General features: G+C 55.3%; 1 protein-coding gene across 17 annotated transcripts; it reads left to right on the top strand.

Moving 5' to 3' along the window:
* Positions 1-46423: 46423 nt before the first annotated feature.
* On the top strand, positions 46424-231854 carry RAP1GAP (RAP1 GTPase activating protein). 17 transcript variants are annotated; one of them, XM_073316424.1, is made up of 26 exons: positions 81684-81825; positions 98756-98791; positions 145836-145914; positions 173732-173767; positions 175959-176006; positions 178007-178189; positions 179720-179905; positions 182862-182965; positions 183111-183189; positions 183692-183745; positions 185703-185786; positions 186723-186823; positions 187060-187189; positions 187722-187877; positions 188969-189040; positions 189506-189592; positions 190117-190257; positions 194514-194645; positions 198523-198600; positions 201293-201402; positions 202099-202212; positions 224852-224972; positions 225284-225383; positions 226726-226829; positions 227866-227912; positions 229008-229074. In XM_073316424.1, exons 1-25 carry the CDS (start codon positions 81782-81784, stop codon positions 227872-227874), a joined length of 2388 nt encoding a protein of 795 aa, XP_073172525.1. In that variant the 5' UTR covers positions 81684-81781; the 3' UTR covers positions 227875-227912; positions 229008-229074. The 17 variants fall into 17 exon arrangements, with proteins under 17 accessions (XP_073172520.1, XP_073172530.1, XP_073172516.1 ...); XM_073316423.1 differs by having other exon boundaries at positions 228941-229027; XM_073316419.1 differs by lacking the exons at positions 81684-81825; positions 227866-227912 and adding an exon at positions 46424-46580 and having other exon boundaries at positions 229008-231854.
* Positions 231855-283271: the final 51417 nt, after the last annotated feature.

Below are 283271 nucleotides of genomic sequence, written 5' to 3'. Positions count from 1 at the left end.
ACTGGGCCTGGTACCAGAAGCTCGCTCTGAGGTCGGGATGGAGGATTCAATACCCACCCCCAAACTTCCCTCTCCAGTGGCTGCCAAGCCCTCAGTGCCTCCACCAGCGGCCAGGGCCGCCTCCCCTTCCCCAGACAAGGCAGTTGCGGGACCTTCCAGGGCCAGCCCCCTGATGACTTTAAAGAACAGCAAGCCCTTCTCAGGCGGATGGCCGAGAACTTGGGGCTGGAAGTGCAGGAGATGGCGGAGCATGAAGACACCCTTTTCAATGTCCTCTCAGCCTCTGTGCCCGCCCATATCACCCTACCTGTTCATGATGGGGTTCTCAAGATTGCTAAGGCTCTGTGGCAGACCCCTTCCTCCAGCCTACCCACCTCAAAACTGGCCAAGAAAAAGTACTTTGTGCCAGCCAAAGGTTTTGAATACCTGTATACTCACACGGGCTCGCTGGTGGGGTCGACGGCCAATGAGAAGGACAAGCAGGTTCCCACCACCTCAACCCCCAGAACAAAGAAGTCAAGAAACTTGATTTATTTGGCAGAAAAATTTATTCAATAGCCAGCCTACAATTCCAGATGGCAACCATCAGGCGGTGCTGGGTCGATACAGTTTTGAGAAAAGCCTCCAGAAGTTCCAGGACTCCCTTCCTCGGGGTCAGGCTCAGGAGTTTGGCACCCTGGTGGAGGAAGGGACCGTGGCAGCCAGATGCTTCCTGCAAAGGGCATGGGACGCAGTGGACTTGGTGGCGAGGGTGGTCGCATCGGTGGTGTCATGCGACGCGGCTCCTGGCTCTAGACAGCAGGCCTCTCCCAGGAGTTGCAGGCCTCAATTCAGGACCTCCCGTGTGATGGAGCTGGGCTGTTCTCAGATCAGAGAGATGCCAGGCTGCACGGGTTGAAGGACACTAAGGGTATCCTTCGCTTGTTGGGCTCGCACACCCTGCAGTCTGCTAGAAAGCCATTCTGGCCTCCACCACCGTTGAGGCCTTGGAAGCCCACCAGGGATCTGCAAGGAGAAGGGACGTGGGGTTTAGCCATCGCCAGCCTTCCTCCTCTCACTCACCAACCCAGCCTGGACCCACTAAGCACTCGGGAGGCCAAAAGCTATTGTTTTGAGGGTGCGCTTGAGAGCAACACCCCAGTCAGCCAGCCAGACCCTTTTCTCAACCACCTTTCTCCCTACTGCTCGGCTTGGTAATGGGTTACCTCAGACCGCTGGGTCCTGGACATAGTAGCTCGGGGCTATACCCTGAAGTTTGTGGATACCCCTCCTTTCCATCCCCCTGTTTCCCTGTCCCTTTTCAGGGACCCCTCTCAAAAGCCCTGGTTCAGGAGGTTGGCAAGCTCCTGCAGCTGGGGGCTGTAGAGTCATTTCCTCGGAACATGGAAGGCAGAGGCTTCTATTCCAGATGCTTCCTAATCCTGAAGGCCAAGGGGGGTCTCAGACTCATCCTGGACCTGCATGGCCTCAAAATGTTCTCAAGAAGTTGAAGTCCCATATGGTCTCCCTGGCCTCCATTATCCCCTCCCTGAATCCAGGGGACTGGTACGCACTCTCGGCTTAAAGGACGCTTGTTTCCATATTCCCAGGACCCAGACGATTCTTGCGTTTCATAGTGGCCAGGTGCCACTTCCAATTCATGGTGCTACCCTTTGCCCTGTCCTCGGCCCCTAGGGTGTTGACAAAATGCGTGGCTCCAGTAGCGGTTTACCTCGGATGTCAGGGGATCCAGCTCTTTCCATATCTCGATGACTGACTCATCAAGGGCAAGTCTCTGGAACAGGTGCAAAGAAGCCTCAATCGGGTGACCTCCACCTGCAACCACCTGGGCCTGTTAATAAACACAGAAAAGTCCACGTTAACGCCAGTCCAGCGCATAGAGTTTATTGAAGCAGTTCTTGATTCCATGTGAGCCAGGGCCTTCTTTCCGGAAGCATGTTTTCATGCCATGGTGGATCTCATTGCCCACGTGAGGAGCCATCCAGTCACCACAGCCAACACTTACCTTAAGCTGATGGGCCACATGGCAGCAACAGTCTACGTTCCTAGCAGGCACACCCTAGACCGAGCAGTTCTCTCGTCCTTGAACTGGTGGCTAGACCCCAAGTCAGTGCTGAAGCAAATTCTCTTTGTGTCCCCATTACTATCACTCACCTTGGTCTTGGATGCATCAGATCTGGGCTGGGGAGCCCACCTGGGTGAGCTCAGCACCCAGGGTCGCTGGATGCAGCACGACTTAACTCTTCATATCAACGCCAGGGAGCTCACGGTGGTGCGCCTGGCCTGTCAGGTGTTCTTGCCCCACCTGAAAGGCAAGGTGATACAGGTCCTCACGGACAACACAGCCACGATGTATTAAATCAAGAGGCAGGGTGGTGCCAGGTCCTCAGCCCTGTGTCAAGATGCGCTGAGCCTCTGGAACCTTTGTGTGCAGAATGCCATCCACCTGATGGCCGCTCACCTACCTGGGACATCCTGGCAGGTCACCTCAGCAGGACCTTCTCCTCTCGCTGTGAGTGGTCCCTCCATCCGGAGGTGGTTAACTTGATCTTCCGATGGTGGGGGACTCCCCAGGTAGACCTGTTCGCATCCAGGCAGAACAGGAAGTGTCACATGTTCTGCTCCCTATATGGGAGGGACAAGGGTTCCCTGTTGGACACCTTCCTGATCCCTTGGTTGGGAGCACTGATGTATGCCTTTCCACCAGTGCCACTTATCCATAGAGTCCTGCTAAAGGTGAAGCAAGACAGAGCGTGGGTCATTCTCATTGCCCTGGCATGGTCTCACCAGCACTGGTTCGGTGTGCTGCTGAGTCTGTCGGTGGCTGACCCACTGCAGTTACCTCTCTATCCGGATCTGCTATCCCAGAACCATGGCAATTTGCTGCACCCAAACCTAATGTCACTGCACTTGACAGTGTAGCTGCTCCGTGGCTAAGCAGGGACGAGTAAGAGTGCTCCACGGCGGTCCAACAGGTCCAGCTGGGCAGCAGGAAGCCTTCAACCAGGGCTACCTATGTGGCCAAGTGGAAGCACTTCCCATGTTGGACCTTGGACAAAAGGGTTCATCCTGAGGAGGCCTCATTGCAGGACATCCTGGACTATTTGCTGCATCTAAAGCTCCATGACTTGTCCCTGTCTTCAGTCAAGGTGCACCTGGTGGCCATTTCTGTGTTCCACCCTCCGCTTCAGGACAGGTCTGTCTTTGCCTATCCCATTATGGTGCAATTCCCAAAAGGTCTAGTGCAGTGGTTTTCAAACTTTTTTTCTGGCAACCCAGTTGAAGAAAATTCTTGATGCCCACGACCCAACAAAGCTGGGGATGAGGGGTTTGGGATGTGGGAGGGGACTCTGGGCTGGGGCAGGGGGTTGGGGCTTGGGAAGAGGGTCAGGGCTCTGGGGTGGGGCCAAGGATGAGTGGTTTGGGGTGCAGGAAGGGGTTCTGGGTTTGGGGGAGGCACAGGGTTGGGGCAGGGGATTGGGGTGTGGGGTTGGGGCATGGGCTTAACTTGGGCAGCTCCTGGTCAGTGGCACAGTGGGGGTGCTAATCGGCCAGCAGCAGGTTCAGCTCCTAGGCGGAAGGGTGCCGCTCTCACCTGCAGGCACCGCCCCCGCCCCAGCTCCCATTGGCCCAGTTCCCGGCCAATGGGAGAGCGGAGCCAGTGCTCGGGGTGGGGGCAACATGTGGAGCCCTGTGACCCTCCCTACTGCCTAGGAGCTGGACCTGCTGCTGGCCACTTCCAGGGCACAGTGTGGTATCAGAACAGGTAGGGACTAGCCTGCCTTAGCCGGGTAGCACTGCCGAGGGGACTTTTAATGGTCCCGTCGGTGCTGCTGACCAGAGCCACTGCCACCCAGTGCCTTCCATTCCGTGACCCAGTACTGGGTTGCGACCCGCAGTCTGAAAACCACTGGCCTAAAGTGCCTGTACTTGCACGTCCGAGACCCTGTTCCCCCATGGGACCCGGTGCGGTTGAAGCTCATGGGCCCTCCTTTTGAACCTCTAGCTTCCTGCTCCTTTCCTGGAAGGTGTGCTCTTGGTCGCTATAACGTCAACATGCCAGGTGTCCAAGATCAGGGTGCTCATGTTGGTGCTGCTCTGTATGGTCTTCTACAAGGACGAGGTCCAGCTCTGCCTGCATCTGGCTTCTCTGCCCAAAGTTGTGTCCCAGCTCCACACGGGCCAAGACATCTACTTACTGGTCCTCTGACCAAAGCCTTGCACGTCAGATGCGGAGCACAGGTTGTATACGCTGGACATCAGACGGGCACTGGCCTTCTACATCGATAGAACGCGGCCGTTCCATAAACCAACTCCATTGTTCGCTGCTGTCACAGACAGGATGAAAGGTTGATTGGTTTCCATGTTTCCATATTCCCAGGACACAGATGGTTCTTTCGTTTCATAGTGGCCAGGTGCCACTTCCAATTCATGGCGCTACCCTTTGGAATCCAAGATGAAATTCTCCGGGCTGGGGCCTGCATCCACCACTGCTACGAGCTGGCGAAAGTGCCCCCACCAGCAATTGAGATGGCTTATTCGACTAGGGCGTAGGCATCTTCAGAAGCCTTCCTGGCACAGATGCTGATCCAAGAGATCTATCGAGCCGTCACCTGGTTGTCTGTCCACACGTTCGCGTCGCGCTACACACTGACCCAGCAGGTGCGAGACGATGCTGGCTTTGGTAGAGCTTTACTACAAGCCGCACAGCTGTGAACCACCTCAGGGATACTGCTTGTGAGTCCTCTAGAATGGAACGACATGAGCAAGCGCTCGAAGAAGAAAACACAGTTACCTACCTTTCGTAACTGTTCTTCTTTGATTGCTCATGTGCATTCCACAATAAATGTGCATGCTCGCCACGTGCACCAGTGTGAGAAGTTTTTTTCCCCTAGCAGTACACGTAGGGGAGTGCCCCAGCAGCCCTTGGAGTGGCACCTCCATGGCACGGTATAAGGGGCACTGTGCGCTCCCCCCACCCTCAGTTCCTTCTTCCTGCCAGTGAAGGTGCGTTGGGACTGTTCTGCTCCAGCTGGGCTGCAGCTTCCCTCTTGGACTCTGTTAGTTCATAGTTAGTAGTACCTGTAGTTAGAGTTAGTTAAGTGCACCCAGGTCGGGGCGTGCCCCGGGCTTTAAGTTATGCGACACTTGCAAGTGGCCGATGCCCGTGAGTGATCCGCACATGGACTGTTTATGCTGTCTGGGAGAAACCCATCTCAGCGATAGCTGCAAGATTTGCAGATCCTTTAAACCTTTGACCAAGGAGGAGCGGGACATTAGGCTCCAAACCATTTTGATGGCATTGGCCCTGACCCCAACACTGCTGCACTTCTCCGAGTCAGTACCAAGCACCACAGCATCGGTGTAGGGCAACCTAACAGTGCCCTCTACCAGCCGGCACCGTTCCCCGTCCCCAGGACACTCTAAAAAGGCGAAGAAGAGGTCTTCACCGAGGCACCAGAGCAAGACTGGGGGAGAGACTAGACCCATGTTGGGCAGCTCTCGGTCCCCATCAGCCTTGCGGCCTCCGACTCAAGTTCAGCAGAGTAGCCTGGCCCACTCCGAGCCGACCTCCCCGGACGTTTGGGTGCCCTCCACGCTGGAGGCCCTGCAGGTGGCCCGGGACGTTATGTCTCTGCCGGTACCAGGGGCACTGTAGTCATCAACTCCCCAGTCCAGAGGCAAGCCGCCACTAGGATCTCATGCTCAAATAAATTGGTTAGTCTCTGAGGTGCCGCAAGTACTCCTTTTCTTTTTGCGAATACAGACTAACACGGCTGTTACTCTGAAACTAGGATCTCTGCAGTTGCCACCTGGACGGTACCGTTCACGGTCAAGAGAAGGTTCCTGGTATCGTTCGCTGCTCAGTGACCGTTCCGTGCACAGTCCACTCTGGTCCCTGTTGACCTCCACCAGGCTGTCTGGCTGGGTTCCGACTGACAGGGGCCCCAGGGACTGCTCTGCCGCGATGGTCCGTAGACTTCGTGAGGGGAGTGGGCCCCGTCAAGACCAGGACAGATGGCACTAGAGGTCCTTGTCTCCGAGAAGCTACCATAGCCCTTCGTGGTACGGGCATCGACCGTTCCCATTCTTTGTCTCACTTGAGTTCCCTGCCGCGGCACCACTCCTGCAGCCCCAGGCATCGATCGCTGGCACCTCGCCGTCGTGGATCTACCCATCAGAGCCAATTGCGGAGCAGCTGCTACCGGTAGTACTCCTGCTCCTCCACACCAGGATCACGGTCTCATGGTCGGCACCGCTCCCAACACCACCTCTCATCCCAGTCCCGAGATAGCAGTAGATCGTATGCCAGCATGGCCTCCCTTCACAGTCGTCAGCTGATGGGCCAGGCTAATCAGGCTGAGCAGCCTACTCCACTGGTGCCACAGCAGGTGCAGTGGCATCCGGCTCCTTGGCCAGCACCATGGTACCAATGGGCCCCATGGCCCCCAAAGCAGCCCCCGGTGCTGGCTCACTTGGTGGTGGGAGCCTCGGAGAGACTGTCAGTCTCCCTTTCTCAGCCTCCCAGAAAGGAGTCGATGGAGCGTTCATCCCAGCGTTCCCCCATCACACCCAGAGGGGGACTGAGTGGTGGGACTTGCAGCACCGGTGGAGACGCAGAGTACCTCACCCCCATCCTCATCCTCCCCTGATGAGGCGATCACAGCCCCTCCTCCATCTGTCCCTCAGGAGGACTCTAAAACCCACCAAGAGTTGTTGAAAAGTGTGGCATCAAGCTTCAAGCCAAGGAGGTGGAGGAACCCTTGGACTCCTTCTTCAATGTTCTCTCGGCTTTGGCACCGGCCAGGGTGACTCTCCCACTCTATGAAGGGGTGGGAAAGATCTCAAATGCCTTGTGGCAAACCCCGGCTTCCTTGCCCCCCATCTCTAAGAGGGCAGAACCAAGGGGCATGAATACTTGTATGCCCACCCTGCCCCTAACTCCCTAGTGGTTGAGCTGGTCAACAATAGGGAGAGGCAAGGCCAACCAGCCCCTACTCCTAAAAATAAGGACTCGAAGAGACTAGCTGTATTCAGTAGAAAGGTTTATTTGACCTCGAGTTTCCAACTGAGGGTGGTGAACCACCAAGCCCTGCTGGGTAGATACGAGTTCAATTTGTGGGGCTCTCTGCCCAAATTTGAGGACTCCCTCCAAGAGTGTGACAGAAAAGAGTTCAACACTCTGGAGGAGGAGGGTACAGCTGCCACCAGGGCAGCCCTTCAGGCAGCTTCGGATGCCGCAGACATGGCCGCGCGGTCCATGGCCTCCGCGGTGTCCATGAGAAGGGCGTTGTGGCTCCTGCTGTCTGGGTTGTCCAGCGAGGCGCAGACCTCCTTACAGGACCCTCGGCCTCTATGTCCCGGCCCTGGCCAGGACCAAGTTTAAACTGCAGCAGGCTCCCACCCAGGCCACCCACTCTAGATATGAGCAGCTGACCTTGGACCGATGGGTCCTCAACACCCTCTCCAGGGGCCACACCCTCCAGTTTCTCTCTACCCCACCTACCCATCCTCCGTCCCCCTCCCTCCTGGGGGACCCCTCTCACGAGGCCCTGCTCGAGCCGGAGGTGAGGCAGCTCCTTGGCCTAGGATCGGTGGAAGTGGTGCCAGCTGTTTATCCTTCTGTGACGTTAATGACTTGAACTGGGACCGTATAGATCATTGTTGCAACCAAGGTCCTGTAGTGGCACCAAATCTTATATAAACGCGGTCAAATGAGGTGTCTAAGACAAGGTTATGGTTTGCTGGTTATGATTATGCTGTCTATCTGTGTGTATCATTTTTGTAGTTGAAGTTATGAATATTGGCTCTATACTGTCTGTAGTTCAAACTTGTGCTATGCTTCTAGGTGACACCCCAGACAAGTTGGTGTCAGCTCTGCCTAGCCTGCTTGATGGCCCATTAAGGACCATCAGCGATACAAGTGACCCGTTGAGAGAAGGCAGACACGCCTGGGGACTCAGCAAGGTGTGCAGGGACCTGCCTAGGGACAGAACTCTGAGGTGTTTCCAGGCCATGGGATGGACAGCATGTCTTTGGGACACAGAAAGAGACCATGTGGCAAGAGACTATAAAAAGCTGCTGCAGCTCCTCCATCTGGTCTTCAATCCTGCTTCTTACCGCTGGAGGGACTTTGCTACACTGAAGCTTTGAACCAAGGACTGAAAGACCCATCCCAGCTGGGGATGTTCTCCAGAGACTTGATTTGAACCTGCAGTTTGTTCTATCACTGCTGCAAGCCTGAACCAAGAACTTTGCCATCGCTGTGTGTCATTGATTCCATTGAACCAATTCCAGCTCTCGTCTCTATCCTTTTCCTTTTATGAATAAACCTTTAGATTTTAGATTCTAAAGGATTGGCAGCAGCGTGATTGGTGGGTAAGATCTGATTTGTATATTGACCTGGGTCTGGGGCTTGGTCCTTTGGGATCGAGAGAACCTTTTTTCTTTTACTGTGGTATTGGTTTTCATAGCCATTTGTATCCATAACGAGGGGCACTGGTGGAGATACTGGGAAATTGGAGTGTCTAAGGGAATTGCTCGTGTGACTTGTGGTTAGCCAGTGGGGTAAAACCAAAGTCTTCTCTGTTTGTCTGGTTTAGTTTGCCTTAGAGATGGAGAAACACCAGCCTTAGGCTGTAACTACCCTGCTTTAAGCAATTTGTCTTGAATTGGCACTCTCATTTGGGTTCCACCAGAACCAGCATCGTTACACCTTCCCTCCCTCCACCCCTACCTTTCTGATTCACTGCTCGCTACTTTCCATGAGTGAGGAACAAGGCCAGAAGCTATGCAATGCAATGAGACCTTCCTTAACTGGTCATTTTCTTAGGTGTCTTCTCTCCTCATTCCACCCATCCTGAGAAATGACCAGGAGACTTGGACATAGAATTGTTTTAAGAGTAACTAATCCAGATGTTGTCTTAATGCTAATAATGGGCTGCTGGAGTGTTCCTACAGCTTTGGAATAACTCTTCTGGGGCATGAGTGGAAGGGTGGGCTTAGTCTTGGAGCTTCTAGCAAGAACTTTGGACTCTGAGTTCCAGAGGCTGGGGTCAGTGACCCATCAGTGCTGAATGATGAGAGAAGTTGCTAACAGAATATTATCAGGTGAGACATTTATTGTTCAGTGACTTGAGGCATTAGACAGGTTTCAGAGAGGTAGCCATGTTAGTCTCTTTCAGCAAAAATAACAAGGAGTCCCTGTGACACCTTAGAGACTAACAAATTTATTTGGGCATGTCAAGGTTCCTTCCCCACTCTGAACTCTAGGGTACAGATGTGGAGACCTGCATGAAAGATCCCCTAAGTTTATTCTTACCAGCTTAGGTTAAATGCTGCCACCACCAAAGTGTTACACAAAGAACAGGGGAAGTGCCCACTTGGAAACGTCTCCTCCCCAAAATATCCCCCCAAGCACTACACCCCTTTTCCTGGCCAGGAGGGATTTAAAGGAGTTTACCCTTCCCTTTATATTTATGACAGGGCATAGGCTTTCATGGGCTAGAACACACTTAATCAGATGCATGGAGTGAAAATACAGGAGCAGGTATAAATACGTGAAAGGATGGGGATTGCTTCACAATAAACCCCCATCCTTTCATGTATTTATACCTGTTCCTGTATTTTCACTCCATGCATCTGATGAAGTGGGTTCTAGCCCATGAAAGCTTATGCCCAAATAAATTTTGTTAGTCTCTGTGGAAGTACAACATTGTATAAGGGGACATGCTGGATACATTGTATATGAGAGGGCATGCCAAAACATGTTACAAAGTATCTGAGGGAGCACACGTAGGGACAGTTAGCTTTTGAATGGAGAAGCAATTAAGATAGAGCCAGCATGTCTAAGAAGCAGGCATCAGAATGGAAGGTGTGAAGGGCAATTAGTTAAGTTAACTGGAAGCTGTTAAAGGAGATTGTTAAGGGTGGCAGGTAATTGAAGATACGTGACTGGTCTCAGGGATCTCGAAGGGTGGTGACTAAAATCTTTTTCTTCTTTTGTCTGTAACTTCTCTGTAACTTGTTCTCCAGCAAGCTGTATAAATTAAGAGACACAAGCCCCACTTGGGGGGCCCACTTCTAAATGTATTAGCAGAGCAGCTTTGCTAATAAAACAGAGTGGCCTGATAAATTGTGAGTCTGAGTCAAACTTTGACAATTTGGAGGTTCCACCGAGATGGCAAGCGGCTTCACTGAGGCTGTGTGATCCCTGACTGCCTTGCAGGATGATCGTGGCAACCGGCGCCTGGACGCTTAGTCCAAGCGATCCTCCACAAGACAGAAAGGTACACAGCAGCAGCGCATTCTAGGCCATTGAACTTGTTGGTTCCCACTCTGTTCGGGTAGGGGTCTTTGGATCCAGCTTCTGGAATCAGACATCTCAGGTAATTTTTATTTTTGTGCTTTAACCGGTTTGAGGACTGTCTTGTCTTTGTGTCTATCCGTCTTCCCCGTGGTGTGTGTGTGAATCTGGGAGCCATCTCTGCCTGGAGACTGGCTGACCAAGGGGTCCCTGTCCGCACGGTCTGAATAAGTGGAATCTGCACAGCTGCAGCCGCACCACACCTTGGGTATAACCCCTGGTGTGAAAGCAAGGGCAGTTGAGGCAGTAGCTTGTGGGCTCCTTTCTGTGTGTTGCACCAGGTACCGCTCTGCTGAGCCTGAATTTCCTTCTTGTGTGAGTGCTGTGTGAAGTCCTCCTGGATGGGTAATCAGAAGTCTAAGGTAGAACAGTTCCCGAAGGGAACTCCAGCTTATTTTATGTATTTTAGGAGGGGTCTGGACTCTTGTAGGTTTCTTGAAAAATGGTCCAAATTAGCTCTACAGAACCCCAAATTACAGTGGCCACCGTTAGGTTCTTGGGACAAGGATCGAGTGGACGCTTTAAAAAGCAAACTCGTCCTCCCAAAAACCAAATTGGAGAGAGGAGAAGTAGACTGCTTCATGCAGTGGTGGGAAGAGGCAAATCGTAGATGGACTGAGTCAAAACTCACCTCTCTTAAAAATTCTATCAAAAAACTAACAGTTCAATTGGATGCAGTCTCTCCCACCCCTAGTCCAAGTGCTCCCCTTTGCCCAGTCCTGTGCAATGATCTGGATCAAACCCGACCCCCACCATACTCCTGCGCAAATAAGAAATCAGAAAAGGAAAAATCTTCAGTGACTACAGATAATGAAAGTGAAGAAGATACCCTCATTGACCTTGCAGCTCTGCAAAATATTATGAAGAAATCCAAAGCAGACTGCAAAGATTCTCTTGACATCTCTTCTTGGAAAAGAGAACCTGATGGGAGGTTAATGAGAGACTCTGATCAAACTGTTGTGGCACCCTTACGAGTCCTTAAGATGGGAGAAAGTGAGTCCATATGGGATTATAAGCCCTGGACTCGTATGGAACTTATCTATAGTTAAAAGTTTTCCCAAACCACAGGAAAACTGTCAAATTTGCTGAGGAGTTTCTGTTAATCTGTGAAACCTATGAACCCTCTGAGGCAGGTCTCCTCCAACTGTGTAAATTGTTAGCTCCTGCCAGTTATTATGAAAAATGGTTGGCTGCCGCAGACTGGCCAGCTGAGGCACGCCACTCAACCATAAAAAGTACTGGCCCAGATTCGGCATACAGAGACCGGAGTATGGCTCTTTGGAAGCGCCTGCATCAAGTCATTCCCTAAGTGTGGTCTCCTAAAACAAACTGGACAGCAATACGTTGCTGTAAGCAAGGGCAAGGAGAAAGCCCAGGCGACTATAGGTCCCGGCTAACTGATATTTTCCTACAACATTCAGGAATACAAGAGCCCGATGTAAATGGGCAGGGGGCCTTGGCACATGCATTTGTTGATGGTCTTCTCCCTGCCACAGGCAGCATGTTAAAACGAATAAGTGTGGGATGGGAGACTGAAACCATGGACAAATTGCTGGCAGTAGCAGAGCATTGCCACCGCACTTTAAAAGGAAAGGAGGAACAGTCCTCCCAAAAGTTAATGGCTCTGCAGATACAGCATTATTCAGGACTAAGCAGACCACACTGGGGACAGGGATGGCGTTGCGGAAGGGACTGGATTAACTGGGGTTTGTAACTACTGTAAACAGCCTGGACACTGGAAAAAAAAAAGTGTCCAAGACGACCTAATAATTGTATGGGAAATCAAGTGAACACCTCGCTGGTTCCTCCAGCTGATCCCCAACCCTATTTTTCACCCCAACAATGACGGGATGCTGGGGAACCTCACAAAGTTTTAGCTCCCTTATTACCTCTGTCCCCTACTGGAGAATGTGTCCTGACTGTAAATGATCTCTCTCTCCCTTTCCTTCTTGATACTGGAGCTTCTCTTTCTACAATCCGCACCACTGACTTGCCTGAGGTTCCCCGATCTGGAAAATCTGTGTCTGCTGTTGGCATTACAGGGATCCCTACCTCTTTTCCCCCTCTCAAAACCTTTGTCTGTTCAGGTCGGTCCCCTCTCTGAGGAGCATGCGTTCCTCCTCTCTGATTCCACCCCTGCAAACCTTCTGGGACGGGACTTGCTATGCAAACTTGGCTGTTCTATTTACTGCTCCCCAGATGGTGTCTATCTGCAAATCCCTCAGTCTTCCTTATGTGATTCTGTAGCCTCCCTGCTGTCTGAAACTTCCCTCTCCACTCCGGTCCCTTGCTGTCCGTTAACTCCGTCCCTAGAGCACCTAATCTCTCAGGTTCCTTCCTCCCTATGGCCATCTCACCCATCTGAAGTGGGCCGATTAAATACTGACCCAGTTCGGATTACTGTAGACAATTCCAAACCTCTGCCTCGCCTGTCTCAGTATCTGTACTGGGTCCAGTTTTGGGCCCCACACTTCAAGAAGGATGTGGATAAATTGGAGAGAGTCTAGCGAAGGGCAACAAAAATGATTAGGGGACTGGAACACATGACTTATGAGGAGAGGCTGAGGGAGCTGGGATTGTTTAGCCTGCAGAAGACAAGAATGAGGGGGGATTTGATAGCTGCTTTCAACTACCTGAAAGGGGGTTCCAAAGAGGATGGCTCTAGACTGTTCTCAATGGTAGCAGATGACAGAACGAGGAGTAATGGTCTCAAGTTGCAGTGGGGGAGGTTCAGGTTGGATATTAGGAAAAACTTTTTCACTAGGAGGGTGGTGAAACACTGGAATGCGTTACCTAGGGAGGTGGTAGAATCTCCTTCCTTAGAGGTTTTTAAGGTCAGGCTTGACAAAGCCCTGGCTGGGATGATTTAACTGGGAATTGGTCCTGCTTCGAGCAGGGGGTTGGACTAGATGACCTTCTGGGGTCCCTTCCAACCCTGATATTCTATGATTCTATGATCCTTTGAATCCTGAGGCAGAGGCTGGGATTGCTCCAGTTATATCTGCATTAAAAGAACAAGGAATTATTGTCCCTTGTTCCAGCCCCTGTAACACCCCTATCCTCCCAGTTCAAAAGGCTGATGGCAAATTGTGGCAATTTGTTCAAGACTTTTGAGCTATTAACCGTATTGTCATACCTTCTTTTCCAGTGGTTCCTAACCCTGCTACAATACTAGCGTCTATTCCTCCAAATACAACCCACTTTACTGTTGTAGGTTTGTGCTCCGCTTTCTTCTCTGTCCCAGTTCACTCTGAATCCCAGTATCTCTTTGCCTTCTCCTACAAGGGTCAGCAATATACATGGACTACCCTTCCCCAGGGGTATACAGAGAGTCCATCCTATTTTTCTCAAGCCCTAGCCAGGGATCTCGCTGATCTGGTTTTCCCATCAGGATCCACACTGATCCAATATGTGGACAACTTACTCCTGTGTTCCCCCCTCTGTCTGCCTCAGAAACTGATTCACTAACACTTCTCACAGCTTTAGCGAACAAGGGTCATAAGGCTTCTTGCACAAAATTGCGGCTCTGCCAAACCTCTGTCACATACCTAGGCTTCCTTCTCTCCCAGGGCTCCCGTACACTCTCTCCAGCCCGGGTACAAGCCATCCTTAGCTTTCCCCAGCCTTGCTCTCCACGCCAGGTCAGAAAATTCTTAGGCATGACAGGGTTCTGTAGGCAATGGATTCCCCAATATGCTTCTCTGGCTAAACCACTCCAAGAACTCACTCGATCCTCTTTACCTAACCCCATGCCATGGCCACTTGAAGCAAATGCTGCTTTCATCTCTCTTAAGCAGAATTTAGCCTCTGCCCCTGCCTTAGGGTTACCTAACTATGACAAGCCTTTTACCCTTTTCTGTCACGAACAATCTGCTTGTGCCCTCGGGGTTCTTACTCAGGAGCACGGTGACAGAAATCGCCCGGTGGCTTATTTTTCTGCAACCTTGGACCCTGTAGCCCAGGGTTTACCCCTTTGCCTACGTGCTGAAGCTGCTGCAGCGTGCCTGGTCGAGATGTCTGAGTCCCTGGTCCTCCGCTCTCCTCTCACTCTCATGGTTCCCCATTCTGTGGAAACTCTCCTTCTGCAACGCAACACTGCTCACCTCTCCTCTGCTCGCCTCACTAGGTATGAACTTTTGCTGCTTTCAACCTCACATATCACTATTAAGCGCTGCTCCCGGTTAAACCCTGTTACCCTCCTTCCTTTGCCTGGTGATGGTGAACCCCATGACTGCCTTGCAACTGTCTCCGCTATCACTGTCCTGTGCCCCGACCTTTCAGATGTACCTCTCTCTAACTCTGACCTGGTATTATTTACTGATGGGTCCTGTTATAGAAATGACCAAGGCCACCTTCTTGCAGGGTACGCTGTGGTCTCTCTCTCTGAGACCATAGAAGCTGCGCCCTTACCCTCTGTGACCTCTGCCCAGGTGGCTGAACTGATTGCTCTAACCCATGCCTGCTTTCTAGCCGAGGGGCTCTCTGCCACTATTTTTACTGATTCTCGGTATGCCTTTGGGGTTGTGCATGACTTTGGCACCCTCTGGCAGGCTCGAGGTTTTCTTTCCTCTACTGGTACCCCTATCAAGGATGGCCCCTACATTGCCGCCCTCCTGTATGCAGTTTTACTACCGTCTGCCTTGGCAATTGTTAAGTGTATTGGCCACTCAGCAGCAGAGACCGAGGTGGCAAAAGGCAATGCACTTGCTGCTGCTGCTGCAAAACATGCCGCCACTATAAAACCTTCACCAGAAGCGTTTCTTGGTCCTCTCTCTGTCTCTGTAACGCCACCATCCCTGTCTCATCTCGCTCAGCTCCAGGATTCTGCCCCAGAAACAGAGAAAGACTCCTGTAGTGCTTTGGGTTGCTCTTTGCATTCTGATTCCCTTTGGCGATCGTCCACCGGTACCTTTGTAGCCCCCCTCTCACTCTACCCATCTCTAGCCGCCCTGCTACATGGTGTTTCACATGTCGGCGAGGAGGGGATGGTCTCTGCTATGAGTAAGGCGGGGTGGTGGGCTCCCCATTTCAGCTCCTTTACAACCCGCCACTGTGCCGCTTGTGTTACTTGTCAAAGCCACAATGTAGGCAAATCTGTAAAAGTAACACAAGGGTTCTGGGGTTTGCCTCAAGCACCTTTGCTACACTGGCAACTTGATTTTGTACAAATGCCAAAGTGTCAGAAATATGAATTCATTTTAGTTATAATATGTCTGTTTTCGGGTTGGATTGAAGCCTTTCCCTGTCGCAAAGCTGATTCATTGTCTGTTGCAAAATGTCTGTTAAACCACATTATCCCTACCAAGGGAATTCCTGCCACTTTGTCTAGTGACCGGGGAACACATTCTACTGGAAAAATTGTTCAACATCTAAACCAGGTATTACATGTCACCCACCTGTTGCACTGCCCTTACCATACACAGAGAGCAGGGGCAGTGGAAAGGCGAAATGGTGTGCTTAAAAATAAGCTGGCAAAAATCTGTAGTTCCGCAGGGTTAAACTGGCCAGCTGCTTTACCACTGGCCCTTATGGAAATTCGGTCATCCCCATCCCAGAGACACAAATTGAGTCCATTTGAAATCATCATGGGACGCCCTATGCGAACAATGGCTACTATTACCCCAGCCCCAGACCTAAACCCAACTCACAGCACGCTCCTCCAGTACTGCAAAGGGTTAATGCAAGCTGTGAGCTCCTTCCATTGGCAGGTGCGAGCAGCTTGGCAGAGGGAACCCACCTCTGCTGCCTGTCACACCCCTGAGCCTGGTGAGTGGGTCTGCCTGCGGCACCACCTTCGGAAGCACGCCTTGGAACCCCGGTGGAAGGGTCCATACCAGGTACTGCTCACCACCCAGACAGCAGTGAAATCATCCGGCATCGCTGCACGGATCCACGCCTCACAGTGTAAGCCAGCACCACCTCACGGGGACCAAGCACCTCTGCAAGACCACACAGAACCAGCTTCAACCCCAGAAGACAAAGAGGAACAGCCTGCAATACCTTACAATCTGCGCTCTCGTAAGGGTTGCCAGAAGCAGAGGGTAAGCAGGCAGCAGGACCCCACAAACAAGAAGCAGTAGTGAGCCTAGCACCTGCTGCCTGGTGGACGTAAAACTGTGACTGCGGTTCCCTCGAAAGGGGTTGTCGGAACCAGAAAGGGTCCTGCTTCCAACATGTGTCCTTTGAGAAGCTTAATCCTCAGCTCCTGTGTCCTGAGGGTCTGGGGAATCCAGAGTGACAGTGACAATTCTTTCATCCAACAACAGGTGCAGATAGAAATATTCAGGATCTGGGCTAATTGCTGGGTCTGCAGCCACATCCCAGCTCACTCACAAGCTAGTATCCCTACCATGGCAATCCTTTTGAATTCCTCAGAGCTTGCTGGAGAACCCTATCCACTTGAAAGGACATGGAAGGAAAAATGACACTTGGGGGCTGGGAAAAACATATGTTCCTAAACTTATAAGTGTGGTGAAAGGAAAGGGCCACTGGTGCTGGGCGTGTAATGGGACAGGGCTGAATCTAGGGAGGAGCCGCTGTCTCCAATACATCGTGTCCTGTGGTGTATGGGACTATTCAAACAAGGTTGGAGAATGGCGAACCGGGTATGGAAAGAAACTTCCTCTCAACCTGGGACCAAACCAAAGATTCAATCTCTTGCTCCCCCTACAGCCTCCCTGAGAAAAACAGCACCATCTACAAATGTCATGTGAATGCTACCTCTTCTCCCAGTGAAAATCATCCTGTGCCCTTTGGGGGATACTATTTCTCCTTCGTAAATTCTTACATGTCAAAGGGTCGCAGTCAACCCTTCCCAGCTTTAATGGGACATCATTGGGTTTGTGGGGAAAATGCTTACACTGTTTTACCAGCAAATTGGTCAGGTATCTGTTATCCTGCTCAGCTTTTCCCACAATTCCAGGTGCTTCAATCCCTCCCACGAAATTGCCTCTGTAATTCCAGGCGAAAAAGGAGGGAATTGCCAGATGCTAAATGGTATGTGGATAACATAAGCCCCCTAACTTGGGAAGAAGCTGTTGGCATTTCTTTAGTCCCAGTGGGGGGGGTAATCCACCATGCAAAAAGGCTTTTAAGGTTACAAGCGGTGGTTGAGATCATGGCCAATGAAACAGGAGAGAGTTTAAAAGCTCTAGCCAAAGAAGCAGGAGCGGTCCAACAAGTGGCCCTCCAAAACCGTCAGGCATTAGATATACTGGCAGCCAAAGGAGGGACCTGTGTTCTAATCGGAACAGAATGCTGTGAATACATACCTGATAATACTAATGAGGTAATAAATCGTGCTAGCCATCTGGAGCAAATTGCATACCTTCCCCACGAAGAACCAAGTTCCTTGTGGAAATGGATAAGTAACTTATTCAATTTCTCTAGTCTGGGAACCTAGTTGTTTCAAGGAATCCTGACTATCCTATTTGGAATTCTAATAATCTTGGTGTGTTTTCAATTGATTTCTTGTTGTATCCAAAACTGCACAAGACACACCATCCATCAGGTTACCCCTAACCAGAGTGCTAATCTAATGTTGTTAAATGTCACCAGTGAAAGTAATGAAAAAGAACGATTGATGTATGGAATCCAGTAAGTCATTGGTCATGGGCGTAGCCTTGACCAAAAGGGGGGATTGTGGAAGTATAACGTTGTATAAGTATAACGTTGTATAAGGGGACATGCTGGATACATTGTATATGAGAGGGCATGCCAAAACATGTTACAAAGTATCTGAGGGAGCACACGTAGGGACAGTTAGCTTTTGAATGGAGAAGCAATTAAGATAGAGCCAGCATGTCTAAGAAGCAGGCATCAGAATGGAAGGTGTGAAGGGCAATTAGTTAAGTTAACTGGAAGCTGTTAAAGGAGATTGTTAAGGGTGGCAGGTAATTGAAGATACGTGACTGGTCTCAGGGATCTCGAAGGGTGGTGACTAAAAATCTTTTTCTTCTTTTGTCTGTAACTTCTCTGTAACTTGTTCTCCAGCAAGCTGTATAAATTAAGAGACACAAGCCCCACTTGGGGGGCCCACTTCTAAATGTATTAGCAGAGCAGCTTTGCTAATAAAACAGAGTGGCCTGATAAATTGTGAATCTGAGTCAAACTTTGACATCTCTAAGGTGCCACAAGGACTCCTCATTATTTTTGATGTTAAATTAGGGGACACTATTGCAGTTAGATGGGTATTCCTACATGCTTATTTTGAGGGTGTTGTAGGGCCATGGGGCTGATGCTGATAGAGACTTTCACATCACTCCTCTCCCCTCATCAACCCATGGAACGGGACCTGTCTCACCTGGGGAACTGCTTCTCTTATCTCACTGAAAGTGTCTTCGGGCACAGTAAAGACATTGCTGCAGTCCTGAGTTTCCTCTCGGGCTGATCTGACAAAGGGCTTAGCTGCCCCTTGGATCATTGTTAAGGCTAAGATTTTCTCATGGTTATGTTTAGTAAAAGTCACGGACAGGTCATAGGTAAAAAAGGAAAATTCACAGAAGCCATGATCTGTCTGTGACTTTTGCTGCTGCTGGCCCATGGTTCCCCACTCTGGGAGCTGTGGGGTTCCCCCTCTTCCCACGGCAGCTGGAAGCTGCAGGGGGGCTCCCCTGCACCCACAGTGGCTGGGGGCTGATGGGTGACCATATTTCCCAAAGAGAAAAGAGGACACCCCCAGCCACTCGCCCAAGGCACCCTTTCCTCACATCCCCATGCGAGGCTGTCACCCGTCACTGGAACCCTGCGGAGGTCTCCATGAGGAGGCTGTTGCCTGTCGCTGGAACCCTCCTGGGTCCCCTCTGGCTGCCAGCTCCAGTCCCTGGGCCCCTCGGGCTGAAACAGAGAATGTCATGGAGGTCTCTGGACGTCTGGGATTCCAGATTCTGTGACTTCCATGACATGAACATAGCCTTCCTCATCATCATCAAGCTGTGCAAAGGGTTGTGCTGCTCCTGTGTTCCACCCCCTGGTTCTGTGCAAAGAGCTTGGGGGGTCCGCCCACTCTCAGGTATGAAGCTTTGTCTTCAGCCACTTTGCAAATGTAGGAAAACATGGAGGTACACACGGGCGTGTGCGCACACACGCTCACACACATGCACGTGTGTGTGCGCACCCAGACACCCCCCACACACCCCCACTGTGACTGATTCAGACCAGAAGAATATAAGAGAGTGCTGGAAGGCAGGTATATCCGCCTTCAGAACGAGCATGCCCTTGTTCCCTGGATAGCCGAACAAAGGCTGCTCCAGGCCAATTGAAGCACCTGATGCCAATTAACCAGTTAAAGCCATTAGGCTAATGGGGACAGCTGGAACCAATCAAGATCCCACTTATACTGTTTAAAAACTGTCCTTCCAGGGCCCTCCAGGAGCCTGAGGTGAAAGGAGCTGGAGGTGAGGAAGCATTGCTGAATCCTGAACTAAGGGTGAAGCTAGGAACGGGACCACGGGGAAAGCGGCGTCAGTGGTGAAGGGAAATCCACCACCAGCTGCTACCATTAGTGTCCCTGGGCTGGAACCCGGAGTAGAGGGTGGGCCTGGGTTCTTCCCCGCCCCATGCTCTGCAGAGATCCCCTGGAGAAGGGAAGCAGGACTCGGTCCAGTCAGGAGGCCGAAATGTGCCTTCTGAGCTCTAGGGAGCAACAGAGACTGGGGGGTGTTTCCCCTTCCCAGCTCCCACACTGGCCAGTGAGGCAAGTCGCTCCATAGGCTGTGGCTCTTGCCGCTACGCTGAGAAAGGGAAGTCACATTGGGGCCTTACCGAGTTTCTGAGGCCCCTGAAACCGCTCACATGCGCCGGACCCACCAATGCAGGCTTGAGACTTTGTCACGTCACACGTGTGCTCTCACACACACACACACGCTAACTCACATGTGCTCACTCACGTGCTCACCCATGCACACACACCCTACACATGTATGTGCAGACACCTCACACTTGTTGGGAACACTGGGGCATGGCCACTAGGTAACTCGAGGGGATGGAAGACCACGAGTGTCGATAAAGCCCCCTCGCACTAGGCCCCGGTGTCCTTGGCCCCCCTCCTGCCTGGAGGCACTCGCAGCAGCTCTGCGTGCTAGGCCCAGGTGTCCTTGGCCCCTCCGCCTGGAGGCACTCACAGCAGTTATGCTGAGAATCTGCAACAGTATGTTGCAGAGTCAGACTGCCTGAAACTAAGCAAGGCCAAACAGGGGAGATATGGAAGAACAATGCTGAATAAAGCAGCTTTATGTATAGTTTAACAAATGATACAGAGAATCAGGGAACTAGCTGGGAACTGGATTGGCTGGCTATATGGATACTTGAAGCAGCTTGCTATTGGATAAGTATGCTGGGAAAAAGGATGTATAAAAGCCTGTGTAATTTCCTGCTCTGTTGTACAGGATTTGAGATTCAAATCTCCCTGTACCTTTTTGAAGCTTCAAATAAACTTTTCTGCTTCTCCACCCCGTTGTGATTATTGGGTGTAGCACACCGGGTAACAAACCAACTCAAGCTGTTGTTCAGCCTCTCGGCCCTGGGTACCGGCAACAGCTTTTGGCGTCCCTGGGTGGGCGACGAGGCTGCAATTTAGCCTTGCCCGGACCCCTCCTGGAGGTCGAGGATTGCGGCGAGAACCGACGCCCAGCGCGCACCGGTGAGTTCATCGGGGGCCTCGGAGGAGACGCGATTTGATCGACCCCAGAGGGCACAACGGTGCAACGCACTCATATAGTGGAGAAGCTGTTGTGGACGGCGGTGAAGAACCGGTCCCTTAGACGTGGGGGAGCAGCAGCTGCAGGACAGCGGTGAAGAACCGGTCCCTTAAATAAGGTAGGAACCTTTTAAAATCCGGATTATATGCTCTGTTGGAACCTGGGGACGCCCAGAGTTACCCTGTAGGTATGGGACAGGGACAGAGCTCAGAGGTTAGGGCACGGTGTACGCCCCTAGAGTGCATTCTAACAAACTGGAAGGTATTTGGTGCGGATCCGATGACTAAGAGCCAATTAAAACGATTCTGTACAGTTGACTGGCCTCAATATCAACTAAAGGACCAGGAGTGGTGGCCACCAGGAGGGTCAATTAATTACAACACGATCCTTCAGTTACTCCTGTTCTGTCAAAGAACAAGGAAATGGAATGAACATATGTATGCGCATTTGTTTCTGACTTTATGTACTCGACCAGATATTTTACAGTGCTGTAATCTGACTCCAACTGGTTCGGTAGCAGCTAATGTTAGTCCCCAGACCCCCACCCCCACTGTAATGGCAGAGCCGGTGTCCCCTTCGGCCCCTACACCCACACCTTGTAAGTCCCCAATGGTTGGCCTATACCCCTTAATCACTGAAACTAAAGTCGCCCGGTCTGGATCAGACAGGCGTCCTGCCACAACTATGCAGGTTTATACTCATGTGCCCTTTAATCCTGTGGATTTGGCTGCTTTCAAAGCACAGGCAGGAGAGTTTTCCACCAACCCAAGCAGGTTTATATCAGTCTTTAAGGGGTGCCTCAGCAGTCACAAGCCGGACTGGGATGATTGTAACGTCCTCCTGCAAACCCTATTGTCTGAGGTTGAAAGACAACAGGTTGCGTCCAAGGCAAGAGAGGCGGCACAGAGACGGTACGACCGGAATCATATTAATGTCCCTGACCCAGATGCACAAGTCCCCCGAGCAGACCCCAGGTGGGATCCAAATGATCATGGGGATATGATCCGCCTTACCTCCTATAAGGAGTTGCTTTTGCATGGACTCCGTCACTCGGCTGTCCGACATAATAATTGGGCAAAGCCATATGAAGTAATGCAGAATTTAAAAAAAAGCCCAGGGGCCTTTCTACAGCGTATTCGGGACACCATTCGACAGAACACTAATGCAGACCCCAATAATCAGGCAACTAAGTCAATTATTAAGGGAATTTTTACAAGCAGAGCAGCCCCTGATATTAAAAGAAAGTTACAGAAAAAGGAGGATTTAATGGGTATGACCATGGCACAAATTTTAGAGACTGCAAACCGAGCTTATAATCTAAAAAAACCAAACAAACAAAAAAGCAAGTAAAATTAATAGTAACAGCGGTACAGGCCGGCACTAAGAGAAGTGGCTGGGGAGGAAGGGGCCGTGGACGCGACCGTCCGGGCCTGCAGGAGAGACGACTGGGTCGCAACCAGTGTGCCCTGTGTCAACAGGAGGAACACTGGAAAAATGAGTGCCCAAAGAGAAAAGAAAAGGGGGGTGCCCCTATAATGGCAATGGTGAAGCAGAAATAGGGGTGTCAGGGGAGACGGACCACCCTATCCCCAGAACCCCGAGTAAAGATGCGGGTGGGAAGCTCAGAAATAGATTTTTTAGTGGACTCTGAAGCGGCCCGAACTGCCGTAAATCAGCCTCTTCAGTTGCCAGTAGCAGATTCCCTTACTGTGGTGGGAGCCACAGGCAGGGACACCAAGTGCCCAGTGTATGCCCCAGCGGAATGTGCTTTGGGAGACAGGACTATATCTCACAAGCTGGTATACCTCCCTGAGTGTCCAACACCTCTGCTGGGACGGGATCTACTTTGTCGCCTCGGTGCCACCCTGCATTTTACTGAGGACAAAATAACCCTTACCTTACCCCCTGAGAATGCCTGAATCATGACCCTTGCAGTTGAGCCCTCAGCCATGCAAGCCCCAGAATGGAGTCCCTGGGAAGACCAGGTGTACCCCCTTGTGTGGGCATCAGGGATTCCAGGAAAGGCCACCCACCAGACCCCTATTACTATTCAGCACATACCAGGGAAAGGCCCAGTGCAAGTAAAACAGTATCCCATCAAGAGGGAAGCCAAAAAAGGTTTACAGGAAACTATAAATCGATTCCTAATGTATGGTATTCTCCGGGAATGTCAGTCAGCCTGGAACACTTCCATTCTACCTGTACAGAAGCCTGATGGCACGTATCGGCTGGTACAGGACCTAAGGGCAGTCAATGAACGGGTTAAGACTCTGCACCCTCTTGTCCCTAACCCGTACACCTTATTGGCTTCTATAGGGGGACAGTATACCCATTTTTCAGTCCTTGATCTAAAAGATGCTTTCTTTACCATCCCAGTTGCCACCCCATCACAGGAAATCTTCTCCTTCGAGTGGGAGGACCAAAAAAGGGTTAAAAAGCAACTTTGCTGGACAGTGTTGGCCCAGGGATTTAAAAACTCTCCCACCCTTTTTGGCCAGGCTCTGGCCAGGGACCTACAGGAGTGGGATAATGAGGAGGCTCTCCTTCTGCAGTATGTAAATAATTTGTTAATTGCCACTGTGGGCCAAAAACCCTGCCTTAAAGCCACCGTGAGCCTCCTGAATTTTATTGGACTCCGGGAATATCGTGTAGCACGAAGTAAGGCTCAAATTGCCCTCCCAGAGGTACGGTACCTCAGGGTTTCACATACGGCAAGGGAAGCGTCAGCTTTCAAGTAAAAAAAAGGAAGCTATCTGTCAAGTTCCTACCCCAAGTAACCATAAGCGGCTCAGGGCATTTCTGGGTATGGCAGGCTTTTGCAGGATATGGATCCCAAAGTTTGGACTGTGGGCTAAACCCCTGTACAACTGTGTAAAAGAAGCAAATCATGACCCCTTCTATTGGACCCCAGAGGCTGACAGGGCATTTAAAATCCTGAAAAGAAAATTGATGGAAGCCCCGGCTCTGGGCCTGCCAGATCTCTCTAAGCCGTTTCAGTTGTATGTACATGAACGAAGGGGGGTGGCCCTAGGAGTGCTTACACAGCTGTTAGGAGCATGGAAGCGTCCTGTGGCTTATTTTTCTAAGCAATTGGATCAGGTTGCAAAGGGTTGGCCGGCATGTTTACGGGCGGTCGCAGCTACTGCCCTATTGCTTGAGGAAGCCGAGAAGCTAACATTGGGAGGGGTTATGCAAATCTATACTCCCCATATGGTCCGAGCCTTATTGGATGCAAAGGGAGGGCTTTGGCTCACCCAGGCTCGGATTGCTCGGTACCAGGCTAAGCTGTTAGAGAACTCTGAAGTCACCCTACAGCCTTGCCCCTCCCTTAACCCAGCCACTCTCTTGCCAGAAACAAAGAAACAAAAACATGACTGTTTAAAGATCATAGATGCCCAGTACTCCAGCCGTCCGGATTTAAAGGATGCACCCGTCCCAAATGCAGATTATGAGTGGTACACTGATGGTAGCAGTACTGTAATAGATGGGCAAAGGAGGGCGGGTTATGCTGTTGTGACCCTCCATGACACTGTGGAAGCTGAAGGTTTGCCTGCTGGGACCTCTGCCCAGCTTGCCGAACTAATAGCCCTGACCCGTGCACTTGAACTGTCAAAAGGAAAGCGGGTCAACATTTTTACTGATTCAAAGTATGCTTTTGGTGTGCTGCATGCTCATGCTGGCCTATGGAAGCAAAGGGGAATGCTGACAGCCCAAGGCTCCCCAGTCAAGTACGGGCCCCAAATCCTCTGGCTCCTAGAAGGCGTACAACTCCCCTCGGAAGTGGCGGTGGTACACTGTAAAGTCCATCAAAGGGAGGATCAAGATGTGGCCAGAGGTAACGCCCGGGCAGATAGAGAGGCTAAGCATGCTGCCACCCTGCCATCCCCTCAGGCTGAGAACGCCCATATGCATGCCCTTATCCCATCAGTAGGGGAGCTTCCAACCCCTCAGTACTCTGGGGAGGAGAGACAGCTAACCGACAAACTCAGTCTCCGGGAAAAGGAGGGATGGCTCCATTCCCCAGAAGGGAAGGTCCTCTTACCAAAGGGCCTCATCCGGCCAGTGCTGCAGAAACTACATCAAACCACTCATGCTGGCAGGGAAGCACTTATCCAGCTAATGGGAAAATACTTTATCACTTCCGGACTCCGACCCCTGGCTGCCCAGGTACAAGCGGACTGCTTAGTCTGCCAAAAGAATAACCCCCGACCGGGACATCCTGTGCCACCAGCTGCCCTAGAACCCACTCCGGGCCCCGGACAAGTGTGGCAAATAGACTTTACTGAGTTTCCCCGGACCCCAGGGTTCAAACATCTCCTTGTCATAGTGGATCGGTTCAGCAGATGGCCAGAAGCCTTCCCATGCCGTAACTGCACTGCCAGGACAGTGACCCTCAAGTTTGTTAAGGAGATCGTTCCTCGCTTTGGACTCCCCCTGTGGATGGAATCTGACAACGGGACACACTTCACGTCAAAAATCATCCAAAGCATCTCACATGCCTTACAAATCCCCTGGAACTCCATACGCCCTGGAGACCGCAAGCCAGTGGGGTAGTGGAGCGGACCAATCAGACCCTTAAACGGCATCTCTCAAAAGTGTGCCAAGAAGCCTCACTGCGATGGCCTGATGCTTTGCCCCTCGTCCTACTCCGTATCCGCGTTCTCCCAAAGGGTAGATTAGGGCTCAGTCCCTTTAAAATTATGTTTGGAAGGGCATGGCCTATGAATGGCACCCCGGTTCTGTCAGGGGAATGGGAGTTGGGTAATGTTTTTTTGTCACAGTATATGTGTTCCCTGTCTGCTGTTCTCTTGTCTCTTCACAGGTATACCAAGAATTCCCAGCCTCTCCCCTTGGACTCTCCCATTCACTCCTTACAGCCCGGTGACTCTGTGCTTGTTCGCACCTGAAAAAACAAGCCTCTCCAAAAAAAGTAAAAAGGACCCTATACCGTCCTGCTAATTTCCCATACAGCAGCTCAGGACGTTTTCCCTCCAAAACAGGCTGGCTTTGAACTATCTCTTGGCATCCCAAGGAGGGGTTTGTGCCCTCATCGGGCCCCAATATTATGTATATGTAAATAATAGCAGTTATAAAATCTATAAAAAGGTGGTACAGGCTAAGGCCCATGCCCGAGCCGGAGCACAGGTTGCCTATACTGCCCCAGAAAACAGTTGGTTGCAAACCTTGTTTTCAGGCTGGGGTTTGTCGTCTTGGCTTGGTGGTTTATTTAGCCTGCTATTGAAATTTCTCTTTCCTGTACTGCTTGTATTACTGGTATTATGCTGTGCGGTATCATGTGTCAGGGCCCTTTTGCAAAAGTTAATAAGTCATTCTCTTCAGGGCTATCACAAAGTGCTTATGCAAAATTATATTGTAAAAAAATAAGTAGCCCAAGTAAGAAAACTCAAAGCCAAGGCTGTTGAGTGTTCTCAAAGGGGGGAGTTGTTGGGAACACTGGGGCATGGCCACTAGGTAACTCGAGGGGATGGAAGACCACGAGTGTCGATGAAGCCCCCACGCACTAGGCCCCGGTGTCCTTGCCCCCCCCCCCCCTGCCTGGAGGCACTCGCAGCAGCTCTGCGTGCTAGGCCCAAGTGTCCTTGGCCCCTCCGCCTGGAGGCACACACAGCAGTTATGCTGAGGATCTGCAACAGTATGTTGCAGAGTCAGACTGCCTGAAACTAAGCAAGGCCAAACAGGGGAGATATGGAAGAACAATGCTGAATAAAGCAGCTTTATGTATAGTTTAACAAATGATACAGAGAATCAGGGAACTAGCTGGGAACTGGATTGGCTGGCTATATGGATACTTGAAGCAGCTTGCTATTGGATAAGTATGCTGGGAAAAAGGATGTATAAAAGCCTGTGTAATTTCCTGCTCTGTTGTACAGGATTTGAGATTCAAATCTCCCTGTACCTTTTTGAAGCTTCAAATAAACTTTTCTGCTTCTCCACCCCGTTGTGATTATTGGGTGTAGCACACCGGGTAACGAACCAACTCAAGCTGTTGTTCAGCCTCTCGGCACTGGGTGCCGGCAACACACTCACGCACACACATGCTCACACAGGCTAACTGAGGCACACAGAGGTTTCGGCCAATGGCCTTAGAGAGTGTTCATGACTGGCCTGAGGACACACAGGAAGGCAGGGATGTGGCTAGACCTGGTTGTCCTGGTTCAGAGCCTGTAGCCAGACACACTGGTTTCTTGGGGCTTACGTGACCCCCCCAAAAGGGTAGGGAGGTTTTCTGCTGAATCAGGCCTTCATTTCTGAAACCCAGGCATGTTGGGACTAAAATGGGTTTAAATTGAGGCTGACCCTTTCTATAGTTTGCAGCCCCCCTCCCTCATTGCCCAGGAAAGTATGAGCCATTCACCATGGAGGAAACTCCCAAACACCCCGTCTCCTGGATGGTTTACTTTGATCTGCAAGGCTAATCCTTGTTGTAATCCATTGAGCACATTACAGCAATGTAGAATTTAAAGGGGGAGATGGAACTGAATCTAAACTGTATTATTCTGTTTAGAGCAATGGTTCTCAAACTTTAGCAACCCGATGACCTCCATTTTGATTTAAAAATTTTCACAGACACTCAAGCTCCCTGTTCAGCCCAAGGCCCCACCCCACCTCTTCCCACCCCCGCTTTAGACCCAACAAACTCAGGATGATCTAGGGAACACATTAGCACAGTCCACATGTTATTTTCATGACAGGCAGCAAAGAACAAGCTTGTTCACTAAAGTGGCACAACAGGGGTAGTTTGTGGGCTTGAAAATGGACCCAAATCCAATGATGCAAAATTTCACATCTTTCATTTCCTCTGCCGCAGTAGCTGCTGACAGCACAATGTTTATCAGATGAGCAGGACAGGTAGTACGTAGCAGCTCCGGTTTCTGATTGAGTTTCATCTCCCAGGCATACTTATCAAGTAGGAAGCAGCATCTGTGTTGGTTGTGGTCACATTTTCCCAAGTTAGCTGGAACATCTCAAAAATGTCCATTTTTGCTGCATTGACAAAATGGCTGTCAGCAGAGGGGATGAATGTCAAGTCAGCACAAAACAATGTGGGTTTATTCACTTTGAAATAAAGGACAAGAATCGTATGGTCCAAAGCATCAGCAGACTCATCAAGAATCAGACTAGACACCACATTTCCATCACCTCATTCCATCAGTTTAAACACTAAAGCATCGTCATTTTCTTTCGGATACTTATGAGTGAGGTTGTCTGCGTTAGGAAGGGTTTTGTCTGCTGGACAGTATAGTTGCACAAAGTCACCAATAGGCCCCTCTGCAATTAACTGTGTGTGACAGGTTACAGATCTTCCATACACAGGCTGGAAGACTCCTTCAGCCTGGGACTTCCTCCCCAGTTCAGTCTTTGTCCTCCAGATGTGGTTCCAGGTATTGAGTTGTGGAGGGAGGGAGGCTAAGTGATGATGTCACTTCCCCTCCTTTATAGTTTCTTCCAGCTTGCTGGAAAGACCCTTTGCTTTGACGTCAGTCAAGCAGTCTCCATTGGCTACGTGCTGTCTCTGATTTGGCCATGGGAACAGCAGCAGTTGTCTATCTCAAGCTGAGTCAGACAGATACTCAGCATGGACTACAGCAGTGCCCTCAGTAGATGGAGCCATTGATGGGAACATTTTGTTGATGCCAATGGGAACATTTTGTTCCTTGCGCCGGCTTCAGGGCCCTGTTCACCCGTGGGGCCAGCTTCTGGGCTGATGCATTGTGCTCTACAGTCAGGTCCTCTCCTGGCTAACTCTGCCATGTGCTGGAAGTGCGGGAGGGGTTCTGCACCCCATCCTCATCTCTTGCGTGGGTTCCACGGGCTGTGATACAGCTGAGCTGCGACTGGAACAAACAGCTTCACTCTCCAAGCTCCTGTGGCTGTCGATTACGTAGGAGAAACAAGGGAGTTTGGAGGAGGGAGCGAAGGGAGGAGGAAAGGAGGCCGTGGAGGAGACATACAGCCATGTAATGCTGCTTCTGCCAGCGTCCAGCCCAGGGCGTCTGATAGACCCACAGTCTCTGCAAGCCTGATTCACAGGGGTGCTGAGCTGCCTCTCTCAAGCAGAGTCAGATACCCGCCATAGACTACAGCAGTGCCCTCCAGTAGGCAGAGCCACTGATGGGCATGTAGACACCAGTGGGTGCTTAGCACCCCCAGACAATCAGGCTTTGGAGTTTTAGCTGCCAAACTGACTGCTCCAGCCTATAGACAACGTGTCCTTCCCTCACCACTCATATCCCAAAGCTCCCTGCTGTGTTTGCTGGCTCCGGCTGGGCATGGCTGGGAGGGTAGCTGGGCATGGGGCAGGGTGTGGGCATGGCTGGCTGGGAATCCCTGACAGCTACAGCAAAAGTTATAAACTGGCATATTGGGAGGGTAACAGGCTTGCCCCTGCCAGACAAGGCTGAGCCTCTCTTTGTCTAGTCAAGTTTCTGCTCTCGGACTGCAGGTGCCTGTTCTCTGGCGAGGACCTCGCTGGTGAGCAAACACAACCTGAGGCGAGGCCTGCCTTACCCAGTGCCCTGGGGAAGCTGAGGTGGTGGTGTGACATTGCACCCCATAATGCTTTATAATGCTTATGAATGTAAATATGACATAAATGGAATATGCTTTATGCTACATATGCCATGTAACACCTCTTTGCAAAGGTTATGTTCTACTGAATGTATTCATCCTATTTGTATGCATGTTTCATTTTTATATCTAAAGTTATGGCTCTATGCTTGTATTTAAAGTGTTTGCTGTAGGAAGCACCTAAGAGAAATCTGGTCAACATAGTGTGAAGAGGTTATTCAAGTAATTGGGAGTTCTTGGCTAACAATGGACCTTGATGGACACCAATCCACATCTGAGCTTTCCTGGGAACATTCAAACTAGCATGTTACAGAGGAGCTGCCGTGTTAGTCTGTAGCCGCAAAAAGAAAGGAGTACTTGTGGCACCTTAGAGACTAACCAATTTATTTGAGCATGAGCTTTCGTGAGCTACAGCTCACTTCATCGGATGCATACCGTGGAAACTGCAGCAGACTTTATATACACACAGTCCTCCTTTTCTTTTTGCGAATACAGACTAACACGGCTGCTACTCTGAAACCTGTCATAAATTTTTTAGTTTCTAAGGTGCCACAAGTTCTCAAACTAGCATGTGGACAATGGCATCGGCCTGTAAAGAACTGAGTCATGCATGGACATGTGACTTACCCATGTGACTCCAAAACTCCATCTTGTAGCTGGGAACAGGGGGAGAGAGGGGTGTCCACCCACAAGAGAGAGACTATATAAGCCCCAGGGAAACCCTTTCATTTTGTCTTCAACTGGCTCAAGTGATAGCCTCTCCACCCCAAAGGATACCTGAAAGAAACTGGAACAAAGGACAGTAACTACAGGGCTGTGAGTGATTGCTGGACCCAGACTAGAAGGAGGCTAGTCTATCAAAGAAGCTTATTGGAACATCTCTGAGGGTGAGATTTACCTGCATTTAGTTTCCTACTGTATTAGGATAGACTTGTGTGTTTTATTTTATTTTGTTTGGTAGTTTACTTTGTTCTGTCTGTTATTACTTGGAACCACTTAAATCCCACTTTTTGTATTTAATAAAATCACTTTTTACTTCTTAATTAACCCAGTAAGTATTCATACTTGGGGGCGCAGGAGGAAAACAGCTGTGCCTATATCTCTATCAGTGTTATAGAGGGCAAACAATTTACGAATTTACTGCGTATAAGCTTTATGCAGGGTAAAATGGATTTATTTGGGGTTTGGACCCCATTGGGAGCTGGGTATCTGGGTGCTGGAGACAGGAGCACTTCTTAAGCTGTTTTCAGTTAAGCCTGCAGCTTGTGGTGGACGTGGTTCAGACGTGGATCTGTGTTTGCAGCAGGCAAGTATGTCTGGCTCAAACAAGACAAGGTACTGAGGTCCCAAGCTGGCAGGGAAAACGGGCTCAGAGGTAGTCTAGGCGCATCCAGTGGCAGTCCCAAAGGAGTTTCTGTGATCCAACCCATCACAGGTGGTACCAAGCCACAGCTCCCATGGGACTGGAGCAGGACCAGTGAAGGGACGCTTGGAGGATGGCTGCTTGCTGCTCCCAGGTGTGAGTGGGGCTGGCTGGGCGGTGCAGCCAAGGGCCTGTTCTCTCTGAGATATTCCCACCAGCTGAAGAAGGCCCTGGACTCTAGCTGCAGATACATTCCATTAAGGGCGACGAGCCTTCCCAAAAGTGGGGGGGGGGGGGCTGGGGGCCCCCACCCCTGAGGCCCTGCCCCTGGGCAAGCTGGAAGCCAGAGCAGGGCTGGGGAGCCCACCCGTGGTGGTGGGGCCAAAAGCAGCCCCATGCCCATATCCCCTGCCCAGCCCAGGCTAGGCACAGGTGGAAGGTCCATGTGGCTCCCCATAGTTGCTTGCGCAGCTCTCCCTGACCCAACTCCAGCCGGGGGGCCCTTGGAGCTGCAGCCCAGCCATGATAAGAGCCGTGCAGGCAGCAGTGGGGAGTTGCAGCAGACCCTCCACCTGTCCGTGGTGCGACAGGTCCCCCTGCCCAGGGCAGGTGGAGGGTCCATACCATGGCTGCCCGCACGGCACTTACCATGTCAGGCTGCAGCTCTGAGGCCCTGCCCCCCGGCTGGAGCCAGGTCAGGGAGAGCTGCACGGGCAGCTGTGCGGAGCTGCCGTGGGGTCACGGACCCTCCACCTGCCCTGGCCCAGGCTAGGGTTGTCCTGGATTCTCCAGGAATTAAAGATTTATCTTTAATTAAAGGTTGTCATGTGATCAACCCTCCAGGAATACGTTCAACCAAAACTGGCAACCCTACCTGTCAGCCCCCTGCACTGCGGGCAGATGGAGGGTCCGTGCACACAGCTCCCACAACTGTCCGGGCTCCCCGGCCGGGCTCCACGCTGGCCTGCCCAGGGGGTGGGGCCTTGGGGGGAAGAGGAAGGGAAGGGGGCAGGGTCTGCCCTGGCGAAAAGTAGATGGGTGAAGCCTCCTGGCCCCGCTGTTCTGCACCACTGCATTCCACTGCTGTGTTTGCCAATCTCTCGGCTTTCCCTTCCTGTGGTTGGGATGCCATCTTGGAGCACTTGGGAGTGGGGCAGGGGGAGGATACCTGGCCAGAGAGGGAAGCTTTAGTTTCCCCTGGTCTAGTTATTGGTCAGTTACTAGAGTTCCCTTCCTCTTCCCCCCCATTGCCATCACTCACCTCCTGGCAGAAGCACCATGCTGCACCCCAGCTAGGCCCAGGGCCTGCTGTGCCAGGCGAAGCACAGGCAGACCTAGACAGGCCTTGGCTTCGCCAGCTGGCATGGTAGCAGACTGGACACAAATGGGGGTGGTGCCTCCAAGCCTCTTTAGAGGCATGGCTGGCATGTTCCTAAATATTTCTGCGAGCTGCTTCGGCTGGCCAGCCCCTCCCTCCCTGCACCCTTCAGGTGCGTGGCTTCTCCCTCCACGTTCCCGAGCTCTGAGCCTCTCTCCCAGGGCTCCTAATCACAATCGTCAAAGCAGTGGAGCGCCAGGGGACTTGCCCAGGGCTCTGCTGGTTCCTGAGCGTAGCGCTCGAGTCAGCAGTTTTGGGCCTCCTCTGACCCTCCTCTGCTTCAGCCTGTCACTCGTCAGTTGCTCCCCCACTGCCAGCCAAGTCCCGGCAGCTTCTCTTCTCGCCAGGCAGCTCGTCAGTGAGAAATGACAAGCGAGTGACAGGCTGGCGCAGCACGAGCTCCCGCCCTGTGGCTCCCCCGCACGCCCGCCTTGGGGGCTGCTTGGCAGGGGCACGTGCCTGGCTCCAGCGTGGGTTCAGCACGCTCATGCTGTATCAGCCACATTAACCCTGCCCTGGCCTTGCTGCTCAGCTCCTCCCGGGCTCGGAGGCCATGGCTATGCTGCCCTGAAAGCTGGGACCTGCCCCAGGCTAGTAAAGCACAGTACCTGCCGCCCACCCACTCTTTTGGCAGCTCAGTCATGGCCAGAGACTCCTTTGTGTGAGCTGCTGAGGTCCCTTCCAGCCCTGATAGTCCATGATTCCACTATTCTGTACTTTCTGTTTCATTGTCCCATCTGCCCACTCAGATTACGTGGGAACACGCTGTTCACAGTGAGTGGTGCCAGGCAGGTGGCTCCAGGAGCTGAAGGCCTCTGCTCACCCAGAATGGGCACTGTGTGGGGGGCAGCAGGACAAGCCCAAGGTCACACAGCAAGTCAGTGGCAGAGACAGAATAGAATCCAAATCCCCAGTCCCAGCCTGATCTGCCTCTCTGCATAGGGCACTATGGTGGTGGGGGGCAATCCCTGCCAATGGCAGTGTGGGGGGTGGCCACTCTCCACTTGGGGCTGGACCGAGACCCACCAACTCAGCTGCCATTGGCTACCAAAGAACGACTGTCCCTGCAGCCCACTGCAGTGTTCTCCCACTGGTTTTTGAAAGTTATAATTCTTGACGTCTGATTTGTGTCCATTTATTCTTTTACGTAGAGACTGTCCAGTTTGACCAATGTACATGGCAGAGGGGCATTGCTGGCACATGATGGCATCTATCACATTGGTAGATGTGCAGGTGAACGAGCCTCTGATAGTGTGGCTGATGTGATTAGGCTCTTTGATGGTGTCCCCTGAATAGATATGTGGACACAGTTGGCAACGGGCTTTGTTGCAAGGATAGGTTCCTGGGTTAGTGGTTCTGTTGTGTGGTTGCTGGTGAGTATTTGCTTCAGGTTGGGTGGCTGTCTGTAAGCAAGGACTGGCCTGTCTCCCAAGATCTGTGAGAGTGATGCGTTATCCTTCAGGATAGGTTGTAGATCCTTGATGATGAGCTGGAGAGGTTTTAGTTGGAGGCTGAAGGTGACGGCTAGTGGCGTTCTGTTATTTTCTTTGTTGGGCCTGTCCTATAGTAGGTGACTTCTGGATACTCTTCTGGCTCTGTCAATCTGTTTCTTCACTTCAGCAGGTGGGTATTGTAGTTGTAAGAATGCTTGATAGAGATCTTGTAGGTGTTTGTCTCTGTCTGAGGGGTTGGAGCAAATGCTCCACAGCTCGGCATCCATGAGGGACGTGCCATTCCCCTGCATTGCTGGGACATCACATGGGTCATAGCCGGGCCTTAGAGCTGTGAGTGTGGCTGTCACAGGATGGGGTGAGCCTGCCTGCAGCCAGGAGGTTGCTACAGTCAAGTGGCCATGAGAGGGTTACCAGGTTATCCAGAGTATTATGGGATGGAGCCAGGTTCCACCCTCACCTTTGGTGAAAAAACGTTGTGAGTTCCCAGACTTGTGCAAAAGGCCACCGGGCTCTGCTAGAGCTGGTGGGAATGGGCCCCAAAGCTGGGTGTGGGTGGAACCCTGGGTTTGAACCAGCTGGGTTGTTCCAGGAGGGGGCATCTGCTTCCTGCGGGAAACGTTGATTTCTTGTAGAAAAAACCAGCGCCCCCAAACTGGAAACCTTTGGGTCTGAAATGGTGCTGCAATGCCTGCTGGGAGGTGGAGCTTGCATGACTCATGGCCCCCTTCACCTCTATGACATGGGCTCCCCGGTAGGACTCTGTCTCCCATGATGCACCACAGCTGAGCAACTGCACCAAAGTGCACCATGGGAGCTGTAGTCCAGCCGGGGAGCCCAACCCATAGAGGAGAACGGGAGCATGAGGCACCAGAAGTTTAGCGGAACACAAAGCCACCGGGCCAAAGGGTGCAAACGCTGCCTGGACAGAATGGGACTGTTCCGCACCCCTTGGCCCTGGTGTAACTGGCACCCCAGGAGCAGGGCGGCTGTGGACTGGGGCCGAGAGCCTTACTGGCGAGCGTTCAAAGCAGCTGACTGAATGAGCTGGGCTCTGGGCCGTGCACGGTGGGGGTGGGTCCAGATCAGAGTCCCAGAGCTCTGGCCGTGGCGGGGCGGTGCCACACCGGTGATGCCCAAGGGAGCGTCACTGTAGATGAGGCCCTGTGTGCCCAGGGAACACGGGCTGTGCCCTGCCTGGCCCTGGTGCCTACGGCAGGGAGCGAGGCCCCGCTCTGCGGGTGCTTCACATGCACCCAGTGCAGAGACAGCCCCACCCCGCAGCCAGCCCGAGGGGCGAGTGACGCGGCTCAGAGCAGGGCGCTCGGCAGAGGGGCATGGTGCAGCCCCATGGTGCAGGGCTCGTGGCTTGTGCTCTGTGATTCCTTGCTGCCTCCCGCAGAGCCCCTAGCCCAGCACCAGAGCTGCCCGCTGCTTGGTGGGATAATTAGCTCCCATGCCCTGAGCACGGCTGCCCTTAGCATCAAGGGCTTTAGCCGGTTGTGGCATTGGGCTGGGGCACCCCCCTACCCATGGGGTGGCGAGAGCAGCAGGAAGCAGCGATCCCCACTCACACCAAGGTGCTGAGCCTGTTCACACTCCCCGCGGCTGGGCTGGTTGGGCATCAGACCAACGATCCATCTAGCCCAGGATCCTGCCTTTCAACAACATCTTCGCTGCTGGCAGGGAGCTCCTGCTTTCGAGCAACTCGCTGGACCGCAGTGTCCAGACAGAGGTGCCTGCTGGCATCAGACCTCCCCACCCCTCCCCAGTGAGTGCATGAAGCAGCCCCTCCCCTGCCTCTCCAGGGCCGGAGACTCACCCCCGCCAGCTGGAGAAGGACACAGCTGGAATGAGCTGGCTGGTTGTCCCCTCCCACGACTGCTCTCCCAGAATCACCATGGGCTGGGCCAGGGCAGAGAGGCTGGCAGGCTCCAGGCACCACGCCACCTTCAGAACTGGGTGGACCAAGGGCCGGTTTAGGCGGACACAAGTAGCTGTGGTTCCCCCAGAGTTGGTGAGTCACATGTGGGTGAGAGTCATGTGTGGAGTGTGAACAGCAAGACCGGGCACCATGTGCCAACTTTGCCCTTGGTGGGGTGGACGGTCATGGGCACAGCGAGAGGGTGGGAGCCAGGAAAGCTCCTAATGGAGGGGGAGATAAAGCAGCCCTGTCTGAGCTGCACTCCTGTTAACCCCCAGGCTGAGCAGCCCTCCCCATCAAAGGCTGACTTGACCCCATCCCCTATCCCTTGTCCATGCTCCTCCCACAGGAGGCAGGGCCGGGAGAGGCGGTGCTGGGCCTGGCAAGCGCTCGGTGCAGAGGCTGGAGTAGCTCATTACTCACAACACCTAGCACTGGTGTGGGGGGAGCAGCTGGCCAAGTGAAGGTGAAAGCTCCCGGCCGGCCAGTGGTGCATGAAATGCCATGTCAGGGTCTGGGGATGAGGGGCTCAGGGGGCTGTGTGGGGGGATGAGCTGTGAGCTGCTCTCCCCAGTGCTGCACTGCTGGGAGAAGGGCAGGGGGAGGGGAGGAGGCTAAAGAGCCTCCCTGCCAGCTCTGGGGGCGCCCGCTCCGTGACGCTCTGTGCCTCAGGGGAACACCCAGCACCCCCATGTTCATCCTTGTAAAATGATTACGTGGTGTCCAATGCAAAGTGTGTCATGTCGGCTGTCTTCGGCAGGCTCATGATGCCCTGAGCATGGTTCTTACAGTGAGGTTACAGGTTGTAATTTCATATATGTAGTTATGGAGCAGCTGTGTTAGCTTTAGCTCCCCCAGAGGGGCTGGTGGGGGGCAGGGGGCTCCATCTCCCCACCCTCCATCTTCTCCTCCTCGATACCTGAGTCCAGAGAGTTTCCAGCCATTTCGGATGCTGCCCCATGAGCCCTGCAACCAGGGCAGCTCCTGAGGCTTCTGGAACAAAGCAGGGGATGGGGGTGGGAGTGAGCCCTCAGGAGAGACCCCAGCTGGGGGATGGCGGGGGTCTGTCTCCAGCTGGCTGCAATTAGGCAGCTCCTTTGCTGATTGGGGTCATTCTCTGATTGTGGGATGAGGCAGCTGGTGCCCATTGTCTGCCCAGGTGCCTGGGAGCGATGAAAGGAGCTGCGCACAATAGCAGCTCCCGGAAGTTGTGGGGGCCGGGGCTGGGATTGGGGCGGGATGCAGATGAGCTGCTGCTTGCTCTAAACATGCAGTTAGGGTTTAAGGAGCCTCCCCAATCCAAGATCCCAGTTCCTGATGTCAGACCAGGCCTTGGAGAGGGGGCTGTTAGTCGGGGGGGGGGGAGCCTGAGGAAGGCAGCCGCTGTGTGGGGAGCCCAGGGCCGGGCGCAGGGGCTGCGGGTCGGGATCGAGGGGCACCGGCAGAGCTGGGTGTGGGGAGCCCAGGGCCGGGAGCAGGGGCTGCGGGTCGGGATCGAGGGGCACCGGCAGAGGTGGGTGTGGGGAGCCCAGGGCCGGGCGCAGGGGCTGCGGGTCGGGATCGAGGGGCACCGGCAGAGCTGGGTGTGGGGAGCCCAGGGCCGGGCGCAGGGGCTGCGGGTCGGGATCGAGGGCACCGGCAGAGGTGGGTGTGGGGAGCCCAGGGCCGGGCGCAGGGGCTGCGGGTCGGGATCGAGGGGCACCGGCAGAGCTGGGTGTGGGGAGCCCAGGGCCGGGCGCAGGGCCTGCGGGTCGAGATCGAGGGCACCGGCAGAGCTGGGTGTGGGGAGCCCAGGGCCGGGCGCAGGGGCTGTGGGTCGGGATCGAGGGGCACCGGCAGAGGTGGGTGTGGGGAGCCCAGGGCCGGGCGCAGGGGCTGCGGGTCGGGATCGAGGGCACCGGCAGAGGTGGGTGTGGGGAGCCCAGGGCCGGGCGCAGGGGCTGCGGGTCGGGATCGAGGGGCACCGGCAGAGCCCTGAGAGGGACCCAGGCCTGAGGCAGATGAATTACCTGAGGAATTACCAAAGAGGAAAATGCTGCTCTTGTGCAGGCAGCGGGAGTCGAGAACCCAGCCCTGCAGTAGCCTGGCAGGGCAGCAGCAGCCGGGCCCCTGTCCCTCAGTGACTTGCTGGCCCTGGCTGGTTTGGTTCCTGCCACCCTCTCCTGCCCCAGCTGGGCAGCGTCCAGTTTCAGCCGCTTCCCCACCTCCTGTCATCCTGCTCCCTGACCCACTGTCACGGGGGTCACTCACCGCTGGGGCACCTTGTTGTGGCCATGTCTGGGGATTAGCTCCTTTCCATTCTGATGACTCCTCCCCTCGTCCCGCACCCCCGACAATTGCTAACACTGCGACCCCCTGGCTCTCTCAGGCTTGTTGTGCTGCTTCTCTGTGATTCAGCCTTCTGCCAGGTCATTATACAGTCCCCCGTGGCTGGTGGGAGACCTGGCTCTGCCCACTGCTCTGGGTTCCAGCCCAGAGACCCTATGCACAGGTTCCCAGACCCTGTCTCTATCTCTAGCCTTCTTGCCATTTCCCTCTTGATCGTCTGGCCCCACTTCTGGGTTTAGGGATCTGAACCCACTCCTCCCAGGGAGTGACTGCAGACAACGTCCCTTGCAACCCCCTTCTTCCTCTTTATTTCCAGGTCACTTCATGGCCCAGCACGCGAGACCAAGACCGCCAGCCATCACAGTTTTCATATACGCAAAAATCTGTATCCTCTTACTCAGTCCTGCATCCTTGAACAAGCCCAGGGATGCGTTTTTACTGCTACCCCACTTCCCCGGTCCTCAGACAATGCTCTGTTGCCTTGAGGCATCTCAGTTCTTCATAAAGAACCTTTCTTTCTGTGTCATTCTCCCTGCATTGCCCCAGCAGCTGCTCAGCTGTTTCTTGGCCTTTGCACGTGTCACACAACCCCTCTTTGTGCTTGTTTAGTCAATGTGAATTCCCATTCCAGTCACTGTGACCCGGTAGCCCTCTAAATATAGTGACTTCCCCTCTTCTATCATAGTATTCAGCATGCCATTATCTTCATGCTGAGGGCATCGTTCATTTCTCTTTGGCCCATGGCTCTTGCTATTCCTTCTTAAGTTCTCTTTTAACCAAACTTCTGGAGTCCTGTTTACTCAGACGGGTCTCTGTATCAGCCGCCTCCTTTGGAAGGCATTTTTTGCTGTTTTATCTGCCATCTCATTGCCTGGAATCCCAACGTGTACTGGAATCCACGCGAGGACTGTATGGACACCTAGTGGGACTAGCTCCGTAGCTAGGACAATATTCCATTGACAAAGCCAACCCTGCATTCCGAGGCTCCTTGTCCGACCCTCAGTGTATGCGATAAAGCGTCAGATAGGACAGCTGTCAGAGCTAGCTGTGCTACTCTTAGCCGGGTCAGTGCCAACCACGTGCCCATCAATTTGGCCAACATAATGACCACACAATTGGATAGTCTCCAAATTCAGGGCTACAAAAAGCTGTTCTCACTCTACCTGCATGGCCGTCTCTAGAGCCGTCAGTAAAGACCTGGCAACACTGACCCCAATTGCCATGTCCAAACTGCAAAACCACAGTCATCACATTTGATGGTCCTGCCCTTCCCTTTGTTTGATCTCACAATTCCAAATCCACAGCCGGAGGGCAGCCATTGAGCTATGGCTTGATTGCCCAGGACTAAAGATTTTACTTTCTTCGAGTTCTTCCTTTTCACCCAAGTCTTTTACCACCTTTTGACCCTGTTAGCAGGCGGGTGTTTCTACAGCCCAGTTACTTCTTGTCTCCTTAATTCCCAACAGTCTTTGTATATTTGTTTAGTGCTCATCCTGTTCTGTTACCCTCCGCCCAGATGGTCACCTCTAAGTTTCACCCTTAGCTGTACAGGCATTTCCCCAGCTGCTCCCTGCAGCACACGACGGAGTGGGCATACTCGCACCGCATGTCAGCTGAGAACCTGGGCTGGGCTTGGGTCTCATTTTGTAAGTGTTGATCTAGAAGCTGAATGAAAGGCTTGGCTTGGCACCCCTAATCTACAGCTGGTCTTATTAGTGCCCTCCACAGCATCCGCAGCATGTTCTCACCTGCACCCGGCTGTTCCCAGCAATACCTTAAAGCAGATTCACCCCGTCTTCACACTGAGTCTTGATATTCTCCATACATAACTCCAAGGAATGTACCCCGGTGAGCTGCTTGCATTCTTCCAGCACAGAGAGAATCATAGAATCATAGAATATCAGGGTTGGAAGGGACCCCAGAAGGTCATCTAGTCCAACCCCCTGCTCAAAGCAGGACCAATTCCCAGTTAAATCATCCCAGCCAGGGCTTTGTCAAGCCTGACCTTAAAAACCTCTAAGGAAGGAGATTCTACCACCTCCCTAGGTAACGCATTCCAGTGTTTCACCACCCTCTTAGTGAAAAAGTTTTTCCTAATATCCAATCTAAACCTCCCCCACTGCAACTTGAGACCATTACTCCTCGTTCTGTCATCTGCTACCATTGAGAACAGTCTAGAGCCATCCTCTTTGGAACCCCCTTTCAGGTAGTTGAAAGCAGCTATCAAATCCCCCCTCATTCTTCTCTTCTGCAGGCTAAACAATCCCAGCTCCCTCAGCCTCTCCTCATAACTCATGTGTTCCAGTCCCCTAATCATTTTTGTTGCCCTTCGCTGGACTCTCTCCAATTTATCCACATCCTTCTTGAAGTGTGGGGCCCAAAACTGGACACAGTACTCCAGATGAGGCCTCACCAATGTCGAATAGAGGGGAACGATCACGTCCCTCGATCTGCTCGCTATGCCCCTACTTATACATCCCAAAATGCCATTGGCCTTCTTGGCAACAAGGGCACACTGCTGACTCATATCCAGCTTCTCGTCCACTGTCACCCCTAGGTCCTTTTCTGCAGAACTGCTGCCTAGCCATTCGGTCCCTAGTCTGTAGCTGTGCATTGGGTTCTTCCGTCCTAAGTGCAGGACCCTGCACTTATCCTTATTGAACCTTATTGAACCTCATCAGATTCAGAAGTTCCATTCTGAACTCATCAGAGTTCAGAGTTCATCAGTCTGAACTCATCATCGGAACTCATCAGAAGTTCCATTCTGCCCCAAGCCTCCTTTTGCTGAATAGCATTTCCTTTGTTTTAGCGAGCGAGAACTCAAATCCCCAAATATCTCCCCATTCTGAGACCCCCTGAGCACCTCACTGCTTCTCTCCACAGCGATCTCATCTCTTCTGTGATATACCCGATAGCGCAGCCGTCCGCAAACAGGGTAATACCGGTTCCTGTCTGTGTTCTGTCAGGGAGATCGCTAATTACGCTGTTAGAGAGCTGGGCCGATAACACTCCCGAGGGCAATGCCATTCGTAAGGACATGTGTAAACAGTCAACAAAGCTGCCCCCAACCCTCACTCCTAGGTGCCGGAATGACAGGTGTGCGGGGGGCTCGGTTTCCATCATATCCAGGGGTTACAGTTTGATCCTATGGCTCTCAGCACCCTACTATGCACATTGTTCCAGCACTCCTGCCCTCACTTGCTTGGTTCTGTCACTTTGAATGTCTCTTATCCACCAGAACATTCTTCCTCTTATTCCAGCTGTAGCCAGTTTATAGAGCAAGCCTTCCCTCCACAGCATGTCAGATGCTTTTTCAGGGTCCAAAAAGACAGCTGTCAGAAACTCTCTGTTCCTCCTGTTTCTGTTTCTAATCTTATAACGTGATCAGCTCTGCATCACCCTTTCCTGAACCCACTCTGTACACAGTTGATAATTTCATTTTTTTCCAAACCTCTCATTTTGCATCCTTTCCACACATGATTTGAGGGCAATAGATCTTTCTGCATCAAGTCTTGTGCATAATTTGCTAGGTTTTCCTGGCAGTAAAACCACTGCTTGCTTCCATTCTGCCCGTAGTATTCCTTTCCCCCGTATATTCTATAATTTCAATAAAATTCTTAAACTCCCTCCTGGCAGGTGTTTAAGCCTTGCATTGCACATGCTCTCTTTGCCTGGGGCTGCGTTTTTACTCTTGGCAGTAGCTTTTCTGAGTTCCTGGATGCTGACATATTAATCCAGTGTGTCATCTTCCTAGTCTACCCAGCCGTGCTAGAGTCCACCATTTTCTTCAGCAAACATTCTTTTCCCCCATCTATTCCCCTCACAAAACGTTTTACTTTGATTTGTATCACTACGAACTGTTTGGAACTCTTTTGTTAAAATGTCCCCTTTTCCTAGCTTACAACTTTCAACTTTATCATTTCCCATAAGACCAAGGATAAATCTGATTTTATTCATTCTTTCACTTATTCAGTCTTTTAATTTGTGTATACAGCTTTGAAACCTTGGGATCTTTGTCATTCCTGATCATGTTTTCTCCAGCTCTCCCTTTTTGCCTTTTTCATAATTCTTTGTGCCACTGCTTTATCTCTGTTGTAGTCCATAAAGTACTTGCTATTCATTGTACTTTTTGTTTGGTTGTATGTGTGTATGTTTGCCTTCTTGCTTTCTTTGCTGCTTTACAGTCTTCATTGCACCAGGGATTTCTGAGTTTGTGGCATTCGATGGCTGGCTGCTGCTACAACTCCCTTTATTATATTATCATGAAATGCCTCTGGATTATCACTTATACAATTGGTACTTAGAGACTCAGGACACTTACTCTTTAAGAGTCCCCAGTTTGCTTTTCTAAAGCTCCTGGTTGGAATTCCTTCAGTGTTTTCAACATTACCTTGGCCGTGATATGCAATTAGCACAGGGAAGTGATCACTTCCCATTCTATCTTCTGTATAGATTTCCAAGGTGCGTTTACTTACTGTACTGCTTGTTGCAATTCCCAGATCTAAATATGCAAAGGTTCCATCCTCCAAATTAACCATAGCAGGTGCTCTAGGATCGAGCAACAAACTGTTCTGGGCATTTGACATTTTAACCAGCTTCCCCATCATTCATTATGGCGATTAAGGTCTGCACTAATAATATACGGGCCTTTGAGAGCCTTAACTAACTCTTCCACTTCAACATTGTCAAGGATTTATATCAGGTGTACACGGTGCAGGTTCACAGAAAGGTGCCATTATTCTGCAGAGGAATCGCAACAGGTATGTACTTAAAATATAAATGCTGTTCATCTCAATCTGCAGATCCCTGCCCTTGGCATTTCTTGGCCAAATCCGATTACATCGGATCCTGGAATGCTAAGAAATGTTTCCTATATGTATATCACATCAGGTTTGTGTATGTAATATCAGACGTTTCCTGTATGTGTATCACATCAAAACCAGCTTTCTTTAATTCCTAGCCCCATGTGACTACACTAAGTGTAATTACAGCAAAAAGCCAGTAGAACCATGTTGTTTAAACCACACTGCTGTCATTGCAGAATGCCGTCTTCCAAGAGATTGCCTACATGCAAATACTTTTCTGCCACTTTTGTTATGGTCATTCTCTCAGACTTCTTCCCTGTCTGTAAATGCAATTAATCACTTCCGTCATAAATGCTACAAATGCCTCTGTCCCTACAAGCAGCGCCTCCGTCTAGTCCCCCAGTATCCGCTTTCCGGCCCTGCACGAGGGTGGTTGTACCAGCAGCTTTCTCCCCTCACTGGCATGTTCCGCCTTCTCCACGCTCAGCTGTGAATATCTTTTGGTAGCTTCTTCGTAAGATACGGTTCAGGTCATTTAAATTTTCTGTATCTCTCTGGTTTGGCAGACTCTTTGTCTGCTGCACTGTGCGCATCCCCCAATTGCTGCATTTCAGTTCTGCTCCTTCCTTGCAAACAGTTCTCAGACGAGTGCTCTCCACAGTTCCCCCACCTCATCCTCCCCCCCCAGACAGCTGCCACATGCCCAAACCCGGGACACTTACAACATCTCAAAGGGGCCAGGATAGATGGTTTAACTAAGAAGAGTTGACACCCTCTATTAACCCCTGTGGTACCATTGTACCTTCAAATGTTACTCGGGCTGCTGTGGATGCTTTTTGTTCTCCCCTCTCCTGCTAATCAGCCATTTAACAAACAGCACTTGGTCTTCACCTGGACCCCTTTTAATTTCAGCCTCAGACATGTCTAGGGGAATCCCTGACATTACCCCTCTTGCGTCTGTCATGAAAAGGTAGTTGGCAAATTACTTTTATTTTCCCTAAAACTGTTGTTTAAAGAACTTTGTCAGCCTGTTCTTATGTCTCCTAGTAATAAATCTCCACTTGCATTCTGAGTATATCCCCTGCTTCACTGAACCCCTGCCACTGGTTTCAAGGGAATAACAGCTTCAGCGAGGGATTGGATAATTACCGATCCTTTCCCTTACTCCCTAGCCAGCCCTGCCTGCTCCTTCATCAGACAGAGATTTCTAGTGTGTGCTTCTTCTTCTTCATCTGCAGCCGTTCCTCATCCCTTGGAACTTGTCACTGTAACGTCCAGCCAGTATTTCCAGCAGCCCGAGGCACCTGATTTCCAGGCCCAGCTCTCAGCCTCTCCCAGCGCCAGCCCCCTTCTGGTCTCAGCCTCCTCCCTTTCCACAGGCCCAACCTACTTATTTCTTCATCTTCCACAGGGCTTCCTTGAGCCCGGGCTCTCCTCTAGGTTAACTGACTAGCTGCCTTGTGAGAACATCATCCACAACCCATCCCCCATGCCCGGCCTAGGACCCTGCCTCCTGCATCAGCCTCCCCAAGCCCTTGTGCTCCATGGGGCACACTGAGCTGCTCCCTGAACCATCCTGCTTCTCGCCCCCATGAGCTGGCCCAGTGCTTGGCCTTTCCCAGCTCCTGTTTCTCCAAATCCTTGGGGCTCTCAGGCCACTTGTGTCTGCGGGGCCTTGTCTCAAGTTCCCCCGCTCACCCCAGTGCCCTTTGGGGAAGGGTGGGGTCCATGTCTCCATAACAGCCTTGCGGGAAAATGCCTTCCCCCCCCCCCGGGGGGGAGGCTGTTGCTAGTCGCTGGAACCCTACTGGCCCCCTGCACTGTGGAATGCTGCCTCTCCCCTCCCCGCCCCCCTGCATGGGGCTGGCATCTCCACTCCCCCCATGTTCCTCTACACCATGCCACACTTTTTTGACAAAAGTGGGCATTTGTCCCATTTGCTCCTGCCAACTGATCAGGTCGGACGGCTGGGACAGTGCTGAAAAAGGGACTGTCCTGGCCCAAACAGGACGTCTGGTCACCTTACCCATGCTGGACACAAAAAGCCATGGGCCCTGGGCCGCTTGCACTAGTTAGGGTGGGTCCTGCTCAGGGCATGGATGGAGGACCTGCAAGGGAAACCCAGCCCCTGCAGGATGGCACTTGGTTTTCCCATGGGGGCCTCCCCCCACCCGGTCATGGCTGACCCCAGGGCCCCAGAGGGTTCCTCAGGTACAGGCCGGCCCCTTTCACTTTCTCCCACCTGCCTTTGAAATGGCTGGTGCAAGGCTGAGTCATCACAGGGTGTCACTATGCAACTTGTAGGCAGCTTCAGAGCACCTGGCCTGGGAGGCCCTGGGCACACCTGCTCTGGAGTCCTCAGCAATGCAGACAGCTCACTCCCCATGGCTCTGCTGCTGCCCCTCGATCCCGCTCTGCAGCCCCCCGCTGTCCCAATGCTAGGCTTCCCCCAGCTCTGCTGCTGCCCCTCAGTCCTGACCCGCAGTCTCCTCCTCTCCCAGTCTGTCCACATGCTGTTTTTCAAGGGTATCCCCTACAATTAGCCATTCCTTTCTTACCCCCTTGCTGGAAGGCTAGACCCCTCTGAGCAGTCCCCTAAGCACCCTGTTGCTCTTCTCGATGCCCCCCCATCTCGATGCCCCCCCCCCCACTGCCATCTCTGCCCCGCTCTGACTGCCATCTCAATGCCCCGCCCCCGCCCCCACTGCCATCTCTGCCCTGCCCCCATCTCGATGCCCCACCCCCTGCCGTCTCGATGCCCCGCCCCCCATCTTGATGCCCTCCCCCACTGCCGTTTGGATGCCCTGCCCCATTGCCATCTTCATGCCCCACTCCCACCGCCATCTCTGCCCCGCCCCCCCTCAGTGCCACCCCCCCCACTCCCTGGCACCCAGGGCAGCCTGCAGCTCCCGTCTCTGCCCCCAGCTCCCGTCTCTGCCCCCAGCAGGCCCCAGAGCGGAGCTTTCGCCCAATGCGGAGCCTCACTGAGGCCGACGGCTCCTGCCCCGCCCGGATCCCTCGGGGCGGGTGGGGGGCTGGAGCCCGCCCTGCGCAGAGCTGCCCCGTGGGGCCAGAGCCCCGGGTTCACAGCCGGCTGCTCCCCCCGCCCCGCGCCCCGCCCCCGCGCCCCGCCGGCGCCCCCCGCCCCGCCGGCGCCCCGCGCCCGCTCCCTGCCCCGGCCGGACCCCAGGGCACCTCCGGCCCCGGCAGCCCCTGCTTCCCCGACCCGCGGGGCCGCCTGTCTCCCGGGGAGCCGGGCACGTCGGGTCGGGGCGCTGCGCCCCGCGCGGGGGACCCGGCCCCGGCCCCTGCTTTGGGGAGGGGCCCCGGGCCTGGGCCTTATGCCTCATCCACCGACGGGCTCCGCGGGCGGCAGCCTGGTGCGCGCCGGCCCCGCTCCAACCCGCGCCCCGCAGCGCCCCGCGCCCGCCCCGCAGCGCCGTGCACGGAGCCGCCCGGGCCGCGCGCCGGGCTGGGCGGGTCACGTGACGCGCCGGGCTCTGCCTCGCTCGGCTCAGAGCCGCAGCGGCTGCGCTGGGGAGCGCTCGGCTCGGCTCGGCTCGGCCCGGCCCGGCCCGGCTCGGCTCGGCCCGGCTCGGATCCTCCCCGGCCCCGCCGCTGCTGACACCCCGCTTGGCATCGCCGGCTGCGCTCCCGGGAGCCCCCCGCCCCTGCTGCGGTAAGAGACCCCGGCCCCTCCCGCCGGCTGCTCGCAGGGACCGAGGGAGCCCGGACGCCTGGGTCCCTTCCTGGGCTCTTCCAACCCCCGGCTTCGGGCAAGTTGCGTCTGCTCCCCGTGCCTCAGTTTCCCGTCTCTGCCCACACGGACAGTGCGGCTCGCCCGCTGGGCTGGCGCGCCCCGAGATGCGGGCGGAGATGGGCAGAGGCCGGGGCTTGGGCTTGGGGGTGTTCGCCGGCTCCGTTCCCTGGGCCGTGGGTGGATCTGCCTGAACCTGCCCCCCTCCCTCGCTCTCCATAGCCAGTCCCCGCACAGCTGAGAGCCGGAGGCCCGTGTCACCACCCCCTGAGCAATGGGCAGGGGGAGCGAAGAGGCCCCCGGGGTGTCCCACCCACTGTAGCCCGGGCTGCGGCTCGGAAGGGGCTTGCCGCGGGTGCTGGCAGGTTGGCACCAGCTGCTCCTCCAGCCACGATGCAGGTAGGCTCCTGCTGGCGCTGCCTGCCCCAAGGTCCTGGCTCACCGGGGGTCTCGGGCAGGTGCCCGTCTCACTGCGGGGCTCCGTCTGCCTTAGCAGGGTGAGCTCTGGGGCTGGGAGAGCGGCCCTGCTTCCTGGGTGCCTCGCTCCAGCTAGACAGGGCAGGGTGCTGCAGGACTCCTGGCAGCCCAGCCCAGGCCAGCCTCCATGGGCTGGTGGGGTGCGAAGACACAGGAAGCTCTGCGTGCAGTCCATCGCCCAGAGCGGTGCTGCAGCACCCCTGAGTGAGCACCCGTCAGGCTTTGCTGGTCCTGAGTAGCCAGCTGGGCCCCACTAGGCCGGGCACGCACTGTTGCAAGTGATGCCAGGCCACCATTGGCACAGGCAGGATGCGGGTCTTTAGCGTGGGCACATGCAGCTCGCACAGGGCCCCCATGGCTGGTACCTTGACTACTGGTCTTTCCGCCAGGACGCGGGTCCCAGACTGAGCATCTGCTGAGCCCCAGGGGGACCCATACAGAGCCAGCAGGGTAATAACGCTCGGGACATCCTGCTGGGCTCGGGCGAGTCCCAGACCTGTGGTCTGTTCACTCATTGGTGGCTCTGGATCCGCTGGAGCGAGAATTCCCCAAAACGCTTCACCCCAGGGAAGCTCTGTGGCTGCAGACCTGGGCAGGACTCAAACCAGTGTCTAGGGGTGGAAGGATTTGCTTCCCCTCTGGTTCCATGAGCCGGCCAGGAGCCACCTCCTCCCTGCACTCCAAGCACAGCAAATGCCCAGTGAAATCCAGGCTGCTGGAGATCGGAGCACTTGGCTTCCCACTGTGTGTCAGGCCCGGGCTGGCTTCCCTGGTCCAGCCCCAGCGGTGCCTGCTGAAGTGCACGCAGCTTTCCTGGGCTGGTGTAGCTGGGCTTGGCGGGGGGAGCGTGACTGCGGAGAGACCTTTCCAGGGTGCGAGAATGGCCTTTCCTTGCCCTCCGGAGGCTGCAGTGTGCCCAGCTGGGCTCCCACAGCTGGCAACAGTTAAGGGGGGATGTGGCACATAGACCCAGTGGGGAAGGGAGCGTTTGAAACCTCCTTGTCTCTGCGTGGTGCAGCTCCTTGGAGGGTGGGTGTGCTGGGTTTCCAACCTGATCGTGACCGGCTCCGTGGGCTAGTTACCGCCAGGAGGAGCCAGAGCATTAGCACAGCTGGCATCTGCCAGGTGAAGCAGGGAGGAAGAAGCTGCCAGCCATTCCCTTCCCAATCTGCATCCAGAGTCATTCCCACTTGTGTGAGGGTAACACTGCTCTCCCAGCCAGGGGGAGCTCCAGGCTGCTGCCCCGTTCCCTGAGGATCTCAAAGCACTTGGCCCAAGTGGGTTGATATTTTCAATCCCTGTTGACACGGGGGGAAAGTGACTTGTCCTGGGCATTCAGGGAATCGATGTCAGAGCCGGGAATAGAACCCAGGTGTCCTGGATCCTGGCCTGCAGCTCAGCATGGCATTTCTGTGCTAACCGTGGGGTTTGACGATGGAAGGTGCTGGGGGCACAAGACCTCCTGTGAAGGTGGGAGCCTGGCTTTTCGCTTGTGTCAGGCAATACCCACTGGCAGGCTAGGGGACTGCTGGGGTCGGGAGGTGCCGCATTGCACAAACCACCTGGGGCGGGGGTCTCAGCCTGTTCTGGGCTGCACCCCCCCCCCCCGCACCAGGATGAGACCTACTGCTCTAGGTGCTTTATGGGCGCTGGTGGCAGAGATGGGACTGGGCAGCATCAGGGAGGATGGTGCTAAATGGGCTGGTTCGGTTAGGTCAGCCTCTGGCCAGCATGTGCTGTTGCATGGGGTCGGGAGTGAGGGGCGCTGGCAGAGCCGGGGGGGCTGGCCGAGCAGGGGGCTGCGGGTCGGGAGTGAGGGGCGCTGGCAGAGCTGGGGGGGGGGGGGGGGGGGCTGGCCGAGCAGGCGGCTGAGGGTCAGGAGTGAGGGGCGCTGGCAGAGCTGGGGAGGGCTGGCCGAGCAGGGGGCTGCGGGTCGGGAGTGAGGGGCGCTGGCAGAGCCGGGGGGGGGGGGGCTGGCCGAGCAGGGGGCTGCGGGTCGGGAGTGAGGGGCGCTGGCAGAGCCTGGTGGGGGGGCTGGCCGAGCAGGGGGCTGCGGGTCGGGAGTGAGGGGCGCTGGCAGAGCCGGGGGGGGGGGGGCTGGCCGAGCAGGGGGGCTGCGGGTCGGGAGTGAGGGGCGCTGGCAGAGCCGGGGGGGGGGCTGGCCGAGCAGGGGGCTGCGGGTCGGGAGTGAGGGGCGCTGGCAGAGCCGGGGGGGGGGGGCTGGCCGAGCAGGGGGCTGCGGGTCGGGAGTGAGGGGCGCTGGCAGAGCTGTGGTGAGACTTTCCTCGGGCTGCTGCTGAACATGCCCTTCCCCCCCACTGTTGACCGTGTTTCTCGTGGCCCCCCGAGAGGCGCACGCCGGGGTCATGCAGCGATCGACCAGCGCAGCCTGGCTCCATCTAATCCACTCGCTCAGCCCAGCTGTGGGCACACGCACCCCCAGCCCTGCCCACACACAGCACCCAGTGCCCGCCCACGCCGCCCGCCCACGCCGCCCGCACGGAGCCCGGCCTGCCAGCGCGTGTGTGCACGGGCACGCACACACCAGTGCCCGCCACCCCTCGCACGCTGACTCTCTTCTGTCAACTCCTCCCTCCCACAGTCCCATCGTTGGCACTAGCGTCTCGTCTCGCACGCCGAGCCGAAGCCATGGGAGGCTGCTGCGGGGTCTCCCCTTGCCGCGGGGCTGTTCCCTGCTGGCTGTCTCGGTGATTGCTTGGCACTGTGCCCCTCTGCCCCTCTTGCTGGGTTGCTTTGCATTAACTTGCTACGTTGGCACCTCCCCCCCAACGTTTCAAGTCTTGGGGGGCCTTCGCCCCTCGGCGCCTGTCTCTCCCGTCTCTCAGTGACCAGCGGGGAGGCCCTGTCAGTGCCCGCTCCGTACAAACCCGCTGCTCTTTGCCTCCCCCTCGGCCGCTGCGGGGCCCGCTGCATGGACGGCTTCTTGGGAACCCTGCCTCCCTGCTGCTTGCCAGAGCCCTCAGGCCTTGCTGGTTTCCTGCCCCCAGGCTCCCCGACCCGAGTTTTCTTGTGGAGCTGGTGTGGTCTGCGGCGTGGCCCTTTGTTTGTGCAGCTGCAGCTCCGCGGCTGGCCCCGCTCTGGAGGGAATGTGTAACGAGCATGGCGGGCGGGGGGTTGCTTGGATGGTGGGGGGCAGCACTCAGCAGCCTGCTGCTCGCCTCTGGTTTACATCTTCTCTTCTAACACTTACGCTTCAGGGTTTCGATTGTCCACCGGCAGGGGTCAGGAAGGAATCCCCCCCCGGGTATATTCTGGCAGGGTTTTTTTTTTCAATCTCCGTCCTCTGAAGTGTCAGGCCTAGAGATGGGACGCTGGGCGAGGTGGGCTAAGGCTCTGAGGTGGCACCATGCATTCCCTCTCTCAGGGGCTTGGCCGGTTTTGTCATGCGCCCAGGGCCTACTGGGTCAGCCTGGGTGCTGGTGGGAGGGGATTGGCAGGGACCTTGGGGGAGTTTTGCCTTCCTCTGCAGCCTGTGGGTCCCTTGGTCCCCCCTGTTCCCTGCCTGTGGCTCTGATCCCCGGGCTGCCGTGGGCTGGGAGGCCGTGGGGGCTCTGTGTGCGGGGCTGGGGCTGGGCAGTGCTCGGCAGAGATGAGCCAGTTGCTCTGACCCAGAGATGGGCCTGTTCTCGCTGCAGGCAGGGCCAGGCCAGTCGCTCTGTAACCAGGACGAGCAGCTGCCTGCACAGCCAGATGAAGGGGGAGCTGCAGGGTGGGCGAGGTGCCTTTGATCTCCCTCCCCGGAGAGATCTCCCCGTTTGTTTCCCAAGGCCACGCTCACACCCCACCCCAGGGACGGTGCACGGGCGTCTGCTGCCACCCCACCAGCGCTGCCAGGCACGGGGGCAGGGCCAGGTGTTTGAGGCTGGAGCGTCTCTCTCTCTTCAGCCTCCATCTGTCCCCTGCTGCTCTCCGTGGGCTAGACCCACGCCTGGCGTGGAGCTGCGCTGCAGCCGGCTCGTGGCACCGGGCGGGGCAGGGGTCCGGCGCCGTCTCTCTGCAGCCCAGAGCCGGGGTGTCCCAAGTGCTGCGTACCAGCCACTCCCACTGAGAGGCTCGGGGCCGGATGCCCAGCTGCTCCGCGCCAGCGTCTGGGGCCGATTTGCTGAAGGAGCCGCTCTCGCTGTGCCGAGCTCTCGGGAGGATCTGCCCCTAGGGGCAGCCAGACCCAAACCCCAGCTCATCCCCTCCCTCCCCCCCACCCAGGCCTGGGGCCCATCTCCAGAGAGCTCAGGGACTGGCCCGAAGCCACTGGGATGGCTCTTGGGCACCTGGGAAGCCCTGGGTCTGGAGAAGCCTGGGCTGGTGGTCCTGGGGGGTGTCAGGGTGGGGCTGGAGGGAAGGTGGGGTCGGTCCCCGTGCTGAGCTGGGATAGTGGTTTGCTGGGTGTGCAGGTGCCTAGAGGGAGGTGTGTGTGTTTGTACGTACAGGGGCTGTGTGCGTGTGTACCGGGTGGGTGTGTACCGGGTGGGTGTGTACCGGGTGCGTGTGTACCGGGTGCGTGTGTACCGGGTGCGTGTGTACCGGGTGCGTGTGTACCGGGTGGGTGTGTACCGGGTGCGGGTGTACCGGGTGCGGGTGTACCGGGTGCGGGTGTACCGGGTGGGTGTGTACCGGGTGTACCGGGTGGGTGTGTACCGGGTGCGTGTGTACGGGGTGCGTGTGTACCGGGTGCGTGTGTACCGGGTGCGTGTGTACCGGGTGGGTGTGTACCGGGTGTACCGGGTGCGTGTGTACCGGGTGGGTGTGTACCGGGTGCGTGTGTACTGGGTGGGTGTGTACCGGGTGTACCGGGTGGGTGTGTACTGGGTGTACCGGGTGCGTGTGTACCGGGTGGGTGTGTACCGGGTGTACCGGGTGGGTGTGTACTGGGTGTACCGGGTGGGTGTGTACCGGGTGGGTGTGTACCGGGTGCGTGTGTACCGGGTGCGTGTGTATGCCCATGTGGCGAGTGGGTCGGTGGGGCCATGCCGTCAGCTCTCGCTGGCTCTTGTGGGGTTTTATGGGGAATCTCACAGTTTAGGGGGTTTGTCTTCAAGCCCCAGCTCCAGGAGTCAGGTGCTGGGGCGAGAATCTCGCTTTAGTTCTTAATAAACGTTCCTGGTGCTCCGCAGCTCGAAAGCAGCGTGCGACGGGGGGCTCAGGAGGCCCCTGCCGGGCTCCTCCGGGAGACAGGGTGGCGGGAATGAAGAGAGGTTTTAAACCTCGCGATTTGAAGCCAATTCTGGATTTTTTGGAGATCTTGTCACGTGCGTTTTGTGTGCTGGGGCTGGCAGTGCTGTGGGGGGTGGCAGATCAGCGGGGAGAGGGGTGCGTTTGGGGGAGGGGTGTGTGCGCAGGTTGTATGTAGTGGTGTTGTCTCCCCGGTAATTTACACTCGCACTGGGGGAGTGTGGTGGGGTAGGGGCCATTTATAAGCTCAGAGGGCTGTGCTCAGGGGCGGGGGGCCCTGGGGGCACGTGCAGGGCTGTGCTCTGGGGGGGGCCCTGGGGGCACATGCAGGGCTGTGCTCTGGGGGGGGCCCTGGGGGCACGTGCAGGGCTGTGCTCGGGGGGGGGGCCCTGGGGGCACGTGCAGGGCTGTGCTCGGGGGGGGGGGCCCTGGGGACACGTGCAGGGCTGTGCTCGGGGGGGGGCCCTGGGGGCACGTGCAGGGCTGTGCTCGGGGGGGGGGGGGCCCTGGGGACACGTGCAGGGCTGTGCTCGGGGGGGGGCCCTGGGGGCACAGGCAGGGCTGTGCTCGGGGGGGGAGCCCTGGGGGCACGTGCAGGGCTGTGCTCGGGGGGGGGGGGCCCTGGGGACACGTGCAGGGCTGTGCTCGGGGGGGGGGGGGCCCTGGGGACACGTGCAGGGCTGTGCTCGGGGGGGGGCCCTGGGGGCACAGGCAGGGCTGTGCTCGGGGGGGGAGCCCTGGGGGCACGTGCAGGGCTGTGCTCGGGGGGGGGGGCCCTGGGGACACGTGCAGGGCTGTGCTCGGGGGGGGGGCCCTGGGGACACGTGCAGGGCTGTGCTCGGTGGGGGGGCCCTGGGGGCACAGGCAGGGCTGTGCTATCTTTCAGTTTAATATTCTGCCTTCATCCAAGCCTGGTCGCGGGGGGCGCTCTGGGTTCATGTCGCACCCCCTCTGCCAGAAGGGCAGGAGCTGAGCTCCGTAAGTGCCCTGCTGCCCCCCTGGCAGGGCCGCGGGGCCTGTCGGTGCAAACAGGAAATGGGGGACACTGGGGGAAGGAGCTTTTAATGCTCGTAACAATCCTGTTTCCTCCCCACCAGGCGCTGCCCCTGCCCGGCCCCGCTCTGCTGGAGCTGGGGTGAGTTAACTCCAGGTGGAGGGCAGGACAAGATGGTGCCTTGCCTCGGGGTTGGGGTTAAGGCTGGAGGACCCTTTCGTGGACGTGGGTAGGAGAGGCCTGGTGACACTCAGTGTCAGTGCACGGCAGCCTCTCGTCTGGACGGAGATGCCCGAAGGTCTGTGCAGAGCGGGCCTGGCTGGCGGCTGCCCGGGCACTTGGCTGAATCTCTTGGAGCAGGTACTCATGGCACAGTGGCGTCAAATCTCATTCTGTGCCACCCACTCCTGGCACCGCCCAGCCCTGCAGCAGGCCACCCTGCCAGAGCCGATGACACAGTGGTGCGTGCCTGCCTGGCATGGCCGCGTACCTCCTGGGCTCTCTCTGGGTGACTCACTCTCCTCTCGGCACTGCTGCTGTGTCAGATTCACCCACGCTGCGCTCGCTGAGCTGCTGCACGGCCCTGCCCACGCCCCACAGCGCTGGCTCAGGGCCCCAAGGGCCCCCCTCTGCCAGCTCTGAACCCTCAGATGGGGCATCAGAACATGTGACCTCCCCCCAAGGCAGCGCTGGTGGGGGTCGGGGCATGGCCGGTTTGGGGGAGCCACCTGCCCCGATTGAGCTGGGTCCTTCTGATCAAACCGAATTCAGCCCAACCAGCACTGGGCGAAAAGCCAGGTTTTCCTTCCGTCCACATTACCTGCCCTCCCCGGCGGGTTCCATACAGTGCAGGGATAACGCAAATGAGCCCAACTGGCCCCCAGCTGAGCGCTGGGCATGGACTGTGCTCGATGGCGCAGCCAGGGAGCGGGGCAGGCTGGGGGCAGTGCCTGAGCACAGACCCCTGTGTCCAAATGTCTGTGGGGCTGCTTCCCCCCGGATTCCCTCTCGGGAGCGCTTGCACGGGCAGGGTTTGGTCACAAGGATGCGGCGGGTTTGCACAAGGGCTTGCACTGGGCACTTGGGAGCCCCGTGGGATGGAGCAGTGGGAGAGGGCGGTGTGGGGCGGGGGCGGGGGGGTTACATGCTGGGCGGTCAGAGGAGGAGCGGCTGGGATAGTACCAGCTAGTTTCCTGGGTGTGGCGCTGCAGGAGTGTGGGAGGAGGGGGCAGTTCTGGTGCTGGGTCTCTGCCGTGTGCGCGGGTCTGGTTGGGCAGCGGCTCCCAAGCATGAGCCAGGCTGCTGGCCTGGCCCTGGGCCTAGCGAGCCGGGCAGGCTGGCAAGGGACCTCCTGACTGCCGTGGTGCTGCCTGTGATCGTGTTAGGTCTTGCGCATCTTCTTGACTCACGTGCAGTGGATTTGCTGGAATGGCTGCTGAATGGAAGCCCCCTGGTTACACCCCTGGTGCCTGAGCCGGCTTGGCTAATGCTGGACTCACCCCTACCTGAGCCATCGGGCCTGCAGCGGGTTAGGCCACGTTCCCAGGAATCCCCATCCGTAGGAACAGGGGGTCTGTCTGCAAGACATGAGGGCACCTCGGACCCTAACGCTGCAAACATGGGACTGCCTGGGGAGTCCTCACAAGGGTCCTGCTGGCAAAGGACCTCCAAGATCAGCTCCGAGTCCATTGCAAAGAAAACCCCTTCATAGCCCTGGCTGCTTGGGCCAAACCTCTCCAGGGTGTCAAGCCCCTGGAGACATGGGCTCCCTTGGGGATAAATCGGGCCCAGTATGTCTTACCCACTGCAGCCTGAAACCAGCTCGCCCGATGTGAGCGTCCTTTGCTGGCCTGACTCCCTTCCCAGGGCGACGCTCCGGGCTGCTGCCCTTGGCTGGGATCCCTCCTGCTGCAGTGACTGACACGTGCAAAGCCCTTTGCAGCCACAGAGGAGCTGAGAGCAACTGCAGCAAACAGCTTGTTTCAGAGTCAGGGATCCTCTTCCCCTGGGCCAGGAGCCCAAGGAGGACACTGGAGAGACGCCCGCTGAGTGGAGCGCTGGCTCCGGCAGGTCTAGGCGGGAGTGGGGGCTGCCAGGCAGTCATACCCATCTAGCAGGGAAGATCACTCAGTGCCCACTGTGACGAAGTGGGACTGTTCTTAATGTTTCTTCTGAATAGTGTGGGGGTGCCTCAGTTTCCCCTAGGCAGTTCTTAAGTATCTAGGTGGTGGGATAAGGGTGTATGATTGTTGCAGAGCCCTAGAAGGCAGGTGTGTGCAGGGGTCTGGACACAGAGAATGGCCGACATCCAGTTTCCTTGCCACTGATGGCCTGGGCCCTTCCCCCCTGCGAGGTGAGAGCTAAAGGGTTGGAGAACAAAGGAATCAGGTGCCCTCCTGGCCCGGGAAAGGGACAAAGCCCAGAGGAGGAGGGGCTGGAGAGAGTTTCAGTTTGGGGCTGGCTGGGACATGGAGTGAAGGGCAGACGTGGTTGTCTGGCTCACTGCCCCCCCAAAATGGACCCAGCTGAGGGGTCCTGTTCTCTGCACCTACAAGCTCTGTTTTAGACCATGTTCCTGTTGTCTAATAAATCTTCTGTTTTACTGGCTGGCTGAGAGTCACGTCTGACTGCGGAGTTGGGGGGCAGGACCCTCTGGCTTCCCCAGAACTCCGCCTGAGCGGACTCGCTGGGGGGAAGCACACGGAGGGGCAGAGGATGCTGAATGCTCCGAGGTCAGACCCAGGAAGGTGGAAGCTGTGTGAGCTGTGTGTCCTGCAGACAGGCTGCTCTCAGAAAGGAGACTTCCCCAGAGTCCTGCCTGGCTTCGCAGGGAGCAGTTCCAGAGCATCGCCCGGGGACTCAGTGATAACTGGTGGCAGAGGTGGGATGTACAGCACCCCACGGATGGCGCTTCCTGCAGTAAGTGACCGAGGAGCAGTAAAACGAAGGGGGATTGACGAGGACCAGGCGTGCTGAAGGCCCAGAGAGGAGCGGTTTTGGGGGGCGGTTAACCCCTGGGAGTGTGTGACCAGCGAGAAGGACTGTGCAGTAATGGGGTCCCCCTGGGGACTGCGGTGAGCAGTCTCAGGGATGGAGCCTGTGGCTTGGCCCTGGGAGAGAGAAGGAGTTTTGCAGTAATAGGGTCCCCCTGGGGATCGCAGCGAGCGGTCCCAGGGGCGGAGGAGTCTGCAGCTCGACCCTGGCAAAGAGGTGGTGACCTCGAGAAGGGCTGGCACTCTAGGGGTTCTCCCTGGAAACCGTGGGGAGCTGAGAGCACACGGCCCTGTGAGTCCACAACACCTTGGGAAGAGCGGAGTGACGGCCTGTCACCATCTCCTTAAGAAGGCCATTGTAACCCTGTGCAGAAAGAGAGGGTTGAGCGTTGGAAAGTTCACCAAAGCACAGTTAATCGTGCAGCTGGAGGAGGATGACCGCTCTAAGGAACTGATTCCTGACCCCCAATGGGGCTATAGCAGGATCTGGGAGCAGCTGGAGTGGTAGCCAGGCATCCCCAAGACTCCTGTCCCCGACCAGACGGGGGTCTTCACGATCGGGTTCCCCATCGGGGGATCGGAGATGGACGGGATTGGAGCTGAGTCCGAGGGAGCAAGAGGACTGTGAGAGACAGCGAGAGCCCGAGAAAGAGCTGCAGAAGCAGCAGCAGCATGAACTGGCGGTGGGGGAGCGGAGAGGCCTAGGGGACCTCCCCGGGGTGAGTGGGGATAGACCCCGGGGGACCAGATCCACAGGGAACCTCGAGACTAAATTGCCCCTGGTTAAGGGGGGGGGCATGTGGATGCCACCTCACTGCCTTTGAGCAGGCTGGAGATTTGAACCAGGGGGACCCTGCGGAAAAGCCCCAGTGTCTAGCTCCCTTGTGGAGTCCCAAGGCCGTAGACTCCGTCAGCCAGATGGGTGGGGAGGTGGACAGGCTCCCACTCCTGACCCCAACTTCTATGTCTGTGTGGAGTCTCCTGGGGTCGAGCCCCTCGGGCCCCCAGTGGGAGCGGAAGGGGATGGTCAATGGGGAGACATTCCTGGGGTGGCGAGATCCTGGGACAGAGAGAACTGTTGTCAGGCTCTGGATGGTGCAGCCTCAGATGCTGAGGGGCTGGGTGAGCTGGGTGAGGGTCCCAGGGACGAAGCCCCTCGCCCTGCCTATGGCCCAGATCCCTGTGCAGACCCAGGGGGGGTCGGGCTGGCTGGTTGTTGGGGTTCTCCAGGATATCAGCTGCAAGACCCTATTGTGGGGTGACTGTGTCTCTTTGGGACAGGATCCAGGCCCTGCTCCTGTAACGGCCGAGGGTTTGAATTTGAATCCAGGGAACCAATCGGCGGAGAGGGAAATGGTCAGTGAAAATGCAGATGACCTGGCTGGCAGGGGGGAGGAGCAGCTAGGCTCAGGATATCTGCCTGCCTGTAACCAGACCCCTGGGGCTGGGTGGGACAGAGAGATGCTCCCCGCCCCCCTTGCACACCGGAGAGGGGGCTCAGGCTGGCTCTGATGCCGTGAGGAAAGCAGCGAGCTCGCTGCCTACCCCCATTGGGACAGCAAGGGCAGCGCTGAGCACAGTGGGAGCTGAGACCCCAGCTGAGTGGGGGGAGACACAGGCAGGGCAGGGGATCTGTGGGGAGTGGCAAGGTGCTCAGTAAGGAGAGTCTGGATGAGCCTAGGCAGCCTTGTGAGCTGACGGCTGTGTCTAGTCAGCAGGGTGGGAAGGCGAGGAGACTGGAAGATGAGTGTCCCTGGACCTTACCTGTTAGCTGGGTGGAGAATTGGGACAGTGAAGGAAATGGGTCTCTGTCTGTCAGGGGTATTGACTTGCCTGTGGAGGGAGCTACCCTGAACTCCAAGCAGTTGTCTGTGACCAGCCTTGTGTGCTGGGACCAGGGGAATGAGATCCCAAGCTGTGTGTCTGGGAAAGGAGAAAGTGTGTCCGGCTCTTCTTTGTCTGTGGAGCAGACAGAAGGGGCCTTTCAGCTCGTGATGGTTGAGGGTCGTGCAGTTGTCTCAGAGCTGGTTCTGGATTCAGTTAAAGCCCAGGAAGGGAAGGGTCCTAAGTTTGTGTCTGCTCAGGAGAATGGCCCTGTAACTAGGTCGCATCCAGTTAGGGTCTATGTAAAATCCCAGAGACCCGACAATTCTGGTGCTTGTATTTTGCCTGTTGCTAGTGTGTTGTTGGGAAAGGGTGAAGCAACTCTGTGTAATCAGGGTGAGATCCTAGCTGGGGCACAAGGAGAGCATGAAGGTGATGTGATTGTGTTACCTACTGAGGGTGTGGAAACCTGTAGCAAGAAGGAAAAGATTCCTGAACTTGCGTGTGGCAAAGGGAAGGAGAATGCTTCTGACCTTTTATCTAGGAAGTCTGTAAGTTTGCCTGAAAGGGGATTGTGTTGGAATCCGCCGGATGGGCCAGAGGTAATTCTGGATGTAAGGGAGACCCAGAAAGAGTCTGTTGTTGCTCAGGAAAGTGTTCCTCTAGAGCAAGCCCTAGGTAAAGAGGGTAAGGGCAGAATTTCTGTGAGGGGTAAATGGTTGCATATGTAACCCTTCTGCCCGTCAGAGTTGGCAGCAACAAGGGCCGGGTTCAATATCTAGGGGATCCATTCCAATAACACAATGCAAACCGGCTCGAGCCCCCACCCAGTGACCTGGGACAAATCTATACCACCCCCGCTGGGCGCCTCCAAGAGGCAATCCTTCCCCTCTCCCAAGCACAGAGTCTGAGTGTAGCAAAAGCCTTTTAATAACAGACAGAAACAATGCGGCATTATGTTGGGGAAACACCACCAACCGGATTCATAACACAACCCATGAGCGAAAACCCATCCCAAGGAAATTGGGGCATGTCCTTTCCCTTGGGTTCTTGAGTCCAGCAACCCGAAATCACTCAAAGTCCCAAAAGTCCAATGGCCCAAAAGTCTCTGTCAGGGCAGCCCCAGAGTTCAAAAGTTTATCTGCAGCGTTTTACCTCCCAACCTGGGTGGAAATGGGGGGAGGGAGGGAGGGGAAGAGGTAAGGGGCACCTTACATGATCTGAAGCTGACTGCCCCACAGCTCCATAGGGCTCCGCTCTACTCCGCTCCACTCCACCAGCCGGTCCACGAACTGCTCCGCTCAGCTCCGCCTCCCACAAGCAGCTTCCGCTGCCCCATGAACTGCTCCACCAGCCAGTCCACAAGCCGCTCCAGCCGTCCCACAAACGGCTCCACAATGTATCTTCAGGCTCCCCCGCGACTTCACACAACACTCACTGATTTCAGCTCTTAGTCAGTTTTTAGCTCTTTTGTGATTTCAGCTTGTAGCAGGGGAGCCTCAGTGCTGGTGCACCATTGGCCCCAAGTGAATTCAGCTCAGCAGCCTGTAACTAGACTCCTAATGGAGCCAACATTAGCTCTGATATTCCACACTGGAGACAGGAGGCAGTGCAATCAGCATGTAAGACCCTCACCAAGGGGTCCATACCATCAAGTATAAATACCTGTCCCCAGCCTCTCTCAATTCACAGAGTTTTGGAACCCATGTCCCTTGCCTAGCGAGTGCTACTTAGTTGATGGCGAGTCCCTCCATCATAACAAAAGGCCAAGTACAGTTCCACTGTCCTTGATTCCCATAATCAGGGTAATAACAATTTATTCTTCCTGCCCCAATAACAGAGACACTGGGGATCCCACAGCAGCCAAAGTGAGCATTTGGGCAGCTATGGCCTCGTTCTAGGCGGGGTGGGTGTGCCTATGCAAATGAGATCAGCCCCAGAAGTTCTTTTCCACCACTTGCCGCACCTCACCACCAGATGTCAGGGTGGAGCTCATCCTGACTCTGCTTACATATAAAAAAGCCCTCGGGAAAGGAATCATAGAATATCAGGGTTGGAAGGGACCCCTGAAGGTCATCTAGTCCAACCCCCTGCTCGAAGCAGGACCAATTCCCAGTTAAATCATCCCAGCCAGGGCTTTGTCAAGCCTGACCTTAAAAATATCTAAGGAAGGAGATTCTACCACCTCCCTAGGTAACGCATTCCAGTGTTTCACCACCCTCCTAGTGAAAAAGTTTTTCCTAATATCCCATCTAAACCTCCCCCACTGCAACTTGAGACCATTACTCCTCGTTCTGTCATCTGCTACCATTGAGAACAGTCTAGAGCCATCCTCTTTGGAACCCCCTTTCAGGTAGTTGAAAGCAGCTATCAAATCCCCCCTCATTCTTGTCTTCTGCAGGCTAAACAATCCCAGCTCCCTCAGCCTCTCCTCATAAGTCATGTGTTCCAGTCCCCTAATCATTTTTGTTGCCCTTCGCTAGACTCTCTCCAATTTATCCACATCCTTCTTGTAGTGTGGGGCCCAAAACTGGACACAGTACTCCAGATGAGGCCTCACCAATGTCGAATAGAAGGGAACGATCACGTCCCTCGATCTGCTCGCTATGCCCCTACTTATACATCCCAAAATGCCATTGGCCTTCTTGGCAACAAGGGCACACTGCTGACTCATATATCCAGCTTCTCGTCCACTGTCACCCCTAGGTCCTTTTCCGCAGAACTGCTGCCTAGCCATTCGGTCTCTAGTCTGTAGCGGTACAAGGGATTCTTCCATCCTAAGTGCAGGACCCTGCACTTATCCTTATTGAACCTCATCAGATTTCTTTTGGCCCAATCCTCCAATTTGTCTAGGTCCTTCTGTATCCTATCCCTCCCCTCCAGCGTATCTACCACTCCTCCCAGTTTAGTATCATCCGCAAATTTGCTGAGAGTGCAATCCACACCATCCTCCAGATCATTTATGAAGATATTGAACAAAACTTGGCCCCAGGACCGACCCTTGGGGCACTCCTCTTGACACCGGCTGCCAACTAGACATGGAGCCATTGATCACTACCCGTTGAGCCCGACAATCTAGCCAGCTTTCTACCCACCTTATAGTGCATTCATCCAGCCCATACTTCCTTAACTTGCTGACAAGAATACTGTGGGAGACCGTGTCAAAAGCTTTGCTAAAGTCAAGAAACAATACATCCACTGCTTTCCCTTCATCCACAGAACCAGTAATCTCCTCATAAAAGGCGATTAGATTAGTCAGGCATGACCTTCCCTTGGTGAATCCATGCTGGCTGTTCCTGATCACTTTCCTCTCATACAAGTGCTTCAGGATTGATTCTTTGAGGACCTGCTCCATGATTTTTCCAGGGACTGAGGTGAGGCTGACTGGTCTGTAGTTCCCAGGATCCTCCTTCTTCTCTTTTTTAAAGATTGGCCCTACATTAGCCTTTTTCCAGTCATCCGGGACTTCCCCGGTTCGCCACGAGTTTTCAAAGATAATGGCCAGTGGCTCTGCAATCACAGCCGCCAATTCCTTCAGCACTCTCAGATGCAACTCGTCCGGCCCCATGGACTTGTGCACGTCCAGCTTTTCTAAATAGTCCCTAACCACCTCTATCTCCACAGAGGGCTGGCCATCTCTTCCCCATTTTGTGATGCCCAGCGCAGCAGTCTGGGAGCTGACCTTGTTAGTGAAGACAGAGGCAAAAAAAGCATTGAGTACATTAGCTTTTTCCACATCCTCTGTCACTAGGTTGCCTCCCTCATTCAGTAAGGGGCCCACACATTCCTTGGCTTTCTTCTTGTTGCCAACATACCTGAAGAAACCCTTCTTGTTACTCTTGACATCTCTGGCTAGCTGCAGCTCCAGGTGCGATTTGGCCCTCCTGATAACATTCCTACATGCCCGAGCAATATTTTTATACTCTTCCCTGGTCATATGTCCAACCTTCCACTTCTTGTAAGCTTCTTTTTTATGTTTAAGATCCGCTAGGATTTCACCATTAAGCCAAGCTGGTCGCCTGCCATATTTACTATTCTTTCGACTCATTGGGATGGTTTGTCCCTGTAACCTCAATAGGGATTCCTTGAAATACAGCCAGCTCTCCTGGACTCCTTTCCCCTACATGTTAGTCCCCCAGGGGATCCTACCCATCCGTTCCCTGAGGGAGTCGAAGTCTGCTTTCCTGAAGTCTAGGGTCCGTATCCTGCTGCTTACCTTTCTTCCCTGCATCAGGATCCTGAACTCAACCAACTCATGGTCACTGCCTCCCAGATTCCCATCCACTTTTGCTTCCCCCACTAATTCTACCCGGTTTGTGAGCAGCAGGTCAAGAAAAGCGCCCCCCCTAGTTGGCTCCTCTAGCACTTGCGCCAGGAAATCCTCATGGAGTCTTTGCAAGCAGTTTACTGCAACTGAAGGGTGTGAAAGTGATTTAATCAAGAAAGAAAAGGAGTACTTGTGGCACAGTTTCAGTTCCTAACAGCCAGAAATGTTCTGTTGTGAATGGATCCACTGACTCTCCTGTTGAAAGATCCAGTGTGGAGAGCTTGGAGAAGGTCTCAGATGGAGTAAAAGCTGTTAAGAAAGTTAAACATGCCTATAACCAAGTGGCTGTGTTTGGCCAGTTTGTTGGGGAGAAGACCCAATCCCAGTTTGACCCCCTGGGGTTTTGGGGGTGGCCAAAGGGCACGGGCCACATAAACCTTCCTACATGCGGCCTGCGAGTGCTATCGACCACCCCTAAGGGAGGGCGTGAAACTGGAAGGGCCTGGTGCAACTCCCACCAAGGAATGGGAGAGATGCTGGGGCATCCATAGGAACATTGGTGGCTTCGAACTTCCCCAGGTCACTAGCTAAAGTGACCCCGCTCAGTTCGATCTCAAAGGGGGGAGAGATGTGACGAAGTGGGACTGTTCTTAATGTTTCCTCTGAATAGTGTGGGGGTGCCTCAGTTTCCTCTATGCAGTTGTTAAGTATCTAGGGGGTGGGATAAGGGTGTATGATCGTTGCAGAGCCCTAGAGGGCAGGTGTGTGCAGGGGTCTGGACACAGAGAATGGCCGACACCCTGTTTCCTGGCAACTGATGGCCTGGCCCTTCCCCCTTGCAAGGTGAGAGCTAAAGGGTTGGAGAACAAAGGAATCAGGTGACCTCCTGGCCCAGGAAAGGGACAAAGCCCAGAGGAGGAGGGGCTGGGGGGAGTTTCAGTTGGGGGCTGGCTGGGACATGGAGTGAAGGGCAGACGTGGTTGTCTGGCTCACGGCCCCCCAAAATGGACCCAGCTCTCTGTTAGACCATGTTCCTGTCGTCTAATAAACCTTCTGTTTTACTGGCTGGCTGAGAGTCATGTCTGACTGCGGAGTTGGGGGGCAGGACCCTCTGGCTTCCCCAGGACCCCACCTGAGCGGACTCGCTGTGGGAAGCGCACGGAGGGGCAGAGGAGGCTGAAGGCTCCGAGGTCAGACCCAGGAAGGTGGAAGCTGGGTGAGCTGTGTGTCCTGCAGACAGGCTGCTCCCAGAGAGGAGACTTCCCCAGAGTCCTGCCTGGCTTCGCAGGGAGCAGTCCCAGAGCATCGCCCGGGGACCCCGTGACACCCACATTGCCCTGGGGTGCCGCAGCAATGGCTTCACCCCCCTCGCCGAGCGTCACTGCCGAGCGACCTACAGGGCTGCACATTGAGGATAGGATTTAACGCCCGCAGTGCTGGCTCCTGGCTCAGCCCAGAGCCCCAAGCCACGATCCCAGCAGACATTCTCATGAGTAGCTTTTCACTTCCCACCCCTGGCCATGGCACTTGGCAGGGCCAGCATCTCCCGCCAAGGGCCTCTCTCTGGGGCTGGCTGTCCTGTTAGACACGGCCCCCCGGGGACTGGCTGGGCAAAGGGCTGTGTCTTCTCTAGGCTAGTATGGCCAGCAGGGAGAAGGTGTCATATCTGCTGGGACCCCTGATTGCTTGGCTCTGGCTGTAGAGGGCACCCGTCCTCCCTTCCAGCTACCCTTCCGTCCCACAGCTGGCTTTGAAGGGTCATGACACCTGAATGTTGATCACACCAAGGGGTCCCTCCCGGGCTGGCGCTGATGGAATTTGAGCTGGCGGCTGTTCAGATGGGGGCAGCACCATGCCCCGGCTTGCAAACACACCCACGGTGATAGCCGCTGCGCTCCACCCCGGAGCACCTGCTGCCTCCCCAGCCAAGCTCTGTGGGATCGGAGCAGTGCCTAGAGCTGTGGGTGGGGGCTCCTTTGATCGCCTTCCTCTGCAGCATGGGGCTCGGTCACTTGCTGGAGGATTTTCTGCACCTTGAAGTCTTTAAACCGTGATTTGAGGACTTCAGTAGCTCAGACATAGGTGAGAGGTTTATCGCAGGAGTGGGTGGGTGAAATTCTGTGGCCTGCGTTGTGCTGGAGGTCGGACTGGATGATCATGATGGTCCCTTCTGACCTTCTATCTATGACTCTATGAATCACCTGCTGCTTAGCAGAGGGCATGTGGCCGGTCGTCTGGGGGCTGCCTACACAAGGCAGCAGGGTGGTGGCATACCTGAAGGCCCAGCTCCTGCACTGCCCCTCACATCCGCATGCAGCAGCCCCCACAAGCAGCACTTGGAGAAGTTGGTTGCAAAACTTCGGACATTTTGGCTTGGGGCCTGGTTGGGCTCGGCCATTCCTGCCCTTCACTGTGGGACATTGTCACATCTGCGCTTTGGCCCAGCGTGTCCTGGCTGCTCCCCTCCCGTGGGAGATGAGCCCTTTGACCTGACTGGCTGGTGAGGGGAATGACCCAGACTGGGCTGGTGGGCCCCAGTGGCTTGGACTCTGCGATCCCAAATGGGCGACTTGCCAGCGGCTGTAGCAGGCTGGTGACCCGTCCATGGGCTCTCGGTGCTTTGCTCCCCGGCCTGGGACCACTTCTCCATGTGAGCGCAGCCAGCTCCTGAGGCTGTGGAGGGCTCTAAGGGGCTGCTCACGTCTGGCCTGTCGCTCGGTGGATGTGCAGGGTGGGGTTCCACTGTGGCTGTAGGCTCGGATTTGTGCTGAACCGTGTTGGGGGGCAGTGGCTTGGCGTTTGGAAGCAGTGCGTGACCTGAATTCCTTTCCAATGGCCCAGGGGAAGGGTAAAGTGCTAGCATGGGCCCAGCTCTGTCCACGCAGTGGAAAATCCCCCTCGAAAACTCCTTCTCCGCCCCCAGCGTCTCGGTGCTGATCCATAGCGGCAGGCGGCTTCGCAGTCCAGCTCTCCACTGGCCCTAGGAAGGAGAAGAGCCAGAGCTGGGCTGCCTGGTTCCCCTGCAATGGAGCCAGCAGGGCCCAGCTTGTTCCAGGAGCGATTCTCCTCCGGGCACCTGTGCAAAGGGATGGCTGAGCCCAGGGGTTCTCCATCCGCATTATGTGCGCCAGCTGGCAGTCACGCAGCAGGCCCATTGTGCTAGGTGCTGTATGAGTGTAGATCGGCGAGTCACTGCCCAAGGCAGCTGGCGATCTAAGTCTAAGATGGGAGCAGAGGAGACATTGCTGTCAGCAGACAGGACAGCTGGGGGAAGGCAGATGGGCTTCTGGCTGAGAGGAAATGCAGGAAAAGAGGAGATCAAGGCAAAGGTGGAGAGGAGAAGCTGGGAAAGAGCCTGGTTCCAGCTGAGATCTGGGAATCCAGCTCCCCCCTGCCCCAAGCTGTCTGGTCAGGGACCCCACGGGTGGATTCCTCTCCACTCTTCAGCTTCACGGTCAGTTCCAGCCCAGTGCATGGCACGCGGCTGGCTGTTCATGGAGACCCTGGCCCCCGGGCACCTGCCCCTCCATGCAGGACACGCCTGCTGCACCTTGTATGACAAATAGCAGGTGGCCGAGGGGAAGGGGGGCTCGGGAAATACTGGCTCTACAAGCAAACATGGGGGGCTGGGCACCAGCCCGTGCTGCAGCAACCCCCCGCTCCCCGTGCCCCAGGCGATGCTATCCAGGGTGCTGGCAAAGCCCTCGCTGCTCCTGAGGGTGCCCTCGGCCGCCTGTCCCGCCCCTGCAGCCCCGGCTGGGCTGCTCCCCTGGGATGGGGAGGCAGCTGGGAGAAGGGGCTGGTCTGCTGACGCCCCATTGTCCTTGCGGCCACGGCGAGGCCTGGCCCCGCAACGATGCTGAGACGGGAAGGGGGCCTGGCCGTGACGCCTGCCCACGCTCGCTTTGTGCATTGGGGCACCTGTGCCTGGGTAGGGGCCGTGCGAGAGCCGTGTGCCCAGGCCTGCAGCTGGGTGGCGCTGAGTGCCCGCTGCTCCACACCCGCAGCGTCGCGTGACCCAACCGCACCCGGCGGGGCTGTGAGAGCCACCGCTCAACCTGCTGCCACCGCGGGGGACCCCCTGGCCTGGCCGCAGGGAGCGGGATGCCCTCTGCCTGAGTGCCCGCGGGGGCACGCCCGGGTTTGTCTGGGTGTGCTCCTCTGCGAGTGAGCTGGTGCCTGGCCGATTTGCCTGGTGCACGTGTGAGTGTGGAGTGTTCTGCGTGTGCTCGGCGTGCCGCCATGCCAGAGAGATGCCCTCTCCGGGTTCACAGCCCTTCCGGGCGCCCCGGGTTATGCAGCCAGTCCCGGGGTTGTTTATTCTGGGCCATTACAGCCTCTCCTGCACCACTCGCTTGCTGCATTTGCTGCCCAGAGGAGCCCGATCCTTGCGGCTGCTTTTCAAGGGGCTGAGCTGTGCGGAAGCTGGTGCACGGGTGCTTTCAAAGGCTTTGGGGGGAGTGGTTGGTTCATAGTTCAACAGTTGGGGGGGGGTCAGAATGCACTTGCTCCCTCCTCCCCTGCCACCCTGCCCCTGTGAAACACACAGACCATCCCTACAGCCCCACAGCTGAGAAGCAGCCTCCGAGAGAAAGGTCCTGGGGTAGGGGTGGGGTTTTAAAAGCCTTTATTTAGATCCAGTTGTTGCACAGCTGTCCACTCCCCTGTGACCAGCCCCCTCCCCAGTCCCCTTCCCCCCTCACTGCAGTGTCAGCATTAAAATCCACCTCCTTCAGCGGAAAGGCCTAAGTGCAGGGGGCTGGCCTGGGTGCCTGGGAGGTTCCTTCCCCACTGCTGCACTCTGCGTCCGGTGGTCCCTAGGGCTGCCTCTCCCTGCCCTTACTGGGCCCAGGCTGGTGTGCTCCTGCTTTTTGGGGAGGCAGGTGAGCAGAACAGGCACCTGGCCCCCTTCATGCTGGAGTTGGGGCCCCAGGAGCACCAGGCCTGAATGGAGGCTCTGCTGGTGGCCCCGTCTCCCAGAGGCAGCGATTGGGCACAGTGAGAGCAAGGGACCAGCATGGTCCCACCTCTGGCCTGGGGGGTGAGATGTCTCTGGCGCTGCCCCTGCTGTGGGAGCAGTGGCAGGGTCTGGCAGGGGAAGGGCAAAGCAGCCCCAGGTGTGAGCCTGCCCCCTGGAGCGTTAGCCGTCGGGGCTGCCCCCCACGCGCTGGGCTGCCCCCCACGCTGCACATCCCGCCCAGGCCGGAGAGCCGTGGCCCCAGTGTTCGGAATCTTGGCTCGTTAATGATCCCTGGCTTCTAGCAGTGCCCCCGGGAGCTGCGCCGTGTCCTGCCTGACTCCCCGGGCCCCGTGAGGCCCAGTGCACCAGCAACAGGCAGGTTGGCACGGCAGGACGCTGGGTGTGGAGAGGGGAAGAGATGGGGCTGGCACAGGGGCGCTTAGTCCATGTGTGTAATGTACAAGGGGGGCTCTTGCCCGGCAGATAAAGTCTGAGATGTCAGGGGCCAGACTCAGTGGGGGTCAGGGGGCCATGCTTGAGCCCATGGCAGCAGGGCAGGGACCGGCTGAGCATGGCTCTCTTGGAGTTCAGCCCGGAGCTATTCCTGTGTGTCTGGGGATGAGGGGGTGCTGCATGAGTCTCATGATTCCTCCAGGACGGAAGGAGCTTCTGCCTTCCCAGCCACTGAGGTGCAGCCACTTCTGGGGTGCTGTTTAATAGCCCATAGCAACACCATGGTGTAGGGCACTGAGTGCCTGCGACTCCTCATCTTACTGCTGCTGCCGGGTGGATTTGGCAAGGTGGACGGGGACATTCCCAGAGCCGGGATTTGGGCAGGAGGCCAGGGCTGGCTCTGAGTGTGAAGGGGCCATGAGATGTCCAGTGACTGAGGATGGGCCGGGCCAGGCTGCGGTGTGATGTCTCATGCAGCAGCTCCCAGGGCTCTGTGCGCGCTCAGATATCACTAGTGCTGTGCCCAGGCGCGGACCCGGCCCAGCCCTGCTCAGCCTGTGAGGCTGGACACGGCCACAGCTAGGCTGTGGGGGCTGCTGTGGCCCCTTCACTGCCAGCAGGAGGACAGAGCCAGGAGGCGCTGGCAGGAGCAGGAGAGAACATGAGAACGTAAGAAGAACATAAGAATGGCCAGACTGGGTCAGACCAAAGGTCCATCCAGCCCAGTATCCTGTCTGACAGTGGCCAGTGCCAGGGGCCCCAGAGGAAACGAACAGAACAGGTCATCATCAAGTGATCCATCCCCTGTCCCTTATTCTCAGCTTCTGGCAAACAGAGGCTAGGGACACCTTCCCTGCCCATCCTGGCTAATAGCCATTGATGGACCTATCCTCCATGAATCTATCTAGCTCCCTTTTGAACCCCGTTATAGTCTTGGCCTTCACAACACTCTCGGGCAAGGAGTTCCACAGGTTGACAGTGCATTGCATGAAAAAATACTTTCTTTTGTTTGCTTTAAAACTGCTACCTATTAATTTCATTTGGTAGCCCCTTGTTCTTGTATTATGAGAAAGAGTAAATAACACTTCCTTCTTTACGTTCTCCACCCCAGTCATGATTTTATAGACTTCTATCGTATCCCCCCTTAGTCGCCTCTTTTCCAAGCTGAAAAGTCCCAACAGTCTTATCAATCTCTCCTCATACGGAAGCAGTTCCAGATCACTAATCATTTGTGTTGCCCTTTTCTGAACCTTTTCCAATTCCAATATATCTTTTTTGAGATGGGGCGACCACATCTGCCTGCAGTATTCAAGGTGTGGGCGTAACAGGGATTTATACAGGGGCAACATGATATTTTCTGTCTTATTATCTATCCCTTTTTTAATGATTCCCAGCATTCTGTTCACTTTTTTGGCTGCCGCTGCACATTGAGTGGATGTTTTCAGAGAACCTCCACACTGACTCCAAGATCTCTTTCTTGAGTGGTAACAGCTAATTTAGACCCCATCACAGCTTCTCGTCCACTGTCATCCCTAGATCCTTCTCTGCAGAACTGCTGTCTAGCCATTCGGTCCCTAGTCTGTAGCAGTGCATGGGATTCTTCCGTCCTAAGTGCAGGACTCTGCACTTGTCCTTGTTGAACCTCATCAGATTTCTTTTGGCCCAATCCTCCAATTTGTCTAGGTCCCTCTGTATCCTATCCCTGCCCTCCAGCGTATCTACCTCTCCTCCCAGTTTAGCGTCATCCGCAAACTTGCTGAGGGTGCAATCCACACCATCCTCCAGATCATTAATGAAGATATTGAAAACTGTGTCCAGTTTTGGGCCCCACCTTACAAGAAGGATGTGGAGAAATTGGAGAGAGTCCAGCGAAGGGCAACAAAAATGATTAGGGGACTGGAACACATGACTTATGAGGAGAGGCTGAGGGAACTGGGATTGTTTAGTCTACGGAAGAGAAGAATGAGGGGGGATTTGATAGCTGCTTTTAACTACCTGAAAGGTGGATCCAAAGAGGATGGATCTAGACTATTCTCAGTGATAGCAGATGACAGGACAATGAGTAATGGTCTCAAGTTGCAGTGGGGGAGATTTAGGTTGGATATTAGGAAAAACTTTTTCACTAGGAGGGTGGTGAAACACTGGAATGTGTTACCTAGGGAGGTGGTGGAATCTCCTTCCTTAGAAGTTTTTAAGGTCAGGCTTGACAAAGCCCTGGCTGGGATGATTTAGTTGGGGATTGGTCCTGCTCTGGGCAGGGGGTTGGACTAGATGACCTCCAGAGGTCCCTTCCAACTCTGATATTCTATGATTCTATGATTGTATATGTATAATTAGGATTATGTTTTCCAATGTGCATTACTTTGCATTTATCAACGTTGAATTTCATCTGCCATTTTGTTGCCCAGTCTCCCAGTTTTGAGGGATCCTTTTGTACCTCTTCGAGTCTGCCTGGGACTTAACTATCTTGAGTAGTTTTGTATCATCTGCAAATTTTGCCACCTCACTGTTTACCCCTTTTTCTAGATCGTTTATGAATATGTTGAATAGGACTGGGCCCAGTACAGACCCCTGGGGGAGACCGCTATTTACCTCTCTCCATTCTGAAAACTGACCATTTATTCCTACCATTTGTTTCCTGTCTTTTAACCAGTTACCATGAGAGGACCTTCCCTCTTATCCCATGCCTGCTTATTTTGCTTAAGAGCCTTTGGTGAGGGACCTTGTCAAAGGCTTTCTGAAAATCTAAATATACTATATCCACTGGATCGCCTTTGTCCGTGTGCTTGTTGACCCCCTCAAAGAATTCTAGCAGACTGGTGAGGCATGATTTCCCTTTACAAAAACCATGTTGACTATTTCCCAACAAATTATGTTTGTCTATTTGTCTGACAATTTTGTTCTTTATGATAGTTTCAATCAATTTGCCTGGTACTGTAGTGAGGCTTACTGGCCTGTAATTGCCAGGGTCACCTCTGGAGCCCTTTTTAAAAATTGGTGTCACATTAGCTCTCCTCCAGTCATTTGGTACAGAAGCTGATTTCAATGATAGGTTACAGATGACAATTAGTAGTTCTGCAATTTCACATTTGAGTCCCTTCAGAACTCTTGGGTGAGACCATCTGGTCCTGGTGACTTGTTACAGTTTAGTTTATCAATTTGTTCTAAAACCTCCTCTAATGACACCTCAATTTGGGACAGTTCCTCAGATCTGTCACCTAAAAAGAATGGCTCAGGTTTGGGAATCTCCCGCACGTCCTCATGCAAAGAATTCATTTAGTTTCTCCACAATGGCCTTATTGTCTTTGACTGCTCCTTTAGCATCTCGATCGTCCAGGGGCCCCACTGGTTGTTTAGCAGGTTCCCTCTTCCGATGTATTAAAAAAATCTTTGCTGTTACTTTTGGAGTCTTTGGCTTGTTGTTCTTCAGATTCTTTTTTGGTCTTTCTAATGATATTTTTACACTTAATTTGCCAGTTTATGCTCCTTTCTATTTTCCTCACTCGTATTTATATTCCACTTTTTAAAGGATGCGTTTCTGCCTCTCATGCTTTTTACTTTGTTGTTCAGCCACGGTGGCACTTTGTTGGTTCTCTTACTATGTTTTTTAATTTGGGGTGGACATTTAAGTTGAGCCTCTATTATGGTGTCTTTAAAGAGTTTCCACGCAGCTTGCAGGGATTTCACTTTTGGTGCCGTACCTTTAATTTCTGTTTCACTAACCTCCTTATTTTTGTTTTGTCTCCCCCTTTCTGAAATTAAATGCTACAGTGTTGGGCTGCTGTGGTGTTTTCCCCGCCACAGGGATGTTAAATTTAATTATATTATGGTCACTATTACCAAGGGGTCCAGCTATATTCACCTCTTGGACCAGATCCTGTGCTCCACTTAGGACTAAATCAAGAATTGCCTCTCCTCTTGTGAGTTTCAGGACTAGTGGCTCCAAGAAACAGTCATTTAAGGTGTCAAGAAACGTTATCTCTGCATCCCCTCCTGAGGTGACAAGTACCCCGTCACTATGGGGAGAGCTGAAATCGCCCAGTATTAGCTCAGGGAGGTGCCCGGGCAGACAGAACAGGAGTCAGGGTGCCCCGTGCTGAGGTAGCTGGCATGGGCGGTGGTGTGCTGCTGTGTGGGAAAGCCAGTGCCGGCTCCGAGCGCGGGGGGGTGCGTGTGTGGGTGAGAGGGTTGTGCGGGGAGTGTATGGTGTGAGTGCAGGGGGTATAGTGTGGGGGGAGTAGAGTGTGTGTGTACTGTGGGGTGTGCAGGGTGTGTGTGTGTTGTGTGTTTAGATAGTGTGGGACGGGACGGTAGGGTGTGTGTGTGTAGGTTCTGCAGGGGGGTGGCGTGTGTATGTGGAGGTGGGTTGTGCAGAGGGTAGAGGGTGAGCGGTATGTGTGCAGAGAATCACAGAATATCAGGGTTGGAAGGGACCCCAGAAGGTCATCTAGTCCCACCCCCTGCTCGAAGCAGGACCAATTCCCAGTTAAATCATCCCAGCCAGGGCTTTGTCAAGCCTGACCTTAAAAACCTCTAAGGAAGGAGATTCCACCACCTCCCTAGGTAACGCATTCCAGTGTTTCACCACCCTCTTAGTGAAAAAGTTTTTCCTAATATCCAACCTAAACCTCCCCCACTGCAACTTGAGACCATTACTCCTCGTTCTGTCATCTGCTGCCACTGAGAACAGTCTAGATCCATCCTCTTTGGAACCCCCTTTCAGGTAGTTGAAAGCAGCTATCAAATCCCCCCTCATTCTTCTCTTCCACAGACTAAACAATCCCAGCTCCCTCAGCCTCTCCTCATAACTCATGTGTTCCAGACCCCTAATCATTTTTGTTGCCCTTCGCTGGACTCTCTCCAATTTCTCCACATCCTTCTTGAAGTGTGGGGCCCAAAACTGGACACAGTACTCCAGATGAGGACTCACCAATGTCGAATAGGGCAGAGTATGTGTGTGGAGGTTGTGCTGGGGGTGTCTTGTGTGGATGGGAGGTTGTGCAGGGGACTATAGTGTGTTTGTGGAGCGGGGTTGTGCGGGGAGGTGTGCACAGGGCAGTGTTTGTGTAGGTTGTGCCAGAGGGCATTGTGGGAGTTGTGCAGGGGTATAGTGTGTGTGTGATGGGCTTGTGCAGGGGTTATATTGTGTATTTAGGGTTGTGCAGGGTTGCATAGTGTGGGTAAAGGAGTTTTGCCGGGGGTAAAGTGTGTTTGTGGGGGGTTGTGCGGGATGCATAGTGTGTGGGGGATTGTTCTGGGGTGTAGAGTGTGTGTGGGTGGGTTGTGAAGGAGGGTACAGTGGGGGTTGCATAGGGTGTATAGGGTTGTGCAGGGGTATTGTGTGTGTGTGTGTATAGAATGGTGCAGTGTGTGTAGGATTGTGCAAAGTGCACACAGTGTGTGTCTAGGAGGGTGCAGTGTGTGTGTGTGTGTAGGGTTGTGCAGAGGGTGTATTCAGTGTGTATACAATTGTGCAGGGGATATTTTGTGGGGGTTGCGTAGGGGATATAGTGTGTGTGTGGGTATAGTGTTTGTGTGTTGCGCTGGAGGGTATCGTGTGGGTTGTGAAGGAGCGTACAGTGGAGGGCAGCGTGTATAGTGTGTGTGTGTAGGATGATGCAGAGGAGTGTGTGTGTGTGTAGGGTTGTGCGGGGGGTACAGTGTGTGTCTGTGTGTAGGGTGGTGCAGGGGGTACAGTGTGTCTGTGTGTAGGGTTGTGCGGGGGGTACAGTGTGTGTGTGTGTAGGGTTGTGCAGGGGGTACAGTGTGTGTCTGTGTGTAGGGTTGTGCGGGGGGTACAGTGTGTGTCTGTGTGTAGGGTTGTGCGGGGGGTACAGTGTGTGTGTGTAGGGTTGTGCAGGGGGTACAGTGTGTGTCTGTGTGTAGGGTTGTGCGGGGGGTACAGTGTGTCTGTGTGTAGGGTTGTGCAGGGGGTACAGTGTGTGTGTGTGTAGGGTGGTGCAGGGGGTACAGTGTGTGTCTGTGTGTAGGGTTGTGCGGGGGGTACAGTGTGTCTGTGTGTAGGGTTGTGCAGGGGGTACAGTGTGTCTGTGTGTAGGGTTGTGCGGGGGGTACAGTGTGTGTCTGTGTGTAGGGTTGTGCGGGGGGTACAGTGTGTCTGTGTGTAGGGTTGTGCGGGGGGTACAGTGTGTGTCTGTGTGTAGGGTTGTGCGGGGGGTACAGTGTGTGTCTGTGTGTAGGGTTGTGCAGGGGGTACAGTGTGTGTGTGTGTAGGGTTGTGCGGGGGGTAGAGTGTGTCTGTGTGTAGGGTTGTGCAGGGGGTACAGTGTGTGTGTGTGTAGGGTTGTGCGGGGGGTACAGTGTGTGTGTGTGTGTAGGGTTGTGCAGGGGGTACAGTGTGTGTCTGTGTAGGGTTGTGCGGGGGGTACAGTGTGTGTCTGTGTGTAGGGTTGTGCAGGGGGTACAGTGTGTGTCTGTGTGTAGGGTTGTGCAGGGGGTACAGTGTGTGTCTGTGTGTAGGGTTGTGCGGGGGGTACAGTGTGTGTGTGTGTAGGGTGGTGCAGGGGGTACAGTGTGTGTCTGTGTAGGGTTGTGCGGGGGGTACAGTGTGTCTGTGTGTAGGGTTGTGCGGGGGGTACAGTGTGTCTGTGTAGGGTTGTGCAGGGGGTACAGTGTGTGTCTGTGTAGGGTTGTGCAGGGGGTACAGTGTGTGTCTGTGTGTAGGGTTGTGCGGGGGGTACAGTGTGTGTGTGTGTAGGGTGGTGCAGGGGGTACAGTGTGTCTGTGTGTAGGGTTGTGCGGGGGGTACAGTGTGTGTGTGTGTAGGGTTGTGCAGGGGGTACAGTGTGTGTCTGTGTGTAGGGTTGTGCGGGGGGTACAGTGTGTGTCTGTGTGTAGGGTTGTGCGGGGGGTACAGTGTGTGTGTGTAGGGTTGTGCAGGGGGTACAGTGTGTCTGTGTGTAGGGTTGTGCGGGGGGTACAGTGTGTCTGTGTGTAGGGTTGTGCAGGGGGTACAGTGTGTGTGTGTGTAGGGTGGTGCAGGGGGTACAGTGTGTGTCTGTGTGTAGGGTTGTGCGGGGGGTACAGTGTGTCTGTGTGTAGGGTTGTGCGGGGGTACAGTGTGTGTCTGTGTGTAGGGTTGTGCGGGGGGTACAGTGTGTCTGTGTGTAGGGTTGTGCGGGGGGTACAGTGTGTGTCTGTGTGTAGGGTTGTGCGGGGGGTACAGTGTGTGTGTGTGTAGGGTTGTGCGGGGGGTAGAGTGTGTCTGTGTGTAGGGTTGTGCAGGGGGTACAGTGTGTGTGTGTGTAGGGTTGTGCGGGGGGTACAGTGTGTGTGTGTGTGTAGGGTTGTGCAGGGGGTACAGTGTGTGTCTGTGTAGGGTTGTGCGGGGGGTACAGTGTGTGTCTGTGTGTAGGGTTGTGCAGGGGGTACAGTGTGTGTGTGTGTAGGGTTGTGCGGGGGGTACAGTGTGTGTGTGTGTAGGGTTGTGCGGGGGGTACAGTGTGTCTGTGTGTAGGGTTGTGCGGGGGGTACAGTGTGTGTGTGTAGGGTTGTGCGGGGGGTACAGTGTGTGTGTGTGTAGGGTTGTGCGGGGGGTACAGTGTGTGTGTGTGTAGGGTTGTGCAGGGGGTACAGTGTGTCTGTGTGTAGGGTTGTGCGGGGGGTACAGTGTGTGTGTGTGTAGGGTGGTGCAGGGGGTACAGTGTGTCTGTGTGTAGGGTTGTGGGGGGGGTACAGTGTGTCTGTGTGTAGGGTTGTGCGGGGGGTACAGTGTGTCTGTGTGTAGGGTTGTGCAGGGGGTACAGTGTGTGTGTGTGTAGGGTGGTGCAGGGGGTACAGTGTGTGTCTGTGTGTAGGGTTGTGGGGGGGGTACAGTGTGTCTGTGTGTAGGGTTGTGCGGGGGGTACAGTGTGTCTGTGTGTAGGGTTGTGCGGGGGTACAGTGTGTCTGTGTAGGGTTGTGCGGGGGGTACAGTGTGTCTGTGTGTAGGGTTGTGCGGGGGGTAGAGTGTGTCTGTGTGTAGGGTTGTGCAGGGGGTACAGTGTGTGTGTGTGTAGGGTTGTGCGGGGGGTAGAGTGTGTCTGTGTGTAGGGTTGTGCAGGGGGTACAGTGTGTGTCTGTGTGTAGGGTTGTGCGGGGGGTAGAGTGTGTCTGTGTGTAGGGTTCTGCAGGGGGTACAGTGTGTCTGTGTGTAGGGTTGTGCGGGGGGTAGAGTGTGTCTGTGTGTAGGGTTGTGCAGGGGGTACAGTGTGTGTCTGTGTGTAGGGTTGTGCGGGGGGTAGAGTGTGTCTGTGTGTAGGGTTGTGCAGGGGGTACAGTGTGTGTCTGTGTGTAGGGTTGTGCGGGGGGTACAGTGTGTCTGTGTGTGTAGGGTTGTGCGGGGGGTACAGTGTGTCTGTGTGTGTAGGGTTGTGCGGGGGTAGAGTGTGTCTGTGTGTAGGGTTGTGCAGGGGGTACAGTGTGTGTCTGTGTGTAGGGTTGTGCGGGGGGTACAGTGTGTCTGTGTGTAGGGTTGTGCGGGGGGTACAGTGTGTCTGTGTGTAGGGTTGTGCGGGGGGTACAGTGTGTGTGTAGGGTTGTGAGGGGGGCATAGTGTGTGTGTGTAGGGTTGTGAGGGGGTACAGTGTGTCTGTGTGTGTAGGGTTGTGAGGGGGGCACAGTGTGTGTGTGTAGGGTTGTGAGGGGGCACAGTGTGTGTCTGTGTGTAGGAATATAGCGTGTGTTTGTATAGGGTGCTGCAAGGGTATAGAGTGGGGGGTCGTGCAGGGCTGTATAGTGGGGGGCTGGGGGCGGTGCTTGGCCGCCCTATAACCCGATACTCTGCCCCAACCCCAACTGATTTCCCTGCCGGCCCCCGGTGCCGGGAATTCCTCCCCCGCCCCCCGCCCAGCCCGGCAGGCGCCCCAGGAGCGGAGCTGGGCTGAGTGGGCGCTGCCCTGGGGCACAGAACAAGGGCTGCCAGTGTCCCTCCCCTCCCCCACTGCTGAGCAACCTGCTCCCCGCCCCTGCGCTGCGGGGGGACAATCCACAAGCGTGTCGGGCTCACGCTGCCTCGGGGTTGTGGCCAAAGGGGGCCAAACACGCCCAGCCCCCGTCTGCTGTGTGCAGCCCCCCAACACGCCCAGCCCCCCGTCTGCTGTGTGCAGCCCCCCAACACGCCCAGCCCCCCGTCTGCTGTGTGCAGCCCCCCCATTCTGTGCAGCCCCCCAACACGCCCAGCCCCCTCCTGTTCTGTGCATCCCCCCCAACACGCCCAGCCCCCATCTGTTCTGTGCAGCCCCCCAACACGCCCAGCCCCCCGTCTGCTGTGTGCATCCCCCCAACACACCCAGCCCCCCATTCTGTGCAGCCCCCCAACACGCCCAGCCCCCATATGTTCTGTGTAGCCCCCCAACATGCCCAGCCCCCCTCCTGTTCTGTGCATCCCCCCCAACACGCCCAGCCCCCCGTCTGCTGTGTGCAGCCCCCCCATTCTGTGCAGCCCCCCAACACGCCCAGCCCCCCACCTGTTCTGTGCATCCCCCCAACACACCCAGCCCCCCCATTCTGTGCAGCCCCCCAACACGCCCAGCCCCCATCTGTTCTGTGCATCCCCCAACACGCCCAGCCCCCCTCCTGTTCTGTGCATCCCCCCAACACGCCCAGCCCCCCCATTCTGTGCATCCCCCCCAACACGCCCAGCCCCCCGTCTGCTGTGTGCAGCCCCCCCATTCTGTTCAGCCCCCCAACACGCCCAGCCCCCCTCCTGTTCTGTGCATCCCCCCAACACGCCCAGCCCCCCTCCTGTTCTGTGCATCCCCCCCAACACACCCAGCCCCCCGTCTGCTGTGTGCAGCCCCCCCAACACGCCCAGCCCCCCTCCTGTTCTGTGCATCCCCCCCAACACACCCAGCCCCCCTCCTGTTCTGTGCAGCCCCCCAACACGCCCAGCCCCCCATTCTGTGCAGCCCCCCCAACACGCCCAGCCCCCCCATTCTGTGCAGCCCCCCAACACGCCCAGCCCCCATCTGTTCTGTGCATCCCCCCAACACACCCAGCCCCCCTCCTGTTCTGTGCAGCCCCCCAACACGCCCAGCCCCCCATTCTGTGCAGCCCCCCCAACACGCCCAGCCCCCATCTGTTCTGTGCATCCCCCCCAACACGCCCAGCCCCCCTCCTGTTCTGTGCATCCCCCCCAACACGCCCAGCCCCCATCTGTTCTGTGCAGCCCCCCAACACGCCCAGCCCCCCGTCTGCTGTGTGCATCCCCCCCAACACACCCAGCCCCCCATTCTGTGCAGCCCCCCAACACGCCCAGCCCCCCTCCTGTTCTGTGCATCCCCCCCAACACGCCCAGCCCCCCGTCTGCTGTGTGCAGCCCCCCCATTCTGTGCATCCCCCCAACACGCCCAGCCCCCCACCTGTTCTGTGCATCCCCCAACACGCCCAGCCCCCCTCCTGTTCTGTGCATCCCCCCAACACACCCAGCCCCCCCATTCTGTGCAGCCCCCCAACACGCCCAGCCCCCCTCCTGTTCTGTGCATCCCCCAACACGCCCAGCCCCCCTCCTGTTCTGTGCATCCCCCCAACACGCCCAGCCCCCCTCCTGTTCTGTGCATCCCCCCAACACACCCAGCCCCCCCATTCTGTGCAGCCCCCCAACACGCCCAGCCCCCCTCCTGTTCTGTGCATCCCCCCAACACGCCCAGCCCCCATCTGTTCTGTGCATCCCCCCCAACACGCCCAGCCCCCCGTCTGCTGTGTGCAGCCCCCCCATTCTGTTCAGCCCCCCAACACGCCCAGCCCCCCTCCTGTTCTGTGCATCCCCCCCAACACACCCAGCCCCCCCATTCTGTGCATCCCCCCAACACGCCCAGCCCCCCTCCTGTTCTGTGCATCCCCCCCAACACACCCAGCCCCCCGTCTGCTGTGTGCAGCCCCCCCATTCTGTGCATCCCCCCCAACACACCCAGCCCCCCTCCTGTTCTGTGCATCCCCCCCAACACACCCAGGCCCCGTCTGCTGTGTGCAGCCCCCCCATTCTGTGCATCCCCCCCAACACACCCAGCCCCCCTCCTGTTCTGTGCACCCCCCCAACACACCCAGCCCCCCCATTCTGTTCAGCCCCCCAACACGCCCAGCCCCCCTCCTGTTCTGTGCATCCCCCCCAACACGCCCAGCCCCCATCTGTTCTGTGCAGCCCCCCAACACGCCCAGCCCCCCCATTCTGTGCATCCCCCCAACACACCCAGCCCCCCGTCTGCTGTGTGCAGCCCCCCCATTCTGTGCAGCCCCCCAACACGCCCAGCCCCCTCCTGTTCTGTGCATCCCCCTCAACACACCCAGCCCCCCCCATTCTGTGCAGCCCCCCAACACGCCCAGCCCCCCTCCTGTTCTGTGCATCCCCCCCAACACGCCCAGCCCCCCCCATTCTGTGCAGCCCCCCAAAACGCCCAGCCCCCCTCCTGTTCTGTGCATCCCCCCCAACACGCCCAGCCCCCCCGTTCTGTGCATCCCCCCAACACGCCCAGCCCCCCCATTCTGTGCATCCCCCCAACACGCCCAGCCCCCATCTGTTCTGTGCATCCCCCCAACACACCCAGCCCCCCTCCTGTTCTGTGCATCCCCCCCAACACACCCAGCCCCCCCATTCTGTGCAGCCCCCCAACACGCCCAGCCCCCCTCCTGTTCTGTGCATCCCCCCCAACACGCCCAGCCCCCCCCATTCTGTGCAGCCCCCCAACACACCCAGCCCCCCTCCTGTTCTGTGCATCCTCCCCAACACGCCCAGCCCCCCCCATTCTGTGCATCCCCCCAACACGCCCAGCCCCCATCTGTTCTGTGCATCCCCCCAACACGCCCAGCCCCCCTCCTGTTCTGTGCATCCCCCCCAACACGCCCAGCCCCCCGTCTGCTGTGTGCATCCCCCCCAACACGCCCAGCCCCCCGTCTCCTGTGTGCAGCCCCCCCATTCTGTGCAGCCCCCCAACACGCCCAGCCCCCCTCCTGTTCTGTGCATCCCCCCAACACACCCAGCCCCCCCATTCTGTGCATCCCCCCAACACGCCCAGCCCCCCCATTCTGTGCATCCCCCGAACACACCCAGCCCCCTCCTGTTCTGTGCATCCCCCCAACACGCCCAGCCCCCCTCCTGTTCTGTGCATCCCCCAACACGCCCAGCCCCCCTCCTGTTTTGTGCATCCCCCCAACACGCCCAGCCCCCCTCCTGTTCTGTGCATCCCCCCAACACGCCCAGCCCCCCTTCTGTTCTGTGCAGCCCCCCAACACGCCCAGCACCCCTCCTGTTCTGTGCAGCCCCCCAAACACACCCAGCCCCCCATTCTGTGCATCCCCCCAACACGCCCAGCCCCCTCCTGTTCTGTGCATCCCCCAACACGCCCAGCCCCCCTCCTGTTCTGTGCATCCCCCCAACACGCCCAGCCCCCCTCCTGTGCTGTGCATCCCCCCAGCACGCCCAGCCCCCCGTCTGCTGTGTGCAGCCCCCCCATTCTGTGCAGCCCCCCAACACGCCCAGCCCCCCTCCTGTTCTGTGCATCCCCCCAACACGCCCAGCCCCCCGTCTGCTCTGTGCAGCCCCCCCATTCTGTGCAGCCCCCCAACACCCCAGCCCCCTCCTGTTCTGTGCAGCCCCCCAAACACGCCCAGCCCCCCTCCTGTTTTGTGCATCCCCCCCAACACGCCCAGCCCCCCTCCTGTTCTGTGCATCCCCCCAACACGCCCAGCCCCCCGTCTGCTGTGTGCAGCCCCCCCATTCTGTGCAGCCCCCCAACACGCCCAGCCCCCCTCCTGTTCTGTGCATCCCCCCAACACACTCAGCCCCCCTCCTGTTCTGTGCATCCCCCCAAGACGCCCAGCCCCCCATTCTGTGCAGCCCCCCAAACACACCCAGCCCCCCATTCTGTGCATCCCCCCAACACGCCCAGCCCCCCTCCTTTTCTGTGCATCCCCCCAACACACCCAGCCCCCCTCCTGTTCTGTGCATCCCCCCAACACGCCCAGCCCCCCGTCTGCTGTGTGCAGCCCCCCCATTCTGTGCATCCCCCCAACACGCCCAGCCCCCCTCCTGTTCTGTGCATCCCCCCAACACGCCCAGCCCCCCTCCTGTTCTGTGCAGCTCCCCAAACACGCCCAGCCCCCCATTCTGTGCAGCCCCCCAACACGCCCAGCCCCCCTCCTGTTCTGTGCATCCCCCCAACACGCCCAGCCCCCTCCTGTTCTGTGCAGCCTCCCCAACATCCTCAGCCCCCCATTCGTGCAGCCCCCCCAAATACTCCCAGACCCCCTATTTTTCTGTGCACCCCCCAAATAGGCCCAGGCTCTCCCACCATTTTGTGTAGCCCCCCCAAATGTACCCATCCCCTCCACCTCCCCCTGTTTTGTACAGCTCCCTCTCTCCAGTTCGATGCTGTGATGCCCAGTGTGTAGGTTTGTGATGCTGCTGTGAGCTTCCCCGTGGCAGTGCCGGGTTGGGGACCAGCTGTGGCCTAGAGGAGAGCGCCCCTGCTTGTGGCTCCTCGTGCTGATGGTGTTAACCCTGCACCAACGGGTGTGGGTGAGGCCGAGGCCCCAGCCGTGATGGTGTGATTGGGGGCTGGGTCTCTGTGCCCATGAGAGAGGTGGCTGGTGCCAGTCGGGCTCCCATGGGTGAACGGCTGGCACCAGCCCCACTCAGCTAATGGGCTCCCTGGTGCCCAGTGGAGACGCAGAGTTAATGGCTCCCTGGGCAGCCCCTCCCCAGCTGCTCCCGGTGCTTCTCTGCTTCGGGGGCCCGGCGGGGTTGCCGGGTGACGCTTGCCTGTTGGCAGAGCCAGGGCCTGCCCGTCTGTGCTGGCTGGAGCCGGGCAGAGCTGGGGCGGGACGGACGCTGGAGTGGGCGGGGAGGCAGCGAGGCGAGGCCCGTGGTGTAACTGGCTCTAGACTCTGCAGCTGCAGCAGCCGGGGATCGGGACAGGCTGTCACCAGCGTCCCCGGCTCCGACAGCTGGGCCTGCCCGTGCCCGCCGGCATGAGCTCCAGGAAGCGGAGCTTCACCTTCGGAGCCTACGGAGGGTAGGTGCCCCCACGCAGGGCCACTCGCCTGGGATCGCCGCCCCCTGGGGAGCACCCGGCATCTGTGGGCAGAGACGGGTCCCTGAGCACCGCAACCGAGCTGGGCAGAATGGACGGGGGCTGGGCAAAGTTGCTCATGCAACTCTGCCGGTGCCCCTCACTCCCGACCCGCAGCCCCCCGCTGCCCCGGACCTGGGCTCCCCCCAACACATCTCTGCCGGTGCCCCTCACTCCCGACCCGCAGCCCCCCTCTGCCCCGGACCTGGGCTCCCCCCAACACATCTCTGCCGGTGCCCCTCACTCCCGACCCGCAGCCCCCCGCTACCCCGGACCTGGGCTCCCCCCAACACATCTCTGCCGGTGCCCCTCACTCCCGACCCGCAGCCCCCCGCTGCCCCGGACCTGGGCTCCCCCCAACACATCTCTGCCGGTGCCCCTCACTCCCGACCCGCAGCCCCCCGCTACCCCGGACCTGAGCTCCCCCCAACACATCTGAGCCGGTGCCCCTCACTCCCGACCCGCAGCCCCCCGCTGCCCCGGACCTGGGCTCCCCCCAACACATCTCAGCCGGTGCCCCTCACTCCCGACCCGCAGCCCCCCGCTGCCCCGGACCTGGGCTCCCCCCAACACATCTCTGCCGGTGCCCCTCACTCCCGACCCGCAGCCCCCCGCTGCCCCGGACCTGGGCTCCCCCCAACACATCTCAGCCGGTGCCCCTCACTCCCGACCCGCAGCCCCCCGCTGCCCCGGACCTGGGCTCCCCCCAACACATCTCAGCCGGTGCCCCTCACTCCCGACCCGCAGCCCCCCGCTGCCCCGGACCTGGGCTGCCGGTGCCCCTTAATCCTGACCTGCAGCCCCCTTCCTATCCCAGCCCTTGGCTCCCCACACACAGCTCTGCCAGCACCCCTTAATCTCAACCTGCAGCCCCCTCCTTTCCCAGCCCTGGGCTCCCCTCCCAAACCCAGCTCTGCAAGTCCTGATCTGCAGCCTATTTCCTGCCCACTTTACTAGTCCAGTTCTGGCCACCCTCCCCCGGTTTTGTGATCTCCCCATGCTCTGCCCTGCACCAGTACCTGCTATTCCAGCTCTGCCCCTGCTCTGTTGGTCGGGTCTGTACCTGTGAGGCTCAGATAGATGCGGGAGGGGGTGTCTCTTGCTTGACCCTGCAGGGGTTTGCTCACGCCAGGCACCTGGGAGCTAGACAGAAGCTGTATTCAAGAGCCTGTGAGCTCTCAGCACTGGGTGCAAGGATCTGGGCGTGGGCCAGATTCCACCAGCCTCTGAGGGTCTGAGCCGGAGGGTGGGGAGGGGGGGTCTGTCTCACAGCCCCCAGGTGTGACGCAGCAGGGAGGGGGAGTGTTGACCTGGGAATGTGGCGGGGGAGTTTCAATGGGAGACCTGAGAGCCTGTCACCTGAGCCAGGAGGGGGTGGGGGAGGTAACACCTCTGCCTGGGAATGTGGACAGAGGCTGCAGGAGGGAGCCTGCTGGGGGGGTTTAGTTTCAGTTGGGGCTGGGTGGAGGAACACAGGGAACCCCAGGGCTGGGGTCTAAGCTCCCTGCCCCCCAGAAGGACGTGACTGAGGGGTCCTGGTTGTACCCACAAGCTCTGTTTTGGACTCTGTTCCTGTTGTCCAATATACCTTCCATTTTACTGGCTGGCTGAGAGTCACAGTGAATCCCAGGAAGAGGGGTGCAGGGCCTGGACTCCCCCACACTCTGTGACAACTGGTGGCAGCGGTGGGATGTACTGCACCCCATGGATGGCGCTTCCTGCAGTAAGTGACTGGGGAACAGTAAAACGAAGGGGGAGTGACGGGGACCAGGCGTGCTGAAGAGTCAGAGAGACGGTTCCAGGGGGCGGTTAACCCCTGGGAGTGTGTGACCAGAGAGAAGGACTTTTGCAGTAACAGGGTCCCCCCGGGGATTGCAGCGAGCGGTCCCAGGGGCGGAGGAGTCTGCCGCTCGACCCTGGCAAAGAGGTGGTGACCTCAAGAAGGACTGGTACCCTAGGGGTTTTTCCTGGAAACCGTGGGAAGCTGCCCGGCCTGCGAGGGGCCAGCAGGGAGATGTACGCTAAACGCCTTAAGAGCGACCTGGTGGAGCTGAGCAGGCAGAGGGGGCTGCGCATCGGGAAGTCCACCAAGGAACAGCTGATTGCCCAGTTGGAGGAGAGGGATCGCTTGCATGACCCGATCCCTGTCCCTGAGGGAAGCTGCCCGGCGGACGCAGCGCGGGCCCTGGGGCCTGACCGGGCTGGGAGGGGTCAGACTGCTGCCCAGGACATCCCGAGACCCTTCCTACCTAGGCCTGGGGGAGGGGTTGGGGGACCCTGACCCTGGCAGCCAGCAGGGGATCCTCCCGGCAGAGCTCCCCATCCCTGGAGCGGAGGCGGCTGGAATGGGAGAGGGAGATGAAAATGAGGGAGCTGGAGGATCATGAAAAACAACGTCAACATGAGGAGAAACAACGTCAACATGAGCAGGAGGAGAAGGAGAGGGAACGTCAGGAGAAGGAGAAACAAAGACAGCATGAACTGGAGCTGGCCAGGCTGAGGAGCAGTGGGGCACTGGCTGCGGTGAGTGCGGGGGGACCCAAGACGGCAAGGAGCTTTGATAAGTGCTTCCTGGCCCAGCGTAAGGAGGGGGAGGACATAGATAGCTTCCTGACGGCCTTTGAGAATGCCTGTGAGCTGCACAGGGTTGACCCTGCCGACAGGCTCCAGTTCCTCACCCCCTTACTGGACCCCAAAGCCGTGGAGGTGTACAGCCGAATGACAGGGGCGGAGGCAGGGGACTACGAACTGTTCAAACAGGCCCTGCTCCGTGAGTTTGGGCTGACCCCCGAGATGTACCGGAGAAGGTTCCGGAGTCAGCGTAAAACGCCTGAGGTCACCTACCTACAACTGGCCAACCGGATGCAGGGGTATGCCCGCAAGTGGACAGCTGGGGCCCGAGCTAAAGAGGACCTGCTTGACCTAATCGTACTGGAGCAGCTGTATGATCAGTGCCCTTCCGACCTGAGGCTGTGGCTGGTGGACAAAAAGCTCGAGAACCCCCAGCACGCAGGGCAGCTGGCCGACGAGTTTGTGAACAGTCGGTCAGGGGGTAGCCGGGGGGAGTCCCAAAAGAACAGCCCCCCCCCCCGATGCAGAGAGAGAGTCACCATAGGGCCTCCCAGCGGGGAAATAGGGAGAACCCCCTCCCAAGGGGAACGCCTGGCGTCGGGCCCCTCCGACCCACTCGAGGGGACCAACGTGACCTGAGCTGCTATCACTGTGGCCAGAGAGGCCACGTACGGACCCAGTGCCCCAGGCTCAGGGACAAACTGAGCAGACCCAACCTACCCAGGGTTAACTGGGTAGGGACCCAGGTGGACGAGGGGCAGACGACCCAGGCAAGCGGGGGCTGCCAGTTTACCACCTGCTCAGGAGGGAAGAGTACCCCCGGCCAGCTCCGCCAGAGGGCTGGAGGCTCTGGACTCAGGGTGCTCGGTTTACAGGGTGGGCGCGGGGCTGTCCCTCCGGAGAGAGTGCCTTGTTCCCCTGGAGGTGGATGGGAGGAAGGTCAATGGATACTGGGATACGGGCGCGGAGGTGACGCTGGCCCGGACCGAGATGGTGACCCCAGATCGGGTGGTGCCCAACACCTACCTGACCCTGACAGGGGTGGGCAGGACCCCATTTAAGATCCCTCCTTGCGGAAGCTCAGGGACCTGGCCGACCTCAGTGTGGTACGGACCATGAGGAGAGGTTGCCAGGAGAGGCTCCTGTGGGAGAAGGGGTTCCTGTACCGAGAATGGGCTCCCCCAGGGGAAGTGGAGTCCTGTGGGATCAGGAGGCAGCTGGTGGTCCCCCAGAAGTATCGCCGCAAGCTCCTGTACCTGGCCCATGACATCCCCCTCGCAGGGCACCAGGGAATCCGGCGCACCCGGCAGAGGTTGCTACAGAACTTTTACTGGCCCGGGGTCTTTACCACGGTCCGGCAGTATTGCCGATCCTGTGACCCCTGTCAGAGGGTGGGGAAGGCCCGGGACAAGGGGAAAGCGGCTTTGAGACCTTTGCCCATCATAAAGGAGCCTTTCTAGGAGGTGGCTATGAACATAGTGGGGCCTCTCAGCAGGACGGCCCGGTCGGGGAAGAAATACATTCTGGTGGTGGTAGATTTCGCCACCCGCTACCCCGAGGCAGTGCCCTTAGCTTCCATTGAAGCCGACACCGTGGCCGATGCGCTCCTGACCATTTTCAGCCGAGTGGGGGTTCCCCAAGGAAGTCTTGACAGACCAAGGCTCCAACTTCATGTCGGCCCTGCTCCGGTGCTTGTGGGAGAAATGTGGGGTCCGGCACGACTGGGCCTCAGCTTATCACCCCCAGTCCAATGGGCTGGTGCAGAAGTTCAATGGGACGCTAAAGATGATGCTGAAAACCTTTATGAACCAGAACCCGCAGGACTGGGACAAGTACTTACCTCACCTGCTGTTCGCGTACAGGGAGGTGCCCCAGGAGTCTACCGGATTTTCGCCTTTCGAACTGTTATATGGAAGGAGGGTGAGGGGCCCCCTGGACCTGATGAGAGATGAATGGGAGGGGAAGGCCACTCCCGATGGAGAGTCAGTGGTGGAGTATGTCCTGATCTTCCGAGAGAGACTGGCTGAACTCATGGGCCTGGCCAGGGAGAATCTGGCCAGAGCCCAGAAGAAGCAGAAGGTCTGGTATGACCGCACGGCGTGGGCCCGTGCCTACGCCACCGGGGATCAGGTGATGGTTCTCATCCTCGTGAGAAAGAACAAACTACAGGCCGCCTGGGAGGGCCCTTTCAAGGTTGTCAAGCAGCTCAATGAGGTAAACTATGTGGTGGAGCTGTCGAACCGGGCGCACCACCGCCGGGTGTACCATGTGAATATGATGAAGCCATATTATGCCAGGGGGAATGTGGTGTTGGCCGTGGGAGGAGCAGGGAGATGACCCTTTAGTAGATCTATTCCCTGGGACCAGAGCTGGTTCCCCCATGGAAACAATTCCCCTCTCGGATCAGCTAACCCCTGCTCAGCAAGCTGAGGTCAGGGAGGTGCTGCATCCGTACCGACAGCTGTTTTCCAACCAGCCTGGACGCACTAATCTGACTGTCCACCGGGTGCAGACAGGGTCACACCCACCGATAAGATGCTCCCCCTTCCGAGTCACAGGGAAAACTGCTCAGGACCTGGAAAGAGAGGTCCGGGACATGCTGGCTTTGGGGGTGATCCAGCCATCTGCCAGCCCTTGGGCCTCGCCGGTGGTGCTGGTCCCCAAAAAGGATGGGTCGGTCCGGTTCTGTGTGGACTATTGGAAGCTCAATGCCATTGCTGTATCGGATGCCTACCCTATGCCCAGGCCTGATGAGCTCCTAGGCAAGCTGGGAGGAGCTTGGTACCTTACCACCGTGGACCTTACAAAGGGCTACTGGCAAGTGCTGCTGGATGCAGATGCCCGGCTGAAATCTGCCTTTATCACCCCTCTGGGGCTCTATGAGTTCCTGACCCTGCCTTTCGGCCTCAAGGGAGTGCCAGCCACCTTCCAGCGCCTGGTGGATCAGCTACTGAGGGGGACGGAGAGTTTTGCCATGGCGTATATTGATGACATCTGTGTCTTTAGCCAGACCTGGGAGGACCACGTGTCCCAGGTTAGACAAGTGCTGGACCGACTTCAGGGGGCTGGGCTGACTGTAAAAGCGGAGAACTGCAAGGTGGGGATGGCTGAAGTATGGGCCATTGGGTGGGGAGCGGCCACCTAAAGCCAGAACCAGCTACGGTGGAGGTGATCAGAGACTGGCCCGCTCCTCACACCAAAAAGCAGGTCCAAGCCTTTATTGGGATGGCAGGATACTACCGAAGATTTGTGCCCCACTTTAGCGCCATAGCCACCCCCATCTCTGAGCTATGCAAGAAGGGGAAGCCAGACAAGGTGGTCTGGACCGAGCATGCCAGGAGGCTTTCCGGGCGCTGAAGGAGGCTCTGGTCAGTGGCCCAGTTCTGGCAAACCCAGACTTTGACAAGCCCTTTGTGGTGTTCACCGACGCCTCCGACACGGGACTGGGGGCGGTGTTAATGCAGGAGGATGAAAAGGGGGAGAGACACCCCATCGTGTACCCGAGCAAGAAGTTGCTACCCCAGGAGCAACACTACGCGGCCATCGAGAAGGAGTGCCTGGCCATGGTGAGGGCCCTCAAGAAACTAGAGCCCTATCTCTTCGGGCGACACTTCACCGTCTACACCGACCACTCTCCCCTGACCTGGCTGCACCAGATGAAAGGAGCCAACGCCAAGCTCCTGAGTTGGAGCCTGCTCCTGAAGGATTATGACATGGACGTGGTCCACGTGAAGGGAAGAGCCAACCTGATAGCGGATGCGCTGTCCCGGAGAGGGGGGCCCGAACTTCCCCAGATCACTGGTCACAGTGACCCCGCTCAGTTCGGTCTCGAAGGGGGGAGAGATGTGACGCAGCAGGGAGTGGGGAGTGTTGACCTGGGAATGCCGCAGGGGAGTTTCAATGGGAGACCTGAGAGCCCGTAACCTGAGCCGGGAGGGGGAGCGGGAGGTGACACCTCTGCCCGGGAATGTGGATGGAGGCTGCAGCAGGGAACCTGCTGGGGGGGTTTAGTTTCAGTTTGGGGCTGGGTGGAGGAACGCAGGGAACCCCAGGGCTGGGGTCTAAGCTCCCTGCCCCCCAGAAGGACTTGACTGAGGGGTCCTGGGTGTACCCACAATCTCTGTTTTGGACTGTGTTCCTGTTGTCCAATAAACCTTCCATTTTACTGGCTGGCTGAGAGTCTCAGTGAATCCCAGGAAGAGGGGTGCAGGGTCTGGACTCCCCCACACTCCGTGACACCGGGGACCAAGTACAGACGATTTGTGAGCAACAAGTGGGAGGACGGGTGTGGGATGTGCCCATGCACCCAGAGCTCTGAGAAGCAGGGTTTGTGCCACTCGGCAGCCTCCCTACAGGCAAGGAAGAGAGGCCCTGATGGGGAGAGCCCACGACTCAGCAGCAGGACTCCTGGGTTCTATTCCCTGCCTGGCCACTGGCTCACCATGTAGCCATTGGCAAGTTCCTTTTCTGGGCCCCAGTTTCCCGCTCAGACACTTGCCTTCCTCATTCCCTCCTCTTGGCACCCCTGGGCTGGAGGGTGCTGGCGATATAGCGGGTGGGCGTCATGCATTGAGAAGAGACCATGTTGATGACCAAGTCTGAGTGCCATGCCAGTAGGTCAGTGACAGCTGGGGAATATAACCTAGGAGTCCTGCCTCTCAGCCCCTGCTCTAGCCACTGGACTCCACTCCCTGCCTAGATTCAGTTCCTCTTCTCAGTTACCCCAGCTGAGGTTGCCTCCTCTCTGGGCAGGTGTCCCCGTTGGTGGGAGTCAGCCGTGAACAGGCCCAGATAGCGGGATCTGGGAGGAGGAAGGTGCTTGCTGGGGCTGAGAGCTCAGCTGAGGTTTGGGGGTACACCTCAGGCTCTGGAGGCTGTGGGAAGTGCTGGTGTCAGAGTCAAAGAGAATTTTTAAACCCACTTCTGCATCTGCCTTTCAAAGACTGATTGATAGCTCCAGGGGCCATGCTAGTCCAGCCCTGCATGTCCCTCAGATGCTCTTTCCCTCACGGGGCAGGGGGCATTCTGCAGAAATTCAGCCCGGTAAACTCGTTTCACTTGCAACCTGGGGCAGGATTCAAACCTAGGTCCCTGCAAGAGAACGGAGGAGGAGGGTGTTTGGTTTGGCCCCGTCACCCAGTTCTGGGGAGGGGTCTGAGAGCAGGGCAAGGAGCTGACTATAGAGACAGTGGGAAGGTCCCTCGCGGCTGCACCTTCCTCCCAGAGGCTGGGGCTGTGGGGGGAAGGTTTGCTGTGGGTTCAGAAGGGGGTGGTGAGCACTCCCCAGCTGGGAGGGGAGGGCTGCTGATGGGGCTGTCGGCCAGGCCAGTGTTGGAATGTGGGTCCCAGTAGCAGGCTAGGACCTGGCCCTGCAGAGTCAGCTGGGGGCAGGCGCCCGACTCAGAGGGCTCAGCTCCCCCATGTACATGCTGGTGGACTTGCACTGAGCCAGTAATCATGACCGCACTGGGTGCTGAGACCCTGTTGTACCCGCCACAGCACCGGCCAGACATGGAGTAACTCCTGCCCTCGCTGGAGCCATTAGCCATCACTGCACAGGGCAACCAGCAATGAAACCGAGCTGGGGGGCAGGGCTAGCAGGGGCTGTGGGTGGGGATGGAGGGGCCCCGGCAGAACTGGGGGGGCAGGGCAGGAATAACAGGGGGTGGGGATGGAGGGGCCCTGGCAGAGCTGGGGGGGGTGGGGATAGCAGAGGGATGGGGGTGGGGCCCAACAGAGCTGGGGGGCAAGGGCAGGGCTGTGGGTGGGGGATGGAAGGGGACAGGGTGGGGATGGAGGGGCCCTGGCAGAGCTGGGGGGGGGTGGGGATAGCAGAGGGATGGGGGTGGGGCCCAACAGAGCTGGGGGGCAAGGGCAGGGCTGTGGGTGGGGGATGGAAGGGGACAGGGTGGGGATAGCAGGGGTGGGGATGGAGGGCCCTGGCAGAGCTCGGGGGGTGGGGATGAAGGGGCTTGGCAGAGCGGGGAGGGATGGGGGGTTAGCCGGGGGCTACAGGTTCAGGACTGAGGGGCACTGGCTGAGCTGTGTGGTGCGACTGGTTCATGCAGCACTTGCCTGTCCTGGCTCAGGGGGCCGCCTGCCCCAATGCTGTTTGCAGTGATTTCCTCCTGCGGAATCGTGGCTCTCGGCCCCCCTGGCAGGCAGCCAGGAGCTGGGCTGCCCACGGGGCTGTACAATGGGCCCTCTGCCTTGAGGCTGAGGGGCTTGGGCCCAGCGTTATGGGAGAGCACCCATAGGCAGTGGAGTGGCACCTCCAAGCCCTGTGACACCCAGACAAGGAGTTCTGTGCTTCCTGGGGGTGGACCCAGCCTGGGAGCCAGGGGGCACTTGCAGGGAAAGGCGTGGAGGGCGCAGGGGGCTGGAGGATGCTCATGAGGTGGCCTGGCAGGGATGGCTGCTTGGGGAGATCTGGCTGGGGAGGCCAGCGTGTGCAGGGCACTGGGAGGGAGATGGGGTCTTGTGCTGGGGCAGGTCTGTGCTCCAGAGGAGATGGGGGCTCTGAGGTGTGTGTGGGAGATCAGGGTCTGCGTTCTGGAGGATGGGGGGAGCTGCTGGGATGGGGGTCTACGCTGAGTGTAGGGCAATACAGCCAATGGGCTAAAACCACAGGTTCCCCCCAGCTCAGCCCTAGTCTGTGATCACTTGATGGCCTTGAGCCTTCAGGCCCTGCTTAGGCCCGACACCTCGCCCTCCTTCCCAATGTGCCCTGCAGGCACCGGCTCCTCCTGGGTCTCCTGTCTGCCAGGATGGGGCTCCGGCCACCCCCCGAGCCTGGAGCTGCAGCATCAGTGGCCAGTGCCCGCTGGCTCGGGCCCCGTGCCCAGGGCCCAGCCCTGCTGCGTCCTGGGAAGGTGCGTCCAGTGCATGAGCTGCAGCGACAGCCCGTGGCTCGGGGCTGGGGCAGAGCTGGGGACATGGGGGAAATAATCCCTCCCGGCGCAGGGATTGACGGCCTCTCGTGTGGCCACTGGGGGCTGGGTGGACCTGGCCTCGACCCTTCAGCATCTGGGTGTCTCCAAAGGCTGGTGGGTCCCAGACAGGGAACCTCAGGACCCCATCTCTAAACGTTGCTGGCTCTGGCGTGCTGCCTGGAAGTGCCTGGGGACCCCGCACTTGTACCGAGACTCCACGGGCCTGTCCCAGAGCCCAGGAAGGCGCTGGAGACGCCGAGCGGGCAGCAGAGGGTTAAGGGGTGCTGCTGTATTTGCATAAAGGTGGGTTGCTCCCATCGCTGAGCGCTGGGGCCAGTGCCCCTGCCCCGAGCCCGTGTGCGGTGGGGCGTATGCAGGCATACCCACCCTGGGGCTACGTGGGGATGGGTGCTGCAGCCTTTCACCTCTCCGTGCTGCTTCAAGCCCTGCCCTGGGCCGGCCCAGCAGAGAGCCCTGGGCCGGCCCAGGCGTGTGTGACCACAGCTGAGATGCCACGACTCGTTTGGGGGTGACTGGCCTTATCAGTGCCGTCATTACTTGGTCCCTCGTTCGCCTTGGTGGAGAGGTGCAAGCTGACTGGACAGCCCCGGCCTGGCCCTGCCTCGCCCACCGGGCTCAGCCCTACCCATGGGGAACTGGTACCCTCCCTGGGGCAGGCATCTGGCATTGTTCTCCCATTGCACAAAGGTGGCTGGAAATCCCATCTCTTGAGGTGGAGGCTGGAGGGATACTGCTCTGGGAGTGGCCAGACACCTGGATACCCCCAGCCAGAGACCTGGGGCAGTAATCCCCACAGTAATCCCTAGGGCAGAGCTTTGAGAATGGTCAGGGATGGAGAATCCATCATGACCCTGGTGAATTGGTCCAATGGTTAATTATTGTCACTGCTAAAAATGTCCACCTCAGTCTGAATGTGTCTAGCCTCAGCTACCAGCCACTGGGTCGGGTCAGACCTGTCGCTGCCAGACTGATGAGCCCCTTATGAAATATTTGTTCCCTTCGTAAGTACTTGCAGGCTGGGATCAAGTCACCCCCGAACCTTCTCTTTGTTGGGCTAAATGGATGGAGCTCCAGCAGGTTTTCTAACCCTTTAATCGTTCCCCTGGCTCTTCTCTGACCCCTCTCCAGTTTATCAGCATCCTCCTTGAGCTCTGGCACCGGGACTGGGGCCAGGATGCCAGCAGCGGGCGCCCCAGTGCCAAGCACAGTGGTAAAATAACCTCTCTGGTCCTACTCGAGATACCTGAATGCATAACGCAGGTATCCGGTTACCCTTCTGGCCAGGGCGCTGCCCTGGGAGCTTGTGTTCAGCTGATTATCCCCCATGACCCCCGGTCTTGTTCTGAAGGGCTGGGAATGGAGCCAGGGTAGGCTGGGCTGGGGGAGAAATGAAAATTCACCCTCATCTCCTTGGACTGTGTTTACTGCCCTGGGCTGGGCACACAGGGCATTAGTTGCCAGGACACCCAGTTCCCTCTGAACGTCGCCAGGCCATGGGGGTTCAGGCACATTAGCACCTACCTGCCTCTCCAGGGCACCTTGCCTTGCAAATAGCCCCAGAAGGGCTCCTCCATGCACCAGGTGGGGTGGGAACTGTCGCCTAGGCAACTGCTGAGCGCAGCTGCACAGTGCCTCTTGCCAGGGCTGCCCCACCCACACACGGGCACCTTGGCATTTGTGGGCACAGCCCCACACACTGAACTCACTGGAGTGAGTTCTGGGGCTGTCCCCCGGATTGCTCTGGGGCGCTGCTGGGGGGTGACGGTTGTTAGGGTGCATGAACCTTTTGGAAGTTTTTGGAGAGTGTTGGGGTGCAAGTGCTGGAGGAACCGACTAGGGGCCGTGCTCCTCTTGACCTGCTGCTCAGAAACAGGGAAGAATTGGTAGGGGAAGTAGAAGTGGATGGGAACCTGGGAGGCAGTGACCATGAGAAGGTCAAGTTCAGGATCCTGACACAGGGAAGAAAGGAGAGCAGCAGAATACGGACCCTGGACTTCAGAAAAGCAGACTTTGACTCCCTCAGGGAACTGATGGGCAGGATCCTCTGGGAGAACAACATGAGGGGGAAAGGAGTCCAGGAGAGCTGGCTGTATTTTAAAGAAGCCTTACTGAAGGCACAGGAACAAACCATCCTGAAGTGCAGAAAGAATAGCAAACATGGCAGGCGACCAGCTTGGCTTAACAGTGAAATCCTTGCTGATCTTAAACACAAAAAGGAAGCTTACAAGAAGTGGAGATTTGGACAGATGACCAGGGATGAGTATAAAAATATTGTTCAAACATGCCAGGGTGTAATCAGGAAGGCCAAGGCACAATTGGAGTTGCAGCTGGCAAGGGATGTGAAGGGTAACAAGAAGGGTTTCTACAGGTATGTTAGCAACAAGAAGGTCAGGGAAAGTGTGGGACCCTTAGTCGATGGGGGAGGCAACCTAGTGACAGATGTTGAGGAAAAAGCTGAAGTACTCAATGCTTTTTTTGCCTCAGTCTTCACAGACAAGGTCAGCTCCTAGACTGCTGCACTGGGCATCACAGCATGGGGAGGAGGTGAGCAGCCCTCTGTGGAGAAAGAAGTGGTTCGGGACTATTTAGAAAAGCTGGATGTGCACAAGTCCATGGGTCTAGATCTGATGCACCCAAGGGTGCTGAGGGGGTTGGCTGATGTGATTGCAGAGCCTTTCAAAGTATTCATTATCTTTGAAAATCTGTGGTGATCAGGGGAGGTCCCAGGCAATTAGAAAAAGGCAAATATAGTGCCCATCTTTAAAAAAGGGAAGAAAGAGAATCCGAGGAACTATAAAATCAGTCAGCCTCACCTCAGTCCCTGGAAAAAAATCATGGAGCCTCAAGGAATCCATTTTGAGGCACTTGGAGGAGAGGAAGGTGATCAGGAACAGTCAGCATGGATTCACCAAGGGCAAGTCATGCCTGACTAACCTAATTGCCTTCTATGACGAAATAACTGGCTCTGTGGATGAGGGGAAAGCAGTGGACATGTTGTTCCTTGACTTTAGCAAAGCTTTTGACACGGTCTCCCACAGTATTCTTGCCAGCAAGTTAAAGAAGCATGGGCTGGATGAATGGACTATAAGGTGGATAGAAAGTTGGCTAGATTGTCGGGCTCAACGGGTAGTGATCAATGGCTCCATGTCTAGTTGGCAGCCGGTATCAAGTGGAGTGCCCCAAGGGTCGGTCCTGGGGCCGGTTTTGTTCAACATCTTTTTATTAATGATCTGGATGGTGGGATAAATTGAACCCTCAGCAAGTTTGCAGATGACACTAAGCTGGGGGGAGAGATAGATACGCTGGAGGGTAGGGATAGGGTCCAGAGTGACCTAGCCAAATTGGAGGATTGGGCCTAAAGAAATCTGATGAGGTTCAACAAGGACAAGTACAGAGTCCTGCATTTAGGAAGGAAGAATCCAATGCACCGCTACAGACTAGGGACCGAGTGGCTAGGCAGCAGTTCTGCAGAAAAGGACCTAGGGGTGACAGTGGACGAGAAGCTGGATATGAGTCAGCAGTGTGCCCTTGTTGCCAAGAAGGCCAATGGCATTTTGGGATGTATTAGTAGGAGCATTGCCTGCAGATGGAGGAAAGTGATTATTCCTCTCTATTCAGCACTGGTGAGGCCACACCTGGAGTATTGCGTCCAGTTTTGGTCCCTCCACTACAGAAGGGATGTGGACAAATTGGGGAGAAGCCAGTGGAGGGCAATGAAAATGATTGGGGGGCTGGGGCACATGACTTATGAGGAGAGGCTGAGGGAACTGGGATTGTTTAGTCTGCAGAAGAAAAAAGTGAGGGGAGATTTGATAGCAGCCTTCAGTTACCTGAAGGGAGGTTCCAAAGAGGATGGAGCTCGGCTGTTCTCAGTGGTGGCAGATGACAGAACGAGGAGTAATGGTCTCAAGTTGCAGTGGGGGAGGTTTAGGTTGGATATTAGGAAAAACTTTTTCACTAGGAGGGTGGTGAAACACTGGAATGCGTTACCTAGGGAGGTGGTGGAATCTCCTTCCTTAGATATTTTTAAGATCAGGCTTGACAAAGCCCTGGCTGGGATGATTTAGTTGGGGCTTGGTCCTGCTTTGAGCAGGGGGTTGGACTAGATGACCTCCTGAGGTCCCTTCCAACCCTGGTATTCTATGATGGGTGCATTTTAGTCACTGCCCCGTGCCAGCTGGCACACTGCGACTGCCCAGCCTAAGGGGCTCTCCCAGTTTATCCACCTCCCCGAGAGGCAGTAGCTAGGATGAGGGAAGAACCTAATGCTGTCTACACTGGGGGTTAGGTTGGCTTCATGGCATCACTCGGGGGTGGATTTGTCACACACCTATGCAGTGTCGCCTTGTTGGCCTCACTTAGATCAGGGGCTAAAACCCAAAGCTCCTGCCTGCCCGCTTTGGCCACTGCACCACACTGCCAGCCATAGACGCCGATTTCCCGTCTGCCTGTTGGGTGCTCGACCCCTGCCCCTGACCCAGCCCCTGCACTGCCCTCGCCCCACCCCCATTCTACCCCTTCCCCAAAGTCCTCGCCACACCCCACCTTTTCCCACTGCAGCCCTGCCCCCTCCCCACCCCTATTCCACACCCTTCCCCCAAGTCCCTGCCCCTGTCCTGCCTCTTCTCTGCCTCCTCCCCTGAGCGTGCTGCGTCGCCACTCCTCCCACTCCCTCCAGGAAAGTCCTAAGTGCTGCCAAACAGCTGTTAGGCGGCAGGAAGTGGCGTGGGCAGAGAAGGAGGCAGCTTGGCTGCCGGTGGGCGCGGAGCACCCGCTAATTTTTCCCCATGTGTGCTCCAGCTCCAGAGCACCCACGGAGTCAGTGCCTATGCTGCCAGCTCCTTGCTCTTCATGCAGTGGCTCTAGCCCCAGCCGGCGCATGCTGCATTGCCCATTCAGTGCTAATGGCAGCAGAACTGGTGCACCTGTAACACCCTCCTTTGCCCACCTTGCTGCCTAGCGACTGTCCCCGGCACTTGCGGGGCTGGAAACATGCCATGCTTCTGTTAGCGGAGCTCAGCTGGGGTATTGTGACCTGCCTCCTGTTCAGTATCAGACTCTTCGGTCAGGAGTGAGACCAGCACGGACAACTCATCCCTCTGCTACCCTTCAGCTGGCGGCAGGGGCTGGTTTTCACCTCGGGGGCTGAGGCCTGATGCATACGAGGAAAGCTGCCCCAGTTTAACTGCCCTGAGCTAGTTAAATGGAGAAATCTCCTCCCCAGCTGTGCCCAGCATCTGCAGAGGGCCTGCGTCTGTTACAACCCCCCTAGACAGCTGCAGCTCTGGAGTCTCCGGTCAGTTCTCAGTGTCAGCCACTCACACATGCGTGCACTGAACCTGTTTTAACCCTTGTAGAAATCAGTTTAACGTAATGGGGTTATTCGCTGATGTAAGCTGAAGTGCCATCTCCTAAAGTTAAGCCTGTTTAAGTGCATCAGCGTTAAGGGGTTTGCCCCAGTTTCAGTGCATTGATTTAGTTAACTGCTCTCTTTTCTTATATAGACCAGGCCTAAGCTTCCAGCCCTGATTCAAGAGCCCTACCTGGGAAAGAGAAGGGCCCCTCCCAGGAGACAGCCAGCAATCCCCAGAGAGCCAGACGAAGAGCTTAGTTACCTTAAAAGAAAACGTTAACCCTTCCTCTCTGGGCGTTCAGCCCCCAGAGCCCTACAGGAGAACCTGGAAGTAAAACTGACTAGAAACAAACTGGAAACTTACTAGTCTGGTTATTGACTGAGACCCGGAAGATGCAGCCAGAGGGCATGGAGGAGAGTAAACGAGGGGCCAGACCCTCAGCTGGTGAGAGATGCTGGAACCCCGGCTGGTGTGAATTGCTGCTGCTCCATTGAAGTCAATGGCACAACGCTAATTTCTACCAGCTGAGGATCTGGCCCTCCAAGTTTCAAATTCTCCCCATTTTAATGAAGGCCCAGGCCAGGGTGGCTTGGGGGCTGTTCCAAGCCCCTTTGCACTCCGCATAAGCGGAGGGGTTTGCCTCAGTGCCTTGCTTGGCATGTCACTTCCCTGCTGTGTTTTGCAGCACCCTGGCTGCTGTGCCTCGTGCCAGAGGTGGCCGCATTTCAGGTGGTTTGTGTCTCAGTGGCGGGATGGGGTGGGTTCCTCCGAAGTGAAACAGCCTCTGGAGATGAGGTTGCTGCTGGGGGAAGCGGTGTCCACGGTGTGTTTCCAAACAGCGGCTTGTTTAAAGCAGGCCCAGGGCTGCACAGGAAGCTGTCTGGCACCTTTAAGCTGGCCGGACAGGTTCCAGGATGCAAGACTTGTTTTTACCCCTGCTCCGAGGACAGATTGGGCTGCAGGCGGCGGAACGGGGGAGGGGCAGGGACTGGCTTTTTGTTGGGGTTTGCACAGCACTGAACACAATGGGGGCGTGGGCCATGATTGTGGCCTTTATGCAGCCCCTCAACACACCTAGTAACGGCTCTCCAGGCTGAATGAGACCGGGCCAGGTCCCTCCCTGGGCAGACTGTCCCCTGCTGCTGCTCCGGGTCATGCTCTCCCCACGGCTCCAGGGCGTGTTTGGGAGGTTCCCCCTGGATGGTGGGAAGTTCTGAGGGCAGGGAACAGGGTAGAGTGGGGGAATGTGAAGGGCCTGGATGAATGGTGACTAATAATAACCAGGCTCGGCCATCCAGCCCTTTCTCTAGGACGATCCCAAGTACCAGCCACAATTCAATAGGGCCCAATCCTGGGAGTGCTCAGTGGGTGTGAAGGGTGTGGGGTAGGGAGCGTGGGGTTGGCTTGGAGGGATCCCAGCACCTCAAGCTGTGGGGTCATGGGGTAGAATGCTTGACCTTTCCAAAGCCCTCTAGCCCTGCTGAGCCGAGTCCTGCCCGATGCCAGGGCCTGGGAGCTGGCTCTCTGGGTCTGCTGCTCCCTGGTGCTGGTGCCCTCTCTGCCTGGGTTCGTGGCTTCTCTCTGCCAGCTTGGCTGATTGGGCCTGAGGTTTGTTCCCTCCAGTTCATCACCTGCTTGGCTCAGCTCCACCACAGGGCTCAGTTGGCTAGAGCCTGGCCTGGATCGCTCCTCTCCCTGCCTGGTTCCCGCTGCCTGCAAGGCACTCTCCCCTGTGGCTTCCCATGTCCCAGTCACCCCCTTGGTGCTGCCCTGTGTGGCTAGCCCTGACTGCCCAGCCCCTCACACACAAGCGAGAGAGGATTTTCCTCTGCAGCTGCCCCGTCGAGAGCACTCTGCCCCTCCCTGCCTGCTCTCCAGCTCTCCGGACACAGCTCCCCTTCCTCGCAGCCCTGATGTGCCCTGCAGGCTGGAGGGGCCCTTGTTCCCTAGGACCATGGCCACCCCACTAACTGGCTTCTCCATCTTGTTTTTCAGGGTGGACAAGTCATTCATCTATCACAGAAGCCTCCGGTGAGTAGGTGACTGGCCCTGTGGTCCTTGCTGCGTCCTCGGGGAGGCCAGGGTGGAGTGGGGAGAGACAGGGCTCTCCGAGCCATGGGGTAGCCAGGAGCTCAGGCTGTCGGGGTCGGGGGGAGGCTGTTAGTGTTGTGGCTCCAGGGCCGGCTCCAGCGTTTTTGCCGCCCCAAGCAGCAAAAAACAAAAACAAAAAACCTTGCCACCGAACACGGAGGTGGAGTGATGGTGCGGCTGCCGAATTGCCGCCGGCGACCGTAGGAGAGTCGCGTCCCCGCCGCCAAATTGCCGCCGAGTGTGAAACGCGCTGTGATGGAGTGGCCGCCCCAGAGCCCACCGTCCCGCCGCCCCTTTACATTGGCCACCCCCGGCACCTGCTTGGTTTGCTGGTGCCTGGAGCCGGCCCTGTGTGGCTCTCAGGGCAGTTGCTGGAGCCCCCACTTGGAAGGACAGAGAATATTAGCAGCAGGCCGACCCCACTCAGGGCTGTGGGGCACAGAGAGGGGGTGGGCTCAGAGCCAGGCGTGGGGGGCTGCAGGGAGCTGGGATGAGCTCAGAGCCAGCTGCCGGGGCTGGGACTGGGTGGGACCTGACTGCTCAGGACCCGACAGGAGGAGCTGGGTTGGCTCTTAGAATGGCCGAGCTGAAGGATTCCAGTCACCATTGTTCTGCCCGTGACTCATGGGAGCTGCAGAAGAGCAGACGGCCAAGGCTGGTGGTTTGGGGTTATGCCAGGGGGCCCTGAGGATCCCATGGGCTCCTCGGTCTTCGGGGCACCGTCTGTGCTGAATGAGCAGGGGCCAGGTCTCCGGCTGGGGCCGTGCAGATCCCAGTGTGCAGCCGGCATTCAGGGATCAGTGGTAGGTGCTTGCCGGGCTCAGCCCCCGCAGCGACCTGCCTGGGGTAGTGTGTGGGGCAGGGCCAGAGTGGAGGGAGGGCCAGGACGGGGATTTCTGGAACCAAGTTCTTAGCTGGAGCCTGGACGTGAGGGCCAGGGGTACATCCCCTCAGGGCTCCTGCAGCTGGGGCCAAAACTGCCCGAGAGGCAACAGTGGGCACTTCAATGGCTCCCTGGCCATTTCCCGGGTGCTCTGGGTTCCTGGCTGTGCCATGCTGAAAGGGGCATTGTTCCTGTGGCTGAGCCTGAGGGGCATTGGACACATTGGGTCCTGGCAGGTTCCTGTGGCATGTGCTATACAGGGCAGGAAGTGGCCTCCGGAGGGCAGGGCTTGGCTCGGGGCCTGGGTGCACGGTGACCCGCACCAGCTGCGTGTCAGCCCCTAAGCCTAGCATTGCATCAGCTCCGTGGGGGCTGGACCAGGCAGCCGTTAGGTGGCACAGTAGAGCTGGAGTGTCAGTGTCCCTGAGCCCCAGGGGAGCCAAGGGGCAGGTGCTCTGGGTTTTTAACCCCATAGTACTCTCCTCCCCTGTAGCTCATGGGGGAGGCTTCAGATTCACCGTGCGTGATGGTCTCCTGCCTTGGAACGGGAGCTGCAGACTCCGAGCTCCCAGGGCTTCCCGCAGCACCACAGAGCCACTCAGAGGGGAGGAAGGGCTGCCCACTGGCCAGGGCACTAGCAAAGACCTGGGAAATCCTCAGCACTTCCACAGCCTTCCCGTGTGACCTCGGGCCTGTCCCTTAGCCTCTCTGCTGCAGTTGCCACCTGTACACTGTCTGTGCCCCGCTCACCGTGTGCGAGGTGACAACTATTAGTGAGGTGCTTAGGTACCGCAATCTCAGGGCTGGATAAGTACTTGCACTAGGAAGAGATTCTCCCCTACCCCGCTCCGCAGCAATGGCATCAACTGGGTCTGGGGCTCTGCTGGATCAGGTCGCTGGGCTCTGGAACGCAGAGTGCTTTGAATGGGTGTGGGGTGTAGGTTGGTGTTATCTGCCCCCCATTTCCCAGCTGGGGGAGGCGAGACACAGGGACAGGAGGTGGGCCTGGCCCCACAGGCAGTCAGTGAGTCACCAGGACCAGATGGGATTCATCCAAGAGTTCTGAAGGAACTCAAATGCGAAACTGAAGAACTATTAACTGGTTTGTAACATCATTTAAATCAGCTTCTGTACCAAATGACTGGAGGATAGCTAATGTGATGCCAATTTTTAAAAAGGGCTCCAGAGGTGACCCTGGCAATTACAGGCTGGGGTATTGACTTCAGTACCAGGCAAACTGGTTGAAACTAGAACAAAATTGTCAGACAGTTAGATGAACATAATTTGTTGGAGAAGAGTCAACATGGTTTTTGTAAAGGGAAATCATGCCTCACCAATCTACTAGAATTCTTTGTGGGGGTCAACAAGCAGGTGGACAAGGGGGATCCAGTGGATTTAGTGTGCTTAGATTTTCAGAAAGCCTTCAACAAGGTCCCTCACCAAAGGCAAAGTAAGTTGTCATGGGATAAGAGGGCAGGTCCTCTCATGGATTGGTAACTGGTTAAAAGATAGGAAACAAAAGGTAAATGGTCAGTTTTCAGAATGGAGAGAGGTAAATAGTGGTGTCTGTACTAGGACCAGACCTATTCGACATATTCATAAATGATCTGGAAAAAGGGGTAAACAGTGATGTGGCAAAATTTGCAGATGATACAAAACTACTCAAGATAGTTAAGTCCCAGGCAGACTGTGAAGAGCTACAAAAGGATCCCTCAAAACTGGGTGACTGGGCAACAAAATGGCAGGTGAAATTCAATGTTGATAAATGCAAACTAATGCACAATGGAAAACATAATCCCAACTACACATATAAAATGATGGGGTGTAAATTAGCTGTTAACACTGAAGAAAGAGATCTTGGAGTCATTGGGGATAGTTCTCTGGAAACATTTGGGCCCCAGACTACAAGAAGGATGTGGAAAAATTGGAAAGAGTCCAGCGGAGGGCAACAAAAATGATTAGGGGACTGGAGCACATGACTTCTGAGGAGAGGCTGAGGGAACTGGGATTGTTTAGTCTGCGGAAGAGAACAATGAGGGGGGATTGGATAGCTGCTTTCAACTATCTGAAGGGGGTTCCAAAGAGGATGGCTCTAGACTGTTCTCAGTGGTAGCAGATGACAGAACGAGGAGTAATGGTCTCAAGTTGCAGTGGGGGAGGTTTAGGATGGATATTAGGAAAAGCTTTTTAACTAGGAGGGTGGTGAAGCACTGGAATGTGTTACCTAGGGAGGTGGTGGAATCTCCTTCCTTAGAAGTTTTTAAGGTCAGGCTTGACAAAGCTCTGGCTGGGATGATTTAGTTGGGGCTTGGTCCTGCTTTGAGCAGGGGTTGGACTAGATGACCTCCTGAGGTCTCTTCCAATCCTGAGATTCTGTGCAGCAGCAGTCAAAAAAGCAAACAGAATATTGGGAATCATGAAGAAAGGGATAGATAATAAGACAGAAAATATCGTATTGCCTCTGTATAAATTCATGGTACTCCCACATGCGTGCATATGTGGTCGCCCCATCTCAAAAAAGGTATATTGGAATGGGAAAAGGTTCAGAAAAGGGCAACAAAAATGATTAGGGGTATGGAACAGCTTCCGTATGAGGAGAGATTAATAAAACTGGGATTTTTCAGCTTGTAAAAGAGACGATGAAAGAGGGATTTGATTGAGGTCTGTAAAATCATGACTAGTGTAGAGAAAGTGAATAAGGAAATGTTATTAACGCATCATAACACACAAACGAGGGGTCACCAAATGAAATTAATAGGCAGCAGGTTTAAAACAAACAAAAGGAAGTATTTCTTCACACAATGCACAGTCAACGTGCGGAACTCCTTGCCAGAGGATGTTGTGAAGGCCAAGACTATAACAAGGTTCAAAAAAGAACTAGATAAATTCATGGAGGATAGGTCCATCAATGGCTATGAGCCAGGATGGGCAGAGATGGTGTCTCCAGCCTCTGTTTGCCAGAAGCTGGGAATGGGCGACAGGGGATGGATCACTTGATGATAACCTGTTCTGCTCATTCCCTCTGGGGCACCTGGCACTGGCCACTGTTGGCAGACGGGCTACTGGGCTGGATGGACCCTTGGTCTGACCCAGTCGGGCTGCTCCTATGTTCAGGAATAGTCTAGTCTGCATCCCAGGCCCTTACGCTAGCTGCTGTGTTACGCTGCCCCCTTCTGAAGAGGGTTTGCCCTCACCGGGGTGGTGGCTGGTGGGATTTATTCCATCTGAGAGAAGGGATCAAACCAGGGTCTGGCCTAGGCTGAGATAAATTAAAAGTTGTAGTGGGGATGGAGAACTGGGCAGAGCCCTGTGGTCTGTTCCCCGCTCTTCCACAGACCTACTAGGTGTCCTTGGGTAACTCCCCTCCCGGTGCCTCAGTTTCCCCATCTGTACTCTGGTGATGGTGCTGTGTGGATAAAATACACGCATCTGTGAGGCACTGAAGCCACCCCACGCTTTCCTTACTGTGGTCTTTCAGGCCAGTATAGTTTCCCAGCCACATTGCAGCCAAGCCAGCTGTGTGAACTCAGATCTGACAGGGCTGGGGCCATCGGCAGGTGTGCTGAGCGTCACTCTCTAGTGACCCCTTCTGGTGTGGCCTGAGGGATTCCTGAGCCGGGAGCGTGGGGCTTGTGGCACAGGGCTGACGTCCATCTGGGGCGATGTGGGACAGGCGTTTCTTCAGGAATCACTAGGGAGGCTGAGCACCAGCCATGCATGGTGGTTTTGGGGGGCAGGAAATGCAGCCTCTGGTTTCACTCGGGGAGTTTCCATCCCCAGGAGAGAGCGCAGCCCCGTGGGACAGGGCGCAGCTGGAACCATTCTGCATGACAGCTGCCTGGCCAGCACGGGAGCATAGCTCCCTGTGCTCCTGGCAGGGCCCTGCCAGTTCTCCGCCCGAGATCGCAGGAGGAGCCGTGCCCGGAGAGTGGGGGACTTCCCCTGTGGGAGATTGGTCCGTATTCGACCTTTACTGGGTTCATCGCATCTTTCTCTGAAGCACCCGGTTTGGGCCCGTGGAAGGGCTGGGAGGCCGGCCTAGATAGGCTCTTGGTCTGATCCACAGCAGCAGGAGGCAGGAGACTGGCCTGGGGCTCAGAGAGGCTGGTTGGAGGGGCCCATCGTTCTGGCATGCTCGAGAAGGGGTGCCGTGCTGGCCTCGCTCTGTGCTCCCTGGGTGACTGGGAGCGTCAGGCTGATTGCCAAGCCCATGCTGCAGCTTGGAGAGTGGAGCCCCTGGGGGCTCTGGCAGCTTCTTCCCTCCCCCGTCCCCCGACTTCGCTCTTCTGCGTGGCCATAGCAACCGGCAGCAACGCTGCAGCACCTGTTGGCGCCTCCTTGCACCCCGGGCTCCAGCCCATGGGTGGGGCAGAGCCTGCCCTGCCCCGGGGAGGGCCTGAGCCCTGCTCCGTACCGTGCACGAAGGGCGCAGGGCCGGAGGGGCTGACAGCCCCTACCTGCGCGGGGGAGGAGGGCTTGGGGGCCTGGAAGGAGCATCCTGGGGGCTCTGATACGCTGCCACAGCCCCATGGAGGAGGGAAAGAACGTGCCCCCGTGACCCCTCTGCGGTCGTCTGAGCCTCACGCAGCCCCACAGGGTGGGGGGCTGGCACCTGTGGAAACCGGCAGTGTTGATTCTCCTCAGCGGTCAGTGCCACATCTGCCACCCTGGGCACCCCCCGCCCTGGCATGGGAAGGGGCGCGCATGCGCCCGGGGCCAGGCAGCAGGGCACCAGTCCGGGATGGCACCATCCACTGTCGCTGGCTGGAGGGAAACCCTCAGGGAGGAGCAGTGGGACCCAGTGCAAGAGGAAAGACCTCATCCCCCAGCAAGGAGCCCCTAACCAAGACCTTCATCCCTCCAGACACAGGTGTGGGCAGCAGCCCCCCAGAAGTGCCCCCCTCTGGTCCCCCTCCCCTCATTACCCCATTACAGTGAATTGAAAGTCCAGCAGATAGAGACCTAGAGCAGGAGCTATGAACTCTGCTTCCAGCGACTCCACTGTCCTGAGCTTGGGCAAATCACTTTCCCTTCCAGCGTGTGTCTTGTTTATTTAGAGTGGAAGCTCTTTGGGGCAGGGACTGGCTCTCACTAGGTGTCTGGGCAGTGCACAGCGGGGCCCTGATCTCAGCGGAGGCCTCTTGACGCTAACCCAATACATGTAATTAATAAGAGGAAAGGAATGGGACAGCTATGTCAGAGGGGGCTGCTGAATGGTGGTTCTATGCTTGGGGGGTGGGGGGGTTTCTGTTCTGTTAGTGGGGCTGGAGCCCTGCTATGGGTTTCCAGTAGAGCACCATCTATTTGTAAAGCCCCTAGGAGCAGACCCCTGTAAGCCCCTGGGCCCTCTGCCAGTCCCTGGGTCACAGGCTGGTAGGACTGTTCATGGAGTGCAAGGCCAAAAGGATCTTGTGGCCATGAGTTTGGGGTTTTGCTGAGCTCCACTTCCCAGTGAAACCCGAGAGCAGGAGCTGGCCTGGTTCAAATCCCAAACAAAGGTTGGCATGGCCCCACCCTGTGCATAAATCACAAGAGCCAAGCTGAGCCCAGCTTTGCCCTGAGCTTCCCAGGCTGTGGCCATGGCTATGCTGCGTGGCACGGCTCTGTGACCTCTCGCCTCCCCCGAACACCCATAGCCAGCTGGCGCTGCAGAGCAGCCGCTTTGGTCTGTTGTGTTCGCTCGCACACATGGGTTGCTGTGAGACGACACAGAGAAAATGGCCCTGGGCTTTGCTTGTCCCATAGGCAGGAAGCTTTTTAAATGGCAAATGTATTTATTTATTTAGACTTCAGTACAATACAATAAGAACATCAGACCAGCCCTACTGGGTCAGACCAAGGGTCCATCTAGCCCAGTATCCTGTCTGCCGACAGTGGCCAGTGCCAGGTGCCCCAGAGGGAATGGACAGAACAGGTCGTCCTCAAGTGATCCATCCCCTGTGGAAAGAACAGGAGGACTCGTGGCACCTTAGAGACAAACCAATTTATTTGAGCATAAGCGTTCGTGACCTACAGCCCGCCTCATCGGATGCATTCAGGGGAGGCATTCAGGGGCCAGCTCCTATTTCGCTGTCTGTTTAGAGGAGGCTGTTTGGGAGCAGCGCTCTGACGGGCATGGGCCCAGTTTTCCTTTACCAACAAGAACAATAGCAGAGCAACGGCCTTTCTGCATTAGCAAATCTCCTGGGGCTGCCTGTCTTATTGTCTGCCTGCCCCCAGTCCCTGTGCTAGCCGTGAAGGTTGCAGCTGGCAGGGGACACGTTGCTGGGGTGGATGCTGGCGACACGCCAACGGGCTGGCCCACTACGCTGTAAGCTCCCCATTTGGGGATGACAACCAGTAGAAACGATTCCTGTGAAGGACAGCAGTAGAGAGGCTCTGGGCCTGGTTCTTCCTCTCCCTGACCCTGGGGCGAGTGCAGTGAGTTACTCCTAATTTCAACTTGGGGAGAGCAGAGTTCAGGCCACTCTCACTTTAAAAGCCATGTGCCAAATGCTGACAGTTCCCTGAACTTTGGGTTTTGGCCCTATGTGTGTTTTAAAACCAAATTTCACTGACAACAGCTTGGATCATTACTAGGGACCTTGCTGTCTGAGAGCCTTACCTGGCCCCAGTGCCACAGCACTGGAGCGTGTTGCAGTCACTAGTGGATTTATCCTCCCACACCCTGTGCAGCAGGGCAGGACTAGTATCCCCTTTGTACAGATGAGGGGGTTGAGGCCCAGAGAGACTAGGTGACTTGACCAAGGGCACACAGGAAGGCTGTGGCAGACCAGGGACCTGAAGCTGAGTCTCTCAAGCTTGCACCCGACCCACTGGATCAGACTGCTTCTCCCTTAGGGTTGATTAATCCCTGTTTATGCTGGGGGTGTTTTGGATGCAGCTGGGCTAGTCAGTTTCTCTTTGATTCTAGTCAATTTCACAGACTGTTGCCATGTTTAGGCAGGAAACATAATTGAATGGAAACATTGGCCTTAGGTCCTGGAAAAGCTTGTTATTAGGAATCATACCTGTACACGTGGCTGAATTAGCCCTGCTAGCCTTGTGTCTGTCAGTCTTCCTGGTCAACATTGTTTCTCTCTGTGCTGCCTTTCACCAGTGATTTGATATAACTTAGCATCCCCTGTTCACCCCACCCACTTTTGGCCAACTCACAGCGATCTTGGGGGGCTACTCCCATGCAAACCCAGAAGACGCCCAGGTCTGAAAGCTCCTCTTTTGGAGGGGAATGCCAGCAACTCCTCAGTTGGGATGGTACAGAGGCTGCAGCCAGTCCCTTTGTGTTCTGAAGAAGTCACGTTTTGGAAGTGCATGCTGTGGTTTTGGCAGAGCGGCGAAGCCCTCAGGGATTGCACAGCCATTGTGGAGCCTTCATGTTCCCACCAGGCCATGTGGCACTGGGAAGAAGGCTGGAGGTGAATCTCCCTGTCTAACTGGTGCCATGGCACATCAGCCAGCTAGCCTCTGCCTGAGCCTCGTACTGCACCTTCTGATGCAGATCGGAATAGGAAAAACCCTGTCCTGATCCTGTTGCTAAGCAGTTCTTCCCCATTCCTCCCCCCCATCCCCCCAGTAGTGTCACAGTGGTGTTACAGTGCTCAGGATGTAAACAGCAGCAAGCCACAAGGCGCAGAGTGACAAATGTCCAGAGGGTCATTCACTCTGCAGCATGATGCTGGCAGCTAAGGGACTCAGTCTGCTCAAACAGGGGCCAGGACAAAGACCCAGGAAAATGGCTCCATGATTTTTATTTCAATTTGACCAGAAACATACTTTTCAAAGCAAATACTTTTCAAAGCAGCATGCAGGATCCCTTCTTCCCATGGTCCTGCTTTTATTTTTCATAAGAAGCAGCGCCAAGAGGCAGGGGCTGTGATTAAGGCTTTGCCAGTCACCAGAAAAAAGGGCGTATGCATGAGATCACCCTGTCCGGAGAGGATAAGAGACCTCTCCTAGTGTCGCCCCAGGGAGTTCTCCTCCGGCTCAAGTGGTGGAGGCCTGTGTTTGTGGAGCTGATTGTTCGAGTACCAGGTCTAGCTCTGCAGGACACGCACAGCTCTGGCCCAGCAGCTGTCAGGAGCACAGGGATTCATTGTGCCCCCAGCCTGGTTCAGGCGCGGTATAATGGAGGGTTCACTTCCTGCTCGGACTGTGCCCCATTACAGATGAGCTAGATGGGCTCCCTCCACGCCCTCTGGAATGCCCTGGGTGCCAGGCCTCTCCTGCTGTCACAGCCCTGCCAGGGGAGTTCAGCCCTCATTAGGGAATGTTAATTGGTTGAGTTACAGCCATGTCCAGGGTGGCACCCCCAGGAAGCGAGGGCATTAGGTGTTTGCAGAGACGCAACCAACAATGTTCTGTGCATTTGTAGTTCCTTGAGAAGATGCAGACTGGGGTGAAGGCTGCCACCTTCCCTTTAATTATCCAAAATGAGGTCTAATTTCTTGACAGTTTCGCTCCTTTCCCCTTATCAACATATAACTGTTTGGCTGCTCGCTCTCTCCGTGTGTTTTAAGTGACTCTATGAATTCATAGATTCATAGACTTTAAGGTCAGAAGGGACCATTATGATCATCTAGAATTCTATGCAGGTCTGCAATCTGGGACATAAACACAGCCACAGCTAATGATTGTTTAATGCTGCAGAACTCCTTGGATTTTCCTAGGAATAAGAGAGATTCAGTCAGGGGAGGCAGAGGAGTCCCCCTGCTCTACCATCCAGACATATTCCTGAGGAAGGTAGGGGGAAGCGTTGCAAATCATCTAGAAGGCCGAGCAGGGTCACAACACAGTAGCCCTTCTGATCAGCATGGGATGGATGGAATTTACAGTAGATGGGAACGAGCTGAGTCAGGGGCTTGGCAATTGGCTTTTGAGCCTTTCACCTCTAGGCTGTTAGTGGGAAGAAGGAGAATATCAGCAACCATGTGCAGGTGGGTGAGTTTGGGGTGTGGATAGCACGGGACTTCACTTTGCAGTCAGTCTGGGTATGACGCGTGAGCAGCACGGGGTGACAGCAGCCACACACTCAGCACCAGGCTCCATGGGGCTCTAGTTCAACAATTTGCATTGCAGATACTTAGCGTGGGCATTTATGGATAATGTGTGTGCATTCCCTGGGCATTGTGGGTGATATGTATTCCTTGGGAACTGCATATTCTCTGGGTATTGTGAGTAATGTGTGTGCATTCCCTGGGCATTGTGGGTAATGAGCAGTCCCTGGATTGTCTTGGATAATGTGCATCTCCAGGGACTGTGGGTCATGTGTGTATCCTTGGGCACTGTGGGTAATGGGGCAGCATCTTTGTGCCTAGCAGCGGTGCCCAGACTGCAGATTCGGGGACCACGTCAGTGACATTGAAAAGGAGATGTTTTAATAACTGAAATAGGAACATGAATAATGCAGCCAGTACATTGTTCCCTGATGTGACCAAGTGGGACTGTTCTTGATGTTTCCTCCGAGTGGTGTGGGGGTGCCTCGGTTTCCCCTGGGCAGTTCTTGGGTGTCTAGGTGGTGGGGTAAGGGTGTATGATCATTGCAGAGCCCTAGAGGGCAGGTGTGTGCAGGAGTCTGGACACAGAGAATGGCCGACACCCTGTTTCCTGGCAACTGATGGCCTGGGCCCTTCCCCCCTGCAAGGTGAGAGCTAAAGAGTTGGAGAACAAAGGAATCAGGTGACCTCCTGGCCCAGGAAAGGGACAAAGCCCAGAGGAGGAAGGGCTGGAGGGAGTTTCAGTTTGGGGCTGGCTGGGACATGGAGTGAAGTGCAGATGTGGTTGTCTGGCTCACTGCCCCCCAAAATGGACCCAGCTGAGGGGTCCTGTTCTCTGCACCTGCAAGCTCTGTTTTAGACCATGTTCCTGTCGTCTAATAAACCTTCTGTTTTACTGGCTGGCTGAGAGTCACGTCTGACTGCAGAGTTGGGGTGCAGGACCCTCTGGCTTCCCCAGGAGCCCCGCCTGAGCGGACTCACTGGGGGAAGCGCACGGAGGGGCAGAGGATGCTGAATGCTCCGAGGTCAGACCCAGGAAGGTGGAAGCTGTGTGAGCTGTGTGTCCTGCAGACAGGCTGCTCACAGAAAGGCGACTGCCCCAGAGTCCTGACTGGCTTCATGGGGAGCAGTTCCAGAGCATCGCCCAGGGACTCCGTGACACCTGAGTTTCATAGATTCATAGATACTAAGGTCAGAAGGGACCATTATGACTACCTAGTCTGACTTCCTGCACAACGCAGGCCACAGAATCTCACCCACCCACTCCTGTGAAAAACCTCTCACCTATGTCTGAGCTATTGAAGTCCTTGAATCGTGGTTTAAAGGCTTCAAGGAGCAGAGAATCCTCCAGCAAGTGACCCATGCCCCGTGCTACAGAGGAAGGCAAAAAACCTCCAGGGCCTCTTCCAATCTGCCCTGCAGGAAAATTCCTTCCCAACCCCAAATATGGCGATCAGCTAAACCCTGAGCATATGGGCAAGATTCACCAGCCAGATACTACAGAAAATTCTTTCCTGTGTAACAATTATTTCTGTTCATATGAAATTTGGTTTATTTAGATTCTGCCCCAAAGTTTCATTTTTCAATGCTTGGCCTACTTTTTGGACTGATAACATGTAACTGCCCCATAGATGTTGTTTTGGGATGTGGGGAGGAAGCTAGTGATTTGGGGCAGCTGGGTTTGTGGCACCAGGGAAGGTGTGGAAGGTGATTTGCATCATGGTATAATAATATCATCTGAATGTTTCTGCTGAAGTGTGCAGCGCTGAATAAGTTAACAATGTTGATTTTTGAATGTGATCATTAGGTTTCAGAGTCAACATCCATTTAAGATGAATGAGAGAGTTATAACTGAGTATTGTTTCGGGCTGTCTGCAAACTCAGGCAGACAGCACTGCATCAATTACACTTGCTTCATATTCTGAAAGTTTTCCTCCCAACCATACTGGCTAGATGTGTAAATGGAGCATTAGATTCCAAAGCACAATTCTGCAATGAAGTGAATCTAGCAGCAAATTCACCAAACATGACTCTGAGGTTTGGCTATTACCTTCCTCCTGTGAACAGAACCTGCCAGGCTCTTCTGTGAATCTGTGTGCCCACTCATTCTAACCCTGCATGCGCTGTCAAGCTGGTTGCCTGTCTCTGCATAGGTCAGGGCAGGAGCCATGCCTGGCTTTGGCATGCAGAGCTGCATTGTTTGTTTCGATCATTTCCACAGCAGAGAGGACAGGCTGCCTTGTAACTGACATTCAAGGGGAATGCGGGGAAATCAATGTAGGTTTCATAACAGAAATGACCCACCTGCTGCAGGAGCCACAATGACATGAAACCCATGGTGGAAATGTCTGCTGGCAGAGACCAGCAGGCCCCTGGGGCCCTATCCTGGCTCCTTTGAGATCCAGACTGCATGAATCCTGTTAAAGTTTCAGTGGTTCAGACTCCCAAGATGCTCCCATGGCACTTCTGAGAGATCAGGATCAGTAATCCTGGTGTCCTAGCCAAATTCCAACTTGGGTCATTACTTCCTGCCTTCCTACATTTCCTATGCAGTTTCAACTGGAGCAAGGATTCTTCACTTCCTGTCCTTAGCTGGTGTGTGGTGCCCCACACCAGAGGTGGCTGCATTTCAGTGGTGGTGGTTGACGCAGTGGTCACCATATGTACCATCCATAACTCATATCAAGGTCCTGTCGGAAGGAAGGGCTATCGAAACATAACCCGTTCACGCCTGTTGGTCGAGGGTGACGGTTTGAGTGGAGTGAGGCTGTTGCACAGCTGGAGGCTACACTGACAGCTGCAGGTCCCAGTGAGGGCAGAGGGCATCGGGCTGGGGGTCATGCCCACCAGGGGCATTGTGAATATGGGGTGGGGTGGCAACCATCCTGCCCCTCCCAGATCGTTACCTGGGGTGGAGGAGATGGATCCTAGCTAGCTAAAAGGGGAGTCCTGAGGCCATCCCAGTGTGGAAAAAGGGATCACAGACAGTATAGAAAAGGTTGCAAACCACTGAGCAGAATTGGCTGATCTCATCAGACAACTGGTCCATCTAGTGGGGATTCCTCGGCAGGCATTGATCAACATGGGCTGCTCAAGGGGCAATGTCCCCAAATCCTAGGACCCCCCTTCTGCAGGGTGGTGGGGCCCAAGGGAGAGAGACCTCACCACCATCAGCTGGGGGGCTGCACGTCCGTGGCATGCCTGCGTGGCCCCAGTAGTACGTGCCCCCCAGGCAGTGCCCACAGAGGGGTCTGGGTGCTCTGGAGGCGGCCGGTGCAGGTGGGGGAAGCTTTGCAATCAGCTCGGTGGGGGCAGGGGTTCTGCCTGCCCACAGTCGCCTGAGTGGGGGTTAAGGTTTTGGGAGGGGGAAGAGATCAAGGCAGCTACTCTAGGGATGATTGCTTTATCACTTCGCGCTGGGTGCCTCTTCTGGGATTGAGGCCCCCCCACAGCCCTCCACTGGGGCTGTTCACATGGCCTCTGCAGCACCCTGCAGAAGGAGACACGGCATCACCACTAGGTGCATCAGCCGCTGTCCAGTACTGGGGCTGGCCCCTTGCTCCAAAGGCAGAGGCCTCCGCCTGCCAGCTAGCGAGAAGATTTGACACACACAACCGAGGGCTCCCTCAGCCGACGCTCTAGTGCTCCCGGGAAATCTCCAGCAAAAATAAGCTGGGGGGGGCGGGGGGGAGTTTCAGGCCTCCTCTAGCAGAACTAGGGCACGCACCCAATTTGTTTTCCCTGGCAGCTCACCTTTGCATTAATCACCCACCCCGTTTGTCATGCTGACTCACCTCCCAGAGTGAGTCCCTGGAAGGCCGGGAGCCCACAGGTGATCCCCAGTTCGCATCAGCTCTCTGGAATGCTGCGTGCGTTCCTCCTCTTAATGAGGAGCTGAGCAGGACAGAGATTAATGAGGGGGTTATGTCATGGGAATGCAACAAGAAAGGAAGACACCAGCTAATTAGTGGTGTGGGGGCTGTGAAATACCAGCCCACCTGCTGCTGTGGTTCCTCAATTAGACATGTTGCTGGTGGTTTCCTACCATCCTTACGGGGGACATTTGCCAAAAACTCCATTCACTTCATTCTTACACTGAATTAATTATCCAAAGCACCTAGAGGCCATAGATCCTGATGTCCCAGCCCAAGGACTGTGACTTCAGGTGTGGATTAAGCCCAGGGATCAGCTGAGCTCTTCCACACCAGAGACCCCTGCTCAATCAGAGAAGTCCAGGGAGCACAGGTGACAGCTGCAGATTTGCTTTCAAGGAGACCTTTCGTTCAGAAGTGTCTTTAGCCCCAGAAACCTCCCTGGACAGCAGTTTCTTGCCCAGTGTGTCTCTGACTAAAGGGACAGACCAGACAGGAGAATGGCATTTTGGAAAAACATTCAAAATTTTAAATTTTTCCTGAAAAAAAAGAGAGAACAAGCCCCAACTAGCCAGCTGTTTAGGGCAGCCTGAGGGATGCTGGGGGGCCCAGGTACGAGTCCTTGGTCAGCCTGATTCAGAGCAGAAACTTGAATCTCAGGTTCCTCTCCCTCAGGAGAATGCCCTGCTGCCTGGCTATCAGCTCGTTGATAGTCCTGCCCTCTCTTGTTTGGACCAGAAATTCCAGCTCGGCCTGGGAAACTTTCCTGATGCCATTTGTATTGGAACCCACACGTTTCCATGAAAAGTTTGGGTTTGGATGATTCAGCATTTTCTGGGGGCGGGGGGAAGAACCACATTTGGTCAAAAAATTCCTAAAGAGCCATGTTGAAGCAGGGATACGGGCCAGGCTTGGCAGAAGATGCAGGTCTCAAGGACATCCCTGGAACTTGGATGGTTGAGACTGGATGAACTGTGTAAGCATGTAGCCCAGTCAGAAAGGGCCGATCAGGCTCTGGTGAGGAGTCACTTGAGACAGATTATGCCTCATCTATCCCTGAATCCTTGGGATAGATCCATCCTCAGCTGCGTTCGTCTGGCTGTAGGCAAGCTGCCTGCTACTGGAACAAAAGCCATGTTTGTAAAGCAGTGTTCCTTCTGGGAGGGAGTGTGGTTTAATGGTCAGAACACGTCTCGGATACGAGTTCCTAAGGCAGCACTGTTGGGTTTAGCCCTTCGGTTCTTCATATCTGGCCGTGGCTCAGTGCTGCATGTGAAATGAGCTTGTAAGTCTGAGCCTCGCCACCATCGGCACTAATTGGGGCAAGCTCAGTGGAGAGCTGAGGAGCAACCCAGTCCTGGAGACAGACGCCTGGTTGGGGCTGAGAGGACGGCGTCTGGACGCTTGTGCCCACGCTGCCCATGGGTGATGCTTCGCGTCTGCAGAACGGCTCTGCCAGCACCACGTGTGGGGCAGGCCAAAGATAAAGCTTTGGAACAGGATCGCAATGCACCCTCCTGCCCCCAGCGGGCGGGGTCCTGGCGGCCCCGTTCTCACTGTGTGGGGAGCAGCCCGTGCAGCCATTGGCAAGCCTGGTGTGCCGCCGAGAACAGTGCCCCCTAGCGGCTGGGCAGGTACCTGCTGCCAGCCGAAGGTGCTCTCTATTAGCATAAAGGGTAAAAGGCTGTTTCTGGGGTGCTGAAGGCCTGGGCCTTCTAGTCCCAGCCCTCCCTCCCCGGGGGCAGGAGATTTATCTTGCACCTGTGCCTGCAGCTGCTCTGGGAGTGGGCTTGGTTACTAAGACTGCAGCTGCCGGGTTCGTTAGCTGGTGTAATTAGATTTCCAGCATAAACAGCTTGATCATGTCTTGTGTTCCACTGATGTAACCAGTCTGGGGTGGGGGGTTGCTCTCCAGAGAAGGCTAGAGCCAGTGCACACATAATCAGGGGGGCTATCTCTGTAGATGCAGTAATGTCTAATGGGGCCACGAGGATGAGCAGTGCCCTGCAAAATGCCAGCCTTTGACTGGGTTACCACGCCGGCCGGGCACACACTCCAGGGCCTGCTGAGTGCAGCCCGGGAAGAGCCCACGCCACTGTCTGAGGAGCTCTGACTGGATAATCCTCGCCCGGTGCATTTGACTTATCGCCCGTCTGGGGAGTGTCAATAAAGGCTGAGATGAAAAGCCCAGAGTCAGTGGACTCCCTCCACTGGGACGCGGGCCTGGGGATCTGTACTAAAATCCCCTGGAGATGAGCGAAAGGCCGTCACTCCCCACACCTGGAGATCCAGCCCATGGGGAAGGCTCTCTCAAAGCACTGGGGAGACACTTATCTTCTGGCCACGAGGGAGTCCTTCATTGGCTCCATATCCCTGGGGACCCTTGTGAGCGTGGCTGGTTTGAACCTGAAATGCAGCCAGCCTCCAGGGAGAGAATCCAGTGGGGTGGGGGTTGTCACTCCCATTAAGGGGGTGAAAGATCCGTGCTCGAGCGTGAGAAGCTGTGGATGGGCAGAGCAGGGCTCATGCAGCAGCAGGGCTGGGGCAGTGGGGATGAGGACTACACTGGAGGAGACAGTCTTTATCCCATTTGAATCTGGGTTCCAAATGACCCGCCCTGCACCCAGCACAGGCACGGCCTGGAGGGAAGGGGCATTTCAGCTGCTTTCCCCTGGGGCTGTGGGCAGGGTGCTGCCAGAGGGTGGAAAGGGGTTGCCCCATTATGGGGGATTTATAGCACCTCAGCTAGTCAGGCAGCGTTGGTGCTGGACTGCAGGGGAAGACAGGCTGTCAGGGTTCCTTCCCAACTCTGAACTCTGGGGTACAGATGTGGGGACCCACATGAAAGACCCCCTAAGCTTATTCTTACCAACTTAGGTTAAAACTTCCCCAAGGCACAGATTCCCTTCTTGCCTTGGGATTGCTGCCACTACCAAGTGATTTAACAAACAATCAGGGAAAGGACCACTTGGAGTCCTATTCCCCCAAAATATTCCCCCAAGCTCTTACACCCCCTTTCCTGGGGAGGCTTGAGAATAATATCCTAACCAATTGGTTACAAAATGATCAAAGACTCAAACCCCTGGGTCTTGGAACAATGGAAAAATCAGTCAGGTTCTTAAAAAGAAGGATTTTATTTAAAGAGAAAAAGGTAAAAGAATCACCTCTGTAAACTTAGGCTGGTAATTAACCTTACAGAGTAGCAGAAAATTCAAAGAGCACAGAGGAGCCCCCTCTAGTCTTAGTTTCAAAGTTACAGCAAAACAGGGATAAACCTCCCTCTAGCAAAGGAAAAATTCACAAGTTGAGAAAACAAAGATAAACTAGAAAAGGAGGACTTGTGGCACCTTAGAGACTAACAAACTATAAACTCATACACCTTGCCTGGCTGTTACTTACAAGTTTGAAATAAGAGAGACTTGTTCAGGAAGATTTGGAGAACATGGATGATGTCTGGTCCCTCTTAGTCCCAAGAGCGAATGGCCACAGAAAACAAAAAACCCAAAACAAAACCTCTCCCCCCCACCAGATTTGAAAGTATCTTTTGTCCCATTGGTTCCTTTGGCCAGGTGCCAACCAGGTTACTTGAGCTTCTTAACCCTTTACAGATAAGGAGGAATTTAGGCTACCCCTACGGTTATGACACAGGCCTAGGCTAAGGTTAGGGTCTGGGTGCATGATCATGAGTGATGGGGAGCATGTCGGGGAGCAGTGGGGGGAACCTAACTGGCCTCAAGATTGAGCTTGATATGTTCATGGAGGGGATGGGATGAGGGGGCTGCCTACAATGGCATGTAGATGATCTGCTACTAGCAAATATCCCCAACAGCTGGAGATGGGATACGAGATGGGGAGGGCCCAGAGTTACTGCGGAGAATTCTTTCCCAGGTGTCTTGTCCACATGCTCAGAGTCTAACTGGTCGCCATATTCGAGGTGGGGAAGGAATTTTCCCTGGGTCAGATCGGCAGAGACCCTGGGTTTTTTTCGCTTCCTCTGCAGCGTGGGGCATGGGTCACTTGCTGGTTTAATCTAGAATAAATGGTGGACACCCTGTAATCTGAAGTCTTTAATCATGCTTTGAGGACTTCAGTAACTCAGCCAGAGGCTAGGGGGTCTGTTACAGGAGTGGTTGGGTGAGGTTTTGTGGCCCTCGATCATAGAATCATAGAATATCAGGGTTGGAAGAGACCTCAGGAGGTCATCTACTCCAACCCCCTGCTCAAAGCAGGACCAATCCCCAACTAAATCATCCCAGCCAGGGCTTTGTCAAGCCTGATCTTAAAAATATCTAAGGAAGGAGATTCCACCACCTCCCGAGGTAACACATTCCAGTGTTTCATCACCCTCCTAGTGAAAAAGCTTTTCCTAATATCCAACCTAAACCTCCCCCACTGCAACTTGAGACCATTACTCCTCGTTCTGTCATCAGCTACCACTGAGAACAGTCTAGATCCATCCTCTTTGGAACCCCCTTTCAGGCAGTTGAAAGCAGCTATCAAATCCCCCCTCATTCTTCTCTTCCACAGACTAAACAATCCCAGTTCCCTCAGCCTCTCCTCATACGTCATGTGTTCCAAACCCCTAATCATTTTTGTTGCCCTCCACTGGACTCTTTCCAATTTTTCCACATCCTTCTTGTAGTGTGGGGCCCAAAAGTGGACACAGTACTCCACATGAGGCCTCACCAATGTTGAATAGAGGGGAACAATCACGTCCCTCGATCTGCTGGCAATGCCCCTACATATATATCCCAAAATGCCATTGGCCTTCTTGGCAACAAGGGCACACTGTTGACTCATATCCAGCTTCTCGTCCACTGTAACCCCTAAGTCCTTTTCTGCAGAACTGCTGCCTAGCCATTTGGTCCCTAGTCTGTAGCGGTGCATGGGATTCTTCCGTCCTAAGTGCAGGACTCTGCACTTGTCCTTGTTGAACCTCATCAGATTTCTTTTGGCCCAATCCTCGAATTTGTCTGGGTCTCTCTGTATCCTATCCCTACCCTCCAGTGTATCTACCTCTCCTCCCAGTTTAGTGTCGTCTGCAAACTTGCTGAGGGTGCAATCCACACCATCCTCCAGATCATTTATGAAGATATTGAACATGTCAGATTAGATGCCCATGTTGGTCCCTTCTGGGCATACAAGTCTGTCACCAAAGTCCAACCAGGCCAAGGCTGGCCATAGGCCTGAGGATGGATAGGGCTGGGCTGTATGCAGTGGGCAGGTCTGGGCAGGCCCATCTGTGGTAGGCAAGGCCCAGGGCTGGGTGCAGCAGCCAGAGCCCAGGACCAGGCAGGCCTGTCTGTGGCAGGCAGGGTGTAAGTGTCACGGAGTCCCTGGGCGATGCTCTGGAACTGCTCCCCATGAAGCCAGTCAGGACTCTGGGGTAGTCGCCTTTCTGTGAGCAGCCTGTCTTCAGGACACACAGCTTCCACCTTCCTGGGTCTGACCTCGGAGCATTCAGCCTCCTCTGCCCCTCCGTGCGCTTCCCCCCAGCGAGTCCGCTCAGGCGGGGCTCCTGGGGAAGCCAGAGGGTCCTGCCCCCCAACTCCGCAGTCAGACGGGACTCTCAGCCAGCCAGTAAAACAGAAGGTTTATTAGACGACAGGAACATGGTCTAAAACAGAGCTTGCAGGTGCAGAGAACGGGACCCCTCAGCTGGGTCCATTCTGGGGGGCAGTGAGCCAGACAACCACGTCTGCCCTTCACTCCATGTCCCAGCCAGCCCCAAACTGAAACTCCCTCCAGCCCCTCCTCCTCTGGGCTTTGTTCCTTTCCCGGGCCAGGTGGTCACCTGATTCCTTTGTTCTCCAACCCTTTAGCTCTCACCTGGCAGGGGGGAAGGGCCCAGGCCATCAGTTGCCAGGAAACAGGGTGTCGGCCATTCTCTGTGTCCAGACTCCTGCACACACCGGCCCTCTAGGGCTCTGCAATGATCATACACCCTTACCCCACCACCTAGATACTTAAGAACTGCCTAGGGGAAACTGAGGCACCCCCACACTATTCAGAGGAAACATTAAGAAGAGTCCCACTTCATCACAGTAAGGCTGGACAGGCCCATCTGTAAGGCAGGACCAGGGGCCAGGGCTCGGCAGGGGTGCATGCAGTGGTCAGGGCCCAGTGCTGGGCAGAGCTGTGTACAGTGGGCACAGCACAGGGCTATTTAGGGCTACGTGCAGTGGGCAGGGCCCAGAGCCAGGGCTGGGCAGGGCTGTATACAGTGGGCAGGACCCAGGGAGAGGCAGGGCTGTGTACAGTGGGCAGGGTCCAGGGCCGGGTAAGGCTGCGTGCAGTGGCCAGGGCCAAGGCCAGGCAGGGCTGTGTAGAGTAGGAAGGGCCAGGCTGGGCTGCTTGCAGTGGGCAGGGACCAGAGCCGGGCAGGGCTGTGTGCAAGGCTCTATGCTGTTGCTGCACTAAGCTATATGAGATGTTCACACACTCTGTTGCTGGTGAGCGTTCTAGGGAGTAACTGCAGTCAGCTTCCAACCCCAGTGGGATTGGAATGGGGAAAGCCTCTCAGTCCCTTTCCCACAGTGGGTGCACAATGTCATACCGGCTCACTCCTCCTGGTGCTGTTGATAGCCGGTGATGTGCTCGATGTAGATGTCCCTGGACCATCAGATGGTGTCCGAGACCATGAGGCACCGCATGAGCCATGCGTAGCATCTACTAATCCCGCAGATCCGCAGCACACACTCATTACAGAGATCCCAAGTGCCCAGCCTGTCCCAGACCTCTCCCAATTCACAGAGTTTTGGAACCCTTGTACCTTGCCTAGCAAGTGCTACTTAGTTGATGGTGAGTCCCTCCATCATACAAAAGGCCAAGTACAGTTCCACTGTCCTTGATTCCCATAATCATGGTAATAACAATTTTATTCTTCCTGCCCCAACAACAGAGACACTGGGGATCCCACAGCAGCCAAAGTCACCATTTGGGCAGCTCTGGCCTCATTCTAGGAGGGGTGGGTGAGCCTATGCAAATGAGATCAGCCCCTGAAGTTCTTTTCCACAACTTGCCACACCTCACCACCAGATGTCAGGGTGGAGCTCATCCTGACACTGCTTACATCCTCCCCACAGCTGAGAATTTGTCATCCCGACAAATCACACTCCCTTTATACCAACTCATTGGTTTCCTCCAAAGGGCCTCAGGAAGCCCACTTTAGCTTCCACAAGCCTGTGTGCTAAATGTATTGGCTCCTCACTAGTCACCCCAGGTGCATCATAAGTTAACCGTTTTACTGGTCTTATTACCCTGTCTCATCTATTGAGAATCTCTGTTGTCGTGGTAGGGGGAGCATCCTCTTGAGTGACAGGCGGAGAGGTTTCATTCGAGGGTCCTTCGTCTACTGGTGTAGGCCCCTGCACTTCTAGTTCTAGCACTGGAGGGTCCAAGGTGCCTAGGACATCCTCTACCTGTGTGTCTCCACTGTCCAATAACCTGTGTGTGTCATCACACGGGGGTCCCACCCCAATACCTGGGGAGGAAGTATTTGAACCCTGGCTGGAACACACCACTGAAATGCTGCAGGAGTGGGCAGTACCTGATGCTGAAAAGAGAAGGCGACTAGTAGAGTGACTCAGGGGGCCAGCCCTAGATGTGATTCACACCCTGAAGCTCAGTAACCCTGGGGTCAAGGTAAAGGACTGACTAGAGGCCCTTGATCATGCCTTTGGGAGAACCGAGGGCGCAGAAGATGTTTATTGCAAGTTCCTCAATGCCAGGCAACACAAGGGAGAGAAAGTTTCTGCCTACATACAGAGGTTGGAGAAATTATTACGGAGAGCCATCATGAGGGGAGCAGTAGCGGTTGAGCAAATGGACTGGACTAGATTGGCTCAGATCGTGAGGGGAATTCAATATCAGAACCCAATCCTTCTCCACCTTCGATTAAGGGAGCGCCAAGACAATCCACCGGGTTACTCTCGGCTGATAAAAGAGGTCCGAGAGGAGGAAGAGAGGCAGGCAGCTGGTGAGGTTTGGGAGGTTCAGCCACACCAGGCAACTGCCACAACATCCATACGAATGCCCAAGGCGCTGATGGTGAATCCTCAAGAGGAACTTACCCAACGAGTGCAGGTCCTGACACAGAAAGTGGCTGAACTAGAGAATACCATCGATTCAGCAAAGACTTCAGGGTACAAGGAACCCCCCGTTACCACGGTCCAGAAGATTACATTTAGAACCTCTGCCCCACCCCGGCAACACGGGAAAGGGCAATCCTTCTTCTGCTACCGGTGTGGCCAGGGTGGGCACATTGCTGCCAGGGGTCAGAATGCAGAGAATCCCCCGCTTGTATATCAAAAGCTGAGGACCACCTGGGGAAAGTTCCCACCTGGGAACAGGGCCTGGGAAGGGAGCCACCTAGGCCTGCAGGGTTTGGAGGCTCCCCTGCAAAGAACCATGCCCCCTGAATCCCACCAGGATTGATAGGACCTCGAGCGGAGGTCACTGTAAAGGTTGAAGGGACAGAATGTAGAGCAGTGCTTGACACGGGATCCCAAGTGACTATCATATTCCAGTCTTTCTACCAGCAGATGCTTAGGCATCTGCCTATACAGCCCTTGACAGGGCTTGGCCTGTGTGGCCTCAGCATGGATGAATACCCGTATCGGGGGTATGTCATTGTACACCTGGAATTCCCAGAAGAGATCGCTGGGGTAAGACAGGAGGTGGACACTGCAGCTTTAATATGCCTTGACCCTAAAGGTGTCTCTGATGTGTCTGTGCTAATAGGGACCAACTCCAGCCTCTTTAAGGTACTTGCAGATTACTGCAGACAGCAAGCAGGGGACCAATACCTGAATACCTTGGTGATACACACACATTGTGCTGCAGCCTACAGAAAAATTGAGGACACAAAAAGAGTGATGCCTGATTTGCCGGTGGGAGCATTGAGGTATGCAGGCCTGGTCCCCTTAGTGGTGCCTGCAATGACAGAAAAGGAGGTGATTGTCATGAGTACCTGCCTGAAAGGCAGTAAGAGAACATTAGCAGTGGTAGAGCAGCTGACCGAGGGAGGGCTCCCTGAAGGAGTGCTGGTCCCCAGTGGAGTCATAACCCTACCTGCTGAAGCCCAGGAAGAGGTGACTATACTGATTGCTAATTAAACGAGTCGTGATGTTGTTGTGAAGCAAGGACACAAGATAGCAGACCTCTTTGAGCCTGAGTCGATTGTAAAACCCCAGTGTGAAACTCAAGTTCCGACAATAGACCCAGCAAAGTTTGATTTTGGAGATTCACCAGAGTCCGAGGAGTGGAAAGATCGCCTGAGAAAGGAACTTTGTGAAAGATCCAAGGTGTTCTCACTGCATGAGTGGGATGTGGGATGTGCAAAAGGAGTAGAGCACAATATCAGACTACATGACTCTCGACCTTTCAGGGAGAGATCTAGGAAGATTGCTCTCTCTGAGATGGAAGATGTGCGACATCATCTTCAGGAGCTGGCTGCAAATGGCATCATTACAGAGTCCCGCAGCCCATACGCCTCACCCATTTTGGTAGTCCGTAAAAAGAATGGGAAAATCCGGATGTGTATTGACTACCGCACCCTAAACAGCCGTACTGTGGTCGACAGTACACTATGCCTCGAGTCCAAGATGCCTTAGACTGTTTGCTGGGAAGCCAGTGGTTCTCTGTGTTGGATCTTCGAAGTGGATACTACCAGATCCCTATGGGAGAAGAAGATAAGGAGAAGACAGCCTTCATCTGCCCATTAGGGTTTTATCAGTTCCAACACATGCCCCAAGGGATTTCTGTAGCACCTGCCACTTTTCAGCATCTCATGGAGAAATTTGTGGGGGGACATGAATTTACTGCAAGTGTTAGTTTATTTGGATGACCTGATTGTGTTTGGAAGAACCTTAGAGGAGCATGAAGAAAGACTTCTTAAAGTGCTTGATAGGTTGGAGGATCATGGTCTGAAGCTTTCAATTGACAAATGCCAGTTCTGCAGAACCTCAGTGAAGTATGTGGGTCACATCGTGTCCCAAGAGGGTGTGAGTACTGATCCCAATAAAATAGAAGCAATCACTACATGGCCACGTCCAAGTAACTACAGAGAACTTAAGACCTTTCTTGGATTTAGTGGCTACTACCGCAGATTTGTGAAAAACTATGCTACGATTGTAAAGCCTCTGAATGATCTTACCAGGGGACACCAGTCCAGCAAGAACAAATCTAACACCAAGAATAAGGGGAGGTCCCCAAAACCTCCTGTGCAGAGACACTATGGCCCCTTTGAACCATTTGGGCCACAGTGGGATGAGAGATGTGAAAGGGCTTTTCAAGAAATCATTACTTGCCTAACTCATGCTCCAGTCCTAATTTTTGCTGACCCAAGCAAACCATTTATCCTGCATACTGATGCCAGTTTGGAGGGTCTGGGAGCAGTCCTGTACCAGGAAATGGAAGGCAAACATAAACCTGTAGCCTTTGCCAGCCAAGGATTGTCTGATAGTGAAATTCGCTATCTCACCCACAAGCTAGAATTCTTGGCCTTGAAATGGGCTATCATTGAGAAATTTCGAGACTACTTGTATGGTGCTCAGTTCCAGGTGTGGACAGACAACAATCCACTGACTTATGTGTTAACAAGTGCTAAGCTGGATGCTACAGGACAGAGATGGGTGGCCGCCTTGGCTAGCTATGAGTTCAGCATTCAATACCGATCAGGGAGAAGCAATGTAGATGCAGATGCATTGTCCAGGCATCCACAGGCACCAGAAGTTGCTGTGATACCCACGGATGGAGTGAGAGCTATTTGCAGTGTGAGTCGCCGAGAGCCAGAGGCCCGTGAGAGCCTTCAGGGATGTGTTGCAGAAGCTTTGGGCCTGCCCCGTGAATGCATGCCTTCTGCTTCAGTGAACTGCATTAGACCAATCTCCCTTGCCCATGCTCAGTGCGGCTGACTGGCAAGAAGCCCAGCTGCAAGATATTGACATTCGTGATACACTACTTGCCAAAAGGGAGGGGTGAAGCCCAGTTGCGGTTGTCCCACCTAACCCGGAGGGTAAACTACTATTGAGAGAATGGACCAAACTAAAACTGATTCAGGGAGTGCTACACTGAATGACCACTGACCCTTTACAAAAACAACGAGCACAACTAGTACTGCCAAAAGAATACAGAGCCCTGGCCATGAGGGCCCTGCATGATGACTTTGGGCATTTAGGGATGGAGAGGACCCTGGAACTTATTCGTAGTAGGTTCTATTGGCCCCGAATGGCTGAAGATGTTCGCAGGAAATGTGAGACTTGCGCTCGATGTGTTCAAAGGAAAACTCTGCCCACGAGGGCTGCATATCTCAAGAACATCACCAGCAACAAACCTTTGGAACTGGTATGTGTTGATTTCTTGTCTGTAGAGGTGGACAAGAGGAATGTTGGGAACATTCTAGTAGTGACTGACCATTTTACATGATATGCACAGGCATATCCCACGCGTGATCAGAGGGCCACCACCGTCGCTCAAGTATTGTGGGACAAATATTTCTCAGTCTATGGATTCCCAGCTTGGATACACTCTGATCAGGGGCGGGATTTTGAACTCACCTTCTGAAGGAGGTGCTGAAGATAGCAGGAATTAAAAAGTCTAGGACAATGCCTTATCACCCCCAAAGTGATCCTCAGCCAGAGAGGTTCAACCGAACCCTATTAGATATGTTGGGAACTTTGTGACCAGAGCAGAAGGCAACCTGGAGCCAGCATGTCGCATTTCTGGTGCATGCCTACAATGCCACAAAGAACGATGCTATGGGAGTCACCCCATATCTCTTGATGTTTGGGCGAGAACCAAGATTACCCATAGACTTGTGCTTTGGTGTATCAGAGGATGGAGATAGCTATGAAACTCATCAGGAATATGTATCCCGACTAAGAGAAAAACTGCGGGATGCTTATCACTTAGCTGCCGCTGTGGCTTGGAAGAACGCAGACCGCAACAAACATCGATATGATGCTAGAGTGCGTTCACAGGATTTCCAGCCGGGGTACAGAGTCCTGCTGCGAAATTTGAGTATTGCTGGCAAACACAAGGTAGCTGACAGATGGAAGGCAATACCTTACCTGGTGATGGAAAAGCTGGGAGACCTGCCGGTCTACAAGATCAAACCTGAAGAGGGTCCAGGGCAAATAAAGACAGTGCATAGAAACCTTTTGCTCCCTGTGGGGGAATTAGTAAGTACCCCTTATGAGATGGGCTATAACAGGGTAACCGGGCAGGATAAAGGTGCTATACCAAAGCCACCATCCAACATGGACAGCTGGCCCCCTGCAGCTAACCTACCCCATGCAGCACATCCGAGAGCGAGTCTGAGGAGGAAGACACAACCCTGGTATATCCTGGAATGGAGACAAGATTTCAGTCTTGATCAGCTGAACCAAACGAGAGTTCCCCCTCTTCCGTCCTAAACCCCATGGCGGAATTATTTAGGCCCATTTCTGACACCCCTGTGCCGCTGATGGGACCCCCGTGTGATGACACACGCAGGCTATTGGACAGTGGAGACACACAGGTAGAGGATGTCCTGGGCACCTTGGACCCTTCAGTGCTAGACCTAGAAGTGCAGGGGCCGGGGTGGGTGTGCCTGTGCAAATGAGATGAGCCCCTGAAGTTCTTTTCCACAACTTGCCACACCTCACCACCAGATGTCAGGCTGGAGCTCATCCTGACTCTGCTTACACAAGTGATCAAGGTGTGTTTTGCAATAGTTGTGAAAAGGCCATGACGACAGGCAGGAGTGCTGGAAATTCAGGGTCTTTCCCATTCCATCAGGAGCACGGCCCTGTTCTTGTTCTCGTGTTATGCACTGAATCTCACAAACGTGGCTCTGAACCAGGCCGCTCTCAAGGGCAGGCGGCTTAGTCCTGAGAACACGTTCTTGCTCTCAGTGCTAAAGGGAACGCCACCTCATGGAGTGTGACATTCGAGGGGCACAGAATCACAGGGTGCAAAAAGGCAAAAGTTACTATCAGTACTTGTAATCCAGTAGCAGCCAGAGACCCGATTGTGCTGGGCTCTGCAGCCAGGGTGAGAGACAGGCCCTGAGCCAAAGACCTCACCATCTAAATGGACAGGGCAGACAAAGGGATAGCGGTCAGCCAGCAGTCCAGTGGCAGAGCCAGGATTAGAATCCAGGTGTCCGGAGTCTCAGGCTGGCACCAGACCCCGCACAGAATGGTCTCAAAGGTGGGCTTGCATGACTGCAGCTGCGATCTTGTTGGATCCCCGCAGCTGCTCGGAGGAGTGGGGGTGCGCTGACTGTGCATTCAGCACAGTACTTGGCAGAGCACAAGCACTAAGCATTATTTTTACTATTGGAGCAGGGGCCTACCCAGAATCCCCTCTGTTATTTCAGCTGAGTCTAGTGTGCACTGGTCGGGTGTTTGGAGCTGGGGAATGGGCTCATCTCTGCTCTGATATTTATCAGGATTTCGCTTTCCTCTCTCAAACTAGAAATGTGGTTAATTGAAGAGCTCTGCTTGGAGCAAAAGTGTCACCTAATGGCCAGTTCCTGTAATAGCCCATCCCCTTGGGCAGTCCAGGGCTCTATGGATTTAATCCTGTTCTGCCATCCTGAATTTCAGTGGATGTCTGTCTCCCAAATCTATTCAGCGTCCAGCAGTGTCGATGCTTTCCTGCTGCTCTGCTTACCCCAAAGTAGTGTCGCTTCTAAGCTGACAAGGTGCCACCTCACAGTCAGGCTGGTGCTGTTGGGTATCTGGAGATTGGGCTGTGCCTGTCGATGTCCGGGGAGCCAGGGTTACATCCCAGGAGTCTGGTGGAGAGAAGCCAGACACAGTGTGTGTCCCCCTGCAGTGAGGTCCCAGCCTGGGGGTGCAGAGTGCAAAGAGAAGAGCGTAGCTGGGCTCCATTGTGCGGGGGATGGACGGGGACTGGGTTTGATCTGGTGTCTCTCCTATGCAGGGTCCTCAGAATGTGCCAAGTGAAGCTAGCGGTCAGCCCGCCTTCCGCAATAGCTCCCGGGCAGCCTAGGAGGGGACGACGCTCACCCCAAAGCATGGGCTGAAAGCAGGTTTTGTACTTTTCCTGCCCAAGCACTTCACAAACCACAGTCATGGAGTCCTTGGCCTGACTCACCACTGGCTCACCCCAGTTCTATGTGGGGGCGGCTCCAGGGGCTGCAATTTGCACTGGTGTGAGTGAGTGGAGAATCTGGGCTCTCATTTTGTTTTCACTCAGTTCTGTGAATGAAGTCAAGGAGAATCTGCTAGAGCAAGGACCCCGGTGTTTGGGTCTGGTCTGGATGTATGCAGCACCCCTGAAATTCAGCTACCTCTAGGGTGGAGGGTGGCAGACAACAGCCTGCTGCAGCCTGCACAACAGCAGAGCTAGGGGAAAATATGGCTTTGGGCACCATGTAATGGAACTCTCTCCAATAATAATTTCTTTTCATATCAATCTCCCTTTGTTGAAGTAGCAGAGAGTGGGGTTGTGGTGGTTACAACTCATGCCCTCAGAGCAGATGCTTTACCTAGAAAACCACCCTGGGATAAACTTTCAAGAGACTCAATTTTGTCACCTCAAAGGGAGGGGTAGCTGAGCTGACCCTAGCAAGGCTTGAACCTGGGGCTCCAAGGAGTTCAAAGTATGGCAGGTACAGGACTTAGTCCTGTAAGCAAGGCCGGTGCAACCACTAGGGCGCCAAGTGGTTGGGAGCGCCAAAAAGCGCGCTCAGGGGAGGCAGTGGAGTGGAGGTGAGCTGGGGCATGGGGGTGCAGGGAGGGCTGCCCGCAGCAAGTAAGGGGGGGTGGGGGGTCACACAGGGGAACTGCTCCCCACCCCAGCTCACCTCCGCTCCTCCTTCTCCCCTGAGATGCCGCCCCTGCTCTAATTCTCCTCCCCTCCCAGGCTTGCGGCGCCAATCAGCTGATTGGTGCTGCAAGCCTGGGAGGTGGGAGAAGTGGAGTGGCGCCGGCCTGCTCCGGGGAGAAGGCGGAGCGGAGGTGAGCTGGGGTGGGGAGCTGCCGCGGGGGGGGGCTCCCCAGGTGGAGGGGGGGCGGAGGGGTGCCGCAGGGCAGAGGCGGGGAGCTGCCGCAGGGCTCCCCGGGCCGGAGGGGGGCTGCAAGGTGGAAGTTTCGCGTACGGCGCAAACTATCCTTGCACTGGCCCTGCCTGTAAGGCACCCTTAGGCTGGGGGGGTGGGGGCACCATGGCATCCTGTTAGCCCCACCATGGCCCTGGAGTGAGACAGCCACACCGTGCTGCGATGCGCAGTCCCCCCACGGCCGGCCAAGCTCCGTGCAGCTCAGCTTTGCGCTGGGCATTGCAGTGCGGGCAGCAGCAGGAACCCGTAAAGATCAGGTCTGTTGCGTCTATTGCATCCTGCAGTTGGGGTTTCAGAAGTCCCCTGGCTGAAAGTTTGCTAGGTTGTCAGAGAGCTCTGCTAGTCAAGTCAGCGACACCCGTCACCAAACTCCCGTCAGGGCTGGAAACGCCAGAGTTGGCTTTGTCTCTCCAGAGAGCCGTGCAGTGCCCTGGGCAGCCTTCCCAGGCTGGTGTGGCCAAGGCACAGGGCAGGGAGTAGTAAGGCCTGTTTCCATAACTGACTCTTGCACAGAACTGTGACTTGGGGATGCAGGATGGGGCCCTGCTTTCCTTCCGAGGCTTCCGTCCCCCTCCCCATCGTGTTCTAGCTGGGCCTGAGTCTTCTCGCCCTACCTTAGCATGGAGCCAGTGCAGCTACTCCTAATTTACACCGGGGGTAAGCGAGAGAGGAGGAAGGGCTGCATGGGGGTGCTGGGGGCAGAGTTGGGCTCTCGGTCCTCAGGGAGGGCACTGGGAAGTGTCCTGCCAAGCTGTGGCCCTAGAGATGCGTCCATCAATACTAATTAAAGCTACGTTTATGTCACAGAGGTCACGGAACCCGTGACTTCCAGAGACCTCTGTGACATTCTCGGCTTCAGCCCCCAGGGCCAGGACTGGAGCTGGCAGCCAGCGGGCCCCGGCAGGGTTCCAGTCTTGCCCTCGAGTGACAAAATCGTAGCCTTAACCCATGAATGCCCCCGTTGAGATCCCGGGGATGGAAATGCACAGGCAGGAGAGCAGGAACGCGGGGCAGTGAGTAGGCTGACCGGAGAGCTGCTGCAGCCTGTGGAGAAGAGAGCCACGGCGGCGCGGGGGAGAGAAAATGACTGGCCTGACCACTCCTGTGGGGAAGAGTCTTGCTGTGACTCCCCCGGGCCTCAACAGGGCCTTTCCCATCTCGGAGACCTGGGACTGCAGCACTGAAGCTTTTCACACCCCATGTGGCCCCTTAAATCCTCTTATGCTAGTTTGTGACACTGGCTCCCCGCCCCAAGAGACGTTACCAGGGGCAAGGTTGGAAGGCAGCAGGAGCAGTGTCTAAGGCCCAGGCCTGGAAGCCAGAAGACCAAGGCATGTTTTTGACGTGCTGCAAGACCAGGGACAAGCCACTTCCCAGCTCTGCGCTCTGTCTCCCCCGTTGCCAAGTGGGGCCCTGAGAGCTCCGAGAGCCCGTATGCAACAGCTCTGAGTAGCCTGCAGCACCAGGGGAAATCCCTGCCCCCTTTCGCTGCAAGGCCCTGGTGCTGCCCCCTTGCTCAGGAGCAATGCGGGGACTGCAGTGACCTACAGCCATCCCGCAGGCCACCTGCAACAGAGCTGGATTCCCTCCCCATCCCAAAGGATTCACTGGATCTAAGGGTCGGGGAATGTAAAGCAAACCCACTGCCTAAGGAGGGCCCAAAAGCAGGAACGTGAGACAGTCACGGAGTGTGGGGGAGTCCAGGCCCTGCACCCCTCTTCCTGGGATTCACTGAGACTCTCAGCCAGCCAGTAAAACAGAAGGTTTATTGGACAACAGGAACACAGTCCAAAATAGCGGTTGTGGGTACAACCAGGACACCTCAGTCAAGTCAAGTCAAGTTTTGGGGGGGGGGGGGGGATAGCTCAGTGGTTTGAGCCTTGGCCTGCTAAACCCAGGGTTGTGAGTTCAATCCTTGAGGGGGCCATTTAGGGATTGGGGCAAAAATTTGGGGATTGGTCCTGCTTTGAGCAGGGGGTTGGACTAGATGACCTCCTGAGGTCCCTTCCAACCCTGATATTCTATGATTCTATGATTCTAAGTCCTTCTGGGGGAGCAGGGAGCTTAGACCCCAGCCCTGGGGTTCCCTGCGTTCCTCCCCCCAGCCCCAAACTGAAACTAAACCCCCCCAGCAGGCTCTCTCAAGCAGCCTCTGTTCACATTCCTGGGCAGAAGTGTTACCTCCCCCTCCCCCTCCTGGCTCAGGTGACAGGCTCTCAGGTCTCCCATCCCCAGGGCACATTCCCAGATCAACACTCTCCCCTCCCTGCTGAGTCACATCGTCACATCTCTCCCCCCTTCGAGACTGAACTGAGCGGGGTCACTCTGACCAGTGACCTGGGGAAGTTCGGGGCCACCTCTCCGGTACAGCGCATCCGGTATCAGGTTGGCACTTCCCTTCACATGGACCACGTCCATGTCATAATCCTTCAGGAGCAGGCTCCATCTCAGGAGCTTGGCGTTGGCTCCTTTCATCTGGTGCAGCCAGGTCAGGGGAGAGTGGTCGGTGTAGACGGTGAAGTGTCGCCCGAAGAGATGGGGCTCTAGTTTCTTGAGGGCCCACACCATGGCCAGGCACTCCTTCTCGATGGCCGCGTAGTGTTGCTCCCGGGGTAGCAACTTCTTGCTCAGATATACGATGGGGTGTCTCTCCCCCTTTTCATCCTCCTGCATTAACACCACCCCCAGTCCCGTGTCTGAGGCATCAGTGAACACCACAAAGGGCTTGTCAAAGTCTGGGTTTGCCAGAACTGGGCCACTGACCAGAGCCTCCTTCAGCTCCCGGAAAGCCTCTGGCATTGCTCGGTCCAGACCACCTTGTCTGGCTTCCCCTTCTTGCATAGCTCAGTGATAGGGGTGGCTATGGTGCTAAAGTGGGGCACAAATCTTCGGTAGTATCCTGCCAACCCAATAAAGGCTTGGACCTGCTTTTTGGTGTGGGGAGCAGGCCAGTCTCTGATCACCTCCACCTTAGCTGGTTCTGGCTTTAGGTGGCCGCTCCCCACCCGATGGCCCAGGTAAGATACTTCAGCCATCCCCACCTTGCACTTCTCCGCTTTTACAGTCAGCCCAGCCCCCTGCAGTCGGTCCAGCACTTGTCTAACCTGGGACACGTGGTCCTCCCAGGTCTGGCTAAAGATATATACGCCACGGCAAAACTCTCCATCCCCCTCAGGAGCTGGTCCACCAGGCGCTGGAAGGTGGCCGGTGCTCCCTTGAGGCCGAAAGGCAGGGTCAGGAACTCATAGAGCCCCAGAGGGGTGATAAAGGCCGATTTCAGCCGGGCATCTGCATCCAGCGGCACTTGCCAGTAGCCCTTTGTAAGGTCCACGGTGGTCAGGTAACGAGCTCCTCCCAGCTTCTCTAGGAGCTCATCAGGCCTGAGTATGGGGTAGGCATCAGATACAGTGATGGCACTGAGCTTCTGATAGTCCACACAGAACTGGATCAACCCGTCCTTTTTTGGGACCAGCACCACCGGCGAGGCCCAAGGGCTGGACTGCTGGATCACCCCCAAAGCCACCATGTCATTGACCTCTCTGTCCAGGTCCTTAGCAGTTTTCCCTGTGACTCGGAAGGGGGAGCACCTTATAGGCAGGTGCATTCCTGTCTGCACCCGGTGGACAGTCAGATTAGTAAGTCCAGGCTGGTTGGAAAACAGCTGTTGGTACAGATGCAGCACCCCTGTGATTTCAGCTTGCTGGGCAGGGGTTAGCCGATCAGAGAGGGGAATTGTTTCCTGGGAGGAGCCAGCTCCTGTCTCAGGGAATAGATCTACTAGAGGGTCATCTCCCTGCTCCGCCCAGTGTCCACACACAGCCAGGACCACATTTCCTCTGTCATAATATGGCATATTATAATATCATCATATTCACATGGTACACCCGGCGGTGGTGCGCCCAGTTCGACAGCTCCACCACATAGTTTACCTCATTGAGCTGCTTGACAACCTTGAAAGGGCCCTCCCAGGTGGCCTGTAGTTTGTTCTTTCTCACTGGGATGAGAACCATCACCTGATCCCCGGTGGCGTAGGCACGGGCCCACGCCGTGCGGTCATACCAGACCATCTGCTTCTTCTGGGCTCTGGCCAGATTCTCCCTGGCCAGGCCCATGAGTTCAGCAAGTCTCTCTCGGAAGATCAGGACATACTCCACCACTGACACTCCGTTGGGAGTGGCCTTCCCCTCCCATTCATCGCTCATCAGGTCCAGGGAGCCCCTCACCCTCCTTCCATATAACAGTTCGAAAGGCGAAAATCCGGTAGACTCCTGGGGCACCTCCCTGTATGCGAACAGCAGGTGAGGTAAGTACTTGTCCCAATCCTGCGGGTTCTGGTTCATAAAGATTTTCAGCATCATCTTTAGCGTCCCGTTAAACCACTCCACCAGCCCATTGGACTGGGGGTGATAAGCTGAGGCCCAGTCGTGCCGGACCCCACATTTCTCCCACAAGCACCGGAGCAGGGCCGGCATGAAGTTGGAGCCTTGGTCTGTCAAGACTTCCTTGGGGAGCCCCACTCGGCTGAAAATGGTCAGGAGCGCATCGGCCACGGTGTCTGCTTCAATGGAAGCGAAGGGCACTGCCTCGGGGTAGCGGGTGGCAAAATCTACCCCCACCAGAATGTATTTCTTCCCCGACTGGGTCGTCTTGCTGAGAGGCCCCACGATGTCCATGGCCACCTTCTGGAAAGGCTCCTCTATGATGGGCAAAGGTCTCAAAGCCGCTTTCCCCTTGTCCCGGGCCTTCCCCACCCTCTGACAGGGGTCACAGGATCGGCAATACTGCCGGACCGTGGTAAAGACCCCGGGCCAGTAAAAGTTCTGTAGCAACCTCTGCCGGGTGCGCCGGATTCCCTGGTGCCCTGCGAGGGGGATGTCATGGGCCAGGTACAGGAGCTTGCGGCGATACTTCTGGGGGACCACCAGCTGCCTCCTGATCCCAGAGGACTCCACTTCCCTTGTGGGAGCCCATTCTCGGTACAGGAACCCCTTCTCCCACAGGAACCTCTCCTGGCAGCCTCTCATCATGGTCCGTCCCACACTGAGGTCGGCCAGGTCCCTGAGCTTCCGCAAGGAGGGATCTTTCCTCAACTCGGCCTGGAACTCAGCGGCTGGGGAAGGGATGGGGCCCGGTTCCCCCTCAGTGGCCAGGTCTGAGGCCTCCGCCTCTCTGAGCCGTGCCCCTCGGCCCTCCCTCCCCACCAGGGAAGGGTCCTGCGCCTCCGGTGTGATACCCTCCCCGAGATCGGGGTGCAGTGCCCCTCGCCGGCTCTGGCTACGCGTCACAACAAGGGCGGCCTGGGGCTTCCTTGGCTAGTCCTTTAGGTCTCCCCCCATCAAAACCTCAGTGGGCAAATGGTGGTGTACCCCCACATCCTTGGGGCCCTCCTTGGCCCCCCATTTCAGGTGTACCCTTGCCACGGGCACCTTAAATGGGGTCCTGCCCACCCCTGTCAGGGTCAGGTAGGTGTTGGGCACCACCCGATCTGGGGCCACCACCTCGAGTCGGGCCAGCGTCACCTCCGCGCCCGTATCCCAGTGTCCATTGACCTTCCTCCCATCCACCTCCAGGGGAACAAGGCACTCTCTCCGGAGGGACAGCCCCGCGCCCACCCTGTAAACCGAGCACCCTGAGTCCAGAGCCTCCAGCCCTCTGGCGGAGCTGGCCTGGGGTACTCTTCCCTCCTGAGCAGGTGGTAAACTGGCAGCCCCCCTTGCCTGGGTCGTCTGCCCCTCGTCCAGCTGGGTCCCTACCCAGTTAACCCTGGGTAGGTTGGGTCGGCTCAGTTTGTCCCTGAGCCCGGGGCACTGGGTCCATACGTGGCCTCTCTGGCCACAGTGATAGCAGCTCAGGTCACGTTGGTCCCCTCGAGTGGGTCGGAGGGGCCCGACGCCAGGCGTTCCCCTTGGGAGGGGGTTCTCCCTATTTCCCCGCTGGGAGGCCCCCTGGTGACTCTCTCTCTGCATTGGGGGGGGCCTGTTCTTTTGGGACTCCTCCCGGCTACCCCCTGACCGACTGTTCACAAACTCGTCGGCCAGCTGCCCTGCGTGCTGGGGGTTCTCGAGCTTTTTGTCCACCAGCCACAGCCTCAGGTCGGAAGGGCACTGATCATACAGTTGCTCCAGTACGATTAGGTCAAGCAGGTCCTCTTTAGCTCGGGCCCCAGCTGTCCACTTGCGGGCATACCCCTGCATCCGGTTGACCAGTTGTAGGTAGGTGACCTCAGGCGTTTTACGCTGACTCCGGAACCTTCTCCGGTACATCTCGGGGGTCAGCCCAAACTCACGGAGCAGGGCCTGTTTGAACAGTTCATAGTCCCCTGCCTCCGGCCCTGTCATTCGGCTGTACACCTCCACGGCTTTGGGGTCCAGTAAGGGGGTGAGGAACTGGAGTCTGTCGGCAGGGTCAACCCTGTGCAGCTCACAGGCATTCTCAAAGGCCGTCAGGAAGCTATCTATGTCCTCCCCCTCCTTCGCTGGGCCAGGAAGCACTTATCAAAGCTCCTTGCAGTCTTGGGTCGCCCTGCACTCACCGCAGCCAGTGCCCCACTGCTCCTCAGCCTGGCCAGCTCCAGTTCATGCTGTCTTTGTTTCTCCTTCTCCTGACGTTCATGTTGACGTTGTTTCTCCTTCTCCTTCTGCTCATGTTGACGTTGTTTCTCCTCATGTTGACGTTGTTTTTCATGATCCTCCAGCTCCCTCATTTTCATCTCCCTCTCCCATTCCAGCCGCCTCCGCTCCAGGGATGGGGAGCTCCGCCGGGAGGATCCCCTGCTGGCTGCCGGGGTCAGGGTGCCTTCGGTATTTGCTGGGCTTCCCCCAACCCCTCCTCCAGGCATAGGTAGGAAGGGTCTCGGGATGTCCTGGGCAGCAGTCTGACCCCTCCCAGCCCGGTCAGGCCCCAGGGCCCACACTGCGTCCACCGGGCAGCTTCCCTCCTGGACAGGGATCGGGTCATCCAAGCGATCCCTCTCCTCCAACTGGGCAATCAGCTGTTCCTTGGTGGACGTCCCAATGCGCAGCCCCCTCTGCCTGCACAGCTCCACCAGGTCGCTCTTCAGGCGTTTAGCGTATATCTCCCTGCTGGCCACTCGCAGGCCTGGGCAGCTTTCTGCAATTTCCAGGAAAAACCCCTCGTGTGCCAGTCCTTCTTGAGGTCACCATCTCTTTGCCAGGGTCGAGCTGCAGACTCCTCCGCCCCTGGGACCGCTCGCTGCGATCCCCCGGGGGACCCTGTTACTGCAAAAGTCCTTCTCTCTGGTCACACACTCCCAGGGGTTAACCACCCCCTGAAACCATCTCTCTCTGAATCTTCAGCACGCCTGGTCCCCGTCAATCCCCCTTTGTTTTACTGTTCCCCAGTCACTTACTGCAGGAAGCGCCGTTCACGGGGTGCAGTACATCCCACCGCTGCCACCAGTTGTCACGGAGGGTGGGGGAGTCCAGGCCCTGCACCCCTCTTCCTGGGATTCACTGAGACTCTCAGCCAGCCAGTAAAACAGAAGGTTTATTGGACAACAGGAACACAGTCCAAAACAGAGCTTGTGGGTACAACCAGGACCCCTCAGTCAAGTCCTTCTGGGGGAGCAGGGAGCTTAGACCCCAGCCCTGGGGTTCCCTGTGTTCCTCCACCCAGCCCCAAACTGAAACTAAACCCCCCCAGCAGGCTCCCTCCTGCAGCCTCTGTTCACATTCCTGGGCAGAGGTGTCACCTCCCCTTCCCCCTCCCGGCTCAGGGGACAGGCTCTCAGGTCTCCCATCCCCAGGGCACATTCCCAGATCAACACTCTCCCTCTCTCTGCTGCGTCCCATCATCACAGAGACATCAAAGCAAGCCCCAGGGTTTGCACTGGTGTTTGGGGAGGAGTCCTCCCAGGGTGCGTTTCTTGGGCCCTGCACCTGCCGCCTGGTGGAATTGCTCTGCAGGGAGCTGTTGGCAGGGCAGCAGCTCTGTATCACCGATCAGGTCGCAAAGGTTAGTTGGGGACTGAAAGGCGGCAGCTTCATTACCTTCCCACAGAGAGGGGGCTCCAAGCTCATGCAACTGAGTAGGTACCGAAGCAAGGCCAGGCAGCTCCCTGGGCGCTGTCCCTGCCTGCCAGGGCCTGACTGTGGCCCCTTCGCTTTGAGTTAAAGTTCGGCAGCAGCTGCAGTGGGACAGGCTGTGGACAGAGCCTGGGTACGGCTGCAGCGTCTGCACTGGTGAAGGACAAGATGCGCCACTGGATGTGAAATTAACTGCCCAAGCTGAGCCCTGTGCCCTGTGCCCTGAAAGGGAGGGTGCAACACCCACTGTCTCACACTCACTGGGGGAAGAGGGGAAGATCCCAAGGTAGGATGGCCCACCTGGAATGGACTTAATGGTGCTGATGCAAGGAGAACCCCAGATGGATTTCTGGGGCCAGCTGGAAATGGACTTTGGCCAGAACAGCTGGTCACCCTTTTCTTCCATTCCCCACTGTCTCCCCAGGAGCCTGGTGGGGTGTTCAGTGGCATACAGGGCCCTTGGTCCTTGCAGCCTGAGCAGTGCCTAGATTGGCAGGTCAGGCATCTCGGAGGAGAGGATGGGGTGCAGAGCTAGACGCCGGCGAGGTCGAGCTCCCTGTCGCAGAGGCGTGGACTAGAAGGCAGCTCGGCTGCCATTTAGTTCCCTATTGAGGAGACAGCAGCAGCAGCAAACGAACATCTCATCTGCATATTTGCATATGGAGATCAGACAGCCCTAGATCTGCAGGAGAAGCCAGAGGCAGGGACTGGCTTCTGGCTCTTCAGTGGCATTGGGCCAGATCCATCTCTTGCCCTGGCGTAGATCAGGAGGCATGCCAGTGATGCTAAGGGGCAAGCAAGAGGAGACTCAGACCCTCTGACTCAGGCCCCACTGTGCCCCGAGTTACCCTGTGTCCTGGGCTGTTCTGAATTTGCCTGGGTGGCTGTGTACTGCTGACCATCTCTGAAGGCAGATTTGCTGGGCACCAGGAGTCTGGCTGCAGCCCCACTGAGCGTAAGGTGCCTTCTGCTGCTGCTGGGATCTGTATCAGCCTGAGCTGAAGGCTGCTGCTGGCACCAAAGGAGCTGAGCCCTAGCAAGCATGGCCAGCTGAGACCAGTGACAGCCTGGAACCTCGCATGGTCAGCTGTACCAGGATTTCTTTTACAATCTGTGAAGTACCACGGGGCCGAGACAAACATTTGGTGGAACCGATTGGGAGCTACCATTTCCTCCAGCTGAGTCAATGGCATCTCCTTGTTTCCAGCAGTCCCAGCTTGTATACCTGGGATGCATCCTTGCAGACGCACGCTCCAGAGCTCCCCTGGGCCCAGCTGCCTCACCGACCCTTTATTCGTTAGTGGTTTACCTGTCTTGCTCAGCTCAGCTGAGGAATCACAGGTGCAGCTGATGAACTCTGAAGAGTCAAAGGCTTGGTGTCAGGACAGACCCCCGTGAAAGTGATGGGGTCGGGGGAAGTAAGGTGGGAAAAGCCAAGTGGGTGCAGGAGCAGCTGTGAGATGGTAGTGGGCCATTGGCTTGTTGTAAGGTGTTGGCCCAGGAAGGACTAACCATGGGCAGTGTGTGCCAGCCCTTCTTGAGACATAAGATGCCTAAACCAACACCAAGACAGAGCTATTCCCCTGGTAGAGCAGGCAGCCAAAGTCCAGGCAGCCCAGCAACAGCCAGGCAGCTCCCCAGACCCAAGGTGGAGCTCCCCCATTCTGCGGGGGGGGAGTTTGAGTCCCAGCACAGGGTCAATGGCTTTGTCAGCATCATGTCCTGGGTGAGGGGTATGTGGGGAGAGTGGGGCCACTCTGGAATCCTGCTAAGGCAACAGATGAGCAGGGCCGGAGGATGTGGGTGAGCTGTGGGCTGGGTGCTGCATTAGGGATGGGGATGATGCAGGGGGTGATGTACCCACCGAGGGGATGGGGCGAGCCCTCGAATGGAGACAGTCTGTGCAGGGAGGCTGGAGTCTGCAATGGAGGGAGGTTTGTCCCAGAGGCTGGATCAGACAGGTGTCAGGGATATTTGCACATTCTCCACTGCTGCAGCTCCAGGGCCATGTGCTCTTGCCTGCTGGAGCTTTCCTGTCCCCTTGGCAATGGAGCTGGTCTGCACACTCCCAGGCAGGTGGTGCCTAGGGGGAGGTTCCTGCAAACCGGCCCTGGCCTTGGTTTTGCCAAACATCTGCAGTCTGTCACGAAGTGTGGGGGAGTCAGGGCCCTGCACCCCCACTTCCTGTGATTCACTGGGACTCTCCGCCAGCCAGTAACACCGAAGGTTTATTAGACGACAGGAACACAGTTCCAAGCAGGGCTTGTAGGTACAACCAAGACCCCTCAGCCAGGTCCCTCTGGGGGGCAAGGAGCTTAGACCCCAGACTTGGGGTTCCCTGCATCTTCCCAGCCAGCCCAAAACCCCTCCAGCAGGCTCTTTCCCCCTCCCCCCAGCTCCTCCTCCAGCCTTTGTCCAGTTTCCAGGCAAAGGTGTTACCAGGCCCCACCCCCCTCCTGGCTCAGGTTACAGGCTCATCCCCAGTTCACCCATCCCCAGTATAGACAGTCCCAGTAGAACTCAACGCCATTCCCCGGTCAATCCTCCCCGCTCCCTGCTGCATCACACAGTCTACAGGCCTAGTGCCCGGCTAGGGCAGGCATCACGTCGGGGAGCTCTCCTGCCAGCTCCTCTGCCTTCAACCCAGCGCAGGGAGCGGGCTCCGACTGGGCAGCACGAGAGCGGACCCAGCCCCATCAGCCTCCAGGCTGCCAACTCCGAGCGGGCAGGGCCGCAGTGGGGGCCTCTGAGAAAGCAGCTGGCCTCAGTGCGATTCCTGCCAGCCCTGTGTTTTCTTATCCCTTTTGCGTCTGGTACCTAGATCCACAATGAGGGAGGGAGATGGCTGGCAGGTGCATTACACAAGCAAGGAAGTGCATGTTCATGGGTATATTTGTGTAGGGAGTTGTGAGGGGGGCTCTGGGTGTGTGTGTAGGGGGTGAAGGGTGTGTGTGTAGGGGGTGCTGTGTGTGTGCAGGGCTGTGGGGGGGCTATGGGTGTGTGTGTAGGGGTGCAGGGTGTGTGTGTGTAGGGGGTGCTGTATGTCAGGGGGTGTGGGAGGGCTGTGTGTGTGCAGGGCTGGGGGGGGTGTGACGAAGCGGGACTCTTCTTAATGTTTCCTCTGAATAGTGTGGGGGTGCCTCAGTTTCCCCTAGGTAGTTCTTAAGTCTCTAGGTGGTGGGATAAGGGTGTATGATTGTTGCAGAGCCCTAGAGGGCAGGTGTGTGCAGGGGTCTGGACACAGAGAATGGCCGACACCCTGTTTCCTGGCAACTGATGGCCTGGCCCTTCCCCCCTGCAAGGTGAGAGCTAAAGGGTTGGAGAACAAAGGAATCCGGTGACCTCCTGGCCCAGAAAAGGGACAAAGCCCAGAGGAGGAGGGTCTGGAGAGGGTTTCAGTTTGGGGCTGGCTGGGGACATGGAGTGAAGGGCAGAAGTGGTTGGCTGGCTCACTGCCCCCCCAAAATGGACCCAGCTGAGGGATCCTGTTCTCTGCGCCTAAAAGCTCTGTTTTAGACCGTTTTCCTGTCGTCTAATAAACCTCTGTTTTACTGGCTGGCTGAGAGTCACGTCTGACTGCAGAGTTGGGGTGCAGGACCCTCTGGCTTCCCCAGGACCCCACCTAGGTGGATTGGCTGTGGGAAGCACACGGAGGGGCAGAGGATGCCGAATGCTCCGAGGTTAGACCCAGGAAGGTGGAAGCTGGGTGAGCTGTGTGTCCTGCAGACAGGCTGCTCTCAGAAAGGAGACTTCCCCAGAGTCCTGACAGGCTTCATAGGGAGCAGTTCCAGAGCATCGCCCGGGAACTCCGTGACAACTGGTGGCAGCGGTGGGATGTACTGCACCCCGCAGATGGCGCTTCCTGCAGTAAGTGACTGGGGAGCAGTAAAACGAAGGGGGATTGACGAGGACCAGGCGTGCTGAAGGCTCAGAGAGGAGCGGTTTCGGGGGGCGGTTAACCCCTGGGAGTGTGTGACCAGCGAGAAGGACTGTGCAGTAATGGGGTCCCCCTGGGGACTGCGGTGAGCAGTCTCAGGGATGGAGCCTGTGGCTTGGCCCTGGGAGAGAGAAGGAGTTTTGCAGTAACAGGGTTCCCCTGGGGATTGCAGCGAGAGCGGTCCCAGGGGCGGAGGAGTCTGCAGCTCAACCATGGCAAAGAGGTGGTGACCTGGAGAAGGGCTGGCACTCTAGGGGTTCTTCCTGGAAACCGTGGGGAGCTGAGAGCACACAGGCCTCTGAGTCCACAACACCTTGGGAAGAGCGGAGTGACGGCCTGTCACCATCTCCTTAAGAAGGCCATTGTAACCCTGTGCAGAAAGAGAGGGTTGAGCGTTGGAAAGTTCACCAAAGCACAGTTAATCGTGCAGCTGGAGGAGGATGACCGCTCTAAGGAACTGATTCCTGACCCCAAATGGGGCTATAGCAGGATCTGGGAGTAGCTGGAGTGGAAGCCAGGCACCCCCAAGACTCCTGTCCCCGACCAGACGGGGGTCTTCACGATCGGGTTCCCCATCGGGGGATCGGAGATGGATGGGATTGGAGCTGAGTCCGAGAGAGCAAGAGGACTGTGGGAGACAGCGAGAGCCCGAGAAGGAGCTGCAGAAGCAGCAGCAGCATGAACTGGCGGTGGGGGAGCGGAGAGGCCTAGGGGACCTCCCCGGGGTGAGTGGGGATAGACCCCGGGGGGCCAGTTCCGCAGGGAACCTCGAGACTAAATTGCCCCTGGTTAAGGAGGGGGGCATGTGGATGCCACCTCACTGCCTTTGAGCAGGCTGGAGATTTGAACCAGGGGGACCCTGCGGAAAAGCCCCAGTGTCTAGCTCCCTTGCTGGGTCCCAAGGCCTTAGACTCCGTCAGCCAGATGGTTGGGGATGTGGACAGGCTCCCACTCCTGACCCCAACCTATATGTCTGTGTGGAGTTTCCTGGGGCCAGGCCCCTCGGACCCCCAGTGGGAGCGGAAGGGGATGGTCAATGGGGAGACATTCCTGGGGTGGCGAGATCCTGGGACAGAGAGAACTGGTGTCAGGCCCTGGGTGGTGCAGCCTCAGAGGCTGAGGGGCTGGGTGAGCTGGGTGAGGGTTCCAGGGATGAAGCCCCTCGCCCTGCCTATGGCCCAGATCCCTGTGCAGACCCAGGAGGGGTGGGGCTGGCTGGCCATTGGGGTTCTCCAGGATACCAGCTGCGAGACCCTGTTGTGGGGTGACTGTGTCTCTTTGGGACAGGATCCAGGCCCTGCTCCTGTAACTGCCAAGGGTTTGAATTTGAATCCAGGGAACCAATCGGCGGAGAGGGAAATGGTCAGTGAAAATGCAGATGACCTGGCTGGCAGGGGGGAGGAGCAGCTAGGCTCAGGATACCTGCCTGCCTGTAACCAGACCCCTGGGGCTGGGTGGGACAGAGAGATGCTCCCCGCCCCCCTTGCACACCGGAGAGGGGGCTCATGCTGACTCTGATGCTGTGAGGAAAGCAGCGAGCTCGCTGCCTACCCCCACTGGGACAGCAAGGGCAGCGCTGAGCACAGTGGGAGCTGAGACCCCAGCTGAGTGGGGGAGACACAGGCAGGGCAGGGGATCTGTGGGGAGTGGCAAGGTGCTTGGTAAGGAAAGTTTGGATGAGCCCAGGCAGCCTTGTGAGCTGATGGCTGTGTCTAGTCAGCAGGGTGGGAAGGCGAGGAGAGCGGAAGATGAGTGTCCCTGGACCTTACCTGTTAGCTGGGTGGAGAATTGGGACAGTGAAGGAAATGGGTCTCTGTCTGTCAGGGGTATTGACTTGCCTGTGGAGGGAGCTACCCTGATCTCCAAGCAGTTGTCTGTGACCAGCCTTGTGTGCTGGGACAAGGGGAATGAGATCCCAAGCTGTGTGTCTGGGAAAGGAGAAAGTGTGTCCGGCTCTTCTTTGTCCTGTGGAGCAGACAGAAGGGGCCTTTCAGCTCGTGATGGTTGAGGGTCGTGCAGTTGTCCCAGAGCTGGTTCTGGATTCAGCTAAAGCCCAGGAGGGGAAGGGTCCTAAGTTTGTGTCTGCTCGGGAGAATGGCCCTGTAACTAGGTCGCATCCAGTTAGGGTCTATGTAAAATCCCAGAGTCCAGACAATTCTGGTGCTTGTATTTTGCCTGTTGCTAGTGTGTTGTTGGGAAAGGGTGAAGCAACTCTGTGTAATCAGGGTGAGATCCTAGCTGGGGCACAAGGAGAGCATGAAGGTGATGTGATTGTGTTACCTACTGAGGGTGTGGAAACCTGTAGCAAGAAGGAAAAGATTCCTGAACTTGCGTGTGGCAAAGGGAAGGAGAATGCTTCTGACCTTTTATCTAGGAAGTCTGTAAGTTTGCCTGAAAGGGGATTGTGTCGGAATCTGCCTGATGGACCAGAGGTAATTCTGGATGTAAGGGAGACCCAGAAAGAGTCTGTTGTTGCTCAGGAAAGTGTTCCTCTAGAGCAAGCCCTCGGTGAAGAGGGTAAGGGAAGAATTTCTGTGAAGGGTGAATTGTTGCATAGAAAAGCCCTAGGGAAAGGAATCCTCATGGAGTCTTTGCAAGCAGTTTGCTGCAACTGAAGGGTGTGAAAGTGGTTTAATCAAGGAAAAAGAAAAGGAGGACTTGTGGCACCTTAGAGACTAACCAATTTATTTGAGCATAAGCTTTCGTGAGCTACAGCTCACTTCATCGGATGCATACCGTGGAAACTGCAGCAGACTTTATATATACTTGTATATATATATATATTTGTATATATAAAGTCTGCTGCAGTTTCCACGGTATGCATCCGATGAAGTGAGCTGTAGCTCACGAAAGCTCATGCTCAAATAAATTGGTTAGTCTCTAAGGTGCCACAAGTCCTCTTTTTCTTTTTGCGAATACAGACTAACACGGCTGCTACTCTGAAATTAATCAAGGAAGTTTCAGTTCCTAACAGCCAGAAATTTTCTGTTGTGAATGGATCCACCGACTTTCCTGTTGAAGGATTCAGTGTGGATAGCTTTGAGAAGGTCTCAGATGCAGTGAAAGCTGTTAAGGAAGTTAAACAGTCCGATAATCAAGTGGCTGTGTTTGGCCAGCTTGTTGGGGAGACAAGGTTGTGGAGAAGGGGATGTCTCCATGCTAGTTCTGTAAGTGAACAGTATGTGGCCCAGGTCAAGATGGGGGCTCTTAACCAAGAGAGCCCAAATTGCAGCCCTCCAGACTGGAGCACTGGGAGAAGACCCAACCCCAGTTTGACCCCCGGGGGGTTTTGGGGTGGCAAAAGGGCATGGGCCGCATAAACCTTCCCACATGCGGCATGCGAGTGCTATCGACCACCCCCGACCTATGGGAGGGCATGAAACTGGAAGGGCCTGGTGTAATTCCCACCAAGGAATGGGAGAGATGCTGGGGCATTCATGGGAACGTTGGTGGCTTCGAACTTCCCCAGGTCACTGGCTAAAGTGACCCCGCTCAGTTCGGTCTCGAAGGCAGGAGAGATGTGACGAAGTGGGACGGTTCTTAATGTTTCCTCTGAATAGTGTGGGGATGCCTCAGTTTCCCCTATGCAGTTCTTAAGTATCTAGGTGGTGGGTGTCATGGAGTCCCTGGGCGATGCTCTGGAACTGCTCCCCATGAAGCCAGTCAGGACTCTGGGGAAGTCTCCTTTCTGTGAGCAGCCTGTCTTCAGGACACACAGCTCACACAGCTTCCACCTTCCTGGGTCTGACCTCGGAGCATTCAGCATCCTCTGCCCCTCCGTGCACTTCCCACAGCGAGTCTGCCCAGGCGGGGTCCTGGGGAAGCCAGAGGGTCCTGCCCCCCAACTCTGCAGTCAGACGTGACTCTCAGCCAGCCAGTAAAACAGAGGTTTATTAGACGACAGGAACATGGTCTAAAACAGACCTTGTAGGTGCAGAGAACCGGACCCCTCAGCTGGGTCCATTTTGGGGGGCAGTGAGCCAGACAACCACTTCTGCACTTCACTCCATGTCCCAGCCAGCCCCAAACTGAAACTCTCTCCAGCCCCTCCTCCTCTGGGCTTTGTCCCTTTCCTGGGCCAGGAGGTCACCGGATTCCTTTGTTCTCCAACCCTTTAGCTCTCACCTTGCAGGGGGGAAGGGCCCAGGCCATCAGTTGCCAGGAAATAGGGTGTCGGCCATTCTCTGTGTCCAGACCCCTGCACACACCTGCCCTCTAGGGCTCTGCAACGATCATACACCCTTATCCCACCACCTAGAGACTTAAGAACTGCCTAGGGGAAACTGAGGCACCCCCACACTATTCAGAGGAAACATTAAGAACAGTCCCACTTCGTCACAGTGGGATAAGGGTGCGTAATCCTTGCAGAGCCCATGGCTCTGCACATGTGGCCCATGGGACCCTCCTGCCCGGCCCCTGAGCCCCTGGCCTGGGAGGCTGTCCCCCGGCCCCTCCCCCGCTGTCCCCCTCCCCGCAGCCTCAGCTCACTGTACTGCTGGTGCGATGCTCCGGGCAGGGGGCTGCGAGCTCCTGGGACAGAGCAGCTGCAGAGCCTGGCCTGACCTGGTCTCTGTGCTGCGCGGTGAGGGGGCAGGAGAAGGGCGGGCTGGCTAGAGGGCAGGAGAGTTTGAGGGGGTGGGGGCGTGGATAGGGGTCAGGGCGGTCAGAGGGCGGGGAGCAGGGGAGTTGAATGGGGGCGGGGTCCAGGGGGTGGTCAGGGAGCGGGGGGTAGATGGGGCAGGGGTCCCGGGGGGGCAGTCAGGAAGGAGAGGAGGGGTTGGATGGGGCGGAGGGGGGAAGTTAGGGGCAGGGGGGGCAGGGGCAGTTAGGGGACAGGGAGAAGAGGTGGTTGGATGGGACAGGGGTCCCGGGGGGGCGCGTCAGGGAGGCAAGAAGCAGGGTGGGGTCGGATAGGGGGTGGGGGCTGGGCCACGCCTGGCTGTTTGGGGACTCAGTCCGGAGCCTCCCCTAACCGGACCTCCATACAATTTCTGAAACCCGATGCGCCCTCAGGCCAAAACGTTTGCCTGCCCCTGCCCTAGTGGGAGGAGGGGGTGACAGAGCGTGGCCCCTGCGTTCAGGGAGCAGGAGAGCAAGGCTCACTGGCGCAGGGTCTACGTGGCAGTTAGAAGGATTTCACTGACTGCAGAGCATGGTAGCCCTGCCCCGTCATTGCTGGTGAGCCCGTCCAGCGGTGCCAGCATTAATATTTGCTGGAGGACGGCAAACTCAGCTGGCCTGCCCATCAGTGGGTCTGAGCAGCAAGGGCTCCCTGCACTGGGATCTGTGGCTCCTGCATGCTGAGAACCAGGCCATGTGGATTCTTTGCCGTGGGGCAGTGAAAATGCACCCCAGAGCTTGGCGCTGCCCTGTTGGGTGCCTCCAGTGAGAGCACCGCTGCCCAGACCAGATGCTCCATGTGGGAGCAGACAATGATGCATGCTGCGATCTGTGGCTCGGTGTGCTGCCTGAGAGCCGGGGAGCTGTAATCTGCTTCCCCTCAGGCCATCCAGCAGGCAGGTTTCTCAGGCTGGGGGCTGAGCTGTCGCCCTCGTTTTCACCTGGGCAGAGTTCCCAGTTCAATTCCTCAAAGTTGCAGTGGCATGAAGGTGTGCCGGTGTGAGCCCCTCGTCGCTAGTACCAGCTGCCTGGATAATAACCCAGTCTCCTTCGCAGCGAGGCAACTGCTGTTGCTCCTCCTGAGGGTGGCAGTTCAGCAGCTCTCTGCGTGGCCCTGGCCAGGGGTGATGGCTGGGGGAACGCAGGTTGCAGTCCACTAGCCAGACGCAAGGTACCAGGTGCAGAAGTTGGAGCATCTGTTGCAGTCCATGGAGCAGCTGCGCTCTCCACTGGCTGCTTCAGTAGCGTGTTTGTAACTTATCCGGTCCAGCTTGCTGCTGATGCACTTTCCTGGGGATCTTCATGAAATGCAAGTGACCTGAAGCCAGCTCCTGGTGGGCCCCTCCAGCGCCGCGTCTCTCCTGGACGCGTTACCAGGCTGCGTCTCCCCTCTGATGTGGCAGCTGAGCGGCACCTGGTGGCTCCCCAGGACTACCCTTTCCTTGACTCCTTTGGGATCCCCACTGCTGGCCTCTCTCCTCCCAGCCCCTCCGGCTCCAGCCCAGCTGGAGAGGTCACAGCCATGGGGCCAGCTGTAATATGCGGGTTTCTTCTCTTTCAGGAAGAACCATGGGCCAAGCCAGTGTGTCTCACACACCGTAGAGCTGCCCTGGGTGGGCTCTGCTCCCCCCCACCCCAAGGTAAGAGTCCTCTCTGTACCCCCCCACATCATGGCACCTTCCCGAGTCCCCCGGGACACACTGCTGTGTGGGTCCCTGCAGCAGTGACCAAGCCGGGGGCCGTGGCTGCAGACAGCCCCTGGGCGGGGACACCCAAGCTGCTGGCTCTGCAGGGGGAGCGCTTGCCGTGGTAGGCAGTGGGATATAGTGGCCTAAGCAGGAGGCCTGGAGTCAGGACTCTGAGGTTGCACTCCCAGCCCTGCGTCTGACTCGTGAGCTTGGGCAAGTCCCTGCCCGCTCTGTGCCTCAGTTTCTATTTGTTGGAGGGTCTCGATACTGAGCTGCTGCCTGGGGCCTTTGATTAGTGGATGTGTGTACCACGGGTGAAGGTGTCCTGGGTAGGTCTCTGCAGCCTGGGCAGTCTGAGGGGGTAGCTGCCAGCTCCCCTCTGCACTGGTGCAACAGAGCCAAGCTCCCTCTAGCTGGGGTCGCTCCACTCCAGGACTTGTGCCAGCCCCTGGTGCTGGGGCTGGGCTCATGCTGGGCAGCAAGGAAAGGTTGTGTTTGCAGACTTGCATTCTAGTGTCCTGCTGAGGATTTTGTCCCAAGGACACTTCCCCCACACTGGCTAGGTGTCACGGAGGTTGGGGGACTCAGGACCCTGCAACCCCACTTCCTGCGATTCACCGTGACTCTCAGACACCCAGTAGAACAGAAGGTTTATTAGAAACGACAGGAACATAGTCCAGACCAGAGGTTAGGCATAAACAGGACCCCTTAGTCAGGTCCTTTTGGGGGGGGGGGGCTCCCTCCTCTTCCCCAGCCCACTCCAAAAATGAAACCCCCTCCAGCTGACTCCCCCAGCCTCCCCCCAGCTCCTCCTCCAGCCTTTGTCCAGTTTCCTGGGCAGAAGGTGTCACCTGGACCCAACCGCCCTCCCGGCTCAGGTGACAGCCAGTGAAGCCACCCCCTGCTATCTCATCACCGATCAGACAGTCCCAGTAAACTCCCCTGCCACATTCCTAGGTCAATCCTCCCCACTCAGTCCCTGCTGTCTCACAGTAGGTGAATGCCCCCAAAACACAGTGGGCCAGATTCAGGTCTGGGGTAACCCTGTTAGGGTCAGCAGAGCGACAGGAGGAGGATCTGGCCCGGCTTCTTCCTTCTGAAGAGTGCGCTGGTGGGATGGCTGGGATGCGGGACTGGCGTTTGGCTGTACGTTGTTAATGGGTGCTCTGCAGCTTTGTTATTATAGGGTCATTGGAGGACGTTAGAGCTATACCTTCCGGTTTGTTATTGTAGGGTTGCCCACAATGCATCCTGCCTTGTTATTTTAGGGTCTCTTGTGAATGATGGGCTAGGCGTTCCGGTTTGTTATTGTAGGGTCTTTTGTGGACGCTGGGGCTGTGCACGCTGGTTTGTGATTGTGAAGACTGGGGGTGCACCCTCACATGTGCTGCTGTGTCCTGGCACCAGTCCGCTGTGCCAGTACATGGGGTGGCTTGCAGGCTCGGGGATGCCAGATTAATTCAGGAGTAGTTGGTTTCTCATGGGGCTGAACCTCACTCCAGACCCCCTGCCCAGCCTGGAGCCCGAGAGTGCCTCGTACTCGTGTCAGACACACACTGCTGGCCAGCAGAGCTCCATGTGTAGTTGAGTCCAGGTCCCTGAGCTGATCTTGAATCCAGCATTGCCTAAGGCTCCCTCCCCTCTCCCCCCACGGCCTCCTCATGCCACTCCCTGGCTCCCTTTCTTCAGGCCCCTCCTTCCCTCTTCATGCCCAGGCCCTCCCCCATTTGCCCCAGCTGATCCCCCATGCAGTATTTGAAAGGGAAATGAGTGCAGGGCAGAGGTGGGAGCCTGCAGCTCTGCCTGGTGCTGGGGCCTGCCTAGAGGGCAGAGGGTTCTGGCCCTTGCCAGCCAGCCCTGGACCTGCCCTGTCCCTGCTTCACCAGCCTGGCTTATAGAGTGGGTGCCAGGGCAGGGGGCGAGGATGAGCATCAGAGATGGCACACACCCATCACCAAGCCCAGCTCCTGACAGGACAGGGTCCCTCCCTTTGGTGCCATGTCCTCAGAGACCCAGGGTGACTGCAGGAGAGCTGTGGACAAGGGCACTGGTCCCTCCTTGTTGGCTGAAATGATGTATCAGAGGACGTGACCCAGAAGCCCATTGCCCATTTCCCTGCCACATCATGTTCTAAGCCCCACTCTGCTTTGCTGTCTTCTCACACCCCAAGGTGTCGCCCACTGTGGGCAGGGTCAGTGCCCCTGCCAACCCCAAATGGCAGCCTGCATCTGTCACACCCAGGGTTCTGATCTCTCTGACTCCTTGTGGGTTAATTGTGGAGTGAAGTTTAGGGAGACCAGAGTAGCCAGAGTTCTGAGGAAATCCACAGCTTCTCCTAAGGGATCCAGGCCCAGCCAGTCCTCAGCCTGGATACCCTCTGTAAGTCCTGCAGCCACTCGGGTTGGTTTTCTTTACTGGCAGGTTTTCATCTGTATACCCTCAGGATGCTAATTGCTCCTGGGTCTGTTTCTCCCCTGGGGCCAGACTCAAAGAGCCTTGAAGCAAATAGAAAGACTCTTGTTGACTGTTTAGTGCTCGTTTTTTTTCTCCTAATCTTTCTTTGACTCAGGACTATAGTTAGCCTTATGCAATGAGAATTGCCGGGATTGCTTTCAGAAGATCAGTATCAGGTTTGCTTCCCTCTTAACCACCTGGGCCCACTTCAGCTCTCGGTGATGTTTCAGATCTTGTTGGCAGAGGTTCACAAGGTCTGTCCTCTCTCTCCCCCTGCACTCCTGGTATGGGTTGTCTGGACTTGCTGATTTGAGGCTGTAGGTTAACGTAACATAAGAGTATGTTTTCCAGAGTTCTGTGTAAGCTCGAAAGCTTGTCTCGCTCACCAATAGAAGACAGTCCATTAAAAGATATTTGCTCACCCATAAGAATGGCCATAGTGGGTCAGACCAATGGTCCATCTAGCCCAGTGTCCTGTCTGCCGACAGTGGCTGGTGCCAGATGCATCATAGAATCATAGAATATCAGGGTTGGAAGGGACCTCAGGAGGTCATCTAGTCCAACCCCCTGCTCAAAGCAGGACCAAGCCCCAACTAAATCATCCCAGCCAGGGCTTTGTCAAGCCTGACCTTAAAAATATCTAAGGAAGGAGATTCCACCACCTCCCTAGGTAACGCATTCCAGTGTTTCATCACCCTCCTAGTGAAAAAGTTTTTCCTAATATCCAACCTAAACCTCCCCCACTGCAACTTGAGACCATTACTCCTCGTTCTGTCATCAGCTACCACTGAGAACAGTCTAGAGCCATCCTCTTTGGAACCCCCTTTCAGGTAGTTGAAAGCAGCTATCAAATCCCCCCTCATTCTTCTCTTCCGCAGACTAAACATCCCCAGTTCCCTCAGTCTCTCCTCATAAGTCATGTGTTCCAGTCCCCTAATAATTTTTGTTGCCCTCCGCTGGATGCTTTCCAATTTTTCCACATCCTTCTTGTAGTGTGGGGCCCAAAAGTGGACACAGTACTCCAGATGAGGCCTCACCAATGTCGAATAGAGGGGAACGATCACATCCCTTCATCTGCTGGCAATACCCCTTCATATACATCCCAAAATGCCATTGGCCTTCTTGGCAACAAGGGCACATTGTTGACTCATATCCAGCTTCTTGTCCACTGTAACCCCTAGGTCCTTTTCCGCAGAACTGCTGCCGAGCCATTCAGTCCCTAGTCTGTAGTGGTGCATGGGATTCTTCCGTCTGAAATGCAGGACTCTGCACTTGTCCTTGTTGAACCTCATCAGATTTCTTTTGGCCCAATCCTCCAATTTGTCTGGGTCCCTCTGTATTCTATCCCTACCCTCCCTACCTCTCCTCCCAGTTTAGTGTCATCTGCAAACTTGCTGAGGGTGCAATCCACACCATCCTCCGGATCATTTATGAAGATATTGAACAAAACTGGCCCCAGGACCAACCCTTGGGGCACTCCACTTGATACCGGCTGCCAACTAGACATGGAGCCATTGATCACTACCCGTTGAGCCCGACAATCTAGCCAACTTTCTATCCACCTTGTAGTCCATTCATCCAGCCCATACTTCTTTCACTTGCTGGCAAGAATACTGTGGGAGGCCGTATCAAAAGCTTTGCTAAAGTCAAGGAACAACACGTCCACCGCTTTCCCGTCATCCACAGAGCCAATTATCTCATCATAGAAGGCAATTAGTTTAGTCAGGCATGATTTGCCCTTGCTGAATCCATGCTGACTGTTCCTGATCACTTTCCTCTCCTCTAAGTGCTTCAGAAGTGATTCCTTGCAGACCTGCTCCATGATTTTTCCAGGGACCGAGGTGAGGCTGACTGGCCTGTAGTTCCCAGGATCCTCCTTCTTCCCTTTTTTAAAGATGGGCACTACATTAGCTTTTTTCCAGTCATCCGGGACTTCCCCTGATGGCCATGAGTTTTCAAAGATAATGGCCAATGGCTCTGCAATCACATCCGCCAACTCCTTTAGCACTCTCGGATGCAGCGCATCTGGCCCCATGGACTTGTGCTCGTCCAGCTTTTCTAAATGGTCCCGAACCACTTCAGGTGCATGTGCATGTCAGGAGCTGTGGGAGGAAGTTGTGCTGTTGGAGAGGCTGAGTAGTACACACCACATCAGGCACAAGAAAGGAGGCCCTGAGGAAAGGGTGAAGTGGAGCTTAAAGAAATGAGGGTTGCTGTGGGGAAAGTAGCCCAGGGAATTGTACGTGTCATGTTTCTAAAAGGTCAGCTACCATAGCTGATACTATTAGGGTCCCTGGGCTGGAGCCCGGAGTAGAGGGTGGGCCTGGGCTCCCCCCCCACCTTTGCCCCCGGATTAATCACTGAGACTGGGAGACAACAGAGACTGTGCAAGGAAGGATAACTTCTCCTCACCTCCCTTGCTGGCTTATGATGAAAATAGCTCAGTAGACTGTGACCCTTGTCTCTAGAGAAAGAAGGGTTACATGGAGGGTCACAGTGAGCCTCTGAGGCTAGCGAAATCCGCCAGGAAAGACGGGACCCACGGAGGCAAGGACAGAGCTTTGTCACAACTGGTGTAAGAAGTGGGATTTCGTTCACAGTGTGGCGGAAGAAAGAGGTTTTAAAAAAAGTGCACTGGGGTTTTGGATTTTTTTTTTTTGGTTTTTGTTTGTTTGTTTTGTACCACAATGGAGGAGGTGGTAAGAGCTCTGGTACAAGCCACGGCAGCCCAGCAGGAGGCCACCCGGGTTCAGGCAATGGCACAACAGGAGTCTATGCGGGTACAGCAGGAAACCAATCAATTATTGATGAGCCAGGCGACCCAAGATCGTGCCCTCTTGAGAGAGGTGGTGGACCAGCTGAAGATCCTCACCACCGAGGCCCGGGGATCCGATGGGACGCGAACCCTGAGGGCCACTGGTTGTCTGCCAAAGATGACATCAGGAGATGATGTAGAGGCATATCTCCTCTCATTCAAAAGGACTGCTCAGCGTGAGGCGTGGCCCCAGGAGCAGTGGGCCAGCATTCTCACCCCTTTTTTGTGTGGAGAGGCCCAGAAGGCCTACTTTGACTTGCCTGCCATGGATGCCACTGACTATACCTTTCTGAAGGCAGAGATCCTAGCACGATCAGGGATAACAGCAGTGGTAAGGGCCCTGAGGTTCCATGAGTGGAAATACCAGGAGAACAAACCCCCGAGGTCCCAGCTATTAGACCTCATACACTTTGCACAGAAGTGGTTACAGCCCGAGCTGTGCAGGCTGGAGGAGATTTTGGAGACCTTGGTCATCGACCATTACATGCGGGGACTGCCGCCAGATCTCTGCAAATGGGTAGGCCAGAATGATCCATCCACATACAACGAGATGATCACACTGGTAGAAAGATGGATGACAGCCAGGGAACTGACCCGACTACCCAAGGAAGGCCCCTTTCGAAGCAAGCACCCGACCCTGACCCTGGAAGGTTGGGCAGCCAAACCCCTGGGGAGTCGTAGGTGGAAGAAGGGGGGGGGGGCTGAAAACCAGCGGGGACCCCAGAAGGAAGGGATTGGCCTGAGTGGGGGGAACCCCCGGACTAAACCCCTAACCCCCAGGATAGGGGAGTGATTAAAAGCAATTATAGATGTTATGCATGTGGGGAGTGGGGACACATAGCAGCACAGTGTCCCAGCACTGAGGAGTCTACGCAATGTAACTTGGGGGATTGGGAGGTCCCATGCTCCTTTATCCACCTCGCGGGGGTCGCATTAGCCTCACATAATTACACCAGGACAGTGAGGATAAATGGAGCAGAGACTACAGTGTTTGTGGACTCTGGGAGTGCTATCACCCTCATATCGGGTAAGCTGGTAAAAAATAGTCAGCTGTTACAAGCCAAACGCGTAGCAGTAAGGTGCATGCATGGGGCCGTGAGCCATTACCCCACCATCCCAGTGGAGATAGAGGTTCCGGGAAACCGCATTGAGGTGTCTGTGGGCGTAGTTCCTAAACTTCCATATCCTGTAGTCATTGGGAGGGGCTATCCAGGGTTTGATAATTTACTCCCCCTGGAGAGGCTGGAGGGAGGTGGGGACACTGAGGACAGCGGCTTGTCACCGGGGGAATGTCAACCCCCAATGTTCGCTGAGATTTCTCAGGATCTGTTCTCAGCCCCCCGAAAGACCCGGAAGACAAAAAAAGAGAGGAAGGCTGTGAAGGCCTTGGGATCCCGGATCCTGACCCAGGGCCAGAAGACTTCCCTCATAGGCCGATGGATGCAAGCAGCCAACAGAGAAACTTCCACCACAGAAGGTGAGCCAGAAGCTGTCCCCAGCCATGACGGCCGCGAGCCATTGGAAGAAGCAGAAGCCGGCCCCTGAGAGCTTGGGCAGTTTAGTCCCGGGAGAGAGACTTTTGGGCGGGACCAGGCGGAGTACCCCAGATATGATAACGCCAGGAAAGAGGTGGCAGAGATCGATGGGATATCCACGGATGGGAAGGTCCCAGATCTTACTTTATAGTGAAGAAAGATCTCCTGTACCGCGTGGTGCAAATGCAGGAGCAAGAGATACAACAACTTCTGGTGCCACAAAAACATCAAAAAGCCATATTGAGTCTCGCCCACAGTCACCTGTTTGGAGGACACCTAGGGGTAGAGAAAACCCAGGCACGGATCCTGCGGAGGTTCTTCTGGCCAGGAGTACATGAAGATGTCCGGCGATACTGTACCTCTTGTCCAGAGTGTCAGTTACATAGCCCTCGCCCGCACTTGCGGGCTCCTTTGATACCTCTTCCAATAATAGAGGTTCCTGTCGAATGGATAGCCATGGATCTGGTAGAGCCCCTAGAGAAGACAGCTCGGGGCCACCAACATGTGCTTGTTGTACTGGACTATGCAACCCGGTACCCGGAAGCTGTTCTGCACAACACAGCTTCCAAGAAAAAGAAAAGGAGTACTTGTGGCACCTTAGAGACTAACCAATTTATTTGAGCATAAGCTTTCGTGAGCTACAGCTCACTTCATCGGATGCATGCCGTGGAAACTGCAGCAGACTTTATATATACACAGAGAATATGAAACAATACCTCCTCCCACCCCACTGTCCTGCTGGTAATAGCTTATCTAAAGTGATCATCACGTTGGGCCATTTCCAGCACAAATCCAGGTTTTCTCACCCTCCACCCCCCCACACAAATTCACTCTCCTGCTGGTGATAGCCCATCCAAAGTGACAACTCTTTACACAATGTGCATGATAATCAAGTTGGGCCATTTCCTGCACAAATCCAGGTTCTCTCACCCCCTCACCCCCCTCCCAAAAACCACACACACAAACTCACTATCCTGCTGGTAATAGCTCATCCAAAGTGACCATTCTCCCTACAATGTGCATGATAATCAAGGTGGGCCATTTCCAGCACAAATCCAGGTTTTCTCACACACCCCCCCCACCCCCATACACACACAAACTCACTCTCCTGCTGGTAATAGCTCATCCAAACTGACCACTCTCCCAAGTTTAAATCCAAGTTAAACCAGAACATCTGGGGGGGGGGGGTAGGAAAAAACAAGGGGAAATAGGCTACCTTGCATAATGACTTAGCCACTCCCAGTCTCTATTTAAGCCTAAATTAATAGTATCCAATTTGCAAATGAATTCCAATTCAGCAGTTTCTCGCTGGAGTCTGGATTTGAAGTTTTTTTGTTTTAAGATAGCGACCTTCATGTCTGTGATTGCGTGACCAGAGAGATTGAAGTGTTCTCTGACTGGTTTATGAATGTTATAATTCTTGACATCTGATTTGTGTCCATTTATTCTTTTACGTAGAATAAATTCTTCTACGTAAATTCTACGTATTCTTCTACGTAAAAGAATAAATGGACACAAATCAGATGTAAAGTGGACTGACGCAGCAGAGGGGGCATTTACAGACCATCAGACGGCCCTCTGTAATGACCCCGTACTCATAGCCCCAGACTTTAACAGGGAATTTATTTTACAAACAGATGCTTCCGAGGTGGGGTTGGGAGCAGTTCTGTTGCAAATGGTGGGAGAAGAGGAACACCCAATCCTCTACCTAAGCAGAAAGCTTCTCCCAAGAGAACAGAAATATGCAGTAGTTGAGAGAGAATGCCTTGCTGTCAAATGGGCTATGGAGACACTGCATTATTACCTCTTAGGCCGGCAATTTACTCTTGTGACGGACCATGCACCCCTCCAGTGGATGCAGCGGAATAAGGAAAAGAATGCAAGGGTCACCAGGTGGTTCTTATCCCTCCAACCATTCCAGTTCCACATACGGCACAGGGCTGCATGCCACCATGGCAATGCTGATGGTCTGTCACGAGCATACTGCCTGGCGTCCCAAGTTGCCTAGCTCTATGGTGTTGAGCGGGGGGGTGGGGAGGGAGGATATGTGACGGGGCAAGGCCAGATGGCTATAGAAAAGTAGTGGGAGATAGATATATTAGCTCCAGGCTAAACAAATCCCTGGTACCAGGTTAAGTGAAATGGAAGCTGCTCCAGGTCAATTAAGACACCTGGGGCCAATTAAGAACTTTCCAGAAGGCAGGGAGAAGGCTAGGTTGATTGGGACACCTGAAGCCAATCAGGGGCTGGCTGAAACTAGTTAAAAGCCTCCCAGTCAGTCAGGTGGGGGTGCATGTCAGGAGCTGTGGGAGGAAGTTATGCTGTTGGAGAGGCTGAGTAGTACACGCCATATCAGGCACAACGAAGGAGGCCCTGAGGTAAGGGTGAAGTGGAGATTGAGGAAGTGAGGGTTGCTGTGGGGAAAGTAGCCCAGGGAATTGTACATGTCATGTTTCTAAAAGGTCAGCTACCATAGCTGATACTATTAGGGTCCCTGGGCTGGAGCCCGGAGTAGAGGGTGGGCCCGGGCTCCCCCCCACCTTTGCCCCCTGGTTAATCACTGAGACTGGGAGACAACAGAGACTGTGCAAAGAAGGATAATTTCTCCTCTCCTCCCTCGTTGGCTAATGATGAAAATGGTTCAGTAGACTGTGACCCTTGTCTCTAGAGAAAGAAGGGTTACATGGAGGGTCACAGTGAGCCTCTGAGGCTAGCAAAATCCGCCAAGAAACGCGGGACCCACGGAGGGAAGGGCAGAGCTTTGTCACAGGACCGAATGGCTAGGTAGCAGTTCTGCAGAAAAGGACCTAGGGGTTACAGTCGATGAGAAGCTGGATATGAGTCAACAGTGTGCCCTTGTTGCCAAGAAGGCCAATGGCATTTTGGGATGTATGAGTACAGGCATTGCCAGTAGATCAAGGGACGTGATTGTTCCCCTCTATTCGACATTGGTGAGGCCTCATCTGGAGTACTGTGTCCACTTTTGGGCCCCACACTACAAGAAGGATGTGGATAAATTGGAGAGAGTCCAGCGAAGGGCAACAAAAATGATTAGGGGACTGGAACACATGACTTATGAGGAGAGGCTGAGGGAACCGGGATTGTTTAGTCTGCGGAAGAGAAGAATGAGGGGGGATTTGATAGCTGCTTTCAACTACCTGAAAGGGGGTTCAAAGAAGATGGCTCTAGACTGTTCTCAGTGGTAGCAGATTACAGAACGAGGAGTAATGGTCTCAAGTTGCAGTGGGGGAGTTTTAGGTTGGATATTAGGAAAAACTTTTTCAGTAGGAGGGTGGTAAAGCATTGGAATGTGTTACCTAGGGAGGTGGTGGAATCTCCTTCCTTAGAAGTTTTTAAGGTCAGGCTTGACAAAGCCCTGGCTGGGATGATTTAGTTGGGGATTGGTTCTGCTTTGAGCAGGGGGTTGGACTAGATGACCTCCTGAGGTCCCTTCCAACCCTGATATTCTATGATTCTCTTAATCGTAGCCTCTGAACCACACAGCCCCATAATCCAGGTGAAGGTGGCTGCAGAGGAGTCTGCACTATGTCTGCTGCAGGTGGCTCAGCGATGTGACCTCCAGCTGGGCCACATCTGAGCTTGGGGCTAGAGGAATGAACTCAGCAGGTGAAAGGAGGTGGGTGAGCGCAAAGGGCACCTGTACCACACACTCACCAGGGAGTTCCAGTACCAGCCTGGGCAGCACTGGGGAACAGGTTCTTTCCACATGCTGGGCATGTTTAACAAGGAAGCTGAGGAGCAGAACGCCTCACTAGCAGCAACATTAGACAACAGAGGAACCTGCCAGGAGCAGTCACCAGCCCCAGGGAGAGTGACGGCAGTGCTCGAGTCAGGTCCACTCCAAGATATGAGTCATGACGTCTGCCTCTCGGTTGCTTGCTGTGTGGCTGGCAGTTTGGTTCAAAACTCCTGGGGTCTGGCTGGTGCAGCTCCGAGATGAGTCTAATCCACAGGCTTCCTCGGAGCAACTCTCTGCTTTGATGAGTGTCTAAATGAGTATCCGATGAGTGTCTGATGGGGTCTAAATTAGCTGTTTCCACTGAAGAAAGAGATCTTGGAGTCATTGTGGATAGTTCTCTGAAAACATCCACTCAATGTGCAGCAGCAGTCAAAAAAGAGAACAGAATGTTGTGGGGGGAATCATGAAGAAGGGGAGAGAGAATAAGACAGAAAATATCATATTGCCTCTGTATAAATCCATGGTACATCCTCATCTTGAATAACGCATGCAGATGTGGTCGCCCCATCTCAAAAAACATACATTGGAAAAGGTTCAGAAAAGGACAACAGAAATGATGAGGGGTCTGGAATGGCTTCCATATGAGGAGAGATTAAAAAGACTGGGACTTTTCAGCTTGGAAAAGAGACGGCTAAGGGGGGATGTGATAGAGGCCTATGAAATCATGACTGGTGTAGAGAAAGTAGATAAGGAAGTGTTGTTTACTACTTCTCATAACACAAGAACTAGGGGTCACCAAATGAAATTAATAGGTAGCAGGTTTAAAACAAATAAAAGGAAGTATTTCTTCACACAATGCACAGTCAACCTGTGGAACTCCTTGCCAGAGGATGTTGTGAAGGCCAAGACCATAACAGGGTTCAAAAAAGAACTAGATAAATTCATGGAGGATAGGTCCATCAATAGCTATTAGCCAGGACGGGCAGGCAGGGATGGTGTCCCTAGCCTCTGTTTGGCAGAAGCTGGGAATGAGGGACAGGGGGTGGATCACTTGATGATTACCGGTTCTGTTCATTTCTTCTGGGGCACCTGGCACTGGCCACTGTCAGAAGACAGGATACTGGGCTAGATGGACCGCCTCCCCTCCCCCCCATTTTCCATATCCTCCTCACCCAGATGCCCAAGAACGCGCGGAGACCTCCGGGCACCCAGCCACTCCACTCCAGAGGATGGCCCAAGCAACAGAAGGCTGTCATGTTTGATTTTTAATGTGGCTACAATAAGCAATGTGGCATTGTCCTTCCCTCCTCCCCCACCCCACCCGGGCAACCTTGTCCATTATCTCATTTTTTAAAAGATTAATAAAGAAACAATGCATAGTTTCAAAATAATAGTTACTTTATTTCAAAGCGGGAGGGTGGTTGGTTTACAGGGAATTAAAATCAACAAAGGGGGTGGGTTTGCATCAAGGAGAAACGCACACTACTGTCACACTGAAGCCTGACTAGTCATGAAACTGATTTTCAAAGCCTCTCTGATGCACAGCACGCCTTACTGTGCTCTTCTAATCACCCTGGTGTTTGGCTGCTCAAAATCGGATGCCAGGCGATTTGACTCAACCTTCCACCCCACCATAAATGTCTCCCCCTTATTTTCGCAGATATTATGGAGCACACAGCAAGCAGCAATAACAATGGGAATGTTGGTTGCGCTGAGGTCTGACCTAGTCAGCAAACAGCATCAGTGAGCTTTTAAACGTCCAAAGGCACATTTGACCACCAGTCTGCATTTACTCAGCCTATAGTTGACCTGCTCCTTACTACTGTCCAGGCTTCATGAGCCATGGGAGCAAGGGACAGGCTGGGGTAGGTGTGACCACGCAGTGCTGCCGGCTGGGAGAGCAACCTGAGGCAGAAGCCTCCAGCTCGCATGATATTTTAGGCAGGACTGAATCCCCATAAGATGAAAGTTAAAGAAGAGAATGACCTGGAGTTGCTGGCTCCCATTTGGTGCTCTAAGAGGAGGATAGCTATGTCTGTCCAAGAGCCTCTGATCGACCTCACTGAGGTCTGCCAGGAGCATCCAGGAGATGTACATCGGCTATCAGTCCTACTGCACCATCTGCCGCGAATGCAAGGAGCTGCTGCTGTGTAGCAATGCAGTACCACATCTGCCAGCAGCACCCAGGAGACATACGGTGACGGTGAGCTGAGCGGGTTCCATGCTTGCCGTGGTATGGCGTCTGCATGGGTAACCCAGGAAAAAAGGCACAAAACGATTGTCTGCCATTGCTTTCATGGAGGGAGGGAGGGAGGAGGGCCTGATGACATGTACCCCAAACCACCCGCAACAATGTTTTTCCCCCATCAGGCATTGGGAGCTTAACCCAGAATTCCAATGGGCAGCGGAGACTTCGGGAACTGTGGGATAGCTACCCATCATGCAGTGCTCTGTAAGTTGATACTAGCCACGGTAGTGAGGATTCACTCCGCCGACTTAATGCGCTTAGTGTGGACATATGCAATTGACTGTATAAAATCAGTTTCTAAAAATCGACTTCTATAAAATCAACCTAATTTTGTAGTGTAGACAAGGCCAAAGTCAAGAGGCTGCAATCCTTAATCCTGAATGGGGTGTTGACTCTGAAACCTAGCGGTGTCAGTTTACATGCCAACATTTTTAACTTCTTCTTGCCAATCGTTTTAGCAGAACCATCCAGCTGATGTGCTTATCTATTGAGAACACTGGTCTAAGTGACAAACTTATTTGACCAAGCCCCCATTCTTTGCATCTATACTTGTTTACACTTCACCCCACCCAAGTACATATACCGCCACCCAGCTCTGAAGGCAGAGAGGAGAGCAGCGGCTGCTGGCTGGGCACCCAGCTCTGAAGGCAGAGAGGAGAGCAGCGGCTGCTGGCTGGGCACCCAGCTCTGAAGGCAGAGAGGAGAGCAGTGGCTGCTGGCTGGGCACCCAGCTCTGAAGGCAGAGAGGAGAGCAGCGGCTGCTGGCTGGGCACCCAGCTCTGAAGGCAGAGAGGAGAGCAGCGGCTGCTGGCTGGGCACCCAGCTCTGAAGGCAGAGAGGAGAGCAGCGGCTGCTGGCTGGGCACCCAGCTCTGAAGACAGCATTGTGTGAGCAGTAGCACAGAAGAAAGGGTGGCAATGTGAAAAGCAATATTCATCAGTATCACTTTTCACAGCAGACTTAGTCCCCATTGCCACCTTTACTTCCGTGCTGCCCCCCTCCCCCACCCCGCTGACAGCAGAACCCCGCTGCCTCCTGGTGAGGAATTGAGGGGGGGAGGGGAAGTAGAGCCTGAGCCTGGGTGGTGGGGTTCCAGCTGTCTCCTTTATCCCCACCTCCCTGGTGTGCACATTCCTTCTGCACGAGCCCAGCCACCCGGGGCTGAGAGCCAGAGCACTTAAAAAAAAAAAAAAGCACACAACTCATGCCTCCCTTGCCACGTTCCCACGCCTACCTTGCCAAGCCCACCCCCTGGTTTGAGAATCGCTGATTTAGATGGAATGACAGATACTAGGGCAGTTTCTTGCTCTCTGCTTGAAAGAATCATCCCCTCTTAGCCCTCCCCAAATCTTTGACCACCACAGCTCTAACTTGAACCCTTCTCATCCCCAATCCCAGTCCTTCCAACATCACATGCACTAGCCGTTCCAGCTGCCTAACGTGCTTGCAGTCAAGACCAGCCCTGCCCCCCCACCCCCCCGCCGAGCCCATTGGCCCGTGGGCCTGCCAATCTCATGCCAGGCTGGTACTTGGATGGGAGATCAAGAAAACTTGAGGTTGCTGTGGAGACATAGGTGATGATTCAGTAGAGGGCACTCTTCCCTTTCAGTTAGCATTGGGTCGCTGCCCTTTGTTTATAGCTTCCAAGGCCAGGAGGGACCCTTATGCCCATCTAGTGTGACCCCAGATAGCCCCGGCCAGAGACCTGCCCACAGTAATCCCTAGGGCAGAGCTTTGAGAATGGTCAGGGATGGAGAATCCATCATGAGCCCGGTGAATTGGTCCATTGGTTAATTATTGTCACTGGTAAAAATGTCCACCTTAGTCTGAATGTGTCTAGCTTCAGCTACCAGCCACTGGGTCGGGTCAGACCTGTCACTGCCAGACTGACGAGCCCCTTATGAAATATTTGTTCCCCACATAAGTATTTACAGGCTGGGATCAAGTCACCCCCGAACCTTCTTTTTGTTAGGGTAAATGGATGGAGCTCCGTGAGTCAGTCACTGGTTTTCTAACCCTTTAATCATTCCCCTGGCTCTTCTCTGACCCCCTCCAGTTTATCAGCATCCTCCTTGAGCTGTGGCACCAGGACTGGAGCCAGGATGCCAGCAGCAGGCGCCCCAGTGCCAAGCAGAGAGGAAAATGTCATACTAGACATTCCCCTGTTTAGGCGTCCATGGATTGCTTTAGCCCCTTTTAGCCACAGCATCACACTGGCAGCTCATGTTCAGCTGATCATCCCCCATGATCACGGGCACCGGAAGGACTGCAAGAGTGCGGGACTAAGCTCCCCTCAATGGCCTGACCCCCTAAATCCCCAAACCCCTCCCCTACAATGGCTTGGCCCTTCCAGATCCCCAGACCTGTCCCAACAGCCTGTATAAGAGACCAGATGCTGGTATGTGGCTCAGTGCAAAGCGGGACCTTGGTGCCAACCAACTGGGCCAGGTCATTGCATGCTCCCTCCCAGCCAGGTTTTAAAGGGCCGGGGAGACAATGGCCATTTGGGTGCTGGGACCTTTGTAGAAGTTGAGGGGCCAAGGTCAAAGTGGTGGAGGAATTAATACTTAAATATCCCACAGAGAGCACATACGTTTCTTTTATTAAAAAGTGGGAGGCCATGGCCCACTGGCCCCCCTCCGCCCCGGTTCCGGCACTGGTGACCATGACCCCAGATTATTTTCAGAGTCACTGCTGCCCGGGATCAAGCCTCCACTCTCCAAGTGTGACTGGCATTCGTTGTCGCTAGATATAGACATTTATGTTCAGCCCTGTTAAAGTGTCTGCAGAACCAAAGCACTGAGCACTTGGTATCAAAGATCCCGGGGGACTATTCACATAAGCTGGATCGTTACTGCTGGTGTCCTGGACACACTGCAGTTGGCAGGAGTAACTACGTTCTTCCTACCTATATTCCTTCAGTTTAATTGGAGGTGGTGTTCTCCTTCCCTGCCTCTCCTAAAATGTTGTGCAGTTTTGTCAAGAGTGGCTGCTGCGTTCCTCCCCAGAGGGGGTGAAAGGAATCCTGTGTATACCTGTATAAAGCACTGTCGGATGTACTGCGATAACCTGCTGCTATTTCTGACACGTGGTATCATGACGCACACGGGCTATATGCGATACCTTGAGTCACTGCAGTTCCTGTGGCTTTGTTCTCTGGCTCCATCAGTCACAAGCAGCACCAGACTAGCCAGGGGACCTGTGTTTCCCTTTCATTTGTGCCAGTGAAACACATTGGCTCTGGTCGCCATGTCTCGCAGGCAGGAAATTCATTCCTGCAGCCTGCTAATTGCTATAATTACCCTCACCTGGCTAATAGCACACAACTACTGCCGGCCACTTCCCTTAAAGAGACTGTAATCCAAACAGCTGCTGCCTCTGATTCGAAGTATTCGGAATGACTTATGTTGCAGGGGTGCCCAGAGGTCCCTGTCAAGAGCCAAGGCTCCTTTTGCTGGGCTGTACCCCACAGCAAGCCAGTCCCTGCCCCACAGGGCTTCCAATCCACACAGACAGGGGGTAGGAGCAGTGTGGGGATGGGACTTGGGGATGGGACTTCCAGTGACAGCTGGAAATGAAACCCCAGGGCTGTGATGTCTGCCCAGGGGATTCTCTGTTGTGGCTGCTGGATCCACACTGCATCAGAAACTGGGTCTTGTGGATTCAGTTTCCAGGCCCGCGCTTGAGTGTCCACAGTGCATTGTAAAGCTGGGCTTACAACAGCAGGACACGGGTCTGAGCCATGTGAATGCATCCACACTGCACTGTGCAGACCTTCTGACTCCAGGTTGCGGCTTGAGCTGTGACCACACTGCACAAAGGCAGTACTTGGACCCAAGTCGCAGCAGGACTTGGGCTCTGACCCTGTGAGTCCCCCTGGCTCTCGCTTCCTGAGTTAGACAGATTTGTGTGTGGACGGGAGGGGGTTTGGCACAAGCCGCAGTCTGAGCCCTGGTTTACAGCACAGTGTAGCTGGGGTGCTCTCTGGCTGTCCGGCCCACATACCCAGCCTGTGCTGCCTTGTCACCCCATCGGGGAGCCCTGTCTGGACTCCACACGCGTGGGCGGGCTGGCTGCCTGCACGTCAGGCGCGATTCAAGCAAGCTGCCGAGAGGGGAAAGAGATTTTTGTTTCGTTTGGTGAGACCCCCGTCACTTCCAGGCTGGGTCGTGGCTGCCAAACCTTGAGCAGATGCCAGAGTCAACAGAGTGGAGCTCCCCTGGCAGAGCAAACACCGCTGGATCCTGAGCTAAGCAGAGACATGGGGTAGCATGACAGGTTTCAGAGTAGCAGCCGTGTTAGTCTGTATTCGCAAAAAGAAAAGGAGTACTTGTGGCACCTTAGAGACTAACCAATTTATTTGAGCATAAGCTTTAGTGAGCTACAGCATGAGTCATCACTGATGCTCCGGGCAGCTGGGGACAACAAGGTGGGGCAGGGCCAGCCTGGCTCTTACAATCCCAGCCACAGAAAGGCTCCGACAAGCCCTCGCGTACTGCTGCTTGTGTCAGCCACGCCAGCATGGGACAGGCCACCGTTGGGTGTCATGGGCGGAGGCTGAGTGCAGACCTCAGATCTGAAAGCACGAGTCCCTACAGCTGGAGCTGGGGGCCCAGCTCGCCTAGCAGGTGCCAGTAGCAAATGCATAAGCCACTGCGTGTGATGCAAGCACTTGAGGAGGCCGAGAGCTGCCCTGGTGCCTTGGATGCGCCTCCTGTTGCTGCCACCAGAGGATCCCAGAGCACTTTGGGATCGGTCCCTTTACCTGAGAGGGGAAACTGAGGCACCGAAGGCTGCATGTCACCCACATCAGCGGAGAGCTGAGATGATGACCTTGGGCTCCTAGCTCGAAGACTCTGGCAGGGGCACTAGAGCATCCTAACTCTCGAGGGGCGGGGCCTGGCTCTGGATCAGTGGGGTGGGACGGGTAGGGAGCACTGGTGGCTGGCTGACCTAGTGCAGTGGCTTTCAAACTTTTTTTCTGGTGACCCAGTTGAAGAAAATTGTTAATGCCCGTGACCCAACGGAGCTGAGGATGAGGGGTTTAGGGTGTGGGAGGGGGTCAGGGTTGGGGTGTGGGGGTGAGGGCTGTGGTGTTGGGGTGTGGGGCCGGGAATGAGTGGTTCAGGGTGTGGGAGGGGGCTCTGGGCTGGGGCTGGGGATTGGGGCGTGGGGATGGGGCACGGGATTACCTTGGGTGGCTCCCAGTCAGCGACACAGTGAGGATGCTAAGGCAGGCTCCCTGCCTGTCCTGCCACCGCAGACCACGCTGCACCCTGGAAGCAGCCAGCAGCAGGTCCAGCTCCTAGCTGGAGAAACACAAGTGGCTCCATGTGACTCTCCCCCACAGGCACTGCCCTCCCCTCCCAGTTCCCATTGGCTGGGAACCGGCCAATGGGAGTGCGGAGCCAGTCCTCGGGGTGGGGGCAGTGCACGGAGCCCCGTGGTCCCCCCGCCTAGGCACTGGACCTGCTGCTGGCCACTTTCGGGGCATAGCACGGTGTCAGAACAGGTAGGGACAAGCCTGCTTTAGCCGGGCAGCACTGCTGATGGGACCTTTAATGGCCCGGTCGGCGGTGCTGACCAGAGCTGCCGCGACCCAGTGCCTTCCATTCCATGACCCAGTACTGGGTCACGACCCGCAGTCTGAAAACCACTGGCCTAGTGGGTGCCGAGGGCTGTGTGTGAAAGCAGCCTTAGTCTGCTATTCACATGACACCTGAGCAGTAATACTGAGAAAGTTGCCGCCCTCCTGCTCCCGGACGCAGCAAGGAGTGGGGCGGATTTAACCTGGGAATGTTGCAGGGGAGTTTCATTGGGGATGGGAGACTTCTCTTGAGGGAAGATACCTGAGCCTGTAACCTGAGCCAGGAGGAGGTTTGGGGCAGGGTGACACCTTCTGCCTGGGAAACTGGACAAAGGCTGGAGGAGGAGCTGGGGGGAGGCTGGGTGAGATGGCTGGAGGGGTTTCCAGTTTTGGGGAATTGGCTGGGGAAGAGGAGGGAGCCCCAAGGCTTGGTCTAATCTCCCTGTCACCCAGAAGGGCCTGACTAAGGGATCCTGTTTATGCCTGCAAGCTCTGGTTTGAACTGTGTTCCTGTCGTCTCTAATAAACCTTCTATTCTACTGACTGGCTGAGAGTCATGGTGAACCACAGGAAGTGGGGGTGCAGGGCCCTGACTCCCCCTCACTCCGTGACAGTTGGTGGCAGCGGTGGGATGTACTGCACCCTGTGGACGGCGCTTCCTGCAGTAAGTGACTGGGGAGCAGTGAACGAAGGGGATTGACGGGGACCAGGCGTGCTGAAGAGTCAGAGAGGAGCGGTTTCGGGGGACGGAGGAGCTACGCTTATCCCCTGGGAGTGTGTCCAGTGAGAAGGACTGTTGCAATAAGAGGGTCCCCTTGGGCACTACGGTGAGCAGTCTCAGTGGCGGAGGAGTCTGTGGCTTGACCCTGGGAGGGAGGTGGTGACCTGGAGAAGGGCTGGCACCCTAGGGGTTCCTCCTGGAAACTGTGGGGAGTTGCGAGCACACAGGCCTGCAAGTGGCCAGCTGGAAGATGTATAATAAGCACCTTAAGAGCGACCTGGTGGAGCTGTGCAGGCAGAGGGGGCTGCGCATTTGGAGGCTCACCAAAGAACAGCTGATTGCCCAGCTGGAGGAGGAAGATCGCTCGGAGGAACCGATCTCTGTCTCTGAGGGAAGCAGCCTGGCAGATGCAAGGCAGGCCCCAGTGCCTGACCTGGCTGGGAGGGGTCAGACTGCTACTGAAGGCATCCTGAGACCCCTCCTACCTGTGCCCAGGGAAGGGGCTGGGAGGAGCCCTGCGAATACCGAGGGCACCGTGACCCCTGCAGCAGGGGATCCTCCTGGTGGAGTTCCCCATCCCTGAAGCTGAGGCGGCTGGAATGGGAGAGGGAGATAAAACTGGTCTAGGTTGGATATTAGGAAAAACTTTTTCACTAGGAGGGCGGTGAAGCACTGGAATGCGTTACCTAGGGAGGTGGTGGAATCTCCTTCCTTTGAGGTTTTTAAGGTCAGGCTTGACAAAGCCCTGGCTGGGATGATTTAGTTGGGGATTGGTCCTGCTTTGAGCAGGGGTTTGGACTAGATGACCTCTTGAAGTCCCTTCCAACCCTGATATTCTCTGATTCTCTGAGAGAGCTGGAAGATCAAGAGAAGAAGCGAGAGGACCATGAAAGGCAGCATCAGCATGAGCTGGAGGAGTGGGAAAAGCAGTGGCAGCATGAGCTGGAGTTGGCCAAGCTGAGGAGCAGCGAGGCTCCGGCTGCAGTGAGTGATGGGGGAACCAGGATGGCATGGAACTTAGATAAGTGCATCCTGACCCATCGTAAGGAAGGGGAGGACATAAATGAATTCCTGATTGCCTTTGAGATGGCCAGTGAGTTGCACCAGGTTGCTCCTGCAGGCAGGTTCCGGTTTCTCACCCCCTTACTGGACCCCAAAGCCGTGGCGATGTACAGCCGAATGGAAGGGGCGGAGAAAAGGGACTATGAACTATTCAAAAAGGCCCTGCTACACAAGTTTGGGCTGACTCCCGAGATGTATCAGGAAAGGTTCCAGAATCAGTATAAAACCCCTGAGGTCACATATTTGGAACTGGCAACCCGCATGGAGGGATATGCCCTCAAGTGGGCGGATGGGGCCCAGATGAAGGAGGACCTGGTTAAACTGATGGTACTGGAGCAACTGTATGAGCGGTGCCCATCCGACCTGAGGCTATGGTTGGAGGACAAGAAGCCAGAGAACCCGCGACATGCGGGGCAGCTGGCTGATGAGTTTGTGAACAGCCGGTCAGGGGGTTGCAGGGAGGAGTCCCAAAGGATCAGGCCCACCCTGATGCAGTGAGAGCATCACCATGGGACCTCCCAAAGGGGGAACACGTAGAACCCCCTCCAAAGGGGAACATCCGGCATCAGGACCAACCGACTGGCTTGAGGGGACCAACTGGACATGAGCTGCTATCACTGTGGCCAGAGAGGCCACATACGGACCCAGTGCCCCAGGCTCAAGGACAGACTGAGCAGACCAAACCCACACAGAGTTAACTGGGTAGGGACCCAGCCGGATGAGGGGCAGCCTTCCCAGACAAGGGGGTCTGGCAGCTTACCAACTGCTCAAGGGGAGGAGGGCTCCAGACCAGCTCCTCTGGAGGGCTGGATGCTCCGGACTCAGGGTTCTCAGTTTACAAAGTGGGTGCAGGGCTGTCCCTGCGGAGCGAGTGCCTTGTTCCCCTGGAGGTGGCTAGGAGGAAGGTCAATGGATACTGGAACACGGGTGCTGAGGTGATGCTGGCCCGGTCCGAGGTGGTGGCCCCAGATCGGGTGGTGCCCAATGTCACAGAGTCCCTGGGTGATGCTCTGGAACTGCTCCCCATGAAGCCAGTCAGGACTCTGGGGAAGTCTCCTTTCTGTGAGCAGCCAGTCTTCAGGACACACAGCTCACACAGCTTCCACCTTCCTGGGTCTGACCTCAGAGCATTCAGCATCCTCTGCCCCTCCGTGCGCTTCCCACAGCAAGTCCACCCAGGCGGGGCTCCTGGGGAAGCCAGAGGGTCCTGCACCCCAACTCCGCAGTCAGACGTGACTCTCAGCCAGCCAGTAAAACAGAGATTTATTAGACGACAGAAACATGGTCTAAAACAGAGCTTGCAGGTGCAGAGAACAGGACCTCTCAGCTGGGTCCATTTTGGGGGGCCAGGAGCCAGACAACCACTTCTGCACTTCACTCCATGTTCCAGCCAGCCCCAAACTGAAAACTCCCTCCAGCCCCTCCTCCTCTGGGCTTTGTCCCTTTCCTGGGCCAGGTCACCGGATTCCTTTGTTCTCCAACCCTTTAGCTCTCACCTTGCAGGGGGGAAGGGCCAGGCCATCAGTTGCCAGGAAACAGGGTGTTGGCCATTCTCTGTGTCCAGACTCCTGCACACACCTGCCCTCTAGAGCTCTGCAATGATCATACACCCTTACCCCACCCCCTAGATACTTAAGAACTGCATAGGGGAAACTGAGGCACCCCCACACTATTCAGAAGAAACATTAAGAACAGTCCCACTTCGTCACACCCAACACATACCTGACCCTGATGGGTGTGGGCAGGACCCCATTCAAGGTAAGCATGGTGAGGGTACATCTGAAATGGGGGGCCAAGGAGGGCCCCGAAGATGTGGGTGTGTACCACCATTTGCCCGCTGAGGTGTTGATGGGGGTGACCTGGAGGACTGGCCGAGCAATCCCCAGGGCACCCTGGTTGTGACCCATAGCCAGAGCCAGCAAGGAGCACTATGACCTGACTTTGGGGAGGGTACCTTGCCAGAGGCACAGGACCCCACCTCGGTGGGGAGGGAGTGCCCAGGGACACAGCTGAGAGAGGCTGCGGTCTCAGACTCAGCCAGCGAGAGGGAGCAGGTCCCCATCCCTTCCCCAACCACTGAGTTCCAGGCAAAGTTACAGAAAGATCCCTTCTTGAGGAACCTAAGGGACCTGGCCGACCTCAGTGCAGCACAGACCATGGGGAGAGGTTGCCAGGAGAGGCTCCTGTGGGAGAAGGGGTTCCTGTACCGAGAATGGGCTCCCACAAGGGAAGTAGAGTCCTGTGGGATCAGGAGGCAGCTGGTGGTCCCCCAGAAGTATCGCTGCAGGCTCCTGTACCTGGCCCATGACATCCCCCTCGCAGGGCACCAGGGAATCCGGCGCACCCGGCAGAGGTTGCTACAGAACTTTTACTGGCCCGGGGTCTTTACCACGGTCCGGCAGTATTGCCGATCCTGTGACCCCTGTCAGAGGGTGGGGAAGGCCCGGGACAAGGGGAAAGCGGCTTTGAGACCTTTGCCCATCATAAAGGAGCCTTTCTAGGAGGTGGCTATGAACATAGTGGGGCCTCTCAGCAAGACGACCCGGTCGGGGAAGAAGTACATCCTGGTGGTGGTAGATTTCGCCACCCGCTACCCCGAGGCAGTGCCCTTAGCTTCCATTGAAGCCGACACCGTGGCCGATGCGCTCCTGACCATTTTCAGCCGAGTGGGGTTCCCCAAGGAAGTCTTGACAGACCAAGGCTCCAACTTCATGTCGGCCCTGCTCCGGTGCTTGTGGGAGAAATGTGGGGTCCGGCACGACTGGGCCTCAGCTTATCACCCCCAGTCCAATGGGCTGGTGGAGAGGTTCAATGGGACGCTAAAGATGATGCTGAAAATCTTTATGAACCAGAACCCGCAGGATTGGGACAAGTACTTACCTCACCTGCTGTTCGCGTACAGGGAGGTGCCCCAGGAGTCTACCGGATTTTCGCCTTTCGAACTGTTATATGGAAGGAGGGTGAGGGGCCCCCTGGACCTGATGAGCGATGATTGGGAGGGGAAGTCAGTGGTGGAGTATATCCTGACCTTCCGAGAAAGACTTGCTGAGCTAATGGGCCTGGCCAAGGAGAATCTGGCCAGAGCCTAGAGGAAGCAGAAGGTCTGGTATGACCGCACGGCGTGGGCCTGCACCTACGCCACCGGGGATCAGGTGATGGTTCTCATCCCTGTGAGAAAGAACAAACTACAGGCCGCCTGGGAGGGCCCTTTTAAGGTTGTCAAGCAATTAAATGAGGTAAACTATGTGGTGGAGCTGTCGAACCGGGCGCACCACCTCCGTGTGTACCGTGTGAATATGATGAAACCATATTATGACAGAGGGAATGTGGTGCTGGCCATGTGTGGACACTGGGCAGAGCAGGGAGATGACCCTCTAGTAGATCTATTCCCTGAGGCAGGAGCTGGCTCCTCCCAGGAAACAATTCCCCTCTCTGATCGGCTAACCCCTGCCCAGCAAGCTGAGGTCAGGGGGGTGCTGCATCGATACCGACAGCTGTTTTCCAACCAGCCTGGACGCACTAATCTGACTGTCCACCGGGTGCAGACGGGGTCGCACCCTCCGATAAGATGCTCCCTGTTCCGAGTCACAGGGAAAACTGCTCAGGACCTGGAAAGAGAGGTCAGAGACATGCTGGCTTTGGGGGTGATCCAGGCATCTGCCAGCCCTTGGGCCTCGCCGGTGGTGCTGGTCCCCAAAAGGGACGGGTCGATCCGGTTCTGTGTGGACTATTGGAAACTCAGTGCCATCACTGTATCAGATGCCTACCCCATGCCCAGGCCTGATGAGCTCCTAGGCAAGCTGGGAGGAGCTTGGTACCTTACCACCATGGATCTTACAAAGGGCTACTGGCAAGTGCTGCTGGATGCAGATGCCCGGCTGAAATCTGCCTTTATCACCCCTCTGGGGCTCTATGAGTTCCTAAACCCTGCCTTTCGGCCTCAAGGGAGCGCCGGCCACCTTCCAGCGCCTGGTGGATCAGCTACTGAGGGGGATGGAGAGTTTTGCCATGGCATATATTGATGACATCTGTGTCTTTAGCCAGACCTGGGAGGACCATGTGTCCCAAGTTAGACAAGTGCTGGACTGACTGCAGGGGGCTGGGCTGACTGTAAAAGCGGAGAAGTGCAAGGTGGGGATGGCTGAAGTATCTTACCTGGGCCACCGGGTGGGGAGTGGCTGCCTAAAGCCGGAACCAGCCAAGGTGGAGGTGATCGGAGACTGGCCTGCTCCCCACACCAAAAAGCAGGCTCAGGCCTTTATTGGGATGGCAGGATACTATCGGAGATTTGTGCCCCACTTTAGAGACATAGCTGCTCCCATCACTTGGGTATGCAAGAAGGGAAAGCCAGACAAGGTGGTCTGGACCAAGCAGTGCCAGAAGGCTCTCTGTGTGCTGAAGGAGGCTCCGGTCAGTGGCCCAGTTCTGGCAAACCCAGACTTTGACAAGCCCTTTATGGTGTTCACTGACGCCTCAGACACGGGGCTGGGTGCGGTGTTAATGCAGGAGGATGAAAAGGGGGAGAGACACCCCATCGTGTAGTTGGACAAGAAGTTGCTACCCTGAGAGCAGAACTACGCGGCCATCGAGAAGGAGTGCCTGGCTAAGAAACTAGAGCCCTATCTCTTTGGGCGACACTTCACTGTGTACACCGAGCACTCTCCCCTGACCTGGCTACACCAGATGAAAGGAGCCAACGTCAAGCTCCTGAGGTGGAGCCTGCTCCTGCAGGATTATGAGAAGGACGTGGTTCTTGCGAAGGGAACTGCCAACATGATAGCAGATGAATTGTCCCGGCGAGGGAGCCCTGAATACTGGTCAGAGTGACCCCACTCAGTTCTGTCTCGAAGGGAGGAGAGATGTGATGCAGTAGGGAGTGGAGCGGATTTGACCTGGGAATGTTGCAGGGGTTTCATTGGGATGGAAGACTTCCCTTGAGGAAAGATACCAGAGCCTGAACCTGACTCAGGAGGGGGGTTAATCATAGAATCATAAAATATCAGGGTTGGAAGGGACCTCAGGAGGTTCTAGTCCAACCCCCTGCTCAAAGCAGGACCAATCTATGACTAAATCATCCCAGCCAGGGCTTTGTCAAGCCTGACCTTAAAAACCTCAAAGGAAGAAGATTCCACCACCTCCCTAGGTTGGGGCAGGGTGACACCTTCTGCCTCGGAAACTGGACAAACGCTGGAGGAGGAGCTCGGGGGAGGCTGGGTGAGACGGCTGGAGGGGTTTCCAGTTTTGGGAGGTTGGCTGGGAAAGAGGAGGGAGCCCCAAGGCTTGGGACTAATCTCCCTGTCCTCCAGAAGGGCCTGACTAAGGGATCCTGTTTATGCCTACAACCTCTGGGTTGAACTGTGTTCCTGTCGTCTCTAATAAACCTTCTACTGGCTGGCTGGGAGTCATGGTGAATTGCAGGAAGTGGGGGTGCAGGGCCCTGACTCCCCGTCACACCGTGACACCCCCTCAATTCCTCGGGCAGTATTTGAGGATGCAGGGCCAGGGCTCAGCGGAGAGCTTGGCATGGGCTGAGCTGTGCTGCCATCTGTTACAGTGCAGGTCCGGGAGCTGGCAGGAGCAGTCTGAGTTTTCACACACCCAGGCACCAGGGGTGCAGCATGGGAGACCCCTGGCCATCCAGGTGATCTGCAGCCAACTCCCTGGCTCCTCTGCACAGCCTGGGGCAGGCTAGAACAGCGAGACCTGCCCCTTGGCATGGCTCCCTTCTGCACCTGCCGCCACGCCCATAAGGTACACATGGAGCCGAGTGCAGTGAATCGCAGAACCGGGAGAGCCAGCACTCACCTCCATGTCTCCTGGAATCCCAGGGCTGAGGGGGCAGGGGCTGGCTGCCCCACAAGAGCTCAGAGCAGCCAGGGCTTGTGTGGTGCTTGGGGAAGTGCCCCAGGAGAGCCCGAGCCCATCAGGATGGCTCGGCCACAGCCCTTCTCCTCTGGTGTGCCAGGGCTGTGCAGGAGGAACTCGGCCGAGTACAGCTGGAACGTGAGTCTGGCGCAAGGGCAGCATCTCGGGCACGCAGCGGCATCAGCATCGGGGACCCTGGGGCCTCCAGCAGCCTCTGCCTGTCCTGGCTGGGTTTTCTCGGGTGGTGCCTACCAGTGACCCCGACCCTTGCCACTGGCCCAGAGGAGCATGGCAGAATGGCAGGAGGGGATGCAAAAAGCGGGTGGATGGGGCTGGGATGCGGGGGAGGCAGTGAGAAGAGCTGGCCTGGAGGGGGATTGGGTGGGTGGGAGGAGCCCCCAAACCAACGAGGGCGTCCTTTCCAGTCTAGCTGTTCCATATGAAGTTCAGGGCTGTGTGTTCCAGCCCTTTTGCCTGCTCCAGCTGGGAGCCGCTGAGCACGCAAGGGGCTCTGAGCTGCTGCCAAGACAAGTAATTAAGGGCTATTGCTTGTGTTAGAAGGGAAAGTGGTTAACGCTGCACGCCTGGGGGTGAGCAGGGGCCCGCACCGTGTGTGTGCACATGGGGTGTGTGTCCAGGAGTGCGTGTGAATGAGTTCTCAGGGGTGCACATGGGGGTGGGGGTGTGCGCAGTGGCTGTAGGTGTTTGCATGTGGGTGTTTGAGGAGGGTGTCTGTGTTGGCAGGTGTGTCTATGTTCAGGAGTGTGTCTAGGTGCACAAGGGCGTTTATGGGAGGGAGGGGAGGTTGTGTCTCTGTGTGTGTGGATTCCTGTACGGGGCCATGTGCCTGTGTACACAGCTGTATCGCAACACAAGTGAGTTTACGTCTGTAGCTACGTATCCGCTGGGGGGCTAACCCTGCACGTGGGTATCTCAGTAATTGACGGGGGGGCCTCACCCGTCTAGCAGCTCTGTCCTTTGGCGAGCGAGCTCCTACTGCCCCCACCCCCTGCTAGTGCCCAAAGAGCAGGGCACATTGGGGCTCTCCATGTAACGTGTCTCGGGAAATCCAGCCCATTGTATCCGAGCACAATCAATGGCTCAGTCAACTCCCACCTGGGACAGGCCAGAACTGCCCCAACCCTGCAGGCTGAGGGGCGCATGGGCTAAAAGGAGGACAGCTCTCATCCCATCCCCTTTGGGACAAAGGCTGACTGGCTTGAGCAGGGAGTGTTACCCCTGGGTCACATAGCCAGCGTGATTCACTGACTGCCCCGAGATCAGACTCAGCTGGGGAGGGAGTACCCCGGCTGTGGGGGTGTCAGCAGAGGCCTGAGGCCAGCGCAGTTAGTGAGGGCAGATGTGGGGCAGATGTGGGGAGTGAAGGGGACAGGGGCTGGGATCTGGCTGGAATTCAGGCTGTCTCTGAGTCTCATCAGACCTACCCCTAAAGTCCTCCCGCTATCCTAGCCTGCCCCATCTGAGGCTGATGGGGGCAGCCTGGCTATCTCATGCAGGGCACTGATGGCTGACCTATGGCAATGGGGGCTCTAGGCCTGCTGGGATTGCAGACCAGGGTCAGTGTTCCCTCTAATTTTTGACAGGCCGTGTGCGCAAAAAAATTCTTCTGTGCAAAATGTTGAGTTTCTGTGCAAATTTTTGTGTGCGCTGTGTTTTGCTGTGTGCGCAGGGTTTAGGATCTGTGTGCACACGCACACAGCTCAGAGGGAACAGTGGTCTCGGCCCTTCGTGCTGATGCAGGCTGCTTTCTCTCTCTTGCAGACCTCAGAGTTGTTTGAGATGATCGAAAAGATGCAGGTGAGTCGCCTCCCTAGAGCTGGGCCCGTGGCTGGCTGAGCAGAGCAGAAGGGAGGAAGGAAGGTGCAATACATACTAGGAGGCATGGGTGGGGGGCCCACGTGGGCTCTGGTGAGCCAGCCAAGAAGTGGAGGCTGGTTTGGGAGAGCAATTACCATCTCAGCCCAGAGATCTCCCTCACACGCCACCCCCAGCTGGGATGAGAGATCCGTCAGGGCCCCTGTGTCAGGCCCTGTGTCCCCTGGGAGAGCCCAGGGCAGGAGCAGTCCTTGGGGCTCAGGGATCGGAGGAGGCCGGACAGGTTGTCAACTCGTATTATTCAGCAGAGGCTGTCGCTGTGGCTGGAGCCTGAAGAGCTTTTAACTGAGTTTTTCAGTGTTTTGCTGCAGCTGGTTCAATACATTCCTGGAGGGGACGGGGCATGAATAGGGTCTCCTCTGATGCAGCAGGTTGAGCAGAGACGGGGAGATGGGGCTGCTGCAAAACCCATGGTGCTTTCTGGAAAGGCCCTTTGCACTGGGCTCCCGTCTCTCAGGAGCTGTACAGGGTTCCCAGTCACTGCTCGGCCACCGGCCCTCCTTGCTTTTCCTGCCTTGACCTGCCAATGCCCTCACTGCTGACCCTTCCCAGCCCTTCCAGTTCTGGGGACCCCCTACACACATCTCCGCCGACCCCCCTCAGTGCTGACCCACAGCCCCCTCAGCCCTTCCAGTTCTAGGGACCCCCCTATACACAGCTCTGCTGACCCCCCTCAGTGCTGACCCACAGCCCCTTCAGCTATTACAGTTCTGGGGTCCTTCTACACACAACTCTGCCGACCCCTCAGTGCTGACCCACAGCCCCCTCAGCTATTCCAGTTTTGGGGACCCCCCTATACACAGTTCTGCCGACCCCTCAGTGCTGACCCACAGCCCCCTCAGCCCTTCCAGTTCTAGGGACCCCCCTATACACAGTTCTGCCGACCCCTCAGTGCTGACCCACAGCCCCCTCAGCCCTTCCAGTTCTAGGGACCCCCCTATACACAGCTCTGCTGACCCCCCTCAGTGCTGACCCACAGCCCCCTCAGCTATTCCAGTTCTGGGGACTCCCCTACACACATCTCCGCCGACCCCCCTCAGTGCTGACCCGCAGCCCCCTCAGCCCTTCCAGTTCTAGGGACCCCCCTATACACAGCTCTGCCAACCCCCCTCAGTGCTGACCCACAGCCCCCTCAGCCCTTCCAGTTCTGGGGTCCTTCTACACACAGCTCTGCCGACCCCTCAGTGCTGACCCACAGCCCCCTCAGCCCTTCCAGTTCTAGGGACCCCCCTATACACAGCTCTGCCGACCCCTCAGTGCTGACCCACAGCCCCCTCAGCCCTTCCAGTTCTAGGGACCCCCCTATACACAGCTCTGCCGACCCCTCAGTGCTGACCCACAGCCCCCTCAGCCCTTCCAGTTCTAGGGACCCCCCTATACACAGCTCTGCTGACCCCCCTCAGTGCTGACCCACAGCCCCCTCAGCTATTCCAGTTCTAGGGACCCCCCTATACACAGCTCTGCCAACCCCCCTCAGTGCTGACCCACAGCCCCCTCAGCTATTCCAGTTCTGGGGTCCTTCTACACACAGCTCTGCCGACCCCTCAGTGCTGACCCACAGCCCCCTCAGCCCTTCCAGTTCTAGGGACCCCCCTATACACAGCTCTGCTGACCCCCCTCAGTGCTGACCCACAGCCCCTTCAGCTATTGCAGTTCTGGGGACCCCCCTATACACAGCTCTGCCCAGCGGGTTCAGCACGCGAAGCCAAGCTCTCCAAGTGAGCAGAGCTGAATGGCTTCCTGGGGCTTTGTAGCCTGGACTTGTCCCTGTCCTGAAGCGCTGCACGGACACACGGCAGTATGGAGAGCCTTGCATAGCCGCACAGCTGCAGGGACAGCCGGCGCCCCGCCCCAGCTGTGAGTTCATGCCCCGCTCGCAGAGCACTCCTGCCAGGTGCTGCCACAGGTAGACACAGCCCCCGAGTCCCACCCACAGCCATCGACTCAGAGGAGGTACAGAGCGGGGACAGCCATGCGGCTGTGACCCACAGCTGCCTGCAGATCTGTGCCAAGCAGGAAGCAGCCCCCACCCGCAAAGCAAACACACACTCTGGTGCTAGGGCCCACGCTCAGGGCCAGCCACTGACTCCCTCTTCCTTGTTGTCTCTCGCAGGGAAGCAGAATGGATGAACAGCGATGCTCCTTCCCACCCCCTCTCAAGGTAGGCCCCAGAGGATGCTGCATGGGGGCAGGGGCATTGGATCTCCCTCCCCCCAGCACATTTGGGGTTACCCACTTATGCTGGGATGCCCTCTGCAGTGTCGGATGGGGCCTGCGCTTTGCACCATGCGGCGCGCTGCGGGCTGCAGCCGGCTCTGACGCCCCTCGTGCTCCCTACCGAGCACGAGCTGCGGCTCAGCACCCACAACCAGAGGGGCTCTGACGAGAGGCAGAGAAACTGATGTGCCCCTGGCTCTGAGGGCTGCTCAGCAGGAGCTGTACAGGGTTCCCAGCCACTGCACAGCCACCGGCCCTCCTTGCTTTTCCGCCTCGACCTGCCGACCCCTCAGCGTGACCCGCACCCCGCAGCTATTGCAGTTCTGTGGTCCCCTCTGTACACCGCTCTGCCGACACCCCTCAGTGCTGACCCGCACCCCCTGTCACGGGGTCCCTGGGCGATGCTCTGGAGCTGCTCCCTATGAAGCCAGGCGGGACTCTGGGGGAGCCTCCTCTCTGGGAGCAGCCTGTCTGCAGGACACACAGCTCACCCGGCTTCCACCTTCCTAGGTCTGACCTCAGAGCATTCAGCCTCCTCTGCCCCTCCGTGCGCTCTGCCCCTCACAGCGAGTCCTGGGGAAGCCAGAGGGTCTGCATACACCCTTCTCCCACCACCTAGATACTTAAGAACTGCATAGGTGAAACTGAGGCACCACCACAATATTCAGAGAAAACATTAAGAACAGTCCCACTTTGTCACACCCCCTCAGCTATTGCAGTTCTGGGATCCCCCTACACACAGCTCTGCCGACCCCCTCAGTGCTGACCAGCAGCTCCCTCAGCTATTCCAGTTCTGGGGACCCCCCTACACACAGCTCTGCTGACCCCCTCAGTGCTGACCCGCAGCCCCCTCAGCCCTTCCAGTTCTGGGGACCCCTTACACACAGCTCTGCCGACCCCCACAGTGTGACCCGCAGCCCCTCAGCTATTCCAGTTCTGGGGACCCCTTACACACAGCTCTGCCGACCCCCTCAGGGCTGACCCGCAGCCCCCTCAGCCCTTCCAGTTCTGGGGACCCCCTACACACAGCTCTGCCGACCCCCGCAGTGTGACCCGCAGCCTCCACAGAGAAGCTGTCAGCTGTTCTGCAGCGTAGTTTGTGGGGAAACAGCGGTGGGAAGGTGGGAAGCGGAATGAGATTATCTGACTCATTCTCCTGGTCGCCTTAGGCAGGATTTGAACCCCGATCTCCAGAGGTGACAAGCTAATGCCTTCAGAGGGCAGCTCCAGCTGGGATGGGCGTCCGCAAGAGCCATCACCTTTTCCCAGGGGGCCGGCTGTAGCGTGTCCACCCTGTCTGCGGCAGCTGTGCGGGAGGCCAGTGGCCGCGGAGACGTCCCTGCTGGGCTGTTGGCAGGAGAAGGGACCGTTGATTGACAGAGCCAGCAGAGACAACAAGCAGTGGGCCAGCACCGTTCACTGGCCTGACGGCATGCCACCCACAAGGGCGCTCGTCAGTGTCGCTGCTGATCTGAATGTTAACCTTTAACGGTGTCCAGGGGGTCACGGGATAGCCTCTGACCAGTCACCTCTCTGGCTTTGTTCCTCGATCGCCTCTGCAGGGGGCTGGCGCCTAGTGGGCCTGGTGGGTCCTGCCTGCCCCATCAGGGATATTTGCTCCCCTTTCCAGTGCCTGCCAGGCCCCTTGTGCAGCACCCCGGTCTACAGTGAGGCGTCCCATTACTGGGCAGCACTGCGGCTCCCCTGGGGCAGAGACCTGTCTACACTACAGCTTCGACTACCAGTGCACGCCCCAAAGTGCTCTGCCCTCTGAGCTCCACTCCCCAGGGTAGATGTGCCTGCTAGGCTTCTCCGTCTGGCAGGTCCTTGGAGGAAGGCCAGGCTTGGCTGGGGTCCGGGGTCCGGGGGGCAGCAGCAGGCCTGGCTCTCACGCAGGGCGGACTCCCCCAGTCGATGAGCCCCTGGTGTGTTTGTGTGTTTCAGACCGAAGAGGATTATATTCCGTATCCCGGCGTCCATGAGGTAACGAGGGTGCCTGTGCTCTGCCTGTGTCACATTTGTGTTGCCGTGGAGACCAGAACCCGGCCTGGGGTGCTGCACATCCCCCAAGGCATGGTCTCTGCCCCAAGGAGCTTCCAGTCTAAGGAGACAGGTGACAAAGGCCAGGTGGGGCCCGCTCTGCCCAGCCACCCGCAACTGGCATTGCAGCAGGGCAGGTCTAGAGGAGGGCAGTGGCCAGCCCAGGATGGGAGTCCCAGGGAAGGCACAGAGGGAATGGGATGAAAAGGGGAGTAACGAGGAGACAAGCAGGGAGGGGCGGGCTGTTCTGCGGCGTCCCCAGCACTTGCTGATCTTCCCCTTGCTGCGCCAGGCCAGCGCCTGAGCCTTGCAGCCTTTGGCTGCCCCTGGCAGATCGCAGGGTACACTGGGCGCTTGTGGGGATGGTGCCATTCCCCGGGAGGCGCTGGGAAATCCCCCGGCTCCCCGGGGATCTCAGAGTAGCACCAGGAGGGTGGGGTTGGAGTGGAAGGGGTGGGCATGGTTACCAGGCCAGGGTACTGAGGCCAAGGCTCCATCGTGTAGGAAAAGGGCCCCAGGGTCTTTAACAACCATTAGCCTCCCTGCCCTGCCTTAGCGACTGGCAGAGGTGTCCATCTCTCCAGCAGCAGGCCGGGGCGTTGCTTCAATAGAGACCAAGAGGGAAGTGCTTCCTATTGAAATTTATCTGCCTCCCCATCAGCCAGTTCCTGCACAGACATCCTGGGCCCGACGCTGGCTGATTTCCTAGGGTGCTGCTGAGTGTCAGGCCGCTCTGAGAACAAGCTGTAGCTCTTGGATCACACTTGCCACCCAGAGCTCTTCAGGCACTTTACAGCCCCCTTTTACAAATGAGGCACGGAGAGGGGAAGGGACTGGCCAAGGTCACCCCACAGGCCGGGGCAGAGCTGGGAAGAGACCCAAGTCTCCTGAGGCCCAGGCCAGTGCGCTAAGCACTAGTCCCCGCTAGCTTGCTCTAAGGCAAGTTATAAGGTAAGAGGGTTCAGTGTACCCCTCTTTTGGAAGCCTCCTGGTGAGCCCATGAGCTGTCTGTTCCCAGCTGTCTGGGGGTGGGCTCGGATCCTAGCAGATCTCCTACGCTATGCAGCATCTGGCCTGGCCAGGCTGTGGACGGGTGAGTGGGGAGTGGTGGTGATTAGCCAGTCGTGAGTGCTCTTCTCCCTGATTGCCCCAGCATGGCGCCGGGGGTGCTGTGCTCCTGGTGGTAAAACCAAGCCTCTCTGCAGTTCGCAGTGTTGGTGTAGCAGGGTTGGTCCCTGGATATTAGAGAGCCGGGTGGGAGGGGAGACCTTTCATCACCTCAGAGTGCAGGATTAGGCTCAAAGAAAGATGTTCCCCCACCCCGTTGTGTCAGTGCTCAGCCTGTGCTCCCGATGGGCCTGGTTCCTGACAGTGAGCACTGTCCTGCCTCCCTCAGTGCCCTCTTGGCTTCCCATTCCTCTGCTGTGCCCTTGGCTGCTGTCTTGGGCCCCTGAGGCCGACGAGGCGAACGCTTCGTTTGCGAAGGCCTCTGGGCTCCTTCCGAAGAGTGGTGTTGTAGAGATCCTGGGCGCATGCTCCGCAGGCTGTGTGTCTCCACACCAGGGTCGCGGGTCAGCATGCCCCAGTGCAGTTTCCTGGCCCTCCCTCTCCCTCCAGGTGCTGGGGCGCGAGGGGCCGTTCCCCCTCATCCTGCTGCCACAGTTCGGGGGCTACTGGATCGAAGGCACCAACCATGAGCTGACCAGCATCCCCGAAACCATGTCACTCCCGTCTCCAACCTCCAAGGTGAAACTGGAATGTAACCACATGGCCAGGATCTACAGGAAGCATTTCCTGGGCAAGGTAAGCACTCCTTCCCCACCCGCCCCCCAGCACCCCCTGGCCCTGGCCCAGCAGGAAGATGATCCCAGCGCTCGCCATGCACTGCCTTTAGCACAGACTGGCCGTTCTCAGTCCCTTTGCTGGTGATTCCCCGACCAGACCAGTTTCCCTGGCTCCCGGTGCTTGTGGGACTCAGACTCCCTCTGGTTTCAATGGACTTTGGAGCAGGCTCATACTGGGGTTCTGCTTCATTTGCAGGCTCAGGACAGCCTACGCTGGGGCTAACCCTTGTGTTCTCTGCCCCTGGAACAACCCGGCCGAGCCCCATCGGGCCCCCCAAGGAAGCCATGTGGCAAATTTCCTGTGTGAACAGGACGGGGGGACTGGGATTGTGGGAATCGAACAAGGAAAAGAAAGGCCTTTGCCTCAACTCCTGTTTGGGGAGAGAGGCTTGGGGAAGCAATAGTGACCTGGGACATCTTGCTATCGGGGGCGCCCAGGATGTCCCATTGTCAGGGCTCCTTAACACACAAACCATTGTCTGATTTCAGATCTCCCAAGAGCCCTGCCCTGCCCAGCTCCCAGTCCCTCCTCCCAGGCCTGGGACTCCCAAGCAGCTCTGGCAGTTCGCCTGCTCCCAGGGGACATGCAGCTGGGGACTAGCCAGTTTCCTGGGGCTCAGGGGGAGGAGCGGATCCTGCTAGCGTTTGGATCCAGTTTAGGGGTCTGGTTAGCTGGTGAGCTGAGGCCCCTTTAAGATGCTCTGGGGCCGTAAAGAGGCCTTTAAGGGAGCAGAAACGGCTTCCGGAAAAGCCACCCTATGCGGGGGCCTCCCTGAACAGTATGGAGTTGGTGTCAGGGCTCTGTGCCAGCCATGCTCCCAGCCGGCATAGGGGGTGGATCGGGAGCATGGTTGGCATTTGCTGCTCTACAGCAGTTCTCTGCTTCCCAGGGGCCCTCCACCCCACTCCAGGGGCTGGGCAAGTCACCAAATAGGGGGAGTTCAAATCTGGCTTCAGGCCTCCCCCTACCCCTCACATGCACAGAACTGAGGTACCTGAGGGCAGGTGAGGTTGGCACCGACTCCAGTCTCTGCCGGTCGGATCACAGGATCCTGCTAGGGCTGCATGGTTGGAAGAGCAGCACTCTGTTATTCTCAGTCAAACAGGCCTAAGCCTGGGAAAGCCCATGCCATGGCCTGAGGGCCCCTGGGCTCTCCTTCAGGGTGTGAGCTGCAGTCCCGGGCTCTGTTTGCCCAAGGATCTCACGCTGTTTGCTGGAGTACTTACATGTTGTTGCTTTTCTGCACCCCTTGCTGCTGGGATTAATTTCCTGGCACCTGGCCGCAGCCTGTCTCTTTCATGAGGACTGGCCCTGAGCCATGCTAGCATGAATCACCCCTGCACCCTCCTCCGATGGCTAGAGCACGTCTCCTGCCCCCTGCCGATTGCATTGCTGCATCCCTTCTGCTCCTACTGTTCCAGCAGAGCATTGTGCTGGGGCCTTGTTACACGCCGTACAGCTCTGGCTGTATCCGCCCCGTGGGGTTGAAATGCTCCCTGGACTCAGCTGTCTGTCTGCACTGTGCTTCACCCCATGCCGGCAGGACTCCGGGGACTGCAGCAGGCTGGAGCGCGTTGCTGGCTGTGTCACAGTGTTCTGGCCAGCGCTGGTGTCTTGGTGGGGAGAAATGTTCTGGGGAAAGGGTGTGACACCCCCAGCAGTGCTGAGGGACGGACCTTTACTGCACATCCCCAGTCACCTGGCGTGAGTCGGGGCTACCCATGGCTAATCCCTCTGGAATGTGCCCAGGGCCATGTCCACTGGTCCCAGGGATGGCGCTCAAATCCAAAGGCATCAGATTGGCAGCCCAAGCTTTGCCAGTGTTGGAAATAGACCCTGCCTTTGGGGGTAGGGATGGCCCACCCTGCTCTGGGGTTTACTCCCTGTGTGTCGGCCCTTCCCTCTCCCCATGGGCAAGGCCGACCCATTGCACCGTGATCGCAGAGGGGGCAGTTTGCGCTATGGGCTGGATCCCACAATGCAGCTGCTCTGGGTGCCCCTCGCTTGGGGCTCGGGGCACTTGGGAAGGTCCCTGTGGTGTCACTGTGTTAGAGCATCTGAACCCCCCAGATGGCACCTCCAGGTCCCGGCCGGCCCCGGTTCATGCAGCCAGGAGTTGAGGGGTCTGGCGTGCAGGAGTGTGCCGCTGGAAGCTGGGAATGGCTCATTGGCCAAGTTCACCTGCAGCTGGCGGGGAAGTGCGAGCAGCAGCCCAGACTCCTTGTGGTTCCCTGGATGCATCCCCCAGCTGCGCGGCCCGCTGGTCTCTGAGGCTCGTTGGGTCCCTGGCTCTGTTGACCCCTGAGCCTGCAGCAGGCCGTGGAGGGGCGCGAGGTGTTGACAGACCCTGTGGGACATCTCCAGATCGTGGGGTCCTGCTCCAAGTCCCGAGCGGGGGCTGTGCAGGACATGCCAGCCTGGCCCAGCAGCCTGTGGGGGGCAGCGCTCAGCATGCCAGGGAGTGGAAGGGGTATGCGCCTCTTCCAAGGGGCGTATGAGCTGCAGCAGCCAACATGGGACCCATCAGCCACTCGCAGCCCCCCGCCCTCCCGTGCATGGTGGCAGGTGTCTGACCTGCTGCCTGAGCCTAACCGTCCCCCAGCAACTTGGTCACCAGCTGGCCCTCACCTGCCAGGCTGCGCAAGACTCTAGCCAGCAAACTGCCCCTCCCTTCCTCTGTCGCCTGGAGGTGCCGCAGGCCTTGATGGGGGCACCCCACCCGGCTCAGCGCTGGGGCCCAAGGGGCAGAAATCCTTAGCTCCTGCTCACGGGAGCTGGGATGTCATGTGAGCCCAGGAGGGCAGCTGTTACCCCAGGGGGCCACAGTGGACCAGAGAGGGGACCAAAGAGCTATGTCCACCCCCGCTGGGAGGCTGCTCTCTGGTCTCTCAGTGGCTCATCTGTTTCCCCCCAGGAGCACTTTAACTACTACTGCCTGGACACGGCACTGGGCCACCTCGTCTTCTCCCTCAAGTACGATGTCATTGGTGACCAGGAGCACCTGCGGCTGCTACTCAGGTGAGCGAGGGGCCCTCTGCGTCCCCGGGGCAATGCCCGAGCCACAGAGCCTGGATCATGCTTCCTCCCCCATCTGGGGGGGCCAGGTGCCAGGGCTCTCGGGGCGCCCCGCCTGGTCCTGTGACACCCTCGACTCTTATTGCAGAACCAAGTGCCGAACCTACCACGACGTCATCCCCATCTCCTGCCTGACCGAGTTTCCCAACATCGTGCAGATGGCCAAGGCAGGTACCTCGGCGGGACCCTTCCAGCTCTGGTGCCCGGGGTTACCATGGGCTGAGCCTGTACCCTGATCTCACTCAGCCCTCGCACAGGCCAGGCCCCATTTCCCTGCCTGAGGAGTGCTGAGGAGAGTGCTGGGCCGTGGGGGCCGATTAGTGCCCTATGGCCGGGACCACTTCTGGCTCCAGCGGGGGTTCATTTTTCTGCAGCCTGTCCAGCGGCCGTGACCAGCAGGCCGGGGCACTGTGGGTGTACGGCCTGTTCTCTCCCAGAGCACTGCAGTCGATAGCCTGGTGGGGGGCAGGGGCTGTGCAAGGGCACACACACACACACCCCCCCCGTGCTCCCTGAAGGGAGCCTGAGAGAGCAGAGAGCGTCATCCCAAAAGCCCAAACATGTGGGCTCTGGCTGCTCCCATCCACGCTCCCCTCCTCCTCCTCCCCGTGACACGTGCACACATGCGGTTCTGAGTCGCACGTTCTCACTCTCTCGTCACTGTTTCAGCTGGCGTGCGAGGACGTGAACGTGGATCGGTTCTATCCGGTGTTGTACCCAAAGGTAGGCTGGCGGCAGCGTGCAGGGGGAAGGAAGCCAGCCTGAACTTTTTGACAGCTCCCGCGCACGCTCACACCCCGAGCCTGCCTCCGCACCACTGGGGGCTCCCACCAGGGCGCCCAGCAGGGAACCCCAGCCTTCAGCAGGCAGCAGGATGTCGGAAGGGCAGGCTGGGCATTCCACAGCCAATCAGAACTTAGTCCAGCTTTAGCCCCAAACCTGACCCTGGCTGGCTCCTTTGCCAGGTTTGCCGGTGGCCAGAAGCGGCACCGCCAAGCCCCACCAGGGAGCCTTTTTCAGGGTGCTCCCGGCCCAGCGCAGAGCCCCACCCAGGGGTTTAGAGGAGCTTCACAGGAGAGGCGCCCCGTCCCAGGGGCTCACCTCACTGGCTGGGTTTATATCAGGGCTGGCCTCCTTCTGCTCCCTGACTCCAGTGCTGAGGCGTCCCCGGTGCCCAGGCACTGACGGGTGGGATTTGCACCTGCAGTTAATGGTGGAGTGAAGCGCAGCCCCGAAAAGCAGGTCTGTGTGGAAAGGCCGCTCCTGCTGGGAGCTCGCCTCTGGCAAAGTGCTCAGCTCAGGGCATTCTGTCTTGGGCTGGGCCGGGGTCCTGCTGCTCCATGGCAAAACTCCCACCTCTGGGTTGGGGGTGGGGGGTCAGAGGAAGCCCTGGGACTCGGGAGAGTCCACCCCTCCCACAGCACATATCTGAAGTCCACTGCGGCAAGAGGGGGATGCCAGGAAGCACTCTGGTTCCCCAGCCAGCAGGAAAGAGAGGGGCATCCCTGGGTGATGTCCCGATTTTATAGGGACAGTCCTGATTCTGGGGACTTCTTGTTATATAGGCACCTATTACCGCCACCCCCATCCCGATTTTTCACACTTGCCCTCTGGTCACCCTATCCCTGGGTGACTCCCAGACCCCCCTTCCCGCCACATATCCCAGAGCTCTTGTTCCATCCTGTGTCTGCTGACAGCCAGAAGAGCATTGTGGGTAACCACATGTGGATGAAGGCACAAAGGGCTGGATTTGGAAAAGAGCTCAGGTCCCGGCTGCACCCGGCGCCCTCTGCTCCGCGGGTCCCCTGCCCCCAGGGCCCTGCTCTGCGGGGGCTCCTGGTCGCTGTGCTAGGAGTTTGCACAGAGCTGTGTGAGGGGCCTGGGCTTGCGCCAGGTGGGGACAAGAACCAGAGTCCTAGATCTCAGAGATGGGAAAAGCCTGTTAGAGCCGGCCCAGTCCCTGTCTGTGCGGCTTGTTCCTGCTCTGAGGGCTCCCCTCACCCACCTGCCACTGGGAGGAAATTTTCGAATGGGACGTTTTTCCACTGGAAATGCCAGTTCAGAGACAGCAAACGTTCCATGGAATCATCTCGCCTTGGTAAATTCCTTTCCAAATGGAAATGAAGTGCTGTCTGCGGGGCTGGAGGCGTCCTGCCAGGCATGGGGCGTCCTTGTTGGGTGCGGGGCTGGAGGTGCCATGCAGGGCTGAGGGCGTCCCATTCGGAGTGTCCCATTTTGATCTTTTCCAAACGCAGCATTTCAGGTTTCCATTTTGAAGGAACTTTTCCTTCCAGGTTTTTTTTTTATTTTTGAGTGTCATATCTTATAAAAATAGGGCAGAAAGTGGTGCTGGAAAGGGAAGGGTTAGATTTTGTCAGAGCTTCGATTGGCCCCAGATGAATTTTCTTTCAGAATTTTGGTTTGTGAGAAATTTCAAATGTTGTTTTCATTCTGGGATGGAAGAAATGTTGAAATCATGAGACCGCCCCTCCTGAAATCCAGATTCTGCATTGCTCCACGCCTCACACCCCACACCTGCCACCCTGAGAGGAACCCGCCCCATGCAGCAACCCTGCCTTGCATGGATCGTGAGTCCTCCCAGGGCCGGGTCCCCGTCACAACTCAGAGGGAGCAGCGGTTCCTGGCAGCTGGATGTAACCAGCCTCTCCCATCTCCCCAGGCCTCTCGTCTCATCGTCACCTTCGACGAGCACGTCCTCAGCAATCACTTCAAGTTCGGCGTCATCTACCAGAAGTTGGGCCAGGTGGGTCAGTCTCCATGCGGTGGGGGCTGGGCTTTCTGGGACAGTGAATCGATCCCATAGGGAGCTGGGGCTACCCCAGCCTGCCAGTCTCCACCCCTGGCTTTCCCCTCTCACAAGCAGCCTGCGGCGGGGGCGGGAGCCCCCAACCTTCCAGCTATTGCTCCAGCTCAGCATAGCTGTTGGTGAGCAAAAGCGGCTGGAACTGGGTTGCCTGAACCCACCGGGGATGTCTCCCTGGCATCCCACCCTCCCAGCTGCTTTCATCTGAGCACAGCCACGGCCCATTTGCTTTGCCAAGAGCTATAATGGATTCAGGAGCCATGGCTGGGACTATCCAGCTAAACCACACCCTTGACTACATAGCGTTTGCCCTGGTTCTGTTACCGGGGCTGGGGTGGGGTGAAGAGCACCACCTAATGGTTAAGGCTGGGAACTGTGAGTCTGGAGACTTCTGTTCCCTGCTTCTCCAGTGACCCTTTACAAGTCATGTACCCGTGCCTCAGTTTCCCCACCAGACAAATGGGGAGAACCCCGAAGCTGGGTGCACATACAGGCTGTTGGTTAGGGGCTGCAACAGCACTAGATGAAGGATTGCGACAGCTTCTCCCCAGAACTGGGCCCCAGTGGCTGCCATGCTCTCTGCAGGCACGGCAATCGGCAGGTGCTGTAGGGGCATTGCGGGTTCACTCTGCGGGTCAGAGCTCAGCTCACGGCATAGACTTGGGGGGAGCTCGGCCGCAGAAGAGGCTCTTTGCTCCTGCACCCTTCCAAGCGCCATCTCCGCTAGGGGCTCCTTTGCCCCCCCTCACAGACTCAGCTTCCCTCCAGCCAGGCTGTATGGACAGGCCTCAACCTGGCACAGCCCTGGGCTCATGCTAAGCTGGGCAGGGGGCCCGGCCCTGTCCTAACTCCTCTGGTTTGCTGGCCTTGTTGCAGACGTCCGAGGAGGAGCTGTTCGGCACCACCGAGGAGAGCCCGGCGTTCGTGGAGTTCCTCAACTTCCTGGGCCAGAAAGTCCAGCTGCAGGATTTCAAGGGGTGAGCGAGCTCCTGCCAGCCTGGGTCTGCCAGGCCTGTGTGTGGAGAGGAGGGAGGCTGGTCCCCTGCGCTGCTCTGGCCCCTTTTTGCTAAGCCTGTGCCACTCGCTGTCCCATCCAGTGGGTCTCTGCAGGACAGATCGGCCTGGCCTTGCAGATGCTGTCCCAGGCTCCTTGGGAGTGGAGGGACAGGGCGGGGTGGGCATCTGCCTGAGGCCTGGGTCTCTTTGATGGCAGGTTCCGGGGGGGGCTGGACGTGACCCATGGCCAGACGGGAACAGAATCTGTCTACTGCACCTTCCGCAGCAAGGAGATCATGTTCCACGTGTCCACAAAGCTGCCCTACACCGAGGGTGACGCCCAGCAGGTACGAGAGAGCTGCAGTACCCCCCCAGCAGGGGCTGCGCGCAGACATGCAGGTCTGCACACGTGGACACACACGCTAAAGTACAGCCCCGCACAGCCCCTCGGCCGTCATGTGCACACACCCCACCCCCTTCATGCACCCACCTGCGGCCCTTTTCCTACGCAGTCACTGTGACCAGTGTGACTCCCACCCCAAGTGGTTCTGCCCCAAACCAGCCCCCTCCTGCACCCCCCACGCAGCCCCTGGCCTGCTCCCCATGAGCTCTAACCCAGCCCCAGCCCCCCACTGGAGTGAAGAGACACTCGCTAGTGCCGAGCCCTAACTCGGGCCAGAGGGAGGTGGGGTATTGACAAGGGGCAGCCAGGGGATCCCCCATCCCTCCGGCTTAGCCTTTCCGTGCTCCTGCCCCTCACTGAGCTCCCAGTCTCCCTGATCTATCTCCCACCACTTCCCCTCCTCGACCCGTGCTGGGCCTGGCTGTCTTGGCATGGGGCTGGGGCCGCGGGAGTGACGCCCTCCCCGCTGCGCTCAGTTGCAGAGGAAGCGGCACATCGGGAACGACATTGTGGCCATCGTCTTCCAGGACGAGAACACGCCCTTCGTGCCGGACATGATCGCCTCCAATTTCCTACATGCCTACATCGTGGTGCAGGCGGAGAAGCCCTGCTCCGAGAGCACGCTCTACAAGGTGAGCACATGCCCAGGGGCCTGCTCGCAGCCCGCCAGGGACCCAGCCCAATGCGTGCAGCACCACCGAGTTACCAGGGCACTAACAGGGCAGGGGTTGGGCCACAGACCTGCTCCCAGCTAGAGACTGGGACCTGAGGGAACAGGACTGGGCAGAGCACTGGGCATGGGAAGCAATCCATGAAACTCAGAAATGGGGCACAAGGTTGTTAATATGGGAATGACAGTCCCTAGAGGTTAGAGACAGGGGCTGGTCGTCAGGACTCCTGGGTTCTGTTCCTGGCTTTGGGCGGGGGGTGAGGTCTCGGGATGAAAGCAGGGGGCCGGTCGTCAGGACTCCTGGGTTCTGTTCCTGGCTTTGGGTGGGGGGTGAGGTCTCGGGATGAAAGCAGGGGGCCGGTCGTCAGGACTCCTGGGTTCTGTTCCTGCTCTGCCACTGACTCTGTGTGATATGGAGCCAGTCCTTTTGTCTCTCTGTGCTTCAGTTTCCTCTTGGGGCTAATGATCATGTGAGTCCCGAGATGAAGCATGGGTGTTATCACTGCTCCCCCTGGGATGCTCACTGGAGGAGGGGGAGCCCTGTCCAGAGCGCATGGCCCTGGCATGAGGTGCTTGAACCCGGAGTCAGGCTGACGCTGACCCAAGGACACTCGTGGACCTGAAGTGGAAGGCCCTGGTTCAATGCTGAGCCCCTGGTCCCAGTGATCTGGGGAGATGGCAGCTCTGGGGACAGCAGCATTGCTGTCAGCACATGCCACAAAGAGTCCTGGCCAGAGGGCTGGGCCCATCATCAGGGGGCGGGAGGACACTGCTCAGCACAGCCTAGCAGGGTGGGGAGGGTGAGCTCTTGGGCAGGCGTACCTCTCGGAGGGATGCTCCCGGGCACCAGCAGGCCCCAGCGTTCCTGCCCAGGCTGTCGGGCGGGTGATTCCCCTGTGCCACAAAGACACCCCAGTGTCCAGTAAGTGGTGCAAGGCAGGGGGCCCTGAAGGAACGAGCTGCCCACCCAATCTGGGCCCTCCCTTGTCTAGACGTACCCACTGGCCTGGCAGCGCGTGGCAGAGGAGGGGCTCACAGCGCCATGTCTTGCAGGTCTCTGTCACAGCCCGGGATGACGTGCCTTTCTTTGGCCCCCCACTGCCTGACCCAGCTGTCTTCAGAAAGGTGAGAGGCGAGGAGGGCCAGCTGTTGGCCCCAGGCAGGCACTGACCTGCCCAGAGGGGACATGTTGAACTTCCCAGTTCCAGGGAGCTTCCTGGGGCCAGCTCGTCCATCTGCACTTCCAGACCAGGCTGGCCGGGGCTGTGTGCTTACGGGAGTCACGCTCTCCGCTGGGAATGCTGCTCTCACTGGACAGGGAGCCCAGGGAGGCCTCAGAGCAGGGATCTGGGCAGCCAGCCATAGAGTCTGCTGGTTACTGCCCTGTCCCATTGCGGTAATGCCTGGAACTCAGGGGCTGGCAGGGCCAAGGCCAGAGCCAAGTTAGGTGGAGCTTCCTCCTGCTATGTGCTAGTCCCACCACCAGGGGGTGCTCAGCCGCTGCCAAGTCGCCCGGGCGGATACTGGCTGCCTGGCAAGCTCATTCCCGAAGGAAAGGCAGAGACTGACATGGGGTTTCTCCTCCCGCAGGGCCTTGACTTCCAGGAGTTCCTGCTGACCAAGCTGATCAATGCCGAGTACGCCTGCTACAAAGCCGAGAAGTTTGCCAAGCTGGAGGTGGGTCAGGAGCCACATGCCGGGGCTGCATTCTGAGCTGGCATCCTCTCTAGCCCCCCCAGCAATGCCCAGCACCTGCCCTCCCCTCACCCATTGCCCCTCGTCTCATTCTGGCCCGACCTGTCTATCCACAAGCCCTCATTCCTGTGAGAGCCAATGTGCTGCAGTGCCCACGTTAGGGCTCTGGGAGCAAGGGTGGCGAGACGGTGCCCTTGGTCGTCGGCTCTGGGGCCAGGGCCAGGGCCGTGCCTCGCTGCAGACTTGCATGCAGTTGTTACGCCGGGCCCAGGATACAGGCACTGAGCTGGTTCTGTGGCAGGGCAGCACGTGCCAAAGGCTCCTGGGGATGGCCCCGCTCTCCAGGGCCGACAGCCGGGCACCGAGCAGGAGCCAGGGGCAGAATCACAACTCGTCCTCTTTCCCCGCAGTACTCGGTTCCCTCTGCCCCCTTTCTTTCTGATCCCTAGTGCCCCCAGCCCGTCCCTCCAATGCCGCTAACACCCCCTGTGCCCCTCCTGCCACAGGAACGCACGCGAGCAGCTCTGCTGGAGACGCTGTACGAGGAGCTGCATGTTAACAGCCAGTCCATGATGGGCCTGGGCGGGGACGAGGACAAGCTGGAGAACGGCAGCGGGGGTAGCGGGGGCTTCTTCGAGTCCTTCAAGGTGAGAGGGGCGTGGCACAGTCCCTGGCAGTGCAGCTCTCCAGCCAGGGACTGCCAAGGCCTAGGAAGCTGTGTGGCAGCTTAGAGCACTGGGAAGAAGACAGAAGATCTAGGCATGTGTTGGAGGGCAGGGGGAACCCACACTTTTAGCCCTTAAAGCAGTGGTCCCCAAACTTTTCAGTCATGCCCCCTGTTACCCCTCTTTGCACCCCCCCACATCCCCGTTGGGAGCCAGAGCCAGGAGCAGGGCCACAGCTCCTGAGTGGGTGTGTGGGTGCGGGGGCAGAGGCTTGAGGGTGGTTCTGGGGCCAGGAACGGGGCCGGAGACTGAAGCTGGGGGCAGGACTGGGGTTGGGGCTGGGAACAGAGCCACATGTGGGGGCAGGGCTAGGGCCAGGGCCAGGAGCGGAAGCCATGGCTGGGCCACAGTTGAGGGAGAAGGCTGAGGGTGAGGCTGGGGCTGGGGCCGTTGCTGGAGCAGAGCTGGGAGCCTGGGGGCGGAGGGGAGCTGCGTGGCACTCCAACTGCACCCCCCATGAGGGCTGGCCAGGGCCCCACTGCGCTCATCCCAAAGTTCCTCCGGGCCACCCTAGGTGGGCACACGCCACAGTTGCAGGGCTCTGCCTTAAAGGGATGTAGTAGAATCCAATGGTGAGAGCAGAGGCTGGGAGGCAGGAGTCCTGGGTTCTATTCCCAGCTCTGCGTGTGACTGTGGGTCAGTCACTCCCCCACCCTGCCTCAGTTCCCCCATCTGTCAAAGGGGGACAGCGTGCTGACTGGCCTCTGGGTTCCCTGCATGGAAGGGGCTAGGGGAGGATTGCCATTCTGTTGTAGGCTGTGTGACGGGTTCAACCACAGAAACCCCCTTGGCCCTCTCACCTGATGTGCTGAGACTACCTCTGAGCCCGTTTTCTCTGCCCGTTTGGGCCTCCAGAACCCTGCCTTGTTGAGCCAGACAGACTGCAAACACAGATCCAGGTCTGAACCACATCCCCCAAAGCTGCAGACTTAACTGAAAACAGCTTAGGAAGTGCTCCTGTCTCTAGCACCCAGACACCCAGTTCCCAATGGGATCCAAACCCCAAATAAATCCATTTTACTCTGTATAAAGCTTATACAGGGTAAACTCATAAATTGTCTGCCCTCTATAACACTGAGAGAGAGATAGGCACAGCTGTTTGCTCCCACGGGTATTAATCACTTATTCTGGGTTAATTAATAAGCAAAAGTGATTTTATTAAATATAAAAAGTAGGATTTAAGTGATTCCAAGTAATAACAGACATAACAAAGTAAGTTTCAAAGCAAAATAAAACAAAATACGCAAGTCTAAGCCTAATACATGAAGAAACTGATTACAAATAAAATCTCAGCCTCAGAGATGTTCCAATAAGCTTCTTTCGCAGACTGGACTCCTTCCTAGTCTGGGCCCAGTCCTTCCCCTGGTACAGTTCTTGTTAGCTCCAGCTCAGGTGGTAACTAGGGGATTTCTCATGACTGAACCCTCCTTTGTTCTGTTCCACTCCCTTGTATGTTCCACCCCCTTGTTCTGTTCTACCCCCTTGGCACAAGGCGGGAATCTTTTGTCTCTCTGGGTCCCCAACCCCCCTTCTCAATGAAAAAGCACCAGGTTTAAGATGGATTCCAATACCAGGTGACATGGTCACATGTCCTGTGAGACCCCAAGCCTTCATTCTTCCTGGCCTGACTCACAGGAAGGCTAGCAAATAAACAGCCATTTACAACAAATTGTCCTAGTTGATGGGAGCCATCAGGATTCCAAACCACCATTAATGGCCCTCACTTTGCATAATTACAATAGGCCCTCAGAGTTATATTTCATATTTCTAGTTTCAGATACAAGAGTGATACATTTATACAAATAGGATGACCACACTCAGTAGATTATAAGCTTTGTAATGATTCTTTACAGGAGACCTTTTGCATGGAGCATATTCTAGTAGTATTATATTGACACTCATTAGCATATTTTCATAAAGTCAAATGGAGTGCCACATCACAGGCTGACCTGGGGGCCCAGCCATCTCTGCAGAGGGCTCAATGCTCCCTCTGGCAGAGTTGCCTGTGAGTGGCCGGTGTGCTGAGTTTGCTCATCAGTTTTGCTGTCTGGGTCTCACCTCGGGGAACTCTTGCTCCTACCCGCCCGGCCCAGGGGGCACACCTAAGTTCCCAGCAGCGCTGTGACGCATGGGGTGCAGACGGACTTGCCCAGCCCTGCTGACCTGGCCTGGACGAGTTGGGTAGAGAAGTGTGTCCAGCTGCTTCCCAGGGACCTAAGGGGAATGTCAGCTCTTAGGGAAGCCCTACATCCACAGAGGACGAGGGTGAATCTGGCTCTGGCCCACAGGCCTTAGCCTGCACTAAGTGGGTTCATGGGAGCTGCACCATCTCCTGCATGCCCCTGGCACAGGGACAGACCTAGCCAAGGACGGGGAGGGGACGTGGCTGCAGACTAGCAGTGAGGTGTATAGTGTCGTCCCTTGACTCTCAGGCACATCCGCAGCTCCCCATATTAGCCAGCAGGGGGCACTAATAAGCAGGACTCCCATTGTCTCCCCCCTCCCCACGTCTGTCTCCCTCCCAGCCTGGCTGGCAAGCACCTGTCTGAGTCTTCCCCTTGCATGGGACTGGCACCCCGCCGGCATGGTGCTTGCATGCTTCGCTCACCATGGAGCACAGCACTGGAGCTGGGGCGGAGTCTGGCAGTGCGCCCGCCTGCCCTGCTTGGCAGCCAGCCCCCCACGCTGCCACCTGTCTCACCCTGCTGCAGCAAAAGCTCCTCCAGGCAAACAGCCCTTCGTGAGGGCTCAGCCATGGCACCTGCCTCCAGGCAGGCCCAGCAGAAGGATCGCAGCCCTCTGGGCAGTGGGGCCACTCCTACACAGGGGGATCAGGGCACTGGGAGGTTGTGGCTGAAAGGGGCTGAAGGAGTTGGGTGCCCAATGCCCAGGGGATCACCACAGCTTTGAAAACACCAGCCTCGGTGACTTGTTCAAGGTCACACAGGGAGGCAGAGTTGGGAATAGAACCCAGGAGTCCTGGCTGCCCTAGACCCTACTCCCTTCCGGCGTGGAGGGTGTCCTGGCTGCCAGTGCCCTGTTTTGAGCACTAGACGTGATCCCTTCCAGAGCTGAGAGTGGAAGCCAGGACTGCTGGTGCCAATCCTTGCTCTCGGCACTAGCCGTGTTGGCTTGTGGGTTCCTTTGTTTGGTGGGACAGGAAAGTGAAACATGTCCCAGGCTGTGCCAGCCAAGTCCTGAGCATCCCCCCAACGACGTACAAGTGAACTGAAGTGTGCAGTGCTCCTTTCTGCTAGTTACAGCCCCAGACCAGGAGCCGGATATGCCACCTGCCCCCATCTCCTCCCTGCCCGGTCCCAGCGCTGAGCCAGCTGCCGCCAGCCTGCCCCAGCCCAGCTGGAGGTGTCGGGGAAAGGCAGGCGCCCTAGGACGGGGCTGGGAAGAGGAGCTGCTCGGATGGGGCTGGCACTGGGCTGGGACCTTGGTACAAGCACTGGGAAGCCTGCAGCAGGGAGTGGGCAGCTTTACTGTCCCCCACAGCTGGGCAATGCCCCTCCAGTCTGCTCATGCTCTCTGTGCTGCGGGGGCTGGCGCAGCAGGCAGACGGGTACCTTGGGGAGTGGGGACAGTGGGAGGGTCCTGGGGAGCGACTAGGAACTCACTGTGCTCGAGGAGAGAAGTCACTGTGTGGAGTTGCCTGGGCTCATAGGCCACATCCAGTGAGTGGGTTATCCCACAGCCATTCACGCAGGCTGGCGGCAGGTTATCAATTCTCAGGCTATAGGACAGCAGCTGGTTGCTGCAGGGGTCAGGCAGGAACCCCTTGGCCCACCATGAGCACCCCTTGCAACGTACATTAGTGGGAAGGGGGCTTTTGCCTTCTTCTGGAGCATCAAGAGTTCTCCATTGCCAGGGTCTGGCTCATGGTCCGGTCCCACCCAGCATAGCCCATGCTCGAGGTGACAGGCCCAGCGCATGCCACCACCCACTGCCATTTGTCCAGGGGAGCCCAGTGTTGGGGGATGGGGTTTGTCTCAGGCTCTGCTCCCCACGACCCCCTCCTTGCTCCCCGGAGCGTGTCCCAGTGTCTCTCCCCTCCAGCCTGCTGCAGCTCTCTGCTTGGGCCCAGGGATGGCCGGCGGCTGTGGGCTGGCAGCCCTGAGTGCAGGGCTGCCGTGGGGCAGGCAGCGAGTGACAGTGACTGAATTCCCTTCCAGCGTGTGATCCGCAGCCGCAGCCAGTCCATGGACGCCATGGGCCTCAGCAGCAAGAAACAGAACACGGTGTCCACCAGCCACAGCGGCAGCTTCGGCCACAGCAACCCGGACATGGCCAAAACCGCGGGCACAGTGAGTGTGACCATCCCCGCACCCCTGCCGGGCCTGCTTCTGCTCTGAGCCCCACCTGTGTGACCCCCTCCTGCCCGAGCCCCACCCCCGCTCTGAGCCCCGCCTGTCTGACCCCCTCCTGCCCCGAGCCCCACCCCCGCTCTGAGCCCCGCCTGTGTGACCCCCTCCTGCCCCGAGCCCCACCCCCGCTCTGAGCCCCGCCTGTGTGACCCCCTCCTGCCCCGAGCCCCACCCCCGCTCTGAGCCCCGCCTGTGTGATCCCCTCCTGCCCCGAGCCCCGCCCCCGCTCTGAGCCCCGCCTGTGTGACCCCCTCCTGCCCCGAGCCCCGCCCCCGCTCTGAGCCCCGCCTGTGTGACCCCCTCCTGCCCGAGCCCCGCCCCCGCTCTGAGCCCCGCCTGTCTGACCCCCTCCTGCCCCGAGCCCCGCCCCCGCTCTGAGCCCCGCCTGTCTGACCCCCTCCTGCCCCGAGCCCCGCCCCCGCTCTGAGCCCCGCCTGTCTGACCCCCTCCTGCCCCGAGCCCCGCCCCCGCTCTGAGCCCCGCCTGTCTGACCCCCTCCTGCCCCGAGCCCCGCCCCCGCTCTGAGCCCCGCCTGTCTGACCCCCTCCTGCCCCGAGCCCCGCCCCCGCTCTGAGCCCCGCCTGTCTGACCCCCTCCTGCCCCGAGCCCCGCCCCCGCTCTGAGCCCCGCCTGTCTGACCCCCTCCTGCCCCGAGCCCCGCCCCCGCTCTGAGCCCCGCCTGTCTGACCCCCTCCTGCCCCGAGCCCCGCCCCCGCTCTGAGCCCCGCCTGTCTGACCCCCTCCTGCCCCGAGCCCCGCCCCCGCTCTGAGCCCCGCCTGTCTGACCCCCTCCTGCCCCGAGCCCCGCCCCCGCTCTGAGCCCCGCCTGTCTGACCCCCTCCTGCCCCGAGCCCCGCCCCCGCTCTGAGCCCCGCCTGTGTGACCCCCTCCTGCCCCGAGCCCCGCCCCCGCTCTGAGCCCCGCCTGTGTGACCCCCTCCTGCCCCGAGCCCCGCCCCCGCTCTGAGCCCCGCCTGTCTGACCCCCTCCTGCCCCGAGCCCCGCCCCCGCTCTGAGCCCCACCCCCGCTCTGAGCCCCGCCTGTCTGACCCCCTTCTGCCCCGAGCCCCACCCCCGCTCTGAGCCCCGCCCCCGCTCTGAGCCCCGCCTGTGTGACCCCATCCTGCCCCGAGCCCCACCCCCGCTCTGAGCCCCGCCTGTCTGACCCCCTCCTGCCCCGAGCCCCACCCCCGCTCTGAGCCCCACCCCCTGCTCCAAGCCCTGTGCATCTGACCCCGCCTCTACTCTGGACCCACCTCTTGCTGTGAGCCCTGACCACACCCCCTGTTCAGAGCCCTGCCCCCAACCTGACCCCACTCCCTGCTCTGTGCTCCATCCCAGCTCCACCTGACCCACCCCATCCCTCCTCCCCGCATCTCTCTCCCCCTCCTCCCTGTGGGCCCCCCTGCTCACTTCACTGCCATGGGCCTCCCATTTCCTCTCCTTGTGCCTGGCTTTAATTCTGCCTCAGCCCTGCTGCCCCTGCCTTCCCCACCCCACTGCTCCCTATTCAGTGCTGGGCCCCCCAGCCTGCCCCCAGACCCTTCAGCCTCCTGCAGGGCAGCATCAGGCAGCACAGAGCCCGGACTCGCTGAGGATGGGAAAACGTGTGTGGGCCCTGGGGTCCTTCTCTGGGCACATGAGTGACTGCCACAGTGAAACCCCCCATTCCTCTGTCCCAGCCCCCACCCAGTCCCCTCTGACCCCCCGTCTCCCACCTGTTCCCTTCTGTGCCCCCACAGCCATACAACCACACCTGTCCTTTCCCCCTTCCCTTCGATGCAGCCAGAGCTCCAGCATCACAGAGGGGGGCCTTGTCCAGCCCTCTCTCATTGCAGGAGGGGCACTGGGGGATGGTTCCCATGCAGAGCTCGTGGGGGCAGTGGGATCCTGCCTCGCAGCATTCCCAGGGCGGTGCCAGGAGGATCTTTGATCATTGCATTACTGCCTAGCTGGTGGCTGGCCAACAGAGACCTGGAGGCAGGAAGCAGGTCCAAGAGAGGGGCAGCCCTGACCTCTTCCAACAGGCCAAGGCTATGTGTAACCCAGGACTGCCTTGGCAACCCACCGAGAGCCCAGGGGCTGCACTTCATTTGCGTAGAAATGTAGCTGCCATTTAAATCAAAGGAGCAGGCTGCGAATTCCTGTGTGTGCTGGAGGTAGGGTGGGGCTGGGAGGCCTTGGTGGGAGGTCTCCTTGGACTCTGACGACGGTAGGGACCAGGACCAGCCCTTTATTTCCATGGAAACATTGCTGTTTGCAGCAGTGTCTTCATGGAGTGGGTGCGGGGAAGGGGTGGGCCCATATGGGTCCCATGGCTCTGCCATCCCTGCAGCGGCACTGCCCTGCCCCAGTGAAACCAGTGGAAGCTCTGCCACGTGCTTCGCTGGGAGTCAGGACTCCTAGGTTCCTTGCCCAGCTCTGTCACTGACTGGCTCTGTGACGTGGGGTGAGTCATAGCCTTGCTCTGTGCCTCAGTTTCCCCATCTGTTCCAGGGAGAGAGTGGGGGCTGTGAGGCATATTAATTGATGCCTGCAAAGTGCATGGAGATCCCGGAGGGAAGGGGCTAGGAAGGGCAAAGCACCGGTGGCAATCCCCTCTGGGAGCAGGAAGAGGAAGCACTAGCTTCAAGATGTGGGTGAGTTCACCCAGTCCTCAGAACCAGCCCGCTGCCAAGCTCTTAGGTGCTGGCGTCATCGTGTGGCCATGCCGCTGAACTGCACTCCAGCTCAGTTTACAATCCAGCACCCAGCTTCCTACCCTCCTGTGTGGCTACCCCCTTGTCCAGTGGTGGCCCTGGCTCAGATCGGTGAGGGCAGCAGCCAGACAACGTCTGAGGGATGCAAGGGACGTGCCAGCTACTGGGCGCGCTGGGCAAAAGAGGGCTTGTTTGCATTAAACGTGCATGTGCCTCCGAAGGAGGATCTAGGCCTCAGAGTTTGGCGGGGAAGGAGACTGGGCCGCCCTCAGGGTGGATAATTTGCCTGCTGGTGTTACTGCTCTGGAACGCCGGGCTCCATGGCTGTGCTGAGCGTGGCAATGGCCAGTCCCCCAGCACGGGCTCCTGCTCCTACATAGTGTGACCAGATGGCAAATGTGAAAAATCGGGACGGGAGTGGGGGGTAATCGGTGCCTATATAAGAAAAAGCACCAAATATCAGGACTGTCCCTATAAAATCAGGACATCTGGTCACCCTATTCCTACGGGAAGCCATGGACAGCAGGAGCTGAGCCCCCTGGTGCCCAGGGATCGTTGGCTGGGCCTCAGGGAAGGAGAGGTGCCAGCAGTCTGGGGTTCTATCCCTGGCTCAGACACTGACTTGTGGTGTAGTCTTAGGCAAACCATGGCCTCCTCTGTGCCTTTGTTTCCCCAATTGTGAGAGATTGACCTGCCCGGGGCGGGGTCCAAGGAGGAATTTGCTTTTGTCTGCAAAAGTTGCCTTGAGCTAGCCCCCTTTCTGCTGTGTCCCACAGCTCTGCCCCCTTTCCCAGCTGCTCCCCACCCACCCTCCTCTCTCCCCACTGTGCAAGTCCCACAGCTCGCCCCAGACCTTCCCATGAGAGCTGCCAACTCCAAATCCACCATCCAGCGCCAGTAGCTGCTCAGTGGGGATCCCCACCACACGTACAGTGTCTCCCCGCATAGCCCTCCAGGACACCCACATGCGCATCCAGCGACGGGCAGCTACGGGGTGCTGTTAACGAGCCCTTTGTTATGATGGTCAAGCCATTTTTTTTGCATGACTCTCTTCTCTTTTTCTCCCCCCTCTCTTCTCCCCCCACCCTGCTCTGCTTCTCTCCTCTGTCTGCTTACCAGTCATTGCTTGTCCCTGGAAAAGCGCCAAGTAGGTGCGGACGTCGAGGCAGCGCCATAGGGATAGGAACCATAGAAGAGGTTGATGTCTCTCTCTCTCTCTCCCTCCCTCCCCTCCCTGCACCCCTCTCCTTTCTGGAGCCAGCCCTGTACATGCGATGGGGTAGCTGGGCCGTGGTGGGGACATTGGCTGGCTGGGCCTGGCTGCCATCCCAGCATGAAGGGCATCCCAGCTGGGCAGTTCGGGGCATCGGGTAGGGAGAGAGGCGTGTCAGCCTCCATGGCACCTACTGCCTTCACCCCTGCCTGGGTATTGGCACCCCAAAGACCCTTGGTCATGCCGCCTTCCACGCCTTGCAGTGTCCAGCCCTTGCAGCTGCCTCCCTTCCTCACAGCTCAGGGCCTTTCCTCTCCTCAGGCCTGGCAAAGTGGAGCAATTCCCCCTCCAGCCCTCTGCCCGGGCCTGGCCTCACTGCAGAGTGAACTTGTGTTCTCACCAGCCTTGCCCCCTGTCCCGGAGTCCCCGGGCGATGCTCTGGAACTATTCCCTACAAAGCCAGTCAGGACTCTGGGGGAGCCTCCTCTCTGGGAGCAGCCTGTCTGCAGGGCAAGAAGCTTCCACAGCTTCCACCTTCCTGGGTCTGACCTTAGAGCATTCAGCCTCCTCTGCCCCACCGTGCACTTCCCACAGTGAGTCCACACAGGCAGGGCTCCTGGGGAAGCCAGAGGGCCCTGCACCCCAACTCCTCACTCAGCCGTGACTCTCAGCCAGCCAGTAAAATGGAAGGTTTATTAGATGACAGGAACATGGTCTAAAACAGAGCTTGTAGGTGCAGAGAACAGGACCCCTCAGCCAGGTCCATCATGGGGGTAGGGAGCCCAGAGCCCAGACCCCAGGTCTGGGTCTCCCTCCCTTTTCCCAACCAGCTCCAAACTGAAACTCTCCAGCCCTTCCCCTGGCCTTTGTCCCTTTCCCAGGCCAGGAGGCCACCTGATCTCTTTGTTCTCCAACACCTTCAGTTGGCCCCTTTGCAGGGGAGGGCCCAGGCCATCAGTCGCCAGGAGACAGGGTGTCGGCCATTCTCTGGGCAGACACCATCACACTGGCCCTCTAGGGCTCTGTAACAATCACACCCCCTTATCCCGCCACCCCTAGATACTTAAGAAATGCGTAGGGGAAACTGAGGCATCCATCCAGTATTCAGAGAAAACATTAAGAACTTTCCCACTCCGTCACACTCCTCCCTCTCCCTCCATACACGCTGTGCCGTGGCTGACCCGGTGGGTACAGACTACAACTTGAGTGAGCATCACTCATCAGCTGCTACCGCAAGTGCTCGCAGTGAGGATGCAGCTAGCGGTCAGTGGTGCCAGTCTGCCAGAGCTTCCTACCATGCCCGCTGTGCCTGGAAGGACAGACACGTTTTCCTGCTATCCACGGGGAAGGTGTTCACAGAGCGGCCCAGCCCAGCCCCCTGCAATGCGACAAGCCCCCGGCTCAGCCAGCGCGGCCATGGCGGGGAGAGTTATGCTGCAGTGAAGCCGAGCTCACTGGAGCTGAGCTGACTCCAGAGGAGTCTCTTGGCATAGATCGCTTGGGCTAACCCCAGTGCAGGCAGCCTTCTGCCCACTGAGAAGCCAGCAGGAGGCGGGTGCCCTCACTGCCCGCAGCCCAGCCCTGCTTGTTCCTATGTGGCTCCACACCTTCCCTTCACCTTGGCCGGGGGCGTGTCAATGTTAATTCATTGACACGACTGGGTCCCCAGCTGGGCTAGCCCCTCTGCTCATTGCACTCTGATCTGCATAACTGGGGTCAATCCAGACTGGCCCCTGGCCTGACCCCCACTGCTCCCCGCCCTGCCCCCAGCCAGTGTCGCTGGGTTCCAAGGAGAGATCCAGCTATGGACACAGCCGCTGTGCATGGCCCTGCCTGAGCTGGCAGGCAGTGCAAGCCAGTGGTTAGAGCAAGGAGCATGGGAGTGCAGACTCCTGTGTTCCTCTCCTGTCTGTCACATCCTCTCACTGTACCTCAGTTTCCCCACCTGTACAAGAGGGGTGACGGTACCTTCCTCACAGGGCTTCATTCCAGTCCGTGCAGTGCTTGGAGATCCTCAGGTGAAAGGTGCCAGAGGTGGGCACAGGGCTTTGCAAAGGGCTGTGACTGCTTCAAGCTGTGCTGGAGTGCCCCACAGGCATGGGTCACCTCTCCCCATGTCAGGAAGCCTGGCTGAGAGGCCACGCTGTCTGCGAGGTGCTGCCCCTCCAGCCCCTCTGGCATGGTGCAGGCCCCCCAGCAGTGCCCCCCAAGTGCTGAGCATTCTCCAGTTGACAGACGCTCACTCCCCAACAGCATCAGGCCCCCAGACCCCATCAGCCCGGCCCAGCCCCGGTCTCTGCCCCATGGCTAGCAGCTGGCACCATGTGATGGGGCAGAGTCATCGCCGAATTCCTCCTCTCCACCCAGCCCCTGGCGCTCTGATGGGGCTCCAGCTGGAGGAGGCCCTGAGCCCGATGCCCAGCGTTGGTGGCCCACAGGGCTCCCGAGTGGTAGATGTGTGTGAGCAGTAACCGTGGGACCTGGCTAAGCAGGGGACTCTGGTGCCCTGGCGAATGCTGTTGGGGGAGCAGCCCTCGGGATGGGGGCGCCTGCCCTTTGCTGGGTTGGCTCCAGCTCCAGTTTGGTTTTGCCCTTGGTCCAAGTCCAACCCACCCCAGCTTGGGCCCCTGTGGGCTTCCCAGGACTGTCTGGCTGATGGGATCAAACCTTTTCCAGTCGCTGATTGTTCCTGGGAAGAGCCCAACCCGGAAGAAATCAGGGCCCTTCAGCCCCAGGCGGAGCAGCGCCATCGGCATCGAGAACATCCAGGAGGTGCAGGAGAAAAGGTGGGTGAAGCCATGCCAGGGGAGGAGCAGGGGCGCCAAGACCTGCAAGAGGGAGGACCAGCTCCATTCACCCCCACCCCCAGGCAGAGACAGCTGGGTCCTTCCTGCCTGCCCTGCCCCAGCCCCGTGGTGCTGCCCCCGTGCCAATGGGAGGCAGCCGGCTGGGTGACAGGGCACAGCGGGGGCAGGGAAGCAGAGCCCCAAGCGGTGATGGGGAGGAGGAGGGAGGGGCTGTCCCAGCGAGCACAGAGAGCCTCCACTGTGGCACCTCGCTGTGCGGCTCCGTCTCTCCAAGGCTGCTCCCAGCAGACACGCCTGGCCCCTGGCCAGACTGCCAGGGGCAGGACGGGCTGGGCATGTGCTCTCCCCTGAGGGCAGCTGCCTGGAATTCACCTGGAATTCAGCCTGGATTAGACCCCGAGGGGAGTGGGGATGCCACCAAGCAGCGGGAGCTCCCGCACTGCCAGGCCCAGGCCAGCCTGGCCACACCGGGGGTTTGTGCTGCATCGCGGCTGGCACTGAGCCCAGGGGAGACCAGGTGTGAGGACAGGGACACCAGTCACCAATCCAGCCCTGCCGTGCTATGGGCTGGAAGATCTTGGTGCCCCCTGGGAGGGCAGCTGGAGATGAGAGCTGCCCAGCAGCTAGCATGGCTCTCCTGCCCTGGTCCAAGTATGTCCCCGGTGCCTCTCACAGGGAGAGCACAGCAGGCCCCCAGAAGACACCTGACAGCGGCCACATGTCCCAGGAGCCCAAGTCGGAGAACTCGTCCAACCAGAGCTCTCCAGAGATGCCCACCATGAAGAACAGGTCAGTTCCTCCTTAGCCCAGGGCTGGGATTCCCAGGGAGCCTAATGGGCTGTGTTCAGAGAGCAATATACACGTGGGCAATATTTAGGGGGGTGGAGCATTTCCCACACAGAGGCGTTGGGCCAGGGGGCAGAGGGTCCTTTCCATTTGATCTGCACTCATTTGCTCTGCTCTGAAAATGCCCATCAAAGGGTGGTCCGGACGCAGCCCCACTGCAGGGCTCTGGGCACCCATGAGCGGGACACAGAAAAGAGACTTGTCCAGGGGCAGCCAATGAGGGGTCTGACTGCCCTGTCTCTCCAAGGGTGGGTGAGGGAGAGGGTGGGACATGTTGGAGGGTGCTGGGTGTCACTGCCCTGTGTCTCGGGGGCCGGGTTAATGGGGTGCTGGGTCTGTCTGCCTTGTGTCTTCGGGGGAGGCACAGGGGGGTGCTGGGTCTCACTGCCCTGTGTCTCGGGGTGCGGGGACACAGGGAGGGTGCTGGGTCTGACTGCCCTGTCTCTTGGAGGGATACGGGGGGGTGCTGGGTCTCACTGCCCTGTGTCTCGGGGTGCGGGGACACAGGGAGGGTGCTGGGTCTGACTGCCCTGTCTCTTGGAGGGATACGGGGGGGTGCTGGGTCTCACAGCCCAGTGTATCTGGGGGCCATAGGGGCGTGCTGCGTCTCGGGGGGGGGGTACATGTGGGTTGCTGGATCAGACTGTCCTGTGTCTTGCAGGGGTACGGGGGGGTACTGGGTGTCACTGCTATATCTCAGGGGGATGCAGGGGAGTGCTGGGTCTCACTGCCCTATGTCTTGGGGTGGGGGTGTAGGGGGTTGCTTGGTCTAACAGCCCAGTGTAGGGGGTGTCTTGGTGAGTGGGTTAGGGGGGTACTGGGTCTCAGTGCCCTGTGTCTGGGGGGTACCGGGGGGTGCTGGGTCTCACTGCCATATCTCGGAGGGATGCAGAGGGGGTGTTTGGTCTGACTGCCCTGTGTGTTGGGGGGCCCTAGGAGGGTACTGGGTCTCGGGGGGTTGCACAGGAGTTGCTGGGTTGGACTGCCCTGAGTCTCAGAGGGGTGCCTGGTCTCACTGCCTTGTGTACTGGGATGGGGCGGGGGGGGCGGGGGGTACTTGGTCTCCCTGCCCTGTGTCTCAGAGGGTACGGGGGGGGTGGTTGGTCTCACTGCCCTGTGTCCCATGGGGATACGGAGGGTGCTGGGTCTGACTGCCCTGTGTCTTCGGGGTACAGAGCGGGTGCTGGGTCTCACTGCCCTGCGTCTCATGGGAGTACAGGGAGGATGCTGGGTCTCACTGCCCTGTGTCTTGTGGGGTAAAGGAGGGGTTCTGGGTCTCACAGCCTAGTGTCTCGGGGGGGGGGTAGGGGGTGTCTTCAGGGGTGGCTAAGGGGGGTTCTGGGTTCCAGTGCCCTATGTCTGGGAGGTACCGGGGGGTGCTGTGTCTCACTGCCATATCTCGGTGGGGTGCTGGGTCTGACTGCCCTGTGTGTCGGGGGGCCATAGAGGGGTGCTGGGTCTTGGGGTGATGCACGGGAGTTGCCGGGTCTCACTGCCCTGCGTCTCATGGGAGTACAGGGAGGATGCTGGGTCTCACTGCCCTGTGTCTTGTGGGGTAAAGGAGGGGTTCTGGGTCTCACAGCCTAGTGTCTCGGGGGGGGGGTAGGGGGTGTCTTCAGGGGTGGCTAAGGGGGGTTCTGGGTTCCAGTGCCCTATGTCTGGGAGGTACCGGGGGGTGCTGTGTCTCACTGCCATATCTCGGTGGGGTGCTGGGTCTGACTGCCCTGTGTGTCGGGGGGCCATAGAGGGGTGCTGGGTCTTGGGGTGATGCACGGGAGTTGCCGGGTCTGACTTCCCTGTGTCTCGGAGGGGTGCTGGGTGTCATTGCCCTGGGTCTCGGTGGGATGCAGGGGTCGTGCTGGGTCTCACAGCCCAGTGTATCTGGGGTACATAGGGGAGTGCTGAATCTCGGGGGGGTGCATGTGGTTTGCTGGATCATAGAATCATAGAATCATAGAATATCAGGGTTGGAAGGGACCTCAGGAGGTTCTAGTCCAACCCCCTGCTCAAAGCAGGACCAATCCCCAACTAAATCATCCCAGCCAGGGCTTTGTCAAGCCTGACCTTAAAAACTTCTAAGGAAGGAGATTCCACCACCTCCCTAGGTAACGCATGCCAGTGTTTCACCACCCTCCTAGTGAAAAAGTTTTTCCTAATATCCAACCTAAACCTCCCCCACTGCAACTTGAGACCATTACTCCTCGTTCTGTCATCAGCTACCACTGAGAACAGTCTAGAGCCATCCTCTTTAGAACCCCCTTTCAGGCAGTTGAAAGCAGCTATCAAATCCCCCCTCATTCTTCTCTTCCGCAGACTAAACAATCCCAGCTCCCTCAGCCTCTCCTCATAAGTCATGTGTTCCAGACTCCTAATCATTGCATCCGATGAAGTGAGCTGTAGCTCACGAAAGCTCATGCTCAAATAAATTGGTTAGTCACTAAGGTGCCACAAGTCCTCCTTTTCTTTTTGCTAATACAGACTAACACGGCTGCTACTCTGAAACTAATCATTTTTGTTGCCCTCCGCTGAACGCTTTCCAATTTTTCCACATCCTTCTTGTAGTGTGGGGCCCAAAACTGGACACAGTACTCCAGATGAGGCCTCACCAATGTCGAATAGAGGGGAACGATCACGTCCCTCGATCTGCTGGCAATGCCCCTACATATACATCCCAAAATGCCATTGGCCTTTTTGGCAACAAGGGCACACTGCTGACTCATATCCAGCTTCTCGTCCACTGTCACCCCTAGGTCCTTTTCTGCAGAACTGCGGCCTAGCCATTCGGTCCCTAGTCTGTAGCCATGCATGGGATTCTTCCGTCCGAAGTGCAGGACTCTGCACTTGTCCTTGTTGAACCTCATCAGATTTCTTTTGGCCCAATCCTCTAATTTGTCTAGGTCCCTCTGTATCCTATCCCTACCCTCCAGCATATCTACCTCTCCTCCCAGTTTAGGGTCATCTGCAAACTTGCTGAGGGTGCAATCCACACCATCCTCCAGATCATTAATGAAGATATTGAACAAAACTGGCCTGAGGACCAACCCTTGGGGCACTCCGCTTGATACTGGCTGCCAACTAGACATGGAGCCATTGATCACTACCCGTTGAGCCCGACAATCTAGCCAACTTTCTACCACCTTATAGTCCATTCATCCAGCCCATACTTCTTTAACTTGCTGGCAAGAATACTGTGGGAGACCGTATCAAAAGTTTTGCTAAAGTCAAGGAATAACACGTCCACCGCTTTCCCCTCATCCACAGAGCCAGTTATCTCGTCATAGAGGCAGTTAGATTAGTCAGGCATGACTTGCCCTTGGGAAATCCATGCTGACTGTTCCTGATCACTTTCCTTTCCTCTGAGTGCTTCAGAATTGATTCCTTGAGGACCTGCTCTATGATTTTTCCAGGGACTGAGGTGAGGCTGACTGGCCTGCAGTTCCCAGGATCCTCCTTCTTCCCTTTTTTAAAGATGGGGACTACATTAGCCTTTTTCCAGTCATCCGGGACCTTCCCTGATCGCCAAGAGTTTTCAAAGATAATGGCCAATGGCTCTGCAATCACATCCGCCAACTCCATTAGCACTCTCGGATGCAGCGCATCCGGCCCCATGGACTTGTGTTCGTCCAGCTTTTCTAAATAGTCCCGAACCACTTCTTTCTCCACAGAGGACTGGTCACCTCCTCCCCATGCTGTGCTGCCCAGTGCAGCAGTCTGGGAGCTGACCTTGTTCGTGAAGACAGAGGCAAAAAAAGCATTGAGTACATTAGCTTTTTCCACATCCTCCTGCACTAGGTTGCCTCCCTCATTCAGTCAGGGGCCCACACTTTCCTTGGCTTTCTTCTTGTTGCCAACATACCTGAAGAAACCCTTCTTGTTACTCTTAACATCTCTTGCTAGCTGCAACTCCAGGTGTGATTTGGCCTTCCTGATTTCACTCCTGCATGCCCGAGCAATATTTTTATACTCTTCCCTGGTCATTTGTCCAGTCTTCCACTTCTTGTAAGCTTCTTTTTTGTGTTGAGATCAGCAAGGATTTCACTGTTAAGCCAAGCTGGTTGCCTGCCATATTTACAATTCTTTCTACACTTCGGGATGGTTTGTTCTTGTAACCTCAATAAGGATTCTTTAAAATAGAGCCAGCTCTCCTGCACTCCTTTCCCCCTCATGTTATTCTCCCGGGGATCCTGCCCATCAGTTCCCTGAGGGAGTCACAGTCTGCTTTTCTGAAGTCCAGGGTCCGTATTCTGCTGCTCTCCTTTCTTCCCTGTGTCAGGATCCTGAACTCGACCTTCTCATGGTCACTGCCTCCCAGGTTCCCATCCCATCCCATCTCACTGCCCTGTGTCTCGGAGGGGTGCTGGGGAGCGGTTCTGGGTCTCACTGCCCTATGTCTTGAGGGAAGGCGCAGGGGGTTGCTGGGTCTCACTGCTCATTGTCTCGGGGGCGTGGAGTTTAGGGAGGTGCTGGGTCTGACTGTCCTCTGTCTTGGAGGGGTACAGAGCGGGTGCTTGGTCTCACTGCCCTGTGTCTTGGAGGGGTATAGGAGAGGTGCTGGGTTTGACTGCCCTGTGTTTCGAAGGGGTATATGGTGGGTGTTGGGTCTCACTGCCCCGTGTCTCGGGGAGGAGGGCTTTAGGGAGGTGCTGGGTCTGACTGCCTTGTGTCTTGGAGGGGTACAGAACGGGTGTTGGGTCTCACTGCCCTGTGTCTTGGGAGCAGGTACGGCTGGTGCTGGGTCTTACTGCCCTGTGTCTTTGAGGTTTACAGAGTGGATGCTGGGTCTCACTGCCCCATGTCTCGCGGGGGCGGGGCGGGCACAGGGCGGGTGCTGGGTCTGATTATCCTGTGTCTTCGAGGGGTGCAGAGCAGGTGCTGGGTCTCACTGCCCTGCGTCTTTGGGGGGATCAAGGGGGTGCAGGGTCTGACTGCCCTGTGTCTCGCGGGGAGGGTACAGGGCGGGTGCTGCGTCTCACTGCCCTGTGTCTCGGAGAGGTACGGGGGGTGCTGGTCCACACTACTCTGTGTCTTGGAGGGGGAGTTTAGGGGGGTGTTGCATGTGACTGCCCTGTGTCTCGTGGGGGGGGGTACAGGGGAGATGCTGGGTCTCACTGTCCTGTGTCTTGGAGCGGGAGTTTACGGGTGCTAGGTCTGACTGCCCTGTGTCTCGGAGGGAGGGTAGTGGAGGGTGCTGGGTCTGCTGCCCCATGTCTCAGGGGGGTATGGCGGGTGCTGGGTCTCACTGCCCTGTTTCTCGGGGAGGTAGGGGGTGTGTGGTTCTCACTGCTCTATGTCTTGGAGGGGAGTTTAGGGGGGTGCTTCATTGACTGCCCTGTGTCTCGGGGGGTGGGGTACAGGGGAGGTTCTGGATCTTACTGCCCTGTGTCTCTGGGGGGTATACGGGGGTGCTGGGTCTCACTGCCCTGTGTCTCGGGTAGGGGTACAGGAGGGTGTTGTGTCTCACTGTCCTCTATCTCTGGGGGGCATACGGGGATGCTGGGTCTCACTGCCTCATTTCTCGGGGTTGGGAGGTGCAGGGCAGGTGCTTGGTCTCACTGCCCTGTGTCTTGGAAGGGTACAGGAGAGGTTCTGGGTTTCACTGCCCCGTGTTTTGAGGGGGTACATGATGGGTGTTGGGTCTCACTGCCCTGTGTCTTGGGGTGGGGGTGTAAGGGGTTCTCAGCCTAACAGCCCAGTGTAGGGGTGTCATGGAGTGTGGGGGAGTCTGAGGCCTGCACCCCTCTTCCTGGAATTCACTGTGACTCTCAGCCAGCCAGTAAAACAGAAGGTTTATTGAACAATAGGAACACAGTCTGAAACAGAGCTTGTGGGTACAACCAGGACCCCTCAGTCAAGTCCTTCTGGGGGGCAGGGAGCTTAGACCCCAGCCCTGGGGCTCCCTGCGTTCCACCCCCCAGCACCAAACTGAAACTAAACCCCCCCAGCAGGCTCCCTCCTGCAGCCTCTGTTCACATTTCTGGGCAGAGGTGTCACCTCCCCCTCCCCCTCCCGGCTCAGGGGACAGGCTCTCAGGTCTCCCATCCCCAGGGCACATTCCCAGGTCAACACTCCCCCCTCCCTGCTGCGTCACAAGGGGTATCTTGGTGAGTGGGTTAGGAGGTTCTGGGTCTCATTGCCCTGTGTCTGGGGAAGTACCAGGGGGTGCTGGGTCTCGCCCTGGACCCCTGGGCCCTCCACCCCCTGAAGGGGATGATGCCACCCTGTTCTCTAGACCAGAGTGACTCTCAGCCAGCATAAAACAGGAGGTTTATTGAGTGTTGAACACAGCCCAGGAAACTCTCAGGACCCTCAGGCCTGGCCTCCCTCAGCACAGCACATCCAAATCTCCCTGCATCCAGGGGGGCTCTGCCTGCCCCCTCTCTCCAGCCCAGAGACCCCCCTGCTGTCCAGCTGGGAATCTGATATTACCCCCCACCCCTCCTCTGTCCATTGTCTTCTCTCCAGGTAAACAGGAAACAGGGTCGCCTGGGCCTCCTCTCATCTGCCCTCTCGCCCCTCTGGCTGGAACCAGCAGGTCAGGTCCCCAGGGGTCCTCTCTTCACAGTCCTTGTTCTCCTGCTGGCCAGAACCGGCTGCGACTGAGCTGGGCCTCTGGGTCACCAGTCGCTGGGGTCTCCATGCTCCAGGCCATCAGCTGGGGTCCCCAGTTCCCTGGCTGGTCCTCTGTAACAACAAACTCCCTCTCCCATCCCCTTGTTAAACCAGTAACACCCAGGAACACTACGTCCCACTCCCTCTGCATGCAAACCCAGAAAGCCCCCCCATAGGAAACAAGGAACAACCAAGAAAACCCCCCATGTTGTTACAGGGGTATCTTGGTGAGTGGTTAGGGGTGTGCTGGGTCTCACTGCCATATCTCTGAGGGATGCAGGGGGGTGCTGGGTCTGACTGCCCTGTGTGTTGGGAGGCCATAGGTGGGTGCTGGGTCTCAGGGGGGTGCACGGGAGTTGCTGGGTCTGACTGCCCTGTGTCTCGGGGAGTGGGTTGGGGGTGCTGGGTCTGACTGCCCTGAGTCTTGGGGGGACACAGAGGGATGCTGGGTCTCACTGCCCTGTGTCTCAGGGTGGGGGTATAGAGGGGTGCTCAGTTTAACAGCCCAGTGTAGGGGGTATCTTGGTGAGTGGGTTACGGGGGTGCTGGGTCTCAGTGACCTGTGTCTGGGGAGGTACCGGTAGGTGCTGGGTTTCACTGCCATATCTCTGCGGGGTGCAGGGGGGGTGCTGGGTCTGACTGCCCTGGGTGTTGGGAGGCCATAGGTGGGTGCTGGGTCTCAGGGGGGTGCACGGGAGTGGCTGGGTGTGACTGCCCTGTGTCTCAGAGGCGTGCTGGGTCTCACTGCCCTGTGTCTCCCCTTGGGCACTATGGCGAGAAGTCTCAGTGGCAGAGGAGTCTGCGGCTTGACCCTGGGAGAGAGGTTATGACCTGGAGAAGGGCTGGCACACTAGGGGTTTGTCCTGGAAACCATGGGGAGCTGAGAGCACCCAGGCCTGCGAGTGGCCAGCGGGAAGATGTATAATGAGCGCCTGTGATGAAGTGGGACTCTTCTTAATGTTTCCTCTGAATAGTATGGGGGTGCCTCAGTTTCCCCTAGGCAGTTCTTAAGTATCTAGGTGGTGGGGTAAGGGTGTATGATCATTGCAGAGCCCTAGAGGGCCCGTGTGTGCAGGAGTCTGGACACAGAGAATGGCCGACACCCTGTTTCCTGGCAACTGATGGCCTGGGCCCTTCCCCCCTGCAAGGTGAGAGCTAAAGGGTTGGAGAACAAAGGAATCAGGTGACCACCTGGCCCGGGAAAGGAACAAAGCCCAGAGGAGGAGGGGCTGGAGGGAGTTTCAGTTTGGGGCTGGCTGGGACATGGAGTGAAGTGCAGACGTGGTTGTCTGGCTCACTGCCCCCCAAAATGGACCCAGCTGAGGGGGCCCGTTCTCTGCACCTGCAAGCTCTGTTTTAGACCATGTTCCTGTCATCTAATAAACCTTCTGTTTTACTGGCTGGCTGAGAGTCACGTCTGACTGCGAAGTTGGGGTGCAGGACCCTCTGGCTTCCCCAGGAGCCCCGCCTGAGTGGACTCGCTGGGGGGAAGCGCACGGAGGGGCAGAGGATGCTGAATGCTCCGAGGTCAGACCCAGGAAGGTGGAAGCTGTGTGTTCTGCAGACAGGCTGCTCACAGAAAGGCGACTACCCCAGAGTCCTGACTGGCTTCATGGGGAGCAGTTCCAGAGCATCGCCCAGGGACTCCGTGACAGCGCCTTAAGAGCGACCTGGTGGAGCTGAGCAGGCAGAGGGGGCTGCGTATTGGGAGGCTCACCAAAGAACAGCTGATTGCCCAGCTGGAGGAGGAGGACCGCTTCAATGAACCGATCCCTGTCTCTGAGGGAAGCAGCCTGGCAGATGCAGGGCGGGCACCAGTGTCTGTCCCAGCTGCGGGTGGTCAGACGGCTGCCGAGGGCATCCCGGGACCCCTCCTATCTATGCCTAGGGGAAGGTCTGGGAGGAGCCCAGTGAATACCGAGGGCACCGTGACCCCTGCGGCCAGCTGGGGATCCTCCTGGCGGAGCTCCCCATCCCTGGAGCTGAGGTGGCTGGAATGGGAGAGGGAGATAAAACTGAAAGAGCTAGAGTTGAGGCAGCAGGAACTAAAGGAGGAATGGAAAGAACGAGAGAAGCAGAGACAGCGTGAGCTGGAGTTGGCCAGGCTGAGAAGCAACAAGCCTCCAGCTGCGGTGAGTGATGGGGGACCCAGGACGGCATGGAGATTTGATAAGTGTGTCCTGGCCCAGTATAAGGAAGGGGAGGATATAGGGTATGTCTACACTACGGAATAAGGTCGAATTTATAGAAATCGGTTTTTTAGAAATTGGTTTTATATATTCGACTGTGTGTCCCCCCACAGAAAATGCTCTAAGCGCATTAAGTGCATTAACTCGGCGGAGTGCTTCCACAGTACCGAGGCAAGAGTCAACTTCCGGAGCGTTGCACTGTGGGTAGCTATCCCACAGTTCCCGCAGTCTCCGCTGCCCATTGGAATTCTGGGTTGAGATCCCAATGCCTGATGGGGCTAAAACATTGTCGCGGGTGGTTCTGGGTACATATCGTCAGGCCCCCGTTCCCTCCCTCCCTCCGTGAAAGCAAGGGCAGACAATCGTTTCGCGCCTTTTTTCCTGAATTACCTGTGCAGACGCCATACCACGGCAAGCATGGAGCCCGCTCAGGTAACCGTCACCGTATGTCTCCTGGGTGCTGGCAGACGCGGTACGGCATCGCTACACAGTAGCAGCAACCCATTGCCTTCTGGCAGCAGATGGTGCAGTACGACTGGTAGCCGTCATCGTCGTGTCCGAGGTGCTCCTGGCCACGTCGGCTGGGAGCGACTGGGCAGACATGGGCGCAGGGACTAAATTTGGAGTGACTTGACCAGGTCATTCTCTTTAGTCCTGCAGTCAGTCCTACTGAACCATCTTATGGTGAGCGGGCAGGCGATACGGATTGCTAGCAGTCGTACTGTACCATCTTCTGCCGAGCAGCCATGAGATGAGGATGACTAGCAGTCGTATTGTACCATCTTCTGCCGGGCAGGCAAGAGATGAGGATGGCTAGCAGTCGTACTGTACCATCTTCTGCCGAGCAGCCATGAGATGTGGATGGCATGCAGTCCTTCTACACCATCTGCTGCCAGCCAAAGATGTAAAAGATAGATGGAGTGGGTCAAAACAAGAAATAGACCAGATTTGTTTTGTACTCATTTGCTTCCCCCCCTCCCCTGTCTAGGGGACTCATTCCTCTAGGTCACACTGTAGTCACTCATAGAGAAGGTGCAGCGAGGTAAATCTAGCCATGTATCAATCAGAGGCCAGGCTAACCTCCTTGTTCCAATAAGAACGATAACTTAGGTGCACCATTTCTTATTGGAACCCTCCGTGAAGTCCTGCCTGAAATACTCCTTGATGTAAAGACACCCCCTTTGTTGATTTTAGCTCCCTGAAGCCAACCCTGTAAGCCGTGTCGTCAGTCGCCCCTCCCTCCGTCAGAGCAACGGCCGACAATCGTTCCGCGCCTTTTTTTCTGTGCGGACGCCATACCAAGGCAAGCATGGAGGCTGCTCAGCTCACTTTGGCAATTAGGAGCACATTAAACACCACACGCATTATCCAGCAGTATATGCAGCACCAGAACCTGGCAAAGCGATACCGGGCGAGGAGGCGACGTCAGCGCGGTCCCGTGAGTGATCAGGACATGGACACAGATTTCTCTGAAAGCATGGGCCCTGCCAATGCATGCATCATGGTGCTAATGGGGCAGGTTCATGCTGTGGAACGCCGATTCTGGGCTCGGGAAACAAGCACAGACTGGTGGGACCGCATAGTGTTGCAGGTCTGGGACGATTCCCAGTGGCTGCGAAACTTTCGCATGCGTAAGGGCACTTTCATGGAACTTTGTGACTTGCTTTCCCCTGCCCTGAGGCGCATGAATACCAAGATGAGAGCAGCCCTCACAGTTGAGAAGCGAGTGGCGATAGCCCTGTGGAAGCTTGCAACGCCAGACAGCTACCGGTCAGTTGGGAATCAATTTGGAGTGGGCAAATCTACTGTGGGGGCTGCTGTGATGCAAGTAGCCCACGCAATCAAAGATCTGCTGATATCAAGGGTAGTGACCCTGGGAAATGTGCAGGTCATAGTGGATGGCTTTGCTGCAATGGGATTCCCTAACTGTGGTGGGGCCATAGACGGAACCCATATCCCTATCTTGGCACCGGAGCACCAAGCCGCCGAGTACATAAACCGCAAGGGGTACTTTTCAATAGTGCTGCAAGCTCTGGTGGATCACAAGGGACGTTTCACCAACATCAACGTGGGATGGCCGGGAAAGGTACATGATGCTCGCATCTTCAGGAACTCTGGTCTGTTTCAAAAGCTGCAGGAAGGGACTTTATTCCCAGACCAGAAAATAACTGTTGGGGATGTTGAAATGCCTATATGTATCCTTGGGGACCCAGCCTACCCCTTAATGCCATGGCTCATGAAGCCGTACACAGGCAGCCTGGACGGTAGTCAGGAGCTGTTCAACTACAGGCTGAGCAAGGGCAGAATGGTGGTAGAATGTGCATTTGGACGTTTAAAGGCGCGCTGGCGCAGTTTACTGACTCGCTTAGACCTCAGCGAAACCAATATTCCCACTGTTATTACTTGTTGCTGTGTGCTCCACAATATCTGTGAGAGTAAGGGGGAGACGTTTATGGCGGGGTGGAGGTTGAGGCAAATCGCCTGGCTGCTGGTTACGCGCAGCCAGACACCAGGGCGGTTAGAAGAGCACAGGACGGCGCGGTACGCATCAGAGAAGCTTTGAAAACCAGTTTCATGACTGGCCAGGCTACGGTTTGTTTCTCCTTGATGAAACCCCCCACCCCTTGGTTCACTCTTCTTCCCTGTAAGCTAACCACCCTCCCCTCCTCCCTTCGATCACTGCTTGCAGAGGAAATAAAGTCATTGTTGCTTCACATTCATGCATTCTTTATTCATTCATCACACAAATAGGGGGATGACTACCAAGGTAGCCCAGGAGGGGTGGTGGAGGAGGGAAGGAAAATGCCACACAGCACTTTAAAAGTTTACAACTTTAAAATTTATTGAATGACAGCCTTCTTTTTGGGGGGCAATCCTCTGTGGCAGAGTGGCTGGTTGGCCGGTGGCCCCCCCACCGCGTTCTTGGGCGTCTGGGTGTGGAGGCTATGGAACTTGGGGAGGAGGACAGTTGGTTACACAGGGGCTGTAGTGGCAGTCTGTGCTCCAGCTGCCTTTGCTGCAGCTCAACCAAACACTGGAGCATACTGGTTTGGTCCTGCAGCAGCCTCAGCATTGAATCCTGCCTCCTCTCATCATGCTGCCGCCACATATGAGCTTCAGCCCTGTCTTCAGCCCGCCACTTACTCTCTTCAGCCCGCCACCTCTCCTCCCGGTCATTTTGTGCTTTCCTGCACTCTGACATTATTTGCCTCCACACATTCGTCTGTGCTCTGTCAGTGCGGGAGGACAGCATGAGCTCGGAGAACATTTCATCTCGAGTGCATTTTTTTTCTTTCTAATCTTCACTAGCCTCTGGGAAGGAGAACATCCTGTGATCATTGAAGCACATGCAGCTGGTGGGAAAAAAAAGGGACAGCGGTATTTAAAAAGATACATTTTATAAAACAGTGACTACACTCTTTCAGGGTAAACCTTGCTGTTAACATTACATACATAGCACATGTGCTTTCGTTACAAGGTCACATTTTGCCTCCCCCCACTGCGTGGCTACCCCCTCAACCCTCCCCCCGCCCCGTGGCTAACAGCGGGGAACATTTCTGTTTAGCCACAGGCAAACAGCCCAGCAGGAACGGGCTCCTCTGAGTGTCCCGTGAAGAAAAGCACTCTATTTCAACCAGGTGACCATGAATGATATCTCACTCTCCTGAGGATAACACAGAGAGATAAAGAACGGATGTTGTTTGAACACCAGCAAACATACACTGCAATGCTTTGTTGTACAGTGATTCCCGAGTACGTGTTACTGGCCTGGAGTGGTAAAGTGTCCTACCATGAAGGACGCAATAAGGCTGCCCTCCCCAGAAACCTTTTGCAAAGGCTTTGGGAGTACATCCAGGAGAGCCGCGAATGCCAGGGCAAAGTAATCCTTTCACATGCTTGCTTTTAAACCATGTATAGTATTTTAAAAGATACACTCACCAGAGGTCCCTTCTCCGCCTGCCGGGTCCAGGAAGCATCCTTGGGTGGGTTCAGGAGGTACTGGCTCCAGGTCCAGGGTGAGAAACAGTTCCTGGCTGTCGGGAAAACCGGTTTCTCCGCTTGCTTGCTGTGAGCTATCTACAACCTCATCATCATCATCATCATCTTCTTCGTCCCCAAAACCTGCTTCCGTGTTGCCTCCATCTCCATTGAAGGAGTCAAACAACACGGCTGGGGTAGTGGTGGCTGAACCCCCTAAAATGGCATGCAGCTCATCATAGAAGTGGCATGTTTGGGGCTCTGACCCGGAGCGGCCGTTCGCCTCTCTGGTTTTCTGGTAGGCTTGCCTCAGCTCCTTAAGTTTCACGCAGCACTGCTTCGGGTCCCTGTTATGGCATCTGTCCTTCATGCCCTGGGAGATTTTGACAAAGGTTTTCGCATTTCGAAAACTGGAACGGAGTTCTGATAGCACGGATTCCTCTCCCCATACAGCGATCAGATCCCGTACCTCCCGTTCGGTCCATGCTGGAGCTCTTTTGCGATTCTGGGACTCCATCATGGTCACCTCTGCTGATGAGCTCTGCATGGTCACCTGCAGCTTGCCACGCTGGTCAAACAGGAAATGAAATTCAAAAGTTCGCGGTTCTTTTCCTGTCTACCTGGCCAGTGCATCTGAGTTGAGAGTGCTGTCCAGAGCGGTCACAATGGAGCACTCTGGGATAGCTACCGGAGGCCAATACCGTCGAATTGTGTCCACAGTACCCCAAATTCGAGCCGGCAAGGCCAATTTAAGCGCTAATCCACTTGTCAGGGGTGGAGTAAGGAAATCGATTTTAAGAGCCCTTTAAGTCGAAATAAAGGCCTTCATCGTGTGGACGGGTGCAGGTTTATATTGATTTAACGCTGCTAAATTCGACCTAAAGTCCTAGTGTAGACCAGGGCATAGATGACTTCCTGAATGCCTTTGAGAACGCCTATGAGCTGCACAGGGTTGACCCTGCAGACAGGCTCCAGTTTCTCACCCCCTTTCTGGACCCCAAAGCCATAGGGCTGTACAGCCGAATGAAAGGGGCGGAGGTAGGGGACTACGAATTATTCAAAAAGGCTTTGCTATGCGAGTTTGGGCTGACCCCCGAGATGTACCGGAAAAGGTTCCGGAGTCAGTGTAAAACCCCTGAGGTCACATATCTAGAACTCCAGATGCAGGGATACGCCCACAAGAGGGCAGATGGGGCCCAAACTAAGGAGGACCTGCTTGACCTAATGGTACTGGAGCAACTGTATGAACAGTGCCCATCTGACCTGAGGCTATGGTTGGAGGACAAAAAGCCCCAGGACCCGCAACGCGCAGGGCAACTGGCCAATGAGTTTGTGAACTGCCGGTCAAAGGGTGGCAGGGAGAAGTCCCAAAGGACAGGCCTGCCATGATGCAGAGAGAGTCACCCTGGGACGTCCCAAAGGGGGAACATGGAGAACCCCCTCCAAAGGGGAACGCCTGGCATCAGGACCAACCAACCGGCTCGAGGGGACCAATGGGACATGCATTGCTATTACTGTGGCCAGAGAGGCCACATACGGACCCAGTGCCCCAGGCTCAAGGGCAGACTGAGCAGACCGAACCCGCACACCGTTAACTGGGTAGGGACCCAGCCAGATGAGGGGCAGGCTTCCCAGGCAATGGGGGTTAGCAGTGTACCAACTGCTCAGGAGGGAGGAGTTTCCCAGGCCAGTTCCTCTGGGGGGCTGGATGCTCCAGACTCAAGGTTCTCAGTTTACAAAGTGGGTGCAGGGCTGTCCCTGCGGAGCGAGTGCCTTGTTCCCCTGGAGGTGGCTAGGAGGAAGGTCATGGGATACTGGGGTACGGATGCTGAGGTGATGCTGGCCCAGTCCGAGGTGGTGGCCCAACAGCTATCTGACCCTGACGGGTGTGGGCGGGACACCATTCAAGGTGCCCATGGAGAGGGTACATCTGAAATGGGGGGCCAAGGAGGTTCCCAAGTATATGGGGGTGCACCACTATTTGCCCACTGAGGTGTTGATGGGGGGACCTAGAGGAATGGCCAAGCAACCCCCAGAAGGCCCTGGTCGTGACCTGTAGCCAGAGCCGGCAAAGGGTACCTCACCGGAGGCACAGGACCCTACCCCAGTGCGGAGGGAGTGCCCAGGGACAAGGCTCAGAGGGGCTGCGGCTTCAGACCCAGCCAGCAAGAGGGAGCAGGTCCCCATCCCTTCTCCAGCCGCTGAGTTCCAGGCCGAGTTGAGGAAAGATCCCTCCTTGCGGAAACTAAGGACCTGGCCGACCTCAGTGCAGCACAGACCATGGGGAGAGGTTGCCAGGAGAGGCTCCTGTGGGAGAAGGGGTTCCTGTACCGAGAATGGGCTCCCCCAGGGGAAGTGGAGTCCTGTGGGGTCAGGAGGCAGCTGGTGGTCCCCCCGAAGTATCGCCGCAAGCTCCTGTACCTGGCCCATGACATCCCCCTCGCAGGGCACCAGGGAATCCGGCGCACCCGGCAGAGGTTGCTACAGAACTTTTACTGGCCCGGGGTCTTTACCACGGTCCGGCAGTATTGCCGATCCTGTGACCCATGTCAGAGGGTGGGGAAGGCCCGGGACAAGGGGAAAGCGGCTTTGAGACTTTTGCCCATCATAGAGGAGCCTTTCCAGGAGGTGGCTATGAACATAGTGGGGCCTCTCAGCAAGACAACCTGGTTGGGGAAGAAATACATTCTGGTGGTGGTAGATTTCGCTACCCGCTACCCCGAGGCAGTGCCCGATCTTCCATCGAAGCAGACACCGTGGCCGATGCGCTCCTGACCATTTTCAGCCGAGTGGGATTCCCCAAGGAAGTCTTGACAGACCAAGGCTCCAACTTCATGTCGGCCCTGCTCCGGTGCTTGTGGGAGGAATGTGGGGTTCGGCACGACTGGGCCTCCGCATATCAACCCCAATCCATAATGCTGGTGGAGAGGTTCAATGGGACGCTAAAGATGATGCTGAAAACCTTCATGAACCAGCACTCTCAGGACTGGGACAAGTACTTACCTCACCTGCTGTTCGCATACAGGGAAGTGCCCCAGGAGTCTACTGGATTTTCGCCTTTCGAACTGTTATATAGAAAGAGGGTAAAGGGGCCCCTGGACCTGATGAGCGATGATTGGGAGGGGAAGGCCACTCCCGATGGGGAGTCAGTGGTGGAGTATATCCTGACCTTCCGAGAAAGACTTGCTGAGCTAATGGGCCTGGCCAAGGAGAATCTGGGCAGAGCCTAGAGGAAGCAGAAGGTCTGGTATGACCACACGGCGCGGGCCTGCACCTACGCCACCGGGGATCAGGTGATGGTTCTCATCCCTGTGAGAAAGAACAAACTACAGGCCGCCTGGGAGGGCCCTTTCAAGGTTGTCAAGCAGCTAAATGAGGTAAACTATGTGGAGGAGCTGTCGAACCGGGCGTACCACCGCCGGGTGTACCATGTGAATATGATGAAGCCATATTATGCCAGGGGGAATGTGGTGCTTGCCGTGTGTGGACATTGGGAGGAGCAGGACCCTTTGGTAAATATATTCCCTAAGACAGGAGCTGGCTCCTCCCAGGAAACAGTTCCCCTCTCTGATTGGCTAACCCTTGCCCAGGAAGCTGAAATCACAGGGGTGCTGCATCCGTACCGACAGCTGTTTTCCAACCAGCCTGGACTCACTAATCTGACTGTCCACCGGGTACAGACAGGATCGCACCCGCCTATAAGATGCTCCCCCTTCCAAGTCACAGGGAAAACTGCTCAGGACCTGGACAGAGAGGTCAATGACATGCTGGCTTTGGGGGTGATCCAGCCATCTGCCAGCCCTTGGACCTCGCCGGTGGTGCTGGTCCCCAAAAGGGACGGGTCGATCCGGTTCTGTGTGGACTATCGGAAGCTCAATGCCATCACCGTGTCTGATGCCTACCCCATGCCCAGGCCGGACGAGCTCCTAGACAAGCTGGGAGGAGCTCGCTACCTTACCACCATGGACCTTACAAAGGGCTACTGGCAAGTGCCACTGGATGCAGATGCCCGGCTGAAATCGGCCTTTATCACCCTCTGGGGCTCTATGAGTTCCTGACCCTGCCTTTCGGCCTCAAGGGAGTGCCAGCCACCTTCCAGCGCCTGGTGGACCAGCTACTGAGGGGGATGGAGAGTTTTGCCGTGGCGTATATTGACAACATCTGTGTCTTTAGCCAGACCTGGGAGGACCACATGACCCAGGTTAGACAAGTGCTGGACCGACTCCAGGAGGTTGGGTTGACCATAAAAGCTGAGAAATGCAAGGTGGGGATGGCCAAGGTATCTTACCTGGGCCACCGGGTGGGGAGCGGCTGTCTAAAACCAGAACCAGCCAAGGTGGAGGTGATCAGAGACTGGCCTGCTCCACACACCAAAGAGCAGATGCAAGCCTTTATGGGGATGGCGGGGTACTATCAAAGGTTTGTGCCCCGCTTTAGCTCCATAGCCACCCCTATCACTGAGCTATGCAAGAAGGGGAAGCCAGACAAGGTGGTCTGGACCGAGCAGTGCCAGGAGGCTTTCCGGGCGCTGAAGGAGGCTCTGGTTAGTGGCCCAGTCCTGGCAAACCCAGGCTTTGACAAGCCCTTTGTGGTGTTCACCGACGCCTCAGACACAGGACTGGGAGCGGTGTTAATGCAGGAGGATGAAAAGGGGGAGAGACACCCCATCGTGTACCTGAGCAAGAAGTTGCTACCCTGGGAGCAGCACTACGCGGCCATCGAGAAGGAGTGCCTGGCCATGGTGTGGGCCCTTAAGAAACTGGAGCCCTATCTCTTCGGGCAACACTTCATCGTGTACACGGAGCACTCTCCCCTGACCTGGCTGCACCAGATGAAAGGAGCCAGCGCCAAGCTCCTGACATGGAGCCTGCTCCTGCAGGATTATGATATGGACGTGGTCCATGTGAAGGGAAGTGCCAATATGATAGTGGATGCGTTGTCCCAGAGAGGGGGCCCTGAACTTCCCCGGGTCACGGGTCAGAGTGACCTCGCTCAGTTCAATCTCAAAGGAGGGAGAGATGTGACGGAGCAGGGAGTGGGGAGGATTGACCTGGGGATGTTGCAGGGGAGTTTTACTGGGACTGTGTGCATTGGTGATGGGATAGCAGGGGGTGACTTCACTGGAGGGACGATACCTGAGCCTGTAACCTGAGCCCAGGAGCGGGGTTGGGGCCAGGTGACACCTTTTGCCCGAGAAGCTGAACAAAGGCTGGGGGAGGAGCCAGGGGGAAGCTGGAGAAGATGGCTGTAGGGGGGCTGGAGTTTGGAAGGGGACTGGGGAAACAGAGGGAGCCCCAGGGCTGGGATCTAAGCTCCCTGCCCCCCAGATGGACCTGACTGAGGGGGTCCTGTTGTCTGTACCTACAAGCTCTGATTTGGACTGTGTTCCTGTCGTCTAATAAACCTTCCATTTTACTGGCTGGCTGAGAGTCGCAGTGAATCGTAGGAAGTGGGGGGGTGCAGGGCTCTGACTCCCCACACTCCGTGACACTGCCATGTGTCTCTGGGGGGAGCAGGGGGGTGCTGGGTCTGACTGCCCTTTGTCTTTGGGGGGAGCAGGGGGCGCTGGGTCTCACTGCCCAGTGTCTTGGGGGAGCATAGGGGGGTGCTGGGTCTGACTGCCCTTTGTCTTTGGGGGGAGCAGGGGGCGCTGGGTCTCACTGCCCAGTGTCTTGGGGGAGCATAGGGGGGTGCTGGGTCTCACTGCCTTTTGTCTCAGGGGGAGTTTAGGGGGGTGCTGGGTCTCACTGCCCTGTGTCTCGGGGTGTGCTTTCGGGTGGGGGGTGCTGAGTATCGCTGCCCTTGTCTCGGGCGGCACGAGGGCTGCTGGGTCTCACTGCCCCGCATCTTTTGGGGGTACAGGGAGGGTGCTGGGTCTCACTGCCCTGTGTCTCGGGAGCGGGTATGGGGGCTATCAGGGTTCCCTTCCCACTCTGAACTCTGGGGTACAGACGTGGGGACCCGCATGAAAGACCCTATGCTTAATTCTACCGGCTTAGGTTAAAACTTTCCCAAGGCACAAATCCTTCCTTGTCCTTGGACGGTATTGCTGCCACCACCAAGTGCGTTAGATAAAGATTCAGGAAAAGAACCACTTGGAGTTCCTCAAAAAGAACAGGAGGACGTGTGGCACTTTAGAGACTAACCCATTTATTTGAACATCAGCTTTCGTGAGCTACAGCTCACTTCATCGGATATTTCCTGTTTCCCCAAAATATCCCCCCAAGCCCCTTGACCCCCTTTCCTGGGCAGGCTTGAGAATAATATACCAACCAAATAGGTAAACAAGGTGAGCACAGACCAGACCCTTGGGGTTTTATGACACTAAAAACCAATCAGATTCTTAAAAACAGAACTTCATTATGAAGAAAAAAGTAAAAGAACCACCTCTGTAAAATCAGGATGGAAGGTAATTTTACAGGGTAATAAGATTTAAAAACACAGAGGCAAAACTTCAAAGTTACAAAAACAGGAATAAACGTCCCTCTTAGCATAGGGAAAATTCATAAGCTAAAAACAAAAGATAAGTAAAGTAAGGAAATGCATTAAATTATGTGATGAAGTAGGACTGTTCTTAATGTTTTCTCTGAATACTGGGTGGGTGCCTCGGTTTCCCCTATGCATTTCTTAAGTATCTAGGTGGTGGGATAAGGGTGTGTGATTGTTGCTGAGCCCTAGAGGGCCAGTGTGAGGCTGTCCGGACAGAGAATGGTAGACACCGTGTCTCCTGGCAATGGATGGCCTGGGCCCTCCCCTGCAAAGGGGCCAACTGAAGGTGTTGGAGAACGAAGAGATCAGGTGGCCTCGGAGGGGCTGGAGAGTTTCAGTTTGGAGCTGGCTGGGGAAAGAGAGGGAGGCCCAGACCTGGGGTCTGGCCTCCCTGGCCCCAAGATGGACTAGACTTAGGGGTCCTGTTTCCTGTACCTACTAGCTCTGTCTTAGACCATGATCCTGTCATCTAATAAACCTTCTGTTTTACTGACTCACTGAGGGTCACGGCTGACTGCAGAGTTGGGGTGCAGGACCTCTGGCTTCCCCAGGAGCCCGCCTGGGCGGACTTGCTGTGGGAAGCGCATGGAGGGGCAGAGGAGGCTGAATGCTCCGAGGTCAGACCCAGGAAGGTGGAAGCCGGGGGAGCTGTGTGTCCTGCAGAGAGTCTGCTCTCAGAGAGGAGGTTCCCCCAGAGTCCTGCCTGGCTTCGTGTGGAGTAGTTCCAGAGCATCGCTCGGGGACTCCGGGACAACTTACAATTTTTGTAATCTAGATGCTTATATCAGGTAGGGTTTTAGGAGCTGGTTTTTCCTTCCCTGGTCCCTCTCTGTCCCAGAGAAAACAACAAAAGACCACATAAACAAACCTCCCCCCAGAGATTTGAAAGGATCTTCTTCCCTTATTGGTCCTTTTGGTCAGGTGCCAACCAGGTTATTTGACCTTCTTAACCCCTTACAGGTAAAGGAGGGATTTTATGCTGCTCTTAGCTGTATGTTTATGACAGGGGTGCTGGGTCTGACTGCCCTGTGTCTCAGGGTGGCGGTACGGGGGGTGCGGGTTCTCACTGCTCTGTATCTTGGAGGGGGAGCTCAGGGCTGCCCACAGGCGGGGACAAGTGGGGCAATTTGTCCCGGGCCCTGCAGGGGCCCCCACGAGAGTTTTCAGGGGCCCCCACGAGAGTTTTCGGCAGCACTTTGGCGGCGGGTCCTTCAGTGCTGCCAAACACGCCTGGAGTGAAGGACTCGCCGCCAAAGACCGGCCGCCGCTTCTTCTGCTCCGGGTCTTCGGTGGCAATTCAGCAGCAAGGGGTCCTTCCACTCCACGTCTTCCGCGAAGTGCCCTGAAGACCCGAAGCAGAAGGACCCCTGCCGCCGAAGACCCCAGGCCCCCTGAATCCTCTGGGTTGCCCTGGGGGAGCTTAGGGTGTTGCTTGGTCTTACTGCCCTGTGTCTCGGGGGGGGCACAGGGGGGTGCTGCGTCTCACTTCCCTGTGTCTCAGGTGGGAGTTTAAGGGGGTGCTGGGTCTGACTGCCCTGTGTCTCGGGGAGGAGTTTAGGGGGGGTGCTGGGTCTGACTGCCCTGTATCTCAGGGAGGAGTTTAGGGGGGGTGCTGGGTCTGACTGCCCTGTGTCTCGGGGGGTGGGGTACAGGGGAGGTGCTGAGTCTGACTGCTGTGTCTCAAGAGGGTGCAGGGGGTGTCTCTATGGGTCAGTTAGGGTGGTGCTGGGTCTCACTGCCCTGTGTCTCGGGTGTGGGGGGGTGCAGGGGGGCTGGTGCTTGGTCTCACGGGGCATGTGGGGGGTGGGTGTAACTTAGTGGCCTTTGGCAGGACACAACTGAGAGTATCAATTCAGGACAAATCGCTGAGAGCAGGGCAGTCACTGCCCAAGGCTGGGGGTCCTTCACTATTAAGGCACACCAAACCAGCCAAACAGAGAAGACTTTGGTTTTATACCACCGGCTAACCAGAAGTTACACAAGCAATTCCCTGAGACACTCCAGTTTCCCAGTATCACCACCAGTGCCATGCCATAGGGGGGATGAATGCTTATGAAAACCAATACACCAGGAAAAGAAAAAAGATTCTCCTAATCCCAAAGGACCGAGCCCCAGACCCAGGTCAATAGACCAGTCAGATCTTATCCACAAATCACACTGTTGCCAATCCTTTAGGATCTAAAATCTAAAACTTTATTCATAAAAAGAAAGAAATATAGATGAGAGTTAAAACTAGTTAAATGGAATCAATTACATACAGTGATGGCAAAGTTCTTGGTTCAGACTTGCAGCAGCAATGGAGTAAACTGCTGGCTTAAATCAAGTCTGTGGAGAACATCCACAGCTTGGATGGGTCATTCAGTCTATTGTTTACAGCTTCAGTTTGCAGCAGTAAGGAGCAGTATTGAAGACAAAATGGAGGGTTTCCTGGGCCTTTTATATCCTCCGCCATGTGGAACGACCCCTTTGTTCTTACTGTGGAAAATCACAGCAGCAAGATGGAGTTTGGAGTCACATGGGCAAGTCACATGTCCCTGCATGACTCAGGTCTTTACAGGTGGAGCAGCCAATGCTCACATGCTATGTTGAATGTTCCCAGGAAGGCTCCTCATATGTAGATTGGAGTCACCCAAGGTCCACTGTCAGTTAAGTGTTTCTTGATTGGGCACTTAATCTGAAGAATTCTTTCTCAGGAAACTGAGGAAATGCTTCCCTGGTGCTACTTACAAGGCAAATTACACCCTTTTCATAGACACCTCACCTGACCTCCTTTGTACCAGATTTTGTGCAACTATAGGAGCTTGGTTGCAATAATGATCTATACAGTCACAGTTCATGTCAATAATGTCACAGGGGGGTGCTGGGTCTTACTGGCCAGTGTCTCAGGGGAGAACAGTGGGATGCTGGGTTTCACTTCCCTGTGTCTCGGGGGGAGCTTAGGGGGGGTGCTGGGTCTGACTGCCCTGTCTCGGGGGAGTACAGGGAGGTGCTGGGTCTCACTGTCCAGTGTCTTCAGGGGGCATAGGGGGGTGCTGGGTCTCACTTCCCTGTGTCTCAGGGAGGAGTTTACGGGGGTGCTGCATCTCAGTGCCCTGTGTCTCTGGTGGGTGTATGGGGGTGCTGGGTCTCACTGCCATGACTCAGGGGGCAAGGGGGGGTGCTGGGTCTGACTGCCCTGTGTCTCGAGGGGGTACAGGGGGGTGCTGGCTCTCAGTGCCCTGTGTCTTGGAGGGGTGCAGGGGGGGTGCTGGGTCTCACTGCCGTGTCTAGGTGGGGGCTTTAGGGCGGTACTGGGTCTGACTGCCCCATGTCTGCAGGGGGGAGCCAGTGTTGCAGAGGCCCGAGGTGCTGCGGGATTTCTCCCGCTCGTCATCCAGCGCCAGCAGCTTTGGCAGCGTGGTGGAGGAGAATGAGGGTGCCGATGATTACATGGGCATGGTAAGTCAGGGTGGAGCTTGGCGCACTGGCCCCTTTCCCTGCCTCCCGGCCTCGGTCTGGAGGGGTGCTCGCTGCACAGAGCAGGTCCCTGCTGGCCACGGGGCATTGAGGGAAGATCGCAGCCACGGAGCGTGTCCCCTGGGTGGGGGGTTCCTGTCAGCAGGGCCGGGGGGGCTCGGCGGCTGGGGTGGACCCAGTACCCTCAGCTGGGAGGGGGCTCTGAGTCTCCCAGGAGGAGCCCATTTCAGGAGCTGATCAGCCGGGGAGTGTCTGCCTCACCTCCCTCCCTCCCTCTCCTGTGTGTGCCGCAGGAGAGCCAGGCCTCGGGGACGCCCCACAAGCGAGACTCCTTCATCTACAGCACCTGGCTGGATGACAGCCTCAGCACGGCCAGCGGGGGGAGCTCTCCAGGTACCCGACCGGGACCCCACCCATCGCGGCCCCAGCCACCACCAGCCCCGGCACCTGCCCCCTCCCCCTTTCCTCAGAGCTGCCTCTCTGAGACCCTCCCGATGCTTCTATGGGGCAGGAGCCTGGCCTCTGCCACAGACCTGCCATCTGGGGGCTGCCATCACACTGCACCGGACCCCAGCCATAGCAGGAAGGGGAGCTGAGTGCCCCCCACCCCCACCTCCCTGTTCACACACTCTGCCAAGCACGATACCATGGCACAGCAACCCCCTCAAGCTTCTGTTTGCCCATGTGTCCGCGTGAGAGCTGTGCACCTGTCTTGCCAGCCAATGGCTCTGGGGATGGGCAAGACAGCCTGGCATCTGGGCTTGGTTGCTGGGAGAGCCAAAGGGGCAGATGATAATCACTAGCTCTTGTATAACATGTCAAAGTGCTTGGGCGCTCAGATGCTGTTAGCAGGGGAATCTGGTTCTCCATTTTACAGATGGGAGAACTGAGGCACCCAAGTTCACACAGCAGACCACTGGCAGAGCTGGGAATAGAGCCCAGGTCTCTTGAATCCCAGTGTAATGCACTGTCCACTAGGCCACACTGCTTCCCATGCTGGGGTGCAGAGCTGCGGGGGGGGGCATACACACAGTTAGGGGAGCGGAGTCTCAGGGGACCGTAGCATCAGGAAAAGAACTGCAAGGCTTCAAACTTTCCAAATGGCTGGGAAATCTTCCTGCTGCCAGCTGGGCAGCCTGCTCAGGGGGGCACTAGAAATGCCACAGCAGGGAGATGCTGCCGGTGGGGCATCGGGGAAAGGCAGAGCCCGGAGTTCAGGCCACAGCAGGCTGCAGCTGCCGTCTCCGCTCACGCTGCTCTATGCTGCTGGAGCAAGCACAGCCAGCTGGTAATGCGAAGCACGCTGGGTTTGGCTTCAGTGTAGCAGGTTCCTTTGTGCTTCTCTGGAAGTGTCAAGCAGCCTTAAAGGGGAGCAGAAATGGCGCCCAGTGACGCCTGCGTGTGCAGCGGGCTTCCACTGCCAGTGAAACACTGGAGCGAGGCCTCTGTACCTGCCCTGCGCCCAGCCAGGGCAGGGCAGGGCAGGAGGCATACCAGGGGTCGATCAGGCTGTGGTCAGGGGTGTTGCCCTGCAGCTATTCTCTGCTTCCCAGAGGGTTCTGCCCAAGCTCTGGCCTGGGCCGAATGGGAATCGTTCCCCTGCGTCGTCCGTTATGAACATGGCTCCACCACGTGTCTGTGCCCCAGGTTTCTGGCTACCAAGCTTTGGACATTTAGTTCTCCCAGCCGTGCTGGGAGCTCACGTTTCCCATTCCTGTCTGACTCTGCCTTCCAGGCCCCTCCCAATCTCCCCAGCCGGAGCCCAGGAAACCTGGAGACCCTGCCTGTCCAGAAATCAAAATCCAGCTGGAGAAGTCCGAGCAGCACACGCCCCACCTGGTGAGTGCGCTAGCCCCGGGGAGAGGCCAGTGGGCGTTTACATGCAGGACTCCTAGGGCTTGCCCGCGAGGGGCGGGGGAGCTAGAGGGACTCCAGCGCTACCCCGAGGAGCCCCCACTACTCAGCACCTTGGCACCAGCACGGCTTTGCAGAAGAGAAGCAGTGTCTGTTCCCCTCCCCCACCGGACAGCCTGGCGCGTAGAGGGCCAATTCCTGACCATCTCTCTCAGACCAGTGAACATGGCACCATGTCCCTCTGCCCCCCAATTCTGGGCGGCCTTGCCTGGCTAGCTGCAGCATTCTGGCCCTCGCTGTGCCCCCTGTGCAGGACACTCAGACCCCCGTCACCCCTGCTTTGGGGCACTGGCCAACAGCAGCAGAAGGGGGCACATGGGGGCGGCTGGAACCCGTCGTGCGAAGTGGGATTCTCCAAAGCACTCAGCAGGGACTCCCCTCCCTCCCCCGGGGGTAGCTAGCACCACTGGCTGCAAAGAAGCCACGATAGATCCAGCTCCGGGCACTCCACCATCCTGCCTGGTGCAGGCCTGGAAGCCTGAGCGTGTCCCTGGTCTGGGGCCCCAGAGACCCTCACGGAGATCTATGCGGCTGTCGTAGGCTCAGCACCAGTGGACAGAGCTTTGCCCTCAAGGAGACAGCTTTTGTCCAGAGCCCCTGGGGCAATGTGCAGCCTGTGGCCTACAGCCACACCAGGGGTCAAATGCTTCTAACTCACCCTTATCCCAGCTTTGCCTGTGAGTCTCCGTCCACTGCCTCGCTCAGGGCTGGGCCATGGTAGCCAGGAGCACCGAGCATCTCAGTCCCTGCTCGTGGGACAAGGGGCAGCAATCCCTGGGCCAGGAACGGCTACTCACTCTGGCCTAGCCAGTGTGCCAGACACAGAACTATTTAACCCAAGCTGCACCCAAGGCACGCCTGCCCCAGGGCCGGATGGACAGCGAAGCAGTGGTTCTCTGTGGGTTTGTTTGTGACCCCAGGGTTGTGGTTAATGTCCCTGTCTGTGTGTCTGTCCATGCAGAGCTGCTAGCCCCTCACCTAGCCTCCGTGGACGTGCATCCCCAGAAGGTCAGCACCCTCTCAGTCCTGCCTAATTTGCCGGATCCTGGGGCAGGATGGTTATGGGGGATGAGGGTGGGCAGGGTTTTGCCGGAGCCTGGGGAGGGATGGTTATGGGAGGGGGTACAGGGCTTTGCCAGTACCTGGGGAGGGATGGTTATGTGTGGGGGAGGGCAGGGCTTTGCCAGTGCCTAGGGCTGGGATAGTTATGGGGGGTGAGGGTGGGCAGGGCTTTGCCGGAGCCTGGGGTGGGATAGTTGGGGGGCACGGCTTTGCCGGTGCCTAGGGGTGGGATGGTTGTGGGGGCAGGGCTTTGCCAGAGCCTGGGGCAGGATGGTTATGGGGAGGGCAGGTCTCCCCCTCCCGCTGAGGCTGGTCTCTTCTTGGGAGTACAAGCGCCCCCCCAACCCGGCTACCTGGGATTCGGGCTCTGCTATGGGGTAGGGGCTGGCACTTGAGCCAGGCCCTGGGCCTTTGGGCAGCTGCCTTGTGCCATGTTGGCCCAAGAGCTGCTGAGCCAGTTCTGAGCTGCCCTCTGTGTCTGGGGCGGGCAGAGCTCCTGGGCTGCCCCACTCCCGCCCCGTCCATGAAGGAGGCAACGGAGGGCAGCACGTTCTGTGGATTGTCTGTATTGCTTCCTTGGTGCTTCTGGGCAAGGGGTTTCCAGGCCCCCCGGCAGGGATCCCCATTGCATCTGTTAGTCCCAGTCGACAGCTGGCACGGGGAGGCTGGAGGGTGAGAAATCCCCCATTCACAGCCCTGAATCCTCAGATTTCCCAGCCTACCTCAAGGGCATGGCTGACATACGGCCGTGCTATGCCCAGAATATAGAGCTCTCTCCATGTGTGCAGAGCCTGCAGGGCTCCGGGACCTGCCACACTGGGGCATATGGATCATTTTTGGGGTTCCTGCTCCTGTTGGGCCGTGGTCTCCCCAGATCTTGGGCCACGGATTGTGTTTCCCCATGTCCCACCCACTGGCCTGTCGTCCCTTCCACCTCTGTACCCATGGTTACCCCCATCTCTGTTCCCCCCTAGCCTGGAGAAGATGGGAATTCTCACGGCCTGTGCTCAGCGCCCTCGCCCCACTCTCCTTCCCCTGCAGCACCCACACGAGAAGCACAAGCTGAAGGGCTTGCGGAGGGCCCCGAGCTTTGTCACAGCCGAAGACGACTGGCCCATCGCCAAAGCAAGCAGCCGGAGCCTGTGGCCTAGATGGCCGGGCCAGCTCCCTCCTTCCCTTCCCACATTGCGGCCAGGCGCTGGCTGCTTGAGAGCTGGAGCTTGTACACTGGGAAGGCCACCGCATGGCTGAGGGGGCATCAGGCCACCCGCCCGCGCCCAGAGCCTCTCCCGCAAGCGACCAAGACCTTGGAAGAGATTCCCGGTGGCCTGCCTGTCGTGTGCCCAGCCCCCAACCAGCTCGGCCTGCTCTGCACTTTGCTGACGGGACATGCGGTGCCAGGCACTTCACCCATGCCCAGCCCTCGGACCCTGGGACATGCCCTGCAGCCCAGAACACCTGGCAGGCCTTGAAGGAACCTCTCCAGAGAGGAAGCCATTTCTACCCAGGCACCCAGCTTCCAGGAATGACACTATGGTGTGTTAGAGCCCAGCAACTCCCCAGTGACAGGCCAATAACCTCTGGCAGCTAGATCCTCCAGCCCCCACCTTTCCTGGCCAGCTGCATCCTTGTTCCCCACCTGTGGGGCCACCTTGGCCAGCCTCACCGCGAGAGCCTCCCTCAGGGTCGTCCCTGGGAGTCTGACCCAGCCCCAGAGGAGGAAGGGTGGCACGTAGATGATACCTAGGGTGAAGGGTGCCCAGGAACCAGCCTAGCATCACTGGCAGAGCCCAGGCTAGGGAGGAGTCCTGGGGGAAGGAGGGATTGGGAGCTATGGCAAACTAGAAGTGGGACCCTGGGCCAAGGGAGAATGCCTATCTCTGGCCCTGGCCTGGAAAGCCATGCCTCCAAATGTGCATTGCCAGCCCCCCTGCAGCTCTCTGACAGGCTGGCCGGTCTGCAGGGATGTGGCCAGCACCTGGCTCTTGCGAGTGGCGGGGGTATATACCCCCTCCACCCACATCTGTACACAGCCACCTAGCATGGCCTCAAATAGCAGCCGTGGTGCTGGGCTGATGCCCAGGTGCGGAGGAAAGAGCCCGGCCTGGAATAGCTCTGCCTTGCCAGAGGGAGGGCTGCTTCCCCCTCCCCTTCATCTCCGCATGCTGGACTGGTTTGCAGTGAGCGTGTGGCTGGCCTGTGGTCTGTGCCCCAGTGCTGTGGGACACGAGCCAAGACTCTTCAGCATCCACTGCTGGTAGCCCCCCCCCCACGCAGGCCCCCCAGTAACATAGGGCTGTGCCTGCAGCCTTTCAGCAGTGTCCCTCTGCAGAGTGCCCTCGCCATGGCACCCTACATCCCAGCTGCTCCATGAGCCCGGCAGCATCCTGGGCCCCAGCACGAGGGCTCCCTGTGCACACAGGCGTCCGCCAGCCGCTCTGCCCGCGCCTCCTCTCCCGCCCTCAGCGACGCCCATACACTCCACAAACACCACGGTAGCGCTGCCCCGTGGCCAGCAGGGGGCGCCCCAGCCCCCACCCTGTTCTTTGCACCCTGGAAGCAGGGTCCTGCGGAGAGCAAATGGAGAGCACAAGCTAGTGGTTCCAGCCAGGGCTGCGGGCCAGGTGGGCTCGGGAATGGCTGTGGGGAGCAGTGTGGGGGCAGTGTCTTCAGACTGGGGTCTGTGAGAGCTGGGCTGCATTAGGCTTCACGACTGCCCAGCTCTGGGGCACCCAGGCCTGATCAGGGTGGAATCAGAGCGTGTGTGAACCCAGGACTGGGCAAATGCCTGACGACTTTAGAATAAGTTGATCCCAAAGAGCCATGACGCACTGACAGACAATCTCTAGCAGACCCACTGCAGCCACCCGGGTTAACCCCGGCTCCTGCTGCAGGTGACCGGCCAGTGCGCTGCCATGCTGCACCAGGAGCCCAGAGGCACAAGGGAGGTTCGACAGGCCTGGGCGGGAGAAGCCAATTTGTTTTTTCAGGGATTTTTTTAATACTTTTTTCCCAAAAAGCTTCCTGAGCTATTTTTTAGTTTTTGTTTTTGATGAAAAAAATTACTCCTAAACCCCCGACTGGTGCGTTTTCACAAACATCTTTCTGGTCAAATTTCCAATTTTTTGTGAAAATATTTTAGCCCAGAAATGTTCCGTTTATGTTTTTTCATTGACAGACTGGAACATTTTGACGAAAGTGATGCAGGGTTGCCAGAAGTCCCTGAACCTAGCCAGGGTCCCCCAGAACTGGGCAGGGGGGAAAATTTGACCAAAATAAAAATTTTCCACCAAAAAAAGTCATTTTGCTGAAAAATACCTTTTTTTGTTGGAAAAAAACATTTTTTGGGGAAAAGTCTGCCAGCTGTGATATTAACCTCTTCTGTGCCACTGCCCAGGGTTACGGGCAGCAGGCCGTTTTGCAGCCACAAAGCGCGCACGATGCACTACAAAGAGCAGACCTACGCTGCTGTCCAGCGCAGCTTCCTGGCCTCCACAGAGGTCACCAGCCACCCTGAGTCCATTAGCTCCTGAAGTAGGATGACCTTGGTGTGTAGCCATGGGGGTCTGTTTTCATGTGGGGGCGTGCACTGCACATTGTAAAAAAAATATATATTGAACTGGCTTCCTCTGCGGGCAGGAAGGTACAACTCCCTGATGTGTGTGTATTTAATTTTAAACTGCCGACTGTCTGTGTAATATAACTATGCTGTGGACACCCAGGGGTATTTTATGTCTGTGTTGTATTCATTTTTTTTAAAGCGACATAAAATGCATTGGATCCAATTCTAAATTAATGTTCAGAAACTAATTTTTTTAAAATCTGAGATTGTGTTTGTGTTTCTGGTGAAATATGTATAAAATAAAGTTCTATTTATCGCTATTGTAAGATGACACTCTTTGCAAAAATGATTTTTAAGAGGCACAGGCTGGAAAATAAGATGAACCCCCTGTGCGGCTCCAAGGTGGGTGTGGGGAGCAGGGAGCCGAGGGCCAAGGCATCTGGCCTGGCCCTGAACCATCCAGACAGGGACCATACTTTGCATAGCTCAAGGATTTTGTAGGCAAGGATCTCAGTGGTGATGAGGTAAATCCCACTCCAAGGCAGGGCCATGCCACATGCCCCATTTCTCAGATTGTGACACTGATGCAGATTAAGGCTAATTTTTTAAGGTGCTCCCTGCTTTTGGTGCCAGACCTGAAGCACCTTGGCCCAGAGCCATGGAGGTATTGAGGCACCTAATTCCACTGAAATCAATGGCAGTTAGGAGGCATAATACGTTTGAGGCTCTGGGCCCTTGAGCCTTGTTTCTGAAAGGGCCAGCTATCCCCTCTGTTCCTGTTGAACTCAGTGAGGTCGCACCTCTGCAAAGCAAGCCCCGGCATCTCAAGTTGCCTAAAGTCAGTTGAGCTCAACCCCCCCTTTCCCCGCTCTCCTGCCCTCCAGCAGCATGCCTCCCCAGAGCCCTCAGCCAGTGCAAAGGAGATGGTGGGGAGGGGGGTCCCCACCCCTAGATTCAGCCACAGCAAGGCAAAGTGTGCGGGGACCAGCTGCAAGCCAGCGCCCATGACACCAGGCTGGGACCCAATGACTCCGGAGCGCTGGGGCCAAGCCGAGCCCAGCAGCCATGTGGCCAGGCGCTCCTCCTGCCTGGGCTGCACTGCTCCCTGTGGGTCTCTGGATCAGGGGGGTCGTGCAAGCTGGACTTCACTGGGTTCCCTCCTGCTCTCTCCCTCACCTCCCTCTCCCCACCAGGAAACAGCTGTCCCCGTGCTCGTCCCCGCCAGTTTCTGCCCCCAGCCAGTGTCAGCTGAGGTGCCGGATCAGCCCTCGCTGGGGACCCCCTCCTGGTGCGTAGCTGGCCGCCTGGCACCTGCTCAGCTCTGGGGCCTCGTCCTTGGGCGCAGGGTTATGCTGGTGCCACGCTCTCAAGAGCCACTAGATGGTGCTGTGACCCTATTGCGTCAGGCCTGGCCGTGGGCCCCGGTGGCCTGTGGGGTCTGCCCCCGGCCAGGGCTGCGCTGGCCCAGCCCCAGCCCTCGCCCAGAGGAGGCAGCGGCCAGAGCAGGGGCACAGGCAGAGCCAGAGGGTTCCTGGCGGCCAAGCAGGGGCAGCAAAGGGTAGAGCCCGCAGGGCGAGCGCTGGGAAACGGGCAGCTCCCACCCAAGCCTGACAGCTCCCATGGGCTCATCCCCATGGCGGTTGAGCGCCTGATCTCACCTCTCCGCCCCCAGCCATTATGGACACTTGCCATAGAATTTATTAGGAATGTAATCAAAAATCCACCAGGCCTGTCCAGAGCCCTCTAGGACACTGCATAGAGCAGCTTACCACTGTATGAGACTTCAATAGCTTGGCTTAAACATTCTCCAGAAAGGTGCCATCCTCTAACCCACTGATGGGGCCTGGGCTTCTTCTGAGAAGAGACGGCTCAGCTGGCTGAGAATTTTGTAAGGCAGCCAAACATTCATTTTCCAATCAGTGCAGGATTCAATTCCAAGTCTCCTGGGGTGTTAGTGGGGACAAGGACTTTGGAATACCCTAGTCTAAGCAGAGCCCCTCCAAATGCTAGAACAGGAGATGTTCCCATTCAGTGAGCCTGCATAGGGGAAAGCCCCCTTGCTCCCCCATAGAATCATAGAATATCAGCGTTGGATGGAAGGGACCTCAGGAGGTCGTCTAGTCCAACCCCCTGCTCAAAGCAGGACCAACCCCCAATTTTTACCCCAGATCCCTAAATGGCCCCCTCAAGGATTGAACTCACAACCCTGGGTTTAGCAGGCCAATGCTCAAACCACTGAGCTCTCCCTCCCACCTCGACACAGCAGCTTTTAAGAAAGACTTGAGGCCCCCAAAGACTCGAGCAAATCCTCAGACCTGGTGCCGACAGCACTTCCAGCTCCTTTGGGCCAATCCCTGCCACCATGGGGAGGGGTTTAGGCAACAGCTGCTGGCACTGGAGTTAAATGGCTGGATGTAAACGCCTGGCACCTCAGCAGCTCTGGGCCTCACAGGTGTGGTGAGACTGCATGGGCTGTAGGGAATTCCCTCAGGCCCAGCTGTTCTTCACATGCCCAGAAGAGGCCGGACCAGTGTTCCCTCTGATTTTCCCCTCACATGTGCGGAATGAATTTTGTTATGTGACCCAACAGGGAGGTGATGTGTGGCGCGGGGTGGGGCGAAGGGGTTCGGAGTGTGGGAGGGGGCTCAGGACTCGGGCAGAGCTCCGGGGCTGGGGCCACAGGATAGGTACCTCTCCCCGGGCTGTAGGAGGTCCGGGCCAGGGCTGGATTGGGGCCACAGGATGGGTACCTCTCCGCAGGAGGTCCAGGGCTGGGCTGGGGCCAGTGGGGAGAGGTGCAGCTTAGAGGGAAGTTAGGGCCGGACAGAATGGCCTGGCTGCACAGAGGGACTTAAATGTGGCAATGCTGAGCGTTGCAGGGCCTACATTTTAGGGGCCATGGGTACAACACTGGGGTGCACAAAGCCGATGAATGGGGAGACACCAGCGCCTAAGAACGTGCTCCCCAAAAGCCAGCATGCTTAACAGGGAGCTGCCTGTTCTCGCCAATGGGAGACTGTTGAGAGGTGTGTCCTAAGCCCTGCCTTTTCCTGGAGCTAGGCCACCATGTCTGGGCTGCAGGCAAGCACTAGCTCTGCTAGGGAGCCACAAATGGGTGCCCCTCTACGGGCAGGCAGCTCAGGTGCCCAAGTCATGCTGGCAGGACTGAGTCAGCTGCTGGCCCGCACCACACAAAACAGCCAGAGAAGGACATGGTGGTGCCCATCCCAGTGGTTGGCACACTCACGTGGGATGTGGCAGACCTGGGTTCAATTCCCTCCTCTGCCTGAGAGGGAAAAGGGGCTTGAACAGGGCTCTCCCACCTCTCAGGAATGTGCTCTAGCCAGTGGGCTCAAAGCAGTAAGGTAGACACACCATCAAATAGGGCTTATCCCCTTGGTATGCTCTGAGCGCGCCCAGCTGCTTGGCCCTGCAGGTCCGATTCCCCTGTGGATTGCTCTGGGCTGACCGGATGCCTAGTACACATGCCCAGAGGCAGCAGCATGGGCGCTGAGGCACCTTTTGCCCTGAACTCCTAGATGCTGAGTTCAGGGGCAGCCGAGTGGGAGTTTGGGGATGGCAGTGGAGGCTAAAACTGGGAACTCTGGGGTGTTCTCCTTGGTGTTGCCGGGCCAGTCAGGCTGAGCTCAGAGTCGCCAGCAGTGTGTTCTAATGGAGAACCCACTGGGCTGAGACCTGGGTTCTAGTCCTGGCTTTGCTGCTGGGTGACCCTGGACAGGCATGTCCCCAGCTGTGCCTCAGTTTTCCCAGCTGTAAATCAGGGATAACAATACTGACCCCTTCCTAAAGCACTTTTCGATCTACTGGGCTTGTTATTGCTGTTGTGATTAGGTCTCCCATCCACCCGCTCTCCCCTACCCATTGGGTTGAGCTCCTTTCCGAACCATCGGCTGTTAATGGGCTCGTGTGACGGAGCGGGGAGCAGGGAGGATTGACCTGGGGATGTTGCGGGGGAGTTTTACTGGGACTGTCTGCATTGGGGATGGGATATCAGGGGGTAACTTCACTTGAGGGATGATACCTGAACATGTAACCTGAGCCAGGAGGGGGCTGGGGCCAGGTGACACCTTCTGCCGGGGAAACTGGACAAAGGCTGGAGGAGGAGCCGGAGTGTGTGGCTGGGTGAAACTGCTGGAGGGGGTTTCAGTTTGGAGCTGACTGGGGAAACGGAGGGAGTCCCAGGGCCAGGTTCTAGGCTACCTGCCCCCCCAAGACGGACCTGACCGAGGGGGTCCTGTTGTCTGTAGCTAAAAGCTCAGTTTTGGACTGTGTTCCTCTTGTCTATGTAATAAACCTTCTGTTTTACTGGCTGGCTGAGAGTCATGGTGAATCACAGGAAGGGGAGGGGTGCAGGGCCCGGATGCCCCAACTCTTCGTTCCAGCTCGTCTGCGCTCATCACGCGTCAGGAGGGCAGCAGCTCCACCCACTCAATGGGAGCTTGCCTGCCAATGCTGCCTCCTCGGGGGCTTGGCCCCAGGGAAGTGCCCGGTCTCAGGTTCAGAGCCCAGTCCAGTCATTGCTGCCAGCCACAGAGGCACAGCACCAGCTGTGAAGAAGGCTGCAGCGAGTGTATTCCTGTGCCATCCATGATCCAGAGATGGCTGCCTTGGGCAAGGAACAGCTGTGAGAGGACTGCTGCCCCCGAGGCCTTAGTCCTGGAAATACAGTCACTGAAAACAAGACCCCCTGGCAGCTGCTGACTGAGGCCCCCACTTTATTGCTGTGGGCACCTAGGGCGACCAGACAGCAAGTGTGAAAAATCGGGACAGGGCTGGGGGGGTAATAGGCACCTATATAAGACAAAGCCCCAAATATTGGGACTGTCCCTATAAAACAGGGACATCTGGTCACCCTACGGGCACCAGCTTCCAAAACGTGGCCCTATGCTGCTCTGCAGTGATATGGATGGGTGCTGGAAGGGAACCTTTGGCATAGGTGCTTGAACTAGGGGTTGAGGTGGGGGTTGCCGCACCCCCTGGCTTGAAGTGGTTTCCACATATACAGGGGTTACAGTTTGATCCAATGGCTCGCAGCACCCTCACTATACACATTGTTCCAGCACCCCTGGCCTTTGGGTTCCCCTGCCCAAGCACCAGGGGCCATCAGTAATCTTCATTTGTCAGATGTCCAGGGAGGTTCTCCAGAGGCCCAGGGTCTGAAGCGGCCATTGCTAGGGCCATTGCCTAGCCAGCAGGGCCCCCGCTCAGCTCTTCCCCGGCATACCAGTGGCGCACCAGGTTCTCGGCTGTGACAGGCAGCCGCGACCCATTCATCTTGGCGCCGGCTTTGATGCCCTCTGGCTGGGGCGCTGCTAATGCCAGTCAACTGACAGCACATTCAGAACAATGGGGACGCCAGAAGGGCAGCAGGCCTTGCCAACATTGCTCACATTCCAGCGCCCAGCCCTGCCCTCGAGCACATTTCCCCTTTCAAGCCCAGGCTCTCCCTGGAAGGTGGCACTCAGCAGGTCTGAGGGTTATTTACACTCTACTCACTTCTCTGCAGATGTGCAGCAGGCTCCCTGTACTTCCTTCTCCCTGGGGTCTGAGCATCGTGCACGCCCTAATGCCTCACCCCTGGGAGCACGGCAACAGCCGCCCCATTTTACGGGTGGCACAGAGAGTCTGAGTGACTCACCTGCCATCACCCAGGAAGTTTGTGACAGAGCAGGGAACTGACCGGGGATTTCCCGAGGCCTGGGCTAACACTCTTAATGCTGCACCATTCCTCCTTTCCGCTGCTGTTCCAGTCCTGACCCTGCCCACCTTATCTGTGTTAGCCCAGCCCTGCTCTCCCCAGCCACAGCTCTGATGATGCACCTCCATGCTGGCATTAGGACCCCTGGTATTTCAGCCCTGCCTCTCCCACACACAGAGCTCTGATATTTCATAGAATCCTAGAATCTCGGGGTTGGAAGGGACCTCAGGAGGTTCTAGTCCAACCCCCTGCTCAAAGCAGGACCGATCCCCAACTAAATCATCCCAGCCAGGGCTTTGTCAAGCCTGACCTTAAAAACCTCTAAGGACGGCGATTCCACCACCTCCCTAGGTAACCCCTTCCACTGCTTCACCACCCTCCCAGTGAAATAGTGTTTCCTAAGGGCTTGGCTACACTTGCAGATGTCGAGCGCTGTGAGTTAAACCCGCCCTCGGAGAGCGCAGCGGGGAAAGCGCTGCAGCCTGTCCACACTGACACCTGCGAGCGCACCGGCGTGGCCACATCTGCGGCACTTGCAGTGACACTGGGAGCGGTGCATTGTGGGCAGCTATCCCACAGAGCACCTCTTCCCATTCAGGCGCTGTGGCTTGTGGGAAGGGGGCGGGGGGGCAGGGCATTGTGGGTCCTGTCCCAGCGCCCCGTGATGCATCAGTTCGCATCCCAGCAGTCTCTGTGCTTCCAGCCACATTTGGCGCCATCTTTCAACGTTTTTTGTCTTCCCTTTCGGTCTGCGGGAATGGAGCCCGAACTGCTGGGGAATATGCTGACGAGTCTCGCCAGCACGTCATGAATGGCAGTCGAGTTACTCCTTAAGCTACACACTGACAGTGAGGAGTCCGACGATGACGTCGACTCGCATAACGTATATGACACGAGATTGCTTGTGGCATTCACGGACATGCTCACCACTGTGGAACGGTGCTTTTGGGCTTGGGAAACAAGCACTGAGTGGTGGGATCACATCGTCATGCAAGTCTGGGATGACGAGCAGTGGCTGCAGAACTTTCAGATGAGAAAAGCCACTTTCATGGGACTGTGTGAGGAGCTCGCCCCCACCCTGCAGCGCAAGGTTGGCACATGATGGTGACGGCTAGTGGCGTTCTGTTATTTTCTTTGTTGGGCCTGTCCTGTAGTAGGTAACTTCTGGGAACTCTTCTGGCTCTGTCAATCTGTTTCTTCACTTCCGCAGGTGGGTATTGTAGTTGTAAGAAAGCTTGACAGAGATCTTGTAGGTGTTTGTCTCTGTCTGAGGGGTTGGAGCAAATGCGGTTGTATCGCAGAGCTTGGCTGTAGACAATGGATCGTGTGGTGCGGTCAGGGTGAAAGCTGGAGGCATGTAGCTAGGAATAGCGGTCAGTAGGTTTCCGGTATAGGGTGGTGTGCCACTAGCCGTCACCTTCAGCCCCCAACTAAAACCCCTCCAGCGCATTATTAAGGATCTACAACCTATCCTAAAGGATGACCCAACACTCTCACAAACCTTGGGAGACAGGCCAGTCCTTGCCTACAGACAGCCCCCCAACCTGAAGCAAATACTCACCAACAACCACATACCACACAACAGAACCACTAACCCAGGAACCTATCCTTGCAACAAAGCCTGTTGCCAACTGTGCCCACAGATCTATTCAGGGGACACCATCATAGGGCCTAATCACATCAGCCACACTATCAGAGGCTCGTTCACCTGCACATCCACCAATGTGATATATGCCATCATGTGCCAGCAATGCCCCTCTGCCATGTACATTGGTCAAACTGGACAGTCTCTACATAAAAGAATAAATGGACACAAATCAGATGTCAAGAATTATAACATTCATAAACCAGTCGGAGAACACTTCAATCTCCCTGGTCACGCAATCACAGACATGAAAGTCGCTATTTTACAACAAAAAAACTTCAAATCCAGACTCCAGTGAGAAACTGCTGAATTGGAATTCATTTGCAAATTGGATACAATTAACTTAGGCTTGAATAGAGACTGGGAGTGGCTTAGTCATTATGCAAGGTAGCCTATTTCCCCTTGTTTTTTCCTACCCCCCCTCCCCCAGACGTTCTTGTTAAACCCTGGATTTGTGCTGGAAATGGCCCACTTTGATTATCATACACAATATAAGGAGAGTGGTCACTTTGGATAAGCTATTACCAGCAGGAGAGTGAGTTTGTGTGGGGGGGGGTGTGAGAAAACGTGGATTTGTGCTGGAAATGGCCCAACTTGATTATCATACACATTGTAAGGATAGTGATCACTTTAGATAAGCTATTACCAGCAGGAGAGTGGGGTGGGAGGAGGTATTTTTTCATGCTTTGTGTGTATATAATAAGATCTTCTACACTTTCCACAGTATGCATCCGATGGAGTGAGCTGTAGCTCAAATAAATTGGTTAGTCTCTAAGGTGCCACAAGTCCTCCTTTTCTTTTTGCGAATACAGACTAACACGGCTGTTACTCTGAAACCTGGGGGTGTGAGAGAGAGCCCGGGGGTGGGTCCAGGCCAGTCACTCCTTCGTTATTTGTCCACAGCAGAGAGAGAGTGAGGAAGCCCCACAGTAGAGTATCCCAGAGTCCAGTGATTAGAGCACTCCTGAGAGATGACAGACCCCTGTTCAAATCCTCTTGTCTCTCTGACAGAGACAGGGGAATGAACCTGGGTCCCTGTCCCAGGTGCGTGCTCTAAGCGGTAGGCTAGAAGTTATGAGGTGGGCTGCAGCACCTCCTCCTCCTTGGGCTGTTTTGGGTGGAGTACCTAACACGTTCCTGCAAGGAACACCTTAGGCCCAGAAGCCGTCTGACCGAGGCAGCGGGTTCCTGTTCATGAATCGCCAGCAGAGCTGAGTGTGCCCTGCAGCCTGCCCTGCAGCTCTGTGACAGTGATGGGGCTTAGCTTAGCACATGCCCCTCTTCTCAGCATCTCCCACGGCCCAGCTCAGGCGGCTCCCTGCCTAGCCTGCTGGGTTTATGGAGCACAGGCTAAGGGGTCTCTCACTCCCCATTCATAGGGAGGGAGGCTAGGGGCATACCTCGGCTTTGTGAATCATGGTGTTGTTCCTGTGATTTTCTAGCCACTGTCACACTCAGCATTGCAACGCCTAAGTCCCTTCGTGGATCCCAACACCTAGGTCTTGCATGACCTATATTGGGCAGTGACAGCTGGGAAAAGAACCCAGGAGTCCTGTTGCTCGGTGCTCTGGACCATGTTGCTGCTGTTACTTTGGATCAATGATTATTTGTATTGTGGTAGCACCTACGAGGGACCCCTTTGTGCTAGGTGCTGTGCAAACCTCACTAAGACTCAGAGGATTGTAGGGAGATGGGGGAGATAGTCTGCACCTAAATCCAGGCAGTGCAGTGACATTTTAGCCCAGTTCTACTGGGGGATCCCCAGGAAACCAGCAGTATTTGTGCAGCCAAAGCAAATCAAGGACAGAACACACCCAAATAAAGGAGAGCAGAAACACATGACCAAAATTCCCATTTACTGCCCTGGAATTCTTGCCTGAGTGAGCACTGCAGGATCGTGGCCACCAGACAGGGGCGTGAGGATAGCCAGAAAAGTTGCAGAAGTTAAAGAAAGAGAAAGAGCCTGGGGATGGGAGAGGGAGATCATCAAAGGGTATGTCTACACTACGGAATAAGGTCGAATTTATAGAAGTCGGTTTTTTAGAAATCGGTTTTATATATTCGAGTGTGTGTGTCCCCACAGAAAATGCTCTAAGCGCATTAAGTGCATTAACTCGGCGGAGCGCTTCCACAGTACAGAGGCAAGCGTCGACTTCCGGAGCGTTGCACTGTGGGTAGCTATCCCACAGTTCCCGCAGTCTCTGCTGCCCATTGGAATTCTGGGTTGAGATCCCAATGCCTGATGGGGCTAAAACATTGTCGCGGGTGGTTCTGGGTACATATCGTCAGGCCCCCGTTCCCTCCCTCCCTCCGTGAAAGCAAGGGCAGACAATCATTTCGCGCCTTTTTTCCTGAGTTACCTGTGCAGACGCCATACCACGGCAAGCATGGAGCCCGCTCAGGTAACCATCACCGTATGTCTCCTGGGTGCTGGCAGAAGCGGTACGGCATTGCTACACAGTAGCAGCAACCCATTGCCTTCTGGCAGCAGACGGTGCAATACGACTGGTAGTCGTCCTCGTCGTGTCCGAGGTGCTCCTGGCCACGTCGGCTGGGAGCGCCTGGGCAGACATGGGCGCAGGGACTAAACTTGGAGTGACTTGACCAGGTCATTCTCTTTAGTCCTGCAGTCAGTCCTATTGAACGGTCTTATGGTGAGCGGGCAGGCGATATGGACTGCTAGCAGTCGTACTGTACCATCTTCTGCCAGGCAGGCAAGAGATGAGGATTGCTAGTAGTTGTATTGTACCATCTTCTGCCAGGCAGGCAAGAGATGAGGATGGCTAGCAGTCGTACTGTACCATCTTCTGCCGAGCAGCCATGAGATGTGGATGGCATGCAGTCCTTCTGCACCGTCTGCTGCCAGCCAAAGATGTAAAAGATAGATGGAGTGGGTCAAAACAAGAAATAGACCAGATTTGTTTTGTACTCATTTGCCTCCTCCCCTGTCTAGGGGACTCATTCCTCTAGGTCACACTGTAGTCACTCACAGAGAAGGTGCAGCGAGGTAAATCTAGCCATGTATCAATCAGAGGCCAGGGTAACCTCCTTGTTCCAATAAGAACGATAACTTAGGTGCACCATTTCTTATTGGAACCCTCCGTGAAGTCCTGCCTGAAATACTCCTTGATGTACAGGCACCCCCTTTGTTGATTTTAGCTCCCTGAAGCCAACCCTGTAAGCCATGTCGTCAGTCGCCCCTCCCTCCGTCAGAGCAACGGCAGACAATCGTTCCGCGCCTTTTTTCTGTGCGGATGCCATACCAAGGCAAGCATGGAGGCTGCTCAGCTCACTTTGGCAATTAGGAGCACATTAACCACCACACGCATTATCCAGCAGTATATGCAGCACCAGAACCTGGCAAAGCGATACCGGGCGAGGAGGCGACGTCAGCGCGGTCCTGTGAGTGATCAGGACACAGACACAGATTTCTCTGAAAGCATGGGCCCTGCCAATGCATGCATCATGGTGCTAATGGGGCAGGTTCATGCTGTGGAACGCCGATTCTGGGCTCGGGAAACAAGCACAGACTGGTGGGACCGCATAGTGTTGCAGGTCTGGGACGATTCCCAGTGACTGCGAAACTTTCGCATGCGTAAGGGCACTTTCATGGAACTTTGTGACTTGCTTTCCCCTGCCCTGAGGCGCATGAATACCAAGATGAGAGCAGCCCTCACAGTTGAGAAGTGAGTGGCGATAGCCCTGTGGAAGCTTGCAACGCCAGACAGCTACCGGTCAGTTGGGAATCAATTTGGAGTGGGCAAATCTACTGTGGGGGCTGCTGTGATGCAAGTAGCCCACGCAATCAAAGATCTGCTGATATCAAGGGTAGTGACCCTGGGAAATGTGCAGGTCATAGTGGATGGCTTTGCTGCAATGGGATTCCCTAACTGTGGTGGGGCCATAGACAGAACCCATATCCCTATCTTGGCACCGGAGCACCAAGCCGCCGAGTACATAAACCGCAAGGGGTACTTTTCAATAGTGCTGCAAGCTCTGGTGGATCACAAGGGACGTTTCACCAACATCAACGTGGGATGGCCGGGAAAGGTGCATGATGCTCGCATCTTCAGGAACTCTGGTCTGTTTCAAAAGCTGCAGGAAGGGACTTTATTCCCAGACCAGAAAATAACTGTTGGGGATGTTGAAATGCCTATATGTATCCTTGGGGACCCAGCCTACCCCTTAATGCCATGGCTCATGAAGCCGTACACAGGCAGCCTGGACAGTAGTCAGGAGCTGTTCAACTACAGGCTGAGCAAGTGCAGAATGGTGGTAGAATGTGCATTTGGACGTTTAAAGGCGCGCTGGTGCAGTTTACTGACTCGCTTAGACCTCAGCGAAACCAATATTCCCACTGTTATTACTGCTTGCTGTGTGCTCCACAATATCTGTGAGAGTAAGGGGGAAGACGTTTATGGCGGGGTGGGAGGTTGAGGCAAATTGCCTGGCTGCTGGTTACGCGCAGCCAGACACCAGGGCGGTTAGAAGAGCACAGGACGGCGTGGTACGCATCAGAGAAGCTCTGAAAACCAGTTTCATGACTGGCCAGGCTACGGTGTGAAAGTTCTGTTTGTTTCTCCTTGATGAAACCCCCCGCCCCTTGGTTCACTCTACTTCCCTGTAAGCTAACCACCCGCCCCTCCTCCCTTCAATCACCGCTTGCAGAGGCAATAAAGTCACTGTTGCTTCACATTCATGCATTCTTTGTTCATTCATCACACAAATAGGGGGATGACTACCAAGGTAGCCCAGGACGGGTGGTGGAGGAGGGAAGGAAAATGCCACACAGTACTTTAAGCACAGCACTTTAAAAGTTTACAACTTTAAAATTTATTGAATGACAGCCTTCTTTTTTTTGGGCAATCCTCTGTGGTGGAGTGGCTGGTTGGCCGGAGGCCCCCCCACCGCGTTCTTGGGCGTCTGGGTGTGGAGGCTATGGAACTTGGGGAGGAGGGTGGTTGGTTACAGAGGGGCAGCAGTGGCAGTCTGTGCTCCAGCTGCCTTTGCTGCAGCTCAACCATACACTGGAGCATACTGGTTTGGTCCTGCAGCAGCCTCAGCATTGAATCCTGCCTCCTCTCATCATGCTGCCGCCACATATGAGCTTCAGCCCTGTCTTCAGCCTGCCACTTACTCTCTTCAGCCCGCCACCTCTCCTCCCGGTCATTTTGTGCTTTCCTGCACTCTGACATTATTTGCCTCCACACATTTGTCTGTGCTCTGTCAGTGCGGGAGGACAGCATGAGCTCGGAGAATATTTCATCGCGAGTGCGTTTTTTTTTCTTTCTAAGCTTCACTAGCCTCTGGGAAGGAGAAGATCCTGTGATCATTGAAACACATGCAGCTGGTGGAGAAAAAAAAGGGACAGCGGTTTTTAAAAAGATACATTTTATAAAACAGTGGCTACACTCTTTCAGGGTAAACCTTGCTGTTAACATTACATACATAGCACATGTGCTTTCGTTACAAGGTCGCATTTTGCCTCCTCCCACCGCGTGACTACCCCCTCAACCTTCCCCCCTCCCTGTGGCTAACAGCGGGGAACATTTCTGTTTAGCCACAGGCAAACAGCCCAGCAGGAATGGGCTCCTCTGAGTGTCCCCTGAAGAAAAGCACTCTATTTCAACCAGGAGACCATGAATTATATCTCACTCTCCTGAGGATAACACAGAGAGATAAAGAACGGATGTTGTTTGAATGCCAGCAAACATACACTGCAATGCTTTGTTGTACAGTGATTCCCGAGTACGTGTTACTGGCCTGGAGTGGTGAAGTGTCCTACCATGAAGGACGCAATAAGGCTGCCCTCCCCAGAAACCTTTTGCAAAGGCTTTAGGACTACATCTAGGAGAACCGCAAATGCCAGGGCAAAGTAATCCTTTCACATGCTTGCTTTTAAACCATGTATAGTATTTTAAAAGGTACACTCACCAGAGGTCCCTTTTCCGCCTGCTGGGTCCAGGAGGCAGCCTTGGGTGGGTTCGGGGGGTACTGGCTCCAGGTCTAGGGTGAGAAACAGTTCCTGGCTGTCGGGAAAACCGGTTTCTCCGCTTGCTTGCTGTGAGCTATCTACAACCTCCTCCTCATCATCATCTTCTTCGTCCCCAAAACCTGCTTCTGTATTGCCTCCATCTCCATTGAAGGAGTCAACACGGCTGGGGTAGTGGTGGCTGAACCCCCTAAAATGGCATGCAGCTCATCATAGAAGTGGCATGTTTGGGGCTCTGACCCAGAGCGGCTGTTCGCCCCTCTGGTTTTCTGGTAGGCTTGCCTCAGCTCCTTCAGTTTCACGCGGCACTGCTTCGGGTCCCTGTTATGGCCTCTGTCCTTCATGCCCTGGGAGATTTTCACAAAGGTTTTGGCATTTCGAAAACTGGAACGGAGTTCTGATAGCACAGATTCCTCTCCCCAAACAGCGATTAGATCCCGTACCTCCCGTTCGGTCCATGCTGGAGCTCTTTTGCGATTCTGGGACTCCATCATGGTCACCTGTGCTGATGAGCTCTGCATGGTCACCTGCAGCTTGCCACGCTGGCCAAACAGGAAATGAGATTCAAAAGTTCGCGGTTCTTTTCCTGTCTACCTGGCCAGTGCAGCTGAGTTGAGAGTGCTGTCCAGAGCGGTCATAATGGAGCACTCTGGGATAGCTCCCAGAGGCCAATACCATCGAATTGTGTCCACAGTACCCCAAATTCGAGCCAGCAACGTCGATTTAAGCGCTAATCCACTTGTCAGGGGTGGAGTAAGGAAATCGATTTTAAGAGCCCTTTAAGTCGAAATAAAGGGCTTCATTGTGTGGACGGGTGCAGGTTTACATCGATTTAATGCTGCTAAATTCGACCTAAAGTCCTAGTGTAGACCAGGGCAAAGTGAGGCTGAACATTACCTCCAGAAAGCTTTTCTTCACAGCAGTGCTCAGGAAGTCAGGCAGCTTCCAGCAGTTGCAGGTGAGCCATTAGAGGAAATGACCTGAGCTGCTTAAGTGAGGGCATGATATGCATTAAAAGGGCTAGCAGCCCCCCAAATTCATAGCCCTGCATTGCAAAGCCCTGGTGGAAAGCGATCCAGTGCTCCACTCTGTCCAGCCAGGACAGGGTATGGGCATGTGCATGGGCATGCAATGCACAGATCTCCAAGAGAACTCCTGTCTCTAAGGGGAGATGTAGCTTTATTCCTGTTCATTCCATGATGGCCAGCAGGTCTGATTTCCCCCAGCAGAAGTTGCTAGATGTTTCTTGATGTTCTGGGTGTTTGTCATAATTCATGGGATGGGAAGGGGAGCTCATAATTGGCATTACAGTCACTGTAGGGTTGAAGGAGCCAAGACCAAGGGCTTTTGGAAACCAGGAGCAACATCCAGCCATTAAAACAACGAGGTGAAAGAGACACAGGTCCCAGTTCCTGGTCATTTCAATCTTATGCTATTGGGCTGTTTCTCTGGGGACCCGTAACGTTTGCCAGCACCCAGGTGGGCTAAGAACTTGTGGACATATTTCCCCAGAAGGCAAGTTCACTCCCAGCACTTCTGGCAGAGGTGACAGAAGCTCAGTTTGAATGGGGTGGTGGAGAGATGGGGTCTGGGGTTGGGTGTTTTACACGGGGAGTGAGGCTTAGTAAGGGGCAGCCATCTCCAGGCTGGGAAGCGGGATCCCAGCCGCTCGTGTCTCTCTTGCCAGGGTGAGCTGCTCTTGGGCCTGCTGTGCCTGGTCCAGCTCCCACCTCCAGGTCCCTGCCCCCAGGCATGCCCGCAGCTTACAGGGAATATGGGCTCCCAGGACATGCAGCCGAATGACACTCGGGGGAGGAAACCTGCAATATTTCCATTGCAGAGTCACTAGCTGCCCTGGTTCTCCTGCCCCTGACCTCTGAGGATGATCTCTCTGATAGAGTTTGCTGACATCTTATATAGGACACAGATGTGGGAGGCTCAGCAGAGTGCAGCCTGAAAGGAGTCATGGGAGCTTTCTGGGAGGGGGAGCGTCACTGGGGGTGGGCCGTGGAGCTCACTTCATTCATTAAGCAAAACTGGTTCTTGGGCATTGGGTGCCCCCTTTGAAATGCCTTGGGCTTGATTTTTAGAATCTCTGAGCACCACAAACTGCACCGGACGTCAACGGCAGCTATGAGTGCTCAGCACTATGGAAATCGGGCCTGAGGTATCTCAAGTTGGGGTCCCAAATGCGGAGGCATTTAAATAATCAGTGGTCGTATCTGAAACATGTGACCTGAAACATGTGAGAAGTAGCTGTTTTAGGCTTTGCCGTGAGGGCGGATGGTCTTGTGGATGGGGTAGTGGCATGGGACATGGGCAGTCAGGGTTTGATTCTGGGCTCTGACACTGCCTCCTTGGGTAAGTAACTTAATCTGTCTGTGCCTCAGTTTCCCCATCTGCAAAACAGGGCTGAGAATACTTCCTATCTCTGTTTTGCCTATTGAATGGTGAGGGCTTTGGGCAGGGACTGTCTCTTAGCATGTATCTGTGCAGTGCCCACTCCTGACTTGATGTTGGGTCTCTGGGGGATGACTGTTTAGAGACCCAGCCATGGATTTCTGTCTCATCTCTTCGCAGGCTGCTCAGCACAATGTGCTTTGCTAGCTCTTTTGTGTGAGACTGAGAACTATTTGCTTGTGTATCTTTCTACCGCCTGCCCCTTTGGGGCATGGCACCAGCACCTCCTTCGTGGTAAGACCAACATGGAACCTTTCATTTGCCTCGTCCGCTCTGTGCCCTGGAGCCTCCACTGACGCAGGCCCCGCTCCCCAGGTGCTCTCTGATTGTTGGGACACCCCCTCCAATACATTCTTGCATCGACTTGAATCTTACCCCTTTTGCAGCAGGCTGACAGCAGTGAATGGTGGAAGGGGTTTTTTTATTGTCTGATGTTGAGTGGAATGGGGTCAGGTGGCACATATTTCATCTCAGCCCAGGGCGACAGAGGGCTAATCCATCACTGGATGGAAAAGCACAGACGTGGGATTGTTCTCTGAATTCTAATCAACTCATCAGGGCATTTTGCCCCCACTCTGCTGCCAAGAAACAATTACATGAAACCTGTTTGGGGTTTGGAGGCTGGGAGGTTTGTTCGGCTCCTGCAGCCTCGGCCCTCCAGCCAGCAGACGCAGCACACGTTAGCTACAAAACTGCAATTCCCAAGCTCACAAGGGGCACAAACCAGAAGGCAAAGGCAGCGCTAGGAATAGGCAACTGCTGCAGTGGCCACCAGGGACACAGGGGAAGCCCTGTGGTGTTCAGCCGCAGTGTCTCTACTGAGAGGAGGAACATGGAGGGTTCCCAAACTTCCCCTTACCAAACCCAGAAGTTAAGAAAAAAATCATCAGTCAGACACCCAAAAATCATGAGACTGGCCCCAAAATCATGAGGTTAAAAGAATGGAGGCAGACCTACGATGGGGAGGGGCACCAGGGGCCAGGGCCCTCCTTTGGGTCCAGAGCCCTGGCACTTGGGGCAGGAAGCGCAATAATCTTTTATCTCCTGGTGTACGCCAGGCCAAAAACCCATGTGCTATCCTCTGGAGGGTCTTCTCTCTGCCCAGGTGCCCCGCCCGGTACTGCATAAGCCAGCTGCAGGAGTCTCTGGCTCATCTTCGCGGCACTAAGAGCTGTCGGATAACTTCCCCTGTTTGGGGTCTTGTACCACCCCGTAGAGGCATATCTTTGCCTGCCCCCAGTCCCAGCTTAAAGTTGGATCTTCCCTCTGCTCTTGGACAAAGTCTCCGTCATGCTCCAACTCCACCTGGGCATCTTCGGCGGGGTGTCCTGTGACTGGAGGGGACTCGAAAGGCGGCTCCGGGGGGTTAGACGGCCCTTGTCTGGGGTTGGGTTCTGCGGGTGACCAAGGAGGTCCCCTCTCGTTGATCCTGTGCCTCCCCCTCCCAGATGTGGGTGGTTGTGACCTCACAGGATTTCCCCAAATTCCAGCCAGTCTCACCCTAACATCATGGGGTAGGCTAGCCTGGGAGCCACAGCATCTTGGAGGGTTTCTCCCGGGCCATAATCTCAAGTCTTACCCAGGCAGTTGGGTAAGGCTGTATGTCTCTGTAGATACACTATAGATGTATACTCGCCCTGGAAAGTTCAAGGCCCGAATAACTGTCTGACTACAGCCTGAGTCGACTACAAGTTTTTCTGGGCCTTTCCTCGGGTTTGGGTGCCAGCCACGCAGACTTGCCCATAACTACGGTCCACGTATGGGCGGTCCTGCCGAAAGGGCCCCTTTTGGCCACACTCCCAGCAATGGCCTTGGGTTCCTCCCATCCCAGGATCTGTCTTTGGTAGGCTCTGCCCCTCCTGTGGGCTGTCTACCTTGCCGGTCTGGGCTCAGCTGACTGGGTGCTGGCATTCGAGGGTTGTGGTTTTAGGTGGTGGTCGGGGAAGGGGCTGTGATCGCCCTGGATCCATTTCACAAGAGTTCCCCTCATCCTGTCAGTCCTTTCTCCTCAGACTCCCGGGCTGCCGCAGTCACGTCTCTAGCCCATCAGCTATCAAGTAGTCCTCCACCAGCTCTACAGCCTCTGTCAGTGTTGTCGGCTGGTGCCGCTGTACCCACTTCTTCCCTCGCCTCGGGAGGATCTGGATAAACTGCTCCAAGACCACGGTCTCTGCTACGTCAGCTCCTGACCATTTCTCTGGCTCTAACCATCATTGTCCCTCAGAGGCTGGGCTACCGCCAGGGGTCTAACCCCCTGCGGGTACCTTTCTTGGCAGAAGCACGGTCAGTATGCGTTGAGGTTGATTCCTGTCTGGTCCATGATGGTGGCCTTCACTTTCTCATATATGTAACCCTTCTGCCTGTCAGAGTTGGCAGCAACGAGGGCCGGGTTCAGTATCTAGGGGATCCATTCCAATAACACAATGCAAAACCGGCTCGAGCTCCCACCCAGTGACCTGGGACAAATATATACCACCCCCGCTGGGCGCCTCCAACAGGCAATACTTCCCCTCTCCCAAGCACATAGTCTGAGTGTAGCAAAAAGCCTTTTAATAACAGAGAGAAACAATGTGGCATTATGTTGGGGAAACACCACCAACCGGATTCATAACACAACCCATGAGCGAAAACCCATCCCAAGGAAATTGGGGCGTGTCCTTTCCCTTGGGTTCTTGAGTCCAGCAACCCGAAATCACCCAAAGTCCCTCCCAACCTGGGTGGAAATGGGGGGAGGGAGGGAGGGGAAGAGGTAAGGGGCACCTTACATGATCTGAAGCTGACTGCCCCACAGCTCCATAGGGCTCCGCTCTACTCCGCTCCACTCCACCAGCCGGTCCACGAACTGCTCCGCTCAGCTCCGCCTCCCACAAGCAGCTTCCGCTGCCCCATGAACTGCTCCACCAGCCAGTCCACAAGCCGCTCCAGCCGTCCCACAAACGGCTCCACAATGTATCTTCAGGCTCCCCCGCGACTTCACACAACACTCACTGATTTCAGCTCTTAGTCAGTTTTTAGCTCTTTTGTGATTTCAGCTTGTAGCAGGGGAGCCTCAGTGCTGGTGCACCATTGGCCCCAAGTGAATTCAGCTCAGCAGCCTGTAACTAGACTCCTAATGGAGTCAACATTAGCTCTGATATTCCACAGTGGAGACAGGAGGCAGTGCAATCAGCATGTAAGACCCTCACCAAGGGGTCCATACCATCAAGTATAAATACCTGTCCCCAGCCTCTCTCAATTCACAGAGTTTTGGAACCCATGTCCCTTGCCTAGCGAGTGCTACTTAGTTGATGGCGAGTCCCTCCATCATAACAAAAGGCCAAGTACAGTTCCACTGTCCTTGATTCCCATAATCAGGGTAATAACAATTTATTCTTCCTGCCCCAATAACAGAGACACTGGGGATCCCACAGCAGCCAAAGTGACCATTTGGGCAGCTATGGCCTCATTCTAGGCGGGGTGGGTGTGCCTATGCAAATGAGATCAGCCCCTGAAGTTCTTTTCCACCACTTGCCGCACCTCACCACCAGATGTCAGGGTGGAGCTCATCCTGACTCTGCTTACATATACTATTATACATATACATATACATATACATTGGGGGGAGTGATAGCTCAGTGGTTTGAGCATTGGCCTGCTAAACCCAGGGTTGTGAGTTCAATCCTTGAGGGGGCCATTTAGGGATCTGGGGCAAAAATTGGGGATTGGTCCTGCTTCAAGCAGGGGGTTGGACTAGATGACCTCCTGAGGTCCCTTCCAACCCTAACCTTCTATGATTCTATGATACTAGGGCATCTTGTGGCTCTAACCCTGCAGTAGGCTGCCTGGGCTGGCCCCATCAGGTAGGGCGCTAACAGCGTAGCCCATTGCTCTGGTGGCCACCTGGTGGTGGCGGCAGCTACCAGTTCAAAAGTCACCAAAAATGCCTTGGGGTAATCACTAGGTCCCATTTTTGACAGCTGTATTGGCAGACTGAGGGGAAGAGCCCCCAGGTCATGTCCAGCTGGGCTGGGGTTCAGCATGCCGATGCAGCCATTTGCTGGATCAGTCATTCTTGTTGGGTCTGGTGCTGGATAGCCAACTCTCAAAGCAGCTGCTGCTGCTCATGATGCTGTTATCTGGAGCTGGTGTTGACTAGAGATCTGTTGCATCAGCTGGGCCTGTGTTGCAGCTGCTGGGTTGCCTGCTGCTGCTGTCTTTCCAGCATCCATTTAAAAATCTTCTAGGTCTCCACCTTGGGCAAAGTGTAGATGTCCCGATTTTATGGGGACAGTCCTGACTTTTGTGTCTTTTTCTTATATAGGCTCCTATTACCCTCCACCCTGTCCTGATTTTTTACACTTGCTGTCTGGTCACCCTAGCAAAGTGACAAGTAGGCAGGTGATGGAGGATTCCTCTACTAATAATCTCCTCCCCTTGGGGCCTTTCAGCAGGGCTCGATCGATGCCCACATTCTCCACCATATGTCGTAGTGTATGCAGACCCTGCCCCCCTTTGGGGCAGGGCAGGGTAATGAATTCACCATGGTTAGTCTCCCTGGCATCCATCACTGGGTTAGCAGGGAATCCCACCGAAACACGCTGACTTCAATCGAGTGGGAGATACCATTCGCTCACCCTTCCTGGGTCACTTCCTACCGTAGTTCCAGAAGCTGCTGTCCATGAGGTGTCAGGTCTCCGAGCTCCTCAGTGTTGATGGTCCTCCAGGGCTCCTTGGGCTCCAGGCCTCCAAACCAGCCCTCAGGGTCTCTGGCTCTTGCAGGCAAGGGCTGTGGCGGCTCTTCAGCTGGAGCTTCGGCTGAAAGTCCTTCTCCTTTGGCAGTCAGCCCAGAATGAGCTGGGCTGCTCTCTTTTATACTGAATCAGCAGTTGGAGCATACCCAGCACGGCCTGAGGGGCAGGAATTCTGTTGGCCATAGTGTGGGGTTAACCCTTTCTTCTCCAGTACAGGGTATGCACCCTGTAACATGCCTCTTCACACTGCCCCTGACACGGGCTATGTGGGAGAGGAGTGGAGAGTGAACCAGGGCACCCCTGCTACCCCAACCTGCTTTAGGCACTGAGGTGCACCCCCATGCCAGGGACCAGTAGCCAGCTTTTCTGCAACCTGGAGGTGGCAATTCTGCATAACATAATAAAGGCCACACTAGGTCAGACCATGGGTCCATCAATCCCAGTATCCTGTCTTCCGACAGTGGCCAAGGCCAGGTGCCCCAGAGAGAATGAACAGAAGAGGTAGTCATCAAGTGATTCATACCCTGTTGCCCATTCCCAGCTTCTGGCAAACAGAGGCTAGGGACACCATCCCTGCCCATCCTGGCTAATAACCATTGATGGACCTATCCTCCATGAATGTATCTAGTTCTTTTTTGAACCCTATTATAGTCTTGGCCTTCACAACATCCTCTGGCAAGGAGTTCCACAGGTTGACTGTGCGTTGTGTGAAGAAATACTTCCTTTTATTTGTTTTAAACCTGCTGCCTACTAATTTCATTTTGTGACCCCTCATTCTTGAGTTATGTAAAGGAGTAAATAACACTTCCTTATTTATTTTCTCCACCAGTCATGATTTTATAGACCTCAGTCATCTCCCCCCTTAATCGTCTCTTTTCCAAGCTGAAAAGTCCCAGTCTTATTAATCTATCCTCATACGGAAGCCTTCCATACCCCTAATAATTTTTGTTGCCCTTTTCTGAACCTTTCCCATTCAAATATATCTTTTTTGAGATTGAGGCAACCACATCTGCCTGCAGTATTCAAGATGTGGGCATAACAGGGATTTATACAGAGGCAATATGATATTTTCTGACTTATTATCTATCCCTTTCTTAATGATTCCCAGCATTCTGTTCTCTTTTTTGGCTGCCGCTGCACATTGAGTGGATATTTCCAGAGAACTATCCACAGTGACTCCAAGATCTCTTTCTTGAGTGGTAACAGCTAACAGCTTGCACTATCTGCATCACTCTTGCAGTCAGATTATGGGGCTGGGTTGGACCCCTACAGCCCTAAGTGGTTTGGGTGCCCGAGAAACAGCCTCTTGTCTTCTGAGCGAAGACACCTCCTCGGACAACGGCAGGGTGTTCTCAGTCAGTGTTTTCCCCCGGAATTGAAATGGGGTGGAAGTTACTGTTTCAATGCAGAACCCAGGGATCCGGGGTGGGGGGGCATCATTCCCAGAGGGACCATGGGAATTATAGGCTACAACAAGGAATGCTGGGGAAAGGACCAGAGATAAAAATGAGTTCAGGGAAGATGTGGAGGGGTGAGAAGCTCCTCATCAAGAAAGAGAAGGAACTGTTCATACCCTATCTCCCTTGCTCAGCATTCCCATGGCCCCACCTGGAGTTACCCCCTCCACAATGCCTTACTGAGACAGACCCATGACAGTGCTGGACCTGGGTCTGTCCTAACAGCACGGGCACAGACTGGGCTAGGCTGCATTTAGAAAAACACTGGCAATTCCACCTGGGGTGATGGGCTGGGCAAAATAACCCAAAAAGGTCAACCAGTGATAAACACCTGGCTGCTTCAGTGCGGGAGGGGGGATCCTGGGCTGCCTGGAGGTTGAAAGAGGCCTACTGAGCTCAGCTGGAAACCTTGATTTAATGGGCTTTGGCTCAGCCAAATGGACAGGGCTGCCATGGGGACCAGTAAAGAAAGTCCAGTGCAGTTTTTGGCCATGCACCAGTGTGTGGTCATGGCAGAGAGCAGGGATGTCATAGTCCCTTGATATGACTGTGGGGTCACCACACCTGGAATAGTGCATTTGTTTCACAGACAGACACTGAGGGACTAGAGGGATTAATGGGACAGAATGAAAGAGATTAATCCATCTAGTCTGGCACAGCGATAGTTCGTGACACTAGAAAATGGCTTGACAGGACCCTGGCTGCAGGAGATGGAGGGACTGAGCTGATGGGACTTATGCACAAACTTCAGTTCCATTGATGGTGCCACAACCAGCAGGTGACACAATAATTACATGCTGATGCAAAGGGCTGGCCTGATGGGTTTGGAGACTGAAATCTGTATCCACAGAACAGTTCTCTTGGATCATGAGGCAAGATCTGGTCTCCTCATGGCATTTAAGTTCCTGGAGAATGAAAATATGCTAGGGAGACCATATTTCATGGTATTTTGGCCCCATATACGGCTCCCTGAGACAACAGAGAAACCTCATGACAAATATGAGCACCAACCCAAATGCTGAGCTACCTCTATTAGGTCATCTTGGCCCACAGATGTACCTGGTACTTTAGAAACTCTGTGAACCAAAGAGCTTACAAGATCAGCTGGCAAAAACAAGAGGGGGAAACAAACAGTGATTTGTGAGCACACTTCCGCAGGATGCAGATACCCACTCCTGCACAGACCTCGCTGAGGGGTCACTTGTTGAGGGAGAGCACACTTCCCCCATAAGGAGCTGCCAAGGGTGGACCTAATGTTCCTCCCAATCCTTTGTTTAGCCTGCAACACACACTTGTTGGACCCTGGTTTTCACTGACATCAGTGGGAGCTTGGATGGCCAGGAAGCATCAGTTTCCACAAATGCCTCCTTCACCTCTAGCTTGCTAGGAAACATCTTCTCTTCCTCCCAGACAAGGACCTGCGCACAGTGATCCATGCATTCATCACCTCCAGCTTCAACTGCTCTCACTCATTGTATCAGAAGCTGTGATGAATCAGGGTTTTCCCCCTTGTTATGTTGCATGTGAGCCTTACTGTCCTGTATTAATACTGTGTGAACCTCAGTTGCCCTCTGTACTGCCCCAATGCCTTGGTGGTGGAAATTGGATAAGAACAGCCCTACTGGGTCAGACCAAAGGTCCAGCTGGCCCAGGATCCGGTTTTCCGACAGTGGCCAATGCCAGGTGTCCCAGAGAGAATGAACAGCATGAACAGGAATGAGCAGCGAACAGCACAGCAGCTAACAGCGGGAGTTTGCCTGGGATCTGCCTGAGAAGAGGTGCGCTAAGGGCTGCATTAAGGAGGCTGTGTCGGTGCGTATCTGAGTGTGTGTTTGTTGGTGAGTATCTGACGGTGTGTTTGTTGGGAGTATCTGAGTGTTTGTATCTGAGTGTTTGTTTGTGAGGACAGTTTGACCATGTGCTTGATTAGTTGTTTGAAAAGGGCAGGAACTGGGAGTCTTAAGTGGGCCTGACTGTATAAAAAGCCAGTCAGCTGCGAACCAGTGGAGCAGCGAACAGCAGAGCAGCTAACAGAAGGAGTTTGCCTGGGGAGAGCCCATTGAGGCTTACATCTTGCTGGCTTCTCTGAGTAGTTTCTACAACTCCTAGAATCCTAGAATCATAGAATATCAGGTTTGGAAGGGACCTCAGGAGGTCATCTAGTCCAACCCCCTGCTCGAAGCAGGACCAATTCCCAGTTAAATCATCCCAGCCAGGGCTTTGTCAAGCCTGACCTTAAAAACTTCTAAGGAAGGAGATTCTACCACCTCCCTAGGTAACGCATACCAGTGTTTCACCACCCTCCTAGTGAAAAAGTTTTTCCTAATATCCAATCTAAACCTCCCCCACTGCAACTTGAGACCATTACTCCTTGTCCTGTCCTCTTCTACCACTGAGAATAGTCTAGAACCATCCTCTTTGGAACCAACTCTCAGGTAGTTGAAAGCAGCTATCAAATCCCCCCTCATTCTTCTCTTCTGCAGACTAAACAATCCCAGTTCCCTCAGTCTCTCCTCATAAGTCATGTGTTCCAGACCCCTACTCATTTTTGTTGCCCTTCACTGGACTCTCTCCAATTTATCCACATCCTTCTTTTAGTGTGGGGCCCAAAACTGGACACAGTACTCCAGATGAGGCCTCACCAATGTCGAACAGAGAGGAACGATCACATCCCTCGATCTGCTGGCTATGCCCCTACTTATACAACCGAAAATGCCATTGGCTTTCTTGGCAACAAATTGGAGGATTGGGCCAAAAGAAATCTGATGAGGTTCAATAAGGATAAGTGCAGGGTCCTGCACTTAGGACGGAAGAATCCAATGCACCGCTATAGACTAGGGGCCGAATGGCTAGGCAGCAGTTCTGCGGAAAAGGACCTAGGGGTGACAGTGGATGAGAAGCTGGATATGAGTCAGCAGTGTGCCCTTGTTGCCAAGAAGGCCAATGGCATTTTGGGCTGTACAAGTAGGGGCATAGCGAGCAGATCGAGGGACGTGATCGTCCCTTGCCATTTAAAGAAATCAGAATCTAACGCATATCTAGCTAGATTACTTACGAAGATCTAAGACTCCATTCCTGTTCTGTCCCCGGCAAATGCATCACACAGACAGAGAGAGCCTTTGTTTCTCCCTCCCCCCAGTTTTTGAAAGTATCTAGTCTCCTCATTGGTCATTTTGGCCAGGTGCAAGTAAGGTTATCTTAGCTTCTTAACCCTTTACAGGTGAAAGGGTTTTCCCTCTGGCCAGGAATCATAGAATCATAGAATATCAGGGTTGGAAGGGACCTCAGGAGGTCATCTAGTCCAACCCCCTGCTCAAAGCAGGACCAATCCCCAATTAAATCATCCCAGCCAGGGCTTTGTCAAGCCTGACCTTAAAAACTTCTAAGGAAGGAGATTCTACCACCTCCCCAGGTAATGCATTCCAGTGTTTCACCACCCTCCTAGTGAAAAAGTTTTTCCTAATATCCAACCTAAACCTCCCCCACTGCAACTTGAGACCATTACTCCTTGTCCTGTCCTCTTCTACCACTGAGAATAGTCTAGAACCATCCTCTCTGGAACCACCTCTCAGGTAGTTGAAAGCAGCTATCAAATCCCCCCTCATTCTTCTCTTCTGCAGACTAAACAATCCCAGGTCCCTCAGCCTCTCCTCACAAGTCATGTGTTCCAGACCTCTAATAATTTTTCTTGCTCTTCGCTGGACTCTCTCCAATTTATCCACATCCTTCTTGTAGTGTGGGGCCCAAAACTGGACACAGTACTCCAGATGAGGCCTCACCAATGTTGAATAGAGGGCAACGATCACGTCCCTCGATCTGCTTGCTATGCCCCTACTTATACATCCCAAAATGCCATTGGCCTTCTTGGCAACAAGGGCACACTGCTGACTCATATCCAGCTTTCTCATCCACTGTCACCCCTAGGTCCTTTTCCGCAGAACTGCTGCCTAGCCATTCGGTCCCTAGTGTGTAGCTGTGCATTGGGTTCTTCCGTCCTAAGTGCAGGAGGTATTTTAAAGGTGTTTACCCTTCCCTTTATATTTATGACAAGCGTCATCAGCATGGAAGCATATCCTCTGGAATGGTGGTCGAAGCATGAAGGGGCATACAAATGTTTAGGGCTTGGTTCAAGGACTCCGTGCGACAAAGCAGGCCCATGCAGAAGCAGGAATCTTTCTCCCAGTTGTGAAGCGGGTACCACTTGAAATCTGAACCCACCATTTCCCTCGGGTTTTGGCTGATCAGTTGGAATAATTTCCCCAGGAAATTAATTAGTCTATGTTGCTATCAGCACACAGTGCTACATCCTCAGATTGCTCAGTGGGAAATGAATCCTTTAAAAATGGATCCATTGCAGTGGAAAATCATGACTCATCTCATTGAAAAGGGACAAGGGGATACCAGGATGTGGTATAAACCCCTTTCCAATCTGCTTTCACAAACGACTGAACAAAAATTGACCCAGGGACCCACTCATCATATTCATTACTAGACAGGGTGAGAGAAGAGTAATTAAATCTCATGCTTCACGGCATCAGCTAATCATCACAGGAGTCAGGAGGGAGTCAACTCCAGGTGCAGGATTGCCCTGTTGGTCAGGTGAATTGTGGATTTGATGTTTGTTTGTTTTGTCTTCCTCTGAATTATCAGATAGTGGCCAGTGCAAGAGGGAGGATACAGGACTCATGGAATCATAGAATCTTAGAATATCAGGGTTGGAAGGGACCCCTGAAGGTCATCTAGTCCAACCCCCTGCTCGAAGCAGGACCAATTCCCAGTTAAATCACCCCAGCCAGGGCTTTGTCAAGCCTGACCTTAAAAACCTCTAAGGAAGGAGATTCTACCACCTCCCTAGGTAACGCATTCCAGTGTTTCACCACCCTCTTAGTGAAAAAGTTTTTCCTAATATCCAATCTAAACCTCCCCCACTGCAACTTGACCAGTAGGCCAATCTGATATGGCAATGGATCAGAAAAGACAATACTCTGAGTCAGCATGGCAAATCTGGCACAGAATTCTCTTGATATGGGGGAACAAGGCAGTGAAACTCTTCTTGTGCTTGTTAAATCACAGCTGCGTGATGCCAGCTTCAGGCTTTGGCATGAGGCCATTCCTATCCTAGATTAAACCTGGACTCCACTTTCAGCAAGATGGCCTTCAGCTCCAGGAAACTGCTGCTTTCAATTAATAGCTTGATTTTTCAATCTGTTTAGAAGTTCACATGTGGCATATAATCAGATCAAGGCACTGAGAGAACACATCAAAATATGCTTTTAATTTGGATGTCACTGAAAAGAGGATTCAAGTTGAGGTCATATTGTCTGATCATTAAATCCAAAGAAATGACTAGAGACACTTTCACAGAGGATTAGCTCATCTGTAAGACACACACCAGGAGTGAAACCAGAGCAAGTGTGTTTTCAATGTGCAATGTGCATTTAACATGTGAAGCTGGATTTAAGGCTTTTCAGAAGATGTGCAATGATCACACTCCAGCGGGGGTTAGGGAAGGGCCAGCTTTCACAATGGAGTGGCCAGGAAATGTGGAAAATGTTGAGGTTTAGAAATTCCCTTTCATTCTGGTGGGCAATGATAACAAGATCATTTGTAATTTTTCACAAAAAAACACAAGTGAGGGAATGACTTGCCCTGTTACAGCCAGTAGCCTGGTGGTTGGGGCACTCTCAGAGAGGCAGGGGACTGCCTAATTCAGAGCAGTGACTTGAATCTGGCTTTCCCACATGCCAGGTGAGTGCCTGAACCACCTGACCATGGAGTCAATCTCTCCTCTAGGAGCTGTTTCCATTTGGTATAAATAATTAAACATTCCCTGGGCCAGGAAGTATGTGTGTGACTCTGTAGCCTCTGGGCTGGAAGAGACCCACTGTCAACCTGCTGCTCTAAATCAGGCATAACAGGGACTTGAGCCTGGGTCTCCCCATCCTGCGGTGATTGCCATAGCTATTGAGCTACTGACTATTTGAGCATAAGCTTTCATGAGCTACAGCTCACTTCATCAGATGCACTCAGTGGAAAATACAATGGGGAGATTTATATACATAGAGAACATGAAACAATGGGTGTTACCATACACACTGTAACCAGAGTGATCACTTAAGGTGAGCTAGTACCAGCAGGAGAGCCGGGGACCGGGGGAGGAACCTTTTGTAGTGATAATCAAGGTTGGCCATTGCCAGTAGTTGACAAGAATGTCTGAGGAACAGTCGGGGGGGGGGGGGGATAAACATGGGGAAATAGTTTTACTTTGTGTAATGAGCCATCCACTCCCAGTCTCTATTCAAGCCTAAGTTAATTGTATCCAGTTTGCAAATTAATTCCAATTCAGCAGTCTCTCATTGGAGTCTGTTTTTGAAGTTTTTTTTGTTGAAGTATTGCCACTTTTAGGTCTGTAATCGAGTGACCAGAGAGATTGAAGTGTTCTCCGACTGGTTTATGAATGTTATAATTCTTGACGTCTGATTTGTGTCCATTTATTCTTTTACGTAGAGACTGTCCAGTTTGCTCAATGTACATGGCAGAGGGGCATTGCTGGCACATGATGGCATATATCACATTGGTGGATGTGCAGGTGAACGAGCCTCTGATAGTGTGGCTGATGTGATTAGGCCCTGTGATGGTGTCCCCTGAATAGATATGTGGACACAGTTGGCAACGGGCTTTGTTGCAAGGATAGGTTCCTGGGTTAGTGGTTCTGTTGTGTGGTGTGTGGTTGCTGGTGAGTATTTGCTTCAGGTTGGGGGGCTGTCTGAGGGGTTGGAGCAAATGCGGTTGTATCGCAGAGCTTGGCTGTAGACAATGGATCATGTGGTGTGGTCTGGATGAAAGCTGGAGGCATGTAGGTAGGAATAGCAGTCAGTCGGTTTCCCTCAGCTTTCATCCAGACCACACCACACGATCCATTGTGTACAGCCAAGCTCTAAGATACAACCGCATTTGCTCCAACCCCTCAGACAGAGACAAACACCTACAAGATCTCTATCAAGCATTCTTACAACTACAATACCCACCTGCTGAAGTGAAGAAACAGATTGACAGAGCCAGAAGAGTACCCAGAAGTCACCTACTACAGGACAGGCCCAACAAAGATAACAACAGAACGCCACTAGCCATCACCTTCAGCCCCCAACTAAAACCTCTCCAACACATCATTACGGATCTACAACCTATCCTGAAGGACGACCCATCACTCTCACAGATCTTGGGAGACAGGCCAGTCCTTGCTTACAGACAGCCCCCCAGCCTGAAGCAAATACTCACCAGCAGCCACACACCACACAACAGAACCACTAACCCAGGAACCTATCCTTGCAACAAAGCCTGTTGCCAACTGTGTCCACATATCTATTCAGGGGACACCATCGTAGAGCCTAATCACATCAGCCACACTATCAGAGGCTCGTTCACCTGCACATCTACCAATGTGATATATGCCACCATGTGCCAGCAATGCCCCTTTGCCATGTACATTGGTCAAACTGGACAGTCTCTACATAAAAGAATAAATGGACACAAATCAGACGTCAAGAATTATAACATTCATAAACCAGTTGGAGAACACTTCAATCTCTCTGGTCACTCGATCTCTGACCTAAAAGTGGCAATACTTCAACAAAAAAAACTTGAAAAACAGACTCCAATGAGAGACTGCTGAATGGGAATTAATTTGCAAACTGGATACAATTAACTTAGGCTTGAATAGAGACTGGGAGTGGATGGGTCATTACACAAAGTAAAACTATTTCCCCTTGTTTATCCCCATCCCCTACCCCACACTGTTCCTCAGACGTTCTTGTCAACTGCTGGAAATGGCCCACTTTGATTATCACTACAAAAGGTTCTTCTCCCCCCTCTCCCCTAGCCCCCCCCCCCCCCCCCCCCCGCTCTCCTGCTGGTAATAGCTCATCTTAAGTGATCACTCTCCTTACAGTGTGTACGGTAACACCCATTGTTTCTTGTTCTCTGTGTATATAAATCTCCCCACTGTATTTTCCACTGAATGCATCCGATGAAGTGAGCTGTAGCTCATGGAAGCTTATGCTCAAATAAATTTGTTAGTCTCTAAGGTGCCACAAGTACTCCTTTTCTTTTTGCGAATACAGACTAACACGGCTGCTACTCTGAAACCTGACTATTTGAGGGTAAGTTAGTCTTGCTCACCAGAAATTCTGCCCTGGACATGACACACCTTGCACACAAAGGTTTTGTTGAACCTGATATGTTTCCATGCAAAGGTTCACTTATAACAAATTGTCATTTTCCAATGAAAAACATTTAATTGAAAAATTCCTGACCAGCTCCTCCTGCAAGTCATTGATTCCTGGCGAGGTCAAGGGAACCAAGCATGGCCCTGAGATTTGCCAGGGTAACAGAGCAGAGACAGGAAGTAAATCGCCAGCTGAAACTTGAGGGCTTGAATTTTAAAGATACTGAGTACCACCCACCTCTAACCTCTCCAGCCCCTTTCACATCTGTCTGTGCATCTGTCATAGGTTTCAGCTTGCTGCCCATCACTGTAGCAGATATGTGCCTCCTACATAAGACCAGTTGTAACAGAGATGTCTCTAGTGGATTAAATGGACTCTCTTGCACTTCTCCCTTTTCAGAGTCAAAGCTCTGCTTGGGGGAGGGGTTTTGTTTCTGACTTTTTTTACATTATTTTATTAATTTCCTCCCCTCTTCTTGGACAGATCTTCTAGACAGAAAATGCTTTGTCCCCAGCTCTCACATGCGTCATACTGCGCTCTGAGATCTGCATTGTCCCAGAGGAGCACAGCTGTCCTCTGGGGTTGTAGATCAAAACTCTGTTTTTGATGTATGTGGGGTTTGATCCATGAATTGCCTCCAAAATTAGGACCAATCCCTTACTGGGGCATTGGAAGAGACTCGGAGCCAGTGGAGAGAAATGCACACATAGATATGTGCTCACAGTGGCCTAAGCTGTGGAGAAGGCGAGCAGTTGCATCCTGTATAAGCTGGAGCCTGCGCATCACCTTCACATTTGGCTTCTGTAATGGAGTCACCAGGCCAATGCTCTTCAATTGCTCCAAATGAAGCCAGTCAGGATGTTGCCAGGGCAAGTACCCTTCATGGCTTCGGCCTTCCTGCATCTGACCTCGGAGCATTCAGCACCCCTGTTCACTGTGTGCTTCCTGCAGTGAGTCTGCCTATGCAGGGCTCCTGGGGAAGCCTAAGGACCCTGCACCCCAACTCTGCAGCCAGCATTGTAAAATGGGAGGTTTATTAGTCGACAGGCACACAGCATAGAACAGAGCTTGCTATCACAGAAATCAGTGACTTTCAGCCAAGTCCATTGCCCTGGACTCCCACTCCTCAATTCCCCCATAGCAGACTGCCCTGGACCCCCCTACCTGGCCTCCAACACGCCCATTCCTCCTCCCCTGGGCTTTGTCCTGCTTCCCAGGCAAAATGTCACCCGGTCTCATCCCTCTCCTGGGTCTCAGGTTGCAAAGGGCATCAACCATAGCTTACGTGCAGGCAGGTAGGCAGCCTCACCAGTTGCCCTGAGGGCCTCAGCAAAAGTCACACAAGGTCCCTCACCAAAGGCTCTTACGCAAAGTGGTAACTGGTTAATAGATAGGAAACAGGTCCTCAAAGAATCAATCCTGAAGCACTTGCATGAGATGAAAGTGATCAGGAACAGCCAGCATGGATTCACCAAGGGAAGGTTATGCCTGACTAATCTAATCGCCTTTTATGATGAGATTACTGGTTCTGTGGATGAAGGGAAAGCAGTGGATGTATTGTTTCTTGACTTTAGCAAAGCTTTTGACACGGTCTCCCACAGTATTCTTGTCAGCAAGTTAAGGAAGTATGGGCTGGATGAATGCACTACAAGGTGGGTAGAAAGCTGGCTAGATTGTCGGGCTCAACGGGTAGTGATCAATGGCTCCATATCTAGTTGGCAGCCGGTATCAAGTGGAGTACCCCAAGGGTCGGTCCTGGGGCCGGTTTTGTTCAATATCTTCATAAATGATCTGGAGGATGGTGTGGATTGCACTCTCAGCAAATTTGCGGATGATACTAAACTGGGAGGAGTGGTAGATACGCTGGAGGGGAGGGATAGGATACAGAAAGACCTAGACAAATTGGAGGATTGGGCCAAAAGAAATCTGATGAGGTTCAATAAGGATAAGTGCAGGGTCCTGCACTTAGGACAGAAGAACCCAATGCACAGCTACAGACTAGGGACCGAATGGCTAGGCAGCAGTTCTGCGGAAAAGGACCTAGGGGTGACAGTGGACGAGAAGCTGGATATGAGTCAGCAGTGTGCCCTTGTTGCCAAGAAGGCCAATGGCATTTTGGGATGTATAAGTAGGGGCATAGCGAGTAGATCGAGGGACGTGATCGTTCCCCTCTATTCGACATTGGTGAGGCCAGCGAAGGGCAACAAAAATGATTAGGGGACTGGAACACATGACTTATGAGGAGAGGCTGAGGGAGCTGGGATTGTTTAGCCTGCAGAAGAGAAGAATGAGGGGGGATTTGATAGCTGCTTTCAACTACCTGAAAGGGGGTTCCAAAGAGGATGTCTCTAGACTGTTCTCAATGGTAGCAGATGACAGAACGAGGAGTAATAGTCTCAAGTTGCAGTGGGGGAGGTTTAGATTGGATATTAGGAAAAACTTTTTCACTAAGAGGGTGGTGAAACACTGGAATGCGTTACCTAGGGAGGTGGTAGAATCTCCTTCCTTAGAGGTTTTTAAGGTCAGGCTTGACAAAGCCCTGGCTGGGATGATTTAACTGGGAATTGGTTCTGCTTTGAGCAGGGGGTTGGACTAGATGACCTCCTGAGGTCCCTTCCAACCCTGATATTCTATGATTCTATGATTCTATGAAATGGAGGCAAGGGACAAAGAAATGGAGGAGAAAGAAAAAGAGAGGAAGAATGCACTGGAGATGGAGAAGGCAAAGGCTCAGCAGAATATACCAACAAACCCTAGCAATCCTTCTCCAGGTACCACTTCCCATCCCAGAAAGTTCCCCACTTACAAGGCAGGCAATGATACCGAGGCCTCCTTAGAAAACTTCGAAAGGGCCTGCCTTGGGTACAGCATCTCTACAGACCAATACATGGTAGAGCTGAGGTGGCGGCTGAAATGCCTAAGGAACAAATGAACCAGTATGAACTGTTTAAAACCAAGGCGAGAGTCAGAATGGGGCTAACACCCGAGCATTCCCGTCGGCAGTTCAGAGCCCTAAGGTGGAAACTAGATGTGTCATTTACCCAACACGACTACCACATTGTGAAACATTGGGATGCCTGGATATCAGGAGCAAGTGTTAAATCTTCAGAAGATTTGCCCTTCCTAATGCAAATGGAGCAGTTCTTAGAGGGTGTTCCTGAGGAAATAGAAAGATACATCCTAGATGGGAAGCCCAAAACTGTAATCGAGGCAGGGGAGATTGGAGCCAAATGGGTGGAGGTGGCAGAGAAGAAAAAAACTGGTCACAGTTGGAGCGGATACCAGAAGAGACAACGTCAGACCACACCCTTCTACTGGGGGCAGCCCAAGGCCCCACCTACCCCCCAAGGAACCCTCCAGCCACCTTATCGTCCCGTCACACCATTCTCCAGCAACTCACCTCGCCCCAGTGACCTGACAGCTGGACGATGTTTTAAATGTAACGACCCGGGGCACGTAAAGGCCAATTGCCCCAAGAACCCCAACAGATTACAGTTCATTGCACCAGAATCACACCAAAGATCCGCAGGCCCAGATACCTCCCAGATACCCTCGGAGTGGAGGGAAACTGTGAGTGTGGGCAGGAAGAAGGTCACCGTGTGGAGAGACACCGGAGCACAAGTGTCGGCTATCCATGCTTCCTTAGTGGACCCCAATTTAATCAACCCAGAGATCCAAGTGACGATTCAACTCTTCAAGTCCGACTCTTTCAATCTGCCTACAGCCAAGTTGCCTGTCCAGTACAAGGGGTGGTCAGGAACGTGGACTTTTGCAGTCGATGATGATTATCCAATCCCCATGCTGTTGGGGGAAGACTTGGCCAATCATGTGCATCTTCGCAAGCAGGCTGGCTAACCTAGTGTGGAGGGCTTTAAACTAGGTTCACCGGGGGAAGGAGAGCAAAGCCCTGAGATAAGTGGGGAAGTGGGATACTGGGAGGAAGCACGAGCAGGAGTGTGCGAGAGGGCAGGGCTCCTGCCTCATACTGAGAAAGAGGGATGATCAGTGAGTTATCTCAAGTGCCTATATACAAATGCAAGAAGCCTGGGAAACAAGCAGGGAGAACTGGAAGTCCTGGAACAGGCAAGGAATTATGATGTGATTGGAATAACAGAGACTTGGTGGGATAACTCACATGACTGGAGTACTGTCATGGATGGATATAAACTGTTCAGGAAGGACAGGTGGGCAGAAAAGGTGGGGGAGTTGCATTGTATGTAAGGGAGCAGTATGACTGCTCAGAGCTCCAGTATGAAACTGCAGAAAAACCTGAGAGTCTCTGGATTAAGTTTAGAAGTGTGAGGAACAAGGGTGATGTCGTGGTGGGACTCTGCTAGAGACCACCGGACCAGGGGGATGAGGTGGACGAGGCTTTCTTCTGGCAACTCACAGAAGTTACTAGATTGCAGGCCCTGGTTCTCATGGGAGACTTCAATCACCCTGATATCTGCTGGGAGAGCAATACAGCAGTGCACAGACAATCCAGGAAGCTTTTGGAAACTGTAGGGGACAATTTCTTGGTGCAAGTGCTGGAAGAACCAACTAGGGGCAGAGCTCTTCTTGACCTGCTGCTCAAAAACCAGGAAGAATTAGTAGGGGAAGCTAAAGTGGATGGGAACCTGGGAGGCAGTGACCATGAGATGGTCAAGTTCAGGATCCTGACACAAGGAAGAAAGGAGAGCAGCAGAATACGAACCCTGGACTTCAGAAAAGCAGACTTTGACTCCCTCAGGGAACTAATGGGCAGGATCCCCTGGGAGAATAACATGAGGGGGAAAGGAGTCCAGGAGAGTTGGCTGTATTTTAAAGAATCCTTATTGAGGTTACAGGGACTGTCAAGGTTCCTCCCCCACTCTGAATTCTAGAGTACAGATGTGGGGACCTGCATGAAAACCTCCTAAGCCTACTTTTACCAGCTTACGTTAAAACTTCCCCAAGGTACAAATTAATTTTACCCTTTGCCCTTGGAATTTCCACTGCCACCACCAAACTTTAACTGGGTTTACTGGGAAACGTACTTTGGACATGTCTTTCCCCCAAAAATCCTCCCAACCCTTGCACCCCACTTCCTGGGGAAGGTTTGATAAAAATCCTCACCAATTTACATAGGTGACCACAGACCCAAACCCTTGGATCTTACAACAATGAAAAAGCATTCAGTTTTCTTACAAGAAGACTTTTAATAGAAGTAAAGGAATCACCTCTGTAAAATCAGGATGGTAGACACCTTACAGGGTAATTAGATTAAAAACATAGAGCAAAACCTAGGCAAAACTTTAAGTTACAAAAAAGACACACAGACAGGGATAGTCATTCTATTCAGCACAGTTCTTTTCTCAGCCATTTAAAGAAATCATAATCTAACACATACCTAGCTAGATTACTTACTAAAAGTTCTAAGACTCCATTCCTGTTCTGTCCCTGGCAAAAGCAGCATACAGACAGACCCAGACCCTTTGTTTTTCTTCCCTCCTCCCAGCTTTTAAAAGTATCTTGTCTCCTCATTGGTCATTTTGGTCAAGTGCCAGAGAGGTTACCTTTAGCTTCTTAACCCTTTACAGGTGAGAGGATTTTTCCTCTGGCCAGGAGGGATTTTAAAGGGGTTTACCCTTCCCTTTATATTTATGACAGGGACAAACCATCCCGAAGTGTAGAAAGAATAGTAAATATGGCAGGCGACCAGCTTGGCTTAACAGTGAAATCCTTGCTGATCTTAAACACAAAAGCTTATGCTCAAATAAATTGGTTAGTCTCTAAGGTGCCACAAGTACTCCTTTTCTTTTTGCAAACACGAAAAAGAAGCTTACAAGAAGTGGAAGATTGGACAAATGACGAGGGAAGAGTATAAAAATATTGCTCGGGCATGCAGGAGTGGAATCAGGAAGGCCAAATCACAGTTGGAGTTGCAGCTAGGAAGAGATGTTAAGAGTAACAAGAAGGGTTTCTTCAGGTATGTTAGTAACAAGAAGAAAGTCAAGGAAAGTTTGGGCCCCTTACTAAAGGAGGGAGGCAACCTAGTGACAGAGGATGTGGAAAAAGCTAATGTACTCAATGCTTTTTTTGCCTCTGTCTTCACGAACAAGGTCAGCTCCCAGACTACTGCACTGGGCAGCACAGCATGGGGAGGAGGTGACCAGACCTCTGTGGAGAAAGAAGTGGTTCGTGACTATTTAGAAAAGCTGGACAAGCAGAAGTCCATGGGGCCGGATGCGCTGCATCCGAGAGTGCTAAAGGAGTTGGCGGATGTGATTGCAGAGCCATTGGCCATTATCTTTGAAAACTCATGGCGATCGGGGGAGGTCCCGGACGACTGAAAAAGGCTAATGTAGTGCCCATCTTTAAAAAAGGAGAGAAGGAGGATTGGGGGAACTACAGGCCAGTCAGCCTCACCTCAGTCCCTGGAAAAATCATGGAGCACGTCCTCAAGGAATCAATTCTGAAGCACTCAGAGGAGAGGAAAGTGATCAGGAACAGTCAGCATGGATTCACCAAGGGAAAGTCATGCCTGACTAATCTAATTGCCTTCTATGACGAGATAACTGGCTCTGTGGAAGAGGGGAAAGCAGTGGACGTGTTGTTCCTTGACTTTAGCAAAGCTTTTGACATGGTCTCCCATTGTATTCTTGCCAGCAAGTTAAAGAAGTATGGGCTGGATGAATGGACTATAAGGTGGATAGAAAGCTGGCTAGATTGTCGGACTCAACGGGTAGTGATCAATGGCTCCATGTCTACTTGGCAGTCGGTATCAAGTGGAGTGCCCCAAGGGTCGGTCCTCAGGCCAGTTTTGTTCAATGTCTTCATTAATGATCTGGAGGATGGTGTGGATTGCACTCTCAGCAAGTTTGCAGATGACACTAAACTGGGAGAAGTGGTAGATACGCTGGAGGGTAGGGATAGGATACAGAGGGATCTAGACAGAACAAGGAGTAATGGTCTCAAGTTGCAGTGGGGGAGGTTTAGGTTGGATATTAGGAAAAACTTTTTCACTAGGAGGGTGGTGAAACACTGGAATGCATTACCTAGGAAGGTGGTGGAATCTCCTTCCTTAGACACTTTTAAGGTCAGGCTTGACAAAGCCGTGGCTGGGATGGTTTAGTTGGGGATTGGTCCTGCTTTGAGCAGGGCGTTGGACTAGATGTCCTCCTGAGGTTCCTTCCAACCCTGATATTCTATGATTCTATGATAAATTAGCTGGGGAAAGAGTCAACTGTAGACATCAACTTAGTAAACAACAACCTTGAAGGAATCAATGTACTGCTTCACAGGGCTGAGAGGAAGACTACACCTCCTTAGGTTTCTGGGGACAGTATGTACAGATCACGTGTTGTATTAATGTCCTGATCTAAGTCTTGATTGTGTTCATCCAATGATCTGGTGAATCATGGATTTTATGCCACATTATTGCCAATTTATTGATTTATTAACTCAATTCCAATTGTAAGCTTGATTTGAAAATTGTGCTGTTCAACTCTTAGTTTAGTAAATGTTATAATAGTTCATTTTAGCCTAAAGTTTGTTTAATTTGTGTTTGCTTTTTTATTAATTTGTAACAAAATCCATTAAAAAAATCCTGAAGTAGGTTTTTCTTTCAGAGTCATAACAAGGGTCATGATGCTCTCCTGGAGGGCAAAGGTTATTTAGTAAGTATCGAAGAGCTACTCAATTCTGCTCCTAAATTAATACCTATATCCCTCATCCCATTTTCATTTCAGCACATGGCCAGTTCACAGCTAGATCTGTTTTCCTAGACCAGGAGCAAAGGGGAGCAGTTGCCAATACACATTTTCATAGGTTCTTAGATTCCAAGGCCAGAAGGAACCACTGTGATCATCTAGTCTGACCCCCCAGATAGCACAGGCCAGAGACCTGCCCCCAGAATAATGCCTAGAGCAGAACTTTTCGGAAAACATCTAATCTTGAGTTAAAAATTGTCAATGATGAAGAATCCACAACGACCTAAGTTCCCTTTAAGCTGCACAGTCGCGTGGCTACCCAGCAGGCTATCAAGTGCCACGCACTTCAGGTGCCCCTCTCCCCACTGCCATGCTGCTCCTGCTCTCCGCTTTTGAGCCCCTGGCCAGCTGAAGTCTCCTGCTTGCTATGCAGAGTGGTGGTGGTGGTGGGGGGGGAAATGGGCCCTAATGTCAGGGTGTCCTCCTTTCCTGCATCCCTGTACCCCATTTCCATAGAGTAGGGGAGGACAAGACACGGCTCAGGAGTGGGACGAAGGGAGCTTGCTGGTGGCTGCTGCTGTGGCTGCTTTGAGTGTGGTTGTTTTGGCTACTTAAAAGGTCAACTTACTTAAAGGGGCAACATGTGTGTGTGTCTCTCTCTCTCACACACACACACACTGTGTGTCATACTTTCATACACTATGTCTCACCGTAATAGGGTTCACTACCCGCCCCTCTTCCTGAGGCCTGCTTGCTGCCCCCAATAAGGCTCAGAGAGGCTTCAGGGTTGTGCAACACCCATGTCTTTATTTACTTAAGGTTGTCCCACCACCAGTGTCTATTTATTTACAAGCTTGACAAGATTAGTCACTTCCTTTACAGGCAGAGTCAGCCTTCAGCTAGGAGGCCTCCAGTTCTCTCCTGACTTCTTCCTGACTGCCTCCTGCCTTCTGGCTCCCTTTATAGCCCTTGGCTTGTCAGGCCAGCAGGTGTTGCCAATCCTCAAGCCGGCATCAGGCCTTTTCCATCAGCCCCAATATGTTTCCCCTGATTGGAGCTGACTGGGAAGGGGCTAATTAGGTGCTTTTGCACCAGCACCCTGCTACACTCACACACTGTGTGTCTCTGTCTCACATGCACACTCTATCTTTCACAGTCACCTCCCAACACATATTTGTATTATTGTTGTTGTTACTTCTTGATACTTCTTGCAATGCACATATATTCTCTGTAATTTTATTCTTTCCAAGTGCTGTTATTTGAGTTTTTTGACTGGTCTATGCATTTCATAATTTTTATTTCTCTCTCATGCTTAAATTTAATTCTTTGAGTACTGAGTTCTAAAATGCCTAACCTGTCCTGGCTGGAGTAATGGATGGAAAAAATTAGAGGGAACATTGACCATGACCCTTGGTAGATTGTTCCAATGGTAAATTTTTCTCACTGTTAAAGATGTACACCCTATTGCCTGTCTGAATTTGTCTAGTTTCAGCTTCCAGGCACTGGAGCATGTTATACCTTCCTCTGCTAGACTGAAGAGCCCAATATCAAATATTTGTTCCCCATGTAAGTACTTACAGAGTGCGATCAAGTCACCCCTAACCTTCTCTTTGTTAAACTAAACAGATTGAGCTGCTTGAGTCCTTCACTATCAGGCAGGATTTCTAAACCTTGAATCATTCTTGTGGTTATTCTCTGACCCCTCTCCAATTTATCAACACCCTTGTGGAATTGAGGCACCAGAACTGGACCCAGGATTCCAGCAGTGGTCACACTAGTGCCAAATAGAGGTAAAATAACCTCTTTACTCCCAAGCGAGACAAGGGGGGTAAAGTAATATTGGACCAACTTCTGTTGGTGTGAGAGACAAGCTTTCAACCTGACACACAGAAGAAGAGCTGTATATAAGCTCCAAAGTTGGTCCAATAGATAATATTACCTTACCTACCTTGTTTCTCTAATATCCTGGGACCAACATGGCTACACCACCACTCTTTACTTATGCTCAAGATTCCTCTGTTCATGCGTTCCAGGCAGGGCCAGATAAAGACCTTTAGAGGCCCTAAGCACTGAAAAGATTATGGTACCCCCCATATGTTATTCAAAATAAAAACAATACTATACCATAAAGTAAAATTTTATTTTTCGAAATGACATAAAACTTACACGTATGCTGAAATTAAAATAGCTTCTTTCTAGATTTTCTGATTGCAAAATTCTGGATAAGTTCATCGAAGCTGACTCGACAAAGCATGTCCACTTCCATACAAAATAGGGAAAGTGAATCAAGTCTGTCCTGACACATTGTTGTTCTCTGAGGGTTTTTTAGTCTTTTCAGCTAGAAAAAGAGCGTTCTGCGGAGCAGTTAGTTATCATCAATGTTAGAAAAATATGTCGTGCGATCTCTACATTGGGAAATACACGTTGTATTCCGTCTTTCAATATTGTGTCATGAAGATCAATGTGACTGAATTTCATTTTTCCTGTTTCATTAAACTTTGCGCCCATATAACAATGGAACTGCCGTACTTCTCTACAGAGATTCATGTTCAAGTCAACAGGGTATGAGTCAACTAGCTTTTGGGAACCTTGTGAATATTGTTCGTCAGATAAGTCCATAGCCTTTAGAAAAGAAAATCTACTTGATACTTCTTTGTACACTTCACCTCTCCTCTTCAAATGAGTTTCAAGTGTATCAATTATAGGGTAGTAAGTAGATACGCAAAATTTGTCTCTAGGATTCTATGCTGTTTCTGTTGCCCTGCTATCATTTGCTTGTTTTTTCCTGATTCGCTTGTGTGACTGGGCTTCTTTGTAGTTAGTATCAGGCAAGATATCTTTTGATATGTCTTCAAATCTTTTGAAATCATTCCTCAAAGTGTGTAAGTGGTCTGCTAATGATTGACAGAGGTCTGCACATGTTTTCAAATCCAATTCTTTTTCTTGGAGAGCTTGACTTGTGTGGTCAAAGTGTTTTAAAATTTCATTCATCATGGTCAACATGAATACAAACTCTAGTTCTTGCATCTTGTTTGCGATGTTTTCTGCCTCTCGTATAGTTTCTCCCTTTTGTGATTGGTCTTCAGCTATACTTTCTAATGCATCCACAATCTTTTAGTAGGGCTCCAGAATTGCACTTGTTGCCACTGCACATGCCTCCCAGTGAGTATTAGAAAGAGATTTCAACACACGATCATTGCCCAAATATGTTTTAAGGACTGCCCATCAGTGTGTTGAGGCAGAGAAAAATGTATAAAGTAACTGAACTGTTGAGAAAAAACTTACTGCCACTGGATAACAATCAACAGCACTGAGGCCAACAAGATTGAGAGAGGGTGCAGCTCACGGTATGAATATGGCATATTTGTTCTGTTCTAAAAGCTTCTTCTGCATTCCTTGATAACGCCCTGACATTTTGGCAGCGTTGTCATAAGATTGACCTCTGCACTTTGAGAAATCTGTTTTGCAAACTTGGCACAGATAATGCAGTACTTGATTTGCCATTTCTTCACCAGTGTGGCTTTTGAAATTGGGGAATGTTATAAATTGTTCAACTGGTTTTCCATCTGTGGGAGACACATATCTTAGTACAATACTCAACTAAAACAGTATTCCTCCAGTCACTAAATCCATCTACAGCAAACCAGGATGTTGAAGGTTTCTATGCAAAAAGTTTGCAAACAAAACATTACACAGACCCTGTTGATGGTGAATACAGTAGCCATCCTCGAGTGTATTTCTCACCATTGGCTTTCATGCCAAAAAATATTTTTTGTCGACAATATCTTGTTTGCTTGCCATTGGTAAAAGTCCAACGTGATTTCTCAAATGGCCCAGTGTGGTGTTGACAGTAAGCTACATCATCGGTACTGAAATCAACCCACATACCAGGATCTTTTCTCCTATTATTTACAGCATGAGCAGGTTCAGTCTCTGACACATCCACACCTTCTAGAACAACGTCTGTTTTACCACCAGGAGTAGGATGATCAGTTACAGTCTCTGACACAGCCACATGTTCTGGAATCGTGTTTGTTTCACCAACAGAAGAAGGGCCAGTCTCTGAAACACCTACAGGATTTGGAACGATGTCTGTGCTACTGAGAGAAGATTTTGCTTCTGATGGATTAGCTTTGAAAAATGATGTCAGCTTTGGAAGATTTTAGAAAATTTCATTAGTTTTATGTTTCTTTTCTTCCACCAGTTTACGTTTCTGTGCTCCACTCAGTTGGTTACGTTTCATCCTGCCCCTTATCTCAGTTATCTGAACTTAAAAAAAACCCAAATTATACAATGTACACTATTTTTATGTATATACATAAGAAAGAAAAAAACTAATCAAGTACGTATAACTCAGAAGAATATAGTAATAATAAAACATAAATTTATTGCAATACATGACAGGATCTGATTTCCTCACATTATTTTGATCTATGTTAGTAGCACGCCCCGCTGGTTTAGGTGGGGATAAGTAATAAAAAGAGAACAGAAAAACGGGTGAAGAGTGTGCAGTGGAGTGTAAGGAAGTCAAAGTTCTAATTTTTCCCGTGATGACTACTTCAATGCTTTTTTAAAAATATCAAATATCAAATTTTTTCAAAAAACATCTCTTTTTTTTTTGTGCCCCCTGCTTTGCTGGTGCCCTAAGCACGTGCTTAGTCTGCCAGTTGGGTAATTCAGCCTTGGTCCCAGGATTGCATTAGCTCTTTTGGCCACAGCGTCGCACTAGGAGTATATGTTCAGCTGCTTAGCCACCACAACTCCCAAATCTTTGTCAGTCACCTTACCTGCTCTGAGCATTAGTATGAGGTATTCTCTGAATGACTGTGGTAATTATGGCCCTCCTGCAAAATATTCACACATTGAGCATCAGGCATTTATGGCACCATTGAAGTGATTATAATTACTGATTATGTTCAGAGGAATTAGATTTTGATTAGTAAATGTCCGTAAACATTGATTTCACTGTACATGCAACCCCCCCCCCAAAATATTTCCATCTATAAGAGTGACAATTTACAGATAGGCAAAGTAAGAAAAATGTTGTTTGAGAACTCATTAGAGGTTCATTTAAGGATATTTACTTTGACAACATTTGACAATTTGTGTTTTCATGGTTATAAACCATTAACTTTTTGAATCTCAGCGACTGTCATTATTATTCACTGACCCCCCATTGTCTGACTGCCCCCACTGTCTGACACCCCACCCCATTGTCTGACTGCCCCATCATTTCCTACAACTGTGAACATTTATATCAATAAAAATAAACATCAATATTATCTGTCAAAATCATTTAACAAAATCAAATTCTGCCAAGCCTGTTAATGAGAGAGACAAGCTGTGTGAGGGTTAAGCATTCATTGGGCCACATGCTGTTGGTGGAAGGGACAAGCTTTCAAGCTCCACAGAGCCCTTCCCACTTTGTCTCTCTCACCTTGCCTAGGGAGCTTGTGGAATCTCTATCTTTGGAGATATTTAAGAGCAGGTTGCACAAACACCTGTCAGGGATGGTCTAGATAATACTTATGGGGATTTAGGGTGACCAGATGTCCTGATTTTATAGGGACAATCCCGATATTTGGGGCTTTTTCTTATATAGGCTCCTATTACTCCCCACCTCTTGACCTGATTTTTCACACTTGCTACCTGGTCACCCTAGGGGGACTGGATTAGATGACCTCTCAAGGTCCCTTCCAGTCCTACAATTCTATGATTCTATATCCTGGGACCAACATGGCTACAATAACTCTTCAAACAAAGCCTATTAATGCCACACATGGAGGTACCTCATTATAGCAAGCGCCTGCCAAGACGTCCAGACCATACTTTTCACTGTTCCCTTGTTTTCCAATGGCCGTTTGTTGTATAAGCTCTTCATGGTGGAGACAGTCTTTTTGTTCTGTTTTTGTGCAACACAATGGGACCCTGATCCCTTGGTGCTAGCACAATACAAATAATAAATTACTGCAATCAGCTTGGAACAATTTCTGTACCTGACAGGCCCCAATCTGCCCACATCTATGGGCACTCCACTCTCAGTGACAGTACGCACACATTGTGTAATCTGCTGATGCGAGGTGTCTGAGCCTTAGTGGATCATGTGACCACAGGAGGTATGACATATTTCTTCTTATTGTTATTGTCCCTTTGGCTTGAGCAGTTAGCCAAAATTCAGGGCTTTGCCCCATATTCATAGGGATCTTGAGGGCCAAGTCTCTTTGGGAGGACCTCTATTCTCGAGGCCCTAGGTTTAGCTTTTTACAAGAGTGAGCTTCATAACTTCAAGACTGAGCCTACGGGGCACAGCATCCCTCAGTGTGGCACCCCAGTGAGTCCAGATGAGTACAGGTTCCTGTCAGAGACTTTCCCCCTGCAGGGAGCGACGTAGCTAGTAAGCATCTGCAGCGATGAAGCAGCTGTTCTAAAAAAAGCCAGCATTTATTAGTCACCTGGAGTAGAGCTCCGAGAGTCCCTAGGTCAGTATGAAACGCTGGGCTGAAGGCCTATCTACACTACAGAACTTTTCTGTCTGCAGAGCTGTGTCTACACCAGGGTGGGCTTTTCACGCCCCTGACTGACCTAGCTATGCCGGCAAAGCTTGGCTTATAGAGCAGTGTTTCCCAACCGGCAGGCCATGGTGCCCTGATGTGCTGTCAGGCCCGAACAGATGTACTGCATACATTTTTGAAAAACTACATGTGAGAACAGAAAAAAACATTCCCTTGTATTTTAATTCCTGTCAGTGATGGATTGCATTCTATACTTTTGGTCTCCAGGACAAGGGCCCTTGCAAATATTATCCATCAGACACATTCCATTCCCAAAGCCAGGTTAAGATAGCAAATCTGAGTCCCGCAAAGTGGGGGAGGGGAAAGAAGGAGGGGAAGTTGCCTTCTGATTGGCTATCTGCTTCATTGTCTTGCCTCCTCCAGGGGCAGAACAACCCATTAGAGCTCAATTTCCCTCTCCTTCCCCCCTCCCCTCCTGTGAGCAATGGGTCAGCTCCTCTGCCCCTCCTTCTCTACTGCAGCTGCCAGCCAGGGATAGGGGAACGGGGACCCCACTGTAGGCCCCCAGGTTGGAAGTGCGGGGGAGGGGAGAACTCCAGGAGAAGCAGAGGTGAGGCAGAGGGGCTGAACAGGGGAGTGTGGACAGGGCAGAATTGGGGTGAGATGAAGCTGGACTGGAGGAGAATAAGGACAAAACTGATGGGGGCAGGGGATAGGGGGAGGACTGATTTGGAGGTTAAATTTATTGTTGGGCAGAGGACAGGCAGATGTGGGGGTGAGACCTCCTTCAGCAGGGGCCAAAATCCTCATACCCGTTTGGGAGCACGGGCAGCTCTAACACATTCTCTCTCTCTTTCTCTGGGGATGGGCACGAGCAGGTCAGCAATCGTGAATGAAAAAACAATATAATCTCTTTGTAAAAAACCACATTTGGGGAGCCAGTCTCCTGAGTTGCTGGGGTGTGTCTCATTTATTTTTGGATCTCTTGAGGTTGGCAATACTCTGAGTGGGACTTAATTAGATTGCATTTAAAAAGTTATACACCATTGGAAAGACTATTTTGGCAATGAGAAGAAACAATTACTTATTAATTGATGAGATAACTGGCTCTGTGAATATGGGGAAAGCAGTGGACGTGATTTGCCTTGACTTTAGCAAAACTTTTGATACAGTCTCCCACAGTATTCTTGCCAGCAAGTTAAAAAAGTATGGATTGGATGAATGGACTATAAGGTGGATAAAAGCTGGCTAGCTTGTTGGGCTCAACATATAGTGATCAATGGCTCCATGTCTAGTTGGCAGCCGGTATCTAGCGGAGTGCCCTAGGGGTCGGTCCTGGGGACGGTCCTGGGGACGGTTTTGTTCAACATCTTTATTAATGATCTGGATGATGGGATTAATTGCACCCTCAGAAAGTTTGCAGATGGCACTAAGCTGAGGGGAGAGGTAGATAAGATAGAGGGGAGGGATAGGGTCCAGAGTGACCTAGACAAATTGAAGGATTGGGCCAAAAGAAATCTTATGTTCAAAAAGGACAAGTGCAGAGTTCTGCACTTAGGAAGGAAGAATCCCATGCACCGCTACAGACTAGGGACCGACTGGCTAAGCGGCAGTTCTGCAGAAAAGGACCTGGGGTTACAGTGGACGACAAGCTGGATATGAGTCAACAGTGTGCCCTTGTTACCAAGAAGGCTAACAGCATACTGAGCTGTACTAGTAGGAGCATTGCCAGGAGATCAAGGGAAGTGATTACTCCCCTCTATTCGGCACTGGTGAGGCCACACCTGGAGTATTGCATCCAGTTTGGTCCCTGCCCCCACTACAGAAGTTAAACACCAACCAATTAAAAAAAATAAGGAAAAAATGGGACAGGTTAAAGGAAAACACATCACCCCGCTCTGTGGCCTGGGAACAGCACAGCCAGCGTCTCTGGCACGTCAGGGCAGTTCAGTCTGTTCCTCCCATGTCCCAGGCCCCTGCCCAGGCCCTGGCTGTGCTGCAGGGACGCTGCGGGTTGGACACTTGCTCTGGCGGTGGCCACACGCTCTCAGGCTCTAGCTGGCAGGACCCTTCTTCCCAGCATCGCCCCCGCCCCGTTGGGGTTACGATCCCCCTCCCAGTCTGGCCTGCAGGGCGTCTTGGCCGGGGAACTAAAAGTGTGAGTCTCTATGACTCGAGCTGAGGGACTAAATCCCCTTGCTGTCACCTCGAGGAGGGTCACAGCCACAGCGGCAGCTGCATAACACACACTAGACAGTAGGACAGCAGCAGCCTACCTCCCCTGGACAGAGGAAGTTCCTCTGAACACCATGGCAGCTTGCATCCCAGAGAAGCACTCACTTCTAGTAGCAATCATCGTCTTGGTCAGTGACAGGGAGTGAACCCAGCACCCTCAGCACTAAGAGACTGAGTGTAAGGACCCAGGCACCTGGCTGGTGTCTGCAGCAGACTTTCCTCTGTGAATCAAGAAGAGAGAGGGAGACAGACCTAACGCACCGTGAACAGTAGGGCCTGTGTGGAGGGCAGGTTGTTGTGCGTGTGCTGGGGCTATTTGAGTGTAGGTTCTTGCATATCTGTTTTGGGGAGGCTAGATGGAAATCAGGGTGGAGGAAATTTAGGTGAGTTACTGTGGAGGCCTCTCAGGGTGCTCGTGTTAGAATGAAGGGGGTGGATTTGTGCCCTGGTGGGACCCAGGCACGGAGGGCCAGCAGGAGCCCTGGCTAAAACATGGGGGTGCTGCAGCTCCCCCCGCACCCCTAGTTCCCACACCTATGGGCCCAAAGGCTGCTGGTGGCTCTACCCAAGCTGCTGATCATACCAGCAGCCGGAGGCTCGGAAATCTGAACAGCCAGGTGGAGCTTTCATCTCATCCAGCAGCCAAGATACTGGCCACTCTGAGAGCTGCAGTGAAAGGGGACAGCGGCGTCCCTTCCATGCTGGCCAAACAGCTCAGCACGAACAGAACCTGCCTCACAGCTCCTGAGATAAACAGCAGCAGTGGCCATTGCAGGGAGGTGGACCTAGGTCACTGCATTCCCAGCCTCTCAGGCTAGCAGGTCAGCTGGCTTCAGCCCAAGCCATGCTCCCTTCAATGCCTTGCTTATGGACGATGGGAATGTGACGTGCTTTCAGTGCTGGTTTAGCACCTGCCTGATGTGCAGACAGGGAGGCCTCCCAATCCTTGGACAGTTCCAGAGTGTGTGTTGCCTGTTACGGGGCTGCTGGCAGGTGCCTGGTGCAGTCAAAAATAAAGCTGCTTGGCAGTGCCATCAGTGAGATGAGGGGCAACCATGCTTGAGCTCACAAACCATTCAAACTCTCACAAGCCAACAGAAGATAAACAAGAGCTCTCGGCTGCCTGGGAGGGGGTGATTAAAGAGAACTCCACAGTCAGTGCAAACAGTCAATGATTAGTGCTATTAATCATGCCTTTTGACCCGTAATGGCCATGCTGGCAAGCACCCAAGCTCATGTGCCCACCCTCTCCCCAGTGTTCCTACCCTGTGTCTGCCCTCGGCTCCGTGTGCTTCCGACGTCCCAGGGAGACTCGCTGCAGGCCTGTGAGGCACGGCTGTTAGAACCACTTTGTCATACTGGGAAGGGTCGGTGCAGGTCTTGGCGATGCAGGGAGATGACAGCCCTGTCGCAGATCCAATGTGCCTTCATGGTGCAAGACTAAACCCCACCTGCCCATCTGACTCGCTCAAGGTCCTCTTCTGGCTAAGTGGTCAGGAGCCTGGTGCGGGCAAGCAGCTCCTCCCTGGGGCTCACTGGAGACGATCTAAGCACCCACCCCCTTTGGGGATGGGGCTGTGTCTAAAGCCTGGAGCCCGCAGGTTCAGTTCCAAGCAGGTCGGGTCTCCTAGATCCAGTGTGGGCTGCTGCAGGGACAGCAGGCTGCAGGTGGTGGCCAGAGAGCCAGGCTATCTCCTCCTGTTGCTGGCGGGCTGGGGGCAGGAGCAGCGGATTGTCCTTTCCTGTCTGCAGCCTGGAAGTGCTGCACTGGCCAGTTCCAGGGAGCCCCCTCTCCACTCCGCTCCCAGCTGGTCTCTCCCATGTGCCTGGAACGCTGGGCTAGTCACATAGGTGCAGGAATGAGGGATGTTGGGGGGGATGTCGCATCCTCTGCCTTGCAGCAGATTCCATCATATACAAGTCTTACAGTTTGCTTCAGTGGCTCTCAGCACCCCCAGTATAAAAACTGTTCCAACGCCGCTGGCTAGTCAAAGCCTCCTTCTGCTGCCCAGGGTCAGAGCCGGCTTGCCATCTGCCTGGCTGTCTTCTGCCCTGATTGGCTGCTGGGGACTGCGCTTGTCTCCCCTCCCCCATTAGTTGACCAGTGACTGTGGGATTGCATCCCCCTTCCTTTCCCTGCTGCCGGGAGAAGTCAGCAGCACTGGCCCAAAGGTACGAACTCCTTACTAAAGGGGCGGGGGGTTCCAGGAGGATCAGTCCAAGTGATCATGGTGGGTGCAGTTGCCAGTTCCTCTCTCTGAATAGCACGCAACACCAAGGCTGCCCTCGTCCATTAGCCCTGGCCTGTATCTCATCCCTGGGGCTACTACATCACGTCCTTCGTGGCTGGTGTATCTGACCATTGTGACGGTAACATGCTCCAGCTAGACAGCCCAACCCCCAGAGCCTCCCCCGACTCCCATGGCTGCTCAGCCATGGCATGCCACTGGCTGCAGACTGGGGCCCTTGTCATCAGAAGGGAGCAGCTAAAGGGAATACTACCCCTGGGGCAGCAAGCAGGGGTGCTGGCAGTGCTGGGGGGAACTTGTAGGACACATGGAAAATGCTGATTTGACTAAGTTGAAAAGTTTCACCACAACATATCGATTTTGTCAACATTCTCATACTGACGTGCTTGGGTTTGACTGTTATATGTTATATTCTGTATGAAAATGTTTCAAAATCTCAGACCTCCTGACAAAAAGAAAAGGAATACTTGTGGCACCTTAGAGACTAACAAATTTATTTGAGCATGAGCTTCCATGAGCTACAGCTCACTTCATCGGATGCATTCAGTGGAAAATACAGTGGGGAGATTTATATACACAGAGAACATGAAACAATGGGTGTTACCATACACACTGTAACCAGAGTGATCAGGTAAGGTGAGCTATAACCAGCAGGAGAGTGGGGGGGAGGGGAACCTTTTGCAGTGATAATTAAGGTGGGCCATTTCCAGCAGTTGTCAAGAACATCTGAGGAACAGTGGGAGGTGGGGGGGGGAATAAACATGGGGAAATAGTTTTACTTTGTGTAATGACCCATCCACTCCCAGTCTCTATTCAAGCCTGAGTTAATTGTATCCAGTTTGCAAATTAATTCCCATTCAGCAGTCTCTCATTGGAGTCTGTTTTTGAAGTTTTTTTTGTTGAAGTATTGCCACTTTTAGGTCAGAGATCGAGTGACCAGAGAGATTGAAGTGTTCTCCAACTGGTTTATGAATGTTATAATTCTTGACGTCTGATTTGTGTCCATTTATTCTTTTACGGAGAGACTGTCCAGTTTGCTCAATGTACATGGCAGAGGGGCATTGCTGGCACATGATGGCATATATCACATTGGTAGATGTGCAGGTGAACGAGCCTCTGATAGTGTGGCTGACGTGATTAGGCCCTATGATGGTGTCTCCTGAATAGATATGTGGGCACAGTTGGCAACGGGCTTTGTTGCAAGGATAGGTCCCTGGGTTAGTGGTTCTGTTGTGTGGTGTGTGGTTGCTGGTGAGTATTTGCTTCAGGTTGGGGGGCTGTCTGTAGGCAAGGACTGGCCTGTCTCCCAAGGTCTATGAGAGTGAGGGATCATCCTTCAGGTTAGGTTGTAGATCCTTGATGATGCGTTGGAGGGGTTTTAGTTGGCGGCTGAAGGTGATGGCTAGTGGCGTTGTTATTTTCTTTGTTGGGCTTGTCCTGTAGAAGGTGACTTCTGGGTAGTCTTCTGGCTCTGTCAGTCTGTTTCTTCACTTCAGCAGGTGGGTATTGTAGTTGTAAGAATGCTTGATAGAGATCTTGTAGGTGTTTGTCTCTGTCTGAGGGGTTGGAGCAAATGCGGTTGTATCGCAGAGTTTGGCTGTAGACAATGGATCGTGTGGTGTGGTCAGGGTGAAAGCTGGAGGCATGTAGGTAGGAATAGTGGTCAGTAGGTTTCCAGTATAGGGTGTTGTTTATGTGACCATCGCTTATTAGCACCGTAGTGTCCAGGAAGTGGATCTCTTGTGTGGACTGGTCCAGGCTGAGGTTGATGGTGGGATGGAAATTGTTGAAATCATGGTGGAATTCCTCAAGGGCTTCTTTTCCATGGGTCCAGATGATGAAGATGTCATCAATATAGCACAAGTAGAGTAGGGGCGTTAGGGGACGAGAGCTGAGGAAGCGTTTTTCTAGGTCAGCCATAAAAATGTTGGCATATGTGGGCCATGCGGGTACCCATAGCAGTGCCGCTGATCTGAAGGTATACATTGTCCCCAAATGTGAAATAGTTATGGGTGAGGACAAAGTCACAAAGTTCAGCCACCAGGTTTGCCGTGACATTATCGGGGATACTGATCCTGACGGCTTGTCATCCATCTTTGTGTGGAATGTTAGTGAACATTCCTCACAAAAACCAGTCGGAGAACACTTCAATCTCTCTGGTCACTCGATTACAGAACTAAAAGTGGCAATACTTCAACAAAAAAACTTCAAAAACAGACTCCAACAAGCGACTGCTGAATGGGAATTAATTTGCAAACTGGATACAGTTAACTTAGGCTTGAACAGAGACTGGGAGTGGATGGGTCATTACACAAAGTAAAACTATTTCCCCATGTTTATCCCCCCCTCCCACCCCACACTGTTCTTCAGACATTCTTGTCAACTGCTGGAAATGGCCCACCTTGATTATCACTACAAAAGGTTGCTCCCCCTAACCCGGCTCTCCTGCTGGTAATAGCTCATCTTACCTGATCACTCTGGTTACAGTGTGTATGGTAACACCCATTGTTTCATGTTCTCTGTGTATATAAATCGCCCCACTGTATTTTCCACTGAATGCCTCTGATGAAGTGAGCTGTAGCTCACGAAAGCTTATGCTCAAATAAATTGGTTAGTCTCTAAGGTGCCACAAGTCCTCCTTTTCTTTTTGCGAATACAGACTAACACGGCTGCTACTCTGAGACCTCGTGAAGGAATTCCATGTTTGGACCTGCTCTACTGATCTGGAATCCAAAGCAACCTTCGCACCTTGGATCTTGGTGTTTCTAGAGCAGATATTCCAGTGGAAGTCCCTGCTATGGAAAAACCAACCTTTCACCCCAGCTTTCTAAAGCCATGTCCCCAGC

Source organism: Lepidochelys kempii, chromosome 18 (assembly GCF_965140265.1).
Source record: "Lepidochelys kempii isolate rLepKem1 chromosome 18, rLepKem1.hap2, whole genome shotgun sequence".
Taxonomy (NCBI): domain Eukaryota; kingdom Metazoa; phylum Chordata; order Testudines; family Cheloniidae; genus Lepidochelys; species Lepidochelys kempii.
This window is presented reverse-complemented; position numbering and strand designations above follow the sequence as displayed.

Coding starts and splice junctions, on each gene's coding strand:
- RAP1GAP (XM_073316411.1), top strand. CDS start 81,782: ATGAGCTCCAGGAAGCGGAGCTTCACCTTCGGAGCCTACGGAGG. Junction 189,593..190,116: donor AGAAGTTTGCCAAGCTGGAG/GTGGGTCAGGAG, acceptor CTCCTGCCACAG/GAACGCACGCGAGCAGCTCT. Junction 198,601..201,292: donor GGATAGGAACCATAGAAGAG/GTTGATGTCTCT, acceptor AACCTTTTCCAG/TCGCTGATTGTTCCTGGGAA.